The following is a 271,511-nucleotide window of genomic DNA, read 5'->3' on the forward strand; positions in this document are numbered from 1 at the left end:
TTTTTGACATAAATGGTTACTATAGCCTAATAAACATGCGCAGAGTCGAATAATGGGTTCTGCGCATGTCAATTGTGCTATAGTAACCAGTTTTATCGAAAAATAAAAAGGTCGAAAATTGGCCATTTTTGGAAAAAATCCCTGTACTAATAGTACAGGGAAATTTTCGAAAAATTGCCAATTTTCGTCCCTTTTATTTTATGACATAAATGGTTACTTAAGCATAACAAACATGCGCAGAGTCGAATAATCAGTTCTGCGCATGTCAATTGTGCTAAAGTAACTAGTTTTATTGAAAAATAAAAAGTTCGAAAATTGGCCATTTTTGGAGAAAATATAGTACAGGGATTTTTTTCTAAAAATTGCCAAAATATCCACTAGTGACTAGTTTTGTCAAAAAATAAAACTTGAACCACGCTTTTATGCAAACAAGTAGAATATAATGTTTACGTCCACATGCGAAAGATTCCTATTATTTTCATGATAATGATTTTAAATAAAATTTCAACACTCTTATAAAATTATATTTCCTTACATATTATATTTAACATTGACATAATTATTATAATTATATATATAAACAGGCATATTTAAAATATAAACCAACGAAAAATTAATAAATATGCATTATTACAAAAATGATATACAAATTAGAAACAAATACATAATCAATTATCATAATTCATTACACATATAATTTCCTGAGCAATGAAATGAGTTTAAATTAATAGAGAAATTAAAACATATTTTACTATTTCTATTTCTCAATCAAATTTATATTAAACAACAAGGAATCATGTCAAAATTATTCTACTTCAGTAAGTACTGTAGTTAAATGCAGTAAATAAATGTAGTTACAGCAGTAACTAGAGTAAAATAATTGTGACATGATCCTTAATGCTTGGTTCCCACTAGCGACGCAACCTACGCAAAATAAGAAAATGCCCTTCCAATAATTGTGTTTGCCCCCGTCTTGAGTGAAATCAAACCTGCCATATTTGCAGCATTGTTGCGCCGTCGGTTCCCACTTGTGATTACGCAATACAGCACGTCAATATGTTACGTTGCGTCCTATTGGGAACCATGCTTAAACAGACATAAAACAACAGCACCAGAACCATGGAGCTAGTGAACCCCAAACCCTTGCCGATGTTATAGTTATGGATTACGGTTCCTTAACTGCTTGGCCACTCACTCAATATTGCTCATGCATTCCAGTAATTACTGATCTTTATTTAACCATTTAAAGATAAATTTAAATGTTTTTTCAATCATCATCATGATTTTTTTATTTACAATTTTAAATTTTGCACATTTAATCAAACATTATATCTAAAGTTCTTGGTGCTGAACTTTAAAATGTAGGGTGTTTTTTTTTGCACTTCAATACAGAATAACTATTTGTGTCATACCCAGAATTCTGCTGCTGTATTAAGGACTGCGAGAGCCGCTACACCAACTGCCGTTGACAGCGCCCATACTGCGACCTTCACTGCTTGACTGGATTGAGATCGTAGCGACGGGAAGCTGTTACGTCTACTCCGCTCTCGCATTAATTGTAGAATGGCGTCCGGACGTTGATGCTGGACAGCGGACTCAAAATCACCATGCTTTGATATTGCAGTACTGTAAACAAAACATGTTTGTATATTTTCTGTCTTTGGAGCTCTGTCTATTAGTGTGAAGTGCCCAAATATGGTAGTGATATGACATCATCACATTTCTTGTCACATAAAGTTTGATAATGTAGACAGAGCTTTACAACTTATACAATGAAATTTTTGTTTTTACGACACTCCACGACATGCGCGTAGCCACATGAAATTGAAGTTTGAATTGTTTTGACGTAGTGTGAAAGACCCTTTACTAATAATAAAAATTCATTTAAGTTACATATTCATTTACATTATGCACAAACAAAATAAATACCTTTGTTTATAATGCAGCTTGGCTTCCTTAGCCATTGCAGAGGGTGGATATTGCACAAATAAGTCTCCGGCCTTGATGATTAAGTGTTCAAATGGAAGATCTTGAGGAATTTTTGACAAGTAGCTATGTACGTATACCATCTCACAATCTTGTTGTAACACGCCCTTCTCTCGGTACAGAACAATCTATATACGAAATGTGTTTATTAATAAAGTAAGAACTTATGTTGAATGTTATGTTTGAATTTTTAATTTTCTAAATTTTTCTGTCTATGTAAAGCGCATTGAGGCTTTCAGCATAATGCGCTATATCAAGTACCAGTTATTATTATTATTATTATGTAACAAGAATTTAAGTTTAAGTGGAAATAGATTTTTTATATAAGGAAAATTACAGTACATGAGAAAAATTGTATACATTTTTTGGTGAAAAATTTTACATTATTCCAAAAGATAGAGTTAATCTAACGCCTCCACGAAAATGTATGGATCCACTCTAGAAACGATGTATATTACTTACCGCTGCTGCTAAGTAAACCGGCATTAGTGGATGGCACGCTAGGAAAAAGTCGTACAACCTCACAATACTTTTGTAATCGTTTAACACGTGTCCATACCATGTTATTAACCAGGCCAATGCAAATACAGTTCCGACCTCTGACCTGTAAATAATAGTACAGTACAACAATTTGTCAAGTATACTCAAAATCACTTTTGACTGGTGAGTCGAGTGGCCGCTTTTTAGACAGGAGCACCCCCAGTCATACAATCGGCATTAAAGCTCTGTTTTTTGTCACATAAAGTTTGATAGTGTAGACAGAGCTTTAGTTTCTCCTTGACCATAGTTCTGGGGTATTAGAATATTATTAATTCTCTGAAAGGAGCCATAGACGATGATGATGCCATATCACTACCATATTTAGGTATATCACTACCATATTTGGGCACATCACATTTTTTTGTCAAATTAGCTTGATAGTGTAGACAGAGCTTTAAAGCTGAAAGTCCTGTGTACACATTTGGCTTGTTCACTTTAAAGAACTCAGTGCATCTTTTCGGAAGAGAAGGGAGTTTTTATGTATGTCCTGTACATAATTCAGCCCAGTTTAGGCTGCAAGACACAGGTTTCTCCCCACATTTACTTTCAGGAGTGTAGTAGTAGGTAGGGAAAATGGAAGTGTTGTCAGATGGCCATTGTAAAATTATCATACACATAATGGAGAATTAAAAATATACAAAGTTCAACTTACTGTTGCATAAAATCATGCAACACTGGATTTGCTTTTCGTATAATTGGGAATAAATAATTAAGCATATGTTTAGTTCTGTCCATGGTAGAGTCCATAAAATCTCTGAAAATATTAATAGCATCATGAGTTTGTGTGTAAAGCTCTGTCTACACTATCAAACTTTACATACAAATTTGATGTGCCCAAATATGGATATGATGATGTCATATCACTATCATGTTTGGGCATATCACTACCATATTTGGGCACATCACAAACGAGTTTGATAGTGTAGGCAGAGCTTTAGATTAATATTAGTATGAGTCAATGTAATCTCAATTTTATTGTAAAGATTGACTTATTGATAGCAGAAAAGGAACTCAATTTTAATTTTAGGAATTTGTCAGCTAAAATCCATATATACAGTACAGAGAGAGTACTGTTTTGATCTTATTAGATCTTGTCAATGCAGCTCAGCTAGCAAAATGATATGTACTGCAGATTTGGCACAATATATAGGCTGGGACAAGGCACACTGGTTATGAACACAAACTCAACATGAGCATGCTATTCAAAATGCTAGAATTATTTAACTTCAGCGCTTGCAATAAAACCTTGTTCTTTCCTCACTCTCAAAGAAAGTTCATATTTAATTCTTCCATTGCTTGCATGGGTATTTGAAATCATATCAACACTTTAGCATAATGCTTCATATCATTCATTTATCAATCTAAAACGGTGATTTTAGTACCTAAAGTGGTGAATTGATAAAACATCCATAATTGACAGTGCCATATCTTTTCCGACAGCCAAGAGGAATGTTACACATATATCATGATATCCCTACAAAATAGAAAAATATAAAATCAATTTCCCATATATGGACATGATGATGATTGTCATATCACTACCATATTTGGTCATATCTCTACCATATTTGGTAACATGACACTAGTTTGAATATGTAGATAGAGCTAAACATTATACAGTATGTTATAGTTTCCACATTTATTTTCTAAATTATTTTCTGTATTAAAAACATTCAAAATAGCACAAAGTAGATTCAAAGGCAAGGATGTACAGTAGTTTAAGGTGTAGAGGATTATACATGTTATACAAAGACTATTTTAGTATATCAGATATGTATCTAAGCTTCTATATACACTCCAGTATTCACCACCATGTGTGTGTGTAAAGAGCTTACTGATTACATATATTCAAATGAAAGTTCATACGTGCTGGTATAAAATATAAAGTGTTGTTTAAACAAACTTACAGCACAAAATTCAACATACATACCTTGAATTTTATATATTTTCAGGCGCGGATAAAGGCGGGTTAAACAGGCTTTGGCAATCCTCTAAAGACTATTATTATTTTTCTGCAACCAGACGGATTGTTTTTATCATTTATGAAATAGAGTAGCCACCCACTCCAAATTTCCTAATCTTTAATGCTGGATCTGCCCCTGATTTTTATAGTTAGGCATACAGAATTAAACATGACTATTATTACACAGGCCCACTTGAGAAACACCCAGCCCACAACAGGAATAAAATGGCATAAAATAGTAGAGGGCGCTATGTCTAACAACGACGAAGCGTATTGATGCTGATGAATATTACCTGGTAATAATGCAACTGCTTATGTCGAATCAACACTTGCACAATTATATTAGTTAATTGTTCTTGGAGCACCTCACGTTGATCGTCTTTCATGCCTATAGAAAAACATAAAAATTGTAATCATTCCAACAATAAATTATTGCCAATGTACCCTTCACACAGGTTCCATATCAATATTTCCTGTGTGAAAGGGATCTAAGCAAAAGGCAATAAATTGGCATTTAAAGAATAATGGTTTCAAAAGTTTTAAAGGTCTGTGTGAAAGAGACTTAGTACAGTATCACAGATCTACATACAAACTGCCAGATCTAATCACGATGGAACTGTGAATGATACGGTACTCAGTGAGTGAGTGGCCGAGCGGTTAAGACAGTGGAACCGTAATTACGTAGCCATAACATCGGCAAGGGTTTGAGGCTCACTCACTCCATGGTTCTAGTGATAGAACGAGTCTTCTCAGATAAGGACTATAAACTGTAGGTCCAGTGTACACATCTAGCTCATGTGCACTTTATAGAACCTAGTACATCTTTCGAGACGAGTAGGGGTGTTCCCCTTGTGTACTAGTACACACACAGCCACTCACAGCAGCTGATCATAACTGGGCCCAGGGTGGACCAGTCTTTGACTGAAGAGGTCGCCCAGTATAAATGAATAATAAATAAAATAAAAACATTCATTTAATTATCTAACCTTTTGGAAATCTCTTGAAAGACCTGTTGACATCGAGAACAACTTGACTGTAGTCCCGATGCTTGGTAATATCTCCAGCTAACGATTAAGAATATAGCATTAGTCTTCAAATAAAATGAAACGAAAAAAAAAAACAGTTTCATAGTGAAATTGAAAAATTGATTACCTGACTTCTTTTGATGATCATGTACGTTAATGTTGAGTAATTTCGGCCAAACTTTACGTCGGACTTCATCGTTTAATAAGCCTCCTTTGCTGATGGCGTGTTTACGAAGTGCTGCGATATTGACTGGGTCAGAGTTCAAAGCATGGTGAATAGCAGACAGCTTTATTTTCTTTTCAGATTCTGATAACACAAATATGCAGTCATATATAAAAACACAAAAGAAAATTAAGAAATAAATTATAAAAAGAGATTATGTCATCTATTTTTTTTTTTGTTGCACTACAATTTACCTTTCTGTGGCGTTGAATGTTGTTTAGAGACTGCCTTCATAATTTCTATAAATTATAAAAGAACAAATATTCATTAATTTAAAGAAAACTTAGGCTAGGCCTAGTTCTTAGTTGTAAATATGCTTCTTTTTTTGTCAGCCCTACAAGAATCATTTAATTTTCATAGACATGCAGTACAGGAGTCAGTCGGTTTTTCTTCATCCATCATCATCAGTCCACTAAAACAACAGTATAATTTCGCGTACATGCTAGCCTAGCAGAGACTAGTCTGGAAGCCGATCACCTCCGCCCGACATTCACTCTGGCCGCCGTGTCAGTTTTGCGCAATGAATGTTAATTGTTATGCGATCCGGCCTAGCTAGTCGGCAAAAAAGTAGATAAAAACCTAGTCTTCTAGTAGGCCCTAAATCTTAGAAATAACGCAACGCTTTCATTTAAACATGAACAAGCTGTATATATACCTTTATTACACACTAAATCAATACGTATTGATTAAAAACGGCTGGTTTTGAGTCACACTATATCGTAGGCTTAGGCCCTACACATTATAAACACAACCTGTACACACCGTGTAAAAAAAACACAGTGGGACAGCGCCCTCTAACGAAATCACACTTTATAATTTGGATAAAGTTGATCGATCGCGAATCGGAAACACTGAAAAACCATCGTGTCATGAAAAATAAATTTGAGTTAAATATTGTAAATATGTAACGTGATCAAGTCTTTTGTGTATTTCTGTCTAGTTTTATAGTTTGTATATAATATGGCTTTACGAGAAATTAAATTATGTCTTTTAGGGGTAAGTAAATCGTACTTTTTCTTAGGCCTAAAGTGTACTCTAAAAATGAATAAATGTTGGGTCGATCGAGAGAGAACTATGCACTAGACCCCTGTAGTAGCTGACATACTGAAGGTGTAGTCATTCAGCAGGAGAGGCCTAAATTAAATTGTGCAATATTTCGCTCTGTTCCTTATTTAATGCGGCCTCTGGGTCTAGATTCACTTTTGAATACTGTACGCCTAGCTAGCTAGGCTATTATTATGCCTAGATAGTAGGCCTATAAGTATGTCCTATTTAAATGTAAATATTTATTAACCTTTTTTATGTTTTCCTTTTTATTTGACAACTGAAAGTAAAGTAGGCCTGTAACTTTAGAAGAGTATAGTTATTGCTTATTATTGTACTAGGCCTAGTTAGTACTATTAAGCCCTAGGCTCTGATGATGTACTTTACTATAGGTAGGCTTGGTTGGACCCTTGCCAACAGCAGACAGACCGCAGTTTCTGTCCTAAAATTAGGTCAGTATATATTTTAATTAAACATCATAAAGAAGGGTAAATAAAGCTAAATGGGTACAATGGTAATGGTATAAACATAATTACATACATACAGTACACTTTCAATTTTGTGATGACCGCTTGATAACATTACATAACTTATTCTGGTTTTATTTTGTTCAAAACTGAGTTCTACACAAAAAAAATTTAAAATCACATCATGTTTTAAAAAGAGAAGAGAGATGACTAGTAACGTTACGTATTGGTACAGTACGACACTTTCATTAAGCTTGTGGTCCGCCGCGTCACAGCATCATGGGACAGGATATTGCTCGTACATGTCACTCGTACACATTTTAAAAATAACCAAAGTTTCTCGAGTCATTAATTGGTTACTAATAATTTTATGACCTTGACAAAAACAATTAATGTTAGTAGTTTAATTCATATTACAATTAATAGTTAATTAATAATAACACTTTTAATCACATTGCTAAGTATTATAACAAGGAAAAAATCAGTTTAAAAATGTAGGTGGTAATTCTCTATGGACATTATTAATAGATGGCATTTTCAAAACAGCAATATAGTTTTCCTTTCTCTTATCTGATCATTTTTCTTTTTAAAATTAAAAAACCAGCCAAAAAAATTAAGAAGCTAAAGATAAAAACAATGGACAGGAAGTTATAAGCAAAATATTGACCTTTAGGTGCAGTATGATTTGACCTTTAACCTAGAACTGTGATCTGAAATTAGGATAGGCACCTATAAATGGATAGTCAATTAATTTGTTTTAATTTCTAACTAATTTGGGTGGTTATAAATTTATAAATTAATAAATATGTTTTTTTTGTTGCAGGATTCAGGGGTTGGTAAATCTAGTATAGTACAAAGATTTGTAGCTGATCAGTATACAGAGAGCATACCCCCTACAATAGGGTTAGTATACCTACCTATCCATTACTAAGGTCCTGTTATATTTTAGTAGCGTTGATATACCCACGCACACATAATGTGGAATACCTTAAGCTCTGTCTACACTATCAAACTTTATGTGACAAAAAATGATGATGACATATCACTACCACATTTGGGTATATCACTACCATATTTGGGCACATCACACTTTTTTGTCAGACTAGTTTTATATTGTAGGCAGAGCTTTACACAAATAAATGAAACCATATCCATACCCTAACCCTAACCCAATTTCCTATTATAATTTAATAATGACCTAATTTCAAAGTATTTTTACATTACTTTGTTTTGTTCCACATTGTAAATTAATTTTAAATAAATTATTTTTTTTTCAGAGCATCATTTATGTCAAAAACATTAATGGTAGAAGATAAATCCTACAAGTTTCAAATATGGGACACAGCGGGACAAGAAAAGGTGATCATTGAATCATTTCAATTAATCAGGACTGTACACACAATACAAAAATATTTATAATTTATTTAAAAATAAAATATTTCAAATCATTTTAACAATACGAAGATTTAAAGTTGAGAATAAGAAATTATGAGGTTATTATTATGTGGATACTATTACTAGATGGAAATTCTCTTAAGATCCATATAATAAAAACAGTTTGTACCAGTCTTGACAGGTCTAGTGCCCTCTGGTGGCAGCCCAGCTATCGAGTACGTCATGGTCGCTGTGTTGTTATGGTTCTCATAACTAAAGATCTCTTTTTTTTATACAATAGTCTGATTGATATTATTGTTGTGGTGCTTTTACTGGCGTGTAAGCTGGGGGACTCTACTATATTCATAATCTATATGTATAATAATAAATAAATTAATATACAGTATATTACCAATGACGTTCCTTTTCTTTCTTTTTATAGTATCGTGGTTTAGCACCTATGTACTATAGAGGCGCATCAGCTGCAATAGTCGCTTATGACATAACAAGTCAGGTACGATTCAAGTGCTCTTTTCAAACTAGCCTATCTAAAGCTCAGTCTACACTATCAAACTAGTTTGAAAAAAAAGTGTGTGTGCCTATTACTACCTAAATATGGTAGTGATATGCTTAAATATGGTAGTGATATGTCCATATATTATATGAGCACATCACATTTTGTTTTCACATAAAATTTGACAGTGTAGACAAAACTTTATGACAATTTTTGCTTCTTTTGTTAAAAAAACTTTGTTAATTGTAACTCTGTAGGACGTTAAAGACAAAAAAAACTTGTGATAAACTATTTGATTTTTTTAGATTTCATATGAAAAAGTGAAAGATTGGATTCAGGAATTGCATCAACACGGACCAGATAACATTGTAATAGCTATAGCTGGTAACAAATGTGATATGGATGATTTAAGAGAGGTAGAAACAAAGGTTGCCGAGACCTACTCAAACGACATTGGAGCTATCTTCACAGAAACTAGTGCAAAAACTGCTGAAAATATTAGGGAATTATTTAAAGAAATAAGTGAGTTTGAGAGTAACATAAAGAATGTCTACACTATCAAACTTTATGTGACAAAAAAATGTGACATGCCCATATATGGACACGATGATGTCATGTCACTACCATATTTGGGCATATCACTACCATATTTAGGCACATCACTACCATATTTGACATAAGACATTCACTGGTATAAACAGTAAGAACTTGACATATGGCACAATGGGTACTGCTCTTTTGTCTCTTAAGCTTGGTTCCCACTAGCGACGCAGCGTAGTGCAACCTATGCAATGCAGCGTAGTGCAACCTATGCAATGCCCTTTCAATAATTGTGTTTACCCCTGCCAGCATGAAATCAAACCTGCGATGTTTGGTTGTTGGTTCCCATTGCACAATATAGCACTTTGTATCAATACTTTGTTGTGTTGCGCTATTTTGCATCGCTAGTGGGAACCACGCTTTATTGCAGCTACATTTTGTAATGACAATATCACTACATGAGTATAAACCTGTGAGACTCTAGAACATGAAATTCTATACTGACTGCAATCTAACATGTTTTTGCTTTTATCATTTTAGGTAAACGTTTACCTCCAGAGGTCCTCCTTCCTCAGTATTCGGACTCAATAAGCCTTCGACGACAACCTGTAATCAAGAAAAAAAGATGTTGCGCTCAGGGAGTACAATCATCACCAAGCACCCCTTAACACTTAGATAGATATAGCATAGAGGTCAAATCAAATCATAGGTCAATTATTAAAGTTTACATAAAAAATTCATCAAGTACAATTGAGACAATTTTACTCTTTCAAATAAATAAAGATGTTTAAATTTTCATTTGAAGAGATTAAGTGAAGAGCTTTGAAGAAATAAGAATTATTAATCAATTATGTGAAATGAAATATGTTATTGACTTAAGTATGGTTCCCACTCGGACACAGTGGCATACGCACAACGAAAATGATTGGACCAATCATTGGTCAACTTGATTGCGTTGCGGCTACGTTGTTGTGTTGTGTCCTAGCGGGAATAAAGCTTATTTAAGCTTCAATCAATCTACAATAGGATAAATAATAATTAATATATAATAATGTATATGTGGTTAAACTTATTCTGTAAACCTTTAAAAAAAGACATTTTTATGTACTGAACATTAGAGTAGGGGAGAATATTGATACAATAGAGATATGAAATGCCAATAAGTATTAAAACTGTGTGCTGTTGATTCTCACAAGCACAAAATACCACCATAGCCTTATCAAAAATGTTGTAAAACTACTGTTAATACAAGACATGTTCTGAAAATAGATATATTTTAAAATTAGATTGTTAAAAAAACACCACATTCAGAAGTGATAATATCTGCCTATTTCATTGTAGTTGTACTATGCAAAAAGTTATATAATTTTAAAGTGCAGATAAGAATATTAAAAATGAGAAAAAATACTGTAGGCCTAATAAATCTAAAGGCAAATTACTGGAAACAAATGCTGTGGGAAACAGTGACTGGTTCTCAATTGAGGTAGTACAGTCAACTCTCCCAATATGGTCTAATATGTCTGGGCTTCCAGAGAAAAAATCTTGTATTCCGTAAAGTGTATATGTAGTTTTATTAAACTATTTAGTAAATAGAATTTTGTACTTAAGAAAAGTATGGTTTTGATAAAGTTTTGGTTTTCAGAAAGCCCAGTGTTGGGAGCGTCGACTGTACACCATAACAGTTTTTTGGGGGAAAATCACTATTCCTTTATCAGGGCTAATGAAAGAATTATAATTATATATAAATATATATGTAATAATATATTGAATTGATTATAAAAAGATTATGTATTTTATAAAACAAAGTATCATACAGTTTACTCTATTATTAAAATAATTATATACTAGATTATATTAATGCAATGCACACCAGTATAAAATAATATATAATATGCACTTTTAAATTTTAATTTTCTCAAGTTAGTTTAGTCAAAGCACTAGGCTTATTTGCCCCAAAGGTTTGCCAAAAATCTGTGACCGAAATATTATATTTTAAAGTGTTTACCTATATACAGGTTCTACTGTTAAAGAGGATGTTTATATTTTAAACTAATGTATATACTCAGAGTTCTGTCAAGTGTTTAGTACTTAATGGTTGGTAATTTACAAATTACTTAAATCATTATTGAATTTGTGAAAGTTGCCAAAATATAGTTTGGTACTTCAGAAAAATCTTCTGATAACCACACTCCAAGGAAACCAGTGGTCATATTCACCAATCATCCGTTCCCTTAAACACTAAGTATTTTATTTAGAGATACATTGTCTTCCTAATTTTTTTTTTTCCCCAATTTTTTTTTTTATATGCCATTTTAATGCCACGTAATTCACTTTGACCAAAAACTGGATAAAAAAAAATTATTTACCTGGAAAAAATGTAATTTAAAGCAAAAAATATTTGAATTGTCGGTCTGTCTGTCTGTCTGTTACTTTTGTCTTTTTATTTTTTTGTTTTACAGAAGTGAATAACTTTATTAAAATTGCAAAATGGCCTATTTAAAGTCTGATTTTATTAATCTTCATTTTTCATGTTTTTGGGGACAATACATCTTTAAGTGAATAAATATTTAGAATTTAAGTGGTATCTGGGAGTTGTTGGTGGAGGTTTTTTTTGTTCTCAATGTTAAGAGTGTTTCCCTGAATGGTGAATACCAACACAGAACAGAACCTTTATCACAATCTTTTCTACTACTGTACTTTCTGGCAATTTTGGACCAATGAATGATGGGTGTCTTAAAGATATGCTGATTATGTCTTCCTAATTGATGATTTATAAAACCTATATATGCTACGTTTTACGATAAATATACTTTGAAATCATGTATCAAAATTTTATTATTAATCAGTACTTTTATTTTATTTGTTACAAGCATCTTTCTTTGTTATTACTGTAATCTTGCCAAAATAATTATTGATTTTGTCTTTCAATTTATATCATTTATATATACCAATAATTAGTATAGAATTATGTTATAAATTTTAATTAGGTAAAATGTATTAATTAGACAGTAAAGGAATTGCTGTTTTTTTCTCAAATAAAATTTGAAAAAAACAGTTGCAATATGCACTAAGAAGAAAAAATAAATAAATAAATTACTTTTATCCGAATTGTTTTGTTTATTATACAGAGATTTTAAAACTTTACAGCAAATATTATTTTTCTGGCTTTATTGTTATTTTATGCTATACAACATGCTGCAATATTTAATAAATATTATCTAAACTAGGACGCAAATGACGAAACACACCTCAAGTAATTTGACCAATCGCAGCATGTGGATCATCCAAAACTATCGCTTGTGATTGGTCAACTCTCTTGAGTTGCGCCTACGGAATTGGAACACTTGATCTAAATTTTCTACAAATATTTCTATATTTTTTCTAATGAAAAATCTAGTGGTTAAGAATACAGATGTAATAATAGTGATAGTAAACAACGTAAGTGTAAGCCAGCATTGGGACAATTTTGTGTCCGGTGTTTCAGAGCCGGAATTAATTGAGTGACTTATTTCTCAATCTTTTCAGTAATTAATTAACAACATTATTGTTTTCTAGAAACCTGCACATAATACACAGTATAGATATAATCATAATATCTCTATGATATAATAAATATATTATTAGATAATACTAGCAATATGACATGTACAAATGACTATAAATTAATAAATATAATCTAGGAACAATTAAATAAAATTATCAATGAAATTTGGTTTGTTGGGCTACTTTGTTCGTTTTACTATTATATGTGAAGTCTAAAGTTTCCCTCGTTATCTACACACTGTACGTACGAATCCACGTAGTACACATGCATGCCACGTGGGTATGCACGATATTTCAATCTACGCGCGTGACGCGAGATGGCGCTGTTCCAATGTCCTTGGTTACCGGCGGCGCGGTACATGAGACGAGTGTGGTGATGGTGTTGTTAAAAATCACGGCACACTGCAAAATTCTTTTCTTTTAAAAACCGAATCTTCGCTCTTCCAGAAAATAATTAAATATACAATTACAATTAGTAAGAAGTGTAAAGCAATCACACTTCTACAATGAGTAACTTAGGACGAGAACAGCTCCAAACGATGGGGTTGAATGTAACCGCACAGCTGGACCCGACGATGGATGCGCGGACGGTGCACTCTGTCAACGTGAACAACAAGAAAGTTCGCGTTGAATATGGCCAACAAACCAGGTAAGATTCCAGCACATTATCTTTATTTTTCAGAATAAATACAAAAAATATACAGCCATTATCATTATCAATTAGGCTTATTGGGTATATTGCATTCCATAACTCCGAAGTTTTTTAGGACAAATGTATGAAAAATGTTTGCTTTCCTACTTTTTCTAAAAGTAAAGTACGAATAGATATATAGAATTCCAGCCCTATTGCTGGTTCTGCTGCTGTAAGTTTCCATTCCCTTTCCCCCTCAGGAAATAAAAAAAACATAATTAAACGCCGATTTGTGGCAATAATTATTTTCATTAATTTAAATTAAATGAAATTGAAATTAATTTCATCAACAGAACAGAATAAAAAACAAAATATCAATAATATAATATGACATTGAGAATGACAATTCATTTGTTTTATATATATATTCATTCATTCATCAATGGAAAATTATTTTCATTTATTGTCATTTTCATATAAAATATAGGCCTACATAGAAATTATGTTTATAATTGTATTATTTTTATAAAATAAAAGGAACTAAACCGACATAGATGCATTCCTACATATACTGGCTACTGCGAACTGACTGGCAGTGTGAATCCATAATATGAAATACACACAGCTTGATGAGACATCATCATAATGACGATACATCAACTCTGTTTGTTATTACATAAGAACCCATTCAGAAATCAATAAAATAATTAGGTCCAAGAAATTGAATTTACCGACATTAGTATTAATCTTGTATATGTTTTCATTGGAAATGAGTCGCATAAGTCCTGATACATTTACAAACATAATTTGACGAAAGTACCTTTTCTCGATTCTTCGTCATAGAAGATGAGAGAAAATTAATCATAAAGCCAGAAGGTCAAACAAATTACACAGTGGAATGAGTGTATAAACTGTAGTACGTTGACAAGATAATTATGTTAATATTTGATGCGAATGATGATTTTTAAAGCTCAGGTACAGGCATGAAGTTTAAATAAAATATTTGGTTAATTGTACATAAATCAAATAATGTGTAACATAAATCATGATGAAACAATATGAATTTTCCTTAAAATGGTCAAATAAAAACTGCTATAAAAAACAGACAGACATTTTTTTTAGTAGCTAGGTAGTTTAACCTAATGTAATAGCATGTCTGGTGACTCCCTAGAAAGTGAAAAAAGATGGTGGGTATACGGTGGATAATGTTTGCTATAACACGAACATAAACAACTGAAGTTGAATAAAAATACCAAAAACGTAAAATTCAAGTTGTATTACCTATATTTAGTCATTTTTTACCACACCGTTTTGTTTTCATTGTTTTTTAAAAATGCCTCTCTATTTTACAAGATGTGTGTACAAAAGAATACAGATTTTACAGTGTAATTTGAACTATCCCCCACCGATAAAAAGTGTTTATTTTCAACAAGATCGTGTAACACAAATAAAATCTAAAAAATGATGAAATATAGGGAAAATTATAGATCGATAATTATTAGAATGTATGATCAATGGAAATGTTTTGCCCGTACCTGGCCTTTAAAAGTAGTAAGTCTTCATGAGCCATCTCACATGGCCTACTGATTACTGATTACTAGGCCTAGTGGACCTACTTAAACTTCTAACACAAGTAATGTAATTAATTATTTTGGCCTTCAGGTTTATCAAAAACGCTCAGTATGTGAGCGAACATGCGTTTCGCCAGGAGGAGAAACAGTTAATTCGACAGATAGAACGTCTGCAAAGAGATAAAGAAAGCATTCATCACATAGCAGGTCATGGTAGCAGTCATTGCCACCACCCCGAGCAAGAGGAATCAAACAGAATGGTAAGAAGATCCTCTTATAATCTGTACATTTTATTACACAACAGGGATTTACTGTAATTTGAAGACTGATTTGTTACGGTATACGTTATGCTGACTCTCAGCACAGTACATTCTGAGAAACGCCTAAAGTTTATCGCAAGGAACGTCATTGCACAATGCATGATGTGAAGGGTTTGGGAGAGCAAACGTCACGATGACGCGTACGTATAAACAGACACTGTGACGTTTGCTCCTAAACCATTCCCATCATGCGTCGCGCAGCCTATGTGCGATTTAGGCCTATTGTTAACCGATCGCATTTTTGCACAAGATGAGGTAGTACAATTATCAAAACGACCTTTTCCTACAGAACTTTTGTGCGCGTAATTGAAAATTAGGTAGGCCCTACGCAAGTTAATGTAATTTACTGTACTCATTTACACTTATTTTTACAACAGCAAACGTACGCTGTACGCGACGATAACCACCACCCAATGTATGTTACTGTAACTGGACGAGCGAAGAAAGACCCTTCTAAAATCAGTGTACACGACGTACATACGACGCATGAACCCCATCATGATTCTAGCCACCACTCTGCTGTACATCAACCCGTAGGCTACGGGCATACCGTCAAAGAATGGGCGAAAGAGATGGGCATGGAACAAAAGGGTAAAAGGAGGTAAGGACCAACAGTCCACTACAAACCAATTATATTATCTTGTTTCGCATCTTTTTCCTTCAGTCCACTCCCATCGTATAACTAACAGCATCATCTTGATGATTGAGTTCGAATTGATTCCATCTCCAGCTCTCAGCTCTCTCCACATCGTCATATTGATTAAGTTGATTCCATCTCCACTTTCTCCACGTCATCTTCTTGATTAAGTTGATTCCATCTCCACTCTCTCCACATCGTCTTCTTGATTAAGTTGATTCCATCTCCACTCTCTCCAGATCATCCTCTTGATTGAGTTAATTCCATCTCCAGTCTCTCCACATCTTCTTCTTGATTAAGTTGATTCCATCTCCACTCTCTTCACATCGTCTTTTTGATTAAGTTGATTCCATCTCCAGTCTCTCCACATCTTCTTCTTGATTAAGTTGATTCCATCTGCACTCTCTCCACATCGTCTTCTTGATTAAGTTGATTCCTTCTCAACTCTCTCCACATCGTCCTCTTGATTGAGTTAATTCCATCTCCAGTCTCTCCACATCTTCTTCTTGATTAAGTTGATTCCTTCTCCACTCTCTCCACATCGTCTTCTTGATTAAGTTGATTCCATCACCACTCTCTCCACATCGTCTTCTTGTTTAAGTTGATTCCTTCTCCGCTCTCTTCACATCGTCTTCATGATTAAGTTGATTTCATCTCCACTATACACATCGTCTTCTTGATTAAGTTGATTCCATCTCCACTCTTTCTACATCGTCTTCATGATTAAGTTGATTCCATCTCCACTCTCTTCACATCGTCTTCATGATTAAGTTGATTCCATCTCCACTCTCTCCACATCGTCTTCTTGATTAAGTTGATTCCATCTCCACTCTCTCCACATCATCCTCTTGATTGAGTTAATTCCATCTCCACTCTCTCCACATCGTCTTCATGATTAAGTTGATTCCATCTCCACTCTCTCCACGTCGTCTTCTTGATTAAGTTAATTCCATCTCCACTCTCTCCACATCGTCTTCTTGATTAAGTTGATTCCATCTCCACTCTTTCTACATCGTCTTCTTGATTAAGTTGATTCCATCTCCACTCTCTTCACATCGTCTTCATAATTAAGTTGATTCCATCTCCACTCTCTCCACATCGTCTTCATGATTAAGTTGATTACATCTCCACTCTCTACACATCATCGTCTTCTTGATTGAGTTATTTCCATCTCCACTCTCTTCACATCGTCTTCATGATTAAGTTGATTCCATCTCCACTCTCTACACGTCATCGTCTTCTTGATTAAGTTGATTCCATCTCCACTCTCTCCATATCGTCTTCTTGATTAAGTTGATTCCATCTCCACTCTCTCCACATCTTCTTCTTCTTGATTGAGTTGATTCCATCTCCACTCTCTCCACATCGTCTTCTTGATTAAGTTGATTCCATCTCCACTCTCTCCACATCGTCTTCTTGATTAAGTTGATTCCTTCTCCACTCTCTCCACATCGTCTTCTTGATTAAGTTGATTCCATCACCACTCTCTCCATATCTTCTTCTTGATTAAGTTGATTCCTTCTCCATTCTCCACATCGTCTTCATGATTAAGTTGATTCCATCTCCAGTCTTTTCACATCTTCTTCTTGATTAAGTTGATTCCATCTCCACTCTCTTCACATCTTCATCTTATTTAAGTTGATTCCATCTCCACTCTCTCCACGTCGTCTTCTTGATTAAGTTGATTCCATCACCACTCTCTACACATCATCGTCTTCCTGATTGAGTTGATTCCATCTCCACTCTCTTCACATCGTCTTCTTGATTGAGTTGATTCCATCTCCACTCTCTCCACGTCGTCTTCTTGATTAAATTGATTCCATCTCCACTCTTTCCATATCGTCTTCTTGATTAAGTTGATTCCATCTCCACTCTCTCCACATCGTCTTCTTGATTAAGTTGATTCCATCTCCACTCTCTCCACATCTTCTTCTTCTTGATTGAGTTGATTCCATCTCCACTCTCTTCACATCGTCTTCTTGATTAAGTTGATTCCATCTCCACTCTCTTCACATTTTCTTCTTGATTAAGTTGATTCCATCACCACTCTCTCCACATCGTCTTCTTGTTTAAGTTGATTCCATCTCCACTCTCTCCATATTTTTTTTTTTCATTTCATTTATTTCACTATCATCATCGCAGCCTTAGCTGAATTACAAAGATATTTACATTTTCTCAATATTAAAATTTGTATAAAAGTATAAAACCAATGATAATTATATATAAAAAAGGAGGCAATTTACACAAGAAATACAATACAGGAACATTCAACAAGTTTAGCATTAAAATATTAAAATAGAAAAAAAAACACCAAAAAGGACCAATAAGAATTGCATAGCTGTACTGGGTGATATATAATGATTATTCATTTAGAAGCGAGATAAGGTATGGTATTGCACTTTTTCTATATCTTTCAACTCTGCATTTGGGTTGTTGATATCGTCTTCTTGATTAAGTTGATTCCATCTCCACTCTCTCCACATCTTCTTCTTGATTAAGTTGATTCTATCTCCACTCTCTCTCCACATCGTCTTCATGATTAGGTTGATTACATCTCCACTCTCTCCACATCGTCTTCTTGATTAAGTTGATTCTATCTCCACTCTCTCCACATCGTCTTCTTGATTAAGTTGATTTCATCACCACTCTCTCCACGTCGTCTTCTTGATTAAGTTGATTCTATCTCCACTCTCTCCATATCGTCTTCTTGATTAAGTTGATTCCATCTCCACTCTCTCCACATCTTCTTCTTCTTGATTGAGTTGATTCCATCTCCACTCTCTCCACATCGTCTTCTTGATTAAGTTGATTCCATCTCCACTCTCTCCACATCGTCTTCATGATTAAGTTGATTCCATCTCCACTTTCTCCACATCGTCTTCTTGATTATGTTGATTCCATCTCCCAATCGTCTTCAACATTTACTTCCCTTCCATCTTTATACGATATATCCTTCCTCTCTCTAATTATGTATTATCATTCTCAGTTTTTGTTTATTATTATATAATTATTTTGTTTTGCTATCCTGCAGTAGCTTTCATTCCAGGAACGTAGCGACGGACCGCCGGCCATCTCATTCGTACATGGGAGCACACAGAGATTCTTCCACACACCTATACAGTCACCACAGTAGACATAACAGCTACCTCCGCCAAGACGCTTCAAGCCACCAAGTCACACATCAACACCAGGCTAGGAAATCGTCTATCTCAAATATATCGAAACAAAATCGTCGGCCGTCTGACCAATCAGTGACGGAATCAACAAATATGAATGAGCAACGTCGACGCTCGTCTGTCAGAGGCTTTCAAATGGGTACCAAAACGGCTACCAGAGCAGACTACAAACCAGAGACTGCCGGCACTGGACATCCAAAAATGAAGAGTGAGCCGTTGTTGTCAGCAGATAAACATGGAAAAACGGATAAAGGAAAAAATCGACGGAATGTCCAAGACCAAAGCAGTATGTTCTTTGTTTCTTATTATTATTATATTATAACTAAGTGGGTAATGTTTAAGAACTTTTGTCAGGGATTAAGAAGGGAGCTGTAGCTTGGTGGTTAACGTGCTTGCCTTCCAATCCCAAGGTTCAGGGTTGTAACTCACGGCTCTTTCAACTCAACTCTAACGTAGCGGTACCGAATACCAACGTAATATGGCCTACATTTGAGAATGCATAATAGAGCCATAGATCGTTGGTGTGTTTCGCACCGCAATTTATCTCCCTACGGTTGTTATTATGAAGCAACAATCGTTTTAAAATGGTCTGTGCACAGTAATTATAACAATAAACGTTTGTTAATACACCCCAATTTGTATTCACAATGTCAGTTTCTTTACAGAATCACCGACAAAGTCAACAGCAGAGCAGAATGATCGCTTAAGTAAAAGTTTGCACCACGTCAAAACAAAACAAGGTTCAAGAGACGATGACACCAACGAACCGCATCATCCACCGGTTGAGGGTGCCAGGCACAGGCGTGGGAGCATCATGCCATCCACAACTGATGGTATTACTATTAGCCTTATCATTACATTTTTACGTCAAAAAAAAGGGGAAAAAAAATACTGTAACCTAACCTCCTGTACCGCCCTCTATACTTAGACACAGACTAAACTTTTATTTTTTCTATACAGTGACTCGTGCAAACGTTACGCAAAAATATTAGCCCTTGAATTTTACTCGAAAATACACGTGTAGTAAAGCATTTTGTTACAGTTAAATAAAAAAACTGACAATTTTATTACTGCATATTCATAGGTAGAAATAAATCAAAGTTACACCACCAACAAGGCACGATGCCCAGCTCTGGTCACCATTTACAGCTCTCTCACGACACACTCGAAGAAATTCACTCAATGATAGAAAGAGGCCAAGGCCTTCCTTCTTCTCTGGGAACGCTAAGCCGAAAACAACAACAGCGTCTTCTAGCCCTGCAGATGCAGTCGCAACCAACCCACCACTCAGAACCGACGGACTTCAACGCGTTTGAGACGCTACAGAGTAGATATCTCAGGCTGTCCGATTCAAATGTTAAAACGCTGATTGAAATCTGCAATGATGAAGGCATCGAAGTTGGTATACACCCGCATATGGATATAGAAGATGTTGGAAAGATTGTATTTGCTGACGAAGAAGACAAGCCTCAAGAAGAAAACGATAAAGAATAATAATACAATTAAAAAGGTTTAAATTTTCATGTTTATGTTATCAATATTAAACGTTATCAATAATAAACGTTATGAATTAACATTAAAACATTGCAGTCAGTGAATACCGATATTGAGTTTATAACGTTTACGCACCTCTCACGACGACTTCATTACACGGCGTCACAAACAAATACCATTACCCTTAGTACACACGTACGAGCTTACACTTATCTATCACCTAAATAAACGTAATTCATCACGCCTTTTAAGCTTGGTTCCCACTAGAACGTAACGCAAGGACGTAAACGCAACACAAGCGTGTTGACCAATGACAAGCTACAGTTCGAATAAATCATCGTGATTGGTCAACTAACTTACGTTGCGTTACGTCCTTTTGCTGCGTCTCTAGTGGGAACCAAGCTTAAGCCTTTGACGTAATAACGTTTGAGCAATCGCTTTATTCATACAAGTACATAATAATAAGGTCTTCGCAAGTCAGAAAGTCAACATTTTGAGTTGACCTTATTAATAAAATGAGAATCATCAACGTCTCTTTATTTCAGTCAGTTTCAACGAGCTTCCTTTCCATAGACAAAGTAGGCTAGCCTGTTGATTGACAACGTCTTGTCAGATTCGTCAACCTGGACTCGATCCAGGTACCTACGTCATACCGATTATTACGGTATTATTGCACCCACTTATGAGCCTACTACGATACCTTTTGGTTAAGATTTTTTTTTTGTTTTATTCATGGATTATACATTTATTGAATAAGGATATTTATTCATAGTACGATAGTTGTCTTTGTTGACAGCTCTTGTTTCTCCTTAGTGCTTTTTTATGTATCACCTGACTGAATATAAATTAAATAAAAACTACAGTACTAGTGTATTTATAATACCCAGTAATGTTTGACAATAATATTGTCACGTACGCCCTCTATATCAATCAAACCAATTCAAAAGTTCAGACAAAGACACTTGAAGAAAAGTACTTAACATTGAATTAACATTTGTTTAAATCTGTCTTTCCGAATGATTCAGGTACGGAATTGCTGACGCAACCTACGCAACGAAAGAAAATTTCCTTACAATAATTGTGTTTGCCCTCGCGCCTGAGTGAAATCAAACAGCAGCACTGTTGCGTTGTCGGTTCCTACTTGTGATTACGCAATACGGCACTTTGCGTCAATACGCCGCTGCGTTGCGTTCTAGTGGGAACCACGCTTAAGAGTTGATTCAAAACTTGTGGCCGGTAAAAGAACATAATTCAAAATATCAGTTGCTGGCATGGCACTAGTTACCACGGAAAGACAGAAGTAAGGATTATGTTGAGTTTGGGTTGTTTGGGTTGGGTTGTTTGAGTTTGGGGAAATTCTTAAAATAGCCGTGAATACTTTCTGCTTCATCTGCTGGTATGCAGTGGCGTAACGCACAAGGCAAATGCCCCTACTTTAGCACTCTTAAAGGGCCCTGCTATCATTGTGAAAAGCAGGAGGCTGGAGTGGTACGGACACGTGTCAAGATCCAGTGGGCTGGCCAAGACCATCCTACAGGGTACCGTACCAGGAGGGAGAAGGAGAGGCAGACAGAGAAAGAGGTGGGAAGACAACATCAAGAATGGACAGGTTTGACCATTGGTGACTCACAACGAGCTATAGAGGACAGAGATTGATGGAGGAGGATTGTCCAAAAGTCAGCAGTGGTGTCTCAACAACCCTATCAGGGATTAGGAGACTGAACTGAAAGGGCCCTCCAACGCTGGTAGTTGCATTGGACTGCTGACATGCTTTGGGGCCCCTTATTGAGCTCTGGGGGCCCCTGGGTTTAGCCAATGAGCGCTCATAGCCGTTACGCCACTGCTGCTATGTGACGGTATAACCAGGGAAGAATTAAATTACAATAACTCTTCCCTGGTATAACTGTTCATCGTGTTTTTAAGTTTTGACAGGCGTCACTCATCTTATAATCAATGTAACAGCTTATAAACAATCCAATTCTCCGCACATCATATCCGATTGATACCCCACACTTATTTTTACACGTTCCAAACGTACATCTTCTTTTCGGTACGTTAAGCATGATGGGATTGCATGTTTTCCGGTTGAGGACATCAAAGAGGTCAAGCGTCAGGCGCCACACATTGGAGTTTAGTAAATATTGTTCTTGGAAGATGGAGCGAAAATGTTATCTATGGAAGAATGGTCTGTATTAATAACTTCCTGTTAATCAGTGATTTTCCCTGTCAACTTTTTCGAGCGGAAATGTATTAATTTCGCTCGAGTTGGCCGTGACAGTTATTTCAAGGTTACTAAATCAAAGATGGTAATCTCGCCCCACCTCTGTACTGCCTGGTTATAGAAAATAACTATAGGATAAGCCTTTGCTCTTTTGTATTTAACATAATTGCAGACAATGAGTATTGTATCTACTAAACATATCAGTACACATAGCATTGGTTTAGAAGTGTTTTCTTTTGATTATGTTGACAACTGAACATTCATTTAGAGTGTGTGTGAGCGGTAAGTCTCAAAGGTGTTTTGACAATCTAAGCTAACTGCGAACCTAAAACAACATTGCGATTTATATAGAAAAATAAACAAATATCATTTCCACATTTTTGCGTTGAATATTCAATAATCCTATCATACGGTACGATACGGTATCCAAATATAAATTAATCGTAAAGTGAATGTGATACAATATACACATGTAGATTTAGGTCGTGTTCGACAAGGGTCATCCCCTATAATAAATACAAGTGCAATAAAATAAAGAGAGAAAAAACTGGTGAGCGTGTCTATACCATTCACCATCGCCATTCCCGGTTATCCCCACTTTTGACCATTTTGGCGTTCCATATTATATCCATCACATTTAAATACAAGTGCAAGAAAATAAAGAGAGAACAAATTGAGGAACGTGTCTATACCATTCACCATCGCCATTCCCGGTTATCCCCACTTTTGACCATATTGGCGTTCCATATTATATCCATAACATTTTTGTAAACGTTTACATTATGCTTTAAAACAGGCGTAATTTATACGTAAATTTAATATTGGTATCTTCATTATGCTTGGATGCAAAATTCCATAATAGTATTTACATAGTTAGAAGTAAACACTGCTTACGGTCGATAAAACCGAACAAGAAAACAGAAAAATAACAGAACTTGTTGTTTAAAGCAAGTCAATACGTCAAGGCAATTGATTAAACATGACGATCCTATCTGGCAGAAAGACGTTACAATTTCATTACAATACATTTAAGTCAAGTGTACGTGGGCGGGATAGTGATAAACGCTTTTGCGTGGGGGGACGACATTGTCATGATATGGGTGATTATTAAACACATTTTACGCAATTAAATCCAAGATTGATACGTATTAAAGGGGTATTCCAGGATATGCCTTATTTCTATAGTATAAAATCATTGACAACTTAACTAAAAAACGAATAGGTCTATACGGAGTCGCTCATGATCGGTATAGGGCCTCCGGGGGCACGAACATGGTTCCTTCTTTTGGTGGTCACATTTATGTGCGCTTAACGACACATGGTAAAACCAAATATGTACATTAAAGTGATGTTAGAAAGAAAATACAGACTGAGAGAGAAATTGATTGAACATTTTAATTTTTTTTAAATACTGATTTTTATTCATTACAATTTGATTAATTTGATTTTTTTTAAAAATAAGATAAAGGAAAAACAAACAAATCACACTTTCAATAATTGTATGTCTTTTAATAAAGTTCACTCTTGGCGATTGATTTAGGCCTATTGATTGTTTTTGGGTTTTTTTTAAATCATAAAACATTAACAATTTTAAACCCGGAGTCTCCCTTTAAGATACATAACTAGGGCAATGTTTGAATATGTGCGTATCTTGAAACAAATAGTACGTACATAAAAATTCCGATAATGTATTAATATAAGTATATATTTCTGTTGTATTAAAATGTAATTGAAATGAATTTTGTTGACCTTATGACACGGGAAACCTGTCAAAATATAATGCATTTTACACCTTTGGGCGAAAACCCTACAAGCTCTTCGTTTTCACATCCACTTTGATTGGATCATATTTTATCGATATTGGCGACACCAACACACTAGGCGACACATCTTTATCATTCTGTATTTATTTTTTTCATATCATGACAATGGATCAAATTAAAACCCGGTAATACCGATTCAGAAAACCATTTCCGATGTATTTTATATTTCTGAGTCGCTGGATATTGTTTATATTGATTCGGAAACAAGAATTATACCATAATATACCACACGGAGCGCGCCTAAACTAACAAAGCGCGCGCATCAATTTTGATCAGGTAATCGCCTGCGATTCAAAGATGTATCTCAATAAATTAAATGTATTTATTCTGATTGATTTGGTATTAGTTTTAATGATATAGATTTATAATGTTAAAAAATGAATACATTAACCCTCCCATTTGAAGCCCAACATCAAATCAGTCAATAGATAATTGTCAACCAAGTCAGATGGTTTAATAAATTATTAATTATTATCTCATCGTAATGAGAGGAGGGGTGTAAACATTTAGTTATTAAAATGACAATGTAAAATTCAGTATTACAATACAACTTTGCCGTTCACTGTTGTTATAGAGGAGACGCACGCACCCTTGCGGTTAAAGCTCTATCTACACTATCAAACTATTTTGACAAAAAAAGTGTGATTTTCTCAAATATGGTAGTGATATGACATCATCATGTCCATATATGGGCACATCAAAGTTTGATAGTGTAGACAGGGCTTTACTCTGCTAATTTTGAAGAAACTGATGATGAAGATTATCGACAATGCACGACTAAAACGGATAGAATGTAAAAAATAAAAATTCACACTCGACATTTGGAGCCGTAAAATTATAACTTGAATATGTATCTATAAATAACATTCGAAAATTAAATAATCAAGACACTCGTTCACAAAAACTTCAAATCTTATGAGAGATGTCACAATTCATTTTCTATCTCAATTTTATTGACACACAAAGAGGGTATGACGTAAACCTCGATATACGCGCTCTGAGACGCGAAAACAAGTTTTAATTATTTTATTGACGTAATCAGTGATAATCAAAAGGCGAGAAACGTATCTTTCGGCGTTTTAAACGAACTGGTGCTTTGCCGAAGACGTATTTGTCATTACCTTAAACAATCTACTAAAAATAGACACAAAATAAACGTTAGATAATCGAGAACATCACGGGAAATGTCAGATACGAGAATGTTTTAATGCTCTGTAAATTCGCTGAAAAGAGCGCGCAATTATCACCCGCCCACACATCGTCTGCTGTCGGATTTTACCGCCTGCTATTGGGATCCCGTCGATGACTGGTAAGAAACTCAATACGAGTCGATTTCCTCTTCAATCTAAAAGATTACGTTGTGTGCAATAACCAAAATGTAACATTTAAAATATATAAGCTATAGAAAACACGTTTGTAGTGGCGTGCAACGCGACTCTACAGCTCACTATGTCGGTCGGATGGTCTGTCGGTCGGTTTGGTCGGTAAACACCAACTCAAATTTTAGCACGAGACTGCAGCCATATATGCATGGCCTTGTTAACATTACAAAACACATTATAAATAAACTAAAATTTAAAAAAGAAATCAATACAAAAATTAATTATTTATTAAGTTAAAAACCTATCAAGGATTAGGATGAAACTTTATCGTATCACAAACAAAGTAGAAGTGAACAACTAGACAACCAATTATTATCACAAGTTTAGATCTATTTCCGTTTATTCGGTTAATTCAATTTTAACGGACTGTCGGACAACACATTGTTTTGAGCTCTGTCTATACTAACAAACTAGTTCGACAAAAAAAAAGTGTGATGTACCAAAATATGGTAGTGCTATGACATCATCAAATCCATATATGGGCACATCACATATTTTTTTTGTCACATCAAGTTTTGTAAGTGTAGACAGAGCTTTATGCTATGAAAAAAGGTACACCTAAGAAACCAGTCCTCGCATCTCCTCGCATCTCCTCGAACTCTCCGATCCTCGTCGATTATTGCACGCAGCACTTTTCGCGCCGCTCCTATAGGCAGTTATATTCAAGAGGATAGAAAGCATTAGGAAACAGTTACCATGTGGTAGCTTATAATTTACTGCGGCTGAAAAATGGGTATTTGGAAACTCGGACTGGGCACGCGCACACCCCAAAGAACGTCTGGGGTAAAAAAGTCTATGAAAACATTTGCTGATAAATGTTGAGATGCATGTAGACGGTAATTATCGGCGGCGTTTTTTGTAAGAAATATTTTTTGTTTAAGCTTGGTTCCCACTAGCAACGTAACGTAACGCAACCTACGCAACGTAAGAAGATGCCCTTCCGATAATTGTGTTTTCCCCCGCCCGTGAAATCAAATCTGCATGTTTGCAGCACTGTTGCGTCGTCGGTTCCCACTTGTGATTACGCAATACAGCACTTGGCGTCAAAACGTCGCTAGTGGGAACCACGCTTAAAGCTTGGTTCCCACTAGCGACGAAACGTAACGCAACCTACGCAACGTAAGAAGATGCCCTTCCAATCATTGTGTTTGCCCCGCCTGCGTGAAATCAAATCTGCATGTTTGCAGCACTGTTACGTCGTCGGTTCCCACTTGTGATTACGCAATACAGCACTTGGCGTCAAAACGTCGCTAGTGGGAACCACGCTTAAAGCTTGGTTCCCACTAGCGACGAAACGTAACGCAACCTACGCAACGTAAGAAGATGCCCTTCCAATCATTGTGTTTGCCCCGCCTGCGTGAAATCAAATCTGCATGTTTGCAGCACTGTTACGTCGTCGGTTCCCACTTGTGATTACGCAATACAGCACTTGGCGTCAAAACGTCGCTAGTGGGAACCACGCTTAAAGCTTGGTTCCCACTAGCGACGAAACGTAACGCAACCTACGCAACGTAAGAAGATGCCCTTCCAATCATTGTGTTTGCCCCGCCTGCGTGAAATCAAATCTGCATGTTTGCAGCACTGTTACGTCGTCGGTTCCCACTTTACGCAAGGTGTTGTATTACGCAATACAACACCTTGCGTCGATACGTCGCTGCGTTACGTTGCGTCGCTAGTGGGAACCACGCTTAAAGCTTGGTTCCCACTAGCGACGCAACCTACGCAACGTAAGAAAATGCCCTTCCGATATTTGTGTTTTCCCCCGCCTGCGTGAAATCAAATCTGCATGTTTGCAGCACTGTTGCCTCGTCGGTTCCCACTTGTGATTACGCAATACAGCACCTTGCGTCGCTGCGCTACGTTGCGTTGCGTTCTAGTGGGAACCAAGCTTTAGTATGAGCATCGACGAGGAACTTTCAATATGCAACTTTCATATGCGCAAGTCACGCAGGTGTACCGGTACCGGTCTCCTTTGTCCCGAAGCTAGCAGACGATAATAACGAGCTTTGGTCACATGGGTAAACTATCAGGCAGCTTCAAATTGATTTCATTTATAATTTAGCCTCATTTTGTTCATTTAAACTACAGTACTTGGATTAACCTCAACACACCTACACTGTAAAAATAGTTAAATAGTTAAACATCTATTTTGTACCCACTTTTTTCACACATTTAGCCTTAAACATGTTTAGATATGAACATGTTTATGTTCTAAATACATTCTAAAAATGTAGTCTCCAACTCAACACATCAGTGACGAGTTTATTGTTAAACATGTGGAGCAACATAAAGACACGTTTAGGTTTTAAACGTGTTTAATTTGCCATGTGTGGCGCTTTTTTCTGATACAGTAAAATCATATGCACGCAACGATGAACACGTACCTAAACATGTTGACTGAACATAATAGTGACATGTTGACTGCTAAACGAGTGGAGGAAAACAACATGTAGCTATAAACACGTTTAGGTTTTAAACACGCTAAGCAACTATTTTTACAGTGTAAGGGTTTCTATATTTTTCATGCACAGACTATAATAATTCTGATTTTATGCAAAAGAAATAAAGTAGGTCTACGGTACACCTTTGAGTTGGTTGACAAAAACGTCTGAGAATATGGAACGGAAAAGAATATTCTTAGTTTTGACAAAATCGCCTTCTGATGAAAAAAGACAATAAAACAACCAAAACGGCCCGGCTAAATGTCGCAAATTGTAATGCACAAAAGATCGGACATCAAATTAAGCTCAGCCCTTCATTTCACCATTTTTAGTTCTTGACCAACCCCTATTTCAAAACCCTTGATCCGCCACTGACAATGATCGTTTTAATTAACTATCAATTACACAATATTTCACGGTGAACGATTTTCCAAAATGATATTCAAAGGAAAAATTAAAACCTATTCGATTAATTAAACCACAGTGATAATGACTAACAAAAAAAAACTCCAACAAATACATTTTTTGCACAAATTGAATCATCATCATTCTGTCATCAAATAATAATATTAATGTTTAATTTAATGCCTCTAACCACTAAACAATTAACAGAAAATGTAAAAATTACAACATTAATGATAAAACATGATGAAGAGCTGTCGGTTCCTCTCTGAGATAGAGACCCAGCTAAGATAATCATACATAAACAAATAAAAAGAAATTTAATTTAATTTAATTACTGCGATTTTGGTTACGTTACAGCTTTTTTGTCAATACTAAACTTAATCAGCTATGGGGAGTCATTGTCGTCCAAGGTTATGTCCTCTTAACCAAGCAAATGTAACAGTTCAATCAATGTAGCCAGGCTAGGAAACTTTCCGGGATCACGGCGATGAAAGAGGGGGAGATGTGTGAGCTCGATTGTCAGGACTCAGGCCAGCTGACGGTGTTTCCGATCCGACGGCAATAACCGTTACCACCACGTCGCAAATCGAACGCTAGGCTGAATTTCCTTATTATTTTATGCATTGGAATAAAGGAAGGAACAATTATACACGACACCTGCCTGTCCGATGTACCACCGTCGCGTGAGACCATTGACTAATTTAAATTAATAAGAGCTTAACTCTTATTAGAGAAAAAGAACGTGTGTCTCACGTGCACGCGCGTATGTACACATCATGGTGATGGGGTGGGGGAGAATTATAAATTTAAAAAGGATATGGAACAAATTAAACCTAAAGGTTGTAGGGTATAGTAAGAAACACGCAAGTAACAATTGACAAAAAATAGCCACTGGTCTAGGCTTTAAAAAAAAAAGAATTCAACATCTGTAGCGCACCATAGCAGCCTAAATGACAAATTAATAACTAAGATTTTTGACAAGTTCAGTTAATAGTCGTGAATCTTAAAACTGTTTTTAAGCGGAAAGAATCGTTTCCGATTTTTATATGTAACATTCTGAGGGATTTTTATGTGTGGGCAGACTGTTTTCACTCTCCGAATCCATTCTCTCGTCATTCTTTCGTCACTTGTAATAACCACGGCTTTTTCCTTTCAACTTCACGTCAACATTTATACTCTCTGATTAATGCAAAACAACATTCCTATACAGTGTAAACCGTAAATCTTAAATTCAAACGAACAGAATAAAAAAAACATGCAGAAAATCACTGTTTGGGTCAACAATAGGCCTCGTTTCGATCTGAGGGGTGAAGAATTGGCACTCAAGGGTAACTGTTGAGGGTCATTTATTCGTACGCGTTTTAATAGAGGGGAAGAGTTTAGCACTCTTGGCCTATTTTAAAACGGTTGTAAAGTAAACATCATTTTTTTCCATATTATAAACCTGTTATTAATATCCTATTAAAATAATTGTTTTAAAGTAATACAAATTGGGGTCGTTGCGTGCGACCCTTTATATTAATGAATGGGAATAACAACTTTGTGAAAGAAACTTTCGCATAAGGTATATAAGTATAACCCTGATTAAGTATTTCCATGATAGCAGTATTTAACAGCAAATTGTCCCCTTAACTTAACTAAAAAGCTCTGTCTACACTATCAAACTTTATGTGACAACAAATGTGATGTGCCCATATGGACATGAAGATGTCATATTACTGCCATATTTAAGCAGTTCACTACCATATTTGGGCACATCAAACTTTATGTGTTAAACTAGTTTGATAGTGTAGACAGAGCTTAAGTTATAATACTGCTATTTACTCCTGTATGGTGTGTTTTTATTTCTAAAGCTCTGTCTACACTATCAAACTTTATGTGACAAAAAATGTGATGTTGTTATTATATGGACATGAAGATGTCATATCACTGCCATATTTAAGCATATCACTGCCACATTTGGGCACATCACACGAGTTTGATAGTGTAGACAGGGCTTAAGAGTGTCCCAAAATGATAGATTCTAATGTAATAACATTCAAATTTAGACATTCCTGAAGAGGTTATTAATTACAACTTTTGATTAATTAAAGATGTTTTATAACAAACCTCTAAAAACCTCGGAGCGCACTGGGACGCCTCTATTAAACCATAGGGTATTAGAATTAAACCATAGGTAACGTTATTAAACCATATAGAAACACTTGATTCAATTTAACTTTGACCTTGTTCAGAACATTATTAATCTAGTGAACGTGTCTGGATCTATTCGCAGTATTTGGGAAGAAAACATGTAGGTGGTCCATAATACCAGGGAAGAACGAATAATATCATTTTCCCCGGAGGTCATCGACACTACTAAAGACATTTGTACGCGCTATTACGCGCGCGTATGCGTACCAAAACGTGTAATGCGCGGCTATCAATGTTTATACGCGCACAATTTGTTTAATCGACTCCTTATGATTGGGTTTCATGTAAGGTTTATTTTAGTTCACGAATCCGTATGTAACAAATAATCAGTTTTGTAAATCATCGAATATGACATTAATTATAATGATGTATCGACGCGCGCTCTTATTGCCGATACGAGTGCCATACTTTTGGACAAGTGACGCGTATATTCTCAATCAATTATGACATGCGCAGTTGGTTCCTCGGTAGGAGACGCCAAGTAAATTGTTAGGTGTTTAAATAACTGCACGGGATTGTTTGAGCTGGTAACATTTACGCTGATAAACTTTAATCAAATCAAGTGTTTTACTTTGTTGTATCCGTTTTGTAATGAGTTTAAGATCTTGTAAGTTGATCACGACCTTTATTTAGTCGTCGCGCTTCTGTTGTTTAATTTTTATATTAACTGGAGAATGACAAACGTATTTAATATCAGTTTGGAACATAATAGACCTAGTCAAGGTTTAGTTCTAAAGCTCTGTTTACACTATCAAACTTTATGTGACTTTATAAAGACATGATGTCATATCACTACCATATTTGGGTATATCACTATGTTTGGGCACATCACACTTTTTTGGTCGAATTAGTTTGATAGTGTAGACAGAGCGTCAAAGATTTTTCTTTTAGTTCGATCAAACGGTGTCCCAACATTAAAATCGAAAGATTTGGTTATGTTCCTTATTCTTTTATTTTCCAGAAAAAAAAACATACATTGAAAAACAGTTTCAACTGTACTTCAAGTGTTCAAATCACAATTTTTTAATACTCTACATTTGGTATACAGAACAATTACTTAATTAAAAAGGAGATAGTCAACCTTACTGTAACATATTGTGAATCTATGGGCCCGTGGCCTAAAGATAAAATAAAGGCAGGCCATTGCCTAGAATGAAAAATAGAACAATTACAAATCACAAAAAAAAAATACAATAAAAAAGACAGGGAAGAATTTAGAGAAACCAAACATACGTAAATGCATGACACACAACAGGAACAAAATAAACGCGGAGTGGAAAAAATTAGTTTGTACGGGCATCATGTGTCTGCATTTTGTGTGGACAAGAACTCATGGTTTTATTTATTTATTTATTTTAGTTTGTAGCAATTAATTAATGGATGCGATGGATTAGCTATTACGTAACCTTGAAACAATTTAAATATCTTTATTAATGGCAACCTTTAAAAACTTAATAGCTGTAAAAATTTAGAACAAAGAGAGTGTCTTGACACAGTAGTTAATCATTAGAATCATCACACAATGTACTAATTAAACTAATCTATATTAATGACGAATATGAGTAACATCGTAGCTATAAAACTGTTGGGATTCTTATGGGTAATAGCTTCAACAGATAAAGTTTAAAGGTATTGTCCCCATGAAAAAAATAATTATTGAAAATTTGTTTGTTGAATATGTCATTTTAATGTCACATAATAGCTTTCCGCTTTAACCAAAAATTGGATTGTAAAAAAATGTATTTACCTGAAAAATCTGTAAATTAAAGCAAAAAATAGTCAAATTGGCTGCCAGCCAATGGATTTTTGGTTGAATTTGACCATTTATGTCATTTTATAATAAGTGAAAATAGAAGTGACTAACTTGACTAGAACTACAAAATAACCTATTAAAAGTCTGTTTTAATTAATCTTCATTTTTCATGTTTTTGTGGGACAACACATCTTTAAAGTTAGCATTATGTTAACCAATGTTTAAAATAAAGTATTGACTGAGAGAGCAGTTTAAAAGACAGCTGTTGCTTTTGACATGAATCTGAAAAGATAATTATGAGTCGAATTAAACTCAATTTTCTTTTTCTGTTGAACTTACCGCGGTGATTCTAAACAAATGGGCAATGACATTATATCTAAATATATAAATTTTGGAATAGAAATTTTCATCACAAAATTCAAGCGCGCGTACACAAAACTTACCGTGCCATTTTTATCAACGGTTGCCCGCGTACCATGGCGGCGTAAGGGATAGGGGGAGAGGGGCTACAGTCTGTAATATCTAATGTAATGAGCACTATTTGACGTCTCATACTCGAGTATACCAAGAGACTATGCTACCATACCATTAACGTGCTTGCCTTCCAATTCCAGGGTCCGGGGTTCAATCCTGACCTAGTGTGCCGGGGTTGTAACTCAAGACTCATTCAACTCCACTCCCTAAGCCTCAAATGATTAATAGTTTATCTATTGTGTAATTGGCGAGTTACTTGGATTGGATGTGTATGAAAAAAACAAATTACCTCCGTATTGGATATTTCTTAGCATTAACAATCAATAAACAGGCAATTACACAGTAAACATAGCATGTGTGATTTACGCATAAACATACCGTACACCCTTTAATGGCACATAACGTGTGAAACAAAAATATTTCTTTATTTTCGCCCGGTGGTGGATGAGGATATACAAACCTCCAAGTGTGAAACGCGCGTTTTATTTATTTTCACATGGGTAGATGAGTAAATATAAACTTGGATTATAATTGTACTATTGTTTTGTTGTCAAATTAAGTGTGCTACCAGTTACGCTGAAACTATACAAGACCAATTAAACAAGCAAACACGCACCCCCACACGTCCGTCTATGTACGTCACCGCACTATCATTTGGCTACGTCACTCATTTGGCTACGTTACGCAACAAAATTTGACGCGATACGCGTTCAAACGCTTACTAGTACGGCTTTTGTACACGCGTCACAACTCAAAATTTAAATATAAATATTTCAAAAGTGATTCATAACTGTTCGACACCTGAAATAATTAAGTGTTTAATTGGATATTTATAATCACATGACGCTGATGATGTGACCGGGAGGTCAGTTAAACACCGGACGATGGAGAAAACGCTTAACCACTACCGGTGAAGTTTGGCGCCTAAACCACACGCAGACGACATGTCACACTCAATAATCAACAGCCATGGATATAGATGACATGACGAATAATTTTATCAAATGGAAGATTAATTTAAGCACCAATAAAAGTGATAATAAGGAAGTTTTTCATTAAGATTAAAAAATATATCATAAGCGTTTAAGGCTATAAATTTATCTTTCACCAAATGTATATAATTCATCACTTTAACACACAGCGAATGCATTTTGTATTCCTCGATCGAAAAATGATGAATGGAAATATGGGTATATTAGGTGAAATTAACTTCAAATATTAGTAGTGAGATACTTTGAATATTTTTACAACAAAACACCATATCATTGAATTCAACAACATGTTAGTATCACACGTACTAATACACAATTCTAAGAAATCGAAATGTTTATAGCCTAAGCCTAATACAAGCGTTCAAAAGATTTAAACGAATTATTGCATTGACTTTGTCAATATAGTTACTATAGCGTTGGAACTACCATCGTGGCTTCTGGCGATGTGTACCACACAACATTATATTAACACGGTATTAAGATAATTTAAATTTAAGCTATGAAAATCGATGGAATTACATTTTTGTAAAATTTACTTAGTCAAAACCCTAATCTCCCCACCTGGAACCCTTCAAATAAGATTACATTTAATACTCATGGTTAGGCATGCATTTAGTGGAAATATTTGGCGTTTCTAATCAGGTTTTTGGCAAAACAATATTTGCTGTTACTGATGGTGGTTCCCCCTCCCCATACAGGGTTAAGTAGTACGCAACGCAATGACGTAAGCGCAACTCAAGTAATTTGACCAATCACAAGCGATGGATTTATTCGAGTGTCGATTGCCATTGGCCAACGTTGCGTCACAGTGGCAACCAAGCTTTTTACTGGCTGTTTTACTTTGCTGTTTTGCTTATTTTTTATAATGCCCAAACATTTGTCCCCCTGAAAAAATAAGTAATTTTTTTTAATATGCCATTTTAATGTCACATAATATTTATTCACTTTGACAAAAAATTGGATCGAAAAAAAATATATATCTGAAAAAAAACACTGTAATTTAAAGCAAAAAATAGTCAAATTGGCTGCCAGCCAAAAGGTTTTTCTGATTGAATTTAACCATTTATTTTATCATTTTATAAGTGAAATCATTATTTTTTCGGATTTATTTTCTACGGAAGTGATTCACTTGGTTAAAACTACAAAATGGAATATTCAAAGTCTGATTTTTAATTAACTTCATTTTCCATGATTTTGGAGAACAAAACATCTTTAAACATTTTTTTTCTGTGCCTCTTTATTTCAATTAATTTTATTTGACAATTTCGAACGAGGTTATGAAATGCAAATAGTGTAATTCTGTCACGATATTCTCGTTATATGATTATTACTATAGTGATAACAACGGTTCGTAAAACACAGCATTTCGCATTCCTGGTTTTCCAAGAAAGCTTTCTTTCTCAGCATTAGCCCAGTTTTTTTCGAACTTTTCATACTCGACTATTAAATACTTCAAACCTGCAAAAACAACATTGAACTGCATGGTTTTACATCAATCAAATCCATCAACTAAAGGTACATAATAATAGATTATGTAGTTTACGGATTCGAATGTTAGTATACTAACACTAAGACAAATAAAAACCATGTATCATAACAAATGACGTCACTACTTGCGTAAAACGGCATTTAAAAAAAATACCTTAATAAACTTTATCATCATGTACTCTATTTGCATTGATGTCATGGTTAATCAAATTGGGGATATGTAATGTTCAACGCTGAGCCTAAAAGCTCAAAACCGTGCCATATTTGGTCACCACACACCTAGAATATCATGATCCTTCTAATTCTTAGGATCGGACTAAACTTTTCAAAATCTTCACACCATATAAAAACGTTAAAGAGTCATTTAATGGCAGCTTTAAAGAGAATATATCGCGTAATTAGTAGTGGCACGACTTCTGCGTCTGACGTATGGCATGATGAGCGTGGGAAGATACGACGTGGGTGCGTTGGTTGTTAAAACGTCACGCAGACGACATCAAGTTTGTAGGTTCCTATTACAAATTAGTGGCATCAACGGCCAGATTTCTTCGAGTCGATCTACATATCTTCTTATACTATATTATTATTATAAAAACGAATTGGAAACATCCACCGAGAAGAATTGAACCCAGGGGGACAATGGATCGCGTCAAGTGGCCAGCAATCAATGATTTGCTATTTGCTGTCAATAACACAATGATTTTTCTAACAAATTTTTAACTTGCGCCAACAAAATATGAATTATATTACCCTTATTTCAAGCGATAAGCGTAAAGACGACAGGAAGTCCCCCTGTCCAGTTGGGTAGGGGTCAGTCGAAGACACCCCTGGGGGGCATAGCTGATGGGCTTTATGGAAGAAGGTGATTAAGATTAGTATTACAGAAATTGAATTTCCCTTCAGGAAATATACTTCTAAACATTTTAAATATTCATAATTTTATGCAAAATCATCATTTAAAACGTGATAGTTTAGAGTTGAAATCTACATTATTAAACAAAACAACTTTTTCTAATCACGTTATTTCACGAAGAGCATCATACTTAATCTGATTTATATTCCGCCCTCTATAATCTCATTTTTCATATCGTATACAGGTATTATCACTACAGCACAGCATGACAATTTTGTCGTGTGTACTAGGACTCTAAGATGAGTGTAAATTAATGGAGCCAATAATTAGTTTGTAAATAAATTGCAATTAAAATAGGATAAACAAATGCTCTTATATATTTGAAGGATAAAAATCCAGTCCAAAAAGTGGGGCTTATACTGTCATTTAGGCAGAACCCTGGCCCCAAAAAATTTTCTAATTTAGAGAGAATCCCAGTCCAAAAAAGTAGTTACTACTACTCTAACCTCTCAGTCCAAATATGTGCTTACGTAATAGTAGAATCCTCATAAACAGTTCCTGTCTTTTGAGAGGAGGATAACCCGTATGGAATGGCACACAGAGTCGAAAATTAGAAATGTTTTCCCATAAACATACATTATATTAATAGTCCTAATAGACCAATAATAGCTATACAACATGACCTACAATACTAGTTGAATATACTTTTTTTCCAATTCTATTCAATGACTTAATTCAAATCTTAAAATGATGTTAAGTAAATACTGTTGAGTATCCCTTAGAGTTTACGCGTTCATCATAGAACCAGAAGTCAATCAAATGTTAAGCCACGCCCACTTGTTCAGACTCTACCATTATCAAATTTTTAAGAAACTATGACGGTTTTTCAATCTAACAAAAACACGTAAAATAAACATAAATAGGACTTCACCAATAATTTAGCTAAATGCGCATAAGTGTGGCTAATAACGTTAACGAAAAAGTAAATTTTTAGTTACATTTAAATAAACCAACTTTTGCGAACCTCCTTTAAAATGAATCATTCCAAAGTTATTCAACCAATCACAAGAAGTAAGCAATTGCCTGAAACGACGTTCTGATTGTGTATTTGTATCATGTTTAGTTGAATGGTTCGTGGATGAATTACAATCTTTACAGTTTTTTTTTACAATCTTCCAACAAGTAGGCTCTGAAATTCTGTTAAACATTGCTCTTTTTAATATATACTTGGAGTTTATACGCGATATTATAAATAGGAATAACCTTATTTAATACAATTGTTGCTATCACAGTACTGGAAATATAAGTCAGGATTGTAAAGGTCATGTGATGCATAAACAGTGGGTAAGTTAATTGATTGATTGTCTGCTCCTCCCACTTCAATTACCATTGCCAGTTACGTCATCATCAAACATCAACCGACATTTGATAGGGCGAATGATTTCATATCGAGGCTGAACCCAGATATTCGAATACGAGCAAATGCGACGCCCTCAGTTTACATAGGTAGTTAGTAATATAAACTGTTCGTATCATTTACTGTGGAGCATTATGGAATGGAAGTGGGCTGTTGATCACGGATTGTTAATAGCCGGACACACAAGACCAACCAACAGTTAACATTGTTAATTGATGGTATTTGATTTGTACGCGCAGTGCATAAGCCACGCCCACTAATTAACGTTGGAGATTTAGCAATACACTATAATAATCAACCTTTTTTTTTCATCTGTCAAAAATTCTTTGTTGGAGTTTACCTAAGGAAGTTTTGGAGTATTTATCTTCTGAACATGTGCTTGTTTTGAGGGAAGACAATCGGGTATATATTTTAAGGATTTCTGACTCAAAGTTTAGTGTGTACGGACACTTCGTTGCCACAGTACAGCAAAGGACAATTTTTATATTGAATTTATAAAGCATTCATTCAAAATTTGTATACTATGGATTTTTTTGCTTCAGGATTTTCGTGTTTATTATTAGGTGAGTTATTTTTTTCTTGTTTTTGAAAAAAAATATACTAGGTATTACATTCCAAACATTAATAAATCAATTCAGATATTTTAATGAAACATGAAAGTTATTGTAAATATGAATTATGAAAACAAAACATTGCATGCAGATCTTAGGTGAATATTTGAATACTTACATATTTCTATTTTTTAAAGACATGTTTTTATTATATCTAATGTAGAATATTCGCTTCTTACATTTTCGTTTTCTTTAAACACATGATTAAAGACATTATTTGCATATACATGTGGATACACAAAGTGGAGTTAGCATTTTGTTGGCGTGCTAGTTACGCAATACAGCTTGATTTCATAACGGTTCGATGTTAAATGATCATTTGGTTTAAATCAATGGGATAATTTATTGCAATGATGTTTCGCATCATCAATGAACTTTAACGTTTTTTAGATGCTAACGTCTTCAAATAAGCAAAACACTTCTTTAAATATATAGTCTCTGCTAAAACTGGGTGAGGAAAAACTCGTTGCTGCACGGACCTCACTTTTAATAATCTTTTTTTGAAACTTGCTTACAATGCAAAAGAAAATTGATAAAATATTGTTTAAATACAAATGGCAAATTATTTTGTTCCACTCAACTGGGTGAAGAAAAACTCCTTGCTACACGGACCTCACTTGTTAAAATCTTATTTTAAAACTTTTTTAAATTTCAAAAGATTGATACAATATTGTTTAAAATGCAAATGCATTTGCACAATACTACTAAAGGTATTACTAATTTAAAAACAAACACAATTTGATATTTATTTTAACAAAGTATTGTAATTTTTCGATGGCACCAGAAAAAGCAATAAAATAACACATGATGAAATAATATTCTTTTAGTAAGATGTTTATTAAAGGAAAGAGTAAGACAGAAAAAGGAAAGAGTAAGACAGAAAAATGAACAAGTAAGAAACAGTAAAAACTAATATAATCTTTTTAAAAAAAGCTGGTTTTTTTCACCCAAACAAAATCAGATGAGATAATTGCAAGATTTATATCTGTAAACCTATTAAATAATCATTTTTCACAACTTCATCAAGAAAAAGTTCTAAAAATTACTAAAATTTCAATATAAGGAGAAAAAATATATTGTCGTTGAAAGAAAAACCATGTACGAAGTTTTTTTTACTGAAATGGAGAATAATTATAGAGTACACCTATCATCAAGACATCTGTAAACTACAAAAAAGGAACAGTTTGAAATCTCATGCCACTTCTTCAGAAATAGTAATTATTTACATGATTTAGTCTTGTTGAGTATGTCAAAATTCTACATTTTTAAACAAAAGAAATTGATTTACCAACTTCACCTCAGACAATATTGTACACGACGTCATCTTTGGCAGAATGCCTTCTATTTAATTCTGTATAATTTCATTATTTTAAAATTTTAAAATGTCAGTAATCTATTTAAGGTGTTCTTATCTGAATACACAAGATACACTCGTATATCAAAAATGTTACAAGTTACATGGCAAGTTGAACACAATATGATGTATAGAGCATACCGTGTATCGCTTACATTAAGCATCACTTAACCTAGGAAATTTATGATATGTTTAAATATAAGCACTTATATTTAGTTCGTTACAGATCTAGGGACTTGTATTTATGGTATCATGTTTCAACAGTATCAGAGTAGGCGTATTGAGGGTACGTGTTTTAATTAAGTATTCATCAGATATTCACCAGAGCCAGAGGACGAGGAGAAAGTGAAAAGATAATAATTTATATAATTTCTCATGTGTGTTGAGAATTGGGGTTATGTAGACGTCCCTGCGAACATTACAAGTTGTTTACAAAACTCAACAATATGAAACTTTAATTCGTTCAATAAATCAAAGCTAAACTTCACCGGCTCAATGTTTAATCCAAAGGATGATGGGAACTCTCCTGAAAATACATCGTACAACGTCTTTGAAAATTCACTATGTTACTATTTCGAGTATAAATTCACTCTGGGTATTGATAGCACTGCAGCAGTTACAGAAATAAATCATGGTTTCATAAAATATCAGGGCGATGAGAAATTACTTCTCTGAAGATTTCAAAATGTAATGCTGTTCTGTGTATTATCCGATGGTAAATGTGCTGTTAAGCTATATGAAATATACTTTGAGTTTTTCGGCAATATAATATTTGAGCGATGTCTATTTTGATATCAAGGGTGGATCATCTTCGGATAAATGATTAATTGGAACGAAGCGATATTAAATTCTGTTCAAGTTTGTCAGAAACAAATTGCTACTGAGCTAATAATTATTGCTTAACGTTAAACCCGAAGACGGTGCAAGATTAAACTCTGTTGAATTTTGTCAGAAACGCAATGAGATAGTTTTGTAATTATTTGACCAATGTGCAGAGTATTTCGATATCAATGCTCGGCTTAACGTTACATCTGAAGGACGATGCGAACGTTCAGACCTCTGTTGAATATTGTCAAAAACTAATTGTTATTTCATTTATTTTAAATAATTTTATTTATTCAATTTCTGACATATACAATACAAAGAAAAAGACAAAACGAAATATGAAAGGCAAGGTAAGACAGGTGCTAAACACCTATGCTAGTTGGTCAACCCAGAAAAGTGCACAGAAATAAACAAAACAATTACATTCTACAATTAAAGCATCTACAAATATTCTATAAGCTAATAATTTGTCGAAATTATTTGACTCATATGCAACGTATTTAATTGTGATGCACCGGCTTCATGTTAAATCGGAAGGACGTCAAGAATAATTTATTGTAATTACGGTTGTTTTATTCGTCGATATAATAATTGTTAAAGTTGCTGCCTTTTCAGCCCAAATCACTTCGCGTCCCATAGGCGATTATTGTATACTTTGTAAAAGGGTTAATTTGTCAACCCATGTACCGTATCGCAATGAACCGACGAAAGGTCGCTTCCGCAGGGACGAAACATTCACAGGAGCTACATTATTGATGGTTATTTTTCTATTATACTGTTTAGGCATAATCTCTCTAATTCACCCGCAAATTAAAAGATAGATTTTCTATATTAATAATTGTTGCGGTAAGCCAATATTAGGGTTAGGCAAGACCGTTGATGCATTGATGGTAAAATATCGATGCAATAAAACGACCTGTTCACCTGCTCGATGTTGAAACAGAAGGATGTTGCGATAACCACAACCAATCTTGTAAAAAAAGAAATTCCTATACATGAATATAACTACTACAGTAAAGCAACTCGGTTTAAAATGGGGACAAGTTATAAATATTTTACTTGTGAGAAAACAGAATACGAATTTTGTCGGTAAATTTGAAACAATGTATTCTCATAAAAAGTTTCGTAGGCAAACATACTTTCCCACGTATAATAAAACTATTATTGCCTCAAGATGATCGGTACTTACTAATTATGTTATTTAGCATCGCCACTAATTTCGCGCTTGCGGGCCAATAACACCGTCTGTGTACGTGCCTATAGACACGGTTTTGAGCATAACTTCCTCGCAACCTCGACAAACAATCACACCCTCGAATCAATTGGTTCCATTTTGTCCTACCACTAAACTAAACCATCAACATTACAAAATATCGAGTAAATTGTTCTATCCTTGCACTCTGACAAACCCACAAAATGTCTATGATGAAATTAACAGAGCAGCGCATAAGTAGTTTTGGCCTACTGGATTTCCAGATGAACCGTTAACTAATTAAAAATCAAGTAATTCGTGCTGAATACACAACTACTGTTGAATATAGTCACGTATTTGATGTAGTAAAGATAAGTATTTAAATCAAAGATTAACTAACAGTACACGAATGGAATATTTACGATTTACGTTTGATAATCTTAACAACATAAACTTCAGTGAACGTATAAGTATATTAATTCATCCTAAATCTACGTTTCACACGAAGTCATCGCAAGATCTTAAAATGTTTCTGCTGACAACGTCCGTGAACTTTTGTATTAGCTCGTTAGACAGTGATGAAAAATGTATATTATTTGATTTATTTATTTTAATTTTTTTTAGTTGAATTTTGATTTTTATTTATTTGAAAGTTATCAAGTTTGGATACTCTAAAAGTTTTACAGTTTTCCAGAAAAAAATTTACAAGATAGCTTTGACAAACGAGTGGAAGAAAACAGTCTAGAAACTTTAAAAAAAAAATAGACCTAAATTAAATTATTAATTTAAACTATTTGTTAAATAACTGTACAATCATTTTGATATTGATATTTTTGTTTGTCTTTTGTGAGGTTCACTCACCTTTATTTCCATTTCATATTGATATTTGTTTACATATTATACACAATTTTAAAGTTTTAAATACGAATTTCCGAATCTAAAATGTTTTCAGTCTCATAAAAATGTAGGATTTTGGGTATAAACAACGCGTTGCAACCCCGTAGAATGCGTTACAAACACGTAGAAAGCGTTACAAAAAAACGAAAAATAATGTACTGCGAATCTGTATATTTAATAGTATTAAGTTTCAGCTTAACCCAGAAACTTTCCTAAATAAAATAATATTAAATTTATTTTCATCGGTACATCAATGGTGGCAAATCCTAAAAAACTCAAACTTAACGCTTGCTTATTCATTGGTGTAAAGTTCCTAAATGTTATGTTTTAGCCCACTCGCCAATTGTTATCAAACGCCAATGGCATAGTCTTAATCAAAATTAAACAACTCTTTAAAATGTTCCTTTAAATAGTTGTATTTCCGAGGCATACAAAAAAGAAAACACTGTGTTTAAATAATAATAACCTATAAAAAACTAAATTTCTTTCTTAGGTGTATTTTGTTTCATAAAAGTTATTGTTGAGCCCACACGTTGTTATTTTACCATTAAGAACGTCTTATCCTAAAATAAAATATTATGTAAAATTACTTTATTTTGTCGTGGGCGATTTAAAACAACATGCGTTTTGTTAAAATACAATTAAATACTTGTTCTTTTATGCACTAAAATCCATCTCACGGGAATACATAGTTGTTTCCTTTTTGTTTAAATAATAGATTTAAGAATGGCAAATGTATACATTGGCTTTAAGGAAAATTAGATTGGCGTCTGTTTTTATTTATTCGTGTTTTCCAAAGGACTCTAAAGACCTACTTATTTCGCTGAAATTTGTTTAAAAAACTCCGACTAAACAATTAGTGGTTATGTAGGTATAATTGGAGCCAAAAAAGTTAACTTTATTTAAGAATTTTAATTGTCATTAACTTACTTGAAAGACGGTACATTTTATTTCGTATTTACAAATTTGGTTAATAATAATTGTAAAAAAAGTTCTTGTGTTGGAGAAAACTAATCAACACAGGCTATAACTTCAACCTATAAAGCTCTGTCTATACACTATCAAACTTTATGTGATACAAAATGCGATGTGCCCATAATGGACACGATGATGCCATATCATTACCACATTTAAGCATATCACTACCGTATTTGGGCACATCACACTTTTTTTGTCATAAACTAATTTTATAGTGTAGACAGAGCTTTAAACAACTATTTAAATTCAAATAAAATGTGTACGCAGAGCTCAAAAAAACAAGTATATATGTCACCATCATCGCTAGGCGAACATTCGAGTTTGTTTCTGTTTAAATGTATGGTACTGTATGAGATTAATATCTTTCTATACAAACTGCCAGATCCCATAACAGTTCCGTATTCTCGGTCGACAGCTCCTCGCGAACTTTTTCTCACCAAACACTCGTTCCAGTTGAATGATTCCTTACGCTTTACTTATGTTTGATTAACTCATTAATTAATCATTGCTGATTGATTCGACTCATTAATTATCCGGAAAAATCATTCCCAATGAATGAACAGCAATGCGTTACAACTTAATGACATCTAACATGTGATACTCATAACATATCAACGCTTCCTTGTATTAGCAAAGTAAAGCTCTGTCTACACTATCAAAAAAGTGTGATGTGCCCAAATATGGTAGTGATGTGCCCAAATATGGTAATGATATGGTCAAATATGATAGTGATATGACATCATCATGTCTATATATGCACATCACATTTTTTGTTAAATAAAGTTTGATAGTGTAGACAGAGCTAAGAATAAAATATGAATAAATGATCGAGCATGCGCAGTGTGACAGAACACTAGAAGGAGAAAAATACGTTTCTTTATTCTTATGGTAAACATAAGTAGATCTTCCTAAAGAATGTAGAAAGTTTTGACTTTATTTGTGTTTACCTTAAAACAGTTAATATACAATGCTTAAACATTTTGGTTCACACTAGCCCACACTGCATGAGTTATGCAAAGTACACATTGATGAACATATTAAGCGGAACATTAGTTCCTGGAATTTCCCAAAATCGCACAGAGATACACGTAACAACTGTTTACATGTGAGATAAAAATGTGCAGTTGTCGATAAATGCTGATTCAGCAATATCTTACAAAACATTCATCAGGAAAGTGATATCAGTGAAACCTGGTTCACACGATACAAACATCTGTTCACACGATGAAAATGCACACTTGTCGATAAAATGCTGATTCGGCAATATCTTACAAAACATTCATCATACCACGAGGATAAAACAAACGTTTCTTTCACTTTCGACTAAAGTTTCACTAGAATCCGAAGGGGAGAGAGGGGTGAAGCTATCTAACATGACCCCGTGCGAATGCCCTTTCAGTAATATACTACGATGTAATGTGCTGATTTAATTCTGATTTCAGTGAGTTTATTGACGTGTTAAACACTTCCAACTAACAGTGCAGGAACTGCGATAACATAACTATCAATAACAGTCATTTTAAGTAGAATTAAGTGTCAGTAAATCTCTGTCTACACTATTAAATTAGTGTGATGTGCTCAAATATGGTGGTTATATGCCCAAATATGGTAGTGATATGCCCAAATATGATAGTGATATGACATCATTATGTCCATATATGGGCACATCACATTTTTTTCACATAAAGTTTGATAGTGTAGACAGAGCTTAAGACGTACACAACCATGACTTTAAACAGTTTTTAAAGTGTTTTGAAATATCATAAGTCAGATGTTCAAACTACGATAAAATGTGGAGTAGAGCAACCTAGTGCAGCTGGAGAAAGTTTACGGCTAACAATGTGAAAGGAAGTACCGTACTAACCAAGTAATTTGAAATAAAATGGGGAAAATATTAAATTAAAACACAGTAGAACCCTATTAAGGGGACACCTTTGGGATGCATTTAACCTTAATAAAGTTATCCTCTGAATATAGGAGTTAGCAGCTTGTTTCACGATGTTCCCTCATGGTGTCTCAAAGGATGGGTTTACTGAAAATTCTACTTTTAATCATTTATATGCTAACTTGGTTGATGGGATAGTCTTCTGAAATCTACAGAAAGATTTTGAAATAGAAAGTATGTTTGGTTAGGTCTACCCCTATTCTCGCTCCCCTATTCCAATTGCATAGAAGAATTAGTCTTGTCGTATGTCCATCCTCTCAGCTCCGCTAATTCTAATTTCTAACAATCTAAACACCCGATGCTCTGATTAAATCGTAGTTCGTACGTATCATAAGAATATAGACCTAGATTTTGTCAACTCCCACGAGTATCTTGGAAGCCACTGGTCACGGGCCAATGCGACCGTACGTGCTGCTACGCCTAGTTAAGCTGGCGGATGACACCAAAATGCTCAATTCCCCCCGGTAAAGTAAATAATTTGTCATACAGCACGAAACAAGGTTAAGAGTTTGTACTTGAGCGGTTTTTGTATGTGTGTAGAAGCCTGTTACCGTGCGTCACCACCTAGGAAAGGGCTGCTTCCGTTCCGTCATCATCCTATTTGGCTGCTGTTCGGGTTTCGATAGTCCCGGCAACAACCAGCGTTATCTACCTGGTTCTTAGCTAAATTACTAAATATCATACATCGCACTTGGCCTAATTTCCTGTTGAAGTCGAAAAGGGATGCTATACGTCCTTTTTTCTTCTTAAATCCAACAGGCCTAGACGTTTATGAAATATTCAACAACAGGTGCTGTAAGGTTGTTCATGAACTTTTTTAAAGACATAATTGCAGGGTATTAAATGATCGTTTGTCTAACTAAACACACCAGCTAGGCCTGCGCTCAATCATGAATCGAGTATCTATGGATTTACAAGGGAGTTTTTTGATGAGCAGTGCCTAGATTTCAGTGACGTCATAAAGACATGCGCATGTTAGTTCGCCTGAACTAAAACAATTAAACGCGTTAATGCTAAATTAAACGTACATAACAATTAATGAATTAATAGGGTGAATTAATTTACCTTTCACAGTGTTGTTGATTTGTGTCGCCGAGTGTCGACAAGTTGGCGTTCGTGTTTCCGATTCTGTGACGACATACGAACACATGATCGATTGTTGTGCCAGGGGGTTGCAGCAAGTTAGGAGTTCTGACGTCACAGCAATCACGCCGCCACATATCAACGGCGAATGGATGTCTTCTGGGTAAGTTTTGATTATCACCTTGTTTGCCTTTCTGAATAAGAATAATCAAATAAAACCAATATTAAAGGGTACCTCCGGCCGTGTTATTGTACATTTTGGTGAATGTCCAATATCTTAAGCTCTGTCTACACTATCAAACTAGTTGACAAAACAAATGTGATGTGCCCAAATATTATGGTAGTGATATACCCAAATATGGTAGTGGTATGACATCATCATGTCCATATATGGGCGCATCACATTTTGTTGTCACTTAAAGTTTGATAGTGTGGACAGAACTTTATACTCCGTCAGTAATAAAATGTCCTGTGTAAACTATGCTTAAAGGAGCTCATTTCACGACGCACATCGGTGCTTCACTGCTGCTGAAAATAAGTGGGGTTATTATCAATATTGATACAAAGGTTTGTATTTTATAATAAAAACAATAACAATTTTAAAGTCGGAGCTACCCTTTAACAAATGAAAATAGTGATTTAACGTTGTGAATTTCGACGAAAATCCAATGTGTATTTAAAGAGATGAAATTTTACAAAAATCTTTCACACCGATGAGATAGAAATTGTCTTTATATATTTGTTTACGATGTGATAATATACCGTATGTAGCTGGGAAAAAAAAAACCCTTTAAGAAGTAAATGCAGACATGACCCAAATACGTAACACTAATTTGATTAACAAATTCATAGCCTGCGGCCATTAAGGTTAGCAGTCTAGGAACTGGGGTGGATGTGGTGCGCTGGATAGGCCTACTTGTAGTTTTGTGGATTTGCTGACCCAGAAATCTTCCAAATTATTCAAATAGTGCGCATGTGCAGTTATACTTGGACACCGCCCCCTGGGAGGATATGATTAAAATTGGGATTAACACGGTTTCATGTATTTTGTTTGTGTTTGCTTTATAATAAGCATTAGGACTACATTAGTAATACGGTTAGTTATCAATCGTATTACAAACTGACTGCTGACCCGAGTTGAATGCCGCGTCTCACCAGCAATTAGTATGGCAAACGGTATTAACTCCAAAACAAAACTTTATTAGGCCTAAGTGTTTTGTAAAACAGCTTAAAAAACGGATGTTAAATTGCAATTTTATTTATGTACAGTATATGTTTATTTATAAATAAATTAAATGTCTGCACTTATTTATTAAAAATGAAACTAAACACAGCAACAATTCACAACTGTAATTTCTCAGATGATGGGACATATCAGTGCGAACAAAATACCCTCAAATAGAAGGGTACGTATTCATATAAAAGCAAATAAGAGGGTAGCTTCGTGATATTATACATTTTGGTGAATGTCCTATCTTAAGATCTGTCCATTACAAACTATGAACATTATCAAACTACCGTAAAACCTCGAAAAGAAGCACATGAGCCTATTTTCGAGGTTTTACGGTATACATTCACATAAAACCAAGATTGTGACCAAAAAAAGTGACAATGTGACATAATTGTACATTGTCATCAATAGTATTCGATATATACAGTAATATGTTTATCGAATCTCACGACTATCGATCACGATCAGCTAAGTTACAACTACCCTGGAAAAAGCTGAATTTCAGCTACCCTGGGGAATTGAAATCAAATCGAATGTAAAAAATAAAACAATTTTTATTTGCTAGGATAACTTATTTCATTGTGTTCAGTGACATTTCTAAAATAGCTAGCGATTTTTTAATTACGTTTTTTCAAAAGCTAGCAACACGCTTGAGACGAACGGCTTCCGTTATAAGTATGAACTCGCTCACCGTTATCACCTCCCCTTTCCGACAGACTAATTAAGTTTACGTATTATAAATAGACTCGGATTTTTCAGTCGTGTCATTAAGGTCAGACATACAGGTGAAATTAACCTCTAACCTTGTTCTTCGATAAATATATATAAAAGACACACGCACGCACGCGCGACTCAAGTCTGAAGTAGTAGGTCGTATACGTATGAAATGCGATATGTGCCAAAATATTTATCTTTTTACTAATATTAAGTCAAAACTACGTCTGGAGCCAGACTAGCACGCGCGCTGATTAAGAATATCATCTTTTGTACGTGCACTTCTGTGTGCTGTGACATTCAGCACATGGTATGCATGAATGGAATATCATAAGGGGACAATTATTCAATTTTACATTTAAAAAAAAATATTTAAGAAAACAAACCTATGAACCTCGACCCTCGAAGAAGTCTGGTTTTAACACCTAGCAAATTATCGGTACTATCATTTTGTCCAGTATCAGGCACATTCTACAATACAGCGTCACATAATATAGATATGTGACGCCTGTATCATATGCTATAAGCTTAACCTAAACATAATGCAGTCGCCACGTACAATACATATGTGACAGTGTATTACAGAATGTTCCTATATACTATATACAAAAAATGTAAAAATGTGGAGTACAGAGATTCTGATGGAAAACGTTATTTGAAAAAAACTATGAATAATTAATGAGATACTGTTTACAAAAGGAGTATAGATTTATAGTTGTCTCCTCAAGGCGTCAACAAAATATATTATTTGGATGATTATATCAAAGAAAGCACTCATGTTTCCAGGGTTGTCCAGCTCAACCACTGCTTACGTCATCAAAACGAAACTATGATACCCAAAGATATTGGAAAACATCAAATAAACGCAAGTTATTCTTAATAAAAGATAAATACATTTGCTAATTACCTAAAGAAAATAAAGGAAATTGATTTGTGTATTGGCATTGGATATCAGTTATCGTATTACTGGTGGAATCGATTCCAACACAATGGATTGTATTCGTACAATGCCACTATTTATAGAAGCACTTGATGATTCGCCGTATTTGTCTAATCTCAACTTCTTGCTTTGAGACTTGGTAAACACACGTGTAATTGTTTGCCATACCGTCGTATACATTGCTGTGTTACATTGAGTTATCCTCAATGGCAAATTTAACGTGTAGTTTTGACAGGATCGTTTGCAGAGCACACTCGCTATCAATAATTTCGATATTAATATGTAGTTCTGACAGGGTCATATTCAGAGCACACTGGCTGTCAATATTTTCGATATTAATATTTCAATATAACAATAGAGAAATCAACATAATATCATGATAAACAAACATATTAAAGCATATAGATATAGTCTAGCAGTACGGTAACCTTAGTAATAACAGTTATTGCTCTGTCTACACTATCAAACTAGTTTGACAAAAAAAGTGTGATGTGCCAAAATATGGTAGTAATATGTCCAAATATGGTAGTGATATGACATCATCGTGTCTATATGGGCACATCACATTTTTTGTCACATATTGTTTGATAGTGTAGACAAACTTAATAGTGCCATCAACTCACACATTCTGATTACACACTGAAAACTTCCGAGACAAAATTATGTCTAGTCGTGACGTATGTACTGGTAAATAGTACTAATTAAATATTATTATAATCGCATAAAATGAAAGTAAACAAATCTTATCATAATTACATAACAGACGTAACATCACAAAAATATCTTATCAACAGAACGAAATAATAGTTTCAATTTCAAAAGTCATGGCTTTCAAACTTGTTTTGCTTTTATATCAAAACTAATCTCTTAGTGATTTATAAAAGATAAAAAAAAAAACAAGTGAGATGCAAGGGTTATTTAACATGGAGATTAGTGTTACTAAAAAAGGATTAAGTTGGATCAAAAATGCAAGCAAATAATTTGGAAAACTTTGGGTCAAAAGACTGAGTCAGTTTCTAACTTGCTAGAATATTATATTGTAATAGGAGAGATCTTCCCGTTGGTTCTATGTACTAATTTTTTAATCTTTTTGCATGACGTCATGATTCCAAGCGATATCATTTTGATCATAATTGCAAATCTGTAGGAGTTAGGGGTTTTAAACTGCGCAATGGGTACCAAATACGTCATCACAGTCCTAGGCCAAATACTTTGAACACGTTTGCAAATTCGTCAAGCAACACGGGTGAAATGCGTCCCGGCATATGTCTGTCACCAAACGATTGTCGCAATCAGCTCTGCCTAGAACCAGCATGTAAGAGACATTATTAATTTAAAGTGCCAATTTCATAAAGGATCCGACAAAAATTGAATACTGCTTCTACTTTTATCAACACCGATATACATCTAGAAATGTAACGTATACTTGTCACAAATACTTGTCACCAGTATCACATTATGTCGAAATAAGGCTGTGTGACAATCTAGTTTAGTTAATTACGTCATATTTTTTTTATAAGCCCCCATGGTGTTTTACAGAAAATTAAAACATCGGTATAGCAATGATTGACAGTTGTACTAATTAATGATGCAACTTATACATTTTGTGGCATCTAGATGGTTATCACATGACGTAACAAGACGGCAAGTTATTATTTACCATAAGTTCAAGCTTTTAATGCCTGGATGAATAAGTTGGTTTTCATGAGTCAATTATCGCTAACTTTTGTGGGTAAGCAATAATGTTTATCGCAAATAGCTAGATTTTGCGAGGAACGTCATTGTACAATGCATGATGGGAAGGGTTTGGGAACAAACGTCACGACGCGTACGTACAAACGACAAATCACGTACATACGCGTTGTGACGTTTGCTCCAAAATCCTTCGCACCATGCGTCGCGCACGCTATTTGCGATAACCCTTATTCATCAAGGTAAATAAAACCTGAACGGGTCCTATGTGTCTTTACGCGAGCGTAAGCCTCACTCACACATTTTCTAAACATCTAGGATTTAGTGCGGCGCAGGTGATCATGTTAAGTAATCGATCGGGAGGGAAATGTAGTCTGAGTTGCAGACGGAGTTTTGACTTTATATTAGTAAAAAGATAAATATTTTAGCACATATGGCGTTTCATACGTATACTAATTGAGCTTGTATTTCAGACAAACATCGAAAAGCCTCGAAATAACTAGACTTGGGGCAAGTCTAGGAAATGGTATACACGCTTGCAAAAAGTGAGCCGACCCTACCCTACAAAATATATATTTCAATTAAAAAAACAAATTAGCCTGTAGATCTTGAAGAGATAATAATGAACACAAAGTGATTCAGGGCAGACTCGTCATCGAATACTAGCCTAAATATTTTAAAACTATGGAATTCAGATGCAGACTGACAGATCAAATGAACTTATGTCTAACTGCAAGACACATAGCATTAAATTATACAATTCATTTTCAGTTGTATGAAATGGTTGTGTGGTCATTATCTACTCCCCCCGACCAAACACAACATCATTCAGATGATATCTTTGTACGAACATATGGGCACGCATGGTTAGCCATGGGCGCGTACTGGTACGCCGGTGAAATGATAATTTTACTGAATAACGTCACAGTTGTCGACTTTGTAGAGTGCTGCGAATCGATGACGTTTAACCGGCCGCACAAGTAGACTTTATACTTTGTAATCAAATAGAAATTATGTTACGATTCACCACCAAGTTAATGTTACGGTCGCGCCTAAATTACAAGTATGTGAAATGCCCATATATAGTGACGATTATGACGTGACATCGTGTCTGTACATTAAGTTGACGCGCGCGTACAAAAACTTCACCAGTTTCATCAGTTTTTGAACGCGCGCGTACAAAACCGTCACCAGTTTCATCAGCATTTGAACGCGCGCGTACAAAACCATCACCAGTTTTATCAGCATTTGAACGCGCGCGTACAAAACCTTCACTAGTTTCATCAGCATTTGAACGCGCGCGTACAAATCCTTCACCAGTGTCATCAGCATTTGAACGCGCGCGTCAAACGTTACATTTTTATCGTGTTAGTGACGATATGTCAATATCATTATTTAACTATAGTATATGTTTAATTTGATTTCGAATAGGCCTAATACAAAATCATAAAACTATTTTTGACATCATTCCCAATGGTCATTCTCGAAGATAGACGCCTTGAACCGCAGTCTGTCCGAGTACGGTCAATCGCTGTTAATCCGGACAATACGCGATGATCAGCACAAATTCAATTAAAACATAAATAAAAACAAATAGTATAATGACATACTTCTGTACTTGTTTCATCCTTCGAATATAATATCACAAGCAAAAGAGAGTATACAGATATGCATGCGCTACTACTACCCATTACAACACCTGTTTGTGATGTAATACGTGAACTTGTGTAATACACTGTTGATACAAGCTGTAGGGTTGACAGAATGGGTATACGACCCCAAAAAGATGTCGCCATGGATAACAGTATAATTTACGTAGGCCTATCATTTACCGATTCCTAGTTAGACCTAGTAAGACAACTTACGTTTTGACGTCCAGGTGTTTTTATGCAAATGAGGCGATCATTAAATCGTCACCTGGTCGATCCAAAACCGAGACTCGGGGTCTGAAATTTCACGCATGCGCAGTGACATTCAAATTTGTGCAGAGAATTTGCTACTCGGAAATAGGTTTTAACAAAAATAATTTAGGTAGGCGCGCCTAAATAGAAATATTTCATGTAGTTACATTGTGCGGCGGAAATTAATTTATGGCTTCCCAATTTTTCCCCCTACGGGTACTGATGGTGTTAATTACATTGGTTGAACAAGAGGGTTATTATAAAATTAAAACAAGCGTTGTATTTTGTGGCTCTCTCACCGTAAACGTTAGTCTTTTAGATAAACACACACTATGCTCCAGCCCTACCCATGAACAAACTATAAACAAATTAGTATTTGGCACGTCACTAGAACGCCCCGGGGCTTGCTGGATCTTATGTATCAGAGGCAGAGAAACAAAACTGAACTGACGCAGATGTCACGTATCGTACAAAGGCTCGACGGACTTACTGCGGTGATACGACGACAACTGACGCAGAAGACATCGGCTCCACTAAGCGCCCTTTTCTATCATCTACCCGCCTTAGTGTTCTTATCGTCTGATTCTGTCTTGACGACATTTAATTCGGATTGAAAATGTTACACTTAATTATAATCATGCCTTCAGGGCTATGTACATTTTAAATCATGAAAAACTAAAAACTTAGAAATTAGAACAAGTTTTCAGACAAGTAAAGCCAATTAGTTTTCTGTTTTATACACAATTTTATGATTTAATTCAATTTAACATTATACTATAATGCACCGTCCTCAAAGCATTATGCCCAAAAGGCCTGGACATAAACAGCGCCTGTAACCTTTCCAGTTTATATAAAGTGCACTGTAGGTATTCATGGAAGAAAGAGTTCTACACTTACTTCTATGATGACGTAGGGATAGGGAATTCCCCACATGAGTAGCGTCCTTTATGCACGTACAAAGAGATTTTACCGGTTGACTGTCGCGCGACTTTTCGATGAATTGCTTTGTATAAATATAAATCTTTGCGTAAAATAATGTCGTCTTTATGTAATATAATAAAATATAATTTATTTTTCTGTCTTTACAGCTGTGAAGTTAGGCCAGGACCCGAGTTTATAATCAGACGATACAAGTTTCATATGGACAATTCTTTCATGCTTCACCAGTTTTACTACGAAGACAGTTCTTGTACAAAACCTACGCACACACTCAGGGTACGCGGAAAGATATCATACACGCAGGACCAATATGAAATCACATCGCCCGTACCGCAAGGCGGTACACGGCCTTACTACGAGATAGAAAAAATAGTTCTAGTTGCGTATGACACTGCGAAAAGTTTACAGTTGATGGAGGGTATACACGAGACATGCCCTGGTTATTTTAAAGAAAATGAACCTATGAAGTTATTTAAGAGATACGTGGTGTTTGATTGGACGCAAGAGGACGTTATCATTATATGCAATGATGGTCTTGGATATTCCGTCAATGAACTGGAGTTACTTAAGCAGGAGGTTCGTAGAGTGCACAATGACGTCACAAAGGAGACTACTCTGCAACAAGAATTGTTCCTTGGTGATATTCCAACTGACAGGAATGACAGAATGTACTACGAACCAAAGGCATACCAAACGCCTCTTGTACGATATCAGGTGAGCATGTTTTCATACATCACTATTATCAGTTAGAGCATGCGACCTGCCGCGTCGTAAAGTTTGGTTGCAGTTCCCACTACAGGCGCAACGCAACGAAAGTGATTTGACCAATAACAAGCGATGGATTATTCGAACAGTGGCTTGTCATTGGTCAACATGCTTGAGTTGCACGTACGTCCTTGTGTTGCGGGAACCACGCTTAAGCTTGGTTTCCACTAGGGCGCAACGCGAAGACGTAGTGGGAACCAAGCTTTAATGTTGCGCAGACTACGCGCGCGCGTGTGAATGCCGTCTAATAATCCTGTAGACATACATTGACAAACTTAACGAACAATGTTCTGATTACATTACCATTCGATTATGTAGATAAACGCAATACCAAGTGTATAAAGCTCTGTTTACACTATCAAACTAGTTTCACCTAAAAAATCTGATGTGCCCAAATATGGTAGTGATATGCCCAACTATGGTAGTGATATGATATCATCATGTCCATATATGGAAACATCACATAAAGTTTGATATCGTAGACAGAGCTTAAGTTACGTTTTATACCAATGGGACTATTTTTTTAAAAGTGCACAATACTGCTGCGACACACTATAATAGTCTATGAATGAGCTGCATGAATGGATCTATGTTGTCTGCTGTCTAAGTGCACGATCATTTTAAAACGGGACTACCAACTGAGATGTTAATGTTACCCGTCACATAAGTTCATATCAGTCTAAAAAAGACACTTCCCTTGTCAATTTTGATATAAAACATCTTTATATCTACAAATCAATATTCCAAGAAAACCCGCATGACATGTACATGCAGGCTGCAGTGAATAATAGGGCATCAAGGAAGTACATTTCAAATGCCAAATTTAACCCCAGAGCCTCTAACATTTACCAGACGAGTTTTCAAAATATGAATTACAATCGTCTGTTTTTCTGTGAATAGTTGGCGCGGAAAAGGATGCGCAGACTACACATTTACCTGTCAGTGAACACATGCCCTCCCAGAGTGACGATGAGTCATGGACTTTTGGTAGCGTACCCCTTTACGTATGCCTATGGGCATAACTTTCCCATGCCAAGTGATTCATGTAGTAGGTTGGTGGTGGGTATGCTTATTGTTAAAATAACAAGGTCTTCCTCAAGCAGGTTTTCGATAGTATGGCTAGCTGCAAGTCTAGTAGCATGCACCGTTTGAACTTTCCCTCTCATGCGCACTTAGAAATACCTCATTGTAGTAAAGAGGGCAAAAGCTAGGCCACTCGGAAAACTTTAAAAAGAAAAGACTGGAACTCACAAGAAACCCATACAACACTTGAAATGATTTCTCCGGATTTGATCAATCTGATTTATTGTTATTATCGTAAAAAATCACAAACACTTGTAACCGGACACCCACTTAGTACACAAGAATAGAAAGTATTGTTAAAGTACAAAAACAAACCTGTTAAGCCGAACAAACACCACCAATTCAACCATTGTATAAAAACAACCCTTCGGCATCAACTTTTATCCCGAACATAAAAAAAATCCACTATGTATTTGATTTTCCCATTCTTCGATGAATGTCCTATTCTTTACCATTGTATTGTTTATTGTTCGTTTTGTAATATCATTTAAGTTATTATGTACCCGTATTATGTTTCTGATCTATATAATAAGTCTCGTAACAACTTCTTCTTTCTGTCGAAACAGTTCCCCTCTAGCTACTAGCCACGAATTTAGCCCATAAGCGGCGTTGGAAAGTTAAAAATAAAATGTTCAAAGTGTTCTATTAACTGTAATACATAACCACCACATTAGAGTACCTAAGTTACAAAAAAAAATGAATGAACTTATTAAAGGAGAACTATGACAGAGTGATCGGGTTGTGATACATAACCACCACATTAGAATACCTAAGTTACAAAAAATGCATGAACTTATTAAAAGAAAGTGATCGGGCTGATGAACCCACAAGTGCGTCACTCAAAATATTCGGCCAATCATAATCCTATCAACGCCGGGTTATACTAAAGAGACTACCGCCAACACAAAACTGACCAGGCCTCTGGCTAGCGATGATGGAAAATATAGTTTAGTAGGCCTAAGGGTTCGAGAACAAGTAAAAAAGGTGCAACGTAATGGGTATCTTTGCGGCGACCTCTCTTGTAAAAGTTCAATCCGGGCAAGTTCAGTTCAAAGTGTCGGTCATTGCTGGGCAGTTAAATGGCAAAAGCCATGCATACAGTAACGATAATAATTGGTTTGATGAGCAGAGTGTCAGTAAAGCTAGCCCTGAATGATGATAGACACAAAGCCTGGTAAAGTCAATCATCACCCGTCAATAAAACAATGACAAAGCATAATTCCAGGCTTAGATTTTATTTATCACATGCACACTCACATTCTGGGCTCCGTGTTGGTGAGGGGTGACGTGGACAAAATGTCCCATGACCATACCTATTTCTAATGCCCAGCCAATGTTACTCTGAACAAAATATAGCTAAATTAACAATGAAAATTAGATAAAAACGAAATGTGTGATAAATGGTCTATAAAATACTGTTGTTTGCGCAAACATTTATCGGCACTTTACTTATCCAAATTAAATCATGGATCATAAATACCATATTTCAGTAGATAGTGTCAAGCAATATCCGGTATGAAAATGTGTTGTGGAGCAAACGAGGCCCATATGGCACCCGACGCCAGTGTAAACTAAGGCATATGTTTGCTCTGTTTGGGGGTAATTTTGTGGAAATACAAGAGTAATTATCCGTGGGATTCGATTAGTACTTGGGTCAGGAGTGCTTATTTCGCGTTCCATATTTCAAAGATCAACTCTGGTGCATCAGTAAACTGTAGCACACTGTCTACGTTGCACTGATTGATCGTTCCGTCGAGTTGTTATAGCGTGTACTGCATCATACGTACAATCAAAGCAATACGATGGCGCACGCCATACCTTACACCGCACTAAATGTAGCACAACGTCTACGTTGCACTGATTGATCGTGCCGTCAATTGGTGCGAGTCGTTATAGCGTGTACTGCATCATACGTACAATCAAAGCAATACGATGGCGCACGCCATACCCAAGCGTGCCATACCTTACCCTGCATTAAATGTAGCACACTGTCTAGTACGTTGCACTGATTGATCGTTCCGTATAAGCATTGGTGGTGCGAGTGGTTATAACCCAAGCCGTACTGCCACCATACGTACACTCAAAGCAATACGATGTCGCGCGCCATACCTAAGCGTGCCATACCTTACCACGCATTACTCTACAGGTGCATACATTCACAAATCGGTAAAATTAGTTATAAACGTACTGAAACGTTTCTGTAATTGTAAATACTATTATTAGAACGTTTAAATTGATACAAAATTGCTCTACTGAACATTAGAAGATTTTTACGATAAAGCGTCAATCTCTTGGGTCAACTTATACACCATTGTACGCGTAATTTACTTAAAGCTGTCGAAAATAGCTTCTATTTCTGGCGTCATCTATGGTGGTTGGAACGAGATCTGGTTACCGATATAGCGCCTACGGCTGTACTCGTATCAGCTCGATCAGTCAACTTTGATACAATATTAGTTCAAATTATTAAACTCAAATTAACAAGGTGTAAATAATACTGCATAGAATTTACGGAAATGGTCCTATTGATATATCGTGATTTCGCCTGACTGCCATAAACCTGACTGAACTTAAAATAGGATGGTTGCCTAAAACCAGATCCTTACAGGGGCCGTGGTTCTGATGCATCACATTGACAACAACCCTTGAACCTTCTCGCTTGCTATCATTGGCACAGACGAGACAGTGTTTATTATTTTTAAAATTCAAATTAAAAATCGCAAATAAAATGAATACCTTCAACAAATTGTCGTGGCTACCTCCAAACAAGTAAAAACAAACGCCGTCAATTACTATTGGTTTACTTACAAACCGACGGTTAAAGTGCCAATGGGTAAAATATTCATCCAAGTTTTGCGACAATATCAATTTAACCTGACGACAAACACAAATAATCTTAACAGAACACCCACCCGTTAAATGACGTCATAAAGGGCATCTACACGTTGTAACACATCGATGTTCAGTTATGAAATTGCAATATTCAACTTTCGATATAAAAACTTGATTCTGATGACCGGTTTTTGATTATGATGACCGTTTATTTTTTATTCTGATAGCTATTTTTTTTTATTCTGATGACCGGGTTTCTTTTTTCATTCTGATGACCGGTTTTTTTTTTATTCTGATGACAGTTTTATATTCTGACAACTGGTTTTTTAAATTCTGATGATTGGTTTTTTTTTTTATTCTGATGACCGGTTTCTTATTCTGATGACCGTTTTTTTAAATTCTGATGACCGTTTTTTTTTATTCTGATGACCATTTTTTTTATTCTGAAGACCGTTTTTTTATTTTGATGACCGTTTTTTTTTTATTCTGATGACCGGTTTTTTTAAATTCTGATGACTCCTTTTTTTGTAAATTCTGATCGGGTTTTTTTATATTCTGATGACATTTTTTTTATTCTGGTGACGGATATGCAAATGTATTTCTATTGCATTCTATTCTCTTTCACTTCTTTTTTTCAACGAAGCAGCAATCACATTTTTATCAACGAAAAGCTTGTTTTTTTTCGTTTGTTTTTCGTGTAATTTGCAAACTATAGCTATGGGGGTCACTTATTATTTCGCACACATCCCGAGGGTTTGGATTCGGCGGACAGTATTCAACCGGTAGGTCGCTATTAAACCAGGACAGTCATCTAGCGGAGGTCAGAAGTGGAACGGCTTAAGGGGATTCAGATGACACCTGATTCGAAATTGCGTGGGGCGGGCATTAGGTCACACTTGGGGGTGAAGTGAAAGACAAAATATACACTATGAATGGGATAAATAACAGGTGTGTTATGGCAAGCTGAATTACTACACTAGCGGATCACCTGGGTTGATCTTGTTGTGGGCCTAGCTTCTTGAATGCAACAGTCGTAAGAACATTCCACTAAAATTGTATCAATATTACGACGATGGTGTTGATCGTCGTGGGGTTCGAATACAACAATTATTAGGCCTAACCTGATTCGTCACTATCGTTGTTAATTAGTGGTAAAGATGGTTCCCACTAAATTTAACGAGGCCTCTAAATATGCCTTTATTTCAATGTTAGTTTCCGTAATACTAAAGGCCAATTTACACAGACGAGCTAAGCGGAAAACACTTGTCTGTGTAAATTGGCCTAATATAGTGAATAGCGTGAGGTGTAAATGTATATTCACTTAGCGTACTTAAGCACATGCCGCGTGTGAACACACGCTGAAGTAATCCAGCGTTCAATAATTAATCCAGGGTTCAAATTATGTGGAGTTTTAGTCCAGGTGCGTTAAATGTTAACACGTTAATTGTAATTCATTTTTATATTCTTGTACGCTTTACATGGCGGCGGCAAAGTTAAAAAAATAACGAACGAGTGCTATTAAATTAACAGTGATTTTAAGGCGTTAAAATCAATCTAAATTCACAGCATACAAAAACAATATAGCACGGGTGAAGTATGTATAAGGATTAGCTACCTGATCTGCGCACAAAGTTGATGCTACCATTTTCAATGCTTGGTTCCCAATTGGACACAACGGACGGAGGTACAACGCAAGTGAGTTGACTAATCACAAGCGAAAATTCGGATGGGCCATCGCGTCGTGATTGGGCAAATGTTAAAGCGTGGTTCCCACTAGAACGCAACGCAGCGACGTATCGACGCAAAGTGTTAAATCATAAAGCGTGGTTCCCACTAGCGACGCAACGCAAGGACGTAACGCAACGCAAGCGAATTGACCAATCACAAGCGATGGCTTATTCGCTTGTGATTGCTAACTGTCTATAACTTCGCTTGTCATTGGTTAAAACGCTTGCGTTGCGTTTACGTCCTTGCGTTACGTTCTAGTGGGAACCAAGCTTTAGTGGGAACCGACGACGCAATAGTGCTGCAAACATCGCAGGTTTGATTTCACGCAGGCGGGGGCAAACACAATTATCAGAAGGGCATTTGCTTACGTTGCGTCGCTAGTGGGAATCAAGCTTTACCGTGCGCTTACGTCATTGCGTTGCGTCCAAATGGGAATCAAGCTTAAATATCAAAAAAACAAGTGTAAGCTTGGTTCCCACTAGGGACGGAACGCAAAGCAAGTGATTTGACAAATCAATTGGTCAACTCGCTTGCGTTGCGTCTACGTCCTTGCTCTAGTGGGAACCAAGCTTTATATTCAGCGATCCATAATTACAATCAGTATATTTATACATGGTTTAAAATTAGACATATATTTTGATGAAGTTTATTTTTAGAGCAATTATTTCTTCGCTTCATTACTTGATACACGGTCGTGTTTACACCAAATTATTTCTTTCTGAAACCCGTACACGAATTAAGTAAATATCAACATTCAATTAGGATATCTATGTAGAAGATTGAAAATATTCAATAAACAATCAATCTGTTCTACAACGGCTACCCTCTACACAAACACGCTTTTTCGAATCAAGCATAAACTTTGATTCTCATTAATAATGCATTATAGTGTGAGATTATCATTGGTCAACTCGCTTGCGTTGTGTCTTGTCCTAGCGTTGTGTCTACGTCATTGCGCTGCGTCTCGTCTTTGCGCTGCGTAGAATACGTCCTTATGCGTGGTTCCCACTAGAGACGCAACACAACGACGTAACGCAACGTAAGGAATTTACCAATCACAAGCGATGTATTATTCGAACTGTCGCTTGTCATTGGTCAACTCGCTTGCGTTGCGTCTACGTCCTTGCGTTGCGTCGTTAGTTGGGAACCAAGCTTTACGTTGCGTCTCTGGGAACCAAGCATTATAAGCGTTCAACGCATTGTATTTAAACAAAGAGAGGATCAGGTAAAGTTTAAAACAACAACGAACAAAGTTGTGTACGTTCTTGGCAACTACATCTGCTTACGCAAGTATATTGACGTTTGGTCACGTGAATACAGTTGTGTGTTATAATTTCCATTACCCTGGATGATATCTCTTCAGCTAAATACCTATCGTTATCCACATGCTCTCTATCCACGCCTCATAATTGGATAGGCTGCATGGCCTGTGCTAATTGAGGCGTATGGCTATGCACTGATAAAATAGCCTATTTAGTGATTTACGTCTTTTCAATAAATTTACATATTAGGTTAATTTATCGTGTTTAAATAGCTTACGTATTGATATCTTATATGGAATGATGACAATGTTCTAAGCTGAACTTGTATAGATAAAACTAAAAGAGAATTTATCTTTCAAAAGAAGGCGTCTTTGTAATTATACATGCCTTGTAGTTTGTTGTATAGGTTTAAAATGTGTCTGGATATAGTATACAGTATTATTATACCTGAATTTGAAAAATAAATTGGAAAAGAAAAGAGTCCACGAAAGAAAATGAAAAGTGTTTGGTTTTAAACATTATTTTCACTTAGGGAAAATGTCATAGGAATGGTATGATTCATGCTTTCAATTTTAAAACAAATTTAAAATTAGAAAATGAACGATATATGGTTTATAACAACAAAGATTAAACTTGTTATGCTAGTCTTGTTTTTACTGTTCAAACAATAAAAGCATTTAGAAAAATTCTAGACATGACGTCACAGAAAACGTCATTACGTATAATTGACATAATGTAAAATTGTGTGGTTTACGTAACATTACGTTGTTTTGTAAAATTGTAAAAAAATCAAGAGTGGTGTCTGAGATCAAAGGTTGTTGAATTAACTTAGCAGTGTCCTTATTACGACACTTGAGAGGGAATTCTCTCTTTTATAAAAAATCTAGACATGACGTCACAGCAAAATTACTATGACGTTAATATCATCTATAATTAGCATAATGTAACATTGTGTGGTTTACGTAACACAGTACGTTGTTTTGTAATATTGTAAGAAAAACAAGAGTGGTATCTGAGATCAGAGGTTGTTGAATTAAATTAGTAGTGTCCATATTACGACACTTGTGAGGGAATTCTCTCTTTTATAAAAAATCTAGACATGACGTCACAGCAAAATTACTATGACGTAAATATCATCTATAATTAGCATAATGTAACATTGTGTGATTTACGTAACACAGTACGTTGTTTTGTAATAATATCGTAAGAAAAACAAGAGTTGTATCTGAGATCAGAGGTTGTTGAATTAAATTAGTAGTGTCCATATTACGACACTTGAGAGGGAATTCTCACAATCTAGAAAACCGCAACATTTCTCAGCGGTTTATTATTTTAATAGTTGAATTGAAATAAAGTACATCGCCCTGACATACCATGACAAAATAACTAATGTAAAGGAATTTTTAGCGGGTTTTTTCCTTTCCAAAAATACAGAAGTGAAACATGTATCTTACACTAAATTAATCAAGACCAGAGTTCTATTTTTGGTCAAAAGAATGTCATTCAAAACATGGAGAAATAAAGTTAGATAAATGTAGTACAAAAAGTGCTCTAGGCATATAACAAGTAATGTTCTTACTACAAGACATTAAAGGGACTCTTTATACTAGGGGTTGACCACAAATATATCCCTCATTCGTTTTTTAAGTGTCCCCTTTATAGGGGTTGACCGAGGTGTTAAACAAATATATATCTTATACGTTTTATAAGAAAATGTCCCCTTTAAGGGGTTGACCGAGGTGTTAAACAAATATATATCTTATACGTTTTATAAGAAAATGTCCCCTTTAAGGGGTTGACCGTGGTGTTAAACAAATATATATCTTATACGTTTTATAAGAAAATGTCCCCTTTATATGGGTTGATCATGGTGTTAAACAAATATATCCCTCTTCGTTTAATAAGTGTCCCCGTTATAGGGATTGGCCATGGTGTTAAACAAATATATCCCTCATTCGTTTCATAACAAAGTGTCTACTTTATAGGGTTGACTGTGGTGTTAACAAATATATCCCTCATTCTTTTCATTAAAAAAAGTGGCCCCTTTATAGGGGTTGACCATGGTGTTAAACAATATCCCTCATTCGTTTCATAAGAAAGTGTCCCATTTATAGGGGTTGGCCGTGGTGTTAAACAAATGTATCCCCATTCGTTTTATAAGAAAATGTCCTCTTTATAGGGGTTGGCCGTGGTGTTAAACAAATATATCCCTCATTCGTTTAATAAGTGTCTCCTTTATAGGGATTGACCGTGGTGTTAAACAATATCCCTCATTCGTTTCATAAGTGTCCCCTTTAATAAAGGGTTAGGGTTAGGGTCCCAAAGGGTGTTCTATACTGTACAAAGAATATACATGGTAAATTTAGGCCCTATATGCTTTGTAATTACACTTCATTCTACACAAATCTAATTTATCTATAATATTTTAATTAGCATGAAGGCCATCACGTTGTCACACTCTATCTCCCTTATCATCTAACCTTGCCTTCTTAATCTGTAGAAGACCCGTCAACTGTCATAACCCATTTATTAAACATCAATCATAATTCAGTTTTTGCGCGTATCACATCACACTGTGAATTATTAATTGCAACTTGGCTGTGACCGAGATAACGGAACAGCGCATGCGCTCAGGTGAAATACTATTATATCCTGCATGGAGAGTTAGGATTTCTCCATGCATCATGTTAATACAGTATGAATGGGGTTTATTAAAAATATCATTAATGAGGAAAAATCATTTCATTGTCTTTAATATTTGAGATTCAGACGATGTAAAAAGATTAACTCTACCTAAAGTTGAACTTCCTTGAAAATAACGGAGAAATCACAACAATGTAAAAGACATTCGGTTAAGTTCAACAATTTATTTTACAATTTTTAGGCCCTCGGCCCCACCCACGATCCCAAACTTAACCCGACTGAACGTAAGCGTTGTTTCCCACTTGTTACGAATTTCCGTCAAGAACCAGCGTATATAAAGTACACGGAAACTTTTAATAAATGTGTTATGTTTCTATAATTAGGTATCAAGGATGTCTAAAACCACCTTAGCCCAAAACCTTGACAATCTAGGAAATGGCAACGGAATGTCTCACCTGTTTATCCATTAATATCAAAGAGTTGCCGCCAGAAGTGGGTCATAGGCTATATACCAAAAACCGGCCTAAAACATTGAACTGAAACGCCCTGGGATCGCGGCCCACTGGCCTCGACACCGCCTTCCAGCACCCCTCCGAGAGCAACACGAAGCGCGAGTCAATAAGCGAGAACACAATATACACGGGAAGGTTTTGTTTGCCGTTGCGGGTCTCTAGAGGACGGAACATTTTAAGCCTATTTTTAAAGACGCACATACTCGAACGCCTTGCAATGTTTACTCCTAGTTCTCTCATGAGGGCTAAAATACTTGTCGAAGATTTGAATCATGATTAGCCATCATGGACGAGTCATACTGTGTCCTTTGGGACTATTGTATATTTCCGCTCGAGAACATCGGTTAGGCCAATGATCTTTAATCTTTTCCGACACTTAAGATTGATGTCAACAAATAGACTCATCCTATGTCAATAGTTTAAATACTGTATTGGAATTGCAAATAGAACATGTACCAATTTCAACTATACTGAATATTAGGCTACAATGAATATAGCATAATTTTGTTTTAACCGTACGAATTATGTATAATGTTTATAAACTACTTGTTAGCATACATATGCATACCTTTGTGTGAGAGAGCAATCTATTATCCTTATTTACTTCATTTTACCTTTAGTAAATTAGTACGACCTAAAACGCAAAAACTATCATCATTGCTGCATGGCCCGTCTTGCGTTCCGAACGCGAAACTTGAGAGAGTAAACGCAAACGACACTTGATAATCACAAGTGGACAGCGTGAAGTTCGAACTCCATAAACCGCACGCGGTCCCCGTGGTCATGCGAGCGTCAATCAGTATAGCCCTACCTTTGGCTTCTGTTTTCATAGAAAAACCACATTCTTCATGAATACAAGGTGTGCTGAACATTGTTTAAATTCTACTAATTAATTGAGAGTGTCTAAACTAGATTATTAATCTATCACATTGACCTTATTTTGAGGGTTTTTCAAGCCCGAACCAAACCGATAAATGTAGGCATAGGCCTAGCAAGGAAGGGGAAAATCCCTGTGCCTAGTAACCGGTTGCAAACTGAATTACACTATAAATTACGAAAAAAACATAAGTCACTAACCGAAAGGCTTCCTTGTTTCAATCATAAATCAAGCTTTGAAATTTGATTAAATATCGAAACAAATTAGCTGATAATCATTTTGCAAACATACGTTTTTTGATGATGACTGTATGTTATCATTAATGGGTAAACCGATTGACTAGATCATTACGGTACTTTCGGTAATGTTTTGTGTTTGGCCTGACACTGACGTAAAGCAAAGTTATCTGTGTGAACACGTTGTGTAGCTGTCATGGTTAGCCCGTGTGAAAAGAAGTTTCATACACTGCAAACGGAAAGAGCAGCGACCTTTCCTGCAGTTTTCAATCTCTGTGAACTCAGCTCAGAAGTTGTTTACTTACGTTTGAAACTATCTGATAAACAATTTAATATATTTATATACTATCCTATTCTAATAAAGTATGGTACGCAGCTGATGCAACAACTATCGGTTTTACGCCGCCAGTGGTAGAGTTGACACCATTAGCAAAAGAAAAGTTTAAGCTATAAAATTCATCAGCGTTTAGGAGCATCCTTTAGTGACGACTCAAAATTGTTAAACGGTTTGAAAATTTAAAACCACCAATCATGTTCGACAAGACATCATACAGACATTTTAGCAGATTTGATTGGCTGTTTTGGGGGATGTAGGTTGACCAGATCTTATAAAGGAATTAGCAGAGTAAAATATAGTTAGCCCACTTTTTGTAAAAAACTAAACTCAAACATTTCTATAGAGAGGTAGGCATATACACAAATATAACGGAAATAAGAAGAACACGTATAGTAGAACCAGGGAGGTACTTATTTTTAAACCTCCCTGGTAGTACTGTTAATCGATATTTTACATAACCTTTTTGGGTACGATAACGATTTTAATCATGAATATCGATTGATATTATGATTGAACTACAAGGAACGCGGTATACTTCTGTAAAATAAAATTAACTTTCTTTGTGTAAATTTTGATTAGGACTGAAAGGTACTATGATAGGAACACGACTCATTTGACGCCTGCTCGGATACGATCAGAATGCCACGACTCTTTGACGTCTACACCGGAAAGAGCAATTAGTCGTCAAACACACGAACATTAATTTCAGCTGTGTATTCGACTTAGCGGTGTTTTTAATAATACGTTACCTTCTGTGCTACCAAATATAACTTAGATATTAACAGTTGAAAACTGCAAACATAAGTTGTGTAATCTTTGGTCGAAAGGTCAGGTGTGTTTGACAGAAGGAAACGAATACCGCCTCGAACACAGGGTGCAAATTGCCTCCCATCATCGTAGTCAAACATCGCGTCAGGGTGCAACAGTTAGCTTCTCTGCGGGCTGACATCATGTTCTCTAATCAATCGGATCATGTGTCGACCAGCCTAGCGTTGGCTTAAAATGAAGTTAATTACTGCAACGGCTCTGTGGTATTGACCGCCTGTAGAGGTGGGAATTCAATGCCCTAACTTGAACCTCACGAGAAATGCAAAAAGAATGAATATGCAACGGTGTTTTCTGAACCTGATAGCGAGACGTAATTTAAAAACATTAACGCATTCATTTCCAGCAGAGATGATCTGTCTTTAACGCCTTTGTCCAGCTGATGTAAACCGAACGCGAACGGGTCAATCCAAACTCGATTGGCACGTCTTTAATTTTCATCGCACCTTAGAAACATCCCCACACTGACCTTCGCTTCTACTTTGTTAGCTTGCTTTGTATTATTACCTAATCAAATTAATATTTAATGTTTCGTTTATTATGTTTTTCAGGTAAATGATACGGTTAGCAATCAGATACACTTTGCCGACGACTTCCATCCACCGATCCTCAAACCGGAAATTCACTTACCAGTGAAACTAGAAGGCGAGTGGGTCAGCTTACGATGTGAGGTAAAAGGAAGCTTCTTCACGACCCGGCACGTCTCGTATTTTGCAAACAATACGTGGACCGCTAACATAAAGTACTTTCTAGACCCGGACTGTCGACGACCAGCGTACGCGATCACAACACGCGGAACGCACAGCGATGGTGTACGATCTAGCATCGTTGACGGAGGAACCAATATCGATATTAAAACTGACCAGGTGTTGTTAAAACCTTTAAGCGTCGCTTCTGTGCAAAAGCTGAACAATGAAGGCGGTTGCGGAAAACTTGGATCTTGGTACATTGACGTAGAGCAGGACGTGACGTACATTAACGGTTGCAAGGCGTTGGGACTGATAATGTCAACGGTAGAGTACCAGCTATACAGAATGCATCACAACTCAGCGGGTAAACTTCTTCTCTACGATGGTATGTTGCCAACAAACGGTCAGCTGCCAGATAAACCAGAATCACGACCGACGTCGTATAACAATCCTCTTATCCACTGCGCTGGATCGAACCCTAATGTTCTAGAGCCTCCACATAGCCTAAACGTTGTCCAGAACACACCGGCACCACATCTACCACCAGGAAGCAGCGCCACTTCGCAGTCACTACAACAACTTCTTTTACTTGTAACATGTCTTGTACTTCTAAACAAGCTATTCTAAACTGAAGACTTCACTCACCAATAAGCAACAGCGATAAGCACAAATATGAACCTCGGTCCCCGTCGGGATCTTGTTTTTTATCACAATTTTTACAATAAACTCTTAAGGATACATACTTTTAACAAGACAACTTATAATCATTACGTCATCATACACTTCAAATAAGCCTACAAATCTTACTCGAACGGTTACCTTATTTCAATGCGTACGATCACGTCTTTTATTATTGTATACTGATTTGACAATATAAGTTAATAGGAAAATATAATTTATAAAAGAGAAATATGCCAAAAAGCATACCCGATATAGAAACTAACTCAAGACAATCGATACAAATCATTACATATTTTTGAATGTTAGTTTTACTTCAACTTTCCCTTACCGTCGCACGGCATTACAATTATCAGTTGAATTTTTGTGATTTTAAATTAACCCATTAGAGACCGTTTACATTTGGCGCGAAATGTTTTGTTTAGGCCTACATTTGGCGCGAAATGTTTTGTTTAGGCCTACACTTGGGGCGAAATGTTTTGTTGAGATCCTACCTCAGTTTACAAAAGAATATAATTTGACGACGTCAATCCAAAGTCTTATAACCTAACCAGGTAACTTATAGCTAGAACCCAAAGCAAGTTACAAATGGTAGCAGGGATCCAACCAAGATGGTCTCATACCAAGATGGTTTCATACCAAGATGGTTTCATACCAAGATGGTTTCAATCCAAGATGGTTTCATACCATATGGTTTCATACCAAGATGGTTTCATATTGGTTCATATCAAGATGGTTTCATACCAAGATGGTTTCATACCAATATGGTTTCATACCAAGATGGTTTCATATTGGTTCATACCAAGATGGTTTCATACCAAGATGGTTTCATACCAAGATGGTTTCATACCACGGTAGTTTTGTACCATATTAAGTACCGATAACGGTATAAAGAGTGGTAAAGTGAAAAAGATGGTTTTAAAGAGTTGGTTCCGTTAAAAGGAATGTTCCGGAAAGAGATGGTCCGGTAATATTGGTTGTTGTTTACTTAAGTGACAATTTCAGAAACCCATAACTTGTAAAAAAAATACATTCCGTTATGCCAAAATAAAGATATTTTGCCATCGGTTTTAACAATCAGGTAAACTAGAAATTACTTATATCACAAACATATTAATAAATAATTGTCCAGATAAATTTAAATAAAAATAATAATATATTTTCTAAAATGGACATTGTTAAAAATATTAAATTAAGAATATTATTAAAATATGAGATACCTTGTAATTTTCATTTAAATATGTAAATAGCTGTGAATTATTGTTTATAAATCAAATCATTTGTACATTAAATTTATCATATTACTGTATTATAAATATAAATTTTCAAAATAGCTAAAAAGATTTGGAAAATTTGGCTAATTAAAGTTAAGTAAAGTATTTGGGAAAAGTTTTTGCAGAATCATTGTGGAGATTATTATAAAAGAGAATATTTTAGGAATTTGTTTTATAAAGTTTATATTTATTTTGTTATGTGAAGATTTTGTTCATAACGAAACCAAATTAACAGAAATATTAATATTGACCTGGTGTATATGGAATTATTAAGTCGTTGCGTTATTTAGATTCTGTTAATCGTAAACACACATACACAAATATTAAAACCGTCAGGGAATATGTCTAATTATATAATATTCCGTTTTTAAACCTCATAGTTGATACAGCATTGGTTATGCTTGTTGTAACAGTGGCTTGACAAACAAATGAGCATAAATTATATGGCATGAAAACGGGAAATAACGCCTATTATTTAGGTTTATCGCAAATAGCGTGCGCGACGCATGGTGGGAAGGATTTGGGAGCAAACGTCACAACGCGTACGTGCGTGATTTGCTGTTTGTACGTACGCGTCGTGACGTTTTGCTCCCAAACCATTCCCATCATGCATTGTACAATGACGTTCCTCGTGAAATCAAGCTATTTGCGATAAACCTTGTTGTCTCACCGGGGAAAGTTGTAGGTTAGTCGACTTTTTTTAAATATTTAGGGACACGATTATTTGTTTAATAATCATGTACTTTTATTTTGTTAAGCTTTTGATATACAAAACAGTAGGCCTAGCAGTAATTTTATCTGAATATTTTCATTTTTTGTAAATATTTTACCATTTATATCTAAGCTTTGCCATAGGATACATATTTTGGTATCAGGGAGAAATGTTGGTATTCTTAACACATTTCATTAACCAACGCTTAACTTGCCATACACGAATAGTTATAACGACTTCTAACCAGTGAAATAATCTGGAAGTACTGTATCTTGTAAGACAAATTCTAAAGAGGGCGCTTTAGAGCTTAACGCTCGAGTTTAGTTAATTAACAGTAATCGTTTTGTTTGGTAAAATACACAACAATAAATCCAGCCTTTTGCTTGGATTTTCATTGTACCCGCTTTAGATGAAGTACGGTAGCAGAAATATTTTGAATGGGGACAAAGTTTAATTTAAGTTATAAATGGCTAAAAAGCAGCAAAATGTGTTTGTGGTTTAGATCGATGTTTTACGACGACACTGATTTGTGACGGGTGTTAAATTTGTAGATAAAATATTGCTAAGATTTTTACGATGACTAAAATTATGTATAAACGTGTACACAGTAAAAATGTGTTTATTTTAAACACCTTGGGCTGTACATTTAATACTTAATCGAATAAAATATGATAAACTTTTAAATGGTGAGTTGTCTCTGTTAGGCTCGAGCTATAGTGATTGGAGAATGCCGATGGAAATTATAACGAAATCAGACTAAAAACCGAAAATGATCAAGTAACAACAATGACGACGTAATGATTTTAATTTCAAAGATGAGTACAAGTCGGAATTAGCACATATTATAAGGTGAAGACTTCGACGACGATGACGACTATGAACTATGAAAATTATAGAGCAATCAATACGACGGCGAAAGCTGCAGTACTCTGTACTAACGAAAACGACGACTTAATACACAACGACGACGATAACTATAGTGGCCTAGATTACTTAATACGACGGCAAAAGCTGCAGTACTCTGTACTAACAAAAACGACGACAACGACTTAATACACGACGACGAGAACTAATAGTGGCCTAGATTACAAAATACGACGGCGAAAGCTGCAGTACTCTGTACTAACAAAAACGACGACGACGACGACTTAATACACGACGACGACGAGAACTAATAGTGGCCTAGATTACTCAATACGACGGCGAAAGCTGCAGTACTCTATACTAACAAAAACGACTTCTTAATAAACAACTGTACGACTAAAGCCTTACGTCATGGTAATAAAAAAAATTTTGATAAACCTAATTTAATTTTAAAGCATAGTCGAATCAATTTAAACTGTTGCCTCAATTTTTACGATAGCCCATTTTCTGAAACTTAAAAAGATTATACGTGGGTGATGTTTGACTAGAATCACAGGTGAAGAGGGAACGTGTATTGATGAAGCGCAGAACGACCTATTTGTTGTGCTATCAATATTGCACAGACATGTAAAGTTGGTTTGAGCAAACCCTATTTTATGAGATAGCAGAGGTAGGTAGACTTTAACTTAACTTTGGGCTAAAGAGACATGTGCCCGAGGACAGGTGACAAAACCTGCATGATCCAAGATAAAGTAAAGGTGCTTAGAACATTAAAGGCAAGTTGACATTAGTAAGATATCGATTGATGTGGAAACAAGCAAGGACATATTTACAGCAACCATGCATTTCTTCATTCAGCAGCAACTGAGAAATGTTTAAAAAGTAGGCTACGAAACACATGAAATAGATCACATTAAAATGTGCTTATCCTGGCAGCAGATTCGCAGATCTGTCCACTATCACAGGAACATTCTCTAAAGCTCTGTCTACACTATCAAACTAGTTTGACAAAAATGATACATATGTCATAATGACTACCACATTTTCAAGCGACTGAACGCATGTTTGTATATAAATAGGCCTATTAAAAGTGGAAATAATGGTTACATCAATCAAGCCGATATTCCACCAGGCGAATTTAATCGCGCGAATCGAAAGCGTCAGCTTATACGCATGCGTAGAGAGGGAATTGGAAGATGTAAATATGAACACGCATGCGTATAAGCTGACGCTTTCGATTAGCGCGAACAAATTCGCCTAGTGGAAAATCGGCTTCAGGTTGTCGGCCAGAAACATCACATTGGAAGTTTATCTGGTATGGTTCGTTTTCATAAGATATGCTTCGATAACTTAACGGTATTACGTAACATCGGATTTTAGAGATTGACGAATGAATGCCGAAGAATGCCGAAGTGTATAGTAAATTCATTTTGACACTTTGTAATTGTTTTTTCATTTATCTGTTTTTGGATATCTCACAGGAAACATAATTTCTATGTATATTTTATATGCAAATGACAATAAAATGAAATAATTTTCCACTGATGAATGAATATGGATATTTTCTGAAGGAAAGTCTTTTATTCCGGATGTTGGAAGTGTTTATTAGGCACTAAAAGTTCGATTTTGATATAAAATTTACATAATAAAAAAACTATATGCGCATGCCCTCAATATAATATACATGCGTTCATTAATAAGGTAAAGTAAATCAATAGGACACTAATAACCTATATCGGCACTATAGATCATTCGAAAACGTGATCGTGCACGAATACGTGTTTCGCGCATGCGTTGTTGAGAGAAGGGCGCGCAAATATTGAATTTGTATGCAATTAATTAGGCATATTTACTCGAATCATGTTTTAAAAGTTCACATTTGTTTACACATCAAGGTCATAATTTGGATAACACTCCCTCCCAGAAAAAAACAAAAAAAAACGAGGGTGTGTGTTTTATGAGTAATGCCACGAAGAACCTGGATTTTTAGGCGGGATTCAGCGCGAGCGAATCGGCAGACTATCGAATATATTCTGTGGGAACTATTACAATTCGGAGATGAAAGTTGTACAGGTTTAATTAGATTTAGAAGAATAGATTAGCACAGATATCTCGACAAAGCGATTTTGTCATTTTCACTACATGTGGAATGGGAATGGGGCGCATATGGTCCAAGAGCACTGGGGCCAAACTCAGGCCTACAAAATAATCAGAGAGTTTGTCACGATGACCAAGGAGGAAAATGGAACAGGGATAAAAGTAGTTGAATTTGTGCATGGAGCTTAGTCATTCCAGGGCCTAGGCCTAGGTTCATCCGCTGGCTCAGTACCAGCCTTTCTCTAATGGCACTCGAACCTACCCAATAAAGCCTTTCTACGAGTGAGTGTAAGTGGGTTTCTGATACAGGAAAGTAGGCCTGTGTGGCACTGTAGCATGGAGCTTACTCTGCAATCCCAGGGGCCTGGGTTCGAATTCCGGCGTAATCCTAGGCTTTGCATAATGAAGGCCAAATCAGTGGCACTACTTAGGCCTACCTAACTAGGCTTAGTTTAAAAGCATACGTTTAGTTATCATCCTAATTGGTAATGTATCGCTGCTGGATATATATATATACGCTGTAAATAAATAGAAACAACAAAATTAAATAAAACACATAAAATAAACACCCGTAGGCCTACTTAAATAGTCAGTTATATGTTGTCTACTCTTACTCTCTCCACCCTCTATTCACCAGCCTGTGCCTCCTTTGTTTTTGTATCTTTTATTCCAGTTCACTCAGGCAGTGCTTGTCTGCTTATTATACTAGCTACTTTGTCCAAGTACTCTCACTTGCACGGATGAGGAAAGCTCTGCTAACTTTTCTGACTGTTTTGCTTTATCGTTTTGATTTAGCTTTTGCTTATTTTATTTTGTATCGCCATTGAAATCCAGCAACTGATACCCACAGCATTGTCATTATTTTCACTAATTTGCATTTGGATTAATATATATGTACACATAAAGAAACTCAGGACGGGGAAATACTACACATGTTCCGTGACAGCATGTTAAGTACGATTGCAAAAAAAAATCAAATAATTCATCTTTCGCTATCGTCATATTTTATTTCACGATATCATGATTTATGTAGAACATAAATAATATTTCATATTTTCCATTAAATAATGAATGAATTTATAAATGTTATATAAATAAACTATAGTTTTACTTTTTAATACTAAAAACACCATGCATGCACACACTGCAAATTATAATATGCACAAAAATAGGAAAGACAAAAACACACTTTCAACGTTTTATATACATTTCTTGCACTATAATTTAAATATACAGAATATATAAACATTTTCCATATTTGGAATCATTTTCCTTATTTGGAGTCATTTTAGCAGCTGCAAATTATTTAGGTTTGATTGATGCTATCAGGTGACTAGTGAGATTAACAACCCTGACAATGCAAGACTAATGATGAGAGAAATTAATATGCAGGAAGGGAATAAATTGTATCAAATAAGGGGGGAAATGGGAGACATATCCGAGTTGAATATTTAAGGGCAACTGGCGTATATTCTTCAGTTATTAAAGGCCGATCTATCTTCAAGTTTTCAGTTTTGATTAGTGTTTGGTATTTAAAATATTATAGTGATTGTTGCAAAAGATCCATCATTTCTATCAGTCATCACTTATATATTTAAATGAGGAATAAATAATGACATATATAGAATTATTTGTATAACTCAGGAAAAGTTTTTAAAACAAAACACTTAGAAATTTGGGCAAATTATAAAAAATACTTGTTTAGCGTCACCTTCTCTCCTCTTCTATTTTTGGTAACGTCTCTGTGTTTTGCTTTTGTTTTTTTTTTTATAGAAAAATCGAAATGACAAAAAAAAAATTACTGAAAAGAAGATAATTTGGGGAGGGGGGGGGGGGGCGTTGTTTGTAAGTCGTTAAATCATACGCTGACAAAGATTATTTCAAACAAAACACATTCAAAGACTATAGTATTTTGTTCGGAAATTGATGAAACTACCCGGGCATCGCAAACAATTATTTGTTTACAGGGATGAACATTTTTTTTAACTTGCCCTCCTCACTTGAAATTGTTTGAGTGTGTAACGCTAAACATGGGATTTTCTTGAAATATATGCGGCCTTAGGTCTATAGATTGGTCTCTTTTGACTCGGTTTTAACCTACCATAGACAAATATCCTACTAATTGGTTCAGGCATGGAGGTATTATACCTCCATGGTTCAGGCAAAGTTAAAATTGAATATTTGGTTCAGATATTAAACTTAAATTTCATGAAGACACGCTACGACCATGAAATTACTTGACTGACATATCCCAACATGTCGTAAAGCTGTGTTAAATAAATAACAACATCACAAACCGCTAGAAAGTAGGTTGCATATAACAACAATGCACAACCTCTGGCATTCTCAATTCCAGGTAAAACACAGTATGAACAATATACAAGACATAACTACTGTTTATTTTCCCAACGGAATTTCCTTTTTTCCTAAATAAATATTGTGTTTTTATTTGTGAGGGTTTTGCACATTGGGGAACCATTAAATAGATCTTGAGGGAGGAAATTTGTCAAAAGATTATAAAGTAATCAAGGACAAAGTGCTACTGGAATTTATGATGTGAACTTTTTTATGATAAAAAGTACATTGTTGCAACCGTTTCTATTTTAATAATTTTAAACAATCTTGATAATAAAAAGTAAAAGTTGTTAAATTCCCATATGACCTGATTTTACTGGTTTTAAATGATTCAGATTGTAATAAATCAGGTTATTAATATCATTTTTTTTAGGTTGTGAACACAACGTAAACAATGATGAGTTTTTACTGTGACAACAGATATTGGAGAATTGCAGACATTTGCAGAATAACCAATTTAGTGTTTGGCTATTGTTAATAGCAACTCAAAACAGTTATACAGTTGAGATTATTAGGAATAACCGTTTTATCTTCACAATGAAGTTAAAGATTCTTTTCTTACAGATAATATTCCAACATTTCTTATGACGTTTTAATGTTATGAATGAAGAGGACACCAGGCTCTTAGCAATAGAGATTCGGTTTCCTTGTTTGTTCTTGCCAACTATTTGTGGACTTTTTTGTTTTTGTTTGTTTTGTATGTTTTTCTTGGTAATAAAGAAAAAATAATAAGAAAATGTTTAAGATATATAGAGTACTGTTTGACGTAGTACACATACGTTACAATTTTTAGACCAAACTAAACCCACGTTACATTTTAGACAAAACTATATAAAAATACGAAAAATAGACATTACAAACTATAGTTGATTTCAGACTCAAATTGAATAGTTTAAAATATATTTCACCATTGTACAGTCATGTACCTGAAAGATACAAACAAATAGAATATAATAATTTCATTCAACTATTAACAAACTTTTCGTCAACTTTTTTTATTTTTTTTTAAAAACGCATTCAACAGCGAGTAACTCGCCAATTACAGGATGCATAAACTATTGTATAATTTATCAGAGTCGCGAGTTACAACCCTGGCACTAGGTCATGATTGAACCTTGGGATTGGAAGACAAGCATGTTAACCACCAAGCTACAGCTCTACTACCCAAGCTACTCCACTACTCAAGCAGTCCCACTACATTTTGGCATTAATATCAAGCAATATATGTGGGTTACAAAACATTCTGCTCTGAATTGTTTTCACAGATATGAACCTTGGCTAAGATGTGGACCATGTACCATGTAATTGGTATTAGAAAGTTAACAACAAGCCATTAATTATAGACTGTGGAGTTACAGTATCTTGCATCGAAAAACTTAGAAAACTATAGAAAAAACATACTATATTCTCAAAGGGGTAAGTATGTTCCAAAAACCAATGTGTTTTCTAAGCATTTTTTCAATGAGTGGGGTAACATTTTAAGGTGCCTTTGAGGCTAAATTTACATGCGCTCTAATGAATATTAAAGTACATGGAAACTAATATTTACCCCTTGTTGGCATTGTGACCCTTATACTTTACGGTTCCTTAATGTTGGCTTTACTCTCCAATTCATTATGTAACTAAACCAAGTATATTCAACTTCTCCGCATTTTTTTTTAGTACATTTTGAATTTTGGTTCTGTAATACATGGCTGCAGTGCGGTCTATTGTATTCAAAGTTCAATGTGCTGATTTTTTTCTTATTTTTTTTAACTCTCCAATTCATTATATAATAAACCAAGTATGTTCAACTTCTCCATATTTTTTAGTACATTTTTAATTTTGGTTCTGTAATACATGACTGCAGTGCGGTCTATTGTATTCAAAGACATTTTCTTTTTTATTTTAGATTTTTTTTTTTGTAATTTTGCAATAATCTATGTACAACACCAGCAGGACATCACTTATACTATCAACCATATTTGGGCAACCCTCAAAGGTAGATCAATTTCCAGGGTAATAAGCTTGCCTGGTTTCATTATCCTTACTGGTGTTTTATAATCAATTACAGAACCACCGGCTCATTTTAACACTGGATTTCCAAATAAAGTGTGGTAGCTTAAACTATTTAAACTATACAATTAAAACATTCAAACAACACATACAAGGAGGTCTTCCAAACCAGAGTACAAGGCCTCAGCATGGGTCTATTTAAAATATTTAATTTGGAGTTGTTTAATTTAAGATAAATTTTTTTGATTAAGCTATAATAGAGTCAATCTTTGACAATACTGTGTTTGCTTAATGTCATTAAGTCATTCATTGTATACTTGGTAAATAGTTGGTTCGTAGACCTAACATTGCTATGCATACTGTTGTTGTATCTTAAACAAATAAATGGTCCCTTAAGAGAAAAGTTTAAAAAGATGTACAAAGAGGAAAACAGTCAACAACATCTAGCCGATTCTCAGTTTCATAATTTGTACAGTATCAAGGCAAATTTTGTAATATCAAGTATCACACTGTATCACATGTGATGCATGTATCATAGTCCTATAAGACTAACCAAAACCTACCATATAAAGGCACCTACTATGTGATACATATGTTACATTTTATTACAGATTGGTTATGATACTGTTCAGATAATGCTCTGTGGAGATAGTAGGGACAATTTAGGGTATGGATATTGTCATTCATCCAGGTAATAATAAAAGTTGGAAAAAAATTAAATCCAGTCAACTAAACTTACTTGTGATTGATTACAAGTAAGTCCAGTTGACTATATTAAATTGTTCAAGCACCAGCAATGTTAGCCTGACAATCTCACGAACTAAACGAAAGACATTTGCTGACCGTTCGTTTGCCGTAGCAGGACCCAAAATTTAACCAAGTCACATTAAACAATTAGACGACTATAATCAGTTTAAAAAACATTTAAAGGCACTATATTTCAAACAATGTTATGATACCGATTGATGTGAAGCGCCGCTGATTATAATTAAATGTTGTATAAATGTGCGCTATACAAGTAATAATAATGATAATAATAATAGTAGGGAAAATTAAGAAAAAATTTTGAATTTAATTCAAATTATTGCAAGTAAACTGTAAAAACTTCACAAACTGAAAGTATAAAGTAGTTTTGTTGCAGTAAAGTGTTCAAGTTGTAGCATTTGCAGCCCAAGGCAACAGTACCCAGCATGTAAAAAGCCAACAAGATCTCAACAAGTAATTGATTTGAGAAAACTAAACGTTACACCTGTGTTACAAATGCCAATATAAATTTTCTCTGTTAAAATTCCTTCAATTTAGTAAAATCTCCAAGTTGGAGAATATTTCATCAGCACAACAAATTAAAGGTCATTGGATAAGCTTATTACTTGTTCCAAAAATATCAAAAAGTGAAAGTATTGATAAAAATTTGCTCATAATAAACTTACACAATTTTATGATAATTCATCAAATTTAAACCTATGCTGAAATACTCAAAATGAAAAACTTTGGTAACAGTAAAATGTAGTGGAGCTGTAGCTTGGTGGTAAAATGCAATCTTGGGTTCAATTCTTACCTACTGCCTACTTAAAAAAAAAAAAATTATATTTATATTAATATTTACAGTAGTACTTGATAAGCTGCAGTAATTATTTAACCAAAAACCCATTGTCTGACAGACCATGCATATTTTTTGCTTTTTTTCAGTTAAATCATTTTTTTGCTGATCCAATTTTTGGTCGAAGTGAATAACTATTATGTGACATTAAAATGGCTTATTAAAAAAAAATTTCTAAAAAATTATTTTTTCAGGGGAACAATATATCTTTAAGGTGTATAATTTAGGGACCAAAGTTGCTTTGTACTTTTCTGTGTTGTCATCCTTGTTTGATCCACTTGATCAACAGAATGAATAAATAAAATAAAAACAAAATGTGGATATACAGGTCGAGAGAAGTAGACAAGTTTAAAAGTACATTCTCTTAAAACTGGATTCAACAAGTTTATAGCACACACCTCTCATCTCAGAATGTGAAGCCTATGGTATTATCAACCTAGACTTAGAAGGGGTGATCGGCATCCTTCACTTAACTACTGAAGCATGACCAAAAGGAGTCTTCAGGGGGCTTTGGCAATTAAGACATTAATTTGACGATCATTGATGTATGCCCCCTGCTGTTGCCGCCGCATAGAGGTTGCCATCAATTGCGTTGTAGCTGAGGTTAGACTGTAAATTTCTCCAAATTTGTTTCTAGTTAGTATTTCTGACGCATGGCCGGGTGAATGACCTTTTTTCTTACACTTTTTATACAAAAGGCTTAACACTTTTAAACCCCTCTGTTTTTCACTTTCAATGACACTCTCTCTTTATCCCTACCTCATGTTACATCAGTTTGGATTGACACATTTCCTGAGTCAGTTTAAATTTCTTAAATTAAGTAAATTCAATTTATATATTTTGAAAATTATGCAGATACGTTTATACACGCCCACACATTGTTGAAATTTACTAAATTTCTTATTATCGACTGTTTTTCTTGTGATTTCTCAACAATTTAATCGCTTCAAAGTGATCCCTGCTTGATCTTTGCTATTTTCTTTTCTCTAAACACTAAAATCGATCGCCATTTTTGTTTGAGGGTTTGTTTTTATTCAGTTTGTGCTGTCGATGAAACATCTTTTTATAACCTTTAGAACGGATGCATTTGATATCTTCCATTAAAACTAGTTTATGAAATTAGAACAAAACAAATCATAGATTGTCACATGACCTTCAAATACCAAATAAGGAAGGAGATGTGTAGGGGTAAAATATATTATTGAGAATAAACTAGGTCTAAAATCTTACCATAATTTTATTAGTTTTTATCATGCCTAACACTCACAATGTTTTCGATTAGTTTGTAAAAAAGGGGTTGGGGATGATGTTATTACCATCATAAACCGATATCTGATTTTTTTTTTTCTTATAATTGTTTAGGTGACCAACTTGATTGAGCTTTGCTCTTTTGAACTACCTTTCGTTCACTTTACCATGCATTGATCTTGAAATTGATAATTTTATTGGTGTTCGATAAATAAAATTAAATGAAAAAAAATATAAAACTGGATTCCTATTGTTCTCCAAAAGATAATTGATGGAAAACAATACAGAAATATTTTGGTGTATTTTGTTCATTTGAAATTAAAATTTTTTTTTTTAGACTTCTGAATATTTTATCTACTTAAAATCAATACTAACAGTAACATAAGAGTCACCTCTTCCTCACAGTATTAATTTTATTTGAAATTTTACAAATAAAAACAGAAAAACAGCATATAAATATACCTGTGAGTAAATTTTAATGAAACGTGTCAAGGTTAATTTGTAAAATATTGATTCTATATCTTTAAGTCATTAAATAAATGATCTCAGTTACATAAATATAAGGTCAAAACTAATATAATTTCCGAGTCTTTTCCGTTGGAAATTACCTTTGTTGCTTCATAGTATAGATACTATACCCTGTCTGTCTGGTCGATACTAAACTAACTCTCCCCTAGATATGTATATATATATAAATCCAAAGGCAAATTACTGATGAAATAACAGTGCTGTGGGTATCAGTAGCTGGATCTCAAAAAATTTGCAAAATAAAATAAGCAAAAAGCTATTAAACCAAAATGAAACAGCAGATCTTTTGGGACAACACTAGCCTTGTATCACCCACTAATAAGCCCTTCGTCAGTACAAGTGAGAGTACTTGGATAAAATAGAGAGTATAAGCAGACAAGTGCTGACTGTGAGTGGACTGGAATAAATAAAATAAAAACAAAGGAGGCACAGGCTGGTGTATATGTATCACCGGGCGGTTTAGAATTTATTCTGTGCCTGTGATGTTTATATATATATATAAAATATATAAAAATAAAACAGACAAATTTCTTGTTTCTGCCTCAAAATAAAATATTTATTATACGAGTACTTTCGACCATAGGTCATCATCAGGTACTGATAAAATAATATAAAATATATTTTGTATAATATGAAAAAAAAAAATATCTATATAGTATTATACAAAATATTCCACTACAGTATACTAAACTATCAAGTAGAACTTGACATTTGCAGATTTTATCAAAATCAATTAGATTTCAGCGTTTATTAACAATCTAAAGACTGTGTATTGATTAACCTTCATTAATAAAAGCGTTGAAGCATATCCTTGCGATAACTCCAAGCTATACCGTAAGCTACTCGTTAATATTCAATGGATCAATCAAAAATGGAGAACATGTCCTAGATTTGTACTTTCAATGTCAATTTGGTGCTAACACAATTACTTAATTAGCTAATATCTCGGTTTCTTTATTCAATAAAACAATAAAATATAAAATACAAATGCAGCACAAGTGCCGGATTGACGTATTCTTTACAAAATATAGAACAATAAAAAGATCTTACAAAGATAAAATATATATCAAAGGTAAAATGTATATCAAAAAAAAGAAAACAGGAAAAAAAAAGAAAAGGAAAAAAAAAGAAAGGAAAAAAAAAAAAGGAAAAAAGGAAAGAAAAAAAGAATATGAAGAGTTAAGAGGCCTACCTAAAATATAAACTACAGTAGAAATATACTATACAAAAATAAACAAATAATACATAAATGTATGTTTTAATACTACAAATTCAAGACAGTTATAATTGATATAAGTACAAATTTAAGTCATTGATCATATACTATATTTCAACTTTTTACCAATTAAGATTCAATTTCCATGAATCATATATATTTATTGAGTACTTAAGTAGCCTATTAAGAGTTACTACTTCCTCAAGTTGTTGAGTATCATGATTTTCAATTTCAACAAAGTGCCTAGTTGACTAGAATAAGTGAACACTTAACAATAGACACTTGTCTGTTCTATTTTTTGAAAAAGTTTAATTAGCAGGTAATACTTCAGACATCCGCGGAGGAGTTGATTGGTCTTGGGTTGGGTTTTGTTTTAAAAAGTAACTTTTGGACGAAAACAGAAAGTCCTAAATAATAAAACGTTTAGAAAACGGTAATCTTGTAAAGTACAAAGGTTTTAAGACTTTCCGTTAGGTTGGGTTTTGTTTTAAAAAGTAACTTTTGGACGAAAACATAAAGTCAAAAAGTCTTGAAAACTTTTAGAAGACAGTAATCGTTTTGTTTTAAAACGTAACTTTTGGAAGAAAACAGAAAGTCCTAACAAATAAAACTTTTTAGAAAACGGTAATCTTGTAAAGTACAAAAGTGTTAAGACTTTTCGTTGGGTATGGTTTTGTTTTAAAAAGTAAGTTTTGGAAGAAAACAAAAAGTCTTCAAGAATAAAAATTTGAAGATAATAATCTTGTAAAGGTGTTAAGATTATTCAAAGGACCTAAGTGGATAAATAAACCGGAAATTGATCACTAAAGAACGTTTGAACTGTTCAAGAGGTTGCAACAACTTTGGTTGGTGGCCTATTCTAAGGAATTTTGTTCTCGTAACCTTTCCGTGTCGCGGCTGATGTGGGGCTAACAGTTCAAGCTGGACAAACACTCAGAGATGACTGGCCAGCAAATTGTAACAATATTCAGCTGATTTCATCAGGAGAATTGAAATACAATAACTAAAGTGTGTTATTTCAGGTTTTTTTTTTAACTTTATGCTATTTTGATAATTGCTTGCATTTACAGGTAGTCACACCAAAAATGTAACAATGAACAGAGTATATACTGTACAAATCTTTTACTGAATAAAATATTATTAGTTACATAAAATAAAAATTACTAGTAATAGTAACGCCTCCTCCAAAATAAACACAATTATATCTAAAACATAAAAATATTATTTTAAAAACATTTTAAAAATTTACAACAATTATATAAACAAAGATAATTGTGTTTTGAAAATCTTGAAATTTCATCAAAATTAAGTCGGGTAATGATCTTTGGAAATTGCGTGGAAAAATATCTTTAATTTTGAGCTTAACACGCATTCTGAAACCGATATCTTAAAGCAGTATAAACACAGTCAAGCAATGTCCAATGACATGTGGCTTAAAAGGAAAAGCTCATCCCACTCATTTTATAATATTAAAGTAAGTTAATGATATGTAAATGAGTATTTTTATGCATATCATAGGTAGTGTGTATACATCTTATATAATTACAGTCTGGTACAGGACGTGATCAAAATGACCAAGAAAGGAGTAACACACTATGTAACAATGGTGAACTTGAAGATATTAAAACATTTTGTTTTGAACTGTAACACTTTTGACAACATTATAAAAGAAGAATTAAGAAACCTAGAAAATGATGTCCCTCTGTAATGATTATGACCTATGACATTATTTGTAAATGCAAATGATGAAAACAAATTAAGTTTTATTTTAGGAAGAGAGTCTGTTGCTCTTTCTAATAAATCATACAATTCAATAAATATATTTTATAAAATATTTAAGTTCTGCATGGGAGAAACGGTCCTCTTTAAAGTACTCACAATGATCAATTTATAGTATTGTTGCTTTTAGTTTAGATAGTTTAGTTATTCAGGTTCTTTTTGTTTTTTTTTCCAACATGTTCTGTTCTGTGTTGCTTCTTGGACCGCACTGCATAGTGTAAATGCTGGTCAACAAATGAATAAATTGCTGTGTGACCCAAATTCATTATTAATACTTTTCCCAAACGTGAGTGGCCTTCTCCAAAAATTCAATATTTGACAGTTTACAGGACCAGAAAAGTATCAGTACTTCTGTCACTTGTAGCAATACTCTTAGCAAAATCGTTTAAAGCTTGAACAGAGACAATCATCAATGCTATGATACTAACTTGCAGGCTTTTGGTAACCTATTCCTCCTTTATTCCTCAATACACTGATTTAATTGTTGGTTAATTAAGCATATCAATTAGAGGTGGGTGGAACAGGATCAATCAGGGGAGGGTTAGGAGCAATAGTTAAAAATCATTATTATATTAATCGTGTTGCATGAAAGACACTTTTGGCAAAGTGCAAACTACTACTAGTTTAATTATGCCTCGTAGGCTGGGTAATTTCCACAATATGTGGGTTCGTTTATGTGTACCCTGGGGCAAATTGCTATAAAAAAGTCTTAACTGATGGGCTTAACTCCCTGATTAAATCCGGCTTTATCAGATAGACAGTCTTACTAAAGCCACCTCTGTTTCACCATTGCTATCAGTTTTAGCTAAGACCGCCTACAGTAATTGAGGGCATACTTTCCGCGTAAAATACCAAATAAGGTAATATTTGTCACACTTGCTAAATTCACAATCATAACATTATGTACATTTCTACGATAGAAAATCTATAGCAATCCACCCTTGATAACTATATACCATAACAAATAGAGCAGATTAAAGGGTATCAAAATAGCAGAATTCTGCTGATTGAGGGATACCAAAATAAAAGAGCAGTCTAAGGGATACCAAAACAGTATATTGCATGGGTACCAAAAAACAAGAGCAGTCTGAGGGATACCAAAATAGTATATTGTATGGGTACCAAAATACAAGAGCCGTCTAAAGGATACCAAAACAGTACATTGCTTAGGTACCAAAATACAAGAGCCGTCTGATAGATATCAAAAAAGTACATTACATGGGTACCAAAATAGCAAATGGCAGGAATACCAAATTTTAAAAAGGCAACAGTATATGTAGTTTTTAATAGTCTATATCTTTTTTTAAGTCATCACAATTTCATATCTCGTAAAAGACATTATGGAGTTTGGTTCAAAAGGGTCCAACAGTTGACGACAAAGAAATTTCATTTGCAGAGAATGTCTAAATAAAGACATTTCAATTTTGATAAAATATTTCATATCTAATTTCTCCAAATCACAAAGAGATAACAATTTTGGAAAATAAGAACGATTCATTTACAGCAATCATAATATATTTGATTAAAGTGACATTTAAAATCTTTTTGAAATTCCACAGGAGACGATTCAAAATATTTTCTTTCTTGCGTCAAATGTATTTCAGTAAAAGGTCGAACGAATTAGGAGAGGGATGCTAATGATAAGGCTTTCACACTATCATTTCTCTTTCATCATCATCATTATCATCTTCTTATACTGTGCAGAACCTCATTTGAGTATAGTCAAACATGGTTGTATTGAATTGACCCAGAGGGCCCAGGTATGATCAGTGGCTGTGATGTACTAGTACACCAGGGTAACCCCCTGTTCTTTAAAGTGCACCTGAGCTAGATGTGTACACTGGACCTACGGTTTATAGTCCTTATCTGAGAAGACTTGTTCTACCACAAGAACCATGGAGCGAGTGAGCCTCGAACCCTTGCCAATGTTATGGCTAAGGTTCCACCGTCTTAACCGCTCGACCACTCACCCACTCACTTACTTAATGATAGCCAAATTTTTTCAGACTTTGGACTACAGTATTTCTTTAATTTAGCGTCAGTTTTTACGATTTCCAATATACTGTACCATTGACATACATTGCAACAATCTGGATCATAAATTACAATGACTTAAAAAAAATGGACAAAAGCCAAAACGATGGTTTATCAATTACTCTTCATCTTCAAATATCTTGTTCTCAAAAAGTTATCAAAATCAAATTCTATTAAAATCCCAAATGCTACGTTGCAAATCAAAGGTTAAATCTTTAAACAACGTAACAAGTGATGATGGCGATTATTAATCTAAAGGATAATCTCTAAAGATTACACTTACAGATTAAAGTTAATCCCATTGGTTTATAAATTGGGTTTTGATTGATTGTATAATAATAACAGGATTTTTATAGCGCAAATTGTATAGTACATTATACTCATATGAATTGGGCTAAAGTACTTATTATCATATGATAGTATTAAGTACACACTTACATTTGTCAATGCATGAACCTTAAGCCGTGTAAGGGTATCTGGTTTTATAGGAAGATGCTCAAAGCTCTCCTCCCTCTTGTAATGTTCAATCAGCAGTAGTAGTTTCACATAATAGGGAAGGAGAATCTTCACTCTAAAAGTGGGGGTGGGGGGGGGGGGGGAGAATAAAAGTTAGTAGCTAACTGACTGAATAACATGCTAGCATAAGGTAAGTAAAGGTAATTTTCCCGTATTCATTTCTGAACATGAGAATGAGCTTTTAGGAACTAATTTTACTAAGCCTCGGCCTAGCGTACACAACATTATATAGTACTGATTAAACCAAACATACAGTAACAGCAACACCTCTCTTCCTGAAAAGATGACAACTATAGTCAAGATCTAAAAAAACTACTGAAATTGTACTAAAACCATTTCAATAAACCGTCGCCTGAAGAAAATTATTAAAAAGTACAAAAGTTGAATGTCAAAAAATGAATAAATGATAATTCTTGGAAAAGAACTTGACGGACGTTTCTTCAATCATGTTTCTCTTTTAATATATCGACCACCAAAATTTCTACGTTCCTTCAACTTGAAGTTCCATTTTAGCGTCAAAGTATAATTGAAATTCAAAGAAACTGCCACATGTAATTTTTTCATATTCAGACCCATCTCTTTTAAAATATTTATCGATCAAATTTACAGTTAACTTTGATTACAAACAGAATATGTTTTGAACTCCGATGACATAGATAAGATAAAATAATGATGAGCATAAATTATATGAGGCGTGAATTGTGCCGCAACATTAGAAGCTCCATTTTTTTCAGCTAAACTTTGATCTTATCTTTAAAAATTAACAAGTATTCTCTGGAAATGATTACCAGGTTATAAATATGATGCCATTATGGTTACCGTCATCCGTCACTAAATTTTTAACACCTGGAAAATCATGTAGGAACAAATTAGGCGGAAACAAGGGCGAGATGGTGGGAAAGAAGAAGATAAAAATCAAATGATGAGATGTGGCAGATTCATCAGGGAAAAACCTACGCACGATGGCATCACGCCAAGCCTAATAAAAGATTAGTTTCGAACAAAAAGGTTTTAGAAAAAAATGATAAGAGATTAAGTGGATTAAGGATTTAATGTACTAAGGAAATCTGAGGATCTTTAATGTATATTTAAATGTTGATGTGAAGCATTATCCAAACTTTATGCACGTCTGTTTTAAAATGACTTGTTTAGTAATTTATTTATATTTATTTTGACGTCTGTCATGAACGACAATGCCAATATTCATTTGAATGATGGATGAAACTAGGTCAGGACTTGGCACCTTGATTGGTCGTATCATTGATCAAGGGTCTCGTCCAGTGCCCACCTTGACCAGAGGAGAGGCATAAGCCAATACGTAAGAGGCACATACTGGATGCAGAGGCTGCCATAACAGTCAGCAGTGCTGATCTCAAATACCTGATGGGACCCCAGCTCCCCAGACTCCCCCAGAGCTCTAACCAGGCCCAACGTTGCTTAACTTTGGTGATATGACAAGAACCGGTGTTTCAACATGATATTAGTAATAGTAATACAAAGATATCATCAAATTTTTCTTCAAATAGGAACAGTTTAAAAATTAAAGTAGAAAAGATAATTTATTTTATTATATTTCATCCCATTATCCGCCTCCACAGTAATTTTACAACACGTCATTAACTAATACTTACTAATAGTAGTACTAATGGATGACAATGTTATTGACTTGCATAAACATGTAATATAGTTCTTTCAAATGTCTTGAGAACATAAACCTTTCATGTATTAATGAAATTATTTATTTTATTTTAAAACTAACCATTTACTGTTACTGTATATATTCTTGTTGAACAACAACAAAAATATCATTTTTTTTTATGAAAAGTATTTTGCGGTGGTTAAAATCAACAAAATATTAATTATTAATACTTACAAAAATAGTCTAGAAAATTATTCTGCATTGAATTTAAAAACAACACCATAATTATGTAAATACTGTGGCTTTCCAACACTCAACAAGTGTGTATTCTAGTGCACATTACCTTTGTGGGAACATTATTTAACTGGTTGCTTGACATGGGCCATGTTTTGATCAAGAAAATTGATTTTTCTTACAAGAAAATAATGTTTAAACTGTATAAGTTAGCAATAAACATGAGCAAGTGTGAAGCAGCCCCTATGGTACAATCGTTTGACATTTTAAACATCAACTATAACATCCCAATTGGCCATTAACCAAAGAAAACAAGATCCAAAAAATTAATTGAGAATGAAAAGTGATGGACAGATTTTACATAAAACGCATTAAAACATCACTCACTCATTGTCCGTTGTTTGCCACAACCATAGGTCATCGACCTTTCAACGTATTCAAGAAATGACAACACTATGGAATAGAGTAACATCCTGTATTGTGAGTCAGAGGAGCTTAATAGAAGTAATAAGAACGGGATTGTTCATCCCTAACGTACAACTCACAGCTTGGCATTTGGCAAGATGTTCAATGGTGTATACATATGCTTGTCATTTTTCCCATTGCATCATTCAGTCTCTAGTGTATTAAGGAAAATCAAATAAAGAATAGATACATTGAAAAATAATGATGTACAGTGCAGTATTGTCACCTAAAAATAGGATAAATTAATCATAACATTTAAAATTAACTTCATCGACTATATATGACTGTAAAGCTCCGTCTTACTATCAAACTTTATGTGACAAAAAAAGTGTGATGTACCCATGTATGGACATGATGATGTCATATCACTACCAAATTTGGGAATATTAATACCATGTTTGGGCACATCACACTTTTTTTGTCAAACTAGTTTGCTAGAGTGTAGACAGAGCATTATGCTATTTTGTAGATATATGCTACAGATCAAACACACCGCAAAACATTTTGTAAGGCCAACCAGATGAGATGTTGGACATTTATGGATACGATTGAGATGATCTAATTTTAAATACTTTTTAGATACATTCAAAAAGACCCACCGCAAACCATTTTGTAATTGTTTATATTTTAATGAGTGTAAAATGGCATACCAGAATCAGCCTCTAGGCATTTATGGATAAGATCAGATGATCTAATTTAAAAATATATTTTTTACCATCAACATGCACCAAAGTGCTTTTAAAACATCAAGTTTTAGAACATTTAAGTAGAGAGAAACATTTTAAAATAACAATATCATCCAGAAATTAAAGCGTTACAGACGGCAGTAAGCGTCCATCCCTCCAGGCAACACCTTCCACCAATAGCTGATTACATTCATTCAATTTGAACTGAAGAACAATACAAATAATACTTTGTTTTTATTACCTTGAGGGCAGGCTGGTAATTCTAAAGTGCTACAATTTTACAACAGTGAGGAATTGCCATTGCTATGGAAACTATACGCAACATCTACATTGGTAAAGATCACATGCTATGAATGTAAGTTGAAATGACTTTAGCAAAGTAATTTGAAGTGTGTTTGTTTTGTTTCTATTAATAAGGTAAACTCACAGACGTAAAAGCTTTCTGTTCCTGGAATTTTTATTGTATAATTTAAGAAAATATTTGTTTTGTTACCTTAATAGATTGTTACTAATTATTATTGTTCTCAACCTTGCGGTTGATACAGCAGTGCCATGCTGTCAACTTCCAGCCAGGCCTAGATACCCCACAATGTATATCTAACAAGTTCAAAACAAGTTCAGCCTGTTTCCACAAGTTACCAACTGCCCGACCCTGGAATAGGTACAGTACTATAGTTTAGTTTATGATCTGTTCTGTAGGCCTACATTATGCCAGACTATATTTACATTACACAAAATGTTTACTAATGATTGTTAAACAAAAATAATTGATAAAAATCATTATTTTTTAAGAAAGAACAATAATTAAAACTGTTAGTGTTACGTCAACAAGTCAAGTGGCGTTTTTTGTAAGAAATACTTCTTGTTTTATATAGGAATGATATTTTAAATAGAGCAATAGTTAAAAATGTTACGTCAACAAGTCAAGTGGCGTTTTTTGTAAGAAATACTTCTTGTTTTATATAGGAATGATATTTTAAATAGAGCAATAGTTAAAAATGTTACGTCAACAAGTCAAGTGGCGTTTTTTGTAAGAAATACTTCTTGTTTTATATAGGAATGATATTTTAAATAGAGCAATAGTTAAAAATGTTACGTCAACAAGTCAAGTGGCGTTTTTTTTAAGAAATACTTCTTGTTTTATATAGGAATGATATTTTAAATAGAGCAATAGTTAAAAATTCATTCTTATTTTTTTTCTATAAAAAGTTTGATACATTTAAAAAAGATTTTATTTTTAATTAATTAGAAAAACCATATTAATTTATAATATTCATCTTTGTACATAAATCAAGCTAATTGTTGTTTAATATGTTTGCCGAAATTAATAAAATAACAAATACAAAATTATTAATAGGCACTACTGTAGATATAGGTGAGGAGTTGTTGGTGAATACAGATCTCTTAAGCTCTGTCTACAAACTTTATGTGACAAACAAATGTGATGTGTCCATATATGGACATGATGATGTTATATCACAACCATATTTGGCCATACCAATGCATATTTGGGCACATCACACTCTTTTTTGTCAAACTAGTTTGATAGTGTAGACAGAGCTTTAAAGAGTTGAGATGGAAGAAAATATCCCATATTCAGAGGGGTTCTTTTTTTTCTTTAGATTAATTCTTTAATTGTCTTAAATCGGCTACACATTCAAAATGTGGATGTAATGTGACAATGGAATGAAAAAAGCAAAAATTAAATTAAAAGATGATTACATCACTGATGATTGTAATCAATTCTAAACTATAGAGGGCAGTATAGAGAAAATTCTCATTGGATAAAAGTTAATGTATTAAAATAATCCTATGGATCATCATGGATCAATCTCAAGTAGTATCATCAGTACATTTGAGCTTCTCACTTGTTTCATGGGAGTGTTTACACTATCAAACTTTATGTGACAAAAAAATGTGATGTGCCCATATATGGACATGATGATGTCATATCACTTCCATATGGGAATATTACTACCATCTTTGGGCACATCACACTTTTTTTTGTCAAACTAGTTTGATAGTGTAGACATAACTTAAGTAGGTGTGTCCCTGAATAGGAGTTGGCCGTAGTGTTAAAACATATATTTGAAATAAACGGAGGTATGATTTCAAAATATGAATGACAAAAAAAGATGATTGATTAACAAGAGAGAAACAACTGATGTGGTCTGGTTTATCTTCCACTGATTGACACTAAAAAGGTTCCCTTTTATCTAGATTGATTTGAATAATTGCCTAAATAGATACAACAGTTGCTGGAAATTGTCATCTAAATTAGAGAGATTGAAGGCCCCTTGGCACACCTGTACTGAGATGTATCTCTCCTCAAACTTCACAAACCTAGTCACAAATACGCTCTGAAACAAACAGGTAATTCGATTGCATCCGAAATAGAACAATATCTCTTTGGTTTTCAGGAAATTATTACGCTTCAAGGCATAACAACATACAACAAACTTTTACCAAATGCTCTGTAAGATTTCGAAGATAACGAACCAATCAGAATGCAGGAAAAACAGAACGAAATTTGGTTTTTGATATATCGTAAAGTGATCTGGCCAATTTGAAATAGAACAATTTCTAAATAAAGGTGTTGAGGGTATAATTACGATAAGGTATAACAGGCAATTCTTTGTAGGGAAAATTCATTACATGGGTTAAGCACTGACAGTTTCAATTATAAGAGTGTAGAACGTCCCATGCGGAGGGAGTGTGTAGTGGGGGTAATTGTTAAAATCTCCTTTAGCTATTTTTTGATACAAATAACTGTCAGCCTCAGTTGTAATTTCATGTTATTTATACTGATATTCCACATTCAGCCTCGATTAATTGAACTTTTATTTATTTCTTTACTCATCAGTCATTTTAAAGCAAAAGTCGTACATGTTTTATATAATGTCTTTTGCAATTAAACGGGAATGCAAATCTGCTTAACAAAAATTCCAGGATCAACAAGTTGGAAACGTGTTAAAAATATCAGGAGAATTTATGAAACATAGCCAAACAAGAGAGGGTGCTATAAAAACTATCTTAGGCGTTTGCATACAGTAAACAATAGATATGCCATGTGCGTAATCCAGTAAGCGGAAAATGTGTTGGGGAAATGTTTTTTTCGTCATTAGTTACCAAACTAGGGCCTACTAGTAGTATAGAATCTAAAATAAATTTATACATTATACTAATAGAGATATTTTTTCCATATATTTGCACGTTGAGTTGACTTCAAATAAGAGTATAGAAAAAGAATAACCAAAAAATGAATTAGAAGCAGAGGAACCATTTACACCGTTCCGGAGACTTGGTTTGTCGGTTGGTCTGTACAGTAAGTCACTAAGCAATTCAACATCCTTTATATGTATTCTTACTCCCTCCTAATTGTATAAGCTATGCTTCCGAGATTCCCCTTTTCATTCTTTTTTTCTCTTTGTACTATGCTTATTTATGTATGTTTATGATTGTGTATGATGAATGGAAATAAAGAAAGAGAAAAAAATTGTAATTGGTTCAAATATTTACATAAAATCTGACCACAACATGCTAATTATTATGATTAAAATTGATTAAATTATGATTAAACATTGGTCACATGATTTTTATTTAAAAATGTGACTAATCTAAAATGATCACATGATGTTATGCGCACAAGTGACAACGTCAAGAAAGTGACAATTTCTAAATGACATAGTCTGCCTTATATCACTCAACACGGTAAATTTTAAGTAATGTAAAGATAGATACAAGAGAATTTATACTTCGTGTATGTTTTATTAGCCTTGACTTTCATGAACTGTTGAAGACTGACCAATGAATGTTCATTATTCTAAATCAACCGCAAACAGACACAATTTATTAATATGAGTCTCTTAATTGCCAATATTATTGAACTTTCATTTCTAACGGTTCAATTGAATTAAGACTTGGACTAGTATAAAGCTCTGTCTACACTATCAAACTTTATGTGACAAAAAAATGAGATGTGCCCATATATGGACGTAATGATGTCATATCACTACCATACTTGGGTACATCACTACCATATTGGGCAAATCACAGTTTTTTGTCAAACTAGTTTGATAGTATAGGCAGAGCTTAAGCAAATGTATCAAAATATTCTGGCTAATTTTGTAAAAGCAAAAAGTGGACATTTCCAATAACTGATCAGGTTTTATTAAATAGTGATTGACTTTCTAAAGAGAACCAAAATGGACCTCTATTATAGTCTTCACCATATACAATATTTTATCAGAAGGGCTAAAATCTCTACAGTTAGTGGGTATTTCCAATAGCGGACAGGGTTTTATTAGCATAATACGAACAAAAATAGACCTATTTTTAGTCTTCACAATATAATACAAAGGCAAGAAGGGCTAAAGCTCTACAGTCAGTGGGTATTTCTAATAACGGACCAGGTTTTATTAAAGAGTGCATAACACAAGAACAAAAATATACCTACTTTTAGTCTTCAAAATGGTCTAATACTCAATATCATACTAAAAACTCATTGTGGACAGTGTACAGTACTGTCTCATGGTATAGAATAGGCCGTATAATATTAGTTACTAACGTACATACACATTATGAAGACAGGACTAAAATTCCAATAAAAATAGACATGGAAAAAGAAAAATTAATTATATAAATAATTCCTCCATGGTATGATCAGATAGTATTTTGGGAGTTTAAGTTCAGAAAGTTTAATTAAACTTTCCTGTTAATTAAAGCAAGTAAGGTTTACTACAGTAAATATAGTTTTAAAATTTGAGTAAAACATTTTTAAATTAAATGCAAAACAAGTTCTTTTTTTAAAGTATAAAGGAAGTTGTCTGCTGTAACTTAAGTACACTTTTCTACAGGTCAATTTAAAAAGGTCTACTATAAAATAAAAATATATATTTTTACTTATACTGTATGTGCAAACTCTAATGGGTACAAAGTTTTTATGCATATTATTTAATAATAAAGAGTTTTATTTTTAACAAGAAATTTTATGTTTGTTATTTTATATTTAGAAAGTTTCAAAATCTAAAATTCTATTCTGCAGCAAAGCATATAAAATATTCTTCTTTTTTGGATTAAACAATTTTTTAAACAAAATAATAATTATTTCCATAAAAATAGAAACAACTCCGGACACATGGCAACCCGTGTCCTTGATTCGTTGTATTCTTAACAACAACTGTCGTTTCGTTAGTTGACGTTTTCGAAGCAGTTGGTAAAGAGTGATACACAGCAGCCCAGATACACCCTCATCGAATCATCGATGCAGGCATGTACCGCAACTGTTGACGCGGATCACCTGCCTGATTGGGTTCGAGTCTTGTCATTTTCACCGCAAACAGTGCCCGCTAATAATGTTACTAGACTCGTCATATGTAACCACTCCTATGCGTTTCCTTGATGTTAAACAACATGATAGATCTCGACATTGATAAGGGGAAAGTAACGATTAGGGAACATTTGAATTGAAAGGCCGATTAAATTCTGTAATAATATGGCATTGCAAAGTATGAGCTATACTGTAGCTTGGTGGTTAACATGCCTGCCTTCCAATCCCAGGGTTCGGGGTTCAATCCTGACCTAGTGCTGGGGTTCAATCCCGACCTAATGCCAGGGTTGTAATATAACTCACGACTCTTTCAACTTCACTCCCTAAGCTTCAAATGAGACTTAGTTTCAAACACGATAAATTATTAAATAGTTTATCCATCGAGTTACTCGCTGTTGGATATGTATAAAGAGAAGAGTAGAAATAACTATTGGTTAGACGACAATGTATTGTAGAACCGGAAACCAATTAATAAAGTGTTTCCAATATTCCAGTTACCGTAATACGAGCAAATAATGGGGGGGGGGGGGAGGGGGAGGAGAGAAAGAAAGGGGGGAAGAAGAAGGGGGTGGGGAATACTTCTATCAATTACTTAATTTTTTAAGTAAAAATTATGAATCAAGATTTCAATATTCTTATTAACACGTAATAATATAAACCAAACTTCCTATACTGTCCTGTTGCCATGAGCATGGCGCCAAAGTATTCTGATCACATCTCTCTTATTCCTACTGTACCACAGTTTGTGTAAAATTTCAAACTCTTTTAAGGGGCATTGCCATAAATGAGAATAAGCCCAAAGGCAGAAGTTCAAATCATAGACTTATCTATGCACCAGGAAATACCAAGGAAGACATTGTCCTCCCTATGGCCTAGTTTCCATGCCCTGGTCATCAGGACTAAAATTTAATTTATAAATGACCTTCTTTAATCATAGTTCAGCAAAAACCAATCAGATGATATAATGCACAGGATCTTTATATTTTAAATACACAGGTAATATTGGGTAATTACAACAATGCATTGAAGTGGACTAAAAAATCATTTGATAGAGGTATTGGACTCATGAAAAAAAACTTGGAAAAGTTATAAATGCATTGCAGAGAAAGCAGGTGACCTACCTGTATAGATAAATATTTTTAAAAATCGGTATTTTATAGTACAGTAACAATAGATAAAGGCAAAGGTAAAAATGTGTATTGGGTTAAACATGTTTTTCATCTTTCATCAAGGGCCAAGATGAATTTATATATCAGGATGTTTTTTCCGTAAAAAATAATAAAATTGTTTAAATTACAACAAGTAGACGAAAAACATACTTCAGTAAAAACTAAATGTTCTTTAAGTTTCAAATAACCGTGCATTAGTTATCAAGTGGACCACAAGGAAGAATAAAATTGACTTCATTCATCTGGCATATTTTGTTGATGTACTAAACACTAACACTAACAGAGTTCAATATTCATGAAAAGAATGTTTGAAAAAAAAATAAAATTGGAACTAACCACAGATTATACAGTAGGAAATACATTGAATGTTACAGACCAAACGCAGGATTGTGTCCAATGGGACAAGTTAGTCAACTTTTGACTATACTAATTATATCTTCCTTTGCCGTCGTCACATTCAGACTGACATATTGGTGATGTTCTAAAATTGGTAGGGAAGAGCTTAAAGGGACGAAAAATGACAAAAGTGAAGAATAACAGCTGTTGAAAGAAAGATCTGTGAAATGATAATTATATGATCTGTACTTTCATTTAGAAGCCTATATTTTGGATAACGAAATAATAAATTCTTCAATAAAGTAGAAACAAATAAATATGAAAATGTTATATTAAAGCAAATATCAGTTTTATGGTTTGAACCACTGTGCAGGAAAGGGGTAGGAGGAGCATCAGTATTTTAGAAGCCTACAAAAGTAAAGCTCTGTCTACACGATCAAACCAGTTTGACAAAAAAAGTGTGTTGTGCCCTAATATGGTAGTGATATGCTTAAATATGGTAGTGATCACATCACCATGTCCATATATGGGCACATCACAATTTTTTGTCATAAAGTTTGATAGTGTAGACAGAGCTTTAGAATCTTATAAAAAAAAATGTTAGCAATAGAAACAAGTATTATGAAAATAGTAGACATTAAATCAAATATATTCATAGTATTGTGTGAAGTTTATCAAGGTTCAGAACAATTGAACGTCACTACTTTTTAACAAAACTCACAAGGGTACTGTAGGAGCCAGTGTTCTTGTTTAAAAAATACTTTTCCTTCACACATAGTTGTCAAACAGGAGTCAAGATCGCGGCAAAGTTTCTCACAATTTGTATAAAAAATCAACTGTTTTTTTTAGAGAAAAAGAACGGAAAAATTGCGCAAGAAAAACTAAAATATCTATAAATTAAACAGGAGTTGATTCATAAAAAAAGATGGTAATTCTTCAAAAAATTCTAAGAATGTTACCAAAATAAAATCAAAGATGTTACAAATGACGAGATTTGATTAGACAACACGCAAAGAAATTAATTATTCCATGTTAAGTTGTCGTAGCCTAGGGGCGTGATTTAGTTTGTTGAACCAGCATTTTGGTGTGAAATGATAGGACATTGATCTGCTAGGAAGGAAGCTTCTTCTATTGGCTAAACATTGCCAATGGTTTAGGAAAGGGGGTAGCTTTTGGGTCAATGGATGACCTAATTATTTTGGGTAAATTTAGTTACATTTTATTAAGACCATTAGGGCATTGCTCTGGAAAGGAATCACATGGGCAAAACAATTAAGAAAAGGGAGGCAAAATGGTACCAATGATTGAAATGGCAATGTTTTATGGATGATTTTCATCACATGATCAAAAAGAGGTATTTTCAATCCGCATTTATACCGAAATGAAAAATGGAATAGTCCTCCTTCTTAGCGCAGCCAACGAACTGGTGTCTAAATCCCTTCGCGTTGTCTACTGGAATTGGGGTTGTTATCATATGGTGGGCTCCCTAAAGGACATAATAAAATGGAATAGTTATAAAACTTGAGAAGGTATAATTCAGACTTATTTGTGAGGGAGGAGGGGCTTACCCCCACACAAACTATACACAATATAGTGGGCGGGATCTGGCCCTATAACCCCTAAATGATTTAATGGAAATAGGCATGGCCATGAGCAAATAAGCCTCGGTTTTGGCTATACTTTTATGAAACACACTGTACGGTATACAATATTGTAAATAGTAGAGTGAAATATTCACCCCTAATGGCTGACAATGAGTCAGCATAAGAACACTTTGAACGACAAATTTACAAAAAATCACAATGACTAATTATAGAAAAGTTGTCAAATTGCGAAGTCATTTTAAAATAGTGGGTAAAATTCAATTTTATTTCGGTGAAATTATATAAGTGATGAAAGTCAACAAGTTGGCATATTCTTTGTCGGTGAGTAGTCACACGGATACGTACGACCTCAATTGTCTAAAACGGGTTGGAAGGCCGAAACCACAAGACAAACTCCAGATATAAAAAATACCGAAAAAAACAAAAATCTGTAAAATACAGATATGATGAGAAGTGTCAAAAGGTCATGTCAACACTTTGTGTCATCCCAGCAAACTCTAAGTATTGCCAGTATCCTATGGCAAACAAGGATAAATGCAGCCTGTCAATCCAGATTGCGCAACTGCAGATTCAGTAAACATCCAGCCTTCCACCTCATACTGTATGGCAGGCATAAAAGAGGTTGCTAGAGTATACTATAGGCCTACAGAACTACTATTGCCTACTAAAGGCCAACCCAGACAGAGTCGTACGACGAGGCCCGATGAAACGCCTTGACTAGTCGGTACTGTCTTGAGTTGAATCCAAATGAGTCGTCATGAGATAGCGTCGGCCCTAGTTTTTACAGTAGGTTGTCGGGTGAACGTTAAACATGTTTAATCTTCTCCAGACGAGACGACTCGTGAAACACGGTCCTGAAGTGTACCTAATGTCTTTTGCATTGCATATTCTGAAATTTAGGTAGCCCCCGGGCCAGCTGCCTATGTCCTGCCTAATCAAACATTTTAAAATGACTGTATGTATTTTTGAAAACACCAATATGATATTATACCATCATTAATAATACCGGTAAATATATTATACAATGGCTATCTATTACCCTCCATTCATCAACCTTCTTATTATTGTATTAAGCTCTGACTACACTATCATCAAACTTTATGCGACAAAAAAAAAGATGTGCCAAAATATGGAAGTGATATGCACAAATATGGTAGTGCTATGACATTATCATGTCCATATATGGGCACACACACATCACATTTTTTTGTCACGTAAAGTTTGATAGTGTAGACAGAGCTTTAGTAATCATAAAAAAGAGTGAAAGATACTCAATTGACATGAAACTTTGAACTATTAATATTGCAATTTAAATACAGTATTTGAAATCTCTACTGCAGTAATCCATCACTGTATTCAAAATAAAACATTCAATCAATCAATCAATAGTGCCCTCAAGCTGATGATCCAAATAAGGGCATTATCAGCGCCAGCTTCGTTATTAGACTTAGACAAGAGAAGCCGGCATGATTCGCAAAATATTATGGCGCAGCAGTGTCTGAAAAGGGCCTTATAAAAAATGAGTCACAATAAATACACCAACAAGAAAGAAAAGAAGGAAATACTATTTATTTTCCTATTTGTACAATGCGTAACAAATATAGAGGGAGGTATTGCAAAAAAATAGAAAATTGGAATAGGACTTATTGCATACAACAACAGAAATAAAAAAAATGATATTTAAAATTAATTACAGACTAACAATATCACACAAAGGATAACAAACAGGAATAATTATTAAAATCATTTAATAGGGTCAGGGGTTTTACTGTATTGATGATTTACTAATCTATTTGGATTCTTTTTGAACTTGACCTAAATTAAAGTTACAGAATTTGTGACAAGAATTAAAAAGCGACTTGATTGGTCAAAATGGACATTCATGAAATTAGTATAAGATGCTAAAGTAAGTTAGTTGTTAGGCTAAGATGGGGAGGAATCAACAGTGAAGATTTATTAATCTAGGGAGTCAGACTAAGAATTACAACGCGAATTGATCCTATCAACATCATGGAAATAGTTATCAATTAGGGTAAGATAGAGAGTTCAACAGCGAAGACTTACTAAGCTAGGGAGTCACAGGGAGGGATCAACAGCGAAGACTTACTAAGCTAGGGAGTCACAGGGAGGGATCAACAGCAAAGATAGTAAGAAATTTGCATTGTCATGCCTTAATAAATAGGTTTAAATTAAGGGTGATACTGCACTGAAGACAACAGTGTCCTCGACAAAAGGTTGCAGTCATTGTTGAAGAAGAAGTGCAGAGAAGGAGTGAGGAAACCACTAATCAAAAAATTGAACAATGATTATGGAAAGGAAAGAGAAAATGAGGAAGGAACAAGGATGGCTAAAAATCATGGAATAGTAGCAACACGATCAATAAAAGATGATGATGCCAGATAATTAGCATCAAAGTTCCCAATTTACAGTAGAACCAACCAACTACCAAAGTAGAACAACTCTGTCTACACTATCAAACTTTATGTGACAAAAATATGTGATGTGCCCATATATGGACATGATGATGTCATATCAGTACCATATTTAAGCATATCACTGTCATATTTGTTCACATTTGTTTTGTCAAACTAGTTTGATAGTGCAGACAGAGCTTTAGACTGGATTCAATTATCAGAGAGTGGCAGTATGCCTCTTTCTTCAGTTAAAGATACTGTATAGATTCAATATAATAATAATGTAAGAATACAAAAAAACAAGTACAGTACTAAAATAATCACTTTACTTGGAAGAGAAGAATAGAATTATACTTATTTTTACTAGTGTACAGTACAACCTCTGAAACTTAAAGAAAAAAAGAATGACAAATCTAAAGTGTAGTTAATCATTGCGGAATATTACACAATAAAACTGTTAAAGCATACAGCTGTTGGAGTTTACAATTTAAAGGCCATATTTACATTAATGTTACTTGGAAATGAACAACAAAGCAAATTGTATTCACTATGAGTACTTTAGTACATAAATAACCAGAGAATTATGACAAACTTTTTTACAATTCAAAGAATTAATACTCCAATTAAATGAATTCAGCATCAAACATATATTTGTACAACTTAATTTTCATACTCATAAAGTATGTCATTTTAAAGTAATTTGTACATTCTAATATTTAAAAACTGACAATTTTTATTGATACAGTTCATCAGCCTTTTTTTTGACAGTTTCGTTTTTGTTATACACTTGAAAAGGATTACACAATTATAAACAGCTTGTTTCAATTGGAGATGGAGAAGATTTTGGATTTGCTTGTGAATTAATTTTGTAAAGTATCCAAGATGTATTAAGATTGGTAAAACCATAGTTATTAAAATATACTGTTTTGCAATAACTTCAGGAGACAAACACGCAATAGTTTTCTGTGAAGTTACAGACATGTAGGTACCGTATAGAAAGAAGTCTAGGTGTACAGTAGATGTCAAAGGTTATGAGGGCGTGGGAAGAAAACAAAACAGTATACATTAAGGTACTGTACCCAAGAGGTGTTAAGATTAAACCATAGTTATTAAATATTGCTGTTTTGCAATAACTCAAGGAGACAAACACGCAATCATTTTTTGTGAAGTTACAGACATGTAGGTTCTAGAGAAGTCTAGGGGTAGATGTCAAAGGTTATGAGGGGTGTGGGAAAAAACAAAAACAGTATCTTTAGGTAACTGTACCCAAGAGGTTGTTTTTTTGGTGTGGGGGGGTGGGGGAGAATGTTACCGTATGTTAGGCTGGGGAGAGGGTTGGAGGTGGGGTGGGAAAGATTAAGCTGGGTGGGGAAGATTTGATTGAAGAAGTGACATACCGTCTATTTCAATTTGTATGTCTCATTTACTTTTACAAATCCACATGCTGTAATTATAGCTAAAACAAATTCAGATCTTTCTCACAGTTCTTAGATTATTTTTAATTCATTTATCACAGAAAGCCTTCTTTTAAATTTTCTCATGATATAGAAGAAGCTGCAAATTTATATTTAGACTTTAAATTTATATTACTTTCAACATCATACTTACATGATGGTATATTCCTTAATAAAGGGTCGTACATTTCACACCATTTATTCACTATTAGGACGTTTTTTTAAGGCTTGTCCCGTGCTGTATTTTTTATTAACCACGAGTTATGTTTCTCGTTGTTAATTTTATCTAATTTCTCCAAATTGAAAATTCAAATAATCCTGTTGGGATGAGATGGGAACCTCGTAAGTGGACACCCGTCATAGTTTGATTGACAGATGTTGAGTAATCAGGTAAGTGGAGGAAAAGATCAAAGGATAGGGTTGCTAAACAGGTGCGTTAAGTATGTTATGTAAATATACAGGTGAGATGGTGTGGTAATACTGTAGGGCGGATTAGATATGAATTAATTGTTTGTATTAGTTTGTGTGCATAAATTACAGAATCCTTTTTCCATTGCAGCTGAATATCTTATTACCATCTAAATACCCTTTCATTATACAGTATCACATATGAGGAAGATTGCTGTCAAAGGACATGATACTGCACCATGTTTAACTGTCACAGGGTTGTTCATTATAAAGCTCTGTCTACACTATCAAACTTTATGAGACAAACAAATGTGATAAGCCCATATATGGACATGATGATGTCATATCATTACCATAATTGGGCATATCACTACCATATTTGGGCACATCACACTTTTTTTGTCAAACTAGTTTGATACTGAGCTTTAAGTAATAATGTATTGTGAGAGGGAAGGAGACATTAGGAACACTGAATATCTACTACATCTATAACAATTGATTAATTATTAATCTATATCGATTCTTTAAAAAATTACAATCTATTTAGATTTAAACCAATCAATCAACTGCAGCAAAATAAATTGTTTCACAATTAAAGTGAAGCTATCTCCTTCAAACTTCACATAACTGTTGTAATAAATAAATCTATAATCTATGTTTTGTCTCTATTTTTAGAAAGAATTTAAATTAATTCAATTGAAACTAAATGAACAATTTACCAATTACAGTAATACAAATCAATTAATTATGTTATCTAACAATGAATTATAGAACATCTAAAACATCTACAGTACAGTATGGTTAATGTATTGTACATGAACATTATTGGGTTTATTATCGAAGCCTGATGTGATTGGAATGGTAATTTATTTTGTTAACAATGGAAATGTCTTTATGAATGAAAGATTGAATAAACAAATGGAATAAAAGTTAATGAAACTTCTTGTAGTTTTAATTCCATAAATGATGCAATCCAGTGAGTTGAAAAACTTAATTTAGCCAATATTTTCTTTTATCAGAATGTACAGAAACAATTTCAGCCCTACTACTGCTACTGTAGAAAAGATATTTCTAAATGATTGGCCTTATTCCCAATCAAATAAACTGTTGCTTCTGTTATATTCTCAGTGATGTCACACCCCACACCCAGGGGAGGTATGCTACACCACAATTGGTATTGTTGCTAGCACCTCTTCCTCCCCCGGGGGCCAACAAGGACAGCCTTAATGAAGAAAACATGTTTTTTGTAAAGTATGCTGTGCTTATCTTAATTTGCCTTTTAGAAGCGCGCTAGAGTAAGTAAGTCACTGCGGCTCAAGCACAATACATGTTTGCGGCGCGTGGGAAGGTGACGTAAAATCCAGTTGTGATAACAGGATTAAACTGAGCTGGATTCTTAGAAATGAGTGGCATCCAGCCATTTCAGAAGTATACTTTCTTCAATACCTGTATTTTGTAGACCTGGATTTACTGTATGTGGCCTTATTTTTTCACTCAATTGAGTAATCTGTGAAATTACAATCCTGAATTACAATCTTCCCAATTACAACACCATTCATAGTACATAATATGACAGAGAAAATTATCATTTTAACATTTTTTTTCTGAATTTTGACTCGAGAAACATAGTTTTGTACAGTATTTTTTGCTATTTAATTTTAGTGCAGCAATAAGGTTATTTTATATAGCTTTTAGCTATGCCAAACTGGCAAAATAATTCCCTGCATGATTGTTTAAAAATGATGTTTGTGTTCAAAACAATATTTCTACACACAAAAAAAAGTTTATGATTGGAACTTACCCAAGGCATTAAACACACAGATATAAAATGATGGAATTATTTAAAGCTTTGAAACTACTTTGTTGGGACCAGTCACAATTTACAGTAAGCTCTGTCTACACTATCAAACTTTATGTGACAAAAAAGTGAAAACAAAAAAAGACATTATTTTGTCACATAAATTTTGATAGTGTAGACAGAGTTTAAGAATAGTTTTATCAATATAGTATATTTATTTTCAAAAAAATAAATTTAAATAATAATCTTACCTGTAACAAGTTTGAGTTTATTCCAAATTGTCATCATCATTAGAGGGCGGTATACAGACAGTCAGCGGAATTGCAACACAGTTTTCATCACCAAACATTGTCAGCTCATAGTTCTCGCAAATATACTCCTTCTCTCCTTGGATACCATCGGACCGCTTTGTGAACCCATTCCCTGTGAAAAGTTCAAATATCCGGACTTCACAGTATAAAAACAATCGGGTCTCCCACTCAAGTTGGGGTGGGGGAAGCGTCCGAAAGCGTGCATAACTCATAAAGTTAGGTCCACCTGGATTATGCAAAGCATCAATAAATTTGAATCCTGCTTGTGCTTCGAAAAACTCTACCGGATTGTTTTTCATAACATAGAGATGTTGTTTGACTATCTGGAATGCATCTGGATAGCATCTCCGCACAAATTTCAAGACGCCATCCCACGTTGCGGGTAGAATCGGAGTGCATTGTGGGATTGAATCAGGATACAGAAGTACAACCCAGAAGGCTTTCTTTTGGTCAACAACCTGAAATTAAATTGATCATTATCAGACGAGTATTATTTTTACAAAATATGATGTGTGCTTTAGCTGCCCCTTGTCATGTTACTGAAATGTTTAGGCCTACCTACCCTTGATTGACATAATAGGCCTGGCTTATATAATAGCTTATTCTATTATACCTGGCTAGCTAGCTAGCTAGGCCGGATAGGCCTACTATTAAAGGTCCAGCTAGGCCCAGGCTAACTGTATAGGCCTAGCTAGTTAGTAGACTACTAGTACTAGGCCTAGAGAGCCTAGCCTCTCTAATATTATAAATACTAGGGCAGGTAGATAGGCCTAGGCCTAGCTAGGCCTCTACTACTACTAGCTAGGCCTAGCTAGGTCACTAGGTAGTAGGCCTACTACTAGGCCTAGTATTATTATTTGGAAAATCAGAAAACACTGGGTAGAACACTTTTTACCTTTACTTTTATGTATTCAGGTAAAAAGCCAAGGTGTAAAAGCATTTCATATGGCTGGAACTGTAATAAGGTGGAACACACAGTTCCAGGCCCAAACACAAATGCTGTTTTACGATTCGGTTGGTCAGACAGCTTGACAGGTTGGTTGTCTGCATTTGAAGTAGTGCAAATTCTCCCGTAAATTGCATGATGTATCATTTCTTCCCACGGGCGGGGTTCGCTATGACTGTCAACATTATCAGGCACATTTCCTTCGTAAAAATTTCTCAGGAAAGATGCAATTTCAATGATGTTTTTCTTGTGTTTTCCGTAGCCCTGTACAATGTACGAATCATTGGGCGCCGCCATATTGTTTGTTTGTTGTTTTTAGTGCTGCTGCTAAGTACAATGAGAGAGGGCAGCAAACACATTTTTTAGGTTTTGTGTTACAAAAATGTATTTAAAATCATTCTACCTCCTACTATTGTTGTAGGCCTATTACACATTTCTATGGATATATTTGGCAACAATTATTATTTATAATTAAAATAAGTTATGTAAAATAAGTTATATATTTTACAGTATTTGTGATTTATATTTTTAAGATTAAGATTAAGATTCATATAAATAAATAACGCTTCAGCATTTATATTTATACATGCATAATAATACTACCGCTACAATAAAAACTGTACCATCGATTAGAAAAACACAAGTAAACTGTGCTAAGCGATGTGAAAGGGGTCATTTCGGTGACAGTGATTAATGCATAATCAAAGTGTACACCGTTTTGTTCGTTAAAAGAACTGTCGATTTAACATTCATCCTTTGTCCTTTCTCTACCCGAAATAAAAGTTCACAAAACTGAAAATCAAAGTTGAAAGTATAACCTGTCTTGCTGTTCATTTGAAACTATTTGTTCTGAACTCTCGTCGATGTTGCCGCTGGTTTGATGTTGCATCATATGCGACAGTAGATTACTATGGTAACCAAAAACAACTCCGCAAATTGTACAACCGTAAGATCCTTCTTTAGAATGTTTCGCAAGAATGTGATTTTCAACTACTTGTTTCTTGGCATCTGAAAATAAATGTTAAATTATTCTTATTATTAATATTACTGAAACAAGGATGAGAATATCAGCACGTTCAATCATGCATACGTATCGGCATGATCAGCTGTGCATTCAAAGCCTTTATTACAAGCATGATACAGCACACTATGGGCATTAATTCTGTTATACGAGAACGAGACATATTGTCGACCGTGCCTATTGAAAGTTTACTTTAGACATCCATGCCGATAGAAAATAATATATTACACGGGCATGTACAGCTGACCGCGCCAATAAGTACGTCTGTGATACAAACAGGATATTATGAATGCTGCGTACTAACAAAAGTAATGAATCAAGAATATTATGTACTCACTTTTAAAACTACAATGAGGGCAAACAAATGGAGCGGAACCCTTGTGTCGCAATTCGTGTCGAGCCAACGTGTCCTTAGTTTTTCCAGCAAATGAACAGTAAGAACACTTATACTGCCGGTCATTAGCCTGACTGTGATACATCTGCATATGGCGTTGTAGACTACTCTCCCTCAGACTGAAATGTTCGCAAAGATGACATTTAAAACGGCGCCATGACGGATTTTTATGCACTTTACGGATGTGTTCTTTCAAAAGGGTTTCGTGAGCACAAAGGTATCCGCAGGTGGAGCACAACACCGTCTTCTCATCTTCCGTCGCGTGAACGCGTTTATGATGCACGCTTAAAGCAGAGGTCGTTTTGAATCCCTTTCCGCATTTATCGCATACTAAGAGAATTGTATTTGCATGTTTTATACCTGTGTGGCGCTGAAGACCTGCAGATGTTTGCGACGAAAATTCGCACTTTTCGCATTGATAAAGATACGTTAATTTTCGGTGCATTGACAACACATGGTTTTTAATCTCATCAGCAGAAACCGTAGAATCACATGCTAGACATTTTAACAATGCGCATCCAGAAACAGCATGATTTGCCTCGTGGCTTGGAAGATCTTCTACTTTGCACGCCATACCGCAAACAGAACATAGATCGTGGGAAACCAATTCATTCAACATCATCTCTTCTTCTATTTCTTTCCGATCAAAACATTTCATAGCGTTCTTATCAGATTGCAGAGCGCTTTCAAATTGGTGAACGTACAAAATATGTTGACGTAAATGTTTGAACGAAATGCACACCTCATTGCAACCATCTTGATCGCAATTGTACAGTTGACTCGGCATGGAATGATTGCAGCGTAGATGATCACGCATTGTAGTCCACTTATCGTGTTTGAATTGACACGATGGACAGCAAAAACCTTCCACAGAGTGCGCATCAATGTGCATTATGCGCTCGGACCCAAGAACCATTTCCGAACAGTTAGCTACCGGGCATGTATAATAAACACTAGCATTATTCTTTCTCCACTCGGATTCCCATAGAATGATATCTTTGGAATTAATTACGGCAGGACTAGTTGTTGCTATATTCTTTGACTTCTTTGGCTTTGGCTCATCGCTACGTGTAGGCCTTCTAATATTGCTTATTGCTTTGCGTTTACAAATATCAAGTTTTCGTTTTTCTATATTGCTATTTTCCAAATCACTTCTGTATAGCCAATCTGCATTCTTTAGAATCTCATTTACAGATGTACAACTGTAAAAAAAAAATTCTGTTTCATTAGTCATTCTTTTTCGTGATTTTTATTTATTCTTAATCTTATAGGGTACTATCTCGGTTGGGGCGACTTTTTCTCATTCTCACAGATTTCCTCATCGTATTGTTTCAAATTAATTAAATTTCAGTATATCACCGGGCGGTTTAGAATTATTGTTCGTTGCCTATTGTATTTATATAATACAGGTTATATAATGTACCGTATATCCTCGGGTATAATCCCACTTCGGGCTAATCCCAGCCCTTACTTTATGCCTGATTTCACAATCAGGCATATCCCCGGGTATACAGCCCCAGTATTGATGAGTTTTAACAAGAAATGCTTATCAATCATTTTTTTCATGAACCAGGGTTTCCCCAGGTATATACAAGGATATGCGGTATATACTGTATACCTATACAGTAATGGGAAACTCGCAACCTCCAAACCACAATGTATAAAATAATACCAGTTGGTAATAACATAAATAACTATATAATACAAATTTGTTATTTTCTACCTGGAATTAGATTTCCCATTTTCACTGCATCCTTCCTCATTTGCTTGCATCTTCATATCTTCTTCATTTAAATTTCTATCTTGAGGTTTAATGACATCTGGACCTGCCTGCCTGCAGAGTCTAGCAGATCCCAGTAAACCTACCCCCATCATCTCTCTTATTCTCATAGCAGCAAGCCTTGCCAGCGGAAGTACCACTTTACGGTTTTCAATAGTCAATGGATTTAACGCAGGTTTTGCGTAACACACTGCTTTCACGCATATCCGTGGGGAATGTCTGACATAGCTATGATCCCTCCGACAGATGGAACTGTCGTTGGGTTCCATCTCTTTGATGCACTCCGACGAATGATTTAACTTTTCAGTTGTAATTGTATGATGCAGAGCAGAAGGTAAGTTACAACAAACCGAAAGGGCAACAAACAGGTTTTCTTTCCCGGGCCAAACAATGTTATCTCTTGCATATTTTTCATTCTTTTTATTAGTAATACCTATTCCTAATAAGTTTTCTTTTGTAACTAGTCTGTTTTTCGTAAGTGTTTCGTGACAACTATTGCGAAACTTTTCTATTTTACGATGCATTTTTATAAGCACTCGCTCACAGGGATTGCACATCCCGCCCCTTGCAATATTTACATGACAATAAAGTTGTAGTAACTGGTGTATTCCTTTACTTTTACTGCGAACGGAATGAATAGAGTTGAAGCATTTCCACTGAGTTGCACCACATGCTATGCAGGTGTCTTTCGTAACTTTTAGTGGTCTTGAAAGTTTAAGTACTACTTGCTCGTCCATATTTGTTCAATCAAAGGTGTTCAGCACAGACTGTAAGTAGATGAAAAACATTTGATTGATAATCCATGCTACCTTTGTTCTTCTACGGATTGATCATGGTATAGAAATAGACATCATGACTAGATAAATAAAAATAAAGTAATTAAATAAATACATAAAATTAAACTAGGCCTTTAATGATTATTTAATTTAAATCCTAGTAGGCCTATACCTAGGCTTAGCTAGTGAACTTAGGCCTAATGTTTAAACGCAAAATGCACAATCAATTGTATTGATACCAACCATACATTACAATTATTACAGTTTGCCTACTACACTAAATCAGTCAGTTTCCATGGCCAGTCAACAACGAATGGAGGCCCACACCACCACCAAAAACAGAAAATAGGCCTAGCCTAACTAGACCTCCTCTCTCTAGGCCTAGGCTAGGCCTAACTAGTATAGCCTAGGCCTACCTAGGGCCTAGTAACCTAGCTAGACCTCCTCTTTCTAGGCCTAGCCTAGTAGGAGGCCTAAAAAGGCCATAAAAACTGCAATAAGGGATGAGTACTACTCTGCTCTATATAATATAAGGCCTATTTATCTAACCCTCTACTTGCTAGCTAAGTAGTAGGCTTATATTATTTACCTTTTTTTATGCGTTAAGTTAACATTTATTTATTTATCGACAGACTCTTTAGATTAATCCAGGCCCGGCAGCAGTGCCCGGTATTGCCCGTGACTCGTGAGAGAACGGGGCATGATAATCCTTGCCCCCGGTAAGGCCCGGTATCGCTTTATGATATACAATGTTATCGAGTACATGCTAACATAACATTTAATGTTATTGTGGTATTTAATTGTACGTTTTATACATTTTTTAATATAAAAAACTGTAAAAAAAAATGTTTTTTCCAAAACTGAAGACCGCCCTCTGTGATAAATGATGTTTTGTGTGGCGTTTGGGTTGAACGCGTTGTGAAACGCGTTGTAACGCTCTGTCTACGCTATCAAACTTTAAGCTCTGTTTACACTATCAAACTTTATGTGACAAAAATGTGATGTGCTGATGTCATACCACTACCATATTTGGGTGTATCACTACCATATTTGGGTATATCACATATTTTTTGTCAAAATAGTTTGATAGTGTAGACATTTCAAATGTTTACACATTGCTCATTTCAAATTTTTACACATCGCTCATCATGATGTAGAGTTTTTACATTATCGCTCTGTCTATATGAAATCTGTTAACAAATGCGTCAGCCAACATACATCACAAAAAGTGACACTGCTATTTTATGGGTAACTCATTTGAAGTTGACATAGTTATGTTTATCCTGGCGTGCCATATCTTTCCGATCCTCCTCGCGCGAGCGATGATCGCGCACCAAGAGAAGATTACTACATGGAGGTAAAAAATAATTTTTTACCTCCATGACTACAAAGTAATAGAGGCTATATAACAATTTTTAAATAATAACCAAATTGCAAATTTACATTTAAACCATTGTTTTATTTCATAAGCAGAATAGATACATCATTTTGAATGTTAAATACTGCAATAATGATGGCGGAACACAACATTTAAATTAAAACTAAACATAAATAAACATTTTTATTTATTTTTTGTGCTCTTTATCTGCACAAAAAATAAAAATGTAGAGAATATCATTATTATATCCAAAATTATTCAGTATATTGATAACATGCTAGTAGGATTTTTGTACAGTTATTCACCTTTTTTTTTAATGGGAAAAGAATAATTTCAATTATAAAGACAAAACTAGAATTTAATTCGTCACTTTGACGAATTATAGGTGATCATTTTTATCATTTAACTGAAATTAATTTTTTTTTAAACATGCACGTACGTTAACATACGATCGGAAAATGTTGATGTATGCCATCCTATTATATGCTTATAGTGCTGAGTTGTGCCTATATGCCATATACAATATGTACAGTATATACTGTATATCTATATACAGTGTAGCATAGGTGAAATTGCGGGACACATGTTCTAATTTTTTGGCATGATGACGTTATCAAACTAAACTTTAAGATGACAATTTCGAAAGATAATTAATTGAGCAAAAAAATATAAGATTTGGAAAAAAATTTGGCACGTAGAAGCGCTGTGCGCGCTCTTTGAATTGTGTATAACTTTGACGAAAAATATGAAAAAACTACTTTTTCACTTCAACTGGCCATATGTTAACGTCACAACATCCGATAGGCTTAATTTTTATATGAATTAATATCTACATTTCATCAGCTTTCATAATAAATTATAATCATCAAGGTAACCTTCAATTCTGAAGAGCTGTAAGATATTCAAATTTACTGCGAAGGTGAAATTACACGGCCTACGTTATTCAAGTTTTTACGCGTGATGACGTCATTAAAATGAAGATAGTGTCAACTCATGATAAAGATAATTAATTAAGCAAGCACATACTGAAAGTTGTGCGAAATTCGAGCACACATAACCAAGATGCGCTCTGTTGAATGTGATAATCTACACAAAAAGATAACAAATCCTAATTTTTAAATTCAAGTGGCCATTTGATGACGTCAAAACATTTTGTACGTAAAATGTGTACATGAATTCATATCTACAACTCAATGGCTTCCAGAATAAGTTAAAAAAATCGGGGGTCATCTTGCATTCTGAAGAATTATTTTCATTTTAAAAAAGACCTATTTTTCACCATTTTCAGAACTTTTGTAAAATAAATGTGCGCATTTTGTCATTTTTAACGTGCTCGTATAGCGTTATTTTAAGTCGGAACTGACTCAAATTTGGTGAATGTACTAAGGATGGTGAGTAGAATGAGATTTGTAAAAAAAATTCATATTTTTTACGCTTTTTAAGTATCGCGCGCGCAAAAACGCATTTTTGCGCAGTAATTTTTTGAAACACGCAAATGGCCTAATTCATGCTCTAAATTGATCAAAACTTAATTTTGAGCGTTTTAAATTTTTAACGCGCGATATCACGCGCATGAACCTACGTGCGCGTGCGTTTTGATTTGCTAATATTTTTACCCGTGATCTGAAGTTTACGTGTAGTGAATTTCATTAATATGTGATAATGAATTATGGAGATATGATTGATAATGTGATTTCGCAAAATGGCGTATAAATGTCGTCACGGATGAGTGATCACGCTGGAAAGCTTATTAGGATTAAGTTATATTATTTGAAAGATATTCTGAAATTTTTGTAATCATTGACATTAAACTTTTTGAGATAATTGTTACACAAAATAGTGTACAGAAACAATAAAAAGAAAAAAAATAATAAAAAAAAAAATAATAATAAAGATTTTATACAATAACAATAGGTGATCATTTTATTCTAAATGATCACCTAATAAAACTTTTTTTATGCAAAAACCCATTTTCTGACAAATTTTTGGCTGTAAATATTCTTGATACAATTTTTGGTCAAAGTGAATAACCATTATGTGACATTAAAATGGCATATTTAACTAAAAAAATGGGTTTTTTTTAGGACAGTATTTCTTTAAGCAACCAAAAATTATTGAAACTATATATTTGTTTTTAAATTAATTAAAATGATTCTGGTACAAGTATCTATTCCTGTACTATTACCCGATTCAATTTAGCATAGCAATATACAGTAGATTACTAAAAAGCAAATTTATAGTTCCACTTCAGTTGTTCCTGCATCGTCTGTCAATGGTTCATTTAATTGCTCACTTACTGGCTCATTTAATTGCTCACTTACTGGCTCATTCAATTGCTCACTTACTGGCTCATTCAACTGCTCACTTACTGGCTCATTCATTTGCTCTGTAATTGGCTTGTTCAGTTGCTGCTCTGTTATTGGCTCATTCATTTGCTGCTCTGTTATTGGCTCATTCATTTGCTGCTCTGTTATTGGCTCATTCAATTGCTGCTCTGTTATTGGCTCATTCAATTGCTGCTCTGTTATTGGCTCATTCAATTGCTGCTCTGTTATTGGCTCATTCATTTGCTGCTCTGTTATTGGCTCATTCATTTGCTGCTCTGTTATTGGCTCATTCATTTGCTGCTCTGTTATTGGCTCATTCAATTGCTGCTCTGTTATTGGCTTGTTCAACTGCTTAGACATTTCCTCTGTCAATTGTTCCGCAAGTTCTCCTTTTAGATGCTCAGTAATTTCCTTTTCTTTTTCACTCATGTCTTCGGCAGAAATTGTAGCTCCATCAATCTCAACAGATATGTATGCTGTTTGGCTCTCCTCTCCACTTGCAACTGTTGCCATTCCTCCTGCATGAAGCTTGGCAGCTTCAGCTTCATCCATTTCAACTATATACGTTGTTTGAATCTCTTGACCATCAGCGTCATGGAGACTCACATCACCGGTTCCTTGCCTCTGATGTTCTGATCTTTGATCCAGAACGGTCATGTAGGTGGTCTGGTTGTCACCGGTGACAATCCCTTCATGGACAACAGTACCTTCTTCTGGTCTCCCGTCTTGGTTAATACGTACAGTAGCATAGGTCACTTCTTGCTGGTCTGAATTGCCAGGTCCTTCTTGGAATTTGACCGGTATCACATAAGATTGTTGACCATCGCCTTGTATTTGCATTGTCACCATGCCAGCCTCATTGACATCCGGATTATCACTTTGGACAAGAATTGTAGTACCTTCTTCTCCAAGCTGTTGAGATTCAAGCTGGTCTGCCGACTGGATAGTTATCGATGTCGGAACCTGGCCATCTGGTAGATATGGTGATGAACCAATTTCTTGTGGATTGTTAGTCGATTGTGTAATCTGTGCAGCCATTTGCGAAAGAATTTGTGAGACATACCGAATGCTTCCTGCGTCATTACCTTCAGAACTACTGTCAGCAGAAGTGCCGGCTTGTGAGCTACCCTGAACATAGGTCATCTCGGTTGGTGTACCAGATGAGTCAACACCAGAGACTAAAACCATCGTTTGCTCCTCAGATTCTGTGGGAAAACTGGATGTATTATCACCATCGTCTTCACCAGACTTGGACAAATTGGCAACTTTGTTATAAGGACCAGTCATTTCATCTTGTGATGTTTCCGCGTCTACAGTTGTCACCTGCACTGCTTCGCCACTAGTTAGAGTATCACCAGCAGATGTCTGGATAAACGTTCCATCAAGTTGCTGGATCAAAAACGTCGTAGCTGCAGCGTTTGTTCGTTTCCTAAACTTCAGTTTCGGAGATTCATACCTTGCGACGATTATCTTGCTGCAGCCATCTTTGGTGAGAAGGCCTGCGTTATCCTTTCCTCCACTGACTAGAACCAGTTGTTCACCTTGTAACTTCAGACCCATTTTCTTACGGTGCATGTCCATGTGTTTCCACATATTACCGCTGTAGCAAGTGTCCCATCCGCATATCGTACACTTGTAAGGTCTTTCACGCGTATGTTTGCTCATCATGTGTTCTTGAATAATCTTGTTTGTGGCACCTGTTAAATAGAAACAAAACAAAATAATATTGCTATAAAAAAATGGTTACATAAAAGGGATCATGTCAAAATATTTTACTGCAATAACCACATTTTGACCTACGGTGTTATTTAGCTTGTATGATTATTAGGTTACTAAATAAAGATTAATCAATATGTAGTTACTGCAGTAACTGCAGAATAATAGTCAAGTAGATACTGTAGTATAACTTTTTTTTCTAATTTGTTTGTAAAAATGAACAATATATGTGTATTTGTATATATAAAAAAATTATAAAAATGATAAAAACTCTTACAATTTCAAAACATATTTTTTTAAAGATAAAAACGATACATTTTTAAAAAATATTTATTTCATAAAAAACAAATATTACACTGTACCTCTAAAGTCGCATTGAGGGCACTTAAGTGGACTCATACCATTGTGTGTTCTCATGTGTAGGATAAGGTTGTTCTTTGTTTTACTAGCATAAGCACACAGCATGCATTTGAACTGCCGATTCTCAGAATGAATCCTCATATGGTACCGCAAACTGCTCTCTTTCTTGCCGACGTAATCGCACACAGAGCATTTATAGGTTTTCATTGGCGTGATTCGTTGATACAGTTTACCACTAGCTAGAAGTTGATGAACCTGGCGTAGATGGTCCTTCAATACGGCAGGATGGGCGCAACGAAAATCACAAAGACTGCAAGATATTTTCTTGTCGTCCTCATTAGCATGTATACGACTATGATGTACACGTAGGTTGTAAGCAGTTGATGCTCTTGCTCCGCATTTATCGCAGACAAAGTTCTTTTGGCCAGAGTGCGTCCACATGTGTTTTTTTAGATCAAACAGACGATCTGTTGAGAAGAAACATACAGTGCAACGATGTGAATGAGTCATCCGTTTGTGTTCAATTTTTACATGTTCTTTCAGTTCGTCTATTTGTTCACAGTGGAACACAACATCACATTCGGTACATACCAAAATGTCTTTATTTGTGTCGTCGTAATGTTTCTCCTCATGGAATGTAGTCTCCTCCTTGGCTTTACACTTAATTCCGCACAACAAGCAGGCTTGGAACCGTGGATAATAGTTACGACGTGGCTTCTTAACAACTGGCATAGCCTCTACTTCTATGTTCTCGTCTTGATCCAATTCTCCAACAACAACAATTTCATCTGGGTTTGAAAACACATGTTTGTGTTTCATGTGCTTACGAAGATCACCAAGAGTAGAGAAAGCCAAGTCGCAATTTGCTTGATCACACCGCCACAAACGCTGCTCTTTGAAGTGTTTACTGTACAGATGGCGCCTCATATCTCTCCAATATTTATGATTAAAAGAACACTCAGAACATTGAAACCCTTTATGCTTTTTAATGTGGCATTTTGCATGCATTTCCACTTCTTCTTCCGGCATCATCCCAGTGCACCAATCAACAGGGCAGTGGACCTCTGTAATGATATTTTTCTTTCTCCAGTTGGCTTCCCATTCATCCAATGTTTTGAATCCCTGTATATACATTGTTTCCGAAACATCTGCGGATTCTTCATCGCTCGTTTTCTTTCTTTTACGATTACATTTTTTCGGCAGTGACTCGGGCGATCTGTCAGAAGCTCTGTTGATTCCGGCATTGCTACGACCACTTTTACGAGTTAGTTTATCACCATCGCCATCCTCTTCATTACAATCTCCATCCTTTACTGTAGTATCACGCTTGGATGAAGATTCAACCATTTCCATGGCTGTGTGATCTGATATGAAGTGGTCAGCAATTTCCATCTTAGAGGTACCATGGAAGTTGCAGAGTTTGCATCTGAATAAAATCTCTGTAGAGAGTATTTCTCTTTCAGACTCATTTGCATCTTCTTCGAGATCAAATTCTGCGTCATCGGGGTTGCCTTGGGCTGCATCAACCACTACAGTAGCTTGTTGAACTTCTTCACTAGTAGATGCTACCAACTGTGCAATAGCGCTGTCTAATGTAAGGACTTCGGCACCATCAGCTGTCTCAATGCTGTCAGAGGTTACTTCACATTCGGTCAACACCACTTGCTTTGCTGGTTCTTCCATTCTCTATTAAAAAATAACATTTTATTTAAGCAGGCTGGGTATAAAAATCAAATTTGAGGCATCAAAAAAAAGTTGTATGTACAGTAGGATTCCCGTACAGTAGGACAGTATACGTTTTCTTACCTTCATTATGGTATTTAATGGGGTGTTCTTTAACACCTAGCTAGGCTGGCTATATAGGCATACGTACATACTCATCAGGGCATGGGGCCCACCCAGGAGGCATTAAAACAAAACAGGAAAGTCTGAACCAACCAAGCCCTTTTTATTTTCCATTTAAATATGGAACCGTCCATATTAACCATACGTTACACACACACAGACGGAGGCCTACTAAATAGCAGTACTACTATTACTAACTAGGCCTAGGCCTTCTAGGGCCAGGCTAGCTTCTTATCACGCCCGTCCTGTAACAATTATTCTTAAAATCATAATATAAATACAGCTACTGTCATAGACTAAACACATCGCATGCATAATTCGATTACAGTCTGGGTCTCGCCAAAGAAAATTAGCCTAGTCGGCTAAGCCGTTCACAAATATTTGAAGGGTGGTGGTTCTACCCGAAAGCTACCGCCTGTACATCGAGACTACAATACAGTATCGCGTACCAGACTCTGGGAAGTCGCTGAAATCGACGCCATGTTGCATTAAAATCAAACCACCTCCTTATTTATACAGTAATAAAACATTAAATGAATTAGGTCAGGTACTTCCCTTATTACCACAAAGAGTATATTAGGATCTTAGAATCTTACCTTATTAGTGTTTATGAATAGAAAAATAAGAGAAAACTACAGAACTACGCAAAATCTAAATTTTTAAAATCTTTTTCCCACAAAAGCGAACACTTAAAACGAAACAGACTACGAATCAAGTTTCACCGTTGAGGGGGCTCCATATTTTTTTTCTCGCTATTATGTTTTAACTGTAACTGTACTAATGCTCGGTTCCCACTAGAGACGCAACACAAGGACGGAACGCAACGTAAGTAAGTGAGTTGACACGCGATGGATTATTCACTGTCGCTTCTCACAACTCGCTTGCGTCGTTGCGTTTACGCCCTAGTGGGAACCACGCTTCATCAAGAACAGAAAACGGCAAAAAACAATAAACAATCAGGTCCTCCACAGATGTTACCAGGCCAGACAATTAAACGCTGAGACCACGTGATTTAAAGTTTTTCGTAAGAAATGAGTGTAATTTGTCATTTCATTCCATTGTAGTCTTTTTGAGAAATATAACTGTGGTGTGTCGCATGGAATAAGAGACTGTTACTACAAGGCCCATTTTTATTTCATCTTTATTTTCGAATTTAGGCTACATCCTACACTAGTAGAGTAGGTCTAACAAAACAAGAAAAAAAAACTATATTATAATACTATACTATAACAGAAATTCACTTAAATTTAAACGAATTTTTGATTATGTGGCGCAACCCTACAGACAATTAATAAAGATTAGTAATTTCAGGTCCATTTAAGGCTATATAATTAGTATAAGGTCTTGATTGCTACACATTTGATTTCATTTATTTTTTACCAACAAGCATAGTCCTAATGTGTAAACAAATATGTAAATGTAAGACTTTAAACATCTAAATATATAGGCCTATAGGCCTACAGTCCAATTAATGAATAAAAAAAACCTTTACCATTTAGGTTTAAAATTATAATCAAAATTATTATTTTTTTGTGTTTATAATTATACATAATTATATGAAGCATTAATCTAATATTCAGAATTATAATATATTTTTAACTTTGTTAAAGCTGAGTACAATTGCACTATTACAAATTACTATTAAATGCCTAATGCCTGTAATAATACACCATAATATTATTATATCAGAATTTATGCAATTCATTAAAATAAATTGTTTCATTATTTGTCAAAACTATTGCAACTTTATTGAATTACAATTAAAATAATAACTATCAATAAACCTTCTAATACCATTTGCAAAAAAAAAATTTTAAGAAGTATTGCAACGTGTTTGTACATTGCACTAATTAACATAAACATCAACATACTATATATTAAAATGTTATAATCAAAATACTATGAATTTTAGAATATGAGTATAGGGCCTATATATTTTTAAAAATTACTGATTGCAATTACACTATTACACAATGACTAATTAAAATAACAACCATCAACACACCATTTTATTTAATAATATCCATTGAAATACCGTACCAACTAAGATGAACAAATACAGTTTGTAATGTTGAATCATAATGGCTTAATTACTTAACTTTTACCGGAATTTGTTTTATGTTATAACATATAAAAGTTATTAGTGGATAATATTCTCTCAATAAAGTCTGCTTTGTACAGTAACTGTATATGTAAAATGTTGGCTGTTCTTGACTTTACTTGCTTTGCTAATAAGTAGATTTGCACGTTTGACATGGCTTATGTTGAGGCTAGAAAAAAACACAATTTATTTACTCAGAAACATGATGATATTAGTCAATAGTTTAACAAGCTTACTCTGTAAGTTAAGCATAAAAAAAAGGTAGCTGATAATGTAGGTCAAGCAGAATTACTAATAATTATAATTCTAAATGTGGGTATATTTAAATTGCCATTATACTGTTTTTGTTTTTAAATTGTACGGAAAGAAATAATTATCATTATATAAATTCATAATTGGTAACAGTATCAAAAAATATATTGTCATGCTCTCCTTGTTTTTTTATCCTGTTCATTCATGATTAAGTCAACTAAATACATACTTTTGGTAATTTTTTATCTGATAACCAAAGTAGTAAAAGTGAGGAGAAAAAAACAGTTAAAAAACACATACTGACCCATTTTTTTTTGTTTTTAAGGCATTCTTCAAAACCTTTCTTTGCAATGTCTTTTTTCTTTTCGTCTTTGCAGTAAACACGTATTTCCATTTCATGAAAGTGATTCAGTAGCATGCTGGACACCTGTTAAAAAATCAAATAACCCAATTTTGTGTTCTGAAAATCTAATTTAGTTACATATCTATTTCTTTCTTGTTAAAATCCTAGACAGGATAGCAATGAACTACTGTTAGGTGACATAATTAAAATGTAATGTATTGATTAGAAATGCTAATCTTAAAAGATTACGGTATTATTTAACAAAATAATTTTACAGTACAGTACCTTATGTTTAGGGATTGTAAATGCTTTTGTATTGTCTTCTTTTGAGTAAAAGTAAACAGATTCAATAGGATTTTCTTTTTTCTTCCCATAATCATATTTAACGTGCTAAAAAATAACATTTTTGTTAAATGTAAATGTATTATCTCTGAGTTTATGAATTAGAGGTCCGACAGAATATTCAACACCATCACTGACATCAGTAGACTTTACACTATAAAACCAGTGTTTAAAATTTTTTAAATAAAAGAACCGACTACATAATTTATAAACATATTACAACTTCAAGTTGTGGCAAGACACATTAAACTCGCTTATGAACAGAAATCAACTCTAGGTGCAACAGAAACAAAAAAAACTATTATAATGTACTATATCATTTATTATTCTATAGGCCTATGCATAACTATTAGTCTTCAGTACATTAATTCGATTTTGATTTTTTTAGTGAATATAATCCAATAATTAATTATTATAATTATATAGATCTGTTTATAACTAGGCCTATAAAGGTTAAATGCATGTTGGTGTAAATGGATTGTATTATTTTGCTTAAACGACGATGTTGGCTGTTGAGATGCTGGTTTCAATCATTACTTTTAGTAATACGTTTTTCCTGTACTATTAGGAAAAATAGAAGTACATCTAAACCATTTAACTACAAATTTTATAGATGATATTGTATAAAATACAAAGTTGCATAAAACAATTGTGTATCTCTAAAGCTATTGTTTTCAGATCAGTCAGTAACGGTTTTGTGTATCATAATTGTTTGTTTTACCACCACCGGTAATAGAACCACCACACTGTACTATACTTACTTCAATAATTAAATCCAATGTCTCGAGTTGGCCGGGCTGTGCACTTGCAACGATCTCTTTCTTAATCTCGTCATCAGATTTCTTTACAGAAACAAAAATACATTTTTGAATTATTATTGATCAATTGTTCTAATAATCACCGCAAGAATCATACTGTAGATAAAAAAGATTTTTTTAAAATAATGTTTATCAGTCAATTCTATCTTATTTGAGAAAAGAAAAAAACATGCCATAACACTTATCAATGTTTTTTTATTACAAGCATTTGACTGAAAGCACAAACGAAATTGAACTCTAGCTAGACTTTAAAAAAATTAGCAAACTGTTGTTACAACGATATTGAAGACTTTTCTCAAGGTAGAGAAACAACATTTGATAAATGTGTCAAGATAATTAAAAAACAAAACACAATCACCTTACATAGCCTATAGGCTACTCATACTACTAAACACACATTTTATAGAACAAAATCTTTACAAACAATCCATGGCAGATACCAGTAAAGATCGTGTCAACTCATAATAGTTTAGCGAGTATGGAGCAGAGAGTTACACAGGGAGGATTAAAATAATATTTTACATCTCCCTGGTTACATATACATATTATTATGAAGCAGAACAAGGGTCTACAGTAAATTGTAAAACATGGCCTAGTTTGCATATAATATGTAGATTTTACCTTTACTACTTCTTCATTGCTCTTTGGAACAGCATAAGTTCCAATACATTTATACAGCTTCCGCTCAAACACTTTTTTCACCATATCGCGAGCCTTTTCCATGTCTGGATGTGCATCTGATGATTTCAATATATCATACAGTACATTATCTGTCAACAGCTCATAAGCTTTCATATCATAAATAGATTCCGACATTTTCTTTCTGAAATCATTAGATTATATAGTTGGTTTTTTTTCTATAATGATTTAGTGTTATAATCTATACTAAATGTAATATCTTCTGACAAAAATATTCCTATTTAAGCCTGTTTTTTTTATCCAGGCAATTCTATTTACTTATAATGATCGTTGGTTTTTGCACATATAAACTTACATTTCCATCTTCTGTTTCATTTTCAACATGCAACTATATTTGCATAATTGAAACCAGTTACTTACCCATCATATTTTAAATGTTGATTGGCTAGAACTAATGCGTCAACAATCCTAAATATAAACATAAAACTATTAAAATGTGTTCTGAAACTGGCTGAGATAGACATAGAGGAAATATTGAGGGATATATTTGCCTAGTGAAAAACAGGCTTAAACATCAACTCTCAATAGTAAAATAGGCCCCACTCACTAAGATTGTAGTGAAGTAAAGGATTATTATTATTATTATTCTTTTTCCACTCAATAAAAATGGGAGGATTCTCATTTAAATGATTTTCTCATTTTCCAGTTTTACACTCTTGTTTTATATTTTGTTTTAGTTTGGAATACTTTTATGTTTTTGTTCATGTACTTTTAAGTTAAAATTTCACAGGTTAATTTCTTAACTTTATATGTTTGAGATTTTAAAAAATGACCATAGGCCTATAGTAATTGTTTGATCATTTGTCAATGAATGATGAATATAATTGTTTAGAGTATGAGAAAACGACTATTTAGCCTATACCAAACTTACATTCTTTCAATGACCAAGTTTACTTTGTGCTGACAGGCTCTTCTATGAAGAAGATGTCGTGTGTAAAACATATCATATAAATTTCCCACTTCCTAAAAATGAGAATTTTACTTTTTTTTAATTTTCTACTACTGATTTTAGACTGAATAAACAAAACAATTAAAAAGAAATAGTACATCGCATAACCCTTTAAAAGGGTATTCTTACTTACAAATCATCATATAGATCCTAATTTCCTCGATGTACCGTAATTGGAATTCTTCAAACAAATCCACATTCCCTTACTCAAGATATCCTCACACTGATTTCAACATTCATCCCTTACATCCACTCTATTCTTTATATACTTTACCTTGTCTCGGAAGCATATCTGCTGACTTTCACCAACTGGCAAAACTCTTGCAAGTTTCATTAAGCGTTTGTGATCAAAACTGTTTGAGAATCCAAGCATATGACCATCACGTGCAAAGTAGTCCCATTTATCAACATCAATTCCGTTGCGTTTATTTGCAACAATCTCGTACAGAAAGTGTTTCTCTTTACTTCTGCCTTTATAGGTGTATGGAAATTCCTGAAAAATAATATCCACTGAATCAAGATAATGATAATATTTTAATTGATTTCTTTTTAATTAATCATTTTTAAAATATTATATCCAAAATACATCTGATTGGGAAAATATACAATTTAGAGAGACGACGTAGAACTGTTTGGATGCAGGATTTGGTGGTAGAGGGTACGGAAGGGTAAAAAACGTTATTGTTGTCCGGGTCTAATCCTGGGATAATTATTTAATTACCCTAATAGGTTGTTTTCTACGTCAACCTATATCGTTTTGATTTGTATTGAAATTATATAACAAATGTCTTTTATTCCATAATTATTAATTTGAGTGCCACTAACAATAAAGTTAATTTTACAAAACTGTACTGTACTGAAAAGAAAATATGTACCGGTACTTAGTTTTGGAATGGTTTAGGCTTACTGTATGTGTTTTGTGTTAATATTATAATCATTTATACAAAAAACAATAACACACGGTACTGTACTCACTGCCTTCAGTGGCTCAATAATTTCCTTCGGGGTCAAATCACATTTCTTAAAAATCAAATAATAAAATTACAGTATTGACAGATAGGCGAAATATTGTTATTTATTTTATTGAACATTTTTATATATATTTCCTTCCGTCCGTCTGTTCATCCTTCCGTTCGTTCATTTATTTTAATAAATTGAATGACACTCTCAGTTCTAAAAATCATTGATTTCCAAAGTGGTTAAGTATAGAATATCAACAAACCATGTGAATTATTGTCTCTCTGACAAGATACATTTTTCTTTTGTTATGTTAAAAGTAATCGTAAACTGATAATCTGATAATGATGAACAAAACAAAAGATCTTTGAGGATCGTTTGCTTTCTGTGGTCAGTCTCAAAATATGGAATAATCTGTCTAAAACATTAACAAGTGAAGACACTTAATTAACGTATCCCTATCATTATATAAATGTGCACTATGCAAATGTTAATTGTGTCGATATTTTATAATAATGCAAATACGATAGCCGGTATCACTGCACATCTAGTCATTATACGCAATAAAACAAAATGAACCGTGTAGATAAGATTTCGGCGAAATTTCTTTTCGGAAAATTGCCTGTCGGCGAATTGTTTTTCGACGAAATTTCCTGTCAGCAAAATGACCTGTCAGCTAAATGTCCCTTTCTTTATTCTCTCATAATTCGTGCCGTGACCTTAGGCAGTTATATTCAAGAGGACGGAAGCATTAGAAAACTTATAGTTTACTACGGCTGAAAATGGTTATTTGGAAACTCGGGGAATGCGCAAGAATTATTTGATTAGTGAGTACGTTTGTCGGCGGCTGGGGCATTTTTGTTTACTGGATTGGAGTATGTGGGTCACACGGCCTTAGGGATTAACGCCTACCCGAAATATGTATAGATTAGTTTGACTTATTTTAGGATTTCGTTAATTTCAGACTATATATACGTTATACAAATTGTTTACTACTGATTGTTAAACAAAAATAATTGATAATAAATCATTATTTCTTAAATTATGAAATAGAAGATCAATACAAAAGAAGTATCATTTAATGGAAGAAGAGCAATAATTAGGTCTAAAACTATTACGTCAAAAAGTCGTTTTTTATAAGAAATATTTCGTGTTTACTGTATACTCTTAAACTATACATCTCTTTGTCCAGGCCTAATCCTGAGATAATTATTTAATTAGCCCTAATAGATTGTTTGCTAAGTCAACTTTACTATCGTTTTGACATTAAATTTTGTATTGAAATTATATAACAAACGTCTTTTAGGGCCTAATTCATAATATACAAAAATAATAACACACAGTACTGTACTCACTCTCTTCAGTGGCAGTACAGGGGTGGCGCCAGGATCTTCCCGACGCGGGGGCTACATTCCCCGACGAGGGGGCTATGCGAGCGAAGCGAGCATCACAAGGCTGGGGCCAGGGGGCCGCCAAGGGCCCCGGTGGGGGTCCAGGGGACGAAGCCCCCGGAAGCAACGCGTTCTAGCGTCATTTGAGGTCATTTTAATCAGATTTAGGGTAGCAATTTTTTCCATTTTTTATAATGCATAAATAAAATACTGCGTGCAAAAAAACGATGCGCGATGACTGTTTCAATCCATATTTTTTAATTTAAAAAATAAAAGTTCAAAAAAAATTTAGAAAAATAGAGTTGGAGGTCCTGGAAATTGGACTTATTATACTTCAAAACATGAAACAAAATATATAAGTCCCTATCATGGTTGTGACTGAGCTAAGAAATGTTTGAAAAATAGAGATGTTAGGTCCCGGAAAATGCACTTCTTGTACTTCGAAATATGACCAGCTTTATTATTGAGCTAAGAAAATGTTTAAAACTAGAGCTGCAGGTCTTCAAAAAATTGCATTTCATACTTTGGAAACATCAGGCCCAGAGGCTTAAAAAACGCAAGCGTAGACCTTTTTCAGTCGGGGAAATAAGTTTATTCCTCCCAAGTGTATGCCTGCGTACCATCTGGACTTCCGGGTGGTGAGAAATTCATGACATACAGGACATTGAAAATTTAATAACTTAGCTATAATAAGATGTTGGCTAAGCGAAAATGGCATGTTTTTTTGTTTAGTAATGGATGAAATATTTATTTTAGGTGCCCCACGGTACAGAAGGTTACTTGTAAATTAAAAAATTTGTGAACATACGAACAATTAACATAATTCGTGTTTGCTGTAGTGTAGCGTACGTCGACACAGTACACGACGTAACCGTCGGTAAACTTCGCCTGGAAAATAACTACAGTACACATTTTGGTCCCTGGATGGAACATGATATCACGACCCAACGTTGAACGATTCGTACAAAGGGATACCGCCAGAGCGTACCTATAGCTATTGTTTAGTAGTAAGTTAGATCGCTGGCAATAATGAATGCATATAAAGTGCATAATATCACTCTGACGTACTCTCACGGTCAATGAAACGTCGAGGTTTTCTAGGCGCTGAAGCTACGAAGTGAACGCGAACGAATTATATTCCCCGACAAAAAGTACCCGAACCGTCGGTAAACTTCGCCTGGAAAATAATTACATTACACATTTTGGTCCCTGGATGGAACTTGATATCACGCGTCTCGACCCAACTTTGAACGATTCGTACAAAGGGATACCGCCAGACAAATGCGTACCTAGCTAATGTTTAGTAGTAAGTTAGATCGCTGGCAATAATGAATGCATATAAATTGCATAATAGCACTCCGACATACTCTCACGGTCAATGAAACGTCGCGGTTTTATAGGCGCTGAAGCTACCAAGTGAACGCGAACGTTTTTTACTGTATATTATATTCCCCGACAAAAAGTACCCGTGTTCCCTTCGGTAACCGTCGGTAAACTTCGCCTGGAAAATAACTACATTACACATTTTGGTCCCTGGATGGAACATGATATCACGCGTCTCGACCCAACGGTGAACGATTCGTACAAAGGGATACCGCAAAAAAAGTGCGTACTAGCTATTGTTTAGTAGTTATAGTACAGGAAAACTATGAAATATGGTTGAAAAAATTGCAACAGAATTTATTTCACCACAATGCATTTCTATAAGGTCCCTATATGAACATACTAAAAGTCTAGAAAAATCCAGGTAGGGGAAATAGGTTTTTTTAAACAAAATGGCCGCCAATGGCGAAAATGCCTAAAAAAGGACAAAAAAACATAAATGATAGATCTAATTACCACTTTATAACAGTTTTTACAATGGTTTATATATTTCTTTACAGTTTCGAAGATCTGAACTACAATATACACATTATTTTAAGTGCTGTTAATTAGAAAATGGCCGAAAAACAAATGTTTAAGTATCTAGATATATCCCTATTGTTATAATATATAAAACGCAGTCCTTCCTATGCTTAATGCATAGGATTACGGTGTCAATAATACATTTGTTATAACAATATATTACAACATTGGTGGTGCCAGCGGAGAGGAGTAAAGGGATGGGAGATCATATGGGAAGGGTGAGGGAGTCTGTCCGCCCCCCTCCCCCATCCCCTCTCCCCCCACCCCCTATCCCCTCTCCCCAATTGGCTATTTTCGGGAGTATATGTAGACAATATGATGATGATATTTCTTAATATAAAACAATACCCCATTGAGTGCTGTTTCAAGGATTTTCATTTTTAAAAGTGACTAAAACTACCCTTTACCGGTATAATATTGTCGGAACTTCTGGGTGCGCTCCCATTGATGGCCCAGCCAATTGATGCTAGCTGCGCTCTCCCCACCCCCACCCCCCTCATCGGGAAAATCCTTGCGCCATCACTGGACTACAATCTATTACCGTATTTATTCGGATAAACGCTACATTTAGAAAAATTGAATAACCTACCCCACCGCAACCCCTCCCCCGCCCCATCAGACATCATTTTGAATTTATTTCCTCGAATGTACGCCCCGCCACATGCATATTATACACAATATTGTATTTTAACACATCTCTATTTGTAATAGAATTCACTGAATGACATGATGGTGTTGTGTTTGTTCATATTTAAAGGGTGTATTTATTTGATTATACATGTTACCACATTACACCCACAAAAATAAACGCCTCTCTCAGAATAAACTCCTCACAACGATTACACGCCCCCACTACCCTCCTTAAAAATCAACCACCAAGGGCATTTATTCAAATAAATGTGGTCATTTCACTTTCATCTTGTCAGTATCTCATCCTCCATCTATTGGTGGGGAATTGAGCATGTGCTGATGCCATGGCATTCTTAAAAAATAGTGGAGCAGCAGTCCAAACCATATTTTCTGCAGCTGCAATTCATTTTACTACAACCTTATTTACAGGTACATCTAATCAACTTTAATAGTTTCTCTGGTGGTGCTGGTAATAAATTTGTCATCAATACTTTCCATCCCTAGTCTGTGGGTTGAAGAGTATTTCCTATCCACTGCTATACCTGGTAATAAAGAATCACGAAAGGAAATTTTGCAGCAAGGGAATAGATTTGCTTTTTGCAACTTTCTCAAAGAAAAGTGGGCTGTCTAAAGTCTCCATTGACTTCCCTCCATATATAGCTACCAATGCCAAATTCCTAATGCAATGTTTTCTTTTTTTTTTGGAAACTGTTTGGTTTACAGAATTTGACATACAACTCCAACTGTGATGTGATGATGATTTTTAAGACCAACACCTTTTCCTAAACCAAATTTACTTACGGCCCATAATTATAGCCATTAAACACAAGAGTTTACTTTGCCTTCACATAACGTAACAAACATACATGGTACATAATAAATGTTTTGAAATGTTGCTGTTCCGGGCCAAGAGGTTTGATGTAGCAGTGCTCCCCCATTGATAACATACAGTAGGCAGTGAGATGAAGGATTCTGAGTAGTCTAGCAGTGTGTATGGAGTCAATGGAGTAAAAGAGGGCTGCAGGAAAAGTACAAGGTTCTTTTTCAACAAATGATGCATTGTGTATGACTGTCTCACATAGCCATCAATGATGAAATAGTATATGTGAGGGAATGTGCACTGCTTCTCTATTGATGAATATGGTTGATTTTGACCCATGTGTAATAATATGTTCTTTCCTCTTAAATTAATATCACGGTTGCTTCATTCATTGATTTAATACCGTATGTTCTCGATGGGGAGCACTGTGAATGCATGTAAAGTCTTTCCTTGGTGTGAAGCTCTGTAAAAATTAATTTGCTTTTTATACATGGAATCCAGGGATGTGATACTACATCCCATCTATTTGGTATAGGAAAAGGTGTCTTAAAAAGTCATAACACCTGGGCAGTAGTATGCTTACAAACTTTGTAAAACCAAACGTCTCCAAAAAAAAGAAACCATTGCATCAGAGGAATTGGCATTGGCAGCTATATACTGTATGGAGGAATACGTTCTGGGAGAAAGTAGCAAAAAGCAAAACAGCACTTGAAATAAAGTCTATTCCCCCAACAACAAATGCTGCAAAATGTCATTCCCTGCGTGTATATTACCATGGTACAGCAATGGATAGAAAATACTCTTCAACCCACAGACTGGGGGATGGAAAGTTGCAAATGGGTCCATTGATGACAAATTTACCCCCAGTGCCACTGTTTGTGACGAATACCACGGCATCAGCACATGCTTAATTCCTATCTATAGACAGAGGATGATAACTGGACAATGATAATGATAATAGATTGTAAGATTGTATAATTCTATTGTTGTGACAGTACAAATGTAAATGAACTGTTTTATTAGACACCGTAGTCCTGCATTATAATGCATAATACTATGTTGTCTATTATTATAACCGTGGTGATATCTTGATACTTAAATGTGTGTTTTTGCTGCTAAATAGCACTTAAATTAATATGTATATTGCAGTTTAAATGTTTGACACTAAAGAAATATAAAAAGCATTATAAAAACTGCTATCAAGTGGTAATTAGATATACAATATATGTTTTTTGTTCATTTTTAGACATTTTTCGCCATTGGCGGCCATTTTGTTTAAAAAAACCTATTTCCCCTACCTGGATTTTTCTAGACTTTTAGTATGTTCATATAGGGACCTTATAGAAATGCATTGTGGTGAAAAAAATTCTGTTGCAATTTTTTCAACCTTTTACTGATTCTGAGCATATCTTTCCTGTACTATTAGATCTCTGGCAATAATGAATGCATAAAAGTGCATAATAGCCCTCTGACGTACTCTCACGGTCAATGGAACGTCGTGGTTTTCTAGGCGCTGAAGCTATATGAAGTGAACGCGAACGTTTTTTACTGTATATTATATTCCCCGACAAAAAGTACCCGTGTTCCCCGACGGGGGGCTAGGCTCCCCGACGAGGGGGCTAGAGCCCCCGTAGCCCCCCCCCCCCCCTGGCGCCACCACTGTGAATCAGTGGGTCCCTAATCAGCTCTTTAATATCCCTTTCAAATCTATGCCTCTTTAAAAATCAAATAATAGAATTACAGTACAGACACAGAATATGTGAAATATAGTTATTTTGAACAATCCAAATAATTACACCTAATCTGATTTTGTTTTGATTTTGATTTATTCCTTTATTTTGTTATTTCTTTATTTCCTTTCGATGCTAAAAATCATTGATTTCCAAAGTTGTTCAATATAGAATATAAACATATAATAGCAACATTTTTAATCTACAAACCATGTAAATGGTTACTGATAATTTGATAATAGTGCATCCATACCGCAATAGACATTACAATATTCAAATCAATAATTTACAAATTTATTTATAGGCCTATGCATTATATAATTTTACAATACTCACTTCGTTCACTTCGCCTAGGACCACATTTAAAATGAAACAAAATATATAAGTCCCTATCATGGTTGTGACTGAGCTAAGAAATGTTTGAAAAATAGAGATGTTAGGTCCCGGAAAATGCACTTCTTGTACTTCGAAATATGACCAGCTTTATTATTGAGCTAAGAAAATGTTTAAAACTAGAGCTGCAGGTCTTCAAAAAATTGCATTTCATACTTTGGAAACATCAGGCCCAGAGGCTTAAAAAACGCAAGCGTAGACCTTTTTCAGTCGGGGAAATAAGTTTATTCCTCCCAAGTGTATGCCTGCGTACCATCTGGACTTCCGGGTGGTGAGAAATTCATGACATACAGGACATTGAAAATGTAATAACTTAGCTATAATAAGATGTTGGCTAAGCGAAAATGGCATGTTTTTTTGTTTAGTAATGGATGAAATATTTATTTTAGGTGCCCCACGGTACAGAAGGTTACTTGTAAATTAAAAAATTTGTGAACATACGAACAATTAACATAATTCGTGTTTGCTGTAGTGTAGCGTACGTCGACACAGTACACGACGTAACCGTCGGTAAACTTCGCCTGGAAAATAACTACAGTACACATTTTGGTCCCTGGATGGAACATGATATCACGACCCAACGTTGAACGACTCGTACAAAGGGATACCGCCAGAGCGTACCTATAGCTATTGTTTAGTAGTAAGTTAGATCGCTGGCAATAATGAATGCATATAAAGTGCATAATATCACTCTGACGTACTCTCACGGTCAATGAAACGTCGAGGTTTTCTAGGCGCTGAAGCTACGAAGTGAACGCGAACGAATTATATTCCCCGACAAAAAGTACCCGAACCGTCGGTAAACTTCGCCTGGAAAATAATTACATTACACATTTTGGTCCCTGGATGGAACTTGATATCACGCGTCTCGACCCAACTTTGAACGATTCGTACAAAGGGATACCGCCAGACAAATGCGTACCTAGCTAATGTTTAGTAGTAAGTTAGATCGCTGGCAATAATGAATGCATATAAATTGCATAATAGCACTCCGACATACTCTCACGGTCAATGAAACGTCGCGGTTTTATAGGCGCTGAAGCTACCAAGTGAACGCGAACGTTTTTTACTGTATATTATATTCCCCGACAAAAAGTACCCGTGTTCCCTTCGGTAACCGTCGGTAAACTTCGCCTGGAAAATAACTACATTACACATTTTGGTCCCTGGATGGAACATGATATCACGCGTCTCGACCCAACGGTGAACGATTCGTACAAAGGGATACCGCAAAAAAAGTGCGTACTAGCTATTGTTTAGTAGTTAGATCTCTGGCAATAATGAATGCATAAAAGTGCATAATAGCCCTCTGACGTACTCTCACGGTCAATGGAACGTCGTGGTTTTCTAGGCGCTGAAGCTATATGAAGTGAACGCGAACGTTTTTTACTGTATATTATATTCCCCGACAAAAAGTACCCGTGTTCCCCGACGGGGGGCTAGGCTCCCCGACGAGGGGGCTAGAGCCCCCGTAGCCCCCCCCCCCCCCTGGCGCCACCACTGTGAATCAGTGGGTCCCTAATCAGCTCTTTAATATCCCTTTCAAATCTATGCCTCTTTAAAAATCAAATAATAGAATTACAGTACAGACACAGAATATGTGAAATATAGTTATTTTGAACAATCCAAATAATTACACCTAATCTGATTTTGTTTTGATTTTGATTTATTCCTTTATTTTGTTATTTCTTTATTTCCTTTCGATGCTAAAAATCATTGATTTCCAAAGTTGTTCAATATAGAATATAAACATATAATAGCAACATTTTTAATCTACAAACCATGTAAATGGTTACTGATAATTTGATAATAGTGCATCCATACCGCAATAGACATTACAATATTCAAATCAATAATTTACAAATTTATTTATAGGCCTATGCATTATATAATTTTACAATACTCACTTCGTTCACTTCGCCTAGGACCACATTTAAAATGTCATCCTCTCCAATTTCGTATTTCTTCTAAAAATTAAGTAATAGAAGAGTGTAGGCCTACAATACTGAACAACTTATATTCATTTTAACAGAGTAATACACATTTCAAATATTTTAAAAATTGTATCACATACAACTGAATATAAATCCAAATGAAAATTACTGATAAAAAAGAGACAATACTGTGGTTATCAGTAGCTGGATCTCAATGGAGATACAAAATAAAATACAGCAAGCATTTTGTCAGTAATTTGCCTTTGGATTTATCTTAATATTTACTTTAGTGGGTCAATAGGCCTACTCATCTTAATATTTTTTTCCCGTTTTCATTTCCTTAAAAAATTAATAACTATAATTATATACTTACTTGATCCATGAGGTTTTCAAGAATCCCATCACCTTCGGTTTCCGATATGTATCTCTTAACAATTAGAAAATAGAATTATGTGATCAAACATATTTCTCCTTTTTAAAATGTTTAAAACTAGAGCTGCAGGTCTTCAAAAAATTGCATTTCATACTTTGGAAACATTAGGCCCAGAGGCTTAAAAAACGCAAGCGTAGACCTTTTTCAGTCGGGGAAATAAGTTTATTCCTCCCAAGTGTATGCCTGCGTACCATCTGGACTTCCGGGTGGTGAGAAATTCATGACATACAGGACATTGAAAATTTAATAACTTAGCTATAATAAGATGTTGGCTAAGCGAAAATGGCATGTTTTTTTGTTTAGTAATGGATGAAATATTTATTTTAGGTGCCCCACGGTACAGAAGGTTACTTGTAAATTAAAAAATTTGTGAACATACGAACAATTAACATAATTCGTGTTTGCTGTAGTGTAGCGTACGTCGACACAGTACACGACGTAACCGTCGGTAAACTTCGCCTGGAAAATAACTACAGTACACATTTTGGTCCCTGGATGGAACATGATATCACGACCCAACGTTGAACGACTCGTACAAAGGGATACCGCCAGAGCGTACCTATAGCTATTGTTTAGTAGTAAGTTAGATCGCTGGCAATAATGAATGCATATAAAGTGCATATCACTCTGACGTACTCTCACGGTCAATGAAACGTCGAGGTTTTCTAGGCGCTGAAGCTACGAAGTGAACGCGAACGAATTATATTCCCCGACAAAAAGTACCCGAACCGTCGGTAAACTTCGCCTGGAAAATAATTACATTACACATTTTGGTCCCTGGATGGAACTTGATATCACGCGTCTCGACCCAACTTTGAACGATTCGTACAAAGGGATACCGCCAGACAAATGCGTACCTAGCTAATGTTTAGTAGTAAGTTAGATCGCTGGCAATAACGAATGCATATAAATTGCATAATAGCACTCCGACATACTCTCACGGTCAATGAAACGTCGCGGTTTTATAGGCGCTGAAGCTACCAAGTGAACGCGAACGTTTTTTACTGTATATTATATTCCCCGACAAAAAGTACCCGTGTTCCCTTCGGTAACCGTCGGTAAACTTCGCCTGGAAAATAACTACATTACACATTTTGGTCCCTGGATGGAACATGATATCACGCGTCTCGACCCAACGGTGAACGATTCGTACAAAGGGATACCGCAAAAAAAGTGCGTACTAGCTATTGTTTAGTAGTTAGATCTCTGGCAATAATGAATGCATAAAAGTGCATAATAGCCCTCTGACGTACTCTCACGGTCAATGGAACGTCGTGGTTTTCTAGGCGCTGAAGCTATATGAAGTGAACGCGAACGTTTTTTACTGTATATTATATTCCCCGACAAAAAGTACCCGTGTTCCCCGACGGGGGGCTAGGCTCCCCGACGAGGGGGCTAGAAAAAAATTAATAACTATAATTATATACTTACTTGATCCATGAGGTTTTCAAGAATCCCATCACCTTCGGTTTCCGATATGTATCTCTTAACAATTAGAAAATAGAATTATGTGATCAAACATATTTCTCCTTTTTAATAACAAAGCTTGCTTGTTAGTTTTTTCAGGGAAGAGTGAATACGGCAAGGTTTGTTGGAATTTAAAATTAATTTTAAGTAATTTAATGATTAAAAAAATACAACAAATATAAAATCGATACAATACTAAAAGTACTTTATTACATACAAATTTAAACATACAGGAAAAGTAAACAAAAACAGTTTAACGGACATCTCTCGTAAAAACCAGTTTGTTTCTTCCTGTTTAAATAAGTGCATCATAATCATTTCATAAGGGGTGCTTCTTCTGTGACTGGACACCTCTTTAAGCTTGGTTCCTACTAGGACGCAACGCAAGGACGCAGACGCGACGTATCGACGCTAAAAGGCTGGTTTCCAACGTCAGTTACGATTGTTACGTCGATTTTACGTAAGAAACCAACATTTGACAGGAAACCGCTTACGACAATATTTTGGTGAAATCGACGTAAACGCAAGAAAAATAGACGATCGACAGGAAACCGGGGTATCGAATCTCTGTCTGATACGTTGATTTATCGCGAATTTACAGGAAACCGGGATTTTATTGCTTGCGATCACTTGCGTTGCGTTATTAACGATTCTTACGTAAAGTTGACTTGGAGTCAACTTTACGTAAGCGTAAGAGTCGTAAGCGCAAGATATACAATGGAAAAGGATAGGCCTATTTTTAATAGATACGAAAATACGAATTTCATTAATAAAAGCAGCTTTTTTACAACACCTCTTTACCAAAAAAGGATAAAAATTAGCCCTATATTAAAAACGTACAATTATATTAAAGTTCTTTCTATTCACACTTTTCTTTATTTTATTGACATATTCTCCTTCCGGTAATTAAGTTCATTAACTATTCTTTTATTAGGAGAAATGATTCGATGTTTTTAAACAATTTAAACCGGCACTATTTGCTCCATCTGAGTTTTTCTAATCAATGTTTTTGTTGTTTGTGTTGTTATAAGAAGCATGCTATTAGACTCTGATGCAGTAGATGTAATATTAAATACAGAAGGTAAGATATTTAATAACAATTAATAATAATAATAATAAAGTTATTAAATAATATTGCCATTCAACATCCCTCCACACTTAATAATAAGAAGCATACAGTAAATACTTGTTAAATAAATTTATTTACAAATACATTCTGCACAATACTATTTTATGGATTAGGCCATTTATATAAATTCTCAAAAATAATCGATGCATACACCATGGCATACAGAATATATAATACCGAAAATCAAACCTTTAACTAAATACTAATTACTTACTTATTAACTAAATACATTTTTAAAAAGCAAACACAAACACTTTTACTGATTACCTTAAGTGATATAGGCCCTACAGTAACTTTCTTTGCATACACTGTGTCACACAATATATATGATACAAGAAATTAAACCTTTAAATAAATCTAAAAAGTTGAATACTAAAACTATAAACATATTTTTAAACTCTGAAACTGTGGTACACTGTACTGTAATTTCTCTCTTTCAGATGGGGCTGAATTAAGGACACAAGTTGATTCAATCTTTCTGGTGTCATTCTTGTATATCTATTTAATAAAGCAAAACAATTTGTAAATGCAACACATAAACTTTCAATGTTGATACATTATCAATGTTTTGTTTAATTTTCAGTGGTACTAGAAGCAGACTTTCTGTTCACATGTAAAAATAAATAAAAAAAACATTTTAAAACTAGTGTGTTGAAGCTTTTCAATAATTATTTTAAATCAAAGAAAAATAAATAAACATATTTAAAGTGTTTTTCATTTGTTTTTCTTAAGTTAATGACTACAAATTTTAATTTTATAGCATTTTCCTGTTAAGCAGCTGAACTACTGATATTAGTTAATAGTTATGTGTACAGTATAGATAACATTTTTAGTTACAAACATTTAATTTTTAAACACATTCCAACCAAAGGGCATGTAAAAGAGAAGTTTCACTGTAGATCATTTTTGTTGCAGTTTAGAAGTTGGAATTATTGTGTAGAGTGTGTAGATCCAATACATTAGGCCTAAAATTTTAAAACGTTTTTTTTTTTAATTTGGCCTAGGCCTATCATATAAAATAAAGTCACACTAAAAAAAAAGAGAGATTTATGCCTAATTCCAAAGCTAGCCTAGGCCTACAGATGGTGGTCCACTTAATTGGGATAGGCCTAGTACTTGTAGGGCCTAGCCTAGTAGGCTAGTATAGGAGGCCTACTACTACTAAGTACTAGGGGCCTAGGCTATATAGTAGGTAGGCCTAAAAAAGGCTTTTAGTAGTAGGCGACCCTAGGCCTAGTATTACTAAGTAGGCCTAGGCTAGGCCTACAAGAAGGCTACGGTCTAGGACATTTTTAGTACAGGCCTCTTGCCTATATAATACAGTAAAATAGTATACAAATAATGAATGTTTATGAGTGTAAATGGTACAAATAATGGCATGAGGTGAATGATGAAAGGTTATATCAACGAGGTAACGCCGAGTTGATATAACCTTTCATCATTCACCAAATGCCATTATTTGTACCATTACACGAATATAAAACATTCATTATCTGTTTTATATAACATCTAAATAGATTCCTGTCATTTGAATCAAATAAAAGGTAGCCCTAGCCAAGAGGTCTACATTTCATTCACATTGATTAAAACAGTAACATTTGGTTTTTAATATTATATTAAATGTTATATTTATATGGATTTTATAAACACTCCAACTTTAGTGTCAATTATGTCAACAAACGACCAAACAATCTTAGGCCTAGCAAGGCTAAAACGCCTAGGCTAGGCCTAGCCTAAAATTAACAGGCCTAGCTAGGCTAGACCTAGTAGTAGTACTAGCTTGGCTAATTATGGTTTTCCAACGATTCCACGTCTTGTAGGGATGTCCCAATTAATTAATCAAAATCCTAAAAACGATCTAAAGGTAATTTAAATGCCTTTTTGAATGAAATTAGTACATATATATCTCCAAATCGTACACAAAAATCTGCTGCTGTTGCATATCTCGCGGTGGTGTTTACAAACAACAGAGGCGGGACAACAGGTGGCGCTGTTGTATTTCACAGTACAGAGCCATAATAATGTCACAGTAATTTGTACACCAGATTTTTTTTCATCCGCGAAACGTTTTTTTTTTCGTACACAAATATGTTTAAAAAGTACTATTAAACGATCGTTTAATAGTGCGTACTATTGCACGCCATGTGACCCACATTCGTCCAATCAAATGACAGGAATTTATTTGGGTGTTATATAATAGTGGTTATGATGTACCTAGGCCTACCTGAAAAACAATTGCCTGACATGGGCAACCATCGATCGAGCAAACACAGAAGCGTAAGAAAAAATTTCAACTTTACGTAACGATCATAAGACGACCGTAAGCGCTTGAAGTTAAAAAAGTCAACTTTACGTAAGGGTCGTTATCGGCTCGTGAGCCTGCGGTTCAGAACGATCAAAACGACGTTCACTTAACGGAAGAGACGTAACAAACGCAACAATCGTAACAAACGTTAGCATTTCCAAATCTTACGTCGACAGGAAACCAGGCTTAAAGCCTGTTTCCTGTCGACGTCTATCATCGTTAATCGTTAAAATCGTTCAACGACAATAGTTTGAAATACCCGGAAATACGATCAAGTTGAAATGTTCTAGCGTTGAACGGTAGAGTTGAAACTCCTGTCTTCTTTCTCGACGTCGTCGTAACGCGAAAAATGAATAGAGGACTCCCCTGCCTACTTTGAATAGGCTCACAGTGTATGAGACGTGGGCCTAGGCATCTATCTCTATACTGATGGTTCTTCGTTCTCAGTAGGCCTATCCTAGTCCAAATAGCATTTTGGACTAGGCTGACGACTTAGACCTACCTAATATCCCTAATATCTTGCTTTGGCAAGGCTAGGCCTAGCTTTGACCGCGCCGCGATGCAACAAAAATAAATGTAGTCAGCAGAATTTTCCATCAATTATGTGACGTCATGTGCTGTATCGCCAAGATGATTGGTCAGTTCTTACGTTTTAGCGTTGCGATATCGCTGGAGTTGAACTGGATTCAACTCTTGCTGTTGTCAACGATCGTGTCTTGTAGCGTCAATTACCGTCGATTATTACACCTTTTTCTGTAAACCGTTAAAATGTCAATGTTTACGTAGAAGATCGCCGATTATTGTTGAATCGAATTAAATAACGTCGAAAGAACATAATGAATTTAGTGTCACCGTTTTCTGCTTTGCAAACGACGCAAAAGTGATTATTAAACTTGTGCTACATTGATATTTGATTGAGTATTTTCAACGCAATGTTGCGGCAGAATTATTCTATTGGGAACCAAGCTTCTGACAGTATAAGTTTCTATTTTCGGGACCCGGGTGTTCACATAAAAGGTTCAACTGTATGAGAATAATGAGAATAATAATAATTGTATCACTAATAAATTTACTCACTTTATTCATCAATGGGGAAAGAATATATCGTTCAATTTCCTCCTTTTTCAGTATGAATTTCTTAAATAATAAAATAATAGCATAATGATCAAACGTACTTATTTTGATTTTTGTTATTTTAATTGTAATACTTTTATTTGAAAGACAGTCCATAGAAAATTAGCAAATAAAAAATGATAAAGAATTCAGACAGATACTCACTTTCGGTGGACCATAAAACAACTCTTTAATGAATATTCTGTCTCGATTAATCAACCCGCAGTCCTTAAATTCCTCTTCTACTTTAGGGTTCTGTTCTAGTAGATGATTAAACATCATTAAAGACGCATCTTCATGCTAAAAAGTGTGTTTTTAATAATATTAGTAGATTTGAAAAACAGAAACATTATTACAAAACAAGAAATTGTGTGAACATGATAATTGTATCTTTGAAATAATTCTGTGAACAGAATTTTATCTTTGAAATAATTCAGTGGACAGATTTTTATATTTAAAATAATACTTTAATAATAATCCACTATCTATTTGTTATAATATAATGAACATAAATAATTAAATGCAGTATGATTTTTATAATTGTATTTATACTAAATGGTAACGCTCGCTTTGCTCGCGTACCATCTAGGTCGTGCCCACAGATGGACGTTCTCGAATACACAGTAATTTCAGCGTAAAAAACTGGCAATTTCAAATGTACGCACCGCAGCACTATAATAATACACTGTCGTTTACAGAAACGAATAAATAGACACGATGATTTATGCAGTCAACTAAAATTTGCACCCTGGGAATTACTTCCGAAAGAGAAACCAAATTTAAACAAACCCAATTTGTGTTTTGTATGAAACATTAAGGTTGGGGAAAGGTACAAAGAGGAACAATTTTTAAATATATTCTTTATCTATCATGTTTTATAGGCCTATAAATAATATACCACTAAATACAGTTAAACATTTGCGATTTAATACTTTGTTTAAAATGTCACTGTCATAGTCGAATGAATAGTAAAGTACATGTGACGATACACCACTACGACGTTTATATTTTTTGTAATTATTAATTAATACAAACGTTGAGAAGCAACTGTCAGTAATAAACGTTTATTTGTATATTATGTGTTTATAATCTAACAGTAGGGCCTCTCGCACTCACAGTAATACAGTTTATTTGTATATAAGTTTATATTATATCTAACAGTACCAACACTCACAGTAAGAAATTTGCGATTCAAATGGCGACCAAAAGTGGTTAATAGGTATTGACAGTATTCTATAGTATTGCAATACTATTTTTTTAAGTTTTAAGTTTATTCTCTAAGGGCCCATAAATGTATCTACTTGTGTTAAACCATGGAGGTATACCTCCATGATTAAACCATAATTTGGAATGTTCCATTCATCGCAAATCAATACATTTGTATACACGTATATTAAATCTATCAAAAGAGTATTTTTTCAAGGTACCCGGTTAGATCAAGACACAACTTTGCGCTGATTACTAGCTGCATTATGAAACATGTTTCCATACGTGTTTGATCCAAAAAAAATGACTGGGGTAATAATGTTCAGCGCATTGAGAGCTTGCTTATATGCGCGATATAAGAATGAACTATTATTATTATTTATTATTATGCTGTACTCGAGCTGTTCAGCCGGTTTTCAGCTATTCAAAACAATTATCGTAGGAGGAGATAGAAAATTCGAAGCATCCTCGTATTATTGTGTGCGGGTATTTTTCTAGATGCACATCCATTAGACAGTGTATACCACGATCGGTAAAAACACCCTTATTTGGGGCAAATCGTTGAACGTAAATTCGTTTTAATTGTCAATAACTAATTATCTAACTCAATTTTAATTAGCAAACAGGGTTACATCAGGTGGTTAAAATCAGTACCGAAAGTATGAACCAACTTTATATACCATCGAGTAAACGTTCTAGAAGTAAGGCGCGATTTACCGAATTTTTCCCTTACGTAAATTTATATATAGATGTCCTGGTTGTTTTCTATTGATTTGTCCTGTCCGATGTCCCGCTTGTATTTGTCCCTTCTTTGTGTGTCCCAGGCAGTCCCGACTCTAGGTCCTGTATCTCTCTGGGATCCTGCCTTCTTCCTCCCACCACCCCAGATTTAATGTTATTTGTCTATGTCATTTCTTATTTATTCCATTATTGTTTAAATCTTAAAAGGAAGTAAATAAATGTTATTTTGAATTAAATTGAATAATGAATAAATATTCAATTTCTCATACTTCCCACACTTTCTGTCCTTTTATAGCAGGTATGAACTTTCTATCAAATAGATGTGAAAAAGGACCATGACCTATAAATAAACAAAAATAAATTAGGCCTAAGTTATTCTATTCTAATATGCACATTATATAAACAATAATATTCCTTGTAAAACCATGTGTTAAGAACACCTACCTAAATCATGACAGAGCCCGGCAATCTCTACACATAGAATGTCGTTGTCTGTAATGTTCAGCTCTGGTTGTTTTTCTTTTAAAGATCTTGCCAGTTTTCCAGCTAAATGCGATACTCTGAATCAAGAAAATATTAAATTACTTAGTGAGGCCTTTTTTGTATTGCAGTTGCAGTTTTATCGTTGACAGGTAGTTAAATGAGAAAATGTTTTAATGGGTAACGTATTGTCCCTTGAAACACAAAAAAATGAAGGTCAAAATATTCTAAATTTAAATTGGCCATATCAAAGTAATATTAAAGTTATTCACTTTAAGTCGAAAATTCGAGCCAAAAATAACAAGTTTACGTAATTAACAGGTAAATTAATTTGATTACATTTCGTCTGGAAAATCGTCGCAAGCGAAAGTAAACAAAGATTTCAAACTACGAGTAGGCCTATGCATTATGCATGATACTAATTAGGATTGTTTACAACTCGTCACATATCGCGAGGAAGTTTCATGATTATGCATACAGAGTAGCCAAACAAGCGCGTTGCATTATGAGATATGTTTTGATCAAAAACTTTGACTGGAAGTCAAAGTTATTTTTTGAACAAAAAAACGTCTGTAGGCCTATTTCAGTTAAATGATTTTTTTTCGACTAATTTTTGGTGAAAGTTAATAACTATTATGATACTTCAAAATGACCCACTTTTTTTCGAAATCATTTTTTTTTTTTTTTTTTTGGAATTAGTCAAAGAGACAATACATCTTTAAGCTAAAGCCATTTTAGTTTCAATGTATTTAAAATGGCAAATCACGCACAACCAAAACTGGTAGAATTGACATATCAAATAAGTATACTATCTATCTTACAAAAAGACATACAGTATCTAAAGAAAGCATTTTCTTTCTGGGATTTTTCCCCTTTAATTGTTTTCTTGTTTTTACTCAACTAATTGAGAAAAAAATGAAACGTTTTTGACTTTTAATTGAACTTCAAATTAGAATTTTAAGATATTCACTCTGTGGAAAAATGTAAATCAGTTCTGTTGTTTTTTGTTGTTCTTTTTTTTTTATTGACATAAGAAAACCTTCATTGTGTAATCAGTAATAAATATCGAGGAATATCATTTTTATTAAAAACTAATAATTTCTGTTATTTCTATACTTTCAAATTTAATCTTGAAATTACGATCTAATTCTTTAACGACTCAACTCATACCCAATAGAATGTTCAAATCGGTTGTGAGAAGCTCCGGGAAAGACGTAATAACAACCACCCAGTTGTTTGATGTTTCGCAGGCGCTGGAACTGTGGTGTGTCTATGATTTTAACACACAGTGGATGTAGCTCAATAGTTCCATGAATAGGATCATTGAATAGCTGAAAGAAGAATAACATAAAAGCAACTGTTACTAACTAACAATGTGAGGGACAATTTATCAAATTAAAACAATATTTAGTCGGTCCACTTTGCACTGCATCATCAACACTTGATTGTAAATGTTCATCTGGTTTGTAATTAACAATGTGTACGGACTTCTTTATCAAACCAATGCTACAATTACGAAAATAGATGGTAAATTTCTGCCATAGTGGTGCACGGCTGAGCAGAGGGTAGAGTTTCATTCTTACAAACAAATAAAATATGTCGATTTGTAGTTAATTACTGTATTACAGTCTTTTATTTCAAATTGAGGAGCCTTCAAATTTTTGTAGATAATGGCGATGAAATTTAATTTTAAAATTCTTAGTATGTATATACAAAACTGTTTTTAAATACAGAACTTAGATTTGTTGGGCACGGGCATAACAATATGTAGGGGACGTTTTGTTGTTGAGCAATCCGATTCATGCACAGGTTGGCCGTATTCGATGAATTTGATGATTATTTTTGTAAGCGATTGTTTAGACGCGACGTCACATAAAACTGTGTACATTTTTTTTTTACTTGGTTTTACTAGAGGTCTGTTTTTATATCACATTTTGTATCCCTATATTTTCAAATGTAAAATGCAGTAATCTTCACAAATTACGTACACAAAAATAATGTGCATGTAGGTTTGGAATGCTAATAGTTTACATAGGCCTATAGCAACCAATAATTGAATAACTTATTCGTACCTTATAAATCGGCTCCTGTCCATTGTTATCTTCTAAAATATAATAAAAATGAAAAGACATTAAAACATTATCATACGTACGATTATCATAACATATATTATTCATAAAATATTTATATTTATACATTTTAAAAACCGCAGATAAGTGTGAATCAAAATATAGTCATTGCAGTAATTGTGATTGTGTCATTGCAAGCAGTAATTGTGATTGATGTGCGCACTCACATGTCCTATAATGTATGATATAATCTATGTCTGCTTATTGGCGTTACAATTCATGATATAACACACAAAAAAAGTTAACACATACTTCAGTTTAGTTATAAGTCATGTCACCATTGTTGTTTAATCAAAGCTCATTGACACAAATTGATTTTAAAAATACAAAATACAGTCTTGCATACTCACGAAAAGCAGAGCCTTTGGAATTCTGAGAAGCCATGACACAGACAGGCTATGACTACTGAACTGGACCAGTATTCACTTGGTAAGCTAGTATTGGCTAAATGAAATGAAAACGTATTGTGAAGTATATTACAATAGAAATCATATTTTATAAAATTGAAATTAGCCGCTGCCAAATTCAGTAATAAAAACATGTGAAAATGGTAAGGGGAGGTGGAAGCACTAAAACTATTAATATAGTCTCTCAAATAGATTTAAACAAACGGGGGAGGGGATGCGACCCTAGCGATACTTCTTGGATCCACCCCTAGGCATAGTCAAGCGTCAGATATTAAGGAATTATTATATAGGGATTCAGGGAATATAGCAAGTAATATTTTACAATTTTAGCAAATAACAGGAATGTACAATAACACAACCATTTCTTCACGTTTATTTAACGAATTGGAATTTTCAAACTGCAAAACTTACCTTGCAATGAAACATCTGCAGTTCCAGCTAGAAATAGGACACTTCACTAATAATTCAAGTAGTATTAGTACTGCAGTATATACAAAGAGAGCCCATCCCACTTTTTGATATACAGGGTTTTCATTAGTTAAAATTGCTCACATGACTTTATCGATTCAAATGATTTATATAAAAAACACAATAGACTAGCTTGGAAAAGAAAAATCAATTCTGTACTCATAATGTTAATTTGGAATGCTGAATTGAAATCTATTGTTTACTATGTGTGATTTTTAGTCAAAATTAGAAAAACGAAATAGCAGCTATCTGTAATATGTTTTGATTTTATCTTGTAAAAAACAATCAAGCATTTATGCTTCACATACGTCTTCAGGGCCTTTCACACGACCCCTGCTCCGGTGGCCTGCTCCGGCAAATAAAATTACGTCTCAATGTTCCGTTTTCACGACACTCCACGCGGCTCTCACCAATCTCTTCACTCAATAAATAATCAGGAGCCACTGGATATGTGTTTAGAATTCCAAGTACAAGGGGTCCGAGGTATAGAATATGTCAATTAGGAAGCATCAAGTGGCCTTTCGTAAGTTCCAACCTAGCTGTACCTACTCTAGGGAGGGGCGTTTAAAAGTACCACCAAATTTGAATTAATTAGCATAATCGAGTACTCAAATGAAACCAATGCTAAAATGTTAAATTTTAGACTATAATTGAAGATCTATCAAGAGTGTAAAATTCTGTACCTAGTCCGCTGAATAATGCAAAAGTACAAAATGTTTGAATGGTACCGTTACCAAGAAATTATTTTCAGTTCAGTAAATTCAATTCAACATCAAAACAAGTTGTGTTGTGCCATACAAAAGTGTATATCTAAACACCAAGTTGGACGCAATTATTGTTTCAGAAAAACTTTTCTAGTAACAGCTGTTGAATACTGTATTGTTGTTTTTGGAACCAAACAGATTGAGAAGTATTAAAATAGGCCTACAAATAGCATGCACATTGTACTTGTGTACATACACAGAAAACATATTGATATTTGTATCAATGCACATTGTATGTCTATAATCAGGGCTACAGACCTATTGTCTAATTAGTGTCATGCGACTAATAATTGGTTATTCACAAAGTGTCATGTTCCTGAATTTGGGTGACAATTCACATATAATAATTGGAAAGGTGTCAAATCATCAATCAATATTGGTTTTTGAATATTAAATGAAATCTACGGAGCAAAATTTGCCGGTTACCTTGCTTTAGATTTCTGGAATTTTTTAAATGTGCAGGAACTTACATTTTAGTTGATATTACAGTAATTCATAATGGTTTATTCATATTCTATTGACAAAGTACTGTGTATATATTAGAAGTATCGATTCTAGAATTAAGATGAAAATTAGGGGATAGGCTTAATGCAATATCTGTCATTAGGCCTACACAAAGCCAAATTGTTTCTGTTCCGTACACCAAGAGTCCTTTTTGTAAATTCTCCGGGAAAAATTACAATTTTCGAAGCTAATTTTACACCTTCGCAATCTGAGAAATCGATCGTCTCAACATTCCGACTCTGGTCACTTTTGAACAAGTAAAAATTTGGTGGATTGTGCCAATACTATTAAATATTAACACTTGCTAGATGACAACTGTAATCATATTCCAACTCGAGTTCCAACTGGACCATTTTCAATTAAACTGTCCAGCTTTTTTATATGTCCCGCTCAATTTCGATGGATAATTTAGAATTATTTTATTATTATACTTTTGTTTATATTGTACGTTTTAGCTTTTTTGTTGGGAGTGGCACGCCTAATATGACGACAGAAGCTATTGGCCTCTTTTGCCACTCCTTGGCGCAATCTAGCTATTTTTTGTATTGTTATGTTAATTAAATTCCTGGTTTCATTAGTCAACCAATTGCCTACTTCTTCCTTGTGTCCCTTTGAAACTAGTACTGGTGACTTTTTACTCCCTTGCCGTTTGATTTTAAGCAGAATTTTTGGAAGTGATTAGCGGAGTGTAGGCGTAGCCATAGTCCAACGAACAGCAATTATTACTAGTTGGCTGCGCCGAGTGCTTCTAAAATCAGGTCTATTTTTCTACCCACTATATACTGTATTTATATTCATTTAGGTATAAGCTTCTACGTAGATACAGTTTCCTATGCTTCCGTCCTTTGAATATAATATAGTACACTAACTGCCTACAGCGCGAAAAAAAAACGCACCCACCCACCTTATCATAGGAAAAAAAAATTGGGAAAAAAAGAGTGGACTCTCTACAGTTGGGCACCCCCACACCCCCTCCTCCTTTCACAAAATCCTGGATCCGCCACTGGATTAGCGAGTACATTGTTTGTCTGCGGCTGGGAAATTAAAATAGAATGTAGATCCTGGGGTGGGGGGAAGACATGTGTCCCACATATTTTAGTGGGGGGTTGTCCCCTCACTTTTCAACACAGCAAAATCATTAAATTGTTGAAATGAAATGGAAATTCTATCGACATATCGTATGTAATTTCAGAAAATACAGTATCTACATACAAATACAGTATTTTGTGTGAATATAATAGGCCTAACCAGTGGGGCATCAGGACCAGTGCCTAAAAAGTGCATAACCCAAAATAATTGTATTCTTCTGGGAATTTGTATGTGCTCAGAAATCCATTCGATCTATACATTACTCAAAGAACCGAGCTTCCAAGGGGCTTCGTCCCCTGGACCCCTTTTCCCCAGCCTAAGATTGCTCGCAAAGAATTTCTTTTTTATAGGTCCCCACTATTAAAAACGGATGCGTCGTTGGTCACAAGACCTTAGGGAGTAACGCCTCTACCCCGGAATATATATTTACGTTACACAAAATGTTTACTACTTTTTTTAAACAAAAATACTTGATAATCATTATTTCTTATTAAATAGAATATCAATAAACAATAGTCGAGCGGCGTTTTGGTAAGAAATATTTCTTGTAAATAAGCGATAAAAGGGTATTACAATTACACGCACCGGGTCATAAATTACTAACCACGCAGTTGTGTTAAAAAATCATAATCTAAACAATTAACAAGACTTAATTATTCCACAAATAAGAGTAGTGTTATACGCACATGCATAAATAAATTGGCATACTGATTTACGATCGCGGTTAGAGGCAATTTGAACAAAACTGTACAGAAATGTTGCGCCACAACCATCACATGAAACAGCCTCAAAATACTTCATTAAAAAAGATACTTCACGAATTTTCAAGTTTTAGTTGGTTTTTACAACTTGCAGCTCCTCTTACATAAAGTTTCTGTACAGATCAGTCTTTATCGAGGTAAGGGTCACATCAACATTAAATGCAATATCTATAATATATAACCTGGAAGAATAATTTAAAGACATTGCTTACCTTTCAAAAAGTCTTCAAATCCAACTAGATTTGAACTCGTCACTACGGACGAGTTAGGTTATCCGCAGCCCAAAAGCCATGTGCACGTCATACGTTAGAATATTGCGCACAGAAAAACGCTTATGCCATTGAAAAAATGTTAGTGCGCTCTCTATTTTGTGTCACGTCTAAGTATAAACAGTTTACACTATATATTGTATACGTACTACATACAGTGAAGAATAGATGAAAATAAGTGACCAAAGTTATTGACGCCTTTGGACATGATGACGTCACAAAAAATTAAAAAATGGTAAATCATGCGAAAGATAATTGATTGACCTAGGCAATATAAAAACATGGAGGAAAATGAAATACGGATAAGTGGAGATGCGCTCTATTAAATGTGATAAGCTATGACGAAAGAGACAAAAATCCTCTATTTTATATTCGAGTGGCCATACGATGACGTCACAATATCCGGTTAGCCATATCGATGCATGATTCGATATCTACAACTCATCTACTTTCAGAATATGTAATAAACAATAAAATTCACCTTGTAGTTTAGAATCTATAACTGTTTAAAAAAAGGCATAATTTTGACGAATTTTTGAACTTTTTCATCAAAAACGCGCGCAAATTATCCAATTCCACGTGCTCGTATGACGTGATTTTAAGGCGAAATTGTAAAAAAAATGGTAAAATTACTAGAAAAGGCTGGAAAAACATAAATCACGCGAAAAAATTATAATTGTGCGCTGCATGCGCACGCGCGCGTAAAATAATTGCGCGTGCGTGGGAATTTTTGAAATGCTCAAAATCCATAATCCATAGAAAGTTTGCCCTTGATATGACTTAAATGTTCACCAAGTGTCATTACAAAATGACTTTTGGTTTTTAGTCTATGTTAAATACGCGAAATTCATAAAATCGCGCGTAGCTTACGCTGCGCGACTCAAAATTCATAAAAAAAAGTTTCTTGCACATCTACAGCTGCAGGTCAATCTTATGACAGTTATACAATCTTATGTTAGCCAGAATTTGAGATACGCTGCGAACAAAATTCGTGGAAAGAAAGAATATAGAAAAAAAAAAAAAAAAAAAAAGATCCTGACAATAACAAGGGGTTATCCGCCAAGTGCGGATAACCAATGAACAGCCCAGGAATAGGGCTTGAACTAATGGATTCTCGAAATAGAGTGGTCTTTATAATAAATGGCAAGTCATATATACAGTATACACGATTAGATTTTGGTCTATGATTGGTCCAAGCTTTACATGAATCGCTACAAAGAATTACCACAAAGTACGACTTTCAATAATACAATGTTGCAGGCACTTTATTATTTTCTATCATTGTCCATGCATAGACAGATTATACAGGATGTACATTATCAATAAAAGCATTGATATTGAAAGCAATACACTAAAATGCCTATTGTACTATGGAAAATTTGCAGTTGAATAGTTATGTTACGAACGTCATGTTTAAAATAATTACACAACTATTCAACTGCAGGTTGCAAACTACTAGGTACCAGGAATTTACATGGCAGTTCCATCACATTGCAGGTGTGGATTCTTAATTACTGTAAAACCAAAAACTTCCGCGACATAAAACTATTACGAATTTGAAAAATAAAGTACAAGTGAATACTGTAACATTATTGTGTATACGCGACCTTTATAAAGACGATAATACATAAGCTATTGTGTACAGTAGTAGGCCTACAATTATTCGTGGCATGAAGTTTTCGCAAATTTCAATCATTATTGCCTTGTTTGATGCTTGCTTTGCCCTTCTGTATAAAATAACCAGGTAAGCTGCAAAAAGAATGAATAACTTTATTAACCAAGTGCATTAGATTGGAACCAATTCAATAGATTTTAATTGTAAAATTGCCGTTCCTCATAAAAATCATTCAGTCATAGAAATCAGACTGGGGCGATATTACCTAATCATTGTAAACGACAAACATATTGCATATCAAAATATGCAGATTGTACTGGGAATCGGAAAAAGACTATTGAAATCTTACTCAGAAATATCAGTTAGATGCTAATTTACCACACTCACTAAAAGCATCAAATTATCTAGTAAAATAAGTTGAATAAATAAATTAAACTTGCCTTATGAATTGCCGTTAAAAAACAAAATCAGATTCTACTGCTACAAAAAAAAACAATTTAGAGATTTAAAAAACGAAACAAATATTTTACTTTGCTGGATATTTTTGTATTAGCAAACAAATCAGAACAAACAATTCCTCATCCTTTTTCAGAACAGGTCTGTAATTATGTTCATCATTTCATTTGATACCACTTCATACTGGCTTATCAAACAAAAACCATTATGAAAACAAAATGCTTTCTTACCAAATCTGAAATTGTTCGTTTTGGCGACAATTGACAATATACATCACTACGAACACACTATCCTGCGAAAAAAAATTAAAGAACTTTTTAACAACTTATTTTTCAACCACAAGCCAATATATACAAAGAGCATGAATATCTACAGTTCAGAAGCTATAGGGAGTAATCACGTTATCATACGAACGAGACATTTTTTTAATCATTACCATAGATAGTTACAACATACAGACTTATCTTTTTACCTAGGCATAGTATTAGCTGCAGTGCATGAACAGATGGCCTAGACTGAAAGACTAAGGCAGAACTTTAAATTCAAGTATACAATTAATACATCACTTACTATAGTTAAATGACCTTTAAACTTTTAGCAGTTCATCAACTTCATACATAAAGACATTTCCACCTTAAAACAAAACAAATCTATAAATATATGCATTGTATTTGTACCAATTGTTGTACTGCTACACATTATCAGATTCTGTATTGTCAACATCATTTATCAGATATATGCTTGTCAATAAAGATCATCATTACATAAATATATATTTTAAAATGTTTTCTATTTGTTTCATATTTTTTCAAATCCATTACCTTTTTACTCGTATTGTAATAATATCACAGAATCTGTAAAAAGAAGAGATTATGTTTAATTCAATGTTCAGCGGACATTAGAACTATTATTACTACTATTATTGGATTTCATACAAATTATTCTTAAAATATTACTAGTAAAATTGTCGTTTCTCATAAAAATCATTCAGTCATGGTAATCAGACTGGGGCGATATTACCTAATCATTGTAAACGACAAAATATTGCATATAAAAAAAACAGATTTTACAGGCAACTATCTCGAAAGTATTCTGAGCAATTATTTTGTTATTATATAAATATCTTATGTAATGTTGTTCATTTCAAGATTCAAGAAATTTTATTTGTCCATAAAAAACAAACATAAAAAATGTTGCAACAATTTAAAACGTGCAGTATTATAACAGATTAAAATACAAGATAAAGAGTTAAAAATAAAAAAAACTGTTTAAAAATGTAATACTATTTAAAAATTGCATTATCGTCTTACATAAGAATTAAAAATATGAATGCTATTTACAACGAAAGATTTTCTAGTTCTACAAAGATTTGCTCTTGGAGGTCGTAGCCTAATACCTGATCTATTTAAGTTATAACAGTAATGTAACGGTTGAGTGGGGTCTTTCATAATATTGTTTACTTTTTTACTAACCTGGTTGAGTTATTTATCTATGCCCATCACAGTTCTGATTGGCTTTTACCACAGACACACCTACACTGGCAACCTACAATGAAACAGTATTGTACTTCTATTTAAAGTATTTAAAATTTGTTTTTACTTTAACCAATCATGCATAGCACTATGGTATTTCAGTACTGTAATTTTTAGCATCAAAGTTTTCAGACATATGCTTGTCAAATTACTTATTCATCATTATTACCCATTACAATTACTGGACAATAATAAAATTCCACAATGCTTACCTGGCATCTACCTTCACCATTCAGGCATCTAATCTAACTTAACCCATTCTTTAATTAAGTTAGCTTTAGCTAGAAGAGTAAAATTTAATTACGGTTTTTAGGTTGATTAGCAAAATCTGATTTAAAGATTGGTGTTAAATATTAAAGTGTAAAATATGCATAAATATTTGGTAGAGTAAGGCTGAAAAACAATGAAAAAAAAATGGGGTGGGTGGTTTTATTGCATTTTATAGAATGTAGCTTGGCTCAGTATGACTGTGTTGGAAACACATTCTCTTCAATGTCCCATGGGACTCAAAGCGAGCTGGGATTATGGATAACATCATTGCCAGCAACAGAATGATGATCAAATTTAGGTCAACACCATGATAGGGATTTATTATCCAAACAAAAAGGTAACAAGCCAACCTTGAGAGCTTTAAAGATGTATTGTCCACCAAAACATGAAAAATGAAATTTTGTAGTTTTAATAAAGTTAATCACTTCCATAGAAAAAAAAATGACAAAATAAATTGCTAAATTCAACCAAAAACCCATTAGCTGGCAGCTAATTTGACCATTTTTTGCTTTACATTTAATTTTTTTCAGGTAAATACATTTTTTTAGATCCAATTTTTTCGTCAAAGTGGATAACTATTATGTTACATTAAAATGGAACATTCATACATACATCTTTAAGAAATAATATAATATTGATCAAGAATCACTTACCATGGACGCTAAAGAACCATCATCACGTACCCATATTTTTAAAACCTGAGGAATACAGCAAGTGTTTATGTTATTAGTTCAGTTAGACAATTTTGACAATGAAAAAGAGGGGGTTTTTTTACAAATGGGATGGTTCACAGTTGACTCAGTATGTTTATTGTGTTGGAAACCCGTTTCTCTTCAACGTCCAAATATGGACTCAAAGCGAGCTGGGATTATGGATAACATCATTGTCAACAGCAAAGATAAATTAATTCAATAAAATAAACCTACCACCAATAAATCCAGGTGGTTTATTTTTCTTATTTTCTTTTTCACTGTTCATGTCGTTGTATTCTTTGTCCTGTGTATAAAAATGCTTTCAATTAAAATTACAAAATTTAATTAAAAATAATTAAAAATTTCTTAAAATTAAAAATATCTGCACAACAACTTCAGTATGAGGTATAAAAACCGAATTTTCGCATCACCATCAAGTCAGACGGGGGCATTCGGGTTCATCATCATCGTTGCTATGCAGTGGTATACACTTACTAGCCGAAATCTAGGATAGTTATTCAGGCGAAACACAATACCAGTAGGCCTACTTACTACCAGTACTGTAGTGTCTCGCACCTAGTCGAGATGGGATTACGGTCGAAGCGGCCGCCAACGAAAGCGGCCGCTAGTTCAATAACGGTAATTTGTATGGAACGCCGTGTGCGCTTTGATTGTCGTTGTTTTGTAATCTTTGATTGTCATTGTTTCGACATGTTTTCTTTACCTCGGACGTAAATAACAATCTAAATTATTATGTAATTTATTCTCTTTTTTTACAGATTGAATGTGATACGTTCTTTTAAACGAAATGGCGAATCGATGATTACTTACTTTATAACTGTTCTAACCTGATATATATGTTTAATAAAGTCAATAAAATACATTGTGGTGTTTGTATTGTATATTAATATAATATATAATAAGCCAATTATTAAGAATAATATATATATATTTTCAATAAAGTATATCAAAATATATATATTTGTTATTGTATTTTAATTAATTAGTAAAGTAACTACTGTAGTAGTGTTCGCAATAATAATTACAATAACATGATGACATCAATTTATTTATTTAATATCCTAAATTATTTTATACCTTCAGATATATAAATATTGATCAATTTAAAATGAGTTTTAAATACTAAAATAAGATGCAAGTGTCTGTACGGTACGGTAATTAATTACGCGAATTTCTGCTAATAACTACACGGCCGGCCAGGAATAGTGCTGTTGAAGGTCGCGTTTTCGTCCCTATGTTGCTTTATTGAAAACACAAACAATGTATTACAATGGAATAACACTTAATGTATAACACACCCTATTACTAATCAATAAAAAAACAAGATTCGATAGTACAGTGTAAATGAGATATAAAGATTCGGCAATACCGTACGTAAATTATTATTGCAATACTGTATGAAGATTCGATAGTACAGTGTAAATGAGATATAAAGATTCGGCAATACCGTACGTAAATTATTATTGCAATACTGTATGAAGATTCGATAGTAAAGTAAATGAGATATAAAGATTCGGCAATACCGTACGTAAATTATTATTGCAATACTGTATGAAGATTCGATAGTAAAGTAAACGAGATATAAAGATTCGGCAACACCGTACGTAAATTATTATTGCAATACTGTAAAAAGATTCGATAGTATGTAAATGAGATATAAAGATTCGGCAATACCGTACGTAAATTATTGCAATACTGTATAAAGATTCGATAGTATGTAAATGAGATATAAAGATTCGGCAATACCGTACGTAAATTATTATTGTAATACTGTAAATAGATTCGATAGTAAAGTAGATGAGATATAAAGATTCGGCAACACCGTACGTAAATTATTATTGCAATACTGTAAAAAGATTCGATAGGAGAGTGCTCGAGAAACGTCGGGTTAGTTCAACGGTATTTTTTTCCTTCACATGTATTTAAAAAAAAAGAGATATAAATAAATAAATAGTACGTAAATGAGATATAAAGGTTCAATAGTACGTAGATTGATGCAAACGTAAATTATTAATGATTCGATAGTATATGTAAATATATTTAGTTAGTTAATATTAAAATACAAATAAAATATACATTAATTTTTCGGCAGGCAAACTTAATTATTATAGAAATATAAAGATTCGATAGTACATGATTTGGCTTATATTTATTGGTTTGACCATACATACAGCTGTAACTCAACTCGCCATAGGCCATGGTGTTGACAACGACAATCAAAGATTAAAGCGCACATGGCGTTCCATACAAATGACGATATTAAACTGGCGGCCGCTTTGGTTGGCGGCCGCTTCGACCATACTCCGTCGAGATGTTTCTTTTCGTACATTAGTTGGGGACCCCTCATGAAACATCACAAAAAAAAATGAATATTCATTAGTCATATTCATAGTCCGACAGAGATATGAATTGACCCAACTACAATTCGCTAATGCAAACGCTTTCCGTCAAGCTGTCGGCGTCTGTATCCGTATAAGTAGTCTGAATGGATAAGATATGTCGTATGACCTTTATTTGCATGTCGATGTAGGCCTAGTTGTACTTGTAGGCCTATGGATGGGGTTCAAATTCAATGAGCAACTTCTTTTTACATTAATATTCATAGTGCGAGAGTTTATTTAGAGGGTTAGGTTTAGGACTAGTTAGGAAGTAGTTCGGCTCTTTCACATAAGGAGTCCCCAACTTGTGTACAAACAAAAAATGGCAGCCCCGCCAATGCAGCCACGTGGTTTGCTATATACTGTAATACGTTACGTCACACGTGGTTGAAGAAAAATCATTCATACAGAAAAAACTCGATATATAGGCCTATGCCTTAGCCTATGGGTTGCATTATACAATATTGTAGTAACATTATCATAAACCAATAGTTATGCAACAATTTAAAACATTACTTTGTATTTTTTCTATTCCGCCATTTAACAAAAGCAACGAAACAACACACCTCACGCCCAGCAGTCAGTCAGGAAGCAAAAGGAACGGCATGGCGATTCCACGCGCCTTTTATAGGTTTCCTACTCCATGCATAGCGCCCTCTACAATATAATGATTCTAGTCTCTCGTACAGTAATTCTTGTACATAATAATTGTTTTACGAACGCTATCCAATTTTTTACAGTTTACGTACGTAAAAAGAAAATCGAGAAAACTATCGATAAATAAAGTTTTACATTAGCATGCTAATAATTGACTCGATTTGCATATTACAGAATGTTTAAAAGCCAATAAATAACACACGAATAGAAAAATAATGTATTATATTTTATTCATTAGGCCTAATAAGACTTGACATATTATATTATTTCAGCAACACTACCAATTTAAAATTTCGGGGAAGACCGAGAACCACCCTACTAATAACTTTTAGCAACGACTTTATAAGCAGAACACACAATATCAAGTATCCCGAACAATTGAAAACCAAGACAACAAACAGCGACCAATGAAAGATCCGATTGGAAGAAACTGGTAAAACTAAAAGAGATATACTGAGCAGCCCAAGCAGAAATGTCGGCAGACTTTTCAGCGGAGAGGCAGTAATCATCATCATCATTATTCATTAATACGATTGTTATTTAATATGAAAATATACAAAACAATAAACATCAGCTATTAGATAAAAATAATAGCCGCAAACGTCATAATATAATAATTAATTTATACTATGTGTAATAGTTAACATACGATACTACTAAATATAGAGGCACAAATAGAGGCGGATACACGGGAAATGATACGTGCCAATTCTATTTTCCCACTCTCATTCTTGTAAGGATTGTTTAATACATTACGAAATATTTCAGAAAAGTGTTTAAAAAACTGAATCCTTTAAGGTGCAACTCATCACAATTAGAGGATGACGTCAGAATCATATGGTGGACACCGCCAGGAACTTGACAAACCCTGTACATCCGAAATGTCTAAAGACATTTTTATTCATTCATAAGTCTCTTTTTGACTGTAGATACCTGCTCTGGACGATCAACAATTGGATTTGTCTTGTACGGAGTAAGGTCCGGTTCCACATTTCCTTCCTACAGTAAATATACAAAAAAATCATTCCACGGGGAAGAAATATGATCAATGTTGTAGGATATAGGCCTAATGATGATATATCACATGCCGGCCTAACACAATGTTGATAATAAGACGAAAATGAACGTCATGCCTAAAAAGTCTACAAACATACCCAACGCACACACGGGCGAATCTCTGGTTATAAGGAACTCTTCTTCATACACAAGTACTAGCCTAGCAACCACCAATGTTATGAATCGCCTGAAGAAAACATATCACCTTCTCCTCAACAGGAACCATTTGCCTAAACGCATCATACATAAAAACCCTGAAATTAAACTGTAGCCCTTACCATGTATTTCCATCCTTCTTTTCCTTCACACCATAGTTTAAAGCAAGTAGCTGCATCACTAATGCTTTTTTTGTCATATAGTTTACAGTACAAACGTATTTGCTGTTCTGAAACTTTCTCTGGTAACATACCTGATACCTGTTATGAAGAGCGTACAAAGATGAACGTATGTGAATATAGTTTCACACTAGGGAAATGCTTCCCGAAACATGTATATTATGTAGGTTTACAACCGTCGTTCAATAAAGATGAGATTCAAACCTGTTTTGTTACCTGGTAGTTTGTTTAAAAAACATACAAAGGCCGTCTAAAGCTCTGTCTACACTATCAAACTTTATGTGACAAAAAAATGTGATGTGCCCATGGACATGATGATGTCATATCACTATCATATTTAGGCGCATCACTACCATGTGTGAACATCACACTTTTTTTGTCAAACTAGTAGACAGTACAGTACAGTAGAGTAGACAGAGCTTAAGTCAAGGTTTAAAATTTATATATTCTTGAGGGAAGATGATTATTTATGAGAATTCAAATCTCAAACGGTGTGTTAATATCTAGCCTCGTTTTCACCATGAAAATATATAAGACACATACACATTCCTTCCAACCTCAATTTATTATTTTTTCCCCGTATTTTTTTAGTGTACGTCACCAACGCTAGGTGAGGTCTCAGAGGTTCATTTTTGTTCTTTAAGAAAAAAATAAAGAATAGTTTTACACACCTCATGTTTGCGAATCTTAAATGCTTTATCAGGATTGTGTTTCGTATAAAATCCAACGGATTCGATAGGATCCTCACTGTCCATCCCATAATTATAATCAATCAGCTAATGAAATAAAACATACCTATATAATCTTAGAATATTGACCAATCGAATTATTCTTAAATATCATCAAAGCTATTCTAGCATAGCTGCTAAACCAATTGTTGACAATAAGATTGAACCAAATGTGAACTTACATGAAACTCCAAGTTTTCTGGCTTCAGTTTATTCGTGTTACATTTTAGAAGCTCTTTTTTATATTCCGGAATAGATTCCTTTATAAAAGTAAAATCAAATGCATTATTTTATAACCATTCAAAACTTTTTCTCATTTTGTTCAACATACAACGATCCGTGGTTGCTTCAATCCAGAAAATCGGATTAGCCCTTTAACCTTGGTTCCCACTAGAGACGCAACACAAGAACGTAACGCAACGTAAGTTAGTTGACCAATGACAAGCGATGGATTATTCAAACTGACGCTTGTAATTGGTCAATATGCTTGCGTTGCGTTTACGTCCTAGTTAGGGACCAAGCTTTCTTGAAAACGTTTCTTGTGTGTTCTATACCTTAATCATTTTTTCTTTTGGGTTAGTTTGACCAACACATTTATACAGGTTCCTCGTTAGGATGTCCCGGATGATTTTGCGAGCAGGAAACAGGTTCTCGTCTGATGTATTCAATATGTCGTACATGACATTATCTGTCATTTTTGTATAGGCTGTCATATCCTCAATAGCTTCCGACATTGTAAAGTCCTTTCCATCTATTCCTTTAAACAATAGGTATTTGTTTGCCTTCACCAACGCATCAACAATCCTACGTATACAACAAACAAAACATGGCATTTCTCAGTCATCCGATGTGTATCTAACATACCTTGGCTTGTATTTAACTTACTTGCAATAGCCTATTCAGTTAAATATTATACTAGTGACAACTGGACGTACGTGGCATTATAAAAAGCTTTCAGAGGCTGAGGGACACTCACCTTATACGCCCTTGCATGCCTGGTATGTTAACCATGTCTTTTCATTAATTTGTATTCAAACATTATTTACAATATTGGGAAAACTTATTTGAAAAATAAAATCATAGAATTTGAGTATGAAGTTCTAAACTCGGAATGAAAATATTGTTTTTTTCAGTAATGACTTCAAGCACTGTTACAGCATGGAGGAAATATTTCCTCCATGGTTACAGTAGGCCTTTTTAATGCCTGTAATGGAACAATTCAAACTACAATGAAAAGAAATGTATACAATAGGACTATAAAAGCATATAGCCTTACATCACTTCAATGACTTTTGTAACTTTATGTTGACAGGCACGTCTATGAAGGTTATTTCTTGTATGAAACATATCGTATAAATTTCCAACTTCCTATAACAAATAATAAAAACAAAATGTTAATTTTCCGTTGCACCACGTTGTCTTATCACTTTACGGATGAATTACCAATTCTTCACATGAAATTTCAATGTAAGTTTCTAATAATAGGAAAAAGTAGGTCTATAAATAGGCATAACGTCAAACGACTTTCTTCGTTCGACTGTGTCCATCTTATTATTAAGCGACATTATTTGCGGGAAAGAAGAGAGTATAGATAGACAATATATGATGCTGAGAAACGAATCAAGGAATGTTAGTGGCAAGTATGGTTGCAAATGTTAATATACTGGTCGTGTAGAGATCGTTTGGAAGGGTGTCATAATCTACCTTGTCTCGTGTACATATCTGATACTGGTCATTCACTTTCATGACTTTAGTAAACTTCATGAAACGACTGTAATCAAAACTGTTTTTGATACCAAGCATGAGACAATCACGTGCGAAATAGTCGCCTTTATCCACATCGATTTCATTCACTTTGTTTGCAACAATCTCGTAGAGAAATGTTTTCTTCGGTCGGCCTTTGTATTCTTTCTTCTTGATCTACCGTATGAATTGAACAGACAATATTTTGAAAATTGCAGCCAAAAAATTCTTTTCTTTTCCTGTGTTCAAAGTCCACTTACCTTCTCCTTGTCCATATAGATCTGCTCTTTGATGAAAATCCTATCTTTCTCATTCAGGTTATGTAATTCAAACTTTTCTACCAAATTGTTTTCTTTCACGAGATGATCAAACATCTTTATGGACGCTCGTTCATGCTGTTGAATAAAAATGATATATTGGGAGAATGGGCATAGAAAACGTATTGTCGAGATTGTGCTGGTGTAGTCGTCATATCACCATGTCATACCGTGTCAGCATTACTGACGGAATAATAGGAAGATCAATTAGAATTTCCTCTTTTGTATGCAGATTGTTATTCCAAAACAATTTAACTAATTTTGATTTTATTATAGAAGTAGCAATAACAACAATTGTAAAATGCTTTAACTTACTTTCCACTCGGACTTTGGATTAACACGAGGTATAAACATCGCATCAAACATGTGTGAAAATGGACCATGGCCTAGAAACAATATTGTATATAGGTAATATGCACCACAATTGGGGCTTCGTAATCAGAGAGGAAGAGGAGGTGGGGGGGGGGGGGGTTAAAAACATTTTTTTTGGCATTTCATTATTAAAATCCATTTCTGGGCTATAGGATGCATCGTCAAACATAATACCTAAATCATGACAGAGCCCTGCTATCTCTACACACAGAATATCTTCAGCGGTAATGTTCAATTCTGGTTGCCTATCTTTCAGAATTCTCGCTTGCTTTCCCGCAAGATATGACACTCTGTAAACCAAAAACCCGGATTATGTTATTTGTTAATAAACTGTCTTACTATACATGGTATACTATAGGCTATACATGCCCTAATATACTCTACACACATCATAGTTTACGACAAGATAGTATGATACCTATAAAATAATATGCTTAATAACAGATAAAACTTTTAATTAATCATTATTATTTTGTTGAAGATTGGAGATATGGCATTCGGCATAGCCGGACTAATTATCCCATCTTTGGTGGATAAGTATCTAACTCGGGTAAATCACTAAACCCGAACGCGCCTAATTTTTCTAAGAATTTATCAACGGATATAACATAGAATACCATACCCAAGAGAGTGTTCAAATCGGTTATGGGAAGCTCCAGGATAGACGTAATAACAGCCGCCCATCTGTTTGATTTGGCGGAGGCGCTGAAACTGCACTGTGTCTATGATGCTAATACATAATGGGTGCATCTCAATGTGGCCATGGATAGGATCATTGAATATCTGAAAACATGAAAATAAATATGCTAACCGTTATAAGTACCCCTAGCAGTCAAGTGATAACAAAATAAAGTCAAATTGTGATGGTACACCAATTAAGTTGTTATATTAGGCCTATAGTTTCTGGCACCGGAATACACTGAACACTTTATTATAGACATTACTGTAGCCGAATGCTTAAAACAAAAAAACAACAAACTCTATAACAACCACCGCCGTCTTTCTGTGAGGTAAAAATGGCTGATCCAATCAGAACTCAGGGGATTCGCGCGGAAAACAGGTCTTATGGCTATAATCGTATCGGCCTGAGATTTTTTTAAAGTAGGCCTATTTTTTCTTACTTTGTAACTGATATCTCTACTTTGTAACTCATGACAAATTTCTTGCAATTTGAGTCGCTGACCAGTTGTCCTATAATATAAATATAATAGTCCGATGATTTTAGATCTCCATTTTCATGATTTTTTTCAATGGGTTGAACATTGTAAAGTATACCAGTAGGTATAGTTTGAAATAAAACACAAAACCACAATTTGAAATAACTTACACGAGTCCGATTTCTTTAAATTGTTTATCAGTTAAACCAAGCAACTGTTTTCCATCAACTTTGTTTGCTATTAAACAATAAAATAAATGAGATAATTAATAATTTACTATGGCTTATATAGCATTTCTTATCATATTATATGGACACGAAATTACCAACAGATATATTAATTTGGAGTTATTTCAATTTATATCATTTATCTATAAGGAACTTCGCTTTACTTGTTATTTCCGGTTAGTATCAAATATAGGCTCATATGTCTACAAATTTTTTTCCGGATTTCCAATGATTTTGGCATACCGGGATTCTTGTTTGCATTTTACAACGGATTTAATGTTTTCAAACAGCCAGTAATAATTCAATACATCGCATACCATACTATATTTATTAAAAACTTACAAGTATTACAAAGAACTATATATTTTCAGCCAATCACAATTCGATACGTCGCATGCCGACGAAAAACCTACTAGTGTGGGTTTTTCCGATTTCCAGTGATTTTTGCTTACCTGGATTCTTGTTTGCATTACAAAGATGTAACTATTTTCAGCCAATCACAATTCAAGACGTCGTCGCATGCCAAAGAAAAACTTACTAGTGTGTTTTTTTTTAATTTCCATTGAATTTGGCTTACCTTGATAGCATTACAAAAGATTTATAACTTAATTTCCAAAAGTCACAGTTCAATACGTCGCATACCAAAGAAAAACTTACTAGTGTGGGTTTTTCCATTTTCTCGGTTAGTGCGTGACGTTTATTTATTGTATCAAAAATCCAAGCAAATATTTCTTTTGTTTGTGATAGGAAGGAGATTTGTCTGCATAAAAGCATACGGATATCAAACACATTATAGAAACAGTTTTGGGAGAGAAGGCAATAATTGCCGGTGAGTGGAAAGATCAAATGCCACCCGCTTCTCCGTACTGTAGTTATAGTTTGTTCAAAACATGATTTTTATACTTAACTAATTATTTATAAAGAAATATTATTATAAAAACAACCAAACCTATAAATTATAAATTCAATAATTATTATTGTCCATTATTGTTCAAACTTTCTTTTATGTCAAAAATGTGAAAAAGGACTGTCAAAAACATAGGTTTCTTAATACTTACTTTTCAAGCACTCTGCTTCATCTTTCAATCCCTTTTTTGACAAATAAGTATAGACGTTGTCGACAGTCCATTCTTTGTAGTTATACGGCAAATCAGATTCAGAAGCGGTCTTTGCTCGTTTTGTTGGTGGAGACATTTTGAAGCACAGCTTCTGTTGGTCTCTTTACTTTCGAGAATGAGTGCATTCGTCGCTTTCTCTCCTCTCGAAAGTAAAGCATGTTATCCGAAACCAATCGGAATATGGACCCTTACGGAAATGACGAAATCTCAGATCGGTTTGTTAAAATAGTTCCCATTATGGAATCTGTATAAAGATGTAGATGATTCATATTAAATGTCTTTCTTCCAGATACTATAATGATTGATACATTGTACAAATCGTAGAATGTATTTCAAAATTAATGATTTAGTTTCGGTTAAATACATTTGAATAGGCCTATACTGGATTTGTTGCATATGACCTGTGTGTGTACTGTATATTGTTGAATTGAATATAGACAAATGGGTCATGTAACATCAAATGAGTTATAAGAGTTATTTGTATTTGTTAAATATTTGTTGCGTATAATAGCTAGCATTGCTCATTCAAGGGCGAGGAAAAGTTCCACTATGGCAAACAAACAACAGTTAAAAAAACAAGGGACGGCCTAGACACTGAGAGCATGAAAGAACATCTTTCAAGCAATTATCTTGATTTCAGATACTCCCTCTGCAAAGTCAATAAAACTAACTTTACAATTCCCGTCCCGTCAGCATTATTTTTTTCCTATCCAACCAGAAATCATGAATAATTCATAACCTTAATAATAATATACTGAACCTAACCTAACCCTTTAAATAATCTCTCTCAACTATTAAAAAAACATGTTCTTGAAATTTGGCAAACGCTGTTTACACAAATTTTAATCTCACTTATATAGCGCCCTCTATAATGTTCCATTATTAATGGGATAGGAAAACAAATTATGCGTCCCGTCAATCTCCGCGTCAATCCCTTGGTGGACAGTCTAAATAAATGTATACTAATACTGTACTTACTTTTCGAGCACCCATTCTAATTCCTGCCAATCTGTTCAATGGCTACATGTCCTCTCTTTTTATACATCGACGGACGGCATTTCATTAGAGGTGCTTCAATTGTTTTGCTAGCAAAGATGTACCTTCGATGGCATTTGGTCAGTTTTCTCTCGATGGCATTGGTCAGTTTTCTCTCGATGACATTGGTCAGTTTTCTCTCGATGACATTGGTCAGTCTTCTCTCGATGGCATTGGTCAGTTTTCTCTCGATGGCATTGGTCAGTTTTCTCTCGATGGCATTGGTCAGTTTTCTCTCGATTGCATTGGTCAGTTTTCTCTCGATGGCATTGGTCAGTTTTCTCTCGATGACATTGGTCAGTCTTCTCTCGATGGCATTGGTCAGTTATCTCTCGATGGCATTGGTCAGTTTTCTCTCGATGGCATTGGTCAGTTTTCCGACTCGACGATCGAATAAACTACGGTATAATAGGTAGTATCTTGGAATAGTATGAAAACTGAAAAGGTAAAAACAAAATACTGTAATACCATTTGGGGCTACAATTCTCACATCAAAACATTAACAGGAAACAATAAGGAAACGATGGTAATCTATTACATTTTTTACTTCCCGTCGTTTTGAACTTTGTCGTAATAAAGATACATTTTATCTTTAAGACTATTATGGATATGCTTACAGTAGTATTGTATAGTGGGAAATATTACATGGAATGTAATACAGTACCTCCAAAATCTCACGAAAAGTTTAACCACTCTGGAAATTAAAATGTCATTGAAATAATGGATTTAGTGTTTAGGCAGCGTTATCTGGTAATAGCACACTATCAGAGGCGTAAGTTGCTGTCTGGGTGTGTGTGTGGGGGGGGGGGGGGGGGGGTCTGGGGGGTTGAGGGTTGGTGGTACGCGAAAATTTTAAATGTGGAACTAACCCCATGACCGACCCCCACCCCCTGTGGCTGACCTAAGAACATTTTAAAAAATAGAGCTGCTATGACCCCGGAAATAGCACTTTACATGATTTATTGAAATATGAAACAAAATAGGCCTATATAAAACACATCAGAACCCTGATATCGCGTTTTTTAAGTCTTATCACACAAGGTGTTTGATAACCGAACTCTTTTGTGAAATGTGTATGAAATCTTATGCTGTATAACAAAATAGTCCATAAACGTTTTTTTAAACGTTTTTGTTTAATTTTCAGGCATAAGAATAAACATTTACTATTAAATAACAATACATCTTTCACAATAAAATATATTAGCTTATCAAAATTCTACTCTATAACAATCCATAAAACCAATGAAATAACAAATAAAAACCATAATTTACCAAGAAAACTTGTATTAAAATATATAGCATAAAATAAAGTCTTATCACCCACATACATTGCCAATAATAATGGTAATGATAATACTAATTATTAATACTAACTATTATTACACTACACTTCCTATTTCATGAGAGCATGCAGTGTATATCATATTTGTGCAGCTGTTTGCATATAATACTTGCACCTTACACCCAAACCGCTCACGTAGAGAATAGGTATAATATATATGTGTAGGTGGTATTGTCATTTGATACATGGAGACAACTCATTTCCACCATGCTTGATATAACATGACACATGCACCCTGTACCCAAACAAATTCATGTATGTGTGTATATATATATTTATACAGCAGCTGCGATTTAACATAAACAAACGATGCAGTAACATAAACCAGACCAATCAAAATCCAGTATTATTCATCATTTATAAAAATGGAATGCTTATTGTGTTCCCCATACAAAAACATTTGTAAATTTCTACTTCAATCTTGAAAAACACATGATTATGTAAATTTTAAAAAAAAAAGCATACATAATTAATATATTAATACATATTTAAAATATTAATTCACATTAAATATCTTTTCCAACCAGATACCTACAATTGGTACATTTGTTTATTAAAATCATTGAACAAAACTTTTTAAAAAATAGTTAATCACCCATGATTTTAGAAAAAAAATTTAATAGCGAGACTTGATAAAATAAAGTACAAATAAAAAAAGAGATTATTGCAAATAACATGAAACATAAAGCTACATGTACAATGATACAGCAGAAAACACAGGGAAAATGTAAAACTGTGTACACTATCAAACTTTGTGTGACAACAACAATGTGATGTGCCCATATATGGACATGATGACATCATATCACTTCCATATATGGGTACATCACTACCATATTTGGGCATATCACTACTATATTTGTGCATATCACTACTATATTTGTGCATATCACTACTATATTTGTGCATATCACTACTATATTTGTGCATACCACTACTATATTTGTGCATATCACACTTTTTTGCCAAACTAGTTTAATAGTGTAGACAGAGACACACTTTAAATGCCAGGCCTGAATTTTTTCCTACAAGGAAAGTCTGGTTCTGCTCCGGCCTTGTTGTTTTTCTTGTGGCCTTGGTTGCTGTTTGAATGGCGTAATCTCCGGATCTCCTTTTCCAACCTGAAAAATAAACAAAAAACATTCTTATATAATCATAAAACTAAATTTATCTGAATATATTTGTGAATACTCACCCGATTCCCAGTACTGTATCTCCACATACTATCTATTTCCAAAGTATCAGGAATATTTGGTAAAGCTCTGTTTACACTATCAAACTTTATGGGACAAAAAAATGTGATGTGCCCATATATGACATGATGATGTCATATCACTACCATATTTGGGCATATCACTACCATATTTGGGCACATCACACTTTTTTCGTCAAACTAGTTTGATAGTGTAGACAGGAGCTTTATACAGTATCTCATTTGTATCACATGTGGTGGCTGTATCATGTAAGGTTAGGTTAAGGGTTACTACTAGACACATGTGAAACACATGTGATGTTGTATTACCTAATATTCCTATGATACGTCAGTACCGATAATCGGTTGGAATACTGAAGAACAATTTGAACAGGACTTAGGATAATTGGTGAATATTGTATATTATGATAAAAAGTAATTACTAATAACACACTACCTTTGGTTTATACTGCTTGCTTTCGCACCACTGTACAAAGCAGCTTATTGCATTTTTTATGCTTTCTTCGTCGTCGCGTAATTTACAATATACACGGATTTGTTGCTCCGAAAATTTCTCCGGTAGCATGTGGGACACCTGAAAAGGAATTAAAATACATCCAATATAACATGCTTTCTGGAGTGTTTTTCCAGTTGACGTTGATAGAGTAAATTTTCACATTAAAGTTTTAACAAATATATTTTATAGTACCTCGCTTTTGCGGACCATGGTCGCCTGCTCAGGATCATGTTTGGAATAAAATCGGACAAAGTCTATCGGATTGGCACTTCCCATTCCATAATTCAAGTCAACAACCTATACAAATAATAATAAAAAAACAATAATAAATATTGCATATTATAAAAAGTTTCTTTAGTAACCTGTTTAGGGTTACCTGTACTGGGCATTCGCAGCCCTGATCGTTTTGGACAGACAAATGAGCACCGTTTTGGTGACAACTGTACGACACAAAGTGACCTTTTAAAGTGAGATGTCCACGCAATTCAGCTCAGAAGACTGCGAGTCGCAGGTTATTCCCCCACATTCACTGACCATAAGTTTCCAATGTCGGAAAACTCAGGTCTGAAATGCGCACATGTGAACACACTCTTAGTAATCTTTTCATGGGTTAACAGTCGGTTTAAATAACTTACATGAATGATTAGGTCAGAATTACTCATCTGTTTTGTTCCGTTTTGCTGAAACCCTAATATCTCATTCATCATCTCCGGAATATGTGCCTTAAAGAAAATCAAAATAATTGTCTTTATTTTAAATGTACATACTCTCATTTTTTTATTATAATGTTTATTAATATTATTATATAGGCTTTTGTCATTGGATTTGTATCCGTACTGTATATGTATGTTAACACTCCTGTTACTGGCAAATTCTTTTTGCTGCTGGTTTGGGCTTTGAAATAAAATAAAAAAAATTTTTTTTTGGCCTGCGTCAGTCTTAATAGACTATGCATATGACGTCTGTCGCGAATGATAGTGTCATTTTAGTCTTGCATTCATCTGAATGATGACAAAGCCAGGACTGTTTAAAGCACCTTGATTGGTCCTAACATTAATCAAAGGCTTCTCCAGTCTAGTGACCGCCTTTACCAGAGGAAAGGCAATGTCTGAGGCAGATACTAGATGCTGGGGCTGCCATAAGAGTCAGCAGTACTGATTTTATAATGCCTAACAGGACCCCAGCTCCAAATACAGCACCTAATATTCCCAGATGGTCTCTCATCCAAGCTCTAACCAGGCCTAACGTTGCTTAACTTCAGTGATCTGACGAGAACCTGTGTTTAACCGTGGTAAAGCCGAGGCTCATGTGGTCACAGCATGTGGCTTGAAAAAAAATCACTTCTTACCCGTGGTATTGGGTCATTGTCCTTGGGGCTAGTTTGACCGATACATCTATACAGCTTCCTGGACATCACATTGGCTATGATATCGCGAGCAGGAAACAGCTTTTCATCAGACGTATTTAAGATTTCGTATAATATATTGTCGGTCATCTTCACGTAGGCTGCCATGTCATGAATTGCTTCTGACATCTTAAGCTTCCTGAAATGTAAGTAAGATCAATCAAACTTTATGTGACAAAAAAGATGCCCATATATGGACATGATGATGTTATATCACTACCATATTTAAGCATATCACTACCATATTTAAGCATATCACTACCATGTTTGGGCACATCAAACTCACAACACTCTGTCCACACGACAACACTCTGTCCACACCACTATACTCTGTCCACACGACTATACTCTGTCCACACGACAATACTCTGTCCACACGACAATACTCTGTCCGCACCACTATACTCTGTCCGCACCACAACACTCTGTCCACACGACAACACTTCGTCCACACGACAATACTCCGTCCACACGACAACACTCTGTCCACACGACAACACTCTGTCCACACGACAACACTCTGTCCATACGACAATACTCTGTCCACACGACAATACTCTGTCCACACAACTATACTCTGTTCACACAACTATACTCTTATCTGTCCACACAACAACACTCTGTCCACACAACAATACTCAGTCCACTCGACAATCTCACCAACACATCATCATAAGAAGGTTCTTTTACCTTTTATTTGTTCCCATTATAAGTAGATGGTCATTGGCAAGAACTAACGCCTCGACAATCCTAAGTTGAAAAAAAAATTTGTTGAATTTTTAAAATGTTATTACTGTATGTTCATCAACTTAAATTTCCACTACATTTTAAGAAAAAATCAAAGAACAAGGTTTCTTTCCATTAGAATACAGTATTACCAACATTTTAATTTTTAAAATATACAAAATAGCATATACTTATGATTTGAAAGAACAAAATGTGTTTGCAATATCCTTATGGAAATGTACAAGATTATTAACCTTGTATAAACAAAAATGATTGTGTTGTATGTATGCTTACATGGTCTCAATGATCTTGTTCACTTTGTGTTGATAGGCACGTCTGTGAAGGCTATTCCTGGTATGGAACATATCGTACAAATTTCCTACTTCCTGAAGAACAATAAAAATGTTACTTATGCACGGTTTATTGCTTTTTTTTAATTCAATTTTCTGCCATATACTAAACAATACAAAGAAGACAAAATAAATGTAAAAGGCAAGGAAAGACCTATGCTAGTTGGTCAACCCAGAACAGGGTTGACCAACCAACAAAATTTAAAATAATCATATTAAAATGGTTTGAATAAAACTATTGCTATGATGAAAAACTGAATTATGTATTGAATAGCTGTTTTGTTTATATTTTTTTTTAATTTATTTTTTATTTTAACCTCGATCTATTTTTTGATTACAATACTTTGTGTTACAATGTTATACGGCCTTGTGGACCTTTCTGGTGAACGAGTTTTTTCCGTTGCAAAAATTATTATGTCTTGTGCTCACATTTGTAATATTTTTGGAAACATCTGATACCATACAATTGTAAAACTTGTACAATAAAATAAATTGTTGAAAATCTTACTTTGTCTCGTGTGCATATTTGATACTCTCCATCAACTTTCATGACTTTAGCGAACTTCATGAACCGATTGTAATCAAAGCTGTTTGCTATCCCTAGCATGTGGCAATCGCGTGCGAAGTAGTCCCACTTATCTACGTCTATGCCGTTGCGTTTGTTAGCAACAATCTCGTACAAGAATTTCTTTTTTTCACATCGTCCTTTATATTTCTTATTCTTGTCCTGCGAAACAAAACAGACAATAAACGCTTTAGGATTTTAAAAAATATTGCCTACAGAACAACTCATTTCTCATATTTTCGAAATTCTAACTTCAAATCAAAACTTACCTCCTTTTCTAACGGCCCATATATTTGCTCTTTGATGAACGTGATATCCGTGTCATCCAATTCATACTCACGAAACTTCTCCTTTAAATTGTTTTCACGGAGAAGATAATCAAACATATCTACAGACGCCTTCTCGTGCTGAAAAATTATCAAAAAAAATCATAGAAAACACTGGTTGCTTTTGGAAGTAATAAATAATAACGTTTAAAGATCTGTCTACACTATCAAACTAGTTTGACAAAAAAAGTGTCCTAATATGGTAGTGATATGCCCAAATATGGTAGTGATATGACATTATTATATCCATATTATCGAGTCGCCTCTTTCATAGGTTAAGTGTGGCTCATTATTTTTAGAATTGGGTTGTGGTGAGACCAGATTCTTTCTTTCTGGAGTTATACAACTTTAGGTATTCTAGTAATTTTTCTTACTTTCCAAGTAGAATCTGGATCAACAAGCGGTATAAATATTCCGTCAAACATGTGTGAGAATGGACCGTGACCTACAAAAAAAATAATAATGTTAAGCTGTTAAATAATGTTATTGTACATTTTAAAAGAGACCTTTAACACTACCTAGCATTACTTTAAACCAGGTCCTTGCAGGGACCGAGGTCACTAATGTCATGGTTTGCAAAGCGAATACAAATAAATATTCTTCTTCTCTTCAGCAACTCTGTATTGAATAAACACATACCTAAATCGTGACAAAGCCCAGCAATCTCTACACACAGGATATCTTTATGTGTAATATCCAGATCTGGTTGTCTCTGTTGCAACGTTCTTGCTAACTTACCAGCAAGATGCGACACACTGTAACAAAAAGAATCTTTGCTTGACTATGAGACTAAAACCTTCAAAGGTCAGGTGCAGGCAAAAAATGTCTATTGATCATAGACTTCCAATCTATAGTTTCTCCTGTTCCATAATTTTGAAGATTTTTTATTTTGTTATTTTTATTTAAAATAAGCTGTGTGAACTCATTAGTTCCTACCCATGTAGAATGCACCGTGTGAACATAGTATAACAAATGCAGTGTGAACATACTACAACTTATTAGTCCCTACCCTCTGTAGAATGCACTGTGTGAACATAGTATTACAACCCATAGAATGCACCGTGTGAACATAGTATAACAACCCATAGAATACACTATGTGAACATAGTATTACAACCCATAGAATGCACCATGTGAACATAGTATTACAACCCATAGAATGCACTGTGTGAACATAGTATAACAACCCATAGAATGCACTGTGTCAACATAGTATTACAACCCATAGAATGCACTGTGTGAACATAGTATTACAACCCATAGAATGCACCGTGTGAACATAGTATAACAACCCATAGAATGCACTGTGTGAACATAGTATTACATCCCATAGAATGCACTGTGTGAACATAGTATTACAACCCATAGAATGCACTGTGTGAACATAGTATTACAACCCATAGAATGCACTGTGTGAACATAGTATTACAACCTATAGAATGCACTGTGTGAACATAGTATTACAACCCATAGAATGCACTGTGTGAACATAGTATTACAACCCATAGAATGCACTGTGTGAACATAGTATTACAACCCATAGAATGCACTGTGTGAACATAGTATAACAACCTATTGCACTGTGTGAACATAGTATAACAACCCATAGAATGCACCGTGTGAACATAGTATAACAACCCATAGAATGCACCGTGTGAACATAGTATTACAACCCATAGAATGCACCGTGTGAACATAGTATAACAACCCATAGAATGCACCGTGTGAACATAGTATTACAACCCATAGAATGCACTGTGTGAACATAGTATAACAACCCATAGAATGCACCATGTGAACATAGTATTACAACCCATAGAATGCACCGTGTGAACATAGTATTACAACCCATAGAATGCACTGTGTCAACATAGTATTACAACCCATAGAATGCACCGTGTGAACATAGTATAACAACCCATAGAATGCACAGTGTGAACATAGTATAACAACACATAGAATGCACCGCGTCAAACATAGTATAACAACCCATAGAATGCATCGTGTGAACATAGTATAACAACCCATAGAATGCACCGTGTGAACATAGTATTACAATACAACCCTATAGAATGTACAGTGAACATATTACAACTTATTAGTCCCTGCCCTCTGTAGAATGTACCGTGTCAACATACAGTAGTATTACAACTTAAGCTTGGTTCCCACTAGAACGTAACGCAAGGACGTAAACGCAACACAAGCGTTTTAACCAATGACAAGCGAAGTTAGAGACAGTTAGCAGTCACCACAAGCGAATAAGCCATCGCTTGTGATTGGTTAATTCACTTGCGTTGCGTTACGTCCTTGTGTTGCGTCGCTAGCGGGAACCACGCTTTAAAAAGTCCACACCCTATAGAATATACAATATAATGTCAATATTATTACACTTTAAAAGTCCCTACCCTATAGAGTGCTCGAAACGGTTATGCGAGGCTCCTGGAAAGACATAATAACAACAGCCTAGCTGTTTGATCTGCCTCAGTCTCTGGAATTGTACCGTGTCCATTATATTAATACATAGAGGATGCACCTCAATATGACCATGTATAGGATCATTGAAAATCTGAAAAAAAAAATGATCAAGACATTTCAATTCAGTTTCAAGGCTCCTCAAATCTAAGATATTTAATTTAGTTATTTTAGATTGCTTATCATAATGGGTTAACTATTACAGGAATAATTTAATTAAGTAAAATTCTGATCATTTTAATACCCCACTCTATCCTCAGCCACCTCCCCCATCATCAAGGTTTGACCATTCTTACGGGTCCTCCTAAATTACAAAGCCCCATCAATTATAACCAAGCTCTACCATTATAAAGTGTAAATTATACAAAATATGTTTAGGGTGTTAATTGCATTTTTTTGACACGATTATTGAAACATTAATTCTCAACATTTTTTACAACAAAATCGCTTTAAAAATGTTTTAATTTATTTATGAAATGCAATTAAGACTCTAAATAGATCCTATTTTGTATAATTTACACTTTACACTCAAGAGCTTGGTTATAAATTGATAGGGCTTGGTATTTAGGAGGAACCATTCTTACCTTATAGTTGTTGTTCGTCATTTGAACAGAGTGTTTTAAATCATTTAAAATCTTCTGCAGTTGAAGACGTTTTCCCAATTTCCTGAAACAGTACATAAGAGTGAAATACAATGACTGCGGACAATAGATCATATAGATTTCACATGACACCCAGTACTTCAGAGAAGAGGGGAAAATTTATACTCACGAATATAGTATAGGCCTAGGCTAATATTAATAATTAATTAATATAAAATAATACAATTGAAAAATCAAATAAAGTTTACTTACGTAATGCCAATTTCTTTCAAATGGTCTTCATTTAAATCGTGTAAATTATCTCCACATATGGCTTCACCTATATTATAAATAATAAAAATAAAATATATATGACAATTGACAAAATAATAATGTTTGCAGGGTTTGTTGGTTCTAATTTCAAGGCTCTAGTCTAAGTTGGATGTCTCATTTCGGACTTTTTATTGGTAGACAAAATATTATTATGCCTAGGCCTAGGCCCAACTGTAATCTAAATGGAGCCGTCTAAAAATAGAGTTGGCTAGCCTCTAGTCTAGTAGGCCTAGCCTAGGCCGATGCGATGTAGCCTAGTAGTGTAGGCCAACCTAGGCCTAGCCTATGTGTAATAATATTGGGGCCTAGCCTAGGCCTCTAGCTAGCTAAAAAATGCTGCAAATTACGTTTCAAACAATTTGCCACGTCAACCAATCCTTTTGATAACAAGTAAGAATGGACTTCATCGACAGTCCAATTTTGGTAATTATCTTTAGATGGAATACTAGAGGATCTTGCTCGTTTTCTTGGAGGTGCCATTTTGACACACAAATTGAATTGCCGCTTTTCTTCTCTCGCACAACAAACACATCGGACACACGCTGCACATGCGTCGCTGACTGAAAATGAACTGGATTTTTTGTATGAAATCGTCGATGCGTGGTCAATCACTCAAGCGTGACAAACAAAATCCTGCCCTCTCTGCTGGTTAATTTTTAGTGGTCTGGTTCCCTGTGTGTGGTGTGTGTGTCTATATGATGGATGGTTTGTTTGTAAACTTGCATGATTAGCACGCCCTGTTAATGTTGTAATTTGGCTTATAATAAATTAATCATTTTTTATAATTATATATACGCCGTAAGTTATAATATTAGTGCTGCAGTTAATTGATATTTTATTAATAGCTTCTAGCCTAGATAGAAGCATATTAATGCTAGCTAGGCAGGCTTAGTTAGTAGGCCTCTAAACTAGAGAGATATATATAGAGATGATAGGCATAGGCCTAGGCTAGGCATGACACCACTCTCTCTGTTCTGCTGACTGATGTTGTGTTGTGCCTACTAATTTATATACTACTACAAATACTCTAGCCTATAGTAGTACTAGGGAATCCTACTACTACTGTAGTATTGGGAAACCTACTAGGCCTAGTACTAACTAGAATACTAAACTATCTAACTTGCGCAACTACCTACTATAGTACTTGAGTCTAGATTAAAAATTAAACATTTTTTTTGCAGGTAGGTATCTGTAGCTTGCGTTCTACACAAAGAAAATGGCTGTTAATTGCAGAAAGGTTTCTGTCTCACCTCTTGTGGCTGTTATTGTCGTCTTTTTTGGCACAGGATCCTGGGTAGCGATCAATGGACTCTGGGTGGAGCTTCCTTTACTTGTGAAACTCGGAATACCAGAAGGGTACCAACTGGCATCGTATCTTACCATTATCATCCAACTCGCAAACATTGGCCCAGTTTTATTTGTTATTTTATCATACGCAACTCCAAAACATATTCGCCTTGAAGTTCCAGCTATATACTTAGTTGTAACAATAGGAATAACTGCATGTACTTTACTGATATTCTTTTGGGATGCTACGACTTATTGGGACGTTGTAAATGATTACCGCAGCACTGCGCTTTTAATTTTAGCATTTTTTCTTGCCATCGTCGATTGTACATCATCAGTAGCATTCACGCCATTCATGTCGCGTTTTATGAATCTTTACGTGACATGGTATTTTGTCGGGGAAGGTTTCAGCGCGCTGTTGCCAAGCCTTGTTGCGCTTGGGCAAGGAGTTGGTGGAGAAGAAGGCTGTAGAGCAAATTTCACGTACGAAAGATATATAAACGGAACAAAAAACAACTGTACAGACTGGGTTACCGATGCCAAGTCAGAACGATTCCCACCCGAGGATTTCTTTATTTTTTTAACAGCTATGATGAGCAGTTGTGGTCTTGCCTTTATCTTATTGAATTATTTACCGTTGTCAAAGCGAGAACGCATACCGCAAGAACGAGATGGTCCCTTAGAAGGTGTGGAACAAATTCCGTCGGTTTCAAGTAGCCAGGAAAGTTACACTATGATACGCAATGGTTACGGTGCGACTGCTGAACCTGATGACGCTGATAAAGAGACACCAGTTGAATCGTTAACACAGAAAAACGCCATATACCTTTTTGTTATTTTAGGCTGGGTGAGCGGCTTAAGTAACGGCGTGCTTCCGTCTATACAGAGTTATTCGTGCGGTGCTTACGGTCTCGATACGTACCTTTTAGCTGCTACTTTTGGAAATATTGCAAATCCTATCGCATGTTTTCTAGTGTTTCTTTGGCCACAGAAGAGCAAGACGCTGGTAACGACGACAGCAATACTTGGTACTTTGTTTGGATCATTGTGCATGACTACAGCGGTTCTAAGTCCGTCACCACCACTGCAATTTAAATTAGCGGGTGATATTATTATAGTAAGTTTCATTTTGTTGAGTCATCACATCGATATTATTCAACCACTACTACAGTATAAAATGTTATTTTTTATCTTTCAGGTTGCATGCTGGGTTTGCGTAACAGCATTCTTTACATACACAAAAGCTACGATAGGTTGGATCCTTCGAAACGCCAACGGTAGTAGGTCCTTGCTGATATGGTTCGGTGCCGTCACCCAGATTGGATCTCTTATTGGTGCATTAATCATGTTTCCTCTCGTAAACTCGTACAATTTATTCGAGGGCTACTATGCTGACCCGTGCCATGACAAAGTGGACTGTATTCCAGCCTAAAGTGTGCCCAAATATGGTAGTGATATGCCCAAATATAGTTGTGATGGGACATCATCATTTCCATATATGGGCATATCACATTTTGTTGTCACAAAGTTTGATAGTGTAGACAGAGCTTTAAAGATTTCTGAACCATCTGCAGTTCAGTACTAAAAATTTAATGTATAGAGTCATGTAGAAAATCGTGAAATAAAGTCATTACAAAAATTGAATTCATGAAATGATGCTTTCCACAATTCAAGCCGTCACTCATCTTCATACCATTCTTAATTTAAAAAAACATTAGAGTACTGTATGCGAGTCGCCTAATAAAAGTGCAGTTGATTTCGGTTTTGAGTTCTAAAGAAACAATTGTCTTGAAATAATTTCATTTCAAGTATCCTAATATATATATATAAAAGTAAATTTTCATTTGTTGATCCAATTCGGTATGACAGATAATTACAAAATAAAAAAGTACTTACTACTTTCTTATACCAATTGTCTTGATACAAATTTATATTCCAAGGGTTTTTTTTTCTGAAAACTTTATCCAGTACTAATTAAAATTAAAACAAATATAAATTTTAAGAAACGTTACATATTATCGACTCACCAAAGTTTTGTATGTTATAATTTAGAATAGTACATGTAATCCATTATTTATTGATTCCAAAAGTTCAATTTTTATATTTACCATTTTTTTAAAGAAATCTAGAGACCTTCTGGTAAATATCTATTTGAAATGTACATTAATAATATAAATAAGTGATTGAGAATTAACATAAGATACAACTCATTTTGTACCATATTGTTGAAAGAATATTTACTCTAGAATTCTAATCTTATTTATCAGATATATAATGACAATTCCACCAGATATTTATTTATATACTTTTCCAGAATTTAATAGTAAACCATGACAAGAATTATGAGAGGAAATTGATTTATGTAAAGGATTTAAAATGTACTGTAGTTTATAGAATGTAAACAATATAGAGTATCAGTAATTAAATACACTTTTCAGGTACAATTCAACAGTTGTTTTTTCCTCACTTTGCCTGGACTACAATTTTGTAAAGAAGATAAGAGTTGGGGCATTGTTTGTTTGTTCTTATTGTTTCTCTGCACACACATATCATTAACATTGAAAAAACATAGTTACACTAGTGTGCCGAAGTCATTGCCACCAGATTAAAATGAAAAAAAACACAAGATTCATTCAACAAATCGGAAAAGGTGGGGGGTCAGTCTATAATGTTTAAGGTCAAAGGACATTAGGTCTACATCATTCAGGGTAAAGGTAAGTCCCATATTCAATTCTGAACATAGGGTAATGAGCCGTTACCTCATTTTACTAAGCCTAGGCATTATGTGGTAGGTTGGCCAGTTCCTTTCTATGCTGTATTTTCAACCAGGTCTCATTTACAGCTGAGTAGACTGCGTGTTGACGGGAATTTAACTCTGGTCTCTCTGTACGACAGTCAGGTGTCCTAACCACTCGACTACCCAACTCTCAGAGTAAGCCTGGACAAAAACAAAAAAACAGTTGGTGAATGGTTCTTTAATGAGGAAAATTGAGTGTAAATAACCACCAATATTATATACCAACCAGAGGAAACTTTGTTTGGTCCTAAAGCCATTCCGTTCCGTGCATGGTTCTGCACAAAAGACATCAAAGACAAAAAAAAAATCATTGCATAACGGAAACAGAATTCGACAACAGCGACATTCACTAATTTACCGTATTCATTTAATCAAATAATTCTACATAACCAGATGCTGTTGGCTCACTTCATCAGCTGGTTCTGACAAGTAGCCCATGTGCTATTTTCCAGAGTTTTTTTGTGTTTTTAAACAGCGTGCATTTGTGAAGTTTTAAATAACTATTGTATCAACTACAGATGCCAAAATTATTACTATTCATAGAAAATATGACAAACATACATAAACTACAACAAGAACATTATGAGAATGATTAAATCACAAGAAAAAGTCACATTGAATTCTACTTCTTTTACAAAATGAATATAAAGAGTTCTTTCTTTTATACAGTATCGTTTATTTGTACAGAGAAGATTTTTACAAGGCCAAGTTAAATAAAAAATCAGAATAATTAATATGCATAAGAATTGGTAATCATTTTTTTATTTATGGTATTTAATATTAATTATACCAAAAAATATTTGAGCATTACACTTACAGTACATTTATATTACTATAATGCTAAACTTAAAATCGTAACATATTTTGATAGAGCTGGCCATTGATTTGGTAAGAAATGATGTTCATAACTGTTATCACCCATCACAAAAACCAGAAAACATACTTAACAAGTAATTATTATTTCCATTAATCATTAGTAAAAATTTCATTTATTCTTTCAAAAAACACCACAGCAAAAAAAATGGTTTTCTTCATAAATAATTGACAGCCATGATCCTAAAATTAAATTCAACAAGTTACTTTCTTAAATCCAAATTCAGATATGCGTGCAAACTCATGTTGTGCCGTTGGTGCTAATGCTGTAGGCCTACATAGTATCCCTGCCAGTTGACTTGGCCAAGCTAAATTAAGATGCAAGGGAGAGACATCGGAAAAAACCAACATCAACAATCGCAAACTATCTTGTGTTCCTGATAAAAATTAAAAGTAGTAGAGACTTCTTTAAAACATGCACATCACAGCTCTCAAAAATCATCTGTGATGAAAACTCACACATTTGGAATTGTCAGAGATAATTACTAGATAATTTTAACGTCTTTAGTGTTATTGCACTATTTTGACAAAACTACTTTTCATATATATTATTAATTTTTAATAAGCTGCCTCCTTTCAATAATGTGTTTGATATGGTTACGGTCTTGCTAATCAACAGTACTTAGCATTCTTCAGCTCAACTTTTAACCACATAACATTGGAAGTGTTTAATTGCCATCTCTTCAAGTGCATTGTGGCACTTCCAAGTGACCTCTCAATATGTATTCTGGCATTTCTGTAATTGGCACTTCAGGTGACATTTCTCCTGAAAGTCTGTTCTCTGACAAAGAGAGCCACTCGATTACCAGTCAACTTCTAAGCAAGATCCAACAATTCTGAGGTTAACTCAAGTAACCACATAACATTGTACAGTGGTAAGCAACCCTCTGTTGCACTTCTAGTAACATTGATCTTAAGTTATCTTATTCTTATTTCTTACTGTCACTTGAGTAACATTGCTCTTAAGTCTGTTATTTAAATGAAAGCCAATTCTTTCAAATCAATCATTTGACAAACAAATGTTCTTAACAATTTAAGTAGCACATTCCAGCTGCTCATCAGAAGCTCATGTCTTCAACGTTCTCACCACCATCCTCAGAATCTTCAGAGTCATCGATGCCATCTTCTATGGCACCAGTTCCATCTTCTTCCTCATCATCTTCACCTTCCAGTTCATCATCATCTTCATCTTCTCCACCTTCGTCCTCATCCTCCACATCATTGATGTCATCTTCATCCTCTTCTTCTGGCACTGGTGAATACATCTGCATATCTTCTTCTTCATCGTCTTCCTCATAATCAACCTTTTCTTCATAATCATCAATTTCTGAATCAGGACCAACATCATAATCATCTGGTTCATCATCATCATCATCATCGTCATCATCATCCACTTCTTCTTCCTCAGCATCATCATCATCATCCTCTTCATTCTCTCCCTCTTCCTCTTCTTCATTTTCGGCATCATCATCCTCATCACTTTCCGTTCTTTCTGTACTGCCAATGGATTCATTTCCTGTGGATTCTAAACTGGCAACAGTCGAATCCTGCTCCAACTGCTGCAAGCCCTGTCCAGGAAGAAATGGCGAGTAGAACATCCCTACAGACGACGGAAGCATAAATGAAGAGACACCAGATGAGGAATCCATAGAAGCGGTTGAAGCTTCAATATCACCATCGGCTAGTCTATTACCATCATCAATTGCAGATTCCATGCCTTGAATGCCAAGCTCTTTCTGATCATGTTCTGTTAATGCCGTTGACGGTAGGTCCAACACCTGGTTGAATCCTAGATCGCCAAAGTTTGAAATGTCACTGGTGAACGACAGCCCTCCAAGACCAGAGGAACCAACTTGCATAGAGAGCTTAGGATTTGATATGTCATCAACGGAGCCAGTGTCTTGTTTTGATTCAGAGACTGGTTCAACTTTTGGCTTATTCTGAATTCTGTCAAACAATTCTTGAGGAAGACCAGCCTGCAATTATATAAAAGAATCTTAAGTGAAATGGTTGACCTGATAAGCAAGACCAAATACAATATTCAAATGTTAAATACAAATGTTAAATACAAATGTCAAATAACAATTTCTCTATATTCAGTTTGTTTACTAAATTAATTTTCTTGGTTCTTAAATTCAATTCATAAGGTTGTTCAGTTTGGTTATCATAACATAAGTTGTCTTGCATATCTACTAGCTCCTTCTTTATCAGAATTCAAATAGGTTATTTCATGGTTATTCAGTTCTAACACGCCTGAATAAATTCATCATATAAAGAAGACTTAAGTACCAGCATACTCTACGGTACCAGTAATAACATATATCCTTAACAAACATATGTTTTATAACAATATAGAGTATTACACTGTTGCAGATAAACCAATCAAATGATTCCGTTTCAGAATGAAATCACCAGTCTTTTTAACACAAGTAGCAAGATACCTTATACTTAAACCACTCATATTACATAATCACAAACCACCCTGGGTGTATGTTAATATCATGAATCGACATTTCCACAAATTTGTTTGTAAGTGTATTTAACTACTGTGAAGTAGCTTTGCGTCAGGGAGTTTAATAATTACTAATTACAATTAAGTGTTCTCAATCAGAGTAGGGCAAAACATCTGACTAATCACATATTTGTTGTACTGTTTTTATGTCCTCAGTAGCACCTCATAGTGGTGGGGTGCTCTGTCTCTTACAGAATCTTTATTGGTTCAAAAGGAAATCTGTTTTGTTGTTCAAACAATTAGAAATATATAAAAAAGTCATAGGAATACAAAAAATATATTGCATTGCATACATACAATACATGTTTTATCTGCTATTTATAATGCTTGTGTATTTTATTGTGTTATTTCTGTGATCTTATACATTATCTCTTACCGTTTTTACTAACGATTCCCATTCATATCGGACGTCAAATTCTGGATTTCTAATCAGCCATTCCGTAAGTGTGTTTAACGGTGGGCAATATTTGCCTGCCATCACCTGATTGGATCGTCTGTGAAATATGCCTATTCGCTCTTCACCAGTCAACTTGGAGAACACCAGTTTATCTGGATTACGTAGCCGTTTACTTTTCTTCTTTTCAGATTTTCTTTCATGTTTAACACTAGAACTCTGTAAAATTAATTGATTTTTCATCCAATTAAACACTTCTAAGATTCATTATGTCATTTCTTATTTCTAGCGTTTTTGTAGTGTAGTAGTCTTTTAAATATGCCTATCTGAAAACCAAACCCATTTATGTCAAAATTTCAGCAAAGAAAAGAAAAAATACCTTTTTAACTTCATCTTGTTCTGGTGGATAGAACACCTGATAATCCGGATTTTCTTCCAGGAATGTTTCCAAGTCTTTCTTCAGAGGTGCCGTAGAGCCGCTAAGAAACTCGCCAGATGTCGGATTCACCACAGCAACAGGATCATCTGAAAGGTTGGAAGGCATAAAAAAATAGAAGAACAACAAAATTGGATATATAATAGACATGTTGACATCAAAGAATACAGTACACTCTGTCATACCCTAAATCCTTTTCTTATCAGAATTCAATGGTTAATTTCATGGTAAATCAGTTCTAACACGCCTGAATAAATTCATCATATAAATAAGGATTTATTAGAGCAATAGGGAAGTAGATATAAAACAAATAAAATAACCCCTAATGTTCTTTCATATCATTGTAAAGGAATTGTATAACTATGGAGATCGGATGTTCAAAAAACGCATCCTCCCTTCTACATCATCCACCAATCCATTATCTATCCACTTACCATCTGCAAGTCTGCTTGGCGACAAGAATACATCTCCACTATGCTTATGCTTCTTCTTCCTCTTCTTGTGATGATGTTTTTCTTCACCAGTATCCTGGAAAAAAGAAAAATAAAAATAACCCTAAAGCTGTCTACACTATCAAACTTTATGCGACAAAAAATGTGATGTGCCCATATATGGACATGATGATGTCATATCACTACCATATTCAATCAATCTTTTGACTTATATAGCGCCATTCCAACAGTCATTGCTCATGGCGCTGCCAAAAATATCAGAAAATGTGAGTTTTGAGCCCATATTTGGGCAAATCACACTTTTTTTGTCAAACTAGTTTGATAGTGAGCTTCACAAACTTCAAAAGCTCACAATCCTCTGCCGTGATATCACCATTTTCTTCTCTTTATACAAGACAGCTCTGAGTCACTCATCAGTTAAATGTATGGTTTTAAAAAAACAATTCGGATTCTAAAAATGAAAAACGAAGTTATAAATTACCTCTGCTTTTCTTTTGTGTTTGTCTTTATGTCTTTTCTTTTTCTTGTGACCTTCAGTTCCATCACTCATCATATCCGAACCCAACACAGAATTGAATCCAGCAGACAAATCAAGTGCACCGTCTCCGCCACCTTGTGCCGCTCGCAAGATGGCTGCTAGTTTAGCTGTAAGGAAGTGATCAAAATTAAGGTAATTATCTGACAGAGAAACTACAGGATGATTATAAACTAATTCTCATTTGAGGCTTAAAGAAAGATCTGTAAGTTACCCTGGCACAGGATTGACACCTGAACCATGAGATTGGAAGGCAAGCATGTTAATCCACCTATTTAATGTTACCTTTTTCTGCGGCCTGCATTTCTAATTTCTTTTTTCTCCTCCTCTTTTTATGTATTAACTGAGCGATTTCTTCTAAACTCTGAAAATAAACAAATCAACAAATTACTATTATTATCCCTAAATTATATCACTATCATTATTATCACTTAATTAATTTCAACTTATCTTATCCAATCAATCAATTATTAAAATATTCAATCAATCATAGTGTTGTCACTAATTCAATCTAGTCTGCAGCAACTATAAGTTTCTAAAGGTGACCTTTGACACTGATATGACTAACCTTTCCCTCTGTATCGATCTTAGCACTGGCTGCAGCTGCTAATACCGACGCCATATCTTTCATTGATGTTACATCTGCATTTGCCCGATGTCTTCGTCCTGGCCACATTCCCTTTAGCACCAAGTGACAAAGTTGTTCTAGTCGATGAACAATTACTCTGTCCTGTAGGTGAAAAAAAATATTAAGTTCTAGAAAATGATTTTACTAGTAACCCATTGTGCTAGTTAGCTAGATAATATTTTTTATTGTGATCAGAGAATTGTATTTAGAAGAAATATTTCAACTCATTGAGTCCCAGCACAGACAAGCTGTGTGGACACTCAGTATTAGCATGGTAAAGTCATCATATCACAGATACAGCCATCAATCTACTTAGTAAAACACTATAGAATAAGCTTTGTCTACACTATCAAACTAGTTTGCCAAAACAAGTGTGATGTGCCCAAATATGGTAGTGATATGCTTAAATATGATAGTGATATGACATCATCATTTCAATATATGGGCACATCACATGTTTTTGTCACATAAAGTTTGATAGTGTAGACAAAGCTTTAGGTGAGGTCGCAAGATCTTAATTCTCATTTGAGGCTGAACTTACTTTAGGCCAACGTATTGCATAGATAAGATGTGGGTTCCACTGGCCGTCTTTACTTGCTTCACTTCCGTTAATCATCCTCTCGTCTTTAATTGCACTATTAATTCCATCACCAAGGTCAGAGGTCAAACTATCCTCTCCCATGATACCACCATTTTCTACTCTCTGTACAAGCACTGCCTTTTCGCCGTCATCCTTTGACTGAGGTATATCACTTGTGGATTTTCCGCCGCCATCGGCAGAGTTTGGAATGGAGGTGTACACCGAGGATTGTGGGTATTTATCTTTGAGTTCACAGAACGATAACTCTGGGTCACTCATCATTTGTTGCTGTGATTCTATTCTATTAACTCCATACCTTTAATACAACATACAGATAGTGAATGGTGTGTATTCATTGTATAGGAGTTCTAATTTCATGCACTGAAATATTTATGTCTTTAAATATTGTATTATAATACTGTTTTTATCTTGTACCATATATGCTTTAGTATTTTTACTCTACGTCCAAGACTTTTTTGTTACTGTATTATGATGATTTTTTCCAAGAACCTCATTTTTCTTCACACGTGACATACAGTAAACCTTATCAACAAAGTATTACTCTAGTTTTATTTTCTATATATAGTTTACAAGAACAATAAAGTTTCTGTATTGTGTAATCTTTATATTTCATTCAACAAACCAGAGTTGAGTTGAAGTTACTGAAAAAGTCTAAAGTATTAAAAACACTATTTTCTGACCGATTTTTTAGAATATTGCCATATTTTCCCTGTTTTTCACTTTCAATTAAACATACTTGAACATAATATAAGCTGAGAAAGTCCGAGTGGAGTTCCACTTTAAACAAATAAAAATATTTGTGTTTTATTATCAACACAAACCCTGCTGTTTCTCTTTCTAAGCTAATCTAATCAACAAATGACCTCTGACATCAGTGTGTTTATTACCTTGCTACACCAATGATAAGATCATGATCATGTTTCCCAAGCTCCCACCATTCCGGTAGCTCCATACTTCTTTTACAAAGCTTCAATCGTTCTTCTAGTTTTGGATGATGCAACACTTCGTTGCGGACCTTTAGAAGGAGGTCAATCCTGTGAAGACATTTATTGGCACGTTCCTCGGATATCGGTTCAATTACGAAATCTGGATTCGGTCGAATGTCTGATGGGAAATAAAGCATATGGAAAAAAATCAAATATCTTATCATATTTGGGCACATCACGCTTTTTGATAATGAAGACAGAGCTTAAAATCAGTGATACACTACCATGAATATACTCACATAGATCTTTTGGAATCTCCTGATGTCTATTGCACACTCTTAAACACATTGCTCTGAAGTAGTGGTAATACTCCACCATACGCTCATCTCTCTTCTTTTCTAGCTTAGCTAGCTTCTTAAATGTGGTCCAGATAAAGATGTTGGTGGACTGGTCATATTCAACGCCAAAGGCAGCAAGAATTCGGTAGAAGTCCGCTTCTTCTCTCCTCGACCATCTAAAAGAAGTTTGTTAATACTTAATGAATAAACATCCAATGAACAAAAAATGTATTATATATATATTATATAAACACCACAGGCATAGATAAAGATGAGGAAATCTGTGAGAATGAGAAAAAGTAGCCCCAACCAAAATTTCGAACCCGGAAACTTCTGCTTGATATGATGTCCTAACCATTAGGGCTTTAATGGTATTGATACTCGATTGGATAGCAACTCATTAACACTGGTACGGCGGAACAACACTAGTCCCCCATTTGTATGCACATTGACCAGAGATCAAATTGATACTCCCTATATATATATATATACAGTATATATATTGTACAGACATTTGAATATTGAAATTTTATTGGTTTACTTACTTTTGAGCACTTTCTAGTTTTCGCATCATTTTCTGTTTTATTGCTTCTTGGACACGTTCTTTCTTCACCTGTTCACGCTGTAAATATTCAAATTAATATTATAATTTATGTTTCTTTCCTTATTCAGGAAGGAATTCCAATAGCAAAAGTAATTGCTATGCCAATAACAGGACAGATATGCATACATGTTATAAAGTCTTAAGAGTGGGATTGTTTTGCCATAAAAAAAATAAGTATTATTCTGGGTTCATATAGCACCTAATGTCGCGAGTTCTTAAAGCAATGTACATACAAATTGAAACATTTTTAAAAAGAAAACACTAGAAACAAACAACACTAAACAACAGTTTTCTAATTGTTTCAACAATAAAAAAAATATTTTTAAAAATAAATAAATTGTGTTTTACTTACTCGTTCCCTTTTAGACCTTTTTAATTCCATCTTTTTGTGATTCCTTTGATAGGCTGTTACCAGACGTCTTAACCTTGTATTTAAATCCGGTGCAGATGGAAAGGGGTACATACCAGGTTCTAGTATTTCTGTATTCAATAGAAAAAAGGTAACATTAAAATTTGAGATGTTTATAATAGAACACCAAGGAAGATTTTAAACTTTGATGGGGTACATAACATGTTCTAGTATCTCTGTATTCAATAGAAAAAAGGGAACATTAAAATTTGAGATGTTCATAATGTATATAACACCACCTTTTAAACTTTGATTAAAATGAAATACTTATTTCTAATTGACACATGTTAATTATTAAACATATAATTAATTATTCTTTACTATATTGTGATCAGAAAAACACTGTAGAAGACAGTTTTCAACTCATTGAGCCCCAGCACAGGCAAGCTGTGTGGACACTCAGTATTAGCATGGTAAAGTCATCATATCACATATCTATTTATGTGACAAAAAAATGTGATGTGCCCATGGACATGATGTCCTATCACTACCATATTTGGGTACATCACATTTTTTTGGTCAAACTAGTTTGATAGTGTAGACAGCGCTTAACTTTCTACCCGACAGTGCAATATTTTGCTTACCTGGTTCTACTTTGAAGTGTTTAGGAGCTGGTGAACTTGTTCTTGTACTTGCTGGTGACATTGAACCATCCTAACAGAATTAGAAACAGAATAAAGCTCTGTCTACACTACCAAACTAGTTTGATGTGCTCAAATATGGTAGTGATATGCCCAAATATGGTAGTGATATGACATCATCATGTCCATATATGGGCACATCACATTTTTTTGTCACATAAACTTTGACAGTGTAGACAGAGCTTAAACCTCCATGGTTAAATAAAGTAAAGTACATGCCTTATATAATAGCAACTGTAGTAACACAATTCAGGAATTATAAACAGGTTATATTGAAGCAATTTCAACATTAAGAAATAAATGTTTGTTATACTTACATCATCAATATCACCCTTCATGCCAGATGGATCAGTTTCACCCTCGACATCAAGAGCCCTGAAAATAAATCAATAATCAATCAATCAATAACCAACCAATCATCATTCAATAACCAACCAATCAATCAATAACCAATCAATAAATACCCAATCAATCAATAATCGATCAACTAATAATCTATCAATTCATAGAAATGTGTGCATGTGTCTACCAACGACATATAAAAATGTTGGGATATTGTGATCAGAAAAAAACACTGTAGAAGACAGTTTTCAACTCATCGAGTCCCAGCACAGAAAAACTGTGTGGACACTCAGTATTAGCATGGCAAATCATCATATCACATTAGTCGCAGTGTGCCAATTTGTAATTAAACTGATTGGGGCTAAAAAAATATATGTGGGCTACATGTAAAATCTACATTTAGCCCAAAGATTATATTTTACAATTTGCTTACCCATCTCCCAGATCATCATTAGCTTCGTTAGCAAGTGCAGCTTGGTCCGGTGGCCCGCATATACCAAGAAAACATAAGACTGGGTCATTACGCATCTGGAAGTACTTCTCGTATCCTAAAAAAGAAATTTATGATGATGTCATATCCTAAAATTAGGTTGATAGACAGATCAAAAGTGGATCTAATTTATGGCAACTTAGGAATTCACATTCAGTATTGAAGAATCTTACCATGTTTGTAGACGCCTACTAAGAGTGACCTATCAGCCTCTTCGTCCCACCAACCAGATGGGCGTTCACCTTCAGGAATTGGTATAGGAATTGGTAATTCACTGTTGAATAATAATAAAAAATAAAAATTACATTACTGTACAGACATTGCTTAAGCCTTGTCTACACTATCAAACTTTATGTCAAGAAAATGTGATGTGCCCATATATGGACATGTCATATCACTACCATATTTGGGCATATCACTACCATATTTGGGCATATCACTACCATATTTGGGCACATCAAACTTTTTTGGTCAAACTTGTTTGATAGTGTAGACATTGCTAAGATGTAATAAATATAGACTTACTGTGCTGGAGTGTTGCCTGAAATCTGATCATTTAAGTCACCTATAACCTCTTGTTTAAGGTAGTATAGTAATCGTACTCGTAGTAAGACTCTGAAATCAAAAATAATTTACTACAATAATGCGTGTTCAGTTACCACGTTCATAAACCTCTTGTTTAAGGTAGTATAGTAATCGTACTCGTAGTAAGACTCTGAAATCAAAAATAATTTACTACAATAATGCGTGTTCAGTTACCACGTTCATAAAGATCTACTGACAGCAAAAATCTTTGGAAGTACAAACGACTTTAATGTATTTCAACAATGTTGTACCAATTATAAATCAACAGTTTCAACGTTTTCAAGCTTTTGTTCTCAGTCAGTAGTAATTTAATGTTATAATCATTAATTCAGATCCGTCTTGAAACAACATCATTCTGAGAAAAAGCATGTATACTTACTTATTTATTTTTATATATATAGTTAGGCAAATTGCCAAGGATAAACATAAGCGAATTCTTTCACTATCCTTCTTAAAGGTGCCAATCCCGTTCACAAGTAAAACATATACACAAGATGGTCTACATAAACAGTCTTATTACAAGTCTTTGGGAGTGGAGTTATAATTTGTCATTAGAAAAAATCCTGACATATGACAGTATATGAACCCAGGACCTTTGAATTGGTAACCAAGCATCATAACCACCAAGCCACAACTTCACTCCGCTATCAGAGACTAGTGCATGAAGTATGAATAAATGAATGAAGTATATATATTGAAAATAGAAACAAAACAACGACAGAGCATATGTCATCTACAATTAGGCTTACTTTTAAGTTGCTTTCAATTTCAATCAGTTGCATTCAACTTACTTATTGCAATGTCTCTTTAAGTGATTCTTGTATCCCTGATCCGTCAATAACTCTTCCGGATCTTTCCCTTTGAAGTCTCTGTCGTAGTTCACCTTGTTTACTTGCTCTTCTTTCCGTTTCTTCCCCTTGCGACCGCGAGGAACTGGCGCAGACAAACCTATCAAACCAAATGGTAATCTTGTTTTATTTATGGGGTTCTTAGCTTTTTTTGAACTTTGTATGTCATTGTTCTTTGATGGATCAAAGTATTGGTGGGCTTGTTCACACCCTTCCTTATTGTCCTCAGTGACCAGTCACCATTGGGCAGTGACCAGTCACCATTAGGCAGTGACCATCACACTTAGGTTACACCCTAGTTGATATTGTTTGCCGTTCAAAGGGAGGGTTGGGCAGTGGAAAAAACTGGTCAGATATTTTAATGGAATGAAACCAGATTTCAGATTATTTGTCATTTTCTGCATATCTATTTTAGGTTGTTAACTAATCTTAAATGGGGAAAAATGTATTCCCTTTCCAACAAACAGTAGGTTAATATATCTATACTTTGTTCTCAGTCAGTGTAAGATATGTTATAATCATAGATTCATATCCGTCTTGAAACAACATCATTCTGAGAACAATAATTCTATATTTCCTAAAAGTGTTTCATTACAACTGTGGGTATAAATAAACAGAAGTTGATTTAGTACTAGCCCACTGTAACCACTCTGGACAAGTCAAACTACCTCAATGGGCTAGTAAAAATGTTGTACCGGTCCTTCCATTTAGGAATGATCATATAAAATATTTTTAATGACATGGTTTTGAAATTTCTCATCAAGTTACAAAGATTAAATGTGGGCTAGTCGAGGCAAGTAGCCCATTTGGGCTAGTAGTGAGAAAACGTAATACCAACCTTTATGATTTCTATAGTCCTTGACAACCCCATCCACTGGCGGGGTGATGAGATCCCAAATAAAACTTTTAATGTTCTCATCACCCTTATAATGCTTCAAACAGTAAACTAACTGTAAAAAAGAATAATAGCTAAATCAACTGATTGTATACTAGGTCTACAAGATTTTTTGTATAGCTCCTTTTTGGCACATTTACACTAGGACTATAACGATCAATGATAAATAGATAAGCATGCTTTCTCATACACAAAACAAAATAAATCTAACAAGTTTTTATCCTATAACTATAGTATAACGATGCGTCCTTTGATGAAAATAATATTTTCACACGTCCAATCAAATGACATGATTGTTAAGAGAAATAATATCGTGAAAATACGATTTTGTTTGTTTTTATTAATCATAACGTCATTTTAAAATACTATTTATGACAAGCATAAATGATTATCCTATAGTTATCCTATAGTATCCGAAAACCTTTCTAATTTATTTTTTTTGCTTTATGTAAGAAAAATGTATGTTTATCTATTTATCGTCAATCGTTAAAGTCCTAGTGTAAATGGGCATTTAGCCTGCAAGCACCCTTAGGTTACACCCTAGTTGATATTACTTGCTAAGCAACCCTAAAATGCTATTGAAGGTCAATAGAAGCCAGGTTTTAGGTTGAATTTTAGACATTTCTACATTCCAATTTGTTAATCTTAGTATATGGGGAATTAAAAAAAATGTATTTATATATTGTTCTCAGTCAGTGTAAGATATGTTATAATCATAAATTCATATCCGTCTTGAAACAAACATCATTCTGAGAATTGGTAGAATTTATTGTGCATTGTACAAGACTCAAGATCTTAATTTCTGTCTACACTATCAAACTTTATGTGATGTGCCCATATATGGACATGATGATGTCATATCACTACCATATTTAAGCATATCACTACCATATTTGGTCACATCATTCTTTTTTTGTCAAACTAGTTTGATAGTGTGGACAGAGCTTTACAGAATTATTACAACTGTCTTCTTACCATGGTTCTTGATATCGCTTCCACATCTTTGCGTTGAAGCCTCCTTTTAAACCTAGTGTTTGTTAGAAGGTCATCCCAGCGACCCCAGCCAAACGTCAACAGGCCCTTCTCCACGCGGAAACACTCAAGCCGCGTCCACCCGGTCTGTGCAATGGTTGGTTGATGCTGGCGGCGTGTTCGTGTGGCTTTAACAGGCTGTGGTTGGTTCTGGTCTTCATTTTCACTATCACTTGATGTGAACTCAACCATGTCCTCATTCTCGCCAAAACGTCTTGTTTGTTTACGCTGTCTTGGGGTGTCTATAATTTTTGCTCTTTGATCCTGCAAACACAATATTTATCAATTTATTTTAAATTCAATGAACCAATTAAAAAAAAAATGTTTCATTTTGTTTTCTTCATCAGTATTCAGAAGGTAAATTCATTTAAAAATCAGAATCTAACACGCCAGAATAACTCATCATAGAAGAAATCTAAGTTTCTAAGACCATACACTACATTTCGAAAGTGTTCTTCGCTACACATGCATGAACTACAGTAAAACCTCTTTTAAGGGACACATTCTTGACCAAACAAAGTGTCCCTGTAATAGTAGTGACCCCGTAATATGGAGCGCCCTGCAATTGGAGTTCTCCCTCCAATAATAGGAGTGCAACGCCCCCCCCCCCCACCTCCAATAATAGGAGTGCCCTCCCCACTCCCCCATAATAGGAGTTTCCCCCTCCCATCCTTAATAGGAGTTCTCCCATCCTTAATAGGAGTTCCCCCATAATAGGAGTGTCCCTTGAATAGAAGCTGACAATAGTGTTAAAATGTATAGCTCTTTTGTTTGTTATGGGAAAGTGTCCCCTGAATAGGGTGTCCCAAAGGAGTGGGGGCTCTACTGTAGTAATTACATAACTTATAACTGTAGCTTGTAACCTAGTAACATGAATCTATTATTAGTCAAAAAATAAACTTACCCTTGTCTGAAGTTCATTGGTATCAAGGTCTGCTTTCTTAGCCCACTTAGTCCAAAAGTCTGGATCATCTAGACTGATGTCCGAACGGTCAGCAGAGGAAGAAAAGCTAGCTTTAGCAAATGATGACCCTTTGACACCAGATTCAATCTGAATAACTTTGGTTCTTCTCTGCAAAATCATGTCGATGTCTTCTTCGCAAAACTTGTTTCCAGATTCGTCATCTTCCATGAGGGCGCCGTACGCACCTTTACGTAAAAGTTCTTCAATTTCTTGCTTAGAAAATGGTTGCTGTAATAATAATAATATAAATATGTCAGACTTTTCCTAATTTTACAACAAATTAATAAATTAAATTTATCATCATTGTCAGTATTCTAAGATGCAAATCATTTAATGTTCAGATTCTAACACGCCAGAATAACTCATCATTGAAAGAAATTTTAAAATGAAAATGTAACAAAAATAGATGTTTATCCTTACACTGGAGCCAGTTGGATCCTTATCCTTATCGCCTGTACCACGCATAGACTGCAACACTGCTTTATCCAAGCCCAGCTTCATACTAGCTTTGTCAAACATTTCACGCTCATAGGAGTTGCGTGTAATCAGTCGATACACCTTGACAGACTTCTTCTGCCCTATTCGGTGACATCTTGCTTGGGCCTAAAAATAATGTCAAGAATTTACAGTATAAAATAGCATTAAAATTATATTAAACATATTTTTATAAAATAACAATATTGATATTGAAATTTTGTAATTATTTAATGGAAATGTGACTTAGTGGTTCTTCATGAGTCCCTGGTCAAATCCTGTCACAGCATTTTTTCGATGATGAAAATAAAATACAAATTTGTAACTAACCTGCAGGTCGTTTTGCGGATTCCAGTCAGAATCAAAGATGATGACAGTATCAGCTGCTGTTAGATTGATACCTAGGCCTCCAGCACGGGTACACAACAAGAACACAAACCTATCAGAGTCTACAAAATAAGTTACGATTAAACAGGTTATGTTTGTATTTTCATTTTTATTTTATTTCATACTCAAACTTGCCAATTACAGGATGGATAAACTATTTTATCGTGCTTATAAACTAAGTCTCATTTGAGGCTTTGGGAGTGCAATTGAGAAAGTTGTGAGTTACAACCCTGACACTCAGTCAGTATTGAACCCTGGACCTTGAGATTGGAGGGCAAGCATGTTAAACACCATCTCCACTACAATTTGTATTTATATGAGTGTAAACCACTTTTAAATGTACTATTGGAAAAAGTAAACCCAGTACTTTACTTCAATGGTGCAAATTTTCAATAGAAAAAGCTATGTATTCATACATACCAGGTTTTGAGAACCTATCAATGGCCGATTGTCGTAGATTTCCTCGTACGCGACCGTCAATTCTTTCAAAAGCATATCTAAGAGTAAAGCAGACAAATGTATTACAAATATTTCCATTAACACTTCTATTAATTATATATATTTGTGGGGAAAACAACACTCGGTATTAATTTGTTTGTTCAATATGCCACAATTATGCGTGTGGTCCAGTGTGTTGGATTACTGATCATGAGATCGTGGGTTGAAATTGCTTGTATCTTTAGGCTAGACACATTACTTACATTTGCCTCTCTCCACCTAGGTGTATAAAATTGATACCGGTTAGATCAAGACACAACTTTGCGCTGATTACTAGCTGCATTATTATGGGAGTATGTTTCCATACATGTTTAATCCAAAATGACCAGTAATAACGTGCAGCGCATTGAGAGATTGCTTATATGCGATATGACGATAGTATTTATTGTCATTTTCACAACAAGGTTGATGGATTTACATTTGATATACATACAATATACAAATATTAAAGGAAAAAAAAATTACAGGGATCTAACAAACTTGCTATTAAATACATTAATATTATTATTATCATACCTTTTCTGAATTAGATAATCCTCCAGGATGTCCAGACACTTGACCATTTGAGAGAATATGAGCACCTTATGTCCACCCTCTTTGAGCTTTGGCAGCAGCTTGTCAATGAGGACAAGTTTGCCGGCAGACTGGATCATGGCTAGAAGGTGACGGTGAGGACTGTCCCTGGGCTGAAATTCTCCCATTATCTGCTGTTCAGCACCTAAATATAAATCAAACATCAAATAAGAATGATAAAACAAAGTGTAATGTATTATTGACCGAAAAAATAATAAAAATTCCATATACACAAAATAGATAATCACAATTAGTGAAGAGATTTGAAGATTGTAACAGATTGTTCGTAGTTCACCTAACAAGATAATTTTCATTATTCCAAACTCTTATGCTCGTTAAAAGAGGGAATTCTCCTCGTGTTACTAGCACTACCATGCTTAGGTAAGCCTAGCAACATTCTCAATTATACGATTTGCGATGACCAATGGAAGGAAGGAAGAAGTTAGGTCATGTAAATTTATTCAGTCGTCTGGATGGTTCCCACTAGCAACGCAACGCAAGAAAATGCCCTTCCAAAAATTGTGTTTCCCTCCGCCTGCGTGAAATCAAACCTGCAATGTTTGCAAGCACTGTTGCCTCATTGGCTCCTACGTGTGATTATGCAATACAGCACTTTGTGTCAATACATCGATTTGTTGCGTCGCTAGTGGGAACCACGCTTTAGAAGGGAGGAACAAAGGTTATCTTCTCACCTTTAATGAGGAATGGATGATTGCAGCATTTTCTTAATTCCATCATAGTGTTCATCAGGTTGGGTACGTTGGCTGTACTCCCGCTTCCTTTACACAGAAAATTAAAGTTCTTCTCTAAAATGGCGCGATAATACTTCTTCTGGATGTTCGTTAGTTCCACCTGAAATAAGAAATAATTTCAGAGACATTTACTTTTAAAAAGTTTATGGTTTCATTTGACCTTTGACATTTGGTTCTTTGTCAGTATTCTTAGGTGCAAATCATTAATATTCAGAATCTAACACGCCAGAATAACTCATCATATAAGAAACATGTATTTAGTACCCCATTGTCAGTACCACTAGCCTAAGGTTTTACTAGTCCATATGCCATTTTACTGAACCTAACAATACGGCTATAAGATATGATCATTAAAGCTCTGTCTACACTTTCAAACTTTATGTGACAAAAAAAGTGTGATGTGCCCGAATATAGACATGATGTCATATCACTACCATATTTGGGCATATCACTACCATATTTAGGCACATCACACTTTTTTTTGTCAAACTAGTTTGACAGAGCTTTAGGCATAGTGAAAATGAGTGTAATTGGGGTATATTTTCACATGCTCAATGGACACATGACATGGCTAGCCTGACATGGGATTTCATTAGATGGCTTAGTTCTAAATATACCTCAATAATCGTTTCTTCCTTCGGTGCAAGATTCTTCTCAACATCTTCCTTTAACCTCCTCAACATCATTGGTCTTAAAAGCTACAGAAATAATAACAAACATTTACCATATTAGCTTTAACAATAAGCCGTATATCATCGGGTTTCCAACTTGTGGTCTAATCCCACCTGCCTACTTTATGTCTGATTTCACACAGGCATATTCCTGGGTATAGTCCTAGTATTGACTTTTGGTCTTGATGTAGGCCTCTCTCTAGCCAGTTCAGATAAGTTTGTATAAGAAATGCTTAACAATCGTGGTTTTTCTGAATCAGGACTTCCCCGGGTATAGTCTCACTCCCTAAAGTCGGCCCAATTTCGTGTCCTGGGGGTGGGATTATACCAGAGGATATAAGGTACAGGTAAATACATTAGTAATATTTTAAAAGAAAACAAAACTTTATATTCTATTCTCAGTCAGTAGTAATGTAATGTTATAATCATAATTTCAGATCCGTCTTGAAACAACATCATTCTGAGAAGTAGTACATATATATAATATGTATTTACTATACTAATGTATATTTAAATTTCCTTCATTTTTGTTCAATGAATATTATTGCGAAATTGACTAACCTGCTGTAACTTCTCAACTTGGCTTTCTGTCTTCAGATCACCAAAGTCAGCCATGAATTCTGTGAGGGAGTGGAAGCGTCCAGGCTCAAGGAACTGCAACAAACTAAACAACTCTTCAATGTTGTTCTGTAGCGGTGTGCCAGTGAGCAACACACGATGCTCCTGTAAGTACAGTACAAAACATTATTAAGTAATCAATGAAAAACTTGTTGTTTTATAGATCATTTGTCTACTAGGCTAAATGGAAAATGGGGTAAATCAACTAGTCAACTCTCCCAATACCGGACACCTTTGGGCTGGCCTAATATGTCTGTTTTGTTGGACAGTCTGGTATTCAGAATTTGTTTTTAAGGGTAAAAATCAATTTGGGGCCTTGTGAACCTAGAGTCTGGTATTGGGAGAGTCGACTGTATTTAGTAGTGGTACTGTGGCTGGATGGTTGAAATGCTTACATATTCAATCCCAAGAGCTAGGTTCAAATCCAAGCTGTGTTCTATATAATCAAAACCGACCTATTAATCAATGATTTTTGAACAAGTATACATTTGATTCACATTCTGTAATTGGCCACTCATGTTCTTATTGGTTGATGTTAGAATAAAAAAAAACTAATGAGATTTTCAGATTAATTTTCATTGTTATGTGTTAACTATAAATTGTTTATTTCTTGCTCAGCGTTGGTGAAGATTGTCATCAAGATAGTGACAGATCAAAGTGAAGTAAACATCATTGCAAGATTATGTTATGTCTTAGTTATAGTTGCTAGATTAAATTTCTGTCTACACTATCAAACTAGTTTGACAAAAAACGTGTCATGTGCCCACATATGGTAGTGATATGCTTAAATATGGTAGTGACATGACATATCCATATATGGGCAACTCACACTTTTTTATCACATACAGTTTCGCAGTGTAGACAGAGCTTTAGTAAATATAAATTGCTGCATACCATATCTAGAATCTTGAGACCTTCTAGAAGTTTACAGTTCCTATTCTTTAGTCTGTGCGCTTCGTCGATAACAACAGCACGCCATTCGATCTCACTCAACTGCTCACAATCTGCGAGCACAATCTCATAAGTCGTGACAAGTGCTTGGAATTTGTAGAATTCAGGAATTCGTACACCCTAAGAAATTTAAAAATTTCAGATATATTTTACCCTCTTAATAGGACACATACTACACCATTAAATATAATAATGCCCTCATACTAATTACTAGATGATAAAGTAATTCATTTCTTGCTCAGCGTTGGTGAAGATTGTCATCAAAGATATTGACAGATCAAAGTGAAGTAAACATCATTGCAAGAATTTTAATTAATTACAATTATCAGATAATAAAAAAAAAATGTTATTGCAAACTTAATATAATAATAGGTTATGAAGAAATATTTTGACTATAAATGTGACTCATTCATAAATGAATTGTCAAAGTTAATGAGTCACATTACATTACCTTAACTTATACTCAGCAATAAAAAAAAATGTTTTTGCAAATTTATTATAATATTCAATGTGACTCATTCATAAATGAATAGTAAAAGGTAATGAGTCACAATACATTACCTGTTCATCTTTGTAGAATAACTCATACTCTGCAATCATATGACGACTATAAGAACTTCCATGATAGATTACGGTGTTAATTTCGCTCCACGTATCAAACTCTCGTTGCCAGTTCCCGATAGTGGACAGCGGCACAATAACGAGAAAAGGACCCTTTATTCCTACCTTCATCATTTCAATCAAAAAGGATATTGACTGGATGGTTTTACCAAGACCCATCTCATCAGCAAGAATACAATTTTGTCTGAAAAGTAAACAAAGTATTTTTAACGTCAAACTTTTCTTTTATTTCATATACATCCAACAGCAAGAAACTTGGAATTACAGGATGGATAAACTATTTTTTATTTACTTCGTCCTTATAATATATAATGTTCTTTGCCTGTTGTGTATATATATTATCCTTATAAAAGTTTCATTTGAGGCTCAGGTGGTGGAGTTGAGTCGTGAGTTACAACCCTGACACTAGATCAGGATTGAACCATGGACGTTGGGATTGGATGGCAAGCATGTTAAACACCAAGCTACAGCTCCACTAATAAATGTTGAGATATTTGTACAAGAAACATATAATAGCCTGTGTTCTTACCTATTATGCCAACAGAACGTAAGCCAATTCAAACCTTCAAGTTGGTATTCTCTCAGTACATTGCCTCCCTTGTACGATGCACTCTCAGTTAGCTTTTCCCAAGCACCTGACACTGGCCTTGCAACACGCTGTCAAAACAAAACAGTATGGTAAAAAGCTAAGCCTACCAGATCCTATTCCTATAAAGTTCCGTCTACACTATCAAACTATATGCGACAACAAAATGTGATGTGTTCATATATGGGCATGATGATGTCATATAACTACCATATTTAAGCAAATCACTACCATATTTGGGCACATCACACTTTTTTGTCACATAAAGTATGATAGTGTACACAGAGCTTTAGATTCATAATTTAACCCTTTTTTTAACAGCAAAAAAGCCTACATATCAGGCAAGTTCTACCTCTTTTGAAACCATATTTTTTTTAATTCAGCATGTGTTTACCTTTTGTTCCGCAACTGGTGGTGGCTCTACAAATCGTTCATACCATTTAACTTTTAAAGGATCTACGTCGCCGTCTAACTCCCAAGTGCTGTCTTCGTATGGTAGGCTACACCATTTCACCAGATAGTACACCAGTACCTCACCAGTTACTGGATCTTTTGTGATGGACTTCTCAAGAACTCTGTCCACCATTGTGTAGTCTGGGTTAAATAGTTCCTCGTCTGCCTGCATGGTTACAGAAAAGATTGTGACAAAATTGAACTGAAAATGGCCATGATGTTTTTAGTGGGTATCACGAAAATTAGACCGCAAATATATTTTTAGATATCCAACTAGAAAACTCAGATATACTTGATTGCTTGAAGAAATACAGAATAGAAAGAGTTACATTTTTGTTTCTAAGTACAAGATTCAATTACTTACATCTTGGAAGAATGAGAAATTTAAAGCTCTTTTCTGTTTGTAACGTCGAATCTTCTGTGGTATCCTCGGATCACCCAAAGTAAGTTTATCTTCAGTTGCCCATTCACAATGCATGTAGGAACTGAAAAATTGTATGCATGTTAGTCAACTAAAATACCCATTTTGTATATGTAAAGCTCTGTCTACACTATTCAATACAATTCAAGTTAACATTTATTTCTTTCAAAACAAAATAACAATAAAAAAGAACGAATATTTTATGAAATTAAAACAGACTGGTGGAAAAGAAAGAAGTGTCTTAAAAAATGGTAATATATTTCTTTGAGTTTTGAAAGTGGCAAGGTCCCAAAAAGTAAAATTAAAAGGAAAAACCAAGAGAAACTTGTGTTGGGCAAGCCATAGATATTAATAATAATACTCGTATTGCCCAAACATGGTAGTGATATGCTCAAACATGATAGTAATATGACATCGCCATGTCCATATATGGACACATCAATTTATTTTTTGTTACATAAAGTTTAGTGTAGACAGAGCTGTAGTCTAGCAATGGGAAAAATGATTAAGACAATTATTATTATTATTTTATCAAACAAACAAGACATTTTCTTGTCACTTATTTCTTGCTCAGCGTTGGTGAAGTTTGTCATCAAGAGTGTGACAGTTCAAAGTGAAGTAAACATCATTGCAAGAATTAAAAGCATTATAAATAAAATGCGCCTTTAACAAATATTACAAATGGACAAGTCACTTACTAATTCCGGAATTTAACAAAGAACTCTTCATAATCATCTGGGTCTTCATCTTCTAAAGTTGGAATGCCTTTTACCAATCGTATGCCAAGGATCTTGTCAACAATATTAGCTTCTGTTTCGTCAGGATTATCCTTAAAAGATGACATCACAACATGGTTTAAAATGTACATCTCATTAAAAAATGAATGACCTATTATATATACTCACCCAATTTGTTTTTGAATAATTTTTCTTGCTCAGGTTTTAAAAAAAAAGTGTCATCAATAATAACAGATCAAAGTGAAGATAAACATCATTGCAAGAAACACAGTTTCAGTAATTATGTATTTATTATTTGGACTATTCTATTATTTATTAGGGGTATTAATTTTAATAAATTTGAATGATTGGCATTTATTGGTTTATCCAATGTTATACAATATGCCGCTTTTCAAAACAAATTTCTGTTAATATTCAAATGGACAAATAAAGATACTATGACTATTCTAAATCATTCCCAATATAGGACAATAATATTATATACATAAATTTACCTGAAAGAATTTAGTAGTAGTAGCAGCTCCCGTAGTAACGGTTATAAGACTTGTGGATTCAACCTCTCCCACGACATCTACCTCAACATCAGCCTCAACTTCAGGCTCTACTTTAAAAACAGGAGTTACTCTTGCTTTTGGAGTGGCAACATTTTTCTGTTTTGGTTTAGCATCATTATCGTCACTGCTGCTGTCATCGTCATTATCAGTGATGTTGAAATCGTAATCATCCGTATACTTCTTACGATTTGTATTCCGACCTGATCTTCGTTTCTTATAATAAAAAGAACAATTTCAGAAATGTTTATTTATTTTTCCATCTACTAGATTAAAATAGAAATTAAAAATGAATTAAATAACAATTTTTTGAGACTCTAAAGCTCTATCTACACTATCAAACTGTATATGGACATGATGATATATCACTACCATATTTAAGCATATCACTACCATATTTGGGCACATCACACTTTTTTTGTCAAACTAGTTTGATAGTGTAGACAAAGCTTAAAAGTTCCAGGTGCTGTTGACTTACTTGGATGAGTGATTCTTCAGGTGGTGGTGACATTGGGACTTCATCCAGATCAGACATGTCCTCAGATTCATTTCGTTTCCTTTTCTTACCAGCTTTTAATTTCTTTAAAGCTGCCGTTTTTCTAAAAATAAAACAAAATTAAAACAAAAAATAGATTAGATTTTGTAAGATTTTTGTATGCATGTTTTGCTAGTACAGTCAACTCTCCCAATACTGAACACCTTTAGGCTGGCATAATATTTCTGGTTTCCCAAAAATTCTGGTATTCGATTGTTTTTAATAAATTAATTTGGGTCATTTGGAAGAGTCTGGTTTTGGGAGAGTTTCAGGTTTTCAGAGAGTCTGGTATTGGAAGAGCTGTACAAAAAAACTTACTGTGCTAATGATATCTTCTTGACTACTGGTTCCTTCTTTTCTTTCGGTGGCCGTGGTGGTTTGGGTTCCTTCGGTTTCTTCTCTTTCGCTACTTTTGGCTTCTTGTCTCTTGACTTCTTCTTTTTAGGCTGCGACTCGGATACCGCAGGCAACTCGATGTTCTCCATTACTTTTGGAATATCATGGTGTCCGGCCATCTTGGCACGCGCTATTGCTTCAGCAACGATGCGGTTCGCTTTATCTTGCGCAGATTGCTTGTTTGGTTCTTCTTCCTTCGGAGCTAATGTTTTGAGTTGAGCAAATCGCCCTTGTCCCTAAAATATTGGTAAAACTATTAGTTAATTTTCCAAAGTGAAAAATCAAATCAAATCTTTATTTGTTCCATATAAAAATGTGTACATGGAAAAATTGTTTTTCCAAATGATGAGCAAGGAAAGAATTCAAGAGATGGTATAGCATTTTAATTTGATGATCTAAATATTATTAAAAGCTAAATTAGTAAGTTAAAATGTATAGGAAGGGGCTACACTTTATCCTGCAACAATTTGTAATTGTACGATTACTTTAAGATACTTATGGTAGTAGTACCTGGTGAATTAGACATAAGCAACTGATAAGATAAATCTTAACAAGGCGAACATTAAAGAATAGAATACTCACATCTCCTTTAAGGACCATGACAGATGAAGTGGATGTACCACCACTAACTGTGGTTGTCGGTTGTTTCTTTCCTGCTAAAAGATGAGGTGGAAGCTTAATCTTCTGGGAGACCAGTAAGGATCGTAACCTCTGCTGCAGTTCTTTGATCTTATTGACATCACGCTGCTCTCTTGGTATTTTCTGTATCTTCTGAATTTCTTCACTAATCTTTCTAATTTCATTAGCCACCTCTTTACCTTGTGTTACGGTTATAACGATCTTCCCTGCATTAGATGCTGAAGTGGTTGTGTTTGCTTTGGCAACGGAAGTTGGAGATTTAACGGCAGACTGGCTGACAATCGTTGGGCTTGAAGTGGTCACCACATTGACAACACTACTAGTGGGAACAGCATCAGGCTGGTCACCTTTCAGAATTCGTATTTGTGGACGAACGGTTCCTCCTTGTGTGGCGCTTATGACTGTTTGTTGAGAGCTGATGACAATCGGTTTGGCAGAGCTCTGAGTAGCCATGCTTTGAACAGGGCCAGAATTTGTTTTGCTTGTGTTAGATACAAGTATAGTATTTGAAGTAGATTTTACTAGAGTACTAGCTCCACTAGTAGTTGCACTTGGTTGAACATTATAAATAGTTGATTCATTGGAGTTTGCTTGTTTTATATGCAACTGCAGAACACCAGCGGCATTTGGAATAAGTTGAAGAACTTGGCCTGGCTTTTGACCTTGTGGAACCTGAATAACTTGTCCAGACTTTTGACCAGATATACTAACAAGTTTAGTTGAATTCTGAACACTACTACTTGGTATTGTTATAAGTTTGGTGACGTTTTGTTTACTGCTTGGTATAGTAACAGTCTTCCTACTACTAACTACTGTTGTAGTAGAAGGCTTAGTCTTTTGACCACTATCTGCTATAAGTTGGACAGTCTTTTGACCACTAGCAGTGGCTAAGGTAACAACTTGTCCAGTTTTGTTAGCACCTACAGTAGTCGGAGTAACAACCTGTCCTGTTTTGTTACCACTACCAGGTATCTTTACAACTTGACCAGTCTTTTGTACACTGTTAGCTAAAGAAACAAGTTTTCCAGTCGTTTGACCACTACCAGTCAGTGTTACAATTTGGCCAGACTTTTGACCACTAGCAGTGGCTAAGGTAACAACTTGGCCAGTTTTTTGAATACCACCATCAGACAATGTTATCAATTGTCCAGTCTTTTGGCCACTACTTGCTACCTGAACAAGTTGGGTAGTCGGTTGGCCAATTTGGGCCGTCTGACCAGTGCTTGAAGCTAACTGAAGAACCTGGCTGCCCTTTTGACTGGTTCCTTGAACCAACTGTAAGACTTTCTTTTGACCAGAAGCTTGACTAGTTACCAATGAGTTTGGTTGTAACTGGACTATTCTGATAGCTGAATTATTAGCAAGACCTTGAATAGAAGAAGCTAGTACTCGTTGTCCACCAATGTTCAGTATTTGTTGTTTCTGTTGACCTTGGACAACAGGTTGTCCGACAATTTTAACAGTTTGTGATTGTGGTGTAACTAGTCCTTGTGTGGCCGAACTTTGTGCTACAGATGTGGAGTTTACGATTCGTATATTTTGTGGACTTAAACGGAATGTTTGGGCTGCCTGCTGCCGCACAGGAGATACTTGAAGTGTAGGGTTCTGAACTATTCGACCTATGACCTGTTTTTGCGTTCCTGCTTGAACAACTTGCGTTGCTCCTGATTGTGTTGCTACAACCCTAATGGTGGATTTTACAGGACTTGACGACTGCACAACCTGTTGGTTAGATTGTGATGGAACGATGTGTATAGTTTGAACCTGTTGCGTTGCATTATTTGATTCAATTGCTTGCTCTGTTGCCAACGCATACTCATTATTTGACACCAATGGAATAGAATGTGTGACCTGGTTTTGACCTGTACTTGTTTGAGCTGCATTGGCAAGTAGTTGACTGGCTTGTAAAACCTCATTTGATTGCTGAATTTGTAGATTTGAAGATGGTGCAATATTTTGAATTGTGATAGTCTGTGATGGCGGCTCTTGAGCGCCCTCTTGTTCCACTCCACGTTCCGCCATATTTCAGTAAACCGTCTCAACTCTCAGTTTCAACTAGTTCTAGTGCGTTCCTTTTAGTCAACCATGGTTCACCTGAAAATAAATTTTAAAAAGGCTTTCAAATTTATTTCTATCCGACTCATTTTTGGTGGACACAACAGGTACTTCAGAAGCAAACCATAAATAAATCAATCGGACCCGACTCAATTCCAAGTGCAGGGATTTAATAATGGTGTGTAATTATTTAGTTCTATGGAATTATTTTACTATAATTAAATAATAAGAAATATTTAATTATACAATGTCTACAAAAACAAATTAATTAATCATCAACTTTCAACAAAATCACATGTTAAATCTTGTAATAAAAAAATTAATTTAAAAAATAGTAATGTTATATATTATTATAATTATAACAGCCGAACCAGGTGGTGGCGACCAGCCAGTGAACAAAAAATGTGGAAGAAAAAACTTTGGTGACCCTCTCTTCTCACACACTCGTTGGCCCTGTCAACAAACTAAAAAACTGAAACAGTTACAAGAAAGAACAAGAAATTAGTCAAAAAAGACCGAAGGAATGAACGCCTTCTTACGCCGCCATTATAAAACGGAACAAAGAAAGGTTCAACGTTCGTGCATAATGAAGAGAAAACGAGAAATAACCATGTTCACCTCGCGGTGTATTCTAGCAGCAGACGAAGTCCTATACCCAGCACAAGAAACCCCCACCGCAGGCGGAAAATGTGGAACACATGAACCCCCTCACTAGCCTAGAAAAGTTACTGTGAAATGATTCACAATTTAAACGCCAAATTTTACGGCAAAAATACCATTAAACACATAAATACCATAAGATAAATTGTGCAAGATGAAAAATTCCAACCGCATTTCGAGTGAGTTTACGGTCGCTACAACCTGCATCGAATGGTTCATCGCGGTATGGCTAGCTTCAGACAATGCGAAATGTTACGATTGTTCTGATTGGTAGAAATAGAACATATCAATAACTACAATTATTTAAATTAATACTACATTAGTAAACTCATCTCACAGAACGTCAATATATTATATCTACAATGTTTTTATTGATGTTTATTTAATTCTTCTCTATGTTTAATTAGTAAATATATATTTTTTGCAGATCATATAGTCAATTTTCGGAGAAAGTAACCAATGACAATACGTCTTTCATAATGGTTTGGCACGGAATTAAGCAATTTCCTAACACATGAGGGCGATGTATTTGTAATAAGTTTCTGCACAGGCGGTCGGATGCCAGCAGCATGCACTACTTTTCTTTTATTTAATGCTCTGGATCCGCTTTCTTACAATATAGATAAATAGTAGCGTATGATAATTTTTAAAAAAACACACACACTCATTTATTTATAAAACGGCATGTAATATATTATTTGCTAATAAAACGATTATGATTTGTTTAGTTTAGGCCTAAGCATTATGTGATTTGTTGTTGTAAATTCAGTGTCATTATGTTAACATTTATCGCATTCATTTTTTAAAACATTATGATCAATGAATGAATGATAGCCCTATGTCTTATATCATATAATAGTGCTATTACAATGTGTGTGATATTCTATATAATGTAAAATATATTAAACAAATATGATATAAAAAATAACATTTATTTTAATGTCGTTTATGTTAATGTAACTATATTCTTTTTCAGGCGTCGTAGGCCTACTGGATATCTAGTTCGTATATTTGTATATTGCTCTTCTTAGTGTCATTTTAACTAATTTACTAATTTTTTGTTTATAAATTATAGGTTTTTTTAAAGGTTGGAGCAAGACAAGTAGCCTAACTGTTCAAGGGATGCCTATTGCTTGCTTCTGACAAGATTCTGAGATATCAAATAAATATTATATTACGAATTAAGAGACCTTTAATATAACTTTAAAATACAATTTAAGGACAAAAAATATCGACATTTGCCTATTCTGGAACCAACTCCCTGATGGAACCATATTGTAATATGTTGTTCGATTTATAAAGCGCTTATACAATCAAAAGATTGTCTAAAAAGCGCTGAGAGAAAAAACAGAAAGGAATTACAAAGAAAAAAGATGGGTTTTTAAGAGTGTTTTGAAAACTATGATAGAGGATGCATTTTTAATAGGATTAGGAAGATTGTACAGTTTAGGAGCTGCAACTGCAAAAGCTCGATCACCATAGTAAGGCGGCTGGGTGGAACAAAAGTGCAGATGGATTAGTGGTCGACCTAAGAGATGCAAACTGAAGATCTACGTATAATTAAATTGGATGGGGATATATGATGGGGATTTGTCGTGAAGAGATTTTAAATATGTAATTAACATTGGTTAAAAAACAATTCGTTGTTTAGTAATTGAAAGCCAGTGAAGTTATATAATATTGGTGTAATATGAGCAAATCTTGAAGTGCCGGATACAAGTCGAGCTGCAGCAGTATAAGAAAAAATGAGTAGAATTTACTGACAACTATACGAAATAAAAAGCACCAAAGTGTAACATGGGTTACTTAAATAATTTCTTTTTTAAATATTATATTTTTTTTCCTGATGATGATCAAATAAACGATCGAAACGTTGAGTCAGTTTGTATACTATATATTTTTTTATGTAAAATGTACTATGTCGCCCTCTATATAATACTGGAAGCTGGATGACTCAACTCGCCCTGTCGAAGTTTAAGTTTACTCCCATGAGTACGAAGTGATTAGCGCGTACTCAAGTAACTTCCGATATAAGCAACTTGTTCGTATATCAGCTGTTTATTGTTATTGTGATAGTGTTGTGAATGGTTGTGAATATGGCGCTTAGTCGCCACAGCGACTCAAATAAACCGATGGAGTTTAGAGAAAAGGACCAAGCTGCTAAAATTCTAGAACAATTATACCGATTTAGAAACGATGATAAATTCTGTGATATGGTGCTTCAAGTTGAGGGGCAAGAATTCAAGGCGCACAGAAATGTTCTGGCTGCCTGTAGCCCCTACTTCGACACAATGTGCAATAGTGGTTGGGAGGAGGACCGACGTAGGGCCGCCGTTATAGAAGGTACAACGGCAGAAGCAATGAATGATATTTTGAACTATATGTACACAGGTAGCATATCTTTGAACTCGGATAACGTCCATAGTATATTACAAGGTGCTGACCACTTTTTGATGACAAAACTCAAAGAGCATTGTCTACATTTTTTGGACCGTCATTTGAATTCTTCAAACTGTTTAGTTGTAAAATCACTGTCGTATTTATACGGTTTTGAACAGTTACACGTGAAAGCTAGCAAATTCATTAGAAACAACTTTCGGTTAGTCGTAACCGAGTCTGTTGATGATTTAGTTCGGCTGCCATTTGAGCAAGTCTTAGAATTAGTATCCGATGAAAAAGTAAGAGTCAAGATGGAGGAAACGATTTATAACACGATTATAAAATGGGTTAAACATGATACCGGGTCAAGAAAGCAATATTTTGCACCGCTATTAAAACATGTCCGTCTTGCTCAGCTTAACCGTTCATTTCTTATCAAAGTCGTGGAAAAAGAAGAATTAGTTCTAGCGAGCCAAGATTGTAGAGACTTGGTCGCTGACGCAAAACGACAAACTGATACGACTCGACGGAGTTATTGTAAGGACAGTCCCGTACTGAAACCACGCAAAGGAAAATTGACGGACGTTGTTGTGATTACTGGCGGAGTATCTGATTTAGGTCCATCTGCATACTGCTACGTGTATATTTTACATGAAAACAGGTGGACGCATCTGCCGGACTTGCCAATTAATGAGTTGCGTTTCCATGCAAGTGCCGTTCTTGACGGGAAAATGTACATAGCCGGCGGGACGAGCAGTGGTCTTATATCCAATAGAGTGCATTGTTACGACACAAACACAAACTGCTGGTATAATGTTAAGAGTCTACAAACACCGCGAGAATATTTATCGTTGGTGGCGTGTAATGGACGTTTATATGCAATGGGTGGGATAAAATGGGACAGGGTGCTACAGACTGTTGAATGCTACGATCCCGAAATGGAGGAATGGAAGAGCGTGACACCAATGACCAAAGGCCGATACGGCATGCATATGGCCGTTTTAGATGACCGTTATATTTATGCAATTGGGGGAAGAGACGAAAATCGTCGACCCGTTCCGTCCGTTGAGCGCTACGACACAGAGACGGATACATGGTTCCAATTACCGTCTATTCCACTTGATAGAGACAATTTTTGGGATTTTCCTGTTGTTGAAGCATACAAAGGTAAAATTTACGTGACTGACCTAACCACGAAAGAGTTGTGTCTAAACCCGGAAAGAAACACGTGGACGGAACAAAGTGCGTGTCATTTTGGAAAATTACCGGAGAGGAAGTGCTTCCTTTATTGCGCGTGGAACCGAAACGTTCTGGTGTTCGGGGGATCGGGAGGAGAAAGAACGATTAGTTCACCAGTTCCGGAGGCGTGTATCTACGATCGTGTACTCGGACTTTGGAGTAGCATTCGTCCACCTCCTGCGTCCACCCTCGGGTCATCTTGCGTCATTCTACAGGTTCCTTATGAATTTCTTGGTGACTAAAATTAATGATGATAGCAATCAAACAGTAAGTGTACTTGCAATTCTTCCTCTAATCAAAAGAACAATTTCTACACCAATTATAGTCTTTTAATAGATTAAGATATCTAATTAATTCCCCTATACAGTAGGCTATATGAATTGACAGATACAGTAAGCTACTGTATGTTCAATAGTGAATATATTAACTATTTATTTTTGACTAATTATTATTAACATATGTAATCAGGGCAATCTAACAAGAGGAGACTGAGCTTGTTTGCCAAGATAGGAACTCGTAAAAGTAATTTGATCTTTATGTCTGGCTGCGACAAATACTAACAGTAGTACTGTACATGAACAAATTCTCCGAGGCGCGCAGTGTCTGGTAAAGGACTTGGAACTGTTCATGTCGCAGCCACATATAAACCCTTTGAGCTCAGCATCCTGTTGTTAAAGTGCCTTGCTGTAATGTTACAGTTTTAGTACCTCCCTCTTTGCAAAATCCTGGACTGGATCCACCCCTGTTTGAGGTGCCCTTGAATTTTGAAAGTGAAACATGTCAGTACACTCATTCTGTGGCACCATGCAAATTGATAAAATCTGAGGCTAGAATGTTTAGAAAATATAGATTTATAACTTAAATTATTAAAAACAAAATATTATTGTACTGTACATTCCTTATCATAGGAAAAATAACCACCAGTTCATTTTATGTGTGTCAGACTAATACACTGAGTAAAGTTGTATGAAGTTATGTGTAATGAATTATTGCAATTTTAATATTGAAAAAAAATTCTGATTCTATTTAGAAAATGAATTGCAGATGATAAAAAAAAGCATGTTTTTTACATTTCTATAACTTTTAATTTGTATTCGAAAATTCTCTATTTTAATTTCTCTGGCATTTCCATTCATATTCAGTATAAATTCCTGTTTGTAATTCCATATGGCCGATTCATCATTTACGCTCGGTACGTGAAGACATTTCATTTATATCGCAGCCGATAATCATAATTCTAAAACAATATTTTTTTATCGTAGTGAAAGTGTTTTAATTTAAAAAGCAATTTTTCAAATCTGTCAGGTTGTGGCAAAGATGATAACAAAAACACAACGTAAAGGTCCTTGTTGATTATGTAAACTTAACAGATTTATTGCGAATGTATCATTTAAATGAGACGGCATCAAAATAAACTGTGTAGTAGTTGGCTAGCAGCCATCATGGGTATATTTAGTACGTTTGTAATACATTTATACAATTATGGTTTTGTGTTTTATGTTCATTTTTCACTGCTGTTTACCGTGCGGTGAACTCCATTAAAGTAATCATGACATTTGTCAATTAATATACACAATTTTTTGCGTATTTTAATTAATTATTTTTGAGAGTTTAATTAGTGTGACAAGTATTCTAGACTTGCTCATGACGATTTTTGCCTTTTTTTTTGGAAAAACGAACCTTAAAATTCTGGCTACAGCCTTATAGCTCTCATCTATTATACTGTACTGTCTACAAATACAAAATAAATGGTTACACTATTTGTTATGCTTGGGTTGACCACTTAACTAACTATATTGTTGTGATTCTTGTTGATATATTATTGATACACCCTGGAGACTTTATAATGTGTTTTTTTCTAAGATATTTGCGTCACTGTACAAAAATAACAAATAAAACATATGGAACAATTAACACCATGATATTTGTGTAGGCAATACTGTGTTTTGCACTTAATATTAATGGACTGCCAACATTTTCAATGTACTGTGCCCTTATGTTGCTAGCCAAGACCTAAGTCTACTCTCGGACCTGAACAACCATTGCAGGTGAACCACCACATATTTTAGTGTTTACTGTAGGGCCTGCACCAAAATGTCAACAACATCGCAAACTATAAACATACACACTATGGTGTGTATCAAAGCAATTTGTTTTTGTTGTTCTTTTGTTACCTTGATATTCAAAGCATGCTAGATTAACTAACGAGGACCTTGATTTTAACAAATCTCCCATAATCTGTTATTAGTTGGCAATTCTGTCATCTATGGTCTACCGCCAAATGAACATAGTCTGAAAGAAAGACAATTAGTTACTTATTTCTCCATGGTTACCGTGAACTTGAAAACTAGAAAATAATTTAGGTTTAAATCGGCTTAGATAACAATTTGATTTGGCCAAATAACAGTACAATACGTTTTTTCATCTTTATTTGTTTATAAGAAGAAAATAAATCGGTGAAACTTTTCCATCTCGTAGAAGTGTTCTGTAAATAAAGCATTCTTAAGAATTCTGACGAATTTAAATTTTTAGTATATTTCGTGCCTACAGTAGCGTACCTGGATAAACTGACAATAGCCTGTGCTCTCCAGAGACAGGGCTTAGATACGAAATGTTAAAGTTCTTACAGTAGGATACTCTTGGACCATAATGGACTAGTCCGCAACCACATCCTCACCGTGTGGGAAAGTTCCAACGTACCACCGGCATCTTTTCTTTGTTGATCTTTTTTCTATGTAAATACATTTTCAGGCTAAAATTCCATTTTTCTGTACAAATCTTTTCCCCTTTTTGTATATCGCTTCTTAAATCAATATGTGTTTCTTAATCTATAAATGTAAATGGCCGTTAAAGAGATATCTTTGAGAATCTGAGACATGATGTCATCAATCTCTAATGAAAGATGACACAAATTATGATCAATTGATTCAAATATGTTACTTAGTATTTATTCTATTGAAATTAATACTCTTGATATACAGTATTTAGTTTTTTATTCAACCTAAAAAGCATGTTGTTTCAGAGCTGAAAAACTTGTAAAGAAAGTATTTATTCTAAACTTGTGGAGCTGTAGCTTGGTTGTTAACATGCTTTACGCTAGCTGTACGTCCACACTGAACCTAGATGGTCCAGGGCAGGTAAAAGATCATGAAACTTGGGTGTACTGTACAGTAGTGTACATTGATTTCATATACACTGTATGTGTGCGGACGCAGTGCCCAAAAAATGTAATTTGGCCCTGATTTTTCTCCATCCCCCAAATCTGTGTTCAGTGTATTGTAACAGTTGGCTTTTAATCTTCACAAGATTAAATGAAAACCTGCATAAAATAGGATTTTTTACTGTAGTCTTTTCGACTTTCAACAATAGCATTTTTGTAACGTCACAACCAAATACATACTAGACATGAAACTCGTCACTTTGACGAGTTAGTTATCCGCACCACGACAAACGGCACGTCATACGTTGGAATATTGCACACAGATAAAGATTATGGCATTATGACAAGAACTGAAAAATATATGCTGTTAGTGCTGAATTCTGTCAATTTTGTGTCATATAGTATATACATGCAAACAGTATAATCTGTATACATATTACATACAGTGTAGAATAGGTGAAATTACGGGACCCGCCATTTATTCCAATTTTTAACATGGCGACGGTATCAAAATGAAACACTTAGATAGCAATTTCAGAAGAAAATTATCTCAGAAACAACATATTAACGTGTAGAAGAAATTTGAATACTTAAAATATAGATGCGCACCCTTTTAAATGTGATGAACTATTACGCAAAATATGAAAATACGACTTTTTTTATTCAACTGGCCATATGATGACGTCACAACATCCGATTGGCAAAATGTTTACATGAATTCGTATCTACAATCCAATAGCTTCCAGAAAACGTTTTAATCGTGATTATCACGTTTTATTTTTACGAGCCATTACATATTAAAATTTACTGTAAAGATGAAATTAATTAACCACGTAATTAACATTTTTAGGCATGATGACGTCATAAAAATTAAAATATTTTTATCTCATGATAAAGAAAGTTGATTGACCTACACAATATATAAATGTAGGAGAAAAAGGAATACAGATAAGCGTGATGCGCTCCATTGAATGTGATGAGCAATAACGAAAGAGACAAAAATCCTATATTTTACATTCGTGTGGCAATACGATGACGTCACAATGTTTTTTTAGCCTTATCGATGCATGATCCGATATCTACAACTCATCAACTTCTAGATTTTGTAATAAAAATAAACGGTTCACGGTTTACTTTAGAAACTATGACTGTTTAAAAAAAGACATAATTTTGACGATTTTTTAAGCTTTTTCATAAAAAACGCGCACAAATTGTCTAATTCAACGTGTTCGTATGGCGTTATTTAAACTGGAAAAGGTCTAAATTGTTTTCAAAATTACTAGAAAAGGCTTGAAAAATATAATTCAAGAGAAAAAAATATGTTTTTAACGCTACGTGCGCACCGCGTGCGTAATAAATTGCGCGCCCGTGGGAATTTTTGACATGCTCAAAATGACAAGAAACGCATAAAAAGTTGATTAGAAATTAATTTTGCGCATTTTGAAATTTTAAATGCGCGTGCGCGCGTAACTTCTTGTGAAACATGCCATTTTTAATCCGTAGAAAGTTTGCCCCTGATATGACTTAAATTTTCACAAAGTGTCAAAACAAAGTTATGCTTTGTTTTTAGTCTATGATCAATCATAAAAAATCATAAAAACGCACGTAAGTCACGTTGCGCAACTCTGACGTCATTCAAAAATAGGAGGTGCACAACTTCACGTAAATGCCCATATGTTGACAAAGTTATGAAATGTTATGTTTACAAGTTTTTGAGATACGTGAGACACAAAAATGGGGGAGAAAGAAATAAGAAAAAAACTAGACATGAAACTCGTCACTTTGACGAGTTAGTTATCCGCACGACAAACGCCACATGCACGCCATACGTTGGAATATTGCACACGGAAAAAGATTATGGCATTATGACCTGAACTGAAGACTATGATATGTTGTTATTGCTGAATTCTATTATTTTGATTCATATATAGTATACACAGTGTAATCTGTATACATATCACATACAGTGTAGAATAGGGGAAATTACGGGACCCGCTATTTATTGCAATTTTTAACATGTTGATGGTTTTAAAATGAAACGTGAAGGTAGCAATTTTGGAAGGAAATTATCTCAGCAACAACATATTAGCGTGTAGAAGAAATTTGAATAGGTGAAATATTAATGCGCGCTCTTTTAAATGTAATGAACTATGACGTAAAATATGAAAATACGACTTTTTATATTCAACTGGCCATATGATGACGTCACAACATCTGATTGGCAAAATGTTCACATGAATTTGTATCTACAATCCAATAGTTTCCAGAAAACATTTTAATAATGATTATTACTTTTTATTCTGATGAGCTATAACAGATTGAAATTTACTATAAAGATGAAAATAAGTGACCCATGTTATTTACATTTTTAGACATGATGACGTCATAAAAATTAAATTATTTTTAACCCATGCGATAGATAGTTCATTGACCTAGAAAAAATAAAAATCGGGGTGAAAATGGAAAACGGGCAAGTGGAGATGCGCTCTATTAAATGTGATGCGCTGTGACGAAAGATACAAAATCCTATATTTTATATTTGGGTGGCCATACGATGACGTCACAATGTCCGGTTAGCCATATTAATGCATGATCCGATATCTAAAACTCATCACCTTCCAGAATATGCAATATAAATAACTTTAACCGTTTAGTTTAGGAACTACGACTGTTTTAAAAAAGGCATAATTTTGACAAATTTTGACGATTTTTGTAACTTTTTCATCAAAAACACACGTAAGTTATCCAATTCAACGTGCCCGTATGACGTAATTTTAAGTCGAAATTGTTCAAAAATTGGTAAAATTACTAGAAAAGGCTGGAAAGACATAAATCACGTGAAAAAAATTGTTTTCAACGCTACGTGCGCACCGCGCGCGTAAAAAAATGCGCGCATGTGGGAATTTTTTACATGCTCAAAATGACATGAAACGCGCAGAAAGTTGATTAGAAATTAATTTTTCGCATTATAAAATTTTAAACGCGCGTGCGCGCGTAACTTCGTGTGAAACATGCCATTTTTTTTTTACAGTCAGTTACCGCAAGATATAACTTAAACTTTTGTTAAGTTTCAATTTAAATTGTTATATGGTTTTTGATCTACGTTAAATACGCGAAATTCGTAAAAACGCGCGTAAGTCATGTTGCGCAACTCTGACGTCATTCACAATAGCAGGTGCACAACTTCACGTAAACGCTCACATGTTGACAAAGTTATGAAATGTTATGTTAACACGTTTTAGAGATACGCTCTGCACAAAAATGACAGAAAGAAAGAAGAATACAGAAAAAAAAAAAAAAAAAAAAAAAAGATGATGAAACAGGACAGTTACAAGGAGTTATCCGCTAAATGCGGATAACTAATGATGTACAGTATAGTAAACCCCTGAAACATTATACTGTAGTTGAATTCTATACAATACAATATATGTTTCATTATGAACGCCTAGATCAGGCTTTTGATAAATACTATCTGTTAGAGGCTAGACAAAGCAGACAGTAATAATGAACTTTGACCTATCAGTTGTTTCATTAGTTTGATACTGTAGGTCATTACCAGGTAATTCTGAAGGTTACAGAAGAATGATATCAGGTCCTTAACCTTTATATCTTTGACCTTTTATTGATTTTATTCTAATACCATCATAAATTAAACCAGTAAAAGATGTAATTCAAAAAGCAATTGTCATGGATTAATACTGTAAAGAAGACACTATTATTGTCCCTTGATGATCATATTCTGTCTGCACTATTTCTTTATATTCCAGAAAATTAAACTTAAGCAATTACATTTTCCAGATTAATGTTTGTTAAATTTCTTTAATAAAGCCTTCTCTACACTATCAAACTTTATGTGACAAAAAATGTGATGTGCCCATATATGGACATGATGATGTCATATCACTACCATATTTTAGCATATCACCACCATATTTAGGGACATTATACTTTTTTTCTCAAACTACAGTACTACACTTTGATAGTGTAGACAGAGCTTACTGTAAGAACAATCAACAGTATAGCTGTAATATATTGTTTGAAGGTTTGCATGGCGAAATCAAATGTTGATTGAAAATTTGCGGTACACCACGTATATTACAGTAGTTCTCAACGTTTCGATCAATATGCTTTGATCGTCCTCGGGAGTGAGTTGAGAATGAGTTGCGAATATCTGTTGACAGAGCCTTACTGGGTGGTATTTGAAAGGTTCTTTCACTGTACATTATACCATAATCTTGCCATTTTTGTAGACCCGACTAGAGTGTGCAGTATATGTAGTACATATTCTACACCACAATTACATTTGCGTTGCATATTTCGTTCTATTCATTTAATTATTAAGTCATAGTTCAATTTGTTTGTACAGACACTTAATGCATAATTACCTAATGATATGCCTAATTGTGCGATAACATCAACAAGTATCTAGTTGGTATTGATTTTACCTGGAAGAAAAAGCTTTTAACGCTGCAATTGACGTCACATAAACATATTCAAACATATGTATTAATCCCAGCCTTAAAACAACACATTTAAAGTACACAAACTAGCGTCCCCATTATGTAAATATGAAAACAATTGCATCAGTTTAATGAAATAAATTTAAATATCGAATCATTTTAAAATACTACTTAGGCTAAATGTGATATGGTTTTTGCAATAAATGATCGATGGGAATATTATTGTAATTGGCCAAATTAGTATCATTCTCCAATTGAAATTTCAAATTCAATAGTATTGCAACACATTTTGAATTCTATATAAAATGCAAAATAAAAATTCATCATTAAACAGCTATGCAGAAAACTGTAACTGTAATTTGAGAATGTGAATCACAACTGGGTTTTTTTATCAAATTATTTTCTTCTTTATTTATGAAATACAGTAATACTATTGAAGCACCAGATATGCAAGCCAAGCGATTAGGTGGGCTTAAAATTGTACAACCCAAACTGTGTCTCCTAAGCCCTTGTAAATCACCTAGCGTGGTCTTGAACTTCTCACTTTGGTTGGCTAGTGTCCATGGCATAGCTAGCTTGAACCAGGACAAGGGCAGGCCTATTAAAATTAGATTTAATCAGATTTTTTTCATTTCAAAAGGAATGTTTATATCAGCCAATTATACTTAATACTCATTTTTATTACCACAAGAAAAGTATCATTCAATTGGAGTTATGTGTAGTACTCCTCTGCTGTATAATATGGTACATTCTGCATTCTCCTTAAAGCTCTGTCTACACTATCAAACTTTGACAAAATATGATGTGCCCATACTGTATATCAACATGTGTCATATCACTACCATATTTGGACATACCACTACCATATTTGGGCACATCAGACTTTTTTGTCAAACTTGTTTGATAGTGTAGACAGAACTTAAGTGTCGTGTCTCTTTTCACCTAAGAGTATAAATGGGTCACTCAATTATTACATAATTAGTACATTAGTACATGTTCCAACTCTAAAACAGAAGAAATTTTCTTGATATGATGATGATATGATATCTATAGTGAACTACAGTATAATACATCTATGGGCTATAACCAAACTTCCCATTTTCTGGTAAATAAGTTATATATACCAAAGTGTGTGTAGCTGTTTTCTTCATTCAAACCCAAGTACTAAATAAAACATTTGCAGGTTTATATAGAGTTCATTTCACAGTTGGAAGTTCTTTTTTGAGAAAAGACATCTCTAGAATCCTTGATGTTATTTATGCCGTTTTTGTAGATTACGGTGGGATAAGCTACTATTTTAATGAAGAATATTTCACTAATTAATGAACCTCCCAAGGAGTAACAGAATGTTCCATAATCCTGTATTCAATTAATATTCCAAACCATAACATCATTTGACCAGAAATGTACATTATAATATACAGACTCTTAAGCTCTGTCTACACTATCAAACTAGTTTGAAAAAATAAGGTGTGAAGTGCCCAAATATGGTAGTTTATTATGACATCATCGTGTCTGTATACAGTATGGGCACATCACATTTTGTTGTCGCATAATGTTTGATAGTGTAGGCAAGGCTTTATTAAAGAAATTTAACAAAACATTAATCTGGAAAATGTAATTGTTTATATTTAATTTTCTGGAATATAAAGAAATTTCTTTTAGGCCCTGTTTCTGCTGCCAAGAAAATACCGTATTTTATACGGTATTTTTTGAATACCGTATTTATACCGTATTTTTTTGGCAGCAGAAACTGCGCTCATAAAAAAAATACCGTATTTTGTATACCGTATTTTCCTCACAAAATTTGTGGATAAAATACGGTATTTACAAATTTATACCGTATTTTTTGTACCCTTTTCTGCTGCCAATAAAAAATACCGTATTTTTTTTAACCTGCGACATGAGGTCAACATCGTGTTTTTATTTTCTGTCGCTGTCAGCTGTTTAACACACGTGTATAGATATATTCGGCGAAAATGTGGAGCGAAGACGTCACAGTATTTACTATATAAATCTGTGTGGGGAAGGAGGGTGTGGGGACGGAGGGTGTGGGGACGGAGGGGGAGGGGAAGCTAAATGTCCGGCCAACTAAAAGGTAATAAAAGGGACAACCACATTTATAAAGACATTTCTAAAAAAAATAAAGCAGGAGTACGGAATAGACTTGTCTCCAAAGCAAGTAAACTCAAAGCTGAAGAGCCTGCGAAAGCAGTACAACATTGCAAAAGACAATTACTCGGGGAGGGAACGAATTACTTGTCCCCATTACGATCACTAGGGCTAGCCTGTTGAAAGTGAGGCGTAACTTCCTTTATTTAATTATCGACTAAATAAATGAATGGCAATTTGGGTAAAAAGGATGAAATTTAACACGACCACCCAAGAAGTATTGTTAGCAGAAACGGGGTACTAAAAAATACGGTATAAAAAATACCGTATTTTATACCGTATTTTTATACCGTATTTTGAGCAGTTGCAGCAGAAACAGGCCCTTAGAAAATACAACAATGATTTGCCTATGGTCGTCAATCAATGAACAACTACAGATCATTTTAGATAGGAGTTCATATTTCTATCTGTTCAAAGGAGAATGGTATCATCTTTCAAGCATCTTCATTGCCGCTATCAACAAAATGTCATCAACTCGAAATATAATATTCACAGAAAAAAATATATTCAAAAGACTTGAAGCAATTTGTAGTAGGTGGTTTAAAAAGATAAGAAATGTTATTTGAAAATAATGAATAGATTTTTTGAAGGCAGGAATCTTGATGAAAAAATGCTAATATTATTAGTACTTCGGGATATTTTTCAGCTGAATTAAATTTCTTGTAAAGAAAAACAACATTCTTGTTTATAATGTACAGTATATCCTTTTTAAGAATCGTCTGGTAAAAAAAAACACTGGAAAGATATTTGTATTATGTATGATTGCGATCAGCAAGAACAGTTAGCCAGTGGCGTAAAACACTGAGGCCCCTTGTTTGAGGCCTCAGACATTTTTAGCCTTTTTCAACCATATTTTAATGCCTGTTTTAGGCGCTGCTCAGCGGCCGCTGTGAGTTCCGGTGTCCCTGTTTTTACCCAGTGAGAGCCCATAGCTGTTACGCCACTGCAGTTAACCGTCTCAATACTGGACACCCTTGAGTTAATATTCTGTGTCGTGTAAATGATGACTGCGCATTTAAAGTCATTCCATGTTGGGTAGGTCACAATAGGTAATATAGCATTAAAGTCCACCAGCAATATAGAAAAAATCCAAATTCTAGACGTCAAACTAAAATTTTTTTTATTTAGCTAAAGGAAAACCATATTAAATTTTAAAAAAAAGCTATTCTTATTCTTGTGACAGAGAAGTCGAGAGCTGTCTCGATGTCATGATACTTGTCACATGATTGATGACAACAACAATGAGTAGACAGTGGATTTGAGCTAGCGCTGTTAAGCCACGAGCAAGTTCGCATCGAGGTCTTTGTTTATCACGTTGCATGGATCGATAGGTTAGGACAATGCTCTACATTCGGAGGTGTGCTGCTTGAATGGACAAGACAATGCATGTAAATCCATGCCTGACTTTCAGTGTTTATTATCTATAGAACTTTATTGTATTTAAAACGATTTATTTGTGGTAATTGAGAGTGTGAAAATATTATTGGAGTGTGAAATATTGTTGATATGTTAACCTTTGTAGTGTGTTAAGCTTAAACTTGATAATAAAAATCTTCTATTATTTTTAGGTGTTTTAAACATTGGTATTCAGTAGGTTAGAATTTATCATGTAACATCGTATAATAATCATCTTTTTTATCATGATCAAAATGTTTACTGTACAAACAAAGAGTTTATTAATACTATCGGTATCCTCATTACCGGCTTCCATTGGCTGAATCTTCATCAATGACATCGTAAAATCATCACTCTTAGCATAAACGCCCGAACAACTACCATAATTGAATAAAAGAACATGTTTAAATGTTAATTATGTAATAATTATTAACAGACGTTTATTTTCCTTTCATTTCACAATATTTATAATGATGCTGTAAGAAGAATATACAAAAGATTCATTGTATTTCTTGGTATTACATAAAGCAAATCAAATTTCCCAGTAGGGTGTTGGTATGATAAGTTCAAGGACCTCAAATCCCTTGATGCTAAAAATAGCATAATGATGTCATCCAGTGATGATGTCATCAGCAAGTTACCAGCATGGTACAGTAGTAGTGGACAAAGTCTGTTATCACTCAGTTTGACCTAGGTCGTAGGTCGTTACGCTGAATAAACACCGTAAATTCATACCCACTGTTTCAAACAAATATGTGTTCAGTGAATTTTCAAAACAATATTTAAAATTCTAAAGTTATTAATAACCTAAATATTTAATAACACAAATGTGATATCCTACTGCAGAAAACCAAAAATGTCAAAAAGTGGTCTTATGGACACTCTGCTTATTATATTCTGACATACTTTCTGGGACACATCATATGTAGACCACTGTAGACCTGACCACTGTAGATATTAAAGAGCTCTCATTTTTGGAACAAGGTTTTTTCCAAACGTTTTGACTACTACTAAATATAGAGATTAAAATTACTGTCTACCATTCCAAAACTAAAATTTATTCTCAATATATTAAATAGAAATATGCAATATTAATAATGCAAAAGGTTAATAATATTTTAGGACCTTTTTTAAAATTACGTTATACAAGGCTGTACGGTTGGTAATAAAATTAATAATATCCTGGATTTATATAGCGCCTAATGTTGTGAAACCTCTAAGCGCTGAACATTATTACCCCAGTCATTTTTTTTGGATCAAACACGTATGGAAACATACTCCCATAATGCAGCTAGTACCGTATATTTCGGTGTATAAGTCGCACCTGTGTATAAGACGCACCCCCTAACTGAGAGTAAAATATCGGTATTTTTTATATCGTCAATGTATAAGACGCACTTTATATTTCATCAAAACAATGTTTTTTTAAATTGTAATCAATATTATTGTAATAATATATTTTGTTATATCTACAACGGCGTCCTTTAGTTAGGTTGTTTGTTACCTAGGCTTGTCTGCACCCAGCCTCAACAAGTTCTTTCTAACTTGTTATTCATGAGTTTCGCACCCGCAACATCGAGTGCATGACCGTGTGTGTAACACACGCACGTGAGGGCGCACGTTTTCACGGACAATCGTATTCTATTAGTATCTATGTATCCGAGAAGTGTGTACGCTAGGTCCATGCTATAATCAACTGGAAAATATACTAGTCGAATACCGTACACCATGTGGCCGCCAAGAAGGGCTAATTGCGCTGAAGGTACGGCGATCGGCGATCGTGCGTATAACTATAAATAAATACTATTCCAATCATAAACGTTTACAAATGAAATTTTATCGGAGCGCCTAAAACAGATCCATAATGAACAAATCTTTTCATATTTAGTATAACATCACGCTAAAATGCCTTGAAAACTAGGCAGGAGCAGGTTGCTGTTACGTTAGTACACTGTAGCTAGGCCTAGCCTACTCAGGCCTAGCCTAGCCAACGAGGTGACGATAGGGCCTATATGTACAATCTGTGTGGTGAGGCATTTATGTTCAGTGTATAAGACGCACCCTTAATTTAGAGGTCATATTTGCATGTCAAAAGTGCGACTTATATCACCGAAATATACGGTAATCAGCGCAAAATTGTTTCTTGTTCTAACTGGGTTTCCATTTATACACCCGAGTGGAGAGAGGCAAACGTAAGTAAAGTATCTTGCCTAAGGTTTCAACCTGACCACTTTTTCACAGTGACTTGAACAGAGATTGTTCCCTTTTCTTGCGGAAACCGGACCACTTTATTTTTCATGGCTGCATCACTGTTTTGCATAATTATGATTCATCAGTATGTGCATACAATTGACTTAATTCAGTGCCATATTACATTATTGTACTTCTAGCTGCAAAAAAATGTTTTTATATCATGACATTTAGCCTTGAATATATAATACAGTGTTGCTATAGTAAGGCTTAAATTATAGACAACCTAGACTCTATTGTATAATATAATAATGAGTAATACAAATCTAATTTTGTGTGCTTTATTTTTTTATAAAATATAATAAGCATACTGTCAACATATAATATATTAGAACAGCATCTTCAAAAGAAATAACAACACTATACTTGCTTGGTATATAATGTGACTTTAAGCTCTGTCTACATGATCAAAATTTATGTAAACAAAATATGTGATGTGCCCATATATGGAGATGATGATGTCATATCACTACCATATTTGGGAATATCACTATCATATTTTGCCACATCACACCTTTTTTGTCAAACTAGTTCTGATAGTGTAGACAGGGCTTTACACAATGATTTTGACGCATTTTAACGGATTTGAGATAATAATCACAAAATAGTACCTCGCACAATAGGTATTATGCAATAGCCTTCTTAGAAACAGAATTTAGACAGTATGTGGGTTAAATATTTTTTAATATTCGGGAGATTGGATGAAATTTCGAGATTCCTGGAGAAATCAGAAGAGTTGGAACATCTACACACACAGACAATATTCTGTTTTTCACTTCCATAGCATGTACCTTTTCTTCAGTTTAATTTTGAACAGTAGCCTTTTTTCTGTCTGGTTATTAAAAATTGATTTTACAAATTAATTTATACAGTTGCTTTAAGTGCTAGCACTCTAAACTTAATGTTTTTGATAATAATAAAATTATAATGCATTTTTACACAATTAATACAATATTCATAAAAAATTGATCAATCTATAATTTATTAATTGCAGAATACCAGGCTGTCAATCAATAATTATTGCGTTTTGTACTTTTTCTGACAAGGGTATGGTGAATGTACTGTAGTGTTACGGAGATGTACACAATAAATGCACTTTTTGTTTAATGATTACATTCGCAAAGAATTACATTTTTTATGGAAACTCAAAGCTTAAACAGTTTGATGTACTTGTCGTCGTAAACGTCTTTTCTCGTTTGAATTATCTTCCCGAGCGTCGTCGCATAATCCCGAAGCTTTTAACCAGATCAGGATGATTCCTGATAATGACATGTGTTTTTTAACCAAAGAAGTATTTATCCATAATTAATGACGCTGTAATGCAAACAAAACATCAATGTCTCATCTGATTCAAGACTTGTAATTCGAACTAACAGCTGCAATAACACAACGATAACAATACATTTTACGATTCCATACAATCTATTGTAGGACTAACAGAACAACAAGTGATATTCTTATCATGTACAACGTTATGTAATGTTTACTGAATACTGCAAGGATTGTTACAACCTATGACACATAAAGGGAAATACCATTAAATTTATAGATTCTATTAACTTATATCATTATATTTATTGATTTAAGTGGAATATCAGATATTGGTGAATAGGACCAAAATACCTCAATTACCAACAACAGCCATGTCTTAAAATAAAATAATGACTATTTTTATTTTTCTGCAACCCTGAACGAATCGTTTTTAACATTTATGAAATATTTAGCCCCCCCCCCCCCACCCCCTAATCTATAATGCTGGATCCGCCCCTGTTTACCAGCTGTAGTGCCTATAACAATATTGTTGTAGGGTTTTTTGTACTTTTCAAACAATCTATGTCCATGCTATAGTAGTAGTACACTTATGTAGTGTACGCAGCAGTAGTTGTGGTACTGTGAGTTAACTGAAATTAATTTTTGGTTTGAATCTTATCCTCAATTGTGTCCAGAAGTCTATAGAATGATAGAAAAAATGTATTTGTGGTTGTAGTATAATTTGTTTGTAAAATCAGCATTTCTATATACAGTTGTTTTTTTTGTTTTTTTAATATCCAAGATGAGATACTCGGGAACACCAAGTACACTCTTCATTATGGAAAAAATTGTTTTTATAATAATTTCTGTAATCATTTAATAATAATTGTAGAAAATATTTATTGTGACTGTCAATTTACCAGGCAAACTTCTTCTGCCTAGTGAAGTGTGTAGACCTAGTTATACTGTACATGCAACAGTGACGATGGCAATTTAATTCCACCTCAATTCACCAATCATAGTAATTCTTTGCTTAGCTTTCCCGCATGTCTTCAGTATAGATTTTTCTTACTTCACCAATTAACGGTTCTTCAGATATGTGCCTTTGTAATTAGGGCAATCCTAGGTCATAAGTTCAAATCATATAATGGTACCAAATTTGATTACATAAATAAATATTTTTGACATAAATCGTAGGATCAAATTAAAATTGGAAATTGTAATTACTATAGTCTATATTTAAACTTTTAACGATATTTGATTTTTTAAATTTCTAAAGCTCTGTCGACAATATCAAACTAGTTTGACAAAAAAAGTGTGATGTGCCCAAATATGGTAGTGATATGTTTTTATATGGTAGTAATATGACATCATGTCCATATTTGGGCACATCACATTTTGAAAGTGTAGACAAAGCTTAAATTATATGAGAAATAAGAATGATTAATAAACAATTTTTAGTATTGAAATTATACAATAATTTATTGTAAGGGTGAGATAAACAATAGAGCTACGAAACAGGATACTAATAAATTATCAGCAACTTAGTGGGTCAATTAGTCATCTATTGTTTTTATCAGCAACTTAGTGGGTCAATTAGTCATCTATTGTTTGTGTATTAATTTAGTGTATTGATTCGTTGTCATGGCACCTAGCATTCACCCAATATTACTGTGACAGATTCTTGTTAATATCAAAGTCATTATATGACAGATTTCAAAATGCTTTGTGTTGTTATGACTACAGAAGCAAATATTCCAGATTTCTGTTTCAAATTTTATTAGTATTTATTTGGCAATGAAAAATTACACAATGAGAAATAGAGATTCAATCCGACAAGCAATTAATGTATTGATATCTGTATTCAGATAAATTCCAATGTAAATATAGCAAAGTATGTTCTTATTATTAGCTTACAAATGAGAAAATAACAACTTCAATATATGTAGGTCAGGCATGATCTAGTACACATACTACATGATTGAATTTATTCTTAATAAAAGTCTAGAAATGCAATTAATTGCAGACTACTTCTTTGGATCAATATTGGGCCTGCGGCGGATTTTAATAAGAGAGGAAAAATGACTTGGGGTAGGAGGCTGTCATACAGTAGCGTAACAGCTATGAGCGCTCACTGGATAAAACCAGGGGCCCCAGAATGCAAGGGGCCCGAGAACACGAGCAGTCCAATGCAACTACCATGAGGGCCCCTTAGGATTGCTAAACCAGTGGCCTTTGCCTATGCGTTACTGCACTGCTGTCAAATATGATATAAGGTCTATTAAGTATAGATTATTCTAAAAGAAAAAATATCTGTAAAACTTGCTGTGTTGCGTTGTTCCAATTGCCTTTTCTTTTTCTGACAATACTAATTGTATGCGTAAAAAAATTGTAACTACATCGGAATCGAACTTCCAACCTCAGCAATTTCGAAGCCGACACCCACCAGCTACGCCAACTCAATTCCATGTTATTTTGTCTAATTGCTGTCTACCATATTCAAAATCTTTTAATACACATTAAAACCGTGTGAACTCGAAGGTGTTTTCTTTCACACTATAACACATTCAATTGTTATTCTATCGGAAGCCAACAAAGACATCTACAAATGTCGATCCCACACATGAAAATCTTATGAAAATTTAATTTATTTTCTAACAATTATAGGTGTTTATGCAAACTTTAAATTCTTACAGGAATTAAATATTGAAAATTAAGAGATATTTTAGGTGTTATTAATGTGTAAATGTAGGTATTATGTTATCGGAAAGCATTTTAATGTGTATTATTTTTTGAAGACACTTTAGTCTACTGTGTGTGTTTGAACTTTAGGTTATGAACTTAAAACATTAGCCAGGGAATAATTTCCATAAGACAAAGAGATGGAACTTTTTGTTGATGAATATGTGAGAGACTTAAAGTGTTTTCTTCCTTTTATTGGTCACAAATAGTAAATAGTATGTAGGTGTCCTAGACAGAGGGAGGTGGAGTAGCCTACACATTTCATATATCCATTGCAGTGATGTAGCCACGAGAAATAAAGTGGTCCGGTTTTTTGCAAGAAAAAAGAACAACGTCATCTGTTCAAGCCACTGGGTTGTCAAAGGCCTTTGTAAAAAAGGATTCAGGTTGAAAACTTACGACCGTACTGGTGGCTACGGCCCTGCATTGTAAACTGTAGTGAAAATTGTTTTTAAAAAAATTTCTGCATTTTTTTATGAAAAGTAAAATTGGCACAGAAAAATGAATTGCTTTACTACACTGATATTTTTCATATTGTGGAATAAAATAATAATAAATCATATCGTTACTTAAATTCAGCATCATTAACTGCACTAATCACAAACAAAACAGTTCTATTCATTGTTCTGTTTTCTAATTAGTCCACTGAGATGTAAACGAGAAGAAAGTCATGAAAGAAATTCCTTCAATGCATTCACCCTGACATAGTTCATTCCTCAGTCTTCATAATACTACTCCGTTCGTTTGATCCATCCTGATTAACAAACTTGTATAAATAGTTTATGTGTTGTGTCGATTCGGTAATGATTATGCATTTCAGTGAACTGTTCGATTAATGCACTGAAGCTGACTTGGAAACAAGTTGAGTGGTCTCAATTTAATTGCAACTCGTAATTTCTTGTTTTGATTTGGGATACGGTGGCTAAGGAAGTGTGCAAAGGTCTTGCGTTGTTAAATTAAGTATTGATTTTTTAAATGGTAAAGTGGTAACGACGATTGCATTCAAAATTATTTATAACATTTTCTTCAGATCTAAAGCTCTGTCTACACTATCAAACTTTATGTGACAAAAAATGTGATGTTGTCATATATGGACATGAAGATGTCATATCACTACCATATTTAAGCATATCACTACCATATTTGGGCACACTTTTTTTTGTCAAACTAGTTTGATAGTGTAGACAGAGCTTTAGTTAAATTTAGTGGCCCATCAAGATCGGCAGAAAAATCAGAATCCAAATTATGCGGTATCATTTTTTATAACCATATTATATTATATAGTATGACATAGGGCCTGTTTCTGCTGCAACTGCTCAAAATACGGTATAAAAATACGGTATAAAATACGGTATTTTTTATACCGTATTTTTCAGTACCCCGTTTCTGCTAACAATACTTCTTGGGTGGTCGTGTTAAATTTCATCCTTTTTACCCAAATTGCCATTCATTTATTTGGTCGATAATTAAAAGTCGCAATAAAGGAAGTTTTACGCCTCACTTTCAACAGGCTAGCCCTAATGATAGAGATGTTGTGAGAGCACAGAAAACATCGTAATGGGGACAAGTAATTCGTTCCCTCCCCGAGTTATTGTCTTTTGCAATTTTGTACTGCTTTCGCAGGCTCTTCAGCTTTGAGTTTACTTGCTTTGGAGACAAGTCTATTCCGTACTCCTGCTTTATTTTTTTAGAAATGTCTTTAAAATGTGGTTGTCCCTTTTATTACCTTTTAGTTGGCCGGACATTTAACTTCCCCTCCTTCCCCACACCCCTTTTCCCCACACAGATTTATATAGTAAATACTGTGACGTCTTCGCTCCACATTTTCGCCGAATATATCTATACACGTGTGTAAAACAGCTCACAGCGACAGAAAATAAAAACACGATGTTGACCTCATGTCGCAGGTAAAAAAATATACGGTATTTTTTATTGGCAGCAGAAAAGGGTACAAAAAATACGGTATAAATTTGTAAATACCGTATTTTATCCACAAATTTTGTGGGGAAAATACGGTATACAAAATACGGTATTTTTTTTATGAGCGCAGTTTCTGCTGCCAAAAAAATACGGTATAAATACGGTATTCAAAAAATACCGTATAAAATACGGTATTTTCTTGGCAGCAGAAACAGGGCCATAGTTAATGCATGTGTGACTTTGTTTTCAGTTACATTTTTATCATGACAATAATTTTTAATCAGTTGCCCTCTGCTACCACATATCAATAAACACAATTAGCTGTTTTTAAGAGCAAAGTTCAAGTTATCAACATAGTTGATATACCGGAATTGAAACTCAAAACTGATCCTACACCCACACAACTTTGAATGGTTAAATGCAAACATGGCGTTGACGAGTTTTGTGGGTTCCTTGTGGCATGGCCTTAAGCCCCTCATATTTTAGTTAATCAATAACATACAATATGTTCTGTGATGTTAAAAATAAACTTACCATCACAATTTTTATATTAATATTTATGTATTATTATAAATGTTTAAATGTCTTTCCCAACACAAGTTTCATTTGGATTGTCCAAATTTGATTATAAATTTGTTCATCTTTGCTGCTAAATTCATTTTTAGACATTTTCTTTCATGTTATTTGATTTTGAAGAAATAAATGTTAATTTGAATTGAAATGTATCAGTAAACAATAAATTAGTATTTTTTTTTTCAATCAATTCCATCGATTGGTCGAAATGACAGCAATAAGAAGCAACATTTTATAACGTATACTGGTTATATAATAATATTTTGTTTATTACTAAAAAGAATAATTCTCTATGGTATGATACACCAGATAATTGAATTGAAAAAAAAAACATGATTACATTATTCTTTAGCTATTTTTAGTTTGTGCATAATTAAGGCCTGTTTCTACTGCATATTCTCAAAAATATGGTATTAAAATATGTTATATTTTATACCGTATTTTGAAGTTAGAAGCAACAGTAGAAGTACTATCTTGGGTGGTCGTGTTAAAATTCATCTGTTTTACCCAAATAACGTAGAAACAAGCTCCTACCTTGCCCGAATTAGAATTTGTTATCTTTGGCGATGTCGTAGCCTCTACTTTCACAATCTCTTTTTGTTTTTTTACTGACTTGTTTGAATGACAAGTCCGCACCGCCCTCCCCCTACTTTCCTTTAAATTTTGCTCAATTACCTTTCTAAATCTGGCTGTCATGTTTGATCCTTTTTAATTTTCCCAAAATGTTTGTTTCCCCAAAAGATTAATTACAAATGTTGTGATGTTGTTCCTTGACTATAGACTATCCATGTGTAAAAAGCTTATCAATTTATAAATACCGTATTTTATCCACAAATTAGGTGGGGCAAAATACGATATATTTTATAAGGTATAATTTTTTGAGCGCCATTTCTGCTGCCAAAAATATACTGTATATGGTTTTTAGAAAATATGGTATTTATGTGACAGCAGAGTCCCTTACTATTATACTGTAGGTAAACAATGTTAAGCATGCTCCTAGACTGTTATCAACATATTAAAAGTTCAATTGTCTATTGTTCAGTATTTATACTCTATCCATTACAACTGAACAATGGACACTTGGTATTTGGTTTAAGTGCTGCTTTTAAACAATTTACCAAAAATAGTTAAAACCTTGTCCAAGTTGTCCCTGATACTTGTAAATAGAAAACCACTTAATGTATAATGGTAATATTGTTAAGCTGTTGAATAAAACGCATATTATAGCAGCTTTATATGTGTATCCTATTACTAGCAATGTATACCAAGTAAATATATAGTTATTATTCAGTAATTATTCATTGGATATTAACATTTTCTTTTCTTTTTTTTTCGTACAATTTTCTGCCATTTTAATTTCAAGTTTTGTGGTCTGTATACTCCAAACTGTACAAAAATAGGTTCATATTTGATCATTCTCAAATACCTGATTCTTATATAATTTGAACATAACTTTTAAAATAAAATGCATATTTATGCTGTACTGGACCTACAGTACCTTAGCAATCATATTTGGCCATATCACTACCATATTTGGGCACATCACACTTTTTTTATCAAACTAGTTTGATTGTGTAGACAGAGCTTTAGATGATAAAAAAAAACTCTCCTCTGAAAATATTGTTAATCCCAAGATAAAAAGTATAGAGTAATTATCGTTGTGATAGATGTCGATTACAGAGCCCTAGAGCAATCATAGATCTAATGCGCCATGAAGATGATTATATCGAAGAGTTATTACTAGCAAGATATTTTGAAGGTTATATCTATCTAGTCAGAAAAGTGCTTATAGCTATAAACCTGGTTATCTGAAGTTGTCATAAAAGCATCATAATATTGTGTATTATACTGGTTGACTGTCTTGGGGTTTATACCAGGTGATATTTCATTTTCATTTTCTTAACTTTGATGATAACCCGGTTAACTGATTGATAATCTTTAAGAACATTGAGTACCAGTTGGTTAACTGTCTGAAGCTTCACCATTATTAGTGAAATTGCTGCATTAACCTAGTTAACTCTTTGCCTAACTAAAACTTTTATAGCATTTTACCATCATTTACCGGTTTAACTGTCTACCAAACATGATAATTCAGATGGTAATCCCTATGTAGGGCTAACTGTATCATAAATTTTACTATAACTGGGTTAACTGAATTCTGGTTAACTCTTAACCGCACTACTCTTTGCATTTAACACATGTCACATAATTTATATTTAAACCTAAATTCGATGACAAATTAAATTCTGTTCTATGAGTCATTTGTGAATCATGTTTTTGACGTGATGTGAATTGTAGTAAAGTCTGGGGTCAGTAGTATTCTTTGCTTTTGTGAAAAAACTTATCCTAAATAAAAATAACCATAAAGAAGAGAGGGAGGGTCAATAAGGCAATTCTATATCAAATGAATCAGACATGGGCCTGGTATGAAATTGTGTACATCCTATAAATGCACACATGTACCATATGTAAACAAGACATCATATTATTGAAGGACAGCTGAATCAAGCCAACTGACCAACTGACCATTAAGCTTTGGTACAGTAGGTAGGGCAAAGTCAATAAATCAACCAAATTAATTTTACATCCGAAATAAATATGTTTTCGCGCCGCTCCTTTAGGCAGTTATATTCAAGAGAATGGAAGCATTTGGAAACAGGTAGTGTTACCTACCATGCGGTAGCTTATAGTTTACTACGGTTAAAAATGGGTATGTGGAAACTCCGACTGGGCATGCGCACACACCAACGAATATGGATATGAATGTGTAGCAGTAGTTATTGTCAGATGAGCGGTGTTTTTTGTAAGAAATATTTCTTGTTTATATACGGTAATCATATATTGAATGATACGTACAGTACACTTAATACTTTACTGTATCGGTGAAGAGGAATTGTTTGAAGAATTAGGCCCTACTATATATTAATTTGTTTTAATATGATATAAACACTTTTTGTTAATCATCATTTTATTACAATAATAAATAATTAAATTGAACTAATGAATATTTAAATAAATATGCATCTCATAGTCATTTGACAGTCTGACTATAATACATTCATGATATTATACAGATGACAATTTCTTTTTTTCCACAATTGACAAATTAAAATATGTCGCCATAGGCATTTAATACTATACTTGTCAACATCATAGGATGATTTTGCTCGTAAACTTGGTTACTAGTCAAAAATAAAAAGGTGGATTAATCAAGCAAATTAAAATTATACCCAAAGGTTAAATAATCTACATACTATACTGCTACTGACTATAATGTTTCTTTTCAAAGTTTCCATTTTTTCTGCCGATGATACTAAATGTTAGCAATTTTGCAAGTAAAAACCTGTTTTGTTTTTTTACTGTATTATCATGGGCGTGTTTCCGCCAAAACACATTTTTTAATCAATAAAGTGCGCATGATCAGTCATTACCAAACAATCAGGTGCCCAATCACATCCCAAAAATTAGTCCTTTAGGTCAAAGTTTAAAAATTATCACATTTATCTGATAATTATCTGATTTGAATGAGATAATTATCGTTTAGTTTTTCTCGCGTAGAATCCGTTAAACCCCGTTTCCACATCGGTTAATTTTTGGCTGCGGAAATAGTTAACCCTCTCATTTACAAATCTTTGGTTTTAGCAACGGTCCTCAGTTATATCATTGCTAATTTTGTCTAAAATTTGTATTTTAATTTATACTTTTTGTGAAAAAACAATACTTCCAATACTGTTCTTAAAAATGTACAAACCAGCAATTATTTTATAGTGTACAGTACCCTTCCATGTGTGTGGTATGAGTGTGTATTTATACATACATAGGGTCAAAACATACACTGTATAATTAGCCCACTGAGATCCCAGTGTAATAGCTCTTTACAATGTATTGTGCCTAGATTATACTGGGAAAGAGAAAAGTAAAGTGGTCTGTCAGAAACCAGCTGAGATGGAGATAGAATAATTTAATATTAATAGGAATGTCATGGTATTAAATTTAACTGTCTATAATAAGGTCAACTAGACATTAAACTCTTGCACCAAGATGAGTTTGGTGATCCACGTATAGTATAGGTCTACCTGCCAACAAAATCGCTATCGCACAAGAATAATTTTCTAACCGTTTTCAAATATAGAAAAATGTATACAATTATGTAATTTTTCCTAATGATGTTCAGCATAAAGAAGACTACTTGAACTTTGAACTATTGATTTTAATTTACATAAGTGCTTTACCAGATTAGTATTTCAATAGGTTGTCTATAACAAAACATTTTAAAATTATTTATGTTTTTCATTTCTATAAACTTACTGATATTCTACAATTTTCTTATTCTACAATACATGAGTGTTTACTATAGGAACTTTATTAACGTTAAATTGGCCATTCACAGAATGTTGTTGTGTTACAACCCATCATTCGTCATTAAAAGTGTCCTTTTAACAGTGTTGTCCCCTGGTAGCTGTTTGATTTTAGAACAAATACGACTAAAAGAATGCTTGAAATGTGTTTGTGAGGTGTGGTAAAGACACATGGATTTAAAGATAATCAACTGAAATATTAAAGAACAATCATGGTATATATATAGATGAGTTTCTCGGAATAACCTTTGACCTAAACGTGCTAAATAAGTTGTTTTGATGTGCGCCTAATGTTCATCAAAGATATGTAAGAATGTCTACGTTAAATGAGATTTTCTTCCTTGCAAGAAAAAATTAATCCTGTTTATGATAAAATGTCCACCTAATACATTGTCTATCTTTGTTTAAATGTTCCAATTGATGAGCAAAACCCTAAAAAATGTATAGAACAATTCAATACGTTCAATTTCCAACACATCTAAATTTAAACTGAATTGAAACATAGATAAATTATTATTGTGCCATTATATCAGATGTTTTGCTTATATATTTATGAACCCCGTCTCATAATGTTTGTTTTGTTAAAATTATAATTACTATCTTTTTAGGGACCACATTGGAATTAAGTTGTTTTACTTTAAACGACTTTTAAATGTGTTTTCCCGTGCATCGTCAGACTTCATTAATCCCGCCATTTGCTTTTTTGATGTATTTTAATATTTAAGGTGATAATGTATATTATTGATGTATTTTATAATGTTATGTATTGAGATGCCAAATAAATGAAAGAAAGAAAGAATAGATTCAAATTCTGCATATAAATTATAATTATTTTCACTTAATTCAATCTTTGTTGAAACATTTCGTAAGCTGTTACGAGCTTTCAAGATTACCCAGTCCAATCGGCTAAGCCATTATTGACTAGAACAATCTTCAGGGAGTTTTCTTAGCTGGATTATCTAAGAAGTTATTGGATTTTGGTCGCTTTAGGGAGTTTGTATCTGAGGATACATTTTAGAAATGATTGGATTGCGGAATCCGTTGGGAATTGAAGATGTTGGTTTGCGACATTAAGAGAGTTCCCATTGGGCATGAATTGGTAATATTCACGGAATTAGCATTAATGTTATTAAATGGATTCCAATGAATAGAAGGCGAATGGATCGTTTTAATTGGAAGGTTTTGAGAGGTGACGCTTGTTACGGTCTCTTGGATCCGATGTCGTGGTAATTCCAACAAGTTTTAAGGTTGGATTGATTCGATAGTGTTTATACTTTCCACAATCTTTGCATAAATTATTTGTGAAATAACAATTTGCTTTCCACTTGACACATTTCTGGATAACCATTCAAATATATTAATAGAGCCAACTCCTAAAACAACTTCGGTTGATCCGTATGCGTCCTCCAAATTTGGAAATGGCACTCCTAAAATAAAGCTTGGTTATAATAATAATATAGATTTCTATAGCGCACATACCACTCAAGAGTGCTCAAGGCACATGGTTCCAACTCACGGATGCAATGTAAGGACTTAAGTGCAACACAAGCAAGTTGACCAATAACAGTTTGGATAATCCATCACTTGTGATTGGTCAAATTTCTTGTGTCGCGTCCTAGTGGGAACCAAGCATTACTAAGATGTTGGCAACAGGGTTGATTATATTTTCTTCATTTTTTTGTTTTTCAGAATGATCGAAAGCAAATTGGTCTTGCGAGAATTAAATAGAGGGCAGCATTAGACATGAACATACTGATGCAAGCGGAAATTATATTCAACCAACCAGTCCTTGGCCAAGATTAATAACAGAAGTTTTTATCGCATTTTATTTTATTTACTGTAAAGTTTCCATTGTGTGTGAACATATCATGAATGTATCTTACTCTCTGTCTACACTATCAAACAACAAAATATGATGTGCCCATATATTGACATGATGACATCATATCACTACCATGTTTGGGTATACCACTACCATATTTGGGCGCATCACACATTTTTGTCAAACTTGTTTGATAGTGTAGACAGAGCTTTATAATATAAAGTGTGTTTCTGAATGCAGGGTTTAATCTTATTTTTAGATAATATAATTATTTAAAATTTGTTTATGTGAACATAAAAAGTAAAGGTTTTTTGTTGAATTTAAAATGAACTATTATAGAATTAAAAACTTGAAAATATTGAAACTTCTTAATAAAAGCATGGTACAACTTAAGTATGTACTACACGAAGTCAAAATCTTTAAAAAACTTGGGAACCTTTTAAAAAATCAGAATGTTGTGAATCTGTCGGAACATTTTTAACATTATAAAAATATCTTGTTTTGATTAAATTTCTCAGGTTTTTTTTTAGGTACAGTACAGTACTTGATTAACAAAGAGCTCAGTTGTTTTTATTTTCACTTTTAAATAGAAACCAATTTCATTTAAAAGCTTAATTTAAACCAGTATATTCTAATTTTAGATTGCTTTCTAGTTAAATTATGAAAACGTACCAATTTCAATCTCTCCACTTCACAAACATAATCTGTTTTTCATCATTGGCTAGACACTGAAGTCGATTCTTTACAATGACAATAATGTGTTGTTTCCTGGCTCTGCCACAGGTGGGGAACATCTGGTAAAACACCCATGGAATCACCTCTCCTTGTTTTAATACAGTATTGAAATTGAACTTGACTGATGGTTGAATTCTTAAATGTTAATGGATTGATCACATGTTGTACGACTAATTCATGTTGTGGTAATATCACAATATACTACCTTAGATATAATGAACTCTTCATAATCGGAGCAAAGTCATTACTTTACATTTCGATCTTTTTGGAATGATCATTAAAAATGACAATAATTCCACAGGCAGACAATAAAACTCATGGAATTAATAATGTATGTTGATGAGATAAAAGTTAATGAAATGTTCTAAAATCTTGTTACATTTCTATCTTTTTCTAATGATTATCAAAAATGACAATATTTCCACATGCTGACAATAAAACCCATGACATTAATAATGTATGTGGATGAGATAATAGTTAATGAAATGTCCTAAAATCTTGTTGTTGACTATGGTGGTAATGTTTGTCCCTTGTATTGATTGTGTTAGGATCAGCTGTTTGTAATCCAAGGTCTTGTGGCAGCCAACAATCAATAACAAATACTGTATAGGCCATCTAAAAAATTGCATATTATTCTAAATTGAATCTATTAATATCTCGTTCATTGTTTTTATGAACGCCCACGAGGTCCAGCCTCCTACCAGCAATATACCTTTTCAATAATACACATACTCATAAAATACATGTTTATGGTCCTAAAGTCGTATTTGATACCCTTTCCTTTCATCACAATAGTCTAATTTTAAATATATTTACATTTTTTTTACTTGCATGTTTTATGAACCACCCACTGCTTCTACCAGCAACTTAACCTTTTCCATTATTACAATTAAAATACTAAATTTAAGTAGTATATATTTGTTGACGATCGTAACTGCTTTTATGTCATTTGTTGCTGATCTAAAGCAATGTTATGGCGTTTTCCTTTGATCTGAATCAAGCATATGAATAAAGTCAATTACTAATTTGCATAGTGGAGCTATAGCTTGGTGGTTAACATGCATGCCTTCCAATCCCAAGGTCCAGGGTTCGATCCTGACCTAGTGCCAGAACTCTTTCAGCTCCAGTCCCTACGCCTATATTTTATAAGCATGATACAATAGTTTATCCATTCTGTTATTGCCGAGTTACTTGCTGTTGGATGCGTATGCAATTTAAACAAATACAGTAAATAGATAAATTGAAATATTTTTAGTACCATGGCTTCCTAGTAGCAATTTTAGTTTAATTGTCCAATAATAATATGGATCCTTTGAACATTGAATTTCAAATTTGCATGATTTTGTTAGTACCCACTTGGGTGGGAAAATACAGGTAGGAGACTTATATTTTGAACAAACTCCAACCATGTTATTGATGTGAAATGATTGAAAATACAATTTATGGTACTATCATAGGCATTAAAGTCCAAAGTCAAGGAAAAACCAATCCTTTTGAAATATTATACTATTTTTGTGGGCAAGTTCTTAGAGAACGATTAACATATTCATTGTTGTAACTATAAATACACAAGGACCTGGTACGCTATTCAACTTGTGTGAATAACCTGTACACACTACAAACATCAATAACAAAAAAACGTACGAATGCTAAGGTCGTTTATCGTGTTTGTCATGTAAACGAGACCCATTGTGTCAAAAGAATACATGTTATGTTTTGAGAGAGAAACTTGGTATCTATTATTTTGATTCAAGTTCTTTGTTAATTTATCACCAGTATTTAAATTTTATTGATATGTTTTCGATGTAATGAAACCAGTGAGAACATTTATTGCGTTTGATAGTAACAGATGAAAGAAAAGAAATTTATTTCAGCATTTGTGTTGATCAAGCTCAAACAAGTATACTGTAATATTAATATATGTTAATTTTATTTAACCATTCAAAAACACAAATATTCTTTGTAACAAATTACCAATATTAAAAGAAAACTTCTCTAATATGAATTAAGATATACTAGTAGAGCAACATTTAAAATCACATATATTATGTTATAACATTGAAATATCCAAATTTGAATATGTTGAGTGAAAAAATATATACAATTTATATAATAAATTCAATTTTATTTTCATAAAATACATCAATATGTAATAACAAATACATGAGAGTTTTTTTAAGTAGAATGCACTTTCTTCTTGTAGTCTGGAGAAATTTTAATAATCATGTTTAAATGAGCAAAAACCATAAAAATAATGTCCGATAACAAATGAAAAGAAAAGAAATGGCATTTAAATGTTTTACACTAGAAGATAAATCGACATGTTATATAAATTTAATATAATTGTGATTAAACTAGAAAATTTAAGATAGTGCTGTTCATTCAAAGTTAATAAATGATGTGAAAGCTAATGTACAAGTTGGAATGCAAATGCATTTAATAACAGTTACACAATTGCAATATACTTTTACGCTTAAAATAGATCTTAAAAAGTGAGACATCGATTTATAACGTTCAATTTAAGTAAAAGAAATAATGAAAGTAACCTGAAGAAAGAATTTTAACATCTTCTGGCTTGATTTTGTAACATCTTGGCACTTCTCAATTTCACGAAAGATTAGCTTCGTTGCGAGACAGTACATGACTGTATTGCCTTCATTACGCATTAAGTGTGATAGATTAAATCAAGTTCTTATTAATGAAGTCGGCAATAGAGATTCAATTTGAAGCACGCCGATAGATCTGTTTTGACAAATCATGTAGTATGTTGTTTCAAATCTCCCTCGAAATTAACGCATATAAAGTCTACTTATTTTAATTCTTCATCCCTTGCCTAGACATGGTTGTAAGGTTAAATAAATTTGTATTATATGCCGTGTTGAAAGTATCAACAATGATTTTCAAACATCCGTACTTGTAATATTTATTTCTAGACATGCATTTAAACAAACATTAAATATTTGCTTTTATCTCATCACACATTAAAACCAAATCTATAATTTAATCTGGAAAGAAAATTTGTTGTGTATAGTGCTCCCATGATGTAAGAAATTGCTAAAAAGTATTGGCAATCAGCGGTATGTCAACTTGTTAACATAGTTGGATCAGTACCAGTAACATTCGCAAGGTAAATTTAACGGGTCTCCAACCAAATCAGCCACACCTATTTCAATTGATTAATTACTTAATAATTAACTAAAGTCTGAAGGCTGTCTCGTTGAGAGACTTCAAACGTGTTCGTTTTATCAACTAATATCAAAATCAAATCGAACGTCGGTAAAACGCAAATGGAGCTGACTTTTTAATTGAATTTGACTCGCATAAAATTGATTTCCGGCAGTACTTTGTAACCTTACGATAACAGAAAGAGATTGTAATTGTCGTCAATTGCGTTCAATAGTCCCAAAGGATCGACAGTAATTGAATTTCATATTGAGTAGCTTAGAGGAATGATAACACAACAATGGGAAATTAATATTTTCTTCTTAGCCTGCGGACCTATAGAAATTGGAGAATCCATGTACGACAGTCTATTTGTTGTCTGAAAATCGTAACCAATACCATTGTTTGCTTGTTATTGAATAAACAAAGTGAAACGTGTGTTTAGTACAGATTAATTAAAGTACAGAGTGGTTAGAGATGTTATCATTTATTGGTGAAAGTTAACTCATTTTGCTAGCACAAAAGATATTGCATAAAAGTCAATGAACTTTACCTCCCTTGATGGTTATATTTTGCGTTTGCACACTTTTCCTGTATCAAATTTAATGAAAAATGAAGTCATACATTTCAAAGTTTCATTGTGTTCTATAGCCTGGCAATTAAACACTTCCTTTGTACAAGGGCATACGCTGGTTCACATTTATATTATGTCAAGCTAGGTATTCCAATTGAACCATGGGTAGAATCTGGTTAAATTTGCAGAGAATTCAACCACCTGTTATCTTGTCTAAGGACATACTATATTGTGATTCACAATTATATTATGTCAGGTTAATTATTAATTGTGAAAACTTAATTTATGTGTCTGGGGCCAGAGGGGGCGAATCTGATATTTTGAAATGGGGTGGGCAGAGGCCTAAAAATGGGGAGGGGGACAGTTGAGCACCTCTTGGATCCACCTATGTGGCTCAGATAGAATCATATAGTTGAATATTAATGTTTGATAAATTTACTGTATAAAGATATTAATACCATTGCTAAGAATATATTAACTAATTAGATTTAATTACTATATAAGGTAAATATGTAAATTATATTAAGTTTTTATTTATTAAATTATGTTATTATTGTAATTACTTTATACATATTTACCAATGAATAAATGATGTAAAATTTGTCTGGAAAATACTAGACAGTTTGTTTATAACAAGTTCACTATAATATTTCTATGATTATGATATTTAGCACGATGATATTTAGAAAATGGTGTCTAATATAAAAAACGTCATTCCAGGGTCACGTTTGTAAGTGTCTAGTCGAGTTTATAGCCATGCGTGACCAATAGTGTTTGTATTCAAAGGTGGTTTTAAGCTGTACATTGTTATTTTCAGTTTGAATTGGTGTAAAATATTAACAAATGTATAGACAATGTTGCTATTTTAACAAATTTAAATTCAGAATAAGTATTAAAATACTTGTTTTTTGTTTTTACTACACAACAATTGTCAGTTAAGCATGTTTCCCACTAGAACACAATGTAGTGATGTATCGACGTAAAGTGCTGTATTGCGTAATCACAAGTGGGAACCGAAGACGCAACAGTGCTGCAAACGTCACAGGTTTGATTTCACGCAGGCGGGGGAAAACACAATTATTGAAAGGGCATTTCCTTATGTTGCGTAGGTTGCACTACGTTGCGTCGCTAGTGGGAACCAAGCTTTAGATAAATTGATTATTACTGTAATCTGTTGTTTATAGCCCTATGTATTACTTTGTATGAATCAGATGACATAACACATTGTTAAACCTGGTTCATTTGATGTAGGTTAAACCAGTAGGCGATGTGATATGTCTTCATCATATTGAACATTGAAACGCTAGAACATGTTAGCAATTTTTTTAATATTTCAAACAAGTTGTCGCATTTGGTTACATGTGTGGTCAAACGTTAGACATGGGCTTTTCAATTATATCCACATATCCTATCATAGTAGGCCTGTATCTTATTGTAGACCACATCTATCATGGGCCCATGTTTATCCTGATCCTGCATCTTATCCTAGGCCTGTATCTTGTTGTAGACCACAACTATCATGGGCCCATGTTTATACTTGCCCAAATCTTACCCTGGCCCTACATTTAATCATGGGCTTGGATCCTGGCCCTAGATCTTATCATTGTTGCACTACATTGTATCGTGACCCACATCTTATCCTTGCCCTATTGTTGGCCTAAATTTTATCTTGGCCACACATCTACTAAAGCTGTATATATTGAGTGTCATACTAAATAATTGCAATTAAACTATGCATCTATCATTCAATTATTTTTCTGGTAGAAAAAAATTTATTTGTAACTTTTTGTCAACCCTATACTATCAAACTAGTTCGACAACAAAATTGTGATGTGCCCAAATATGGTAGTGATATGACATCATCATGTCCATATGGACACATCACTTTCGTCACAGAAAGTTTGATAGTGTAGCAAAGCTTTAAACCATTTGTAAAATAATGGACTTTGCAAAGGTATGTTTAACAACGGCCAACGTGAATAATACCCATAATGACAACATTGAAAAAACACAAATGTTCAAACTGTACTTTGAAGTAAGACATGGTATTTTGGCATTATGGAATTAAAAAATGGCTATTACTGTTATTCTGTTTTATATCATTTTGTTAAGTTTACAAAGTCATACTGATCAATAAATGATCATATTAATTTGTTATAACATTAATGTTATTAACTGAAAATGTCATAAACACAATTTAAATTGCTATCGTAGCTACTAAACATTACTGTAATAAAATGAATGTGTGCGTATTAGAAAATTAGGTTAGTGGCCATTTTGATAGTTTATCTATAATGACGGCACACACGTATCTTCTAGTTGTCTGTGCACAAAACACATTATGTAAGTAATAGTGTTACATAGTATGCCAATGATAGTCAATTTGCAGTAAGAAATGCCAAATTATTTCCAAATGGTGGAATGGTTAATCAAATTGTAGTAGACTTGGATATACTGTAAGCCCAGCCCTTGGATTAGCTGGAGGGCCAACAAGTAGGTTGGCCATATTAACATGTATTATTTTCCACAGAAAATCGCTCCAATTGAGGGTGGACGGCCTTATAACTGAGTCTTGAATTTTTTTTTTATTTTGCCAAGCAATCCTTTCTTTTAATGTCTTTCTGCAGAACAGTAGTAGACAACTTCGGGACCAAACAAAGTTTCCCCTTAATAGGGGTGTCCCCGAATATAACATTACCGCCCCTCGCTTGTGTCCCAAAGCAAGGGTTCTACTGTATAAACAAAATATATTATTGTTATAATTATTATGAATAGTTAGTGATAAATGATTATTTATAGAATTATATTGCCAACAGTAAAGACGCCACATGAAACTGTAAAAGATGACTTGATATAATTGTATGCAGTCAATGTAAAGTGACTCATTTTCTGTTGAAATTTATAAGAGTTTAAGTCACAAAGATATTATTTATTTCTCCATTATGTTTACATTGCTATCATTGCCTATATTATTATTGAATATCAATGACTTACATGTATGTGGTTTAATAAAAATCTTTAATCAAAAAATAAGATTTAGCTTGTTATTTATACTATGTTATGTGAATGGACCATGAGACCTAACGTTCAAGTAATACCTCCCAGGTTTGGGAGTCTCCTATCCATAACAAGCAGTAAACTGACTAGGGTATAGGCCTCCCAGGCTAGGAAGTGACTGTCATTGATGAACAAGTGAACACATCAGGTTAGAGGCCTCCCAGGCTTGGATTTCTCCTGTCCATAACGAACTGTAAACTGACCACGGTATAGGCCTCCCAGGCTAGGAAGTGATTGTCATTGGATGAACAAGTAAAAACACCAGGCTAGAGGCCTCCCAGGCTTGGAAATGACGTTTCAGAGATGAGCAAAATAAGCTGACCGAACAGGTGGAAACTAGTAATGAAATGAAAGGTCAATAAGGTAGATTAATGAACTCATGAATGCAAAAACAATCAAAATAGAATGCCCTATTAAAAAAAACATTACAATGTTATTATTCACTTATTGAATATGTCATGCTTACATTGTGTATCAATTTAGAAAATATTTGTATCGTAATTTATGGAATTTTAAATAATTTGGTCAGTACCTTACTCGGTGTAAAACAGTAGACCTACAAACGAAGCTTGTAGCCAAGATTTTTTTCAGGGGGGTTCATTAGCTATATTGCTACGGTTTATAATTATAACATCTTCCTTTTTTTTACAAAATCAAGAAAGACATCTGGTAAACCAGGAACTTCTGTAGGCCTACGTGTAATCAATGCAGCAAATGAACATCTGTCATTTGTTAGTACTGCATACCACAAATTGTTTGCTATTGTTAAAATTACTTGACTTTTTCACGTTTTTCTTTATTCCAATTGTTCATCCATAGCATCAACGACAAACCCAAATATTTGCCCCAAAGGGGTTACAAGATACGATAATAATCTGACCCCCCATAGATACCCCTCGGTGTTCCATTCTCAAGTATTGATTCACTGAACATTGCATTGATTTCCTTACAATAGCTTATCGTAACCGTATTTCATCATTGCTCAAATTAAATTTAATCCAGTGTTTGTTGCAAAGCTAATTCCATGCACTAATTGGCTTGCAATCTATAGTGCCCTTAAGGTTTAATAATTATATATTTGATTATTTCTTCTAGAGAACTATTCTTCCATAATATGAAAAAACAGATGTAACAATGCATTGTGTAAATATATGTTTCTCTCCAGTTTTGTAGCAAAATTAGAATGTACTCAATTGTAAATATAATAATAATAATAATGGTGGTCTTATGTAGTGTTTCTAAGTGCTTTGATCAATAAAATATCATAGATAACCAAAACAAGAAGAAAAGCAGAGGAACCAACACCGCTCAGTTCTCCAGAACTTTGAAACTCCCATTGAGAGCTCACCGGAATAGTATTCACAGGAGCTCGAGTGAAAAAGGCATCTGTCTATCCTATCCTACCAAAATCAGAAGAAAAAGATTTTACTTAAAGCTCTACACTATCAAACTAGTTTGACAAAAAAAGTGTGATGTGCACATATATGGCAGTGAAATTCCCAAATATGGTAGTTATATGACATCAACATGTCCATATATGAGCACATCACATATTTTTGTCACATAAAGTTTGATTTTTAAAGTTTTTTTTTTAGACTTTTTCTTATAAATATATATATTGAACATATACACAAATAAAAAAACATAAACATTCAAATTTCCATCAGGATGTAGGCCGTTCAAGTAGAAACAAAACCACTTTGTCGTCAGATGTACATTCAAACAACATGACCTGAAGTAGGCCAACATTAGCAGCAATGTTCATTGCTTCAAGCACAGCAGTCGTCTATTACCATGAAAACTATATTATACAACAATGTAACAAGAAACACTGCTTCAAATAAAATTTTATATTTCAGAATTATTGTTAATCGTAATTCTTCTTCACATTTGAGTTTGATTTTTTTTGTAGCGATATCATGTTGGTAATAAACTTTACTTGACAGTTAAGATAAAGATTCTCTCTGATCTGATCAATTTTCAACATTCTTTCAAACGATGTCGCTGACATGCAACACATTAAAGCGGCGTTCTATTATTGAGAACTAGCAAATTTAAATTTCAATCTTGTATCTCTTGTTACAGAGAGCATGAAGTTTATTGACAAAATAACAAGTTTTTATTGTTACATACTGTAGAAACTAATATTAAATGATAACACAAATTTGAAATAGCTTAATTATTATAGGTATAGTATACAAACTATATCTTCCCTAAATTAAGAATGGCTAAACAAGTTAGTGTCTGTAATATAAAAAACTGATAATGTTTAAGACAATTTTGAACAAATGAAAAATTGTAAGAAAGAATTTGTAATAAGCAAGAGAGGGAAAAAAGAGGAAAAGATCAAGTTTTTAAATGTTTAATAACTATAGGCCTAATATAGAAATAAATCTATATGTTAAAATGGCGTATTGCTATAGAATTTGAACAAGCTCACAACAGACAAACAAAGAATGTATATATTAAGACTGTCCCCTTAAAATTTTTTTTTCAATGTTGCATTCTGGGAACTACTTAAAAGATTATCTTTCTAAAAAGTTTAAAGTAGATATTTGTAAAGATCAAAAAGTCTGTTAAGATGTAACATTGTCTGAACCAGACAGATAAAAACCACTCTTAGCGCTCAACACTAAACTCCAGATGACCAATATAATTATAAGACGAGATAGGTTTCACACTTTTGGCGTTATGGCATGACATCTCATGATCTACAATTTGATTTTGATTGATGTTACGCTATCGTTTTGAGTAAATTACCTTCTTCGTGCCGATCTGTGCATAGTACAAAGCTTTATGTAGGAAGATCGATCCACTTGAAACATTCTCAATTATGAATGTTTTATGATACTAATGTTTTTTGCTGTCTGTCGGCAATAATAGGATGCTGTACATCACGAAGGAGCAATTTTTACCATCTTTACGATAACTTTTATCGTGCATTAATACATTTAACTGCTAAAAATAATTATTCGTACATGAGCCGCCTTACATTTGAACATTCTTTATGTTCTACATTGAAAGATTATTGATTACAGTGTATATAAATATGTACTGTATGTATACTTATGTGTCCCAGTTAGTTTGTCGGAACTTTTTCTCATTATCACAAATTTCTCATCTTTACCGTTTAAAAATTATTGATTAATTTTCATGCAGTTTAGAACATCTTCTATGCTTCTAAATGTATATATATTTTATAGTGAAGGGTGATATTATAACTTCATCTTAGAACATTTTTGTATTCAGAACTATGTTAACTTTAATGTAACCTTAATAAAACATAAATTGTATAATCCACTTCTTGTTATCGTGACAACATAGACTGTTGTCAAAAGCCGGACTAATAAACTATTTGAGATAAGTCGTAAAAATACCTGTATTTCATGTTAAATCATATAGTTAAATTGACATATTAATTGAGCTCTTCTTAGGTTAAAAGGGTAATAACTTACTTTAAACATTTGGCTTTAAATTAACTTTATAAGCATTAACAATAAAACAAGAGATAGTATTTAGTCTCTTAGGCTGAGTGAAACAAGTTGTTTTATCAGTGTGATGATGTGAAAACAACATGGCATAAAACGTAGGACCTACTATTATAGTTAAACTACGGTATACATTTGTTAAGTTCAAGTTTCAACCTGTTTATAAGTTTGAGTATCATTAATGTACAGTATTTAATACTTTAATATATAATATTAATTAGCAACATAGTGCAGTGCGGGTACAGAGATGGGGAATGCATCCTCCACAGTGTACGGTATATCAGTGTTATTTTGTATTACATTAAATTATTTTATACCTATGTTCTGCCAGCCCTTTTTAAAAATCAAGCAACTCCGGCTACTAATTTTTCTGGAAACCACCCCTTTAATGTAACATAATATGTGAAGTTTTTTTTGTCTCGTCAACAAATATCCCTTTAATTTTTAATGTCACAGCTGACGAGCCACGTTTGAGCACAATAGACACATATGCAATGATCCAGCGAATAAATTCCCTCTGCGGAACGTAAAGATTTGTTATCATTCTCCGAAAGCACAAATCAATGTTTAGTAAAGGACATATATGTACATTGTTTGTACATGTATATTAATGTGCTTTTTGGTGATTTTTTTAAGTAGGTTGTAAGACTTGTTTTACACCAGAATGATTGTCAAAGAGAGACTCAAACTTGCGCCAATTTTATGGGTAGATTGCTACAGTGCTCCAGCTTTAACCGCTCAGCCGCTCAACTCAAGAGTGGTCTTGAGACAAAACCTTTTTATACATCACTTCCAACAGTTTCTTGGCTCGTGTTTTTCAGTCAGTCCTAAGTCTGAAGTGGAATGGTCATCATGTATATTCTACTGCATACAAAAGCTGTATAAAGCTTACACATTTCATAAAAATGATTATATAAGTATACTGTATTAGTCCATAAGCTCACATGCTTTTTAAATGCTTATGTATTATATAGATTGTATAGATGACTCAATGTCTATACATCTACCTTGTTTGATAAGAATGACTTATATAGCTTATAGTCAATCTCTTTTATGGTTCATGAATATACTATTGAAAATATAAAATGTTGAAAAAGATACAGTTAATCATAATAGGCTGTTGTGAATTATTCTAACATGGTTTAATAGTAAAGACATTTTATTCATGTACATTTATTGTCAAAGTTAAACCAGGTTGGGATGAAAACTTCAGAGACTTATCTAAATATAATTTAAAATAGTTTATATATCATATTTTTGATATCGCCCATTATTTAACCCTAACAACCCATTCCCTTTCCCCTCCTCCACATATTCTTCTTTAACTAAACCTCCTCGACTTAATTCTTCTTTACCTATTTCATCTTTTTAATTTACATGAACAATGACTGAAAATGGAAAATAAAAATGAATAAGTATAAAGCACAGTATATGTTATTGTTTTGAGCTCTAACCTTTCTATCACCATCCACTAATGATTAAGCTATTATTTACAATGTATCATATTTTTATTTTCTATTTTGTGAAATAATTTTTTATGGAATATTGGATATGCAGTGGCATTAATAATAAATTTGATGACAGATGAGTTTTTAGATATATTACAGGTGCAGCTATTTATATACTTTATTACATTAAGCCTTGTCTACAATATCAAACTTTATATGATGTGTCCATATATGGAAATGATAATGTCATATCATTACCATGTTTGGGCATATCACTACCATATTTGGGCACATCACACTTTTTTGTCAGACTAGTTTGATAGTGTAGACAGAGCTTTATACATTTAATAAAAGAAAGAAGAGAATCTCTAAACTCCATAATGAGATTCGAACTCTGATCTTCTACTCAATATGCAGATACTTCACCATTAGACCACAAGGACTTTCATAGCACATTTAAATCCTATATATTTCCACCCTTTACATACCAAATTGATTAAATTAACCATTGCTGCTTACAATTCATTTGCTCTGTAGAAACTGCAGGATTATCTGGATTTAGTAGAATACACTTTGCTAAACTTGGCACATACCGTAGAAGAATTAGTCTAAGTCAGATTTATTGAACGATTTATTAGTGCAGTAGACCGATTATCAGGAGCGAGAGGCAATGGATTTCTTAGGATTACCGACTAAGTATTATTATTACCAATGGCGTACAGAATTGCATCCGGAAATACGATTGGTGAGTATCAAATAACAACATTAAATGTACATGATCAAATTAAAACGATATTTTAGCCTAAGCATAAAGTTTCAAAAATGTGTATGAATTTCCTAACACAACCCCTTTACACCCTTCCCAGTTCTCTAGCTTTCTAGGAGTTAAAACTACAACTTAACTGTCATGCCATGCAGAGCAGTAAGCATAAAGAGCCAGTTATGTAGTTGCCATTTTGGAAAAAAAGAAACAGAAAAGTATGAGAAGTATTTCATGTCTAACAAACAAATTTGCCACTTTGATAATGTACTTCAATATTTGAATGAAAAAATGTGGAAAGGCATCTTGAAACTTAGTATAGTCTTGTTTCACCAAAACCTTAAATTCAGAAACCCCTGTTGAAACACTAACAAACAATCAAGTGGTGTTTAAAGTTAGCTTATGTGTTTTTGTAAACTTCTTTGGCAAAGTTTGTCATTCTTCTGTAGAATGAATATTCATTTTAAGATCAATGTCAGAATAAGCAAGGTAAAAGATTGTTTTCTATCGATACAAATATCACTCCGGTTTAGATTCTAGACAACCTCAGGGGGTACACAACAATCTATCTCTGATGCATCGCACAGGAAATGAGAAGAATCCATGCTATTGAATTAGCTCCCAGCTAACCTTTCATTTTTACGATATTCATCGATGTTCTTCTCCCTCTAAAGACTCGCACCTCTAGGATATGTATCATTCGTTTGCATAATTCATCAATGCTCTTTTGTAACCGGTAGTTAGGCATTATGAATACTTAGTACTTCATATCCTTCCAAGCCTATAGGTAAAATCATCAATTCGGAATGAAACACCTTAAAACAAGGCTATAGCTTCACGATTCACTAGACATACTAAGCATTGAATTTATTAATTTACAGCACATTTTTAAATCCATCAATCTTTGCTATAACAACAATGTTCTGTTGCTATTATATCATTAATCAGTGATAAGTATACACAACTTGTGATTGTGGAACAATATAAGCCTTTTGTGTAAATTTAAAAATAACTGTTCGTTCTGCTATAAACCACAATTTATAATATTAACTGCAGTCAGTTTTACCTGCTTGGACAATACCATTGCACGCTTGATAGTTTTTAAGAAACCAATTTTACTCTTTTATAAATAAACAATTTCTTTCAGATAGGCCTTGTTAGGGAGTACATGAAGGAATACGTCAACATTGACAAAAGTCAAAAGCAGGTCTTTTTAATAGTAAGTACAATATTAACAATATACTGTTTCCATTTTATTCAATACATTATAATTAGGTAGACGTTATTTAGCTTATCACGCCACCACTCAGACAGAACATTTAAAACTGATTAATTTTACCATTATACCATTATGTGTTAACTGGTCAATTTGTTGTAAATGTTTGTGTGTCTGTTTTGGGTTGATCAACTAGCATAAGTGTTCAGTATATTTGGTATTTTCTTGCATTTCTCTCTGTTTTGTATTTGGCATTTCAAAAAAATAAAAGATTAATCAGTTCCTATATTCAAAGTGATTTTTAATGATTGATTTCAAATTATATTATCTACAGTATCCCAACCTACGCTAATCTAAAAATAACAATAATTCCTATAGTAATGAAACATTTCAGATGGTACATAGTAACACAATATAGAATTTTAAAGAGCCATAATAACATTCTAATGTTTCAATTTCCTGATGTCTAGAAAGTTTTTCCATAGGGAATTCTGAGATGATTGTGGGGTAATCATCATAGCCTAGTTCTAATTATTTTCAATTTTTTTTTCAAGCTTAACAATGACTTTAATATTACTGGATCAAAGTTTCTAAGTAATCTAGTTCATGTCCTATTAAACATTTTGTCTGCTGGGACTTTTGGCTTGCGAGCTATAGTGCTTCATTGACTCTTTAGAAGCCCCAGACATTTTTTGTCAAATAAATAAATGAAATGAAAATAAGATAACAGGAAAATTTAGTTACATATCTAAATCAAATCATAATTTAAAATCTGGAATATAAAAATAAACTGAAGATACATTTTTTAACCTTCAAATATGTGCCTGAATATGGTAGTGATATGCCGAAATATGGTAGTGATATGAGACCATCATGTCCATATATGAGCACATCACATTTTTTTGCAACATAGAGTTTGATAGTGTAGACAGAGCTTAAGAACTATATTGCACAATTTAATAGGAATCCAACAAAAAGTGCAAAGGCCAATTAGCAAATATGTTTGATGTTTTAACAAAGTACATACATGCAAAGATTGAAATAGAAAAGACAGTGTTGAAAGCACATAAGTGCTACATATTTTTATTGTCATTGTACATTTAGACAAACGAGCAATTTACCATTGTATCTTAAACTTAGAGCACTCAGAGGTCGAAACGCAAAACACAGTCGATTTTAAAGAATACATTTTGATAGTTTTGCCTGCATAGTTCTTACACTTTGGTTCTAAATTTAGAATGAGCTATCAACATTTATTAATGATTTCCTACAGAAGGAGAAAATCTTTAAAGTGATGTTGAGCAAGGGACTTCCACAGATTTAACAAATGGGATAAATTTTACAATGTTGTCAGAGTTATTGAGACAATTTACACATGATGGTTTACCTCCGCTATAAAGGTGAAATCATTGATAGTGGTGAGATTAGAAATATAGAAATATCCTTATGTACCCTTAAGCCTCCCATAGATACAACTGAAAACTGAAGAAAATTTGTTGATTCGTATCTCTGTCTAAAAGCGTTATTATATTTTGCTTGTGATCCTGGAAAAAATATCGGTCAATTTGTTTCAACTTTTTCCAAAACTGTCACATCGAACATAACTTCACTGCCTTTTGAATTCTGATAAAATTCCTGGACAGATGTCGATTTGTTTTTACATTAAGAACGCAAATCAAGTTTCAGCGTCAATTATATAAAAGCAACAAAAATAAGGTTTAATTATCTTGGAAAATATGAGCGTACGCTTATTCACATCATTAGTTACTAATCTTTGAATTCAAATTGATCTTTTTCAACCATTTTTAAGATTAGATGCGATTGTAAAATTATCGTATAGCATATTTATTTTAGAAGTTATTAACATTGTTTGAGAAGTGGGACACATGCAGATATACCGAACCGAGTTGTAGTCTGTGTTCAAACAGGGAATTCAAACTTTAACAGTTTTTTGTTACTAAGACCTTAAGTACACTTTTATTCAAGAAATAAAAATATGCAAACAACCAAAATGAAGAAAAATATGTTTACTTTGAACTTTATGTAGTGAAAAGAGACATCTTTCTGAACTTAGACAAACTGGTTCTTTCTTAAGTTTACAAGTATATCACCAAACAGCTCATTAGGTTTTATTATATTCTTCCTTTACTATTCCCAAAGTCCTACAACCATCTTCTTGTAACTATAAGCAACAGAGAGAAAAAACACCATTAACTGCACCGCAATAAATCATCATTACTTTAGATAAATTTGTATAATAATTCAATGTTCTATATTCATAATAAACATTTATTAATTTCTCATAAAGTTTACAAGTGAAATTGACATAGATGCGGAGGCACAATTGTCTATTGTAATAATATGTACATGTTTGTTTAGAAGGAATAATGTATGTCAGTATATGAACCGCGATTGAATTCAACTCACGGCAGTAGTCAAACTGATGTATTCATGTTTTCTTATGGTTTATCAATATTTACGCATTTGCATCAGTTTTTCTTCTTATTGTCTATCAAAGATAGAAGCTACTTATTTTCTGTATTAAGTATTCCTTTATACAATTTAGAAATATATATATTGATCTGATATGATTTGAGAGTAAAGATGAGCCTTGATATGAAAAGCTATACTAGTAAAACTTATCTTCTTTATAGAAAGATAGCAGAGTTTAATATCTTATCTAATATTTTTAAAGACATATGAATTTGATACCAGCATAATCAAATTTATCGGAAATCACTGAAATTACAGAGATAGTACAGCTTAAATTTTCAGGTTTTTAAAGTTTTTCTTCTTAAAATTTTCAAGTTTAGTCAACAGTACAGTACTTCATTTCTGAGATTCAAAATACTTTCTTATCATTTTTTTTTCTAGTTATTAAATTAATTTCTTTCCTTGATATTATCAGTAAATCATTAAAAATGATAAATGTTAGGCCTATCGTAAAAATTCATAAGATGATACAGGATGTTGATCCAGCTGTTAGAAACACTACGTTCATTTCACACATATGACAACCAAAATCCAATGATTGTATGAATAATTTGGTTAAATGAGAAATGAATTAAAATGCATTGCAATGTCAGGTATTTAAAATGATTTATTCGCTATTAAAATGTCAACTATTATGACCTTGAAAGAAGACAAAATTCAAAAAAAGGTTAGAAGCGTCATAAAGTAATAACATAACTAGAAATTCACCCAATGAAACTAAAAACTGAAATTAGAGTAGAAATTTAAGCACATACAGTAATGTAAGCTGTGAAAATATATAATAATATTAGTTTTTGATAAATGATCTTATTATATAATTGGTATTTGAATACTAAAAAGTTAAAGTTACAGAACTATATATAGATTAGTAAAACATTGAGAGATTACTAAAAGAAATTCTGAAGACTGAATTTCATTAAAAGTATTTTAACAAAGTATATATAATAATATTAGTTTTTGATAAATGATCTTATTATATATAATTGGAATTTGAATACTAAAAAGTTAAAGTTACAGAACTAATATATAGATTAGTAAGAAATTGAGAGATTACTAAAAGAAATTCAAGACTGAATTTCATTTAAAATATTTTAACAAAGTATACCAATTTTATATAATACATAATTATGTTTTAAGCAATTTCAAAGTGTAAATTTTTTTATTTAAATATTTTATTCTTCTTAATGACATTCATACCATATTGTTTTGCGTTTGCCATTAAAATGTAATCTTATAAACGTAAAGAAGAAATTTAATAAGAAATTCAAGACTTTGTTTGAGAACAGATAGAAACTTGAATCATCCACCGATGTGTGTAATGTGTCGACCTGAAGGAGTGTGTGTTTCTTTTAATTCTTCTTCTGAAAAATATCAATATATCTGAATTCGTTTGAAAGAAATTTGACACTTAAAACAAAACATGAGAATTGATCGCTGATCTGTCGACAGACCCAGATTTAGATAGAATAATTAAGACTCTACTAATGGCACAACTGACTATCCTACTATAGAAATACATCAAGTATTGAACCATATACTATCTATAACACACATGATATGACGTCAGCTCTTAGTTAGAATTAGAGTGATGGACGTTTTTGTTAAAGATCGAAACCGCAATTTAAAACTGCACGATTACAAACGCCAATTCAAACACTTTTTCAATTCATGTGAATTCGTAAACGAGTGTTAAAATAATGGTACTATTTTTAGAAGCTACTTTCCAGATGAAAGTTGTAACCTTCAAGATTTTAATTAGAATTATTGACAGCAATTCAGCTTTAATATTCAGAAAAGAATAACATTTTGGTACACATGGCGTGTCATACCTATACTTGGGCTGGAACAAACATTCCAAAGGATTACATGTAAAAAAAACCTTTTATTTTATTTTAATCAATTTTCAGGTACAAACATCAACAAAAAATACATGCAGCACTCTGGGGATTGCCATGAGTGCTAAGCACTACCGAATTGGCTCTCCATACTGCACTTACAAGTAAAACAATAAAAATACACATACAAAGATATAAAAAATTGAAAAATTGTGATTGTGTGTCAAAATTGAACAATCATAACAAAATATATATCTATTATTTACAGATAAAATGGTTCGTTTGGAGATTTGTTCATTTCAAATCAGAAACTGACTCTGTATCTAGGTCATAGGCTACTATGCAACTGATGTTTTTTCTACATCAACAACTGATTGATGTTGTGTTGGTATATCATTCACTTACTGATCATTTACTTTTTAAAATAACCTGTACTAGAAACTAAATACATTTATATATGATGATTCATAAATCTATGCTTTGTTCTCAACTAAAAAAACATACGCATTGAATTTTTAAAATCTGGATTTCATTTTCTTTCAACATAGTCAGCAGTATAACTCTATTAATATAAGATAGAAAAATTGAAAGAGTGATATGAGATTTGAACCCTGGAAACTCAATACAAAGCTGAAAGGATAGATTTCAACATTACACATCTCATTCACAGTAGTAATTAGTATTACTAAGACGGACAAGTTTAAACTTAATTTGAGTGCTGTGGGATTTGAACCAGGACACTCAATTTGTAAGCTGAGTACCATCAATTCTACCATAATGTGTCTACAAACTGTATTTTCTGCAAGGAATTACTATACATAATTCCTTCTTGATTCTCCATCATTTCTTTCAATATTAAATTCCAAAAATTATTCCTTAAATTGAAACTTGCAGGATTTGGACTTATGATCCTAACATATGAAGTCGGGCACCATCTACTCAGTATGAATCATCTCTTTTTGTATACACATTGACATTGATTTTAATATCTATTTAAAGAGTAAATTACTGCAGGCTGTCTGCACTCAGAAGTGTGACGTATCTTAGAGATATTTTCATTTTATTTCCTTCTCTCTAATGTTTTTCAAATCAATATATTGACTAGCAAAGTTCTTTTATCACCTGAGGTATCTTTTGAACTGAAAATATAATGAAGAAAAAGGTACACGCATCTTTTTTTGAAATATTAACTTTTAAGCAAAATAATTTAGATGACATTTAGGAAACACAAAAAATAGATTAATAGAAAGAAAAGTGTTTTAATGGCTACGTCAAATAGTTAATTAGCAGCATTAACATTTTTTTTTAGCATATTAGATTTATAACTGACAATGAGAAGATAAATGCTGGGCTAATGAACAAGGGGGAAAAGCCTGTAGAAGGTCGAACATTAGGCTGAGGACAGGCTAGATCAGGTGATATGTAGACAATTCTGCTACAGTATGTAACAAATACACTTTTTCTATAAACACAAGTCAGAATAGCTTGCATCTTTTGAATGTTATAAATTTAATATTCATACTGCCATTTATATATGTTTTTCAATTACATGAGGTGATTCTCTATCAGCTTTCTGCTTAGATTCCCCCTCTAACTATTTTTTATAATATTTGTAAACTATATATGATGATTCATATTTTTTATAATGTTAAAGATGTATTGTCCCTTTGACTAATTTAAAAAAAAATTTAAAAAAAGATTTTTAAAAAGTAGGTCATTTTGAAGTATCATAATATCATAATTAACTTTCACCAAAAATTAGTTGAAAAAAAAATCATTTAACTGAAATACAGATGTTTTTTTGTTCAAAAAATAACTTTGACTTCCAGTCAAAGTTTTCGATCAAAACATATCTCATAATGCAAATTGGCTTGTTTGGCTACTCTGTATGCATAATCATAAAACTTCCTCGCGATCTGTGTGAAAACACCTTCTCAACCATGACGAGTTGTAAACAATTCTAATTAGCTTCATGCATAATGCATACTCGTTGTTTGAAATCTTTGTTTACTTTCGCTCGCGACGATTTTCCAGACGAAATGTAATCAAATTAATTTACCTGTTAATTACGTAAACTTGTTGTTTTTGGCTCAAATTTTCGACTTAAAGTGAATAACTTTAATATTACTTTGATATGGCCAATTAAATTTAGAATATTTTGACCCTCATTTTTTGTGTTTCAAGGGACAATACATTCATCATCCCATCCCAGACAGAGGTTATTAGATCCAAACAGTACCATAGGTCTATCTATCAGTTAATTTACACATACTTAAAAGTAAATACTTACAGTATTTATTTCTTAATTCATCTACTGTTTTTGGTTTTTTTTCAAGATTCAAATTTTAATTTTTTTCAGTTTTTTCAATAATTATAACATAGGCCTACTGTACACCATACTTGTATTAATTCTCCATTTTCATTCACTACTAATTTTTGTTAGAGCAATATTATGTCCACAGATCAGCTCACTGCTGTACTGATCACTTGCAATTTGTAATACACTAGTTTATTGATAATTTAGCTCATCAAAATGAATGCAGATATACCTTCTATACTCTTATACAAATCACATAAATACCTTGGACAAGGTCAAAAGGTTAACAAATGAAACCTTTTAACCTCAAATTTATAATAGTAAAAGTTTCTGTTTTTATACTTATTGCATGTGGAATTGGTTCTAATGTATGGGGTGCCATACGCAGCAAAAATGCGTGTGTAAACTGACTGATTTGAAATTCTATAAATCTCTCAAATTAAATATCAGGTGGTGCATCCAACCAATAATTATTTATAATCAAACAGTTTGCTCATTTTATTGTCATTTTGTGGATAGATAGTAAATATTAAAGCTTCATGGAAACACATTAAACTTTATAGCTCATCCATTCATGCTTCAAATGTAAGACCGATGAACTTCTGATGAACTTTGGACCAAATGAGACTTCTTAAGGACTCTCACTTCTTAAAGGACTCATACTTATTTTCAATCATTTAGATACAGATAATATAGTAGAACCCATCCTCTTGGGTACACCTATTAAGGGGACACATCCGCTTGAAACAAACAAGAAGAAATGTATGCTTTAACACTATAACCAAGCCGCCCCTATTCAATGGATCCACCCCTATTCATTGGATCCACCCCTATTAAGGGGACACATCCCTGCATAAACAAAAGGAAATATATGCTTTAACTCTACAGCTAGGCCTGGAGGACACACCCAACTATGAAGAGGACACTTTTTGTGTCCTCGTAATAAGGGTTCTGTTCTACTGTATTACTAGGTATTGTTTCAAGGAGTGAATATCTGAATAGAAACTGTAATTAAAACTGCATAAAGTATAGGATTTTACGAGATTTGATATTTTCTAAATAATACAATTTTTATGGCATTTATTACATTAATAAAACATTCGGATTATGACACTTTATTGTAATTTCTGTCGTCAGTTTTATATCAATTTCCGTTATTTATCTTTAATCATCGCCATCAAATCAATTTGTAACATTTTGCAGATGGTAACATTGTTCATAAATGACATTTTGCAAATTGTCTTATAATATAGTTTTTGAAAACTAAAGCTAGTTGTCTACACTATCAAACTAGTTTGACAAAAAAAGTGTGATGTGCCCAAATATGGTAGTGATATGCCTAAATATAGTAGTGATATGACACCATGTCTATATTTGGGTGCATCACATTTGGAAAAATATATATTTACCTTAAAAACTGTAATTTAAAGCAAAATGAACTATTCAAAGTCTGATTTTATTAATCTTCAGTTTCATGTTTCAATACATCCTTAATAATTTTTTATTTAAGATTTTTGTAAAAGTATGTACATGCATACTGTTTAAATTTCAATGAGAAATATCTTAATATTGGAACAAACAAACACTTTTTTTTTGTTCTCATGAAGATTTTCATTTGATTCAATATTATTCTTTAGGTGAGAGGTGAAAACTATAAACATAATGTGGGTGGGCCACGAAAAATTTCATGGGAAAGCTATTCAAAGCAGTAATAAATAATTGATGAAGAGAATATCAAATTCCCAGTACAAATCACAACACAAAGAAAACAGACAAGTCTTGAATCCCGAACACCACAAAATCAGAAAGCGTAACCATTGCAAGCAATTGAAAACAATTAAAAGAGAATACAAGGTGTAATAAAAACAGACAAATAACAAGTTTACTCATAAATAAAAACTGTTATTATTGAAAACTAGCGAGTTCTGCATGTGTACATTTTTAACAGGCAAACAAAAATAGTTTTATTGTTAATTTTCAATGAATCTTTGGGAGTTCAATAGTGTAAAATTTGATTGTAGCTTGAGGGAATGGGTTAAATTTTACCTGCAGAGGTTTTGTTTAAAAGATTGAATATACAGCTAAATTAGTCTCTAAATTGCCTAATTTACATACTATGGTTTGATGATCGTGAGAAAAACAACTTCTGAGGAAATTATACAGAAATATACAGAGGGCAGTATATAAAGTATTATTTTTTTAAATATAAATACAGTACCGTAATTGTTTTTTCTTTTTATTATTTTAGTGTTTTTAAAAATAAAAATGATGCAGAAAATCATGGAGTTATAAAATTAAAATAAGCATAGGGTTTCTGGCAAATATTCTCCCTCTTAAGGATCTGCACCAGTTTACACAAACATCAATGGTACAACATAATTGGTATTCACAACTCCTCTACCACTTGTGGAATGATTCATGATAATAACACAGGTGATGGACCACACAGGTTTCACAAACATTTTACTACATAATTATTTGTCACTTATCAATCAAATTATGCAATAAAATCAGCTGATTTAAGGAGAAGAGAAAGTAGGTAGGTGTACTAAAATCAAACCAAACAAACATCTAACATGGTTTCCCATTGGTCAAGATTTAGGAAGATCTTTAAAGATAAGGAAACAAGTATAGGACTATGGAAACTTGGAATTCTTTTATTGCACCAGCTTGCTTGGTCATATACTAGATTTTGTGGTTGGCAAAGAGACCTTGTAGAATGTTATTTTGTGGCAATTTATAATTATTATACAATTATGTTTACCTTACAGTTCTAGGACATTGGTTCGATTCTGGCCCCGGTTAAATAATAGGAACTGTTTCATTGCTAGATGGATGAGAGGAAAACTTATATCATTTATACTAATGGACATTATAGTGAATTAGATGCAAAGAAAAAAACGATTAATTTAATTATTGGAATGGATTTATAGTTGTTATTAAATCGAATGTGTAAAAAAAAACTTACTATAAAACCTTTATTTTTGTTATGCAGGGAAAAATAAAAGATAATCTTACCAATGTTTCCAATTTTATCAATATTAGATTTACTATCTACAGCATACTATTTTCTCATATTTAACAAATCCTCACTTTTTTTCCTATTAGTTTAATTTGAATTTATTCAGGCATTAATTTAATTCTAAGAATAAAATATGTCACAGCCAGAACCCTGTATCATTTCGCTTGTTGTTAAGTGAAGTCAATAAATATACATTAAAATAATTCATACATATTCATAAGGGTAATTGCTAGTAGCGATTAGAGTATTAGTTTCTTTTTCGCTAAGAAAAAATTTAATATTAGTAGAGAAAGCCTAGGGAAATAGGACTTACAAATATCCAGAAAATTATTAACTAAATTATGAGAAAGACTGAAGGTATAACATTAGCGACAAAACTGAACCGAAATGGTAATTGCATTTGGTTTAGGTACTGTACAGAAAATGTTGTTATTCAAGAAAGCTTGACATACTGTAGGCCTACTTTTTAAATTGACATTGATATATACAATTTTACAGTGACGGATCCAGAATTTTGAAATAGATGGGGGGGGGGGGGGAGGGTGGGTGAGACAAGGCCTAAAAGTAGTGAAATGAAGTGCTTAACTTAATTTGATGTCCTATCTTTTGCATTACAATTTGTGAAGTTTAGAGGACCCCATCTCCCCCCCCCCCAAAATCCACCACTGTTTTATGTTTTTCTTTCTTTTCTATTTTGTGTCTCTACAACCTACTCACAACACTTATAACTAGCGCCATCACAACTATGATGTCATCAGAAGTAATAAGATTCAACCCTGTCGGCTTTGACTCACAGCCAGCCAAACAGGGTTACAGGGCCTTACCCTAATAATAATGACTTAAGCTCTGTCTACACTATCAAAATTGATGTGACAACAAAATGTGATGTGCCCATATATGGACATGATGTCATATCACTACCATATTTGGGAATATCACACCTATTTTTGGATAGTGTAGACAGAGCATAAGTCACATATACAATTATACATATTTTACAGTATTCTAATAGAAATCATTCATTTTATATAGTATGGTAATATTATTTTTTAATCATATCAAGACTGAATGACTCACCCTAAACTGACCTAGATACACATTTTTAGCTGACCTGGGAAAAAATATCATTAATGCGTTGTTTACAAAATTAAGTTTTTTTAACATCTGAAGAGACTTAATCCCAAAAGTGTCTTATGCAAATGATATCACTAGCTAACAACTTTGTATAATTAGATAATTCATTCCCAAATTGCATTGCGAGAAAGGTTTTAATAATATAGCATTGACGGCGGTGGACCAAGCACTTTAATCAATGTACCGTTATGGTGCCTGAAGACTGAGCTGTACTTTTCGTTGATAATAATCGATCAATTTTGCCGTGCTAAATTGTTTCAATAATACCAAAGTGTTACACTCATTTGGAATTACCATAATATTTACAGCGTGGTCAGTTCCAATCAGATTCATTTTATTTCCATTACAGATACAGTATCGTACCTTGATTTGAAATCTTCCTTTATGATTGAGAAAAAAGATAAAAGTGATACATATTCCCCCATTTTTTAAATAGAAATGTATGAATTAAGGGGTGACTGCAAGCTCATTTGAGTTATTTTGCTTAAGCTGCCCCTACCCATCATTTTTTATCTCTTTGTTTTGTTTTTTTTTGTATATTGTATTCCTTTTTGGTAAAATAACCGACTGAAGAGGTCACCTAGTATAAATTAATAATAAATTTATAAAAATATAAATAAACAAAGCAAAATTAAAACAATTTTTTTAAATATAAAAAATAAAATTAATCACATTTTACAGAAAATAAAGAGAAAGTTAGCAGAGGAAATATATTGTATAAAATGTGTTTCAAAGCATTTTACAAAAACACATACAAAAGTTATGTACACCACTAACATTAGGTGAATGACATTAAGTGTTACATGAAATATGTGAGAATCTATATGACAACTTTTATGTTGTTAAATTATTGCATAATTTAGCACCATTACATCCTAGAGAATATGGAAGGAGGCCCACTGTCTGCTTTAGGTAAGACTAAATTGCAAGCTACTCTTGTTATGGAAAATGATGCACACAGGTTTAAAGCTCACCCTGGGAAATAAGCCACTCCCACTTTTGTTGAGTAATTATCTATGTAAAATTATGCACACAGGTTTAAAGCTCACCCTGGGAAATAAGCCACTCCAACTTTTGTTGAGTAATTATTTCTAGGTAGGAAAAAATCAATTGAATCTATAATATATATATTCCTTCTATACAAATAATGCTCTTAGCACAATAAACTATTAGGTGCAACGATACATAATCTGTATATCATTATTGTTAAAAATTGTTTTTGATTGTGGTCAATTTTGAAACGTATAATCATTTTATTTTTTTCAATATGACAGTCCTGTTGGCAAAGCAATTAGCTTAAGAAATTAAACATTGCCATCTCATATAGTAGAGAATCACTGGACTGGAACCTCTATTACACTACTAGCACATGCACTACTGTTGTATGCAGATTATATGCAAATTAGATCTTTGCCTGCTTCATGACTTGTAGTTAGTTGGTTAGTTTGCTGTGCATACAATGGGACTGTGTGTCTGCAGGATTATGATGTTTAGTCTTTGTTAATTACTCTAAGTATCTGCTCAATATCTTTGGTAAGTGCTTTCACTATATTCCTTAATTAACATGTTTAGTTAATTACATGACTGTAGATTTCTAGAAACAACAGTTTTGCCATTCACATCTACTATAGTAAAAGGTACCAGTACATGGCTTAATATGCCTTTTTCAAAAATCCATAAACAGGCCTGGTCTTTTAAGGCGAGCGAGTGTGATCACTCACCTAACACACTCCTAAACTGCCCTTGAGGAATGCGATTTACAACACCCTTAAATTTGGTAAACTTCTACACACCAAAATACAAACAGCACACCTACAGCACTCCTGAATGTATTGAGGAGTGCAATTTGTAGCACACCTATAATTTTTAAAAGACAAGGCCTGCATAAAGGAAATTAATTTTGAAGAAATGAACTACACTAAATATAATCATCATTCCTAATTATCTACTAATCACTGTCAAATAAGATAGTACTATGTATTGTATTTCACAAAACATATTTCAATTTGTTGGGATTCAATATTTTTGCATTAGTCCATTCTTATTGCTAATTTAAGGTTCATTAGTTAAGTTTCAAATAAGAAATGCAAATTTTAAGAAAAGAATTAATACTCATGATATTTCAATAATAATTATGGTATTATTGTGATAATTATCAAAGTCTAATATTAGTTTAAAATATGAAATAATTCTATTCCTTGGAGTGGTGAAGATGAAGTGTTGTTCGATGCAGTGGTTTTTTTTCTCTAGAAGTTGTTTTCCTTAGTGTAATGTCCGGTTACATACAGTAGTCTGTTTTTTATTTTGATTTATTTGTTTTTATGACCATACTAACAATAACCATTTCAAACAAGAACACAATGACACTAAAAATGTATTATTTTATAGTGCGATAGACTTAGAAAAGGACATTATAGTAAGTTTATTTTGAAGTTTATGCACAAGGGAACTTGGATAAGTAGATAATGAGTAGTTACGTGACAGAAATACCAACAGGCTTATTAATGAGATATACGAGAGGTAGGATGAGAATAAAGATGACCGTGCACGCTTACATCTATCATTTTCTTGGCCACTAATGACTAAAGCGCTGACAAGCGGGAGAACATAACAATGAAAATGATAGAGCAAGCAAATACCTTTAGTAGCGGTGGTTGTCATCGTCGACATTAATCACTGGCTACGCACGATAAAGCAAGGCTAAAATAAAAAAACAATTATTCTCTCTGTGAAAAAACCATTAAAAATATTGAGATGATAATTAAAATGTTGGAATGTAACGTGAAGGTGTTTGATTTATACGGCCATCAGTTCAAGAGGAAAAATAATCATGCAATTTTTATTTGCCGGGAGACAAAAAAGATAACAAACATAAATTGCCTGGTAAAACCATGTTAAACTTTAAAAAGTGGAACAAGAAGTGAAAACCCAACACTAATTTGGAAATATTACTTTATTATTGTTATCAGAAATACATATAGTACAACCCCTATTAAGAGGACACCCTTGAGACCAAACAAAGTGCCCTCTTAATAAATGTTACCCTGAAAGTGTCTCCTTAACAGGGATGTTCTCTGAATAGGAGTGTTGATGAATAAGGGGTGTTCCCTTAATAGTGGAGTCCAATTAATAGAGGTGTCCCTGAATAGAGATATTCCTTGAATAGTGGTGTCATTTGAATAGAGGATTTCCTTGAATAGAGGTGTTCTCTGAATAGAGGTGTTCCTTGAATAGAGGTGTCCTCTGGGAGGTGTTCCTTGAATAGAAGTGTCCTCTGAATAGGTGTTCCTTGAATAGAGGTGTCATCTGAATAGAGGTTTTCCTTGAATAGAGGTGTTCTCTGAATAGAGGTGTTCCTTGAATAGAGGTGTTCTCTGAATAGAGGTGTTCCTTGAATAGAGGTGTCCTCTGAGAAGTGTTCCTTGAATAGAGGTGTCCTCTGAATAGGTGTTCCTTGAATAGATGTCCCCTTAATAGAGGTGTCCCTGAATAGATGTGTTCCTTGAATAGGGATGTCCCGAAAGAGAGGGTACTAAAGATTATAGGTGAAAGTAGGTATATACATTTCTGTTTACGTGGTAAGCCATCAATTTGTTCTATTTCTGTTCCTACTGTACCAATGTAATTGTGAATATTGGCATTAGTGTATGCAAATAAAATCATAACAATCATCCATGTTTACATAACAGACAATGTTGGGAGCAATAAACCTTTTAAAACTGATGCACACACTTTAATAACTGTTTTAGGAGACACATTACCTCCTCCAAAAACATTACTATTTTGTTGACGACGATGTCATTTTAACTTAAAGCTCTCCTTTATCAAATTAACATGAGTGGTAAACAAATTTCTAAGTATCTATTTCTAAGCTTAAGCAATTTACCAAGAGAATTGAAGACGTCAGTATTGAGAAATTATACTTGTAGTACACAAAAACAGAAATTGTGAATCAAATAAATCCAAATTGACATTTTGCTTGTTATGATTAGAGATTTCTAAATATCGATAATTCCATCTCTACTTGATAGAAAAATCCGCTCTGAGTGAGCCAATAATCATGATGCTTTTTACAATCCTTTTGTTATTTTTAAATTGTGTATACTGACAATTATGTTCCGTCATTATGAAAAGTGGAGGATTTAAATTGAGCTTTATATGTCTGCTGTAATATTTCTTGAGTGTACCTATTATTAGGATACACAAGATAGAAATCTATAATATACCTAACAAATGCTATAAACAAAAATAGTTGGGAGTTCCCTCATCCTAGCCTACTCCAACCATTTAGTGTTGAAATGTCATGCATTTGCTTATCTGTAGGCCTTGGCTTGTATGTAAAGTGTATTACCAAAAATAGTTGGAGTCCCTTGCCCTAGCTTACCCCCACAATTTAGTGTTGAAATCTCTCGCATTTGCTTATCTGTAGGCCTAACTTAGCCTGTATGTAAAGTGTATTACCAAAGACCCTTCGACCTTTCCTACCCCATTTTGAGTGTTAAACAAATTTGCTTATTTCTAACTTGGCATGTATAATAAAAACCATGTTAGTTACCAAATTTTTCTTTTTTATCACAGTACAATTTCTTATTTTTAGATAATATTGTATTAGACCATTCGTACATTATACATTACAACAAATGTACAGAAATAATTATCAACGTTTCTAGTATTTTCATTAGGAGCCAATTACTAAATAACTGATAACATTTTTTTCCCTTGACTTTCTTTCCCTTTCTGTGTCAACAGTACATAAGCACATCATGTTTTCTTTAACGATTATCACTAGTTGATTGAACTTAAGTAAAATACACTGATTACTTCTAAAAAGTTAATAAGAAGAATATGAGATCCTTTACTCATCATCATTATCATTTTCATTTCTGCTGAAACATTGACTAGAGGTTTACATCCTTGATTACTTGAGCTTTCGTAAAATATTTTAATAACATCTAGCTGATGTCCGCATGGTTCATGTTGTTTTTCTGTTTAAAAAAACATCTGCCAAGCAAGGAACTAATGATCTTTAGAAAGTTATCTCAATGAGTGATATGTACTGTGTCTGATGAGCAGTTTTTCATTAAAATTTGATGTACAAACATTGATGCGTACAAGTGTGATGGGTGAAAACATTTGTAAGGCTTAGGCGAGCGGCTTAGGCGAACTCATTAGGTATTGTATAGTTTAAACATGAAATATAGCTAATTTTAATACTATAGTAGTATTGTATAAGTATGGTGGTTTGAGCGGATACCATTTTCAATAATCTGGTATACTTCCAAAAGTATCCACAGTATGAACAAATATGTTCAGGAAATAATTAAAACCAACCAATGAGGAAGTATTAAAATATTGGACCAATCAGAGACAGTGAATATTGGACCAATCAGAGACAGTCAATATTTGGCCAATACAGTCAGGAGAATAATTATATAGGAGTATATTTAATCAACAAAATGCAGTAAACAATTAAAACTTGAATGTAAATTATTAAGTCATGTTAATTTATATAAACAACATTTAATAAACTTAAAATAAGTTCTAATTATAAAAGAAACATTTGCCTAAAAATTGTTATTAATGTAGTATGATATGATAAAGCACAAGACATATCACAATACAATTGTTTATATACATATCCTTTCAATACAATACGGCTTAGTATAAATGTTAAATGGAAGCGTTTTAAAAATAAGTTATCAAAGGATTTCTGTTATTTTTAGACGTAGGCTTTAATTGGACTGACATTTTATAGCTATGCTTACATGCGAGTAAAATTAATACAATTCGTAGAAATCTACGTCACAATTTCTAAAACAACGGTGGAATTAAAACAACATCCTTCAGAAACAATTACAAGATGATGGTTATTACCTCTAAGGTACATGCATTGTTGGGCTCATCCTTCACTCTAATTTAAACAACAAGTGTAAGACATTAATAGTATGATGTATAATAGTCTATTATAATTTTACATGCGTTTACAACATGCTATCAATCATCAATCGCATACGTACCATAAGAATCGAGTAAATATGTTTTGTAAATGTCGTAAATTAACTTAGGATGCGAGATAATGTAAAGTATTATATGCCATTAAATTACGATATATCCGTCTCGTGGCCGGCTGTACTTTTTTCAGTATGGTTTTCATAAATATCGCTAGACGTAATATATGTACTAGATTTTGTTGTTATGACTAGGATGAAAAAACTTAATCAACTAGTATGAATAGGTAATGAAATTAAGCTTGATTGAATATGAAAATATATTTGTTTTGATGTAAATCTGATAGTAATTAATATAGCACAGATTCTCAAACAGGAAAAGAGTAATGATAATGATGATACTGTAGATGGTGATGATGATGATGATGGTGATGACGATCATGATGATGATGATCATGATGATGATCATGATGGTGATGATGATGATGATGATGGAGATGATGATGATGGCGATGATGATGATGATGATGGAGATGATGATGATGGCGATGATGATGATGATGATGGAGATGATGATGGTAATGATGATGCTAATGGAGATGATGATGGCGATGATGATGATGGAGATGATGATGGTAATGATAATGCTGATGGTAATGATGATGCTGATGGAGATGATGATGATGATGGAGATGATGATGATAATACTGCTGATGATGATGATGATGATGATACTGCTGATGGTGATTATGATGGTGATGATTTTTCCATCTTGTAATTGGCGAGTTACTCGCTGTTGGATGCATATGAAATGATGATCCTCTGCCTCTGCAGCTGGTGAGAGCAACAAAGATAGTTTTGATGACAATGACATAGTGATGATAATGACATAGTGATGGTGGGTGGGAGTTAAAGTCAAGGAGTTAAGAAGAGATAGGTGGATGAGGTACAAAGGTCATAGGATAGAAATAAAGGAGTTAAGAAGAGATAGGTGGATGAGGTACAAAGGTCATAGGATAGAAATAAAGGAGTTAAGAAGAGATAGGTGGATGAGGTACAAAGGTCATAGGATAGAAATAAAGGAGTTAAGAAGAGATAGGTGGATGAGGTACAAAGGTCATAGGATAGAAATAAAGGAGTTAAGAAGAGATAGGTGTGTGAGGTACAAAGGTCATAGGATAGAAATAAAGGAGTTAAGAAGAGATAGGTGTGTGAGGTACAAAGGTCATAGGATAGAAATAAAGGAGTTAAGAAGAGATAGGTGTGTGAGGTACAAAGGTCATAGGGTAGAAATAAAGGAGTTAAGAAGAGATAGGTGGATGAGGTACAAAGGTCATAGGATAGAAATAAAGGAGTTAAGAAGAGATAGGTGTGTGAGGTACAAAGGTCATAGGATAGAAATAAAGGAGTTAAGGTGTGTGAGGTACAAATGTCATAGGGTAGAAATCAATACGAAACATAAAATAAATTAGATATTCACTTAAACGAACATGCAGCATTTTGCTTATTATTCCCCAAACGTTCAACATTACGATAGATTTTGGAGAAGATCAATCATACACTACTCCCTTTGAATGTTGATGATGAGTTTTTTCACTATTTATTCAATTAATGTCCAATGTAATGTAAGGCAAATTCTGTTCTAATCAATTATATCAATATACTCACAATTAATTTTAACATTATGTAGAAATATTTCAATTGAAAATAAGCTCATAAATCATAGCCAAAAAAAAATCATTTAATTCTGATATCGAAAAATTAAACGAAATATTTAAATTAGTAGTGACGTGCATCAAATAATGTATTTGTGGGTAATCAGTAGTTTTTCATGGCAGTTTACAATATTTCTTCTAGTTATACTATATTAGGCAAGTCATACATTATAAATGTATTAACAGACTCACTAAGCTGCACAGAATGTATATTATAAAAATGTACAGATGAGAAAGTTTGAAATTGTAAAAAAAAGTTGTTCAACCGATACTTGGATTCTACCATTTCTATGCCATAGACTTCGGTAGATTTTATTGTATGATTCTAAATTAAATTCTAAATGATATCTATTTTCTCTATGATGGAAGAGGTGAAAGAAATATTGTTGTAAACACTGTATTATATTATTGACAATAAAAATTTACTTTATTTCTTTGATAATAAATAGGTAGATTGTACAATGTATGTATGTACATACAAAATGAAACAATTATTGAAAGAAAAGGAGAAATTCCTCAAATGTAATGCTTGTAAAGAAGGAATACCCTATTACAGTAGGCTACTACATAACAATTAAATCACAACAGAATTAATTATATTAAAAAAGAAAACTTATACTCTATGTATTCTGCATAATAAAACAACAACATGTATATATAATATTTCGCCATGCAAACCTTCAAACAACACATTTATACAATATATTGAACTGTATCTAGTATTGTTCAATGTTATCCTATCTACTTTTACAAATCCACTTGTTTTAAAAACAAGTCCTGAAATAAACTGGATTTTCTTTGTTTTAATTGTACCGCAAGCGCTATCTAAGCCAGCGCGGTATTTACATCAATTTATGGCCTGACAATTTAATATCATATTGAAAATGCCTGTGTTTTATGTAATCTCACAATCTGGCTAGTCATCAACTAAGATTAAGTTAAAATAAAAATAAGGAGATGATTTGAGTCGTTGACATTGTGAACAAACCACGAGAATAATGCAGAAATCTAACAACGTTATCTAGTACATATGTTGAAACATGGTATCATTTTGCATCATCATTTTGCTGTTCTACGACTAGCAAAGCTACAGTACTCCTAGCAACCACTAACATCTAGTCATTGCCAGATGAAGACTTGTTGGAAACAAGTCGAAACGTCGCATACATACGTATTCATGGTTTAACGTAAAAATTTATATATAGATCATTCAAAAGTATTGCTATGTAAAATGTATGCACAAACAATTACAATCTAGTACTTTTTCAAAATCTTTTTTTAATATTCAATTTATTTATTTTATTTACATTTATTTTTAAATCTTTAACCTTTATTTCAAAATTGGCATTCTTTCAACTACATTTCAACCTCCATTCAAAGTTTAAACAAGGAAACAAGTTTTTAGGGTGAATAATTGTGTTAACTGCTTTCTGAAAAAGTAGGAAAGTACTAAAAATGATAAAAAATTCCTATCAGATCTACAATTTTTTTTATAATCTAAATCGATACAGAAAGTACAATAGCTAATTATATCATATTTTAAATTATAATAGGATTTTCTAATTTAACAAATAGTTCAAAGCAGACAAGAATATCTTCAGAATTGATTTTTAAATTAAGATCGGACTCATTTTCAAATATCAAGTGCGTTAAAATTCTATCGACTCGGCCTCCTACTTAATTTCTAATTTGCTAATGATCAAAACATCAACTGACAAAGTTGAAAGCCCTTGTCAACACTTAGAAGGCTAATGACACCAAACTTTGAAGAAAATATACTATAAATAAAACAGCGCTAAGTTCCTGGCTTATTCTACACCTCTTCATAAGCCACGCTGTCGTTATTCTTGACGACCGAGCGGGAATATACTTATATGACACAAATAATGTTACTGTTACTGCTGTATAGATTAATTAGTACTTTTTCATCCATATAGCTTGCAATATGTTCGAAAGAAACAATGACAATGAAGCTTTTCCAAATGGGGAAGGGGTTGGCACACAGTAGATGTATTTTACTTTGTTTTATTAACCTCTAGAGAGGATAACCTGTGCAGTTTTTAATTACAAAAGAACTGATATTAAGTAAAATAAATAAAATACATAATGTATATTAAATCAATAACAAGATAAAGAGATCATCATTATTTAATCATTAGTTAAGGTCAAAATATTAGGAGATATAGTGAAGGGCAAAGTTATTACTTGTGCAAAAAGGACTTAAAATAAACAATTTTAGAGAGAGATACAATAAAAGAGAGATACAATAAAAGAGAGATACAATAAAAGAGAAATTGTAAAATGAAAACCTTGTCTTCAAATTCTTAAGATTGTTAAATGTAAAAAGCTATAACAAATTAAATATAAAATAGTATTAATACTGTAGGTATATATAATAGTTCAATATGAGTATTATTCTCTACTAGGTTAATTACACATACTTTGTTGACACAATTTGCATTGTTTATCCACTGACACCTGTATAAGAGAACTATCGTTGATTACTTTAATATGATTGTTATGATCCATAATTAAAGCAATCATCTCATAAAGTTATGGGCGGGAATTACGTCTGCGGTTATGTACAAGAATTAAAATATATATTGATCTGTCTAATATGAAGGTATAAATACATAGGTAATTAGACTGATGAACTATGGGTAATTTTTATTGCTATGATTATCGTATCGCACGTACATGCTGACAATCAAAAATAAAATATACAAATTTGCAATATTGAGTATTTTTTTAATATGTACTATTTTTATTTCGATCAATATGTCATGGACACGAACCTTTGTTACATTTATTGAGATTGGAACTAAAGTTGATGGACCTCATAAAATGAGTACAGCGATTCCTATTAACGGAAGCGAAATGTTCATACCTTTGAATGTGAAAATGTAGTCAGTATAATGTGAGCGGGGTGTAGAATAATTTTGCAATAATTCCCTAATGTTACCATACCTTTAGTGCAAAATATTTAAAAGGGGGATTACGGGTTTAAGATGAATAGTAAAAAATATAAAATAAAATTGTTTGTCTCTTGAACGGTAAAAGTTTGACTTGTGTACTATGTCTATGAGTCCTTGCAATATGGAGTTGATAAATTAGATATTACATATTGTATATGTATGTTATTATGTATGTTGATTGATTGATCGAAGATCTTAATTTCTTCGTTAGAATTTTATAATTTAATTAAATAAGACAGCCGCAGGTTTTAAAAAATAATAATTTCATATTTTGTCATCTCAAGGTTTATTATAATGACTGAAAATATTGACAAAATAAATCATTTCAATAAAACGATTTTGCAAATTATGGAAAAGAAAAACGTGAATACTGAATATAGATAATTATATATTGGAAAACCAATGAATCTTGGTATTGTTAATTTTGCAGTAGGAAGTCAACAGTATATGTAAAATTGATGGATGGAGAGCTATAGACTATAGCAATAGGGCGTTCATAGCCGCTAACCAAACACGTACACGCGATCATCAAATTAAAAGCAGAGGTTTTAAAATTTAGAATTTTAGATTACATCAATCATCGTTACTTCATGTTTTCGCAGAGTTTGATTAGAACCGTATCATTCAAACTTTACTATAAGGAAAAAATTAAAATATTATGACTATCATATTTCATAACATGATATCATTATGAAATAATTTGTCAAAACAACTTTTCATGAATAAATCATATTCATGTATTGTCTCATAGCAACAAATATGTAAGCTGATTCCAAACAGCAATCAGTCAATGGGATTTTTCAAAACTAATTGTGCTAGATTTTTTTGTT

The 271,511-nt window shown here is 33.9% G+C and overlaps 13 protein-coding genes, 1 long non-coding RNA gene and 5 other non-coding genes across 24 annotated transcripts; 5 read left to right on the forward strand and 14 right to left on the reverse strand.

The window, feature by feature from the left end:
- Positions 1-454: 454 nt before the first annotated feature.
- Positions 455-6,501, reverse strand: LOC144850848 (TBC1 domain family member 20-like). The gene is made up of 10 exons (XM_078708324.1): positions 6,393-6,501; positions 5,932-5,976; positions 5,642-5,821; positions 5,476-5,553; positions 4,783-4,877; positions 3,909-4,000; positions 3,179-3,280; positions 2,449-2,590; positions 1,930-2,114; positions 455-1,626 (listed from the first exon to the last, which is right to left on the reverse strand). The coding sequence occupies exons 2-10, from the start codon at positions 5,969-5,971 to the stop codon at positions 1,407-1,409; spliced, it is 1,134 nt and encodes a 377-aa protein (XP_078564450.1). The 5' UTR covers positions 5,972-5,976; positions 6,393-6,501; the 3' UTR covers positions 455-1,406.
- Positions 6,502-6,569: 68 nt separating this feature from the next.
- Positions 6,570-12,675, forward strand: LOC144850868 (ras-related protein Rab-22A-like). The gene is made up of 6 exons (XM_078708360.1): positions 6,570-6,733; positions 8,072-8,151; positions 8,526-8,607; positions 9,065-9,136; positions 9,442-9,658; positions 10,217-12,675. The coding sequence occupies exons 1-6, from the start codon at positions 6,698-6,700 to the stop codon at positions 10,342-10,344; spliced, it is 615 nt and encodes a 204-aa protein (XP_078564486.1). The 5' UTR covers positions 6,570-6,697; the 3' UTR covers positions 10,345-12,675.
- On the reverse strand, positions 10,148-106,636 carry LOC144850861 (uncharacterized). 2 transcript variants are annotated; one of them, XR_013614125.1, is made up of 4 exons: positions 106,220-106,636; positions 105,265-105,782; positions 47,358-47,569; positions 10,148-10,282 (listed from the first exon to the last, which is right to left on the reverse strand). XR_013614125.1 is itself a non-coding variant. In XM_078708349.1 (3 exons), the coding sequence occupies exons 1-2, from the start codon at positions 106,565-106,567 to the stop codon at positions 105,282-105,284; spliced, it is 849 nt and encodes a 282-aa protein (XP_078564475.1). In that variant the 5' UTR covers positions 106,568-106,636; the 3' UTR covers positions 77,152-77,487; positions 105,265-105,281. The 2 variants fall into 2 exon arrangements, 1 of the variants encoding a protein (XP_078564475.1); XM_078708349.1 differs by lacking the exons at positions 10,148-10,282; positions 47,358-47,569 and adding an exon at positions 77,152-77,487.
- On the forward strand, positions 13,657-21,124 carry LOC144850498 (uncharacterized). Its single transcript, XM_078707779.1, has 6 exons — positions 13,657-13,868; positions 15,513-15,681; positions 16,119-16,342; positions 19,410-19,840; positions 20,220-20,387; positions 20,639-21,124. The coding sequence occupies exons 1-6, from the start codon at positions 13,726-13,728 to the stop codon at positions 21,046-21,048; spliced, it is 1,545 nt and encodes a 514-aa protein (XP_078563905.1). The 5' UTR covers positions 13,657-13,725; the 3' UTR covers positions 21,049-21,124.
- Positions 38,424-69,464, forward strand: LOC144850831 (protein APCDD1-like). The gene is made up of 4 exons (XM_078708302.1): positions 38,424-39,053; positions 47,367-47,538; positions 54,942-55,506; positions 68,444-69,464. The coding sequence occupies exons 1-4, from the start codon at positions 39,014-39,016 to the stop codon at positions 69,206-69,208; spliced, it is 1,542 nt and encodes a 513-aa protein (XP_078564428.1). The 5' UTR covers positions 38,424-39,013; the 3' UTR covers positions 69,209-69,464.
- Positions 106,637-106,687: 51 nt separating the features above from the next.
- On the reverse strand, positions 106,688-110,224 carry LOC144850817 (uncharacterized). Its single transcript, XM_078708278.1, has 3 exons — positions 109,409-110,224; positions 107,629-108,887; positions 106,688-107,278 (listed from the first exon to the last, which is right to left on the reverse strand). The coding sequence occupies exons 1-3, from the start codon at positions 110,200-110,202 to the stop codon at positions 107,070-107,072; spliced, it is 2,262 nt and encodes a 753-aa protein (XP_078564404.1). The 5' UTR covers positions 110,203-110,224; the 3' UTR covers positions 106,688-107,069.
- A 3,322-nt stretch (positions 110,225-113,546) lies between these two features.
- LOC144849735 (uncharacterized) lies at positions 113,547-118,561 on the reverse strand. 2 transcript variants are annotated; one of them, XM_078706763.1, is made up of 3 exons: positions 118,464-118,561; positions 116,025-117,708; positions 113,547-115,643 (listed from the first exon to the last, which is right to left on the reverse strand). In XM_078706763.1, the coding sequence occupies exons 2-3, from the start codon at positions 117,703-117,705 to the stop codon at positions 113,854-113,856; spliced, it is 3,471 nt and encodes a 1,156-aa protein (XP_078562889.1). In that variant the 5' UTR covers positions 117,706-117,708; positions 118,464-118,561; the 3' UTR covers positions 113,547-113,853. The 2 variants fall into 2 exon arrangements, with proteins under 2 accessions (XP_078562889.1, XP_078562888.1); XM_078706762.1 differs by lacking the exon at positions 118,464-118,561 and adding an exon at positions 117,829-117,942.
- Positions 118,562-119,396: 835 nt separating this feature from the next.
- On the reverse strand, positions 119,397-148,474 carry LOC144850497 (deoxynucleoside triphosphate triphosphohydrolase SAMHD1-like). Its single transcript, XM_078707778.1, has 20 exons — positions 148,340-148,474; positions 144,485-144,578; positions 144,078-144,109; positions 143,176-143,336; positions 141,970-142,085; positions 141,795-141,865; positions 139,744-139,878; positions 139,543-139,602; positions 134,996-135,049; positions 133,505-133,558; positions 133,105-133,164; positions 124,347-124,391; positions 123,646-123,864; positions 123,294-123,385; positions 122,783-122,830; positions 122,345-122,546; positions 121,667-121,747; positions 120,849-120,953; positions 120,525-120,647; positions 119,397-120,137 (listed from the first exon to the last, which is right to left on the reverse strand). Exons 2-20 carry the CDS (start codon positions 144,516-144,518, stop codon positions 120,096-120,098), a joined length of 1,734 nt encoding a protein of 577 aa, XP_078563904.1. The 5' UTR covers positions 144,519-144,578; positions 148,340-148,474; the 3' UTR covers positions 119,397-120,095.
- A 1,166-nt stretch (positions 148,475-149,640) lies between these two features.
- Positions 149,641-155,953, reverse strand: LOC144850124 (uncharacterized). 2 transcript variants are annotated; one of them, XR_013614049.1, is made up of 10 exons: positions 155,927-155,953; positions 153,196-153,265; positions 152,923-152,967; positions 152,212-152,280; positions 151,940-152,012; positions 151,289-151,321; positions 151,038-151,100; positions 150,698-150,759; positions 150,452-150,491; positions 149,641-150,145 (listed from the first exon to the last, which is right to left on the reverse strand). It is a non-coding gene; the product is annotated as an uncharacterized LOC144850124 (long non-coding RNA). The 2 variants fall into 2 exon arrangements; XR_013614048.1 differs by having other exon boundaries at positions 155,877-155,949.
- LOC144851212 (small nucleolar RNA SNORD31) lies at positions 150,225-150,291 on the reverse strand. The gene has a single exon (XR_013614172.1). It is a non-coding gene; the product is annotated as a small nucleolar RNA SNORD31 (small nucleolar RNA).
- On the reverse strand, positions 151,436-151,502 carry LOC144851211 (small nucleolar RNA SNORD31). Its single transcript, XR_013614171.1, has one exon. It is a non-coding gene; the product is annotated as a small nucleolar RNA SNORD31 (small nucleolar RNA).
- A 277-nt stretch (positions 155,954-156,230) lies between the features above and the next one.
- Positions 156,231-164,285, reverse strand: LOC144850827 (deoxynucleoside triphosphate triphosphohydrolase SAMHD1-like). The gene is made up of 15 exons (XM_078708299.1): positions 164,049-164,285; positions 163,011-163,314; positions 161,896-161,962; positions 161,690-161,759; positions 161,191-161,351; positions 160,743-160,858; positions 160,512-160,582; positions 160,140-160,274; positions 159,841-160,056; positions 159,413-159,504; positions 158,691-158,940; positions 158,319-158,396; positions 158,080-158,184; positions 157,352-157,489; positions 156,231-157,016 (listed from the first exon to the last, which is right to left on the reverse strand). Exons 2-15 carry the CDS (start codon positions 163,144-163,146, stop codon positions 156,915-156,917), a joined length of 1,737 nt encoding a protein of 578 aa, XP_078564425.1. The 5' UTR covers positions 163,147-163,314; positions 164,049-164,285; the 3' UTR covers positions 156,231-156,914.
- Positions 164,286-165,011: 726 nt separating this feature from the next.
- Positions 165,012-174,454, reverse strand: LOC144850823 (deoxynucleoside triphosphate triphosphohydrolase SAMHD1-like). Its single transcript, XM_078708288.1, has 15 exons — positions 174,262-174,454; positions 173,855-173,921; positions 173,585-173,666; positions 172,934-173,094; positions 171,168-171,283; positions 170,903-170,973; positions 170,472-170,609; positions 170,146-170,364; positions 169,582-169,673; positions 169,252-169,311; positions 168,505-168,700; positions 167,792-167,878; positions 167,349-167,453; positions 167,097-167,234; positions 165,012-166,568 (listed from the first exon to the last, which is right to left on the reverse strand). The coding sequence occupies exons 1-15, from the start codon at positions 174,392-174,394 to the stop codon at positions 166,473-166,475; spliced, it is 1,761 nt and encodes a 586-aa protein (XP_078564414.1). The 5' UTR covers positions 174,395-174,454; the 3' UTR covers positions 165,012-166,472.
- A 131-nt stretch (positions 174,455-174,585) lies between these two features.
- LOC144849519 (solute carrier family 52, riboflavin transporter, member 3-B-like) lies at positions 174,586-177,644 on the forward strand. Of its 3 annotated transcripts, none has more exons than XM_078706450.1 (3): positions 174,586-174,712; positions 175,096-176,318; positions 176,400-177,644. In XM_078706450.1, the coding sequence occupies exons 2-3, from the start codon at positions 175,131-175,133 to the stop codon at positions 176,631-176,633; spliced, it is 1,422 nt and encodes a 473-aa protein (XP_078562576.1). In that variant the 5' UTR covers positions 174,586-174,712; positions 175,096-175,130; the 3' UTR covers positions 176,634-177,644. The 3 variants fall into 3 exon arrangements, with proteins under 3 accessions (XP_078562576.1, XP_078562575.1, XP_078562577.1); XM_078706449.1 differs by having other exon boundaries at positions 174,629-174,728; positions 175,110-176,318; XM_078706451.1 differs by having other exon boundaries at positions 174,635-174,712; positions 175,100-176,318.
- Positions 177,645-178,348: 704 nt separating this feature from the next.
- On the reverse strand, positions 178,349-205,279 carry LOC144850798 (chromodomain-helicase-DNA-binding protein 8-like). Its single transcript, XM_078708242.1, has 39 exons — positions 205,216-205,279; positions 202,310-204,460; positions 201,650-201,963; positions 201,275-201,395; positions 200,740-201,012; positions 200,207-200,337; positions 199,452-199,572; positions 199,029-199,253; positions 198,578-198,705; positions 197,989-198,232; positions 197,371-197,547; positions 196,420-196,581; positions 195,805-195,885; positions 195,128-195,287; positions 194,379-194,580; positions 193,785-193,861; positions 193,308-193,426; positions 192,924-193,106; positions 192,444-192,731; positions 191,483-191,803; positions 190,451-190,562; positions 189,556-189,712; positions 188,705-188,794; positions 188,353-188,453; positions 188,123-188,237; positions 187,665-187,722; positions 187,291-187,360; positions 186,650-186,777; positions 186,239-186,315; positions 185,655-185,869; positions 185,317-185,533; positions 184,370-184,724; positions 183,769-183,930; positions 183,486-183,564; positions 183,147-183,310; positions 182,648-182,741; positions 182,157-182,302; positions 181,760-181,996; positions 178,349-180,847 (listed from the first exon to the last, which is right to left on the reverse strand). Exons 2-39 carry the CDS (start codon positions 204,386-204,388, stop codon positions 179,930-179,932), a joined length of 8,901 nt encoding a protein of 2,966 aa, XP_078564368.1. The 5' UTR covers positions 204,389-204,460; positions 205,216-205,279; the 3' UTR covers positions 178,349-179,929.
- LOC144851185 (small nucleolar RNA U6-53/MBII-28) lies at positions 184,015-184,120 on the reverse strand. Its single transcript, XR_013614157.1, has one exon. It is a non-coding gene; the product is annotated as a small nucleolar RNA U6-53/MBII-28 (small nucleolar RNA).
- On the reverse strand, positions 187,033-187,137 carry LOC144851186 (small nucleolar RNA U6-53/MBII-28). The gene has a single exon (XR_013614158.1). It is a non-coding gene; the product is annotated as a small nucleolar RNA U6-53/MBII-28 (small nucleolar RNA).
- Positions 187,904-188,009, reverse strand: LOC144851213 (small nucleolar RNA U6-53/MBII-28). The gene has a single exon (XR_013614173.1). It is a non-coding gene; the product is annotated as a small nucleolar RNA U6-53/MBII-28 (small nucleolar RNA).
- A 1,860-nt stretch (positions 205,280-207,139) lies between the features above and the next one.
- On the forward strand, positions 207,140-237,555 carry LOC144850822 (kelch-like protein 11). Its single transcript, XM_078708287.1, has 2 exons — positions 207,140-208,966; positions 234,670-237,555. The coding sequence occupies exon 1, from the start codon at positions 207,166-207,168 to the stop codon at positions 208,939-208,941; it is 1,776 nt and encodes a 591-aa protein (XP_078564413.1). The 5' UTR covers positions 207,140-207,165; the 3' UTR covers positions 208,942-208,966; positions 234,670-237,555.
- The last annotated feature ends 33,956 nt before the right edge of the window (positions 237,556-271,511 follow it).

The sequence above is a fragment of the Antedon bifida genome, chromosome 8 (assembly GCF_963402885.1).
Source record: "Antedon bifida chromosome 8, ecAntBifi1.1, whole genome shotgun sequence".
Classification (NCBI taxonomy): Eukaryota; Metazoa; Echinodermata; class Crinoidea; order Comatulida; family Antedonidae; genus Antedon; species Antedon bifida.

Coding starts and splice junctions, on each gene's coding strand:
- LOC144850848 (XM_078708324.1), bottom strand. CDS start 5,971: ATGAAGGCAGTCTCTAAACAACATTCAACGCCACAGAAAG. Junction 5,822..5,931: donor ACATTCAACGCCACAGAAAG/GTAAATTGTAGT, acceptor TTGTGTTATCAG/AATCTGAAAAGAAAATAAAG. Junction 4,001..4,782: donor AGCAGTTGCATTATTACCAG/GTAATATTCATC, acceptor TCTATTTTGTAG/GGATATCATGATATATGTGT.
- LOC144850868 (XM_078708360.1), top strand. CDS start 6,698: ATGGCTTTACGAGAAATTAAATTATGTCTTTTAGGG. Junction 6,734..8,071: donor TTAAATTATGTCTTTTAGGG/GTAAGTAAATCG, acceptor TTTTTGTTGCAG/GATTCAGGGGTTGGTAAATC. Junction 9,137..9,441: donor CTTATGACATAACAAGTCAG/GTACGATTCAAG, acceptor TGATTTTTTTAG/ATTTCATATGAAAAAGTGAA.
- LOC144850498 (XM_078707779.1), top strand. CDS start 13,726: ATGAGTAACTTAGGACGAGAACAGCTCCAAACGATGGGGTTGAATGTA. Junction 13,869..15,512: donor GAATATGGCCAACAAACCAG/GTAAGATTCCAG, acceptor TTTGGCCTTCAG/GTTTATCAAAAACGCTCAGT. Junction 15,682..16,118: donor AAGAGGAATCAAACAGAATG/GTAAGAAGATCC, acceptor TTTTTACAACAG/CAAACGTACGCTGTACGCGA.
- LOC144850831 (XM_078708302.1), top strand. CDS start 39,014: ATGGATTTTTTTGCTTCAGGATTTTCGTGTTTATTATTAG. Junction 47,539..54,941: donor GGCGAATGGATGTCTTCTGG/GTAAGTTTTGAT, acceptor CTGTCTTTACAG/CTGTGAAGTTAGGCCAGGAC. Junction 55,507..68,443: donor CGCCTCTTGTACGATATCAG/GTGAGCATGTTT, acceptor TATGTTTTTCAG/GTAAATGATACGGTTAGCAA.
- LOC144850861 (XM_078708349.1), bottom strand. CDS start 106,567: ATGGCGGCGCCCAATGATTCGTACATTGTACAGGGCTACGGAAAACAC. Junction 105,783..106,219: donor CTGAATACATAAAAGTAAAG/GTAAAAAGTGTT, acceptor ATTTAATTTCAG/GTTGTTGACCAAAAGAAAGC.
- LOC144850817 (XM_078708278.1), bottom strand. CDS start 110,202: ATGGACGAGCAAGTAGTACTTAAACTTTCAAGACCACTAAAAGTTACG. Junction 108,888..109,408: donor AATGGGAAATCTAATTCCAG/GTAGAAAATAAC, acceptor TTTTTTTTACAG/TTGTACATCTGTAAATGAGA. Junction 107,279..107,628: donor CCCTCATTGTAGTTTTAAAA/GTGAGTACATAA, acceptor ATTTATTTTCAG/ATGCCAAGAAACAAGTAGTT.
- LOC144849735 (XM_078706762.1), bottom strand. Junction 115,644..116,024: donor CCCTCAATGCGACTTTAGAG/GTACAGTGTAAT, acceptor TCTATTTAACAG/GTGCCACAAACAAGATTATT.
- LOC144850497 (XM_078707778.1), bottom strand. CDS start 144,518: ATGGCTTCTCAGAATTCCAAAGGCTCTGCTTTTC. Junction 133,165..133,504: donor TTGAAAACCTCATGGATCAA/GTAAGTATATAA, acceptor CTTAATTTTTAG/AAGAAATACGAAATTGGAGA. Junction 120,138..120,524: donor TTAAAAACAAAAAAAAATGG/GTCAGTATGTGT, acceptor GTTTTTTTCTAG/CCTCAACATAAGCCATGTCA.
- LOC144850827 (XM_078708299.1), bottom strand. CDS start 163,146: ATGTCTCCACCAACAAAACGAGCAAAGACCGCTTCTGAATCTGATTTG. Junction 160,859..161,190: donor CGATTTGAACACTCTCTTGG/GTATGGTATTCT, acceptor TTTGGTTTACAG/AGTGTCATATCTTGCGGGAA. Junction 160,275..160,511: donor ATCCAAAGTCCGAGTGGAAA/GTAAGTTAAAGC, acceptor TTTATTCAACAG/CATGAACGAGCGTCCATAAA.
- LOC144850823 (XM_078708288.1), bottom strand. CDS start 174,394: ATGGCACCTCCAAGAAAACGAGCAAGATCCTCTAGTATTCCATCTAAA. Junction 170,974..171,167: donor TGGGCTTTGTCACGATTTAG/GTATGTGTTTAT, acceptor TTTTTTTTGTAG/GTCACGGTCCATTCTCACAC. Junction 169,312..169,581: donor AACAAGATCATTGAGACCAT/GTAAGCATACAT, acceptor TTTTCAACTTAG/GATTGTCGAGGCGTTAGTTC.
- LOC144849519 (XM_078706450.1), top strand. CDS start 175,131: ATGGCTGTTAATTGCAGAAAGGTTTCTGTCTCACCTCTTGTGGCTGTT. Junction 176,319..176,399: donor TAGCGGGTGATATTATTATA/GTAAGTTTCATT, acceptor TTTATCTTTCAG/GTTGCATGCTGGGTTTGCGT.
- LOC144850798 (XM_078708242.1), bottom strand. CDS start 204,388: ATGGCGGAACGTGGAGTGGAACAAGAGGGCGCTCAAGAGCCGCCATCA. Junction 201,013..201,274: donor CTGAAGAATCACTCATCCAA/GTAAGTCAACAG, acceptor TTTTATTATAAG/AAACGAAGATCAGGTCGGAA. Junction 193,107..193,307: donor ATCCGCAAAACGACCTGCAG/GTTAGTTACAAA, acceptor CATTATTTTTAG/GCCCAAGCAAGATGTCACCG.
- LOC144850822 (XM_078708287.1), top strand. CDS start 207,166: ATGGTTGTGAATATGGCGCTTAGTCGCCACAGCGACTCAAATAAACCG.